The sequence below is a fragment of the Chlamydotis macqueenii genome, chromosome 17, assembly GCF_036417535.1.
Source record: "Chlamydotis macqueenii isolate bChlMac1 chromosome 17, bChlMac1.mat, whole genome shotgun sequence".
Lineage (NCBI taxonomy): Eukaryota > Metazoa > Chordata > Aves > Otidiformes > Otididae > Chlamydotis > Chlamydotis macqueenii.
Genome location: NC_141572.1, coordinates 3,075,932 through 3,332,200, shown reverse-complemented (window position 1 = coordinate 3,332,200; position 256,269 = coordinate 3,075,932). Strand labels below are relative to the sequence as shown.

The 256,269-nt window shown below is 43.9% G+C and overlaps 7 protein-coding genes and 2 long non-coding RNA genes across 18 annotated transcripts; 5 read left to right on the top strand and 4 right to left on the bottom strand.

Moving 5' to 3' along the window:
• Nucleotides 1-7,319: 7,319 nt before the first annotated feature.
• IFT81 (intraflagellar transport 81) lies at nt 7,320-47,217 on the bottom strand. Its single transcript, XM_010121810.2, has 18 exons — nt 46,757-47,217; nt 45,863-45,966; nt 45,047-45,227; nt 42,055-42,144; nt 40,924-40,989; nt 40,495-40,605; nt 40,012-40,096; nt 33,261-33,424; nt 30,891-30,986; nt 28,764-28,910; nt 20,567-20,716; nt 18,187-18,315; nt 16,980-17,069; nt 15,834-15,920; nt 14,432-14,503; nt 14,257-14,342; nt 9,825-9,870; nt 7,320-8,881 (listed from the first exon to the last, which is right to left on the bottom strand). Exons 1-18 carry the CDS (start codon nt 46,898-46,900, stop codon nt 8,699-8,701), a joined length of 2,031 nt encoding a protein of 676 aa, XP_010120112.1. The 5' UTR covers nt 46,901-47,217; the 3' UTR covers nt 7,320-8,698.
• A 17,374-nt stretch (nt 47,218-64,591) lies between these two features.
• Nucleotides 64,592-71,447, top strand: P2RX4 (purinergic receptor P2X 4). Of its 2 annotated transcripts, XM_086761880.1 has the most exons (12): nt 64,592-64,746; nt 65,376-65,523; nt 66,554-66,625; nt 66,719-66,791; nt 67,250-67,346; nt 67,526-67,606; nt 67,713-67,854; nt 68,177-68,313; nt 69,623-69,716; nt 69,804-69,869; nt 69,960-70,055; nt 70,765-71,447. In XM_086761880.1, the coding sequence occupies exons 1-12, from the start codon at nt 64,616-64,618 to the stop codon at nt 70,795-70,797; spliced, it is 1,170 nt and encodes a 389-aa protein (XP_086618006.1). In that variant the 5' UTR covers nt 64,592-64,615; the 3' UTR covers nt 70,798-71,447. The 2 variants fall into 2 exon arrangements, with proteins under 2 accessions (XP_086618006.1, XP_086618005.1); XM_086761879.1 differs by lacking the exon at nt 70,765-71,447 and having other exon boundaries at nt 69,960-70,121.
• A 782-nt stretch (nt 71,448-72,229) lies between these two features.
• Nucleotides 72,230-88,864, bottom strand: CAMKK2 (calcium/calmodulin dependent protein kinase kinase 2). 3 transcript variants are annotated; one of them, XM_086761878.1, is made up of 18 exons: nt 88,732-88,864; nt 84,224-84,350; nt 83,503-83,986; nt 82,723-82,770; nt 82,414-82,467; nt 82,204-82,255; nt 81,978-82,111; nt 81,294-81,330; nt 80,479-80,500; nt 80,214-80,302; nt 79,785-79,984; nt 79,641-79,694; nt 79,101-79,174; nt 78,449-78,536; nt 78,105-78,200; nt 77,422-77,550; nt 75,955-76,055; nt 72,230-75,586 (listed from the first exon to the last, which is right to left on the bottom strand). In XM_086761878.1, exons 3-18 carry the CDS (start codon nt 83,935-83,937, stop codon nt 75,511-75,513), a joined length of 1,689 nt encoding a protein of 562 aa, XP_086618004.1. In that variant the 5' UTR covers nt 83,938-83,986; nt 84,224-84,350; nt 88,732-88,864; the 3' UTR covers nt 72,230-75,510. The 3 variants fall into 3 exon arrangements, with proteins under 3 accessions (XP_086618004.1, XP_086618002.1, XP_086618003.1); XM_086761876.1 differs by lacking the exon at nt 78,105-78,200; XM_086761877.1 differs by lacking the exon at nt 78,105-78,200 and having other exon boundaries at nt 72,230-75,583.
• A 1,306-nt stretch (nt 88,865-90,170) lies between these two features.
• Nucleotides 90,171-105,084, bottom strand: ANAPC5 (anaphase promoting complex subunit 5). Its single transcript, XM_086761874.1, has 17 exons — nt 104,874-105,084; nt 104,689-104,768; nt 103,758-103,867; nt 103,162-103,357; nt 101,864-101,930; nt 100,307-100,408; nt 98,940-99,130; nt 97,920-98,001; nt 97,089-97,178; nt 95,957-96,138; nt 95,352-95,487; nt 95,049-95,123; nt 94,154-94,275; nt 92,882-92,989; nt 92,230-92,377; nt 91,490-91,652; nt 90,171-91,097 (listed from the first exon to the last, which is right to left on the bottom strand). Exons 1-17 carry the CDS (start codon nt 105,075-105,077, stop codon nt 90,883-90,885), a joined length of 2,271 nt encoding a protein of 756 aa, XP_086618000.1. The 5' UTR covers nt 105,078-105,084; the 3' UTR covers nt 90,171-90,882.
• Nucleotides 105,085-105,984: 900 nt separating this feature from the next.
• Nucleotides 105,985-107,827, top strand: LOC147598568 (uncharacterized). Its single transcript, XR_015260471.1, has 3 exons — nt 105,985-106,089; nt 106,252-106,385; nt 107,351-107,827. It is a non-coding gene; the product is annotated as an uncharacterized LOC147598568 (long non-coding RNA).
• Nucleotides 107,828-108,042: 215 nt separating this feature from the next.
• On the top strand, nt 108,043-117,661 carry RNF34 (ring finger protein 34). Of its 2 annotated transcripts, none has more exons than XM_086761824.1 (6): nt 108,043-108,300; nt 112,154-112,372; nt 113,751-114,140; nt 114,450-114,506; nt 114,754-114,955; nt 116,308-117,661. In XM_086761824.1, exons 2-6 carry the CDS (start codon nt 112,169-112,171, stop codon nt 116,493-116,495), a joined length of 1,041 nt encoding a protein of 346 aa, XP_086617950.1. In that variant the 5' UTR covers nt 108,043-108,300; nt 112,154-112,168; the 3' UTR covers nt 116,496-117,661. The 2 variants fall into 2 exon arrangements, with proteins under 2 accessions (XP_086617950.1, XP_086617949.1); XM_086761823.1 differs by lacking the exon at nt 108,043-108,300 and adding an exon at nt 108,526-108,627.
• A 785-nt stretch (nt 117,662-118,446) lies between these two features.
• KDM2B (lysine demethylase 2B) lies at nt 118,447-240,974 on the bottom strand. 5 transcript variants are annotated; one of them, XM_086761208.1, is made up of 22 exons: nt 240,825-240,974; nt 233,872-234,016; nt 230,512-230,590; nt 223,085-223,131; nt 206,439-206,617; nt 204,191-204,297; nt 194,418-194,511; nt 193,362-193,515; nt 182,225-182,340; nt 175,756-175,882; nt 167,414-167,868; nt 159,332-159,418; nt 136,562-136,786; nt 132,815-132,958; nt 128,131-128,217; nt 126,709-126,969; nt 123,390-124,063; nt 121,761-121,924; nt 121,120-121,281; nt 120,758-120,859; nt 120,214-120,432; nt 118,447-119,705 (listed from the first exon to the last, which is right to left on the bottom strand). In XM_086761208.1, the coding sequence occupies exons 1-22, from the start codon at nt 240,894-240,896 to the stop codon at nt 119,524-119,526; spliced, it is 3,882 nt and encodes a 1,293-aa protein (XP_086617334.1). In that variant the 5' UTR covers nt 240,897-240,974; the 3' UTR covers nt 118,447-119,523. The 5 variants fall into 5 exon arrangements, with proteins under 5 accessions (XP_086617334.1, XP_086617335.1, XP_086617336.1 ...); XM_086761209.1 differs by lacking the exon at nt 240,825-240,974 and adding an exon at nt 235,113-235,253 and having other exon boundaries at nt 126,709-126,978; XM_086761210.1 differs by lacking the exon at nt 240,825-240,974 and adding an exon at nt 235,113-235,253.
• LOC147598567 (uncharacterized) lies at nt 235,301-236,380 on the top strand. The gene is made up of 2 exons (XR_015260393.1): nt 235,301-235,399; nt 236,109-236,380. It is a non-coding gene; the product is annotated as an uncharacterized LOC147598567 (long non-coding RNA).
• Nucleotides 240,975-241,745: 771 nt separating the features above from the next.
• Nucleotides 241,746-252,764, top strand: LOC104486778 (calcium release-activated calcium channel protein 1). Of its 2 annotated transcripts, XM_086761753.1 has the most exons (3): nt 241,971-242,092; nt 242,568-242,663; nt 252,159-252,764. In XM_086761753.1, the coding sequence occupies exon 3, from the start codon at nt 252,165-252,167 to the stop codon at nt 252,723-252,725; it is 561 nt and encodes a 186-aa protein (XP_086617879.1). In that variant the 5' UTR covers nt 241,971-242,092; nt 242,568-242,663; nt 252,159-252,164; the 3' UTR covers nt 252,726-252,764. The 2 variants fall into 2 exon arrangements, with proteins under 2 accessions (XP_086617877.1, XP_086617879.1); XM_086761751.1 differs by lacking the exon at nt 242,568-242,663 and having other exon boundaries at nt 241,746-242,092.
• Nucleotides 252,765-256,269: the final 3,505 nt, after the last annotated feature.

Below are 256,269 nucleotides of genomic sequence, written 5' to 3'. Positions count from 1 at the left end.
CCCTAATCTTTGTTTGCATGCATGCGTGCACATGCACACACACAATGTTTCTATTTAGGACTGCTTCTCCTGATATTTATCTCTCCGGGATTATAAAAAGAAAATCTCACATTTAGTTTTGTTGACTCCGTTATCTGGATTAAGGTAGCTGTGATGCTTTTTGTGTTTGAAACTCCTTGTTACAATTTAATTAAAAACTCCCTCAGGAAACGGCTTTATGTTTGTCTGTATCATATTTGTGTATCTGTATCTGTTTTGACCTTTCTGTTGCCTGTTTCAATGAATTATCACACTGGAAATGGACAGACACTTCACTTCTGCATTACTTTTTAGGGAGTAGCAGGGGTCAGATGAGGATACCCAAAGCTAGGACACTGACTACTGCACTGGGAAATTTTGTGACGTCGGCTGTACCATTCCTTTAGGTTCAAATAAACCAAACTGCGGCCTAGGATGAGGGTTTGGGGGTCTGAACAGCAGCGCTCAGGACAAGACTCGGAGGTTTCTCAGGGAGAAGATCAGGTTGGGAACCCTGGGCATGCCCTGAGACCACAGCCCAGAGATAAGGACCTGATTCCTAGTTCTGCTTCTGTTTCGTTCCATACCGTGACTTGTTCATCTAGAAAATAATGCAATAGCAGCAACTTGTTTATCTGGCTGTATGGTCAACAGACTTTACTAAGAGTTGTTTGTAAATTATTTTGAAATTCTATGATAAACCAAAATGGTTTATTTTAACCTGATTCGTGCTCACATACATAAGGTTCACAGGATCAGTTAAGAGTCGCTTCTCCGAAGCTGTGCAAAACTACTTTACATGACAATGCAATAAAATCAGGGAACTGGCTATTCTAGAGTTAGAAGTTGAGCCATCGGTCATAAGAAGTATATAACAGAGCTATAAAAATATGCGTTGACACTAAGTATGATCAAATGAATACAAACAAGATACTCCTGAGTAGTGTATTTACATTTGCATATGCATATACCGCGTATGTCCAGTAGATTCCAGCAGCATGTCTGCATTTAGGTTCCATATTATACTTTGTATTTGGTAATTAGGTACCACAGGACAAGATTGTTATTGAAAACAGTAAATATTGTACAGGATAAATGACACGAATCCTGTCCTCTGTCAATTCTGCTTTTATTCACAGCAGTGAAACTGCACTATCATTGCAACAAACTAATTCCATTTTGTAACAGAGTGCAGTGTGCCTGTAACAGAGGAATAAAAATGAATTAAAATATATTGATTATATAGAAAATTAAGTGCAAACTTAAAACATCTTAAGTGATTAGATGTAATAAAATTTTACAGATACAATTGCACAGCTGGCAGCCCGAAGTCAGAAGAAAACAATCACCCCACTCTGGAGGTACAGAGAACCTGGCTCCTAACCTCGGCTTTTAAACTTGAAGCCTGACAAACAATATTTCTGCTGTGATCTGGACAGGTGGCAGCCCCAGCACAGAGCATTCGCCAGCATTACCACTCTCCTCATTTAGAATTTACATCAAGTCTGGGTGAGCTCTGGCTCGAAGTCAGATTCTTCTTGTCTATAAGCAAAGACAAAAGCTCACGCTTATTTATTAACCCCAGTTCTAAAGAAGCAAAGGTACGACATAAAGGAGCGCTGTGTGGAGATTACACAGTATATTTAAGGGACATGTTGTACATCGGACTATTTATATGTATGTTTGAAAGTAACTGGTGATTACATAAATAATTCTTATCCTAAATAGATCAACGCTGCTAAGAAGGGACAGAAAAACAATTCTACAATAGCATAAAATAAAACTGTCTCATTTGCAGGTACACAAAAGGATTAAAGAGTATAATTTTACTCTCTTAGACCAAATGAAGTCCTAAATTGGAAAAGCAGCTCCATCCAAGGTCGCCTCTGTTGTTTCCAAAAATATCTTGAAACAAACGCAAGAGGGGCACTTTGTTGAGTGTTATCTGGACATATATAGTTTCAATCAAATTCTTCAAGAAGTGTCAGAATAAAAGTCGAACATTTGTTTGACACTGCCAAGTCACTAGCAAGTGAATCCCTTCAAAGGTTGAAAATAACTTTGATAACAGAATTAAGAATTATGGGATGTTTTCTTTACACTTAAAAAAAAAAAAGCCACATTAATTTGGGATGGAATTGTAAACACTTTTTAGACATTTCATAAAAGGATTGTATAATTCTTTCCGCTACACAGGGTGAAGTGTTACAGGGTTGTGTTAATGATCCCAGGAAAATATTTATAGTGCTTTTTCCAGTATATGAGTTCTCTCGTTCCCTCTCATCGTATTTTACGATCAACCTTCACTTCATTCAATTCAATCAACGAGCAGAAAAGAACCTTCAGTGTATGTAGATTTTAACGTGATGCATTTCATACACAACCGATTGAAGTACAGTGTAGTAAATAAAAATACAAAAGGAATAGTAAGCACAACAGTAAAAACCCACTATGAAGTATGCCACACGCCACCTCTTTGTTAGAAGAATTCAGCTTGCTTTCTAGTTACTAGCTGTGGGAGATAAATTCCTAAGGAGACTTCATTTTGAGAGGATGTTGTCATTGCCCATGAAATAATAAATGCCCCATTTTCATTACCGCTCTCTGAACATTAACTAGATCTCTCACTGTTTCCTAGCTCACTCATACCTGAGCAGCCTAACCAGCCTACGTAAAATGAAAATAAAGCAGAGAAATCCTCTAGGACAGAAGATGCAGCATGAATGTAAAATATTAGTGGAACAGGTTGTCTGTGGGTGACTTTCAATATTCTGATACAGCTCTGCTTTCTTTTTAGCATGCTATTAAAACATGGTGAGCTTTAAAGCACAGAATAAGGGAGATGGGTGCAATGTTTTATAAATACTTTGAAAAATTACAAGTTTTTGAATGCTGCAGTCCGCAAAATGCAGTCTTGGAGCAATGCCTCATTTAAATAGCAGTTGATAAGCAAAATGCATCATTTAAATGTGATTTTTAATTTTTGAATTTTCAATTTGCAGAATCCCAAATTAATCAGCCCTTTTTGCTTTTGGTATTTCTTCAAGAACGGCTCTCAGATTTCTGTGGTAACTGCAAAGAAATGCCTAAACACCAGTTTACTCGCCAGAAAATGCTGCAATAGTGTAAACCAAGTAAACTGCTGAATTATTCATATTTTATAACCTAAGCATTTCAACTGCTATTTAAAAAACAGTAATCCAGTTTTTTAAAAGGCATTGAAAACCTACAAATTTTAATTGCAGGAAATGTTATTAATTTTGTGGGATTTTTTCAGTGTGAACCAGTTGTAAAATTCATAAAGAAGAAACTGGGAGATTAATTCCTTCATTATTTCCCTTACAGGGTTATTATTTATATGTGATGTATGCTTTTATGGTTTTGTAGGTTTTGCTCCCTAAGTGCCAGGCATATTTTCTATTCCATTCCAGGGAAAAGAAGTAGGGAGGGAGAAAGGAATTTATCTTTGAAAACTGGTAAGATCCCATTTTCCATACTCCCATCAACTGCATTTTTTCTGGTATTAGCAAAATGATAAAGCCAGGATTTGGCTTTATCCCATTTCAAGAGCAGACCTAATTAAGTGCTTATTGTATAAATGAGAGGTTTGAAAACTTGAGCAGTTGCAATAAAATTTAGAAGCTTAAAAATGGCATGCTATTGTGTAGCGACAGACTGAACTGAACGATGGCCATTGGCTTGAGATCCATTTGCAGGATAAGAACTCCAGTTCTTGGCATTCCACAAATGCTGGTGGTCTCTATCCTAATTTCCAAAAACCATTCTTTTTTCAATGAGGCATGGAAATGCAAAAAAAAAGGTTAAAATATACGTTTAAAAATAATAAATATAAATAATGCCTTTAAATACAAGGTAATGCAGAAAGTTGTATTTTAATGATAAACACTCTAAATACTCCAGCACTAGATTTGTGCAAGACAGATGTCTAATGAAAATCAAACCGTATTGCTAAGGACTTGTGTATTCTGATTGCTTGTGCTGAGAAAATCTTCCACAAACTTTTAATTTTTGTTATAAATTAGACTGAATCTAATGGAACATTGATTTGTGTTGGCTGAAAGTTGTTATTTTAGATAATTACAGTTCTTTTTTATTCTCTGTGTCTTATAAATCTGATGCTGGCCCTTTAATTCCTGCTTGTTCTGTCAGGAGGAAGAATATAGAGCTAAATCCAGCAGACCTGATCTTGGCAAAACTCCCACTGAAGTCAGCAAGGGTTTTGTGAAAGTAAGGACAGTATGATTTGTCTCACAGTTCCTGCTGATTATTTGGAATATGTTTGCTCCCTCCCTCCAACACCAGAGCTCCTCATCGAGTTTGACATCATCACAGCTCAGTGGCTCACAGCATTTTTTTGTCTGTAAACCAGAATCATGAAAAGCAGCGTAAAGCGATTGTGAAAAACACCCTTTTCACCCAGTGACCTTGCGATAAACCAGATTGCCCCGGGAGTCTGGAGACTGCTCCTGTGGAACTGACGCTACAGAGAGAGAGACACTGAGAATTTGGAGAACCCGTTTTAAATTCACGTTGAGAACTGGAAGAACTCTTTAAACAAGTTGGAAATAGGTCAAATTCTGATTGTTAAAAAACAGCTACGCAACTGGGTGTTGCCCAGACAGGTGGTACCTTGCGATAAAACTGTTGATTCGCGTAATACTTCCTCACTGGAACACTGGCACATCCATGAAAATTTCAATTCTCTTTCCGTTACAGACTGCAGAAGAGGAAGGCAGCTGAAGAGTTAACAGCGTTCCCTCCGCAGGAAACCTACTGCTAAAAACGATAACACAGGGCACACGTTCAGATTGAGTTCTTTATTTTTTTCACTTAAGTCTGGGCAAACACAGGGCCAGCGAGAGAAACCAGATCTGCCAGCATCAGCACTCTCCTCGTCCACAGACAAGATGATGGGGGAAGAGCTTCCCACACCCCACTGTGTCAATGTGTCACGACCTTCCTCCCAAGGGGACACCTTTCGGGTGACAGCACTTCAGTCTCTGTGGCCTTTCGGTCATACGTCTGTCTGCCTTCGCGTGGAAGCTGGCTCCAGGCTCGCCAAACACTGCCAGAGCGGTGATTTAGGAACAGGGCTGATGGTGCCAAAGCGCTCTGCACAGCTCGCTTGCAGAGGGCAGCCACCAGGTAGTCAGCAGTGAGCTTTCAGTCGCTGTTCATCTGGGCCAGACACGAAATCCTGATCTAAGCAGCAGCAGCTCTGTACTTCATTTCTAGTTCCTGAACCAGCAAGTCACTTGGTGAGCAGATTTTATTGCTTATCGCGTGCTATACTCTCCACGCTTATTAATCAGAACATCCTCATCACAAGGACATTTTTTAGGCACTGAACTGTTGCTAAACACTTCTGCTGTAGTGTGTTTTATAATAGTGAGCAGCATCATGCTGTAGGAAAGTCTTACCAAAAATCAGTATATTTAACATAATAAACACAATATCAGAGCCTAACTTTTATGACTGTTGGCAATTACATGCATATGACTTCATTAGCAGTAATATCCATGTGAGTAAAGATCTACAAATAAGTAATCTTAGATTTAAGTTACTTAAGAAGTCTAAGAACATCTATTTTATTTATTACAGTTCAAATGGAAGTAAAATGGTACCACTAATATAAACAAAATAATTTGATACCCAGGTGGTAAAATGGCTGCTTAGACACCTCAGTAGATGTTTTCTCGTGCCTGTTTCTGACGCCTGTCACTGTTTCATCTCCTAGGTCCACGTGGAAGCTGCCTGTAGCCCTAAGGACAGCCAAAGTCAACATGACTAAATAATACAAAACTGCAGAATACTGTCGTAGTTTTGTAGCTGGAATAGTTCCTCATCCAGTTCTGGGGAAAAAATAAGGAGAAGCCTTTTGAAAGTAAGCTGCTGCTCAGGGGTGACTGCTTGGATCAGTGTTCCAACTGGAGGAAACCTGGTAAGTGCTGAGGCCTCAAATTTAACTACACACATTTTTAATTTATTTGGACCTTCACAAGGAAAAGGCAGGCATTTTTCCATACGGTATGCTTAATCTTATTAGTTAATCAGCTAGGCTATTAATAATAACAAAGTAAAAAAATTAGAAGTAAGCTTTTTGTTGCAAGTTACGAAGTAAAGATGTAACTATGAAATTCAGTCAAAGATTTTTGAATGCTCCCATCAAATAATGAACTAGAGGGAAAAGCCAGTGAAAGAATCCATTAAAGCTGCATTTGTTAAATGTCCACTTATATAAAAAGCTAAAAATAGCATCTGAGTTTTTCCAATTTTCTTTTCAAAACAATTATTATGATTTTCTGCTTCATCTCAGAAAGTCCTCCTGCTGCTGCTGTGGTGTATGATCTGTACGCCCTTTCTTGGTGCAGTACCAATGACAGAACACTAATCAGATCAGAACAACAACCACGTCATCTTTGAGTAACTGGCAATAAACTGTTTCTACAAGGAAGAAAGATGAACTATTTTTAGGGTAACTCTGAACAGAAAACCAGAAAATTATTATACGCAATCTTACTCTACGTCATTGCTATGAATTTCAAAAGCTTTGCTTTTTTCTGGGCAGCAGGCTAATCCGTGTAATATGTCTTTGCATAAATGGCCTAGTCAAATAGGGGTTTTAGGGTTTTTGTTGAACACAAACCCCTCCTTTGGAAGCCCAGGTATGTGACTACCGTGACTTTCTTCAGCTCAACGGGCCCTACAGCGCAATGCAGGTGAAGTACAGTGTGGTAATGGTACAGGGAGCAGGGCGAAAATGTACAGGTGACTCTGGAGACGGCTGTGCCCACGCAATGTAGTCTGCATCTGCCCTCTTCCTGGGCTTCTCCCGTCCCAGTCGACATCTCCTGCTGTGTAATCAGCTCATGGAAGCAGCGGGTGGTGGCAATGCTGCACCTTCTCCCCACCCCGGCCACCTTTACCTGTGCCTGTGTCCTACACCACAGCCTTCCACGCTCACTGAAAATCTGCGTAGGGGAAAACGCACTGCTTCTCCTTGTCCTGGGAAAGATTAGTGCGCAGCTGTTGGGAAAGACTATCTTCAGCTATTCAGCAGCGTGGGTGGGCTTACAGGAGGATGTCCCGGGAATCTATGGATCTGAGACCCACTCCTTCCACACACACTGCAGTATTGAACGCTCTGGGCGGCATCTGAAATAGATTTCATTAAATGACCCATCCAAACCTCTTTTGCTTGTAGCCCAGCAAGCTACTTGTCACTAACAATTTACCTTCTTTCACCTAATAGTAAAAAAAAGAATACCATACAGTCAAAATGTAGTTGTCAGATTTTATTTCAGTTCTGTTAACAAATATATTTAATGCAAAGGCAAACTAGGAACTATATAATTGCCATATTCTCTCTTGATATAGAAAACAGCAAAAGTTTGTTCTGCTGGTTAGGTACGACATAGTTCTCACAGTTAGGTACCACAGAAAGCGAAATTATTTTTTATGTCTTGAAAAGACATTTTACTTCAGGCAGGAAAGACTAAAAAAACCCAACCTATCTAGAGATTCGATAAGCCAAGAGACTAAAGAAGGACAGCAGGAGTTCTGGTCTGGACTTATCTCTCTGCTTCTGATGGCCTAAGAGGCGCTCATCCGAAATGATGAAGCGTGAGGGACAGTTTCAAGCCTCACCTACATTCCTCTTACCCCAGGTCAGCTGTGGGTCTCGTGATGCAATCTGAAGGGCAGTGACAGTTGCCTGTGGCTCACGGGTCAAAGCCGGAGTACAAGCAGCCTTGCCTGCCTACCTGTTTCGCGCACCCTGACACACACAAGAGCCACTGTGCCATATTTACTCCCAACAGTAACCCTCCGTCCCTGGGATGACCCTCTCTGGGGAGCGTAATCGCCCTGGAACCACGCTGCACAGGCAACACAGCACAAATGTCCTCAGTGGAGAACACCTTTAAGTCAACAACCGCTTACACTTTCGCATGGGCAACTCAGAAAAATTAGAAGAAGGTGTATGTGCAAGAAAAATACATCTGTTAAAAACAACAAGAGAGAATGGGAAAAGCTCAGAATCCCAGCAATTGTTCTCAGAACCTACTCCTGACGCTGCAGCAATGAACTGTCTCCTGGAAGCACAATCAGTTCAATTCAACCGTGCAAGGAAATTATGGGTGGGAGTGTGCCGGCAAGGTCTGTGCAGCTCAGAGGGAAAATGGCTCCGTTCTTGCCAGTCACACCAGGTGAGTAAAGACAATAGGGACGGAGAGGGCCAAGCCAGGAGGGCCACAATTAGACAATATCAAGTCCCAGGCCTTGCAAAAATGTAACCTTAGTGATACGGAATAAGGAGCAGAGCAATTACGTAAGTTTTCTGTGACCCTGGAGAAGGATCTCTTTTCCTTTGATCTCTCTGCAGATGCATGCCATTCCCAGCCTCATAAAACAAAGATTTATGATGAGGTTCACCCTAGTGCAGCTCTCATAACAGATCTTCCTAACCACGTTATGTTGTCACTTAAACAACGGAGGAGAAGTTTCGAGAGGGGTTAGTTGCTCTCTTTGTTATCCACCAAAACCAAATAATGTACAATAAATTTATGTAGAAATGATGAAAGCAACAGTATGTAGTAAGAGTTTACCTTTAAGAAGCCTACTGTCTTCCTACTTTATGTTGGTGTCAAGAAAGAAGAGTTCACAGTACGAGCCTATCTTTCCCTCCTTCCTGAATGACTTGGCCAATGGCTGTTTGGTTTTGCTGTTTCAGAAAACATTCTCTCTTACATTCCATTAACTGCTCAAAATCCTGCCACATTTTCATTTGCTTCATATTTGGCCCGTGACTTTCCCGTACAACCTTCTGTTTCTCTCGTAATTTCTGTTAAAAACACAAAATATTAGATTTTTGGAACAGTTCTGCACCACAGAAATTGCTTACGTAGGCAGCTTGGAATGAAAAAGATTTTTATATGCTACTGAAATATTATTTTATTCAAGCTGACAACACTCGCTGTGAGTGATAAATGCATTAACACCTGGGACTTAGATCTTTGAGTGGATTTACAATTATTTCAGTATTTTAAAACTGTCTAAATAATAATTTTATCTATTTGAGAAGTTACGCTAAAAATCTGAGTGCATTTCCATACAGAGCTCTTGTAGTATCAAGTTGCAACCTGCAATGGATTCATATAATGATATTATACACAGTAATTTAATGTCTTACAATTAAAGCCATTACTGATTATTAACGGTGGCGGCCCAAACCTGTAAGAATTGCTCACAGACTGACTCATAAAAAGGAAACTAAGAAAAGAAAGCTTTTCAGCGTGAATTAGTAAGCCTAACCTTGGCCGTGCTGATCTGCGCTTCATACAAGATTAAAAACGGACAACTGCTTTTGTTTAACGCTGCTGCGCTGATGATCCCCTGGCCTTTAATAACAGCGATAAGGCTGACAGGCTCAAAATTTATTGTCTTCAACGGGTTGCTTTATATACAACATAAAATTTGAGCTGGCACAGTTTGTTATGCCCGTGTTTCAGTTTCTTATCCAAATGGTTTTCAGGGAATGTGCTGTCACGTTAAGCTGTTTGACTATCTTTTACAAGCGGCTCATGCTATACTCCGCAGGAAATCAAGCCCCGAAGAGTGAGCATGATCTCTTTGCAGGGTATTAGTTACCAATGCCAGCAGTAATGGAATTTTCTTTGTAGGCTGCAATACGCTTTTTATAAAAGACTGACCACAGCCCTTGGTAATAAGCCCCACAAAAATATGAACGGTACAATATTTCTACAAGGCAAAAACCTCATTCTTACCTTCCCAAGGTTTTCTTGTTCAAGGATTATTCGTGTATATTGTTCTCTAAAGGAAATATAAAATAATTTTGTTATTATTTTATTTGTTCTATGTAATAGGACAGAATAATGATGCAAACATGGAAAATTATGAAAGTTTTGGGAGGTTCATAAATGAGATAGAAAGAGGAAGCATGAAGAAACCTTTTTCTCATTGGAAAACATATTCCTTGACATCAAGGATCAAATCTCTCCGATTCTCTTCGTTGCGCAGTTGGGAAAACAGCCCTTAATTGCTGTGAACGTAGCGTTAGAATGAGAGGGAAAACACAGGAATGCAGGGGAATAGTATTTCACCCCAGGTTGGACAAATCCAGTGACTGCAATGGAACCGCTGTGCGTTCCTCACTTTCAGAAAACAGCCGTCACATTTAGGTGCCTAAATATAGGCTTAGAAGCATAACTGTTGACATTAATTATTAAAAATCTTGGCTGTACACCTTTGTCTGTAACAAGTGGCTGGATCACTTTCTGACATATGCAAACTGGATACATGAAACCTGACTACAATATGCAAAGCGTAACAGCAGGATTCAGATACATCACTACGTACTTATTTAAAAGTTTTTTAAAATGTGACAATAAAAAATAAACCTTTCCCTGATTCACTTGAAAAGAAAATCAATTATTTTATGTCATGTGCAACAGGTGCACTTAGAGGTTGCGAGTTTGCTAGTGGAACACCAAACAACCCAGCTCATCGAAAGAACTTTTCCAAATTGCTCACGGTAGAAGAGGATTGCATAGAGAAATCCTAATTTGCAGAAGGAAATACCAGCCTTCATGATACCAGAGCGTGAAGGTTTGCTACAGCATGGTCAGCACCAGTGTAGAACCAAGGCGCTGCGTTTCTTATATTCCTTCCATTTCTACTGCGTACGCCAGGCTTTCGGCTGCAGCACTTGGGCCCCGGCCACTTGGTGCTGCCTGCCATACTCCCGCAGAACAGGCACGCAGGGAATAACGCTGGATCTTTTTATGACCTCTCACTCTTGGTTAATTCTGGCCAGAACAAATCAGAGCCACCTTGAGGCTGCTCCAGGTGCTGTGCTGCACAGCTGATCCCCAGCAATCCTCACCAAATCAAAGGGATGGAAAACCACATTGAATCCTCTTATTTCCACTGGCACACAGCATATGCTCACACACATTTGGCCTAAAGAACTTACTTTGGGGTTTTTAAAGTGGCGTTTTCACAGTCATCATCAGAAGATTAGATGTCTTTCCTAGGAAGTTTTCCTTTACTATTTATAAGGATGACTGGAAAGCATGCAACTTAGTAACTTAATTAAGAAACCCCCAACTTTCTACTTTTAGAAAAGAAAATTAACTTTTCACATTCCTAAGAAGTGACTCCATGGAACAGAGAGTTTATGTTCAATAAAGAGAGTCAGAATTAAAACATTTTTTGTTCAATACGTTTTTAGGAAAGCACTATTCTATTTATGGTTCATTTTTACTCCGTTTACATTCCAGTGCCTGATGAAAAATACATTCACATTCTAAAAGGATGTCTAGAAAAAAATTTTATCGTCTCATTTTGTATTTTGCGATGATCACTATATTGAACTTTGACGTAATTCATTTAAATGCGACGGGTCTGCGACCTCTTACAGAAGGTCAAAAATGTGTAGAGTCACTGTGGGAGGATAATTTCCCTAGCTTCGGTGCCCACGGTTAGCAAGTGAACCAGGGACAGCGGAGAGAGTGGTAATGCTCTGTCCACATTCTCCTCACCATACCTGGAATTACAGAGCTGGACTCACGCTTAATTCCAGCATTTGGCTTTGATGCCTTCTCTGTGGGAATACTCACATCGTGGGTGTTCATTTCACAAGTATTTGAACTGGAGCATTTTTTTGCTGAGCATCTGTGAATAAACTCCGACCCTCCCCTTCCCTGCAAGCCCATAAAAGGCCAGTGCCTGCTGTCTGACCCGCATTTCCTCTCAGCTGCTTGGCGGAGCTGTGTTGCTTTTTAAACTGATGAATATTCACATCATCACTGAGATTTTTCTCACAGCCACTTCTCATCCTTCTGCTTCATTTTGCTGTTTCATCGTCTTTCATTAGAGAAATCTTTTATTTCCTACAGCCTTCCATTATTTTGTGAGATGGAATAAGAGGCTTCTTAGCCTCCACTTACATTCTATCTCCTTATCCTTCTCCCACTCTAACATCAGTAGTTTTGATTCTTTTCTTACTTGTATTTTTCCTACTTTGTTTACTACATGGTGTTTAAACATTTTCATGCCTGAGATCCTTGCAGAAGGTCTCTGTGATGGACATTAATCTAGTCCTTCGTTTCCTAGTGATCTCTGCCTCATGTTCTAGAACAGCAGGAGATGCAGCTCCACTGGTACCAGTGCGAAGTGCATTGGGACAACTTCTAGTTCAGGAGGGACCTGATGGAGGAAGAAGACCTCATCTCTCAGCATCTTCTCAGGGAATCCCTGGAGTTTTCTCAGTTTGACACATCGCTATCCCTGTCAATGGCCCCATTCCAGAGCCCATAAAATCTTCCCGGTCAGCTACTGCCTTTTTTTCACTCCACTTCACAATGAATGAAGAAATTGCCTCTGGGGATAGGCAATGACATTTGGTTATGTATTCTGCCAAATAACGGTGCTCCCCTTGTTGCCATCACTGCAACAGAAAGGTCCAGAAATTATTCTGAAAGGTAAAAGGTCCTAAGAGAACAGATATCATGGGAAATTAATTTATTCTTCTATTTCCTTCGAGAAATGACGGACAACTACTGGTTCCCTTTTCCTGTTGTGATGTCAGCATGCTGGATGGTCTGAAGCTTTCAAATGGAACGCAGAATGATTATTAATGATCTAATTAAGCAGTTCTATCTTTGCTTTGCTGCTCAGTCATGTTTCTAAATTGTTTTGTGAATGGGACAATTCCGTGAAGCATTTTGGCACATCGTACAGAGGACTATACGTGAACCACAGCTCTGACACAACAGATTGCACAGATTCCAAGCAACAATCCATCCCGTCACTGAAATACAAACGTAGAAATCTAAGAAGAGGCCTCACATGAAGGAACTATAGTGCTGTGGCTTTTTAAAGCCAAAGCAACACAGCAAACTGTAGGAATGCTGATTGATGCAGACTGTGAGACGGAGAGGTACAAGACAGAGCTGATGCCTCCTCTGCACTGAACTCAAAAGTAGATCCTCTGTGGAGATTCCTCGGTAGGGTAATGACCACCTTTAAGAGAACCAATCCTACTCTCAGAACATCGGAGTGTTCTTCAGTCATTCCATTCATTAAAAAATAAAACTAAAAGACTCTTGATCAAACCCAGCAAATAACAAATAACTACTGTTTTGATAAATATTTTCATGACTGAGAAGTACTGTGGTGTGAAAGCCAAAGACCACTTTCTAAAACTAGTGACCACCATTTAAGCTTGTTTCTTTTGTTGACAGCTAGGATCTAAGAATTTTTTTTTGTCAAATACAAAAATAGCTGGAAAACAGAATTTCTATTTCATGCAAAATTCTGAAGTTTTGAAAAAGTAACTATGAAGAATAAAACCCAGGCATTTTGACACTGTTACCAAATGAAAGTTGTAAGTGTTTTGGTTTGGATTTTCCTGATGTTTAATTTTATGGGGCTGAACCAGCTTGTTGACTTTATTAGAAAACTACAGACAAAAAATCATCAGCTCAATTCATAAGCTTTTCTGCTTCTCTCCCTGCCAGGCAAAGGCAGGGGGTCCTGAAAAACTCACAGGATGAAGCAATTGTCTTTATATTGGAGTAAATTAAATTGAAGAAAGATGAAGCTTAGTGTGATGGTGCAGAACAGAATTCATTCTGCCTCCAGTGAGAACTACAAATAGGAGCAAACTAAAATCCATTTGTGATGAGTATCTGCACTCCTCCATTCCTGTACCAGTGCTGGTGATAGCTATTTTACTTGAAAGAAGAGTAAAAGATTTGCAGGAAATGGCCAGAATCTGGGGGCAGCAGATGGTTGCTCTCTGAGAAGTGGCAGACCTTCCACTCCTGCGTGCTGGAGTCTCAGGGGGAAACTTGGCAGAGGCCTTACGTCTGGTAGAGCCACGCTTCCTGCGGGACCTGGCTGGAGCACAGCTTCTCTGAGCTTGTGCCAACAGGGGCTGGAAGTTAAACCCGCTATCTGGGGCCTATAATCTCCAGCAGGAAGGGAAAATCTTTTGGTATGTCTGAGAGAACTCGTAGGTTTACAGCAGCATATATTGGAATTTGAGATGCTTATTTTTTGATTATTATAGTGTTTCTAAACTTATTAGGTGAACTCCTCCAGTTCAAATGCCAGTGAGAAAATTCCTAACTTCAACCTCAGTTTATGAATATCCTTCAAGTTAACACAGAGGAAACACATTAATATACTTACCGAACGGCCTTTCGCCTCTCCTGTGGGTCTGGGGAGACGTATGCCTTCATTTCTTCTTTGGCACGCTGCAGCTGTATTTCTAGATTCTACAAAGAAATACATAATTAAAAAAAATACATACCATAATTGCTATTTCATTTCACAAGTAACAATTTTGCCCCTCTTGTGATCTTACCCTTTTCATGCAGTTAATGTAACGGTAGTTGCTTTCTTCCTGAACACACTCCTCGAGAAGTCCTTTCACTTCCTGTAGTACAAGAATAAGATTTCAAAAGGCATCGTAACCGAGAGTCCACAGGAGATGCCCTGTGTTGCTGTATAAACCGTGACAGCCCATAATAGAAACAGGCATAATCCTGAATTGATAATTTCTTAAATGTGTATATCATTTGGGCTTTACAGAAGTCTCTTCTAAAGTGAAAGACATTGGATTTTTTTTAGATTTGCAGTTTCAGTCACAGTTAGAGACGCTGAACGGTTGTTAATAGGTGTTTATTAATATGACTGACTTCCAACAGATACTTCACGAGTGCTGCCAAGTCTCTTGCTCCTAAGCACATCTTAAGCGCTAAATACAGTTCTGAGTAAGCATTTCCTGGAACACAGCTGCAAAATGTATGTTAGAAACTACAGACGTGTTAATTAGCAATTAATAATTACGTTGAGGAGTATGGAGAGAGTGGGTTAGTCCCATCTCTAAATGGTCCATACCAAAAAAACCTAATAATCCACACGGAATTCATGTGCTCCGGGTTGCACAGCAGTTGTCGCCTCCAAAGCTCTGTCACCATGTGATTTTCATGTAATGATCTATATATCCACCCACACTTTAAATGTACCCCTTTTTTATTTTGAAACATATCCCTCACATGGGCGAGCCCTTGAAAAATCAAGTCCAGACAAAATTCAGAGGAGGTGATCTAGTGGGATAAAGCAGATTCATATGGACAGATTAATACTGGCCCCACCTTAAAGGATTGCGCTGGTTTAAGCATCTCCTCTCCTCAAGTGCTGTATAGTTCAAGTAATGCATAAACTGCATAGACACAAGCTCTTAGCTATACCTATATGGTTGTATTTTTTAAAAAATGTTGTATGCAAGAATACAAGACAGTCATATTTAATGAAGTATCCTTGCCGTCAATTTCAGAGCATTAATTATCCATTGGCTGGGTTGCTAATTTAATGAATCTGCTAAATGCATATAAAGATTTGTCTTGATAAATTAATCCTTATTTTATGGTCAAATACTTTGCTAACAGATACTATCTAGGTCAGCAGGATTTCTGGCAGATGCATCTTCTTTTACAATATCCTTGCTAATCAAAAGCTGGACGTCGGTGGGTGGACTGATGTACCCCTGAGATTATTTGTTACTGTTCAGAACAGGAGATGTGTGCGACTGTAGCCAGTCCACGGCAGCTTCAGGCTGTGCAGCGGAGCACCACTGACTCATTTCCACCTGAAGTGGATTTGTACTTTCCATATCCAGAGGGAAGGCAGGGAAAATACCATAGCACAGCGAATAACATGTTGCACAGCATTTATTAATACGCATGAACAAGGCACCATCTTACCTGTTCCAGCGTAGAGCGATTGCTCTCTAACCCCGCTGCACAACTGTCATATTGGATTTTTTTTTCATCACATTCTTGAGTTAATTCCTGATGTGAGAAGGGCAAAAGGGTACATAAATGAAATCTTCCATGGACGGCCATGTGACATTCAGGCAGACCGTGTTCTTCTCGGCCCCACACATCAACCTCAGCTCTTGGCAGGCTCACAGACACTTACATAAACCTACCAGGCGCACGGCTATGATTACATACGGGGAAGCCACGAGCCTCCATGTGCGTACTGGAGGATCAGCTGTATACACCACAACACAGCGTGCAACTTTCCTCTTTGCAGCCACATCCGTGGCTTTAACGCGTTAGGTTAACAGGGCAGCATTTGCAAGAAGAAAGGAAAAATAATTCTAAAAATAGAGATTGAGAAAGTATTAATGTACTTGCTACCTATGAAAAGCCAGCTTTCTAGTTGTACACAAGTGCCTTAGCTGGATTTCATTTGCTGACACTTTTAAGAGAACCATTAACAGGAAGTTTTTGGGAAATTCAGTTCACAGATAAATGGACAGCTCTAGTTACTCCTATGGCAACGAGCCGACTTTCAGCAGCTGTGGACCTGAATGACTTTTTTTTCATCTCTCTCTAAAATTCTGAAAACAAATGGATAAATGTGTCATTCCTACAGACTAATGTAGGACTTACCTCAATGAATTCAACTATTTGGATGAGACATTACTCGCAATCCATTTAACAAGGAGGGCGTTAGCTGTGATCGTTAGTGCCAAGATGCAAAAAAAGCTTTGTAACCAATTTGAAAACTAATTTTCCTATAGTTTTGAACTATGATTTTTTAAAATTTCCCTCTGGTGTAGTAATTTTTTAAATTACAGGCTGTAAAGGACAAATAATTTTTTAATTTACAGGCTATAAAGGACAAAATTTTCAGCCTGATTTTGTGCCTGCATTGTCAGCTTCCATGAATTCCAGTCTTTAACATTTGCCTGTTGCAAATTACTGTTGACCCACTCTGCTATTCCCAGCTTTCCTTCAGAGCTGATGATATCCTCGTACAGCACTGCAGAGAGCTGTAAATTAGACTTCTTTGTGATTCTGACTTTATTTACACAGAATGAGAGAAGTGTTTCTACTAACCTGGCACTTTTGACGCAACTGTCTTAGTTCTTTGATAACAGGAGCTAGGCTTGCCTTCTTCTCTGCCACCATAGCATTCAGTTTTTTTACCTGACGGAGGGACAAAATAATATACGTTAACAATATTATACTAGCGGTACATTTATTTTGTTAGGATTGTGAAAATGAATAGAAGAAAACCAAAATATGGAGAGAAAAAATGAGTGATAAAGATTGAACGATATATAATATAACATACAATCAGGCCTAATTAACGAAGAGCCCATCTTGCAGTAGGGTCATTACCACAAATGAGACAAATTCTGCTGCCATTGTTTCAAGTGAGAACACCACAGAGAAGTCCGGAAGAGAGCCTGTGTGCCAGACACCTAAAGAGCTTAAGGGAAAATGAGGGAGTTGCATAGAGGTGGACTGAGAGAAAGGAAGAAATCATTAAGAAAACAAACAAACAAACAAACCTGAATATGTTAAATAAAGTTTGAAAATGCTGAAACACAGTCACTTTAAAATATTTTTACTGAAAATTCAAATTTGATCCAGCTTTCTATTTGAGAGTCATTCTGTTTTAATTGTACCACTTTATTTTCAAAGTGCCCTAATGATTTCAAAGATGCTATTTTTGCTTTTTGCTCTGTTATAATATTTTCAAATTAGAAATTCAAGTTCTGTCCCGCTTCTACGGCTATGTGGGAAGTTAAATTAAAACATGACAGATCTAAGGGCAACTGAAAATGAGGCTATAGAGAAAAAGACAAGATATTTAGCTCTTTAGGCATATTAAGTATTTTCTCTTACAAATGCTTAACTCCAGTGATTTACAAACGTTTTAGAAAAATATTCTGTTAAAGATTCAAACCATCCATCTCTTTCAAATAATGTGCAAATATAAAACTACTTCTGAAATCACAAATACGTCTAAACCCAAAGATGACAACACTTGATATCCCTAGTGTTTCTGAAGGGGAGGAAAGTAGGATTTTTTTTTTTAATTCTAAATTTCTTCATACATTAAAAGAAATGCACACTTTACTAAACTTTTTCAAGATTACCTTTGTAGGTGTATGCTGTGTGAAAATATATTTATATATATAAAGATAGATTAAAAGAAAATTAAAAACCCAAACAAAAATATTAAACTTGGTTGTGTATGCTGAGGAACCAGATATTCAAACTGAGGAAACACAAGAGTTTAAGACAAAAAAATCACCATTTCAGATATGTTATCTAGTGTCCGGCCTTTCATTTCATCCATTTCACCCTTTACTGCAGATACTCTCTCCAGCTCCTCCTGGGTGTAACTATATCCAGAAATTCCTTTCTTGTCTTCAATAGCTTGCTGCAGACACACACAAAAAATGCCGAATGTGAGTCCGTCAATCAAGTAACATAGCAAATTCCTTCAGAGCACCAAAATACTGTAAGAAAGTGGAAAAGGTAAGTACTATAATCAATTTATTTTAAAAGTGATTTGTAATCTAGCTGCCAGAACAACTAACATTTTATCTAGTGCCTGTACGGCAGGATAGTTACAGCTTTCTGTAAGTACGCTATTTGGTCACCTAATGCCCCATGAAATGAACAGAAGGTTTCCACAAAGTAAAGTCGGCTGCAGGTCAGGCTCTGAAGAAGTTCAATAAGCAAAATTCACATGTTTAATCTGAAGATGTAACTAATTATTTTTTAAACAACTGTCAACCCAAATTAAGTATTGTATTCATTATCGTAATACTATAGAATCATGGAATGGCTGGGGTTGGAAGGGACCTTCAAAGCCCACCCAGCCCAACCCCCCTGCAAGGAGCAGGGACATCTCCAACCAGATCAGGTTGCTCAGAGCCCCGGCCAACCTGGCCTTGAATGTTTCCAGGGATGGGGCATCCACCGCCTCTCTGGGCAACCTGTGCCAGTGTTCTAAAACCCTCAGTGTAAAAAAATATCCAGTCTGAATCTCCCTCCCTCTGTTTTGAAACCATTACGCCTTGTCCTGTCACACCAGGCCCTGCTGAAGAGTTTCTCCCTGTCTTTCCTATCAGCCGCATTGAGGCACTGGAAGGCTGCTCTAAGGTCTCCCTGGAGCCTCCTCTTCCCCAGCTCTCTCAGCCTGGCCTCACAGCAGAGCTGCTCCAGCCCTCTGATCATCTTCATGCCCTCCTCTGGACTCACTCCAACAGGTCCACGTCCTGACGTTGGGGGTGCTAGAGCAGTATGCAGGTGGCGTCTCACGAATACCTACAAACTCCAAGTGTGTTATCCTCAAAAACTTTTTACAACTATATATTTAATAAAATATTTATCTCTACTAATAGCTACTGCTGCCATGATGGGAGCATTTCACAGACTTCAATAGCAGCGTGTAGTCTGATGGGTCGTTATGCCCAGGGCTAGAAAAAGCCTATTTGATTCTACGCAAAAAAGTGTGCACTAGTCATCTGGTGGGAAGAACTTAATGAAGTCAAAGCTCTGTAGTTTTACTACAAGGTAGTTTAGAAAAGGTCAGATTTGAAGGAGAAGATACTGTTCACCATGTGTAGCCACTTCACAGAAAAACTTCTAGGGCTTTGTCTCCGTTGTGATTTTCCTGTGAGATGATTCGCGTACGTTAGTTATCCTGCTGTCAATGAACCCTGCATAAGTGAAAAGACACATCCACACACCTTCCTTCTAGCTGAGGAGCAATCACAAGAAAAAGCTCTGATCCTACTGCTTGGGTCCTTCTTTCTACCCAGGTAGCAGTTCTGGTTTTATTTTTAATTAAACAATGAATGCCCTGTTGAAACAGCACGACATCATGCACTGCATCTATGGGAGCATCTTTCCAACATCTATCCCCATGTATTTTCACACTTTCAATTTTCTTTTAATAAGGCAAGTAGTTTAAAAATGCAAAATATGTATATATAACAAAACAGGTAAATGAAACAAAAATACTTTGATAACAAGAATACTGGTTTTGGAAGAAAATACTACAGCAGTAGATTTCTGTGAACTAAAAAGGGAATCTCTTTGCATTTGGGATGCATGTATATTCCTTGAATGCTTACAGTTACGCATAGCAGAAATCCTTCTCCTGCTGTTCTGGCTTAGAAAAAGCATTCATCCAGTTTCAAATTTTTCACTTCCTCTGAAACATATTTTCTTCTAAATATGCTGGGGTTAGAATGTTTCCTTCCTGCCCGCTATTTTTAAAAATATTTTTCTATATATTTTGCAGCAGTAACTTGAAGCCTACTTGCCGTTTATAATTTTCAAAGCCCTTACGATGTATGTGGGTACCAAAAACTAATTTAAGAATCCAGCCTTGCTCTAACTGAAGTTAGCAAAGATTTACTATTGACTTTAAGAAGCAGGGTCAAGCCTCTCAGTCTAAAAAGAAGTTGCACAATAGTCATGACTGCCTCTAAAAAACAGTTGCTGAACATAAAGTACAGCAGCTTAGCATAGTCAACAGACAAATTGTATACCCTAATGACTCCTTTACTAACGACAGCAGGAGAGCTGAGAATCTAACAGAACAACATCCATCTTACACAGCTCTTCTCAGGGAAGGAAGGGTGAGGGACTGTGGGAGCAGTGAACGCTTGTATTACCAGCTGCTGCTGAATAGCCTCGTGGCGCTGTTTGAGAAGTTCTTCAGTCCTCTGGAGGATACCATACTCAGCTGTAATTTCTGCTATTTCCAGTCGCTTCTTTTTATAAAATGTGTTCTTGCTCCGGAGCTTATTAACATAGTGTTTGAACTGGAATGAGAGAGGACAGAAAAGTCATTTAACTTAAAACAAAAAAGGGCCTTATCACAGTCTGTTGCTATATGAAATGTAATTATCCTATTTGGACTGCATATTGAAGATTAATTGCTTAGAACAGAGGACTGGAATTCAGGATTCCCAATGTCTATTTATTTTCAGCTCTGCATTTGTTCACTGAGATCAAGAAAACCACTTCTATTCTTCTCTGTCCTAGCTCACTCACATGTAATAGTGAGATCATTCGGTTCTGCTCACTGACACTTGACAACTGGAAAAGTAATTACTCTTTCTAAAATGTTGTGAGAATCACAGATAATAAAAAAGTTAATGCAATAGCAATTTGCACTTGTAACAGAGCACCAGATCCGCAGCGCGTAGCCCCAGAGAGCTCTGCAGACCAAGAAACAGGATAAGAAAGTGCAGAAAAATTGGAAGAGAAGAGGGCATGGGAAAAGACTTTTTTTTTTTAATGCTAGTTCTCGGTAGTTAAAATTTGTGGTTCTCTTTCCTTGACTCTTGCAGACCTAAATGATATCATTGGCTAAGTTTTAAAAATATAATAAATATCCTTACAGACCAACAGCCATAGCTAATTCACATGTGAATCTGCGTGTGCTCAATTTGTAACACGTGAAACACCAGGTGTTGAAACAATCATGTAATATTTTTCTTTGCCTTAATGTTTTCCATCTGCCAAGCAGGCTTAGCTCTTCTTCTTATATTTTATGTGAGAGCTATGAGGCAAATGCCAGTCACAGCTCAAAAATGCATTCGGATCCAGAGACGGAAAGTAAGTAAAATTTATCAGAGTAACTGATGTCAGAACAGGCTTCAGTATGGCTCTGGACAAGGTGGGGTTCAGCACGCGCAGAGTGAGCATAAGACAGGCAGCCCCAAGGAGAAGACAGGAATCCCACCACCACTGATACAAGTGTAAAACTCAAATATAAAATAACTTAATTTTGAAATTTACATTAATTTTACTTTTTGCAAAATTATGCCTCTCCCTTCTAAAGAATAAATCCAAAAAACCAATGTGACCACAGCCGAAGAACCCCCAGAGTAACTGTATGTTCTATAAAAAGTGTCCTGGGCAAAATGCCCAAAATGAAATCAACCCTGTTCATCTGCCATCCTCTGCAATATCTAGGCCAAAGCTGCTTCTCTCTTGCTATGCTCCAGAACTATTTTTAAAGCCAAAAGCTATAAACGTTTTTGGTGAAAGAACAAACCCACAAATTACTCAATGTGCTCTATGCAGATTGGACTGTGTGGCTTTGGAACACCATTTTACATCGTGCGTACCACCTAGGACAAGGAGAGACAAGGTCACCCCAGCCACAGCACTGACAGCAGAGGCAGCTCTCTTACAGTCTTTGTTGTACTATCGGCACACTTAATATACTATTATCAGAATTCATTCTTTTTCCTAGCAAATTCAAGTATATCCTCTTAGTTAAGACAAAAGACTTTTTAATTGCTGTGACAATACCAAGTTTTCTGTGATTTTCAAGAGATTCTAAAAGTATAAATACAATCTGTCCAACTACCTGAGGAAAATTTAAGGGAAGCACAGTCTGTCTTGATCGAGTAGCTCCTGAAATATTTCATTTGACCAGTGACATATAGTAAAGAATTATCTAAAGGATTCAACTTACTTCATATGCGACCACATGCAGCTATCAAATCTGAATGATTTTCTGTCAGTTTGTCCCAAGATAAAAGCAAACTATTATTCTCTTCACTTCTATAGCTACTTTTAAGGTCTTGAAAATAGCTCGAGTGGGAGGTGGAGTATTTGCATATTCCGTATTCAAAGCAGAATGTATTTTACCATGGGAGTCAAAGGATCTTGTTGATTAAAGAACTGATTCCACCAATGTTCTATTATTAGCTGACTTAGTTAGGACTATCTAATAAAAATTTAATACAAAATGAACTACAAGTTGCTCACGTTGACAAGCGAAACCTAGTCCTTTTAGGAGATGGATCTTTCATCGCAATCTCTGCCTTTTTAATAGCAAACTTAACCTTTCACACAGCTTTTATTGCAGCAAACAAGGTAAAACAAGATATAAACACCAGTAGCAAAATGATAATATCTGTAGAAAATCAATCAATAGTTTGGCAGAATTTTCAAAAGGCTTCACCTAATCCAAACGCAGCAGAGATTAGCCCCTCAAAATCTCACTAACCAAAGCCTTCTTCAGATCCAGGGCCAAATTCAGAGCTAGAGTGATTAGATTTGACTCCTCTTAAAGCAGCAGCTTGTAGAGATCTTATGGCAAAATTAGGTTTCTTTAGCCTAAAAGCTGAGAATCATTCCGTAGGTTTCCAAAAATTATAAGCAAGCTTCTGGTAAAATACCAGTGCTTTCATTTGTGTAAGCATTACTTCTGAAGTTTTTATATCTCATGTTCCCATCTATATGTAGATGAAAAATCAAGCCCTTAAAATGCTATAAGTTCTTGTATTTTACTGCGGTAAAAGGCCTTTTAGATCATTTGAATAGTTGACAAAATAATAACGTTGTCTAGCCGTATCATTTTAAAGTGAACTGACCAAAAGAATCCAGTTTTGAGCAGCAGCATTTTCCCATAGACCAGGTCAACTGCTCCCTGCGTAGAGACTCAGCAGGCTCAACCTACAGAATTCCCAGGGATCCGTCAGTGCCCCCAGTGAGGTACCATTCAAGGCTATGTCCACCAGTAAGCTTTTCTTTCTCAAGCAACTTAACACAAATAGTTATTTAAGCTTCAAAGATTACATGACTGGACAAGGACCAAATGCTGGCACTGAGTTAGCAGTTCAAGTAAACATGCCTGGAGACCCGCGTTTGCTGGCCGAGTCAGAGCCCCCTGAGATATAAAAACTATCCAAATGAAAGCAAAGGAGGACGATGCTTTTTCACTCGGCTATTTTTATGGGTGACTGTAACATAACAAGCGTGGAATCTAGATTATGAAATAGAGTGAATGAAAACAGGACTTTGATCTCTCATATCATGTCCTGCAGCGTGCAGGTATCTAGCACCCCTGGGCAGATTTCCATTTTTATTGAGAGAATCCAGCAACGCCAGTACTTGATGCTTCTCCACTTACTATGATCTGAAAGAGATTGCTGGCACCAGATGAAATCTTTACCACGCTTTTGTGAAGTAATTAAGTATTACGACAATTCTAAATATGACAAAATCGAATCACGGCCATTAAATGGCTTCTCCAGGACCAGGCAGAGTCCGGCAGGTTACCTCTCTCCAGGAAAGAACATAAGGACGTTGACCACATGCTTGAGCGCATTGCTAAACTGGGAGCAAAGCCCAGCTCCTCTCACGCTCACTCCTATGCGTTCGCTATAAGCCCATCATTTCATCTCCTTAAAACTAACATTTGCCCCATGTGAAGTTTTCACAAAGTTCTTATTCCAAGATTATCATTAAAGGAGAAAATGGATAAGCTTGTTTTCTGAAAAGAACAAATCCCAGATTAATCCCTCGCTTTCGAGTCACATCTTTCAAAACAGGATCACTGTATCAATTTGATCATGTTATAGGAATCAAAACATTCATCATGTGAAAGTGCTACGGAAAATAAAGTACTAATTGTAAAAAAAAAAAAAAAAAAAAGAATATTTCTTTCAGAAATGCATAATCTAAACAAGGTTACAAATAAAGTTTTGTTTAAAAAATTATTTGCAGAAGCACAATAAATGCAGACAATCTTAGCTGACTGCCTCTATTTTTATTAAGAATTGAAGAACAGATGTTTTAATTTTCTAACTAGACCAATTAACAGGATACAGACTGTCCAAAGTATTAAAATTCAGTTGGGAAAAGTTCCTGATCGTGACAGATTTTCACTATTTTTTCCTAAGAGGCTCTAAATTTAAGCTAGTACAGCCACTGTTGCATATAGTTCGCAACGCATACATAGAAGGACAAACTTCTGAAAGATACAAGCAGTATTACCTCAGTCTATTAAAATGAACGTATCCTACAGCCTGCTCATTAGACAGATCAATCGGGAAAATTCTTCATTAGCATTAAGCAGGATCTCTCCTCTAGGAGTGCTCGCTTCTGGTCAGGGAAGAAGAATTAAAGCAGCCATTACTAATCATTTGGATCAATCAGAAAATTCATAATGAAAAACCATTTTCAGTTATCACTGAAAATGCACAGATCAATAAAACTGATGATTTATTCATGCCAGCGGGTGCTGAGAGAGCATTCAGTGCAGTGCAGATTTGTCTGAATCACTGCATACATTTGGCTTAAACGATGGTTAACTTCTTCCAGCAAAAAGCTTCTGGCTTCTGTAAGAATCCTCCAGATTTGCCACTTTTGTTCTCACAACTCGACTGCCAGCTACTCTCCTATTTTCCTGTGTAAGGAGCCTTTGACAGACAGGAATGCAACTGCACCTGGAACCTCAGTGAAAGGTTAGGAGAAAGGTAGCAAGCTGACAGGAGAACATATCCTGGGTCCCGGCTTAAAACATTCAATGTTTGGGTTTGAACTCCTTTACAGCCACTCTTACAAACCCATCTCCCTATTTTGGAGCTGTATAACTGTTTCTGGTGGATTCAGTCGGACTCAACGGTTTAGAGAAAAAGCCACAAGATCTATGGCCCAAGACTGATTGTTTTCTCCCTTTCCAAACTGGAACATTTTTTATATTGTTTTCCCAGGCAGCAGGTAAGCACGGATGAGCGCTTGTATGAAAAAAAAAATTAAACTCCTTATGTAAGTGAATACGCAAACCTCACGTATCTGTTAACAAACTGATAGGGCTTTCCATGCCACATTCATAAGCACATATTCATTTCAACTACTGTAGCTAAGCACAGCCATGATACTATTCTATTCTGACACCTTGGGAAAGTCTAGGTTCTTGGGGCCCTATGCTGAACTCTAAAAAGTACAATGTGTTGTGTAAAGAGCTAAAAATATCACAGCTTTACCTAGGATCACTTGTAATTGAACCATCTAGCCTTCTAAGTGTCAACATTTGATTCCCTAATTTTCAGGATCTGACAGCTGCAGCTAGGAGCCTGCCAACTTTGCCCCATGCTCATTGTACTTTGTTTGAAGTACTTAAAAAGATTTCATAATCCCTGAAGCAGACAATTTATTCCTACATTTTGTGTTTCATGTAAACGAATTGGTTATTCCCTGCTGTTTCGTCAAATTTCTACCTAGCTGTACAACCTCTTGAACCAAGTGGAATGCTGTAATGTTCCTTTTTTATGATTAGAGAAGAAAGCAAAACATTAGCACCTAAAAACGTAAGCCAGGATTGACCTTTTGGTGAATGAAGTGCTAAGAAGATCTCAACTGGAGATCCAAATGCTGGTACAGGAGTACAAGCTAGAAAGGCACTGATTCTTCGATTGCCAGGTCTTGCGAGTGCCATGATATAAGAGGAAACAGCAAAGCGAGACAAAGAGAAGATGAGTAGTACTGGCTATTGGAGAAAAATAATTCTTTGATGTAACTGTACCATTTAGATAGGTTAAACGTGGCAGGATTAAAAGCTCATTTTAAACTTAAGACAGCAAAGCTATTTGTTAAAAACCTCTCTCTCTTCCTTTTGGAAAAGGGAGGAACTAAATGTAAAACGTGTGCGATGGCAACAAGAAAGCGTAAGAAAGCTCTCACAGTGAAGGTGGAACGTACAACCTCTTTCTGTCCCCAGGAACGTTATGCATTGCACCAGTGACTCACCACGACATTAATCAAGATTTCCTTTGGTACTGGCCCAAAGCTGGCGTAACAGAGCACCGAACCGGAAAATATACATTTAAAAGCATAACATATCACAAACAAATCTATAGCAAAAGGCTGTCTGGTGAGTGATGAACCAAGACTTTTACTGGTGAGACATAACCTGTTCACTTCACTTTTGCTTCATCACTTCTTCCCTGCCAGCTTATCTGTCTCACCTATCAGTCCTGCCTCCTCACCACCTAGGCTCTGAAGCAGGACTGTTTCTGCAATAGGTGTTTGCAATGTACTTCAAGGAGATACGAAGACGATAGTACCAAGCTCTAATGCAGCATTTTTGGCAGCAGACATTTACAAAATAATTAACTATCACTATCTCAGTTTTCCAGACAAGCAAAGTGTGACCTTTGAAAAAGAAGTGATCAAAATCATCAAGAATTCAAACACTTTCCGAGATTTTAGCCACTGGAAACTCTTTACTGCTTTACACTAGTGCCCATGGGTACCGCTACAGTGTACCTAGTGAAGAAATCAGCAAGAACGGGGCACGGATTGTGTAATGGTGGCTTCCTTGGGCCAATGTGCAGAAAGTATTTTACAGAACAGGAAATGTGTCTTACGAAAAGACACACACTTCTTATTTAAAGCTGGTGGTTTTGTCCAAAGTGCTCAGTCATTTATTCTTCACTGCTCAAAATGAAGACTTGAAAAGCATTTCAAATTCAAAAGCAGAAGATATTTGAACAAAAGGAACGCAGTTTATGTTCAAAACAGGTCTTGTCATTTTTCTGTCTTGATTCTCTTCCTCATGTAAGACAATTAACTTTAATTTTTCATTATTAATCCACTTACAAGGTTCTGTAACCATGTTTCCCTCCTACCCTGCTCTCCTTGAATTACTATGGATCAGAGTGTGTCGTCCCTCTCAAGAACAGGCACAACATGAATTATTTCTTACCTTACAGTGCATTTACAGATAATGTAAAACATATGCTGCTGTCTTGGTAACGCATTCTTGTTGATTAATTAAACACTTCTTTCCCATCACATGTCATGAAACACAGATTGCCTGCTTTCTGTTTTTATTTGTACTTTAGAAGTTGTCAAAGACTTTAGCAACATGCCCACTGGGGTTGGAAACCTCATAGTGGAGAGAAATCTAATGCAGTGGTCTAATTATTGCTACCCACAGGACAGCCATGGAATGTGTATAGTATGGCACGGTAAAAGAAATTAGCATCTTCATTCTTCAAAGCCTCTGTGCCATTGCTTCCACCTGTAGTTTTCATCTTGATTTACAGAAGGGGAGAAAGGCAAGAAGGCACAAGAGAAATATTATTCCATATTATACAGAAAGCCTTTATGCATGAGCATACTCATGCGTGTTTCCATACTTGATTCACTCTTTAAAACTCCTTTAAAAAAAACCACCTGATTTTTGTGGAGCAGGCATATCCTATGGGATCAGGAAGGGAGTTGCTTCTACAGAAGGCATTCCCTGTATTGAGCAGTATGTAAAAAAAAAGCACAGAAACAGACAAAGAAAAAGAAAGCAGAGAGTGTTACTCTTGAGAAATGACGGCGGTGCGAATGAAGACAATACATGGGGGAATGGACAGATGTGTTAAGCGAGAGAACAACGGAGCTAAACACTCTTTGCTTTAGTGATTCTGCCTGTAAGTACGCTTAGCAGGGTTTTTCCAAACAGAGAAAAATTATTATCTTAAGAAAAGTCAATTCATTTTGCTGACAAATCACTACCCAGCTGCAGCGACCTTATTTCTTGCAAACTTTTGAAGAAAAAGCTGCCTTGGTAAGTACAGCTTCAAATAGAACTTTGATTGAGCGACGCTGATTGTGCTAGTCAAAGTCTGTATTGCAGACAAACTTCCGGAGGGTCTGGGAAAATTTTTTTTTTAAGTAGAAACTTTTGTGGGTAATAAATGCAACAGGATTAACTGCATTTCTGATAATTGCTGGTATTATGCTTTATGATCACATATCATATAGAGAACAGATAGCAAGGCAGATTTTTATTATACATCAAATAATAAAATAAATCTGCATGCCTTATCACTTGAACTCCTAATCCCTTCATTAGTCTTGTTGACTTTTATAATTTGTTATTTACCATCATCCCATTGTGATGATATTGACATTATTTTCACTCAGAGCCTGGAAAGTTAAAACAGCCCAATATTAAGTCCTCATATATCTTTCGATCTGTTAGGTACAATGTGAGTAATTGAAATTGTGAGTTAACAAAAAAGGATTAACTAATTTCCTCTTCCTTCCATTCACTGTTGTACTGCATACCTCATCCCCTCTCAGAACTTCAGAGCCTTCTAACTCATGCGCCTGACTGGTCTTCTGCAGCATCTGCCTTTCAGTGCTGGACATCTCTTCCTTAGCCGCCTGAAGTTCTTCCGCTTTGGCTTCCTTTTTCCGGGAAATTATAGACGCCTGCACGATCGTTAAAAATGCAGATGGACAAGTAAAGTAAAAATTGCATTGTTTAATCATTAGCAAAGTATAATCCATTAAATTTCAGGCATCGCACATTTTAACTGTCAGAAACTGGTTTTCATTAGGAAATGCGAGTATGTCTCTCTACAAAGAAAAAAGCATCAGTTACTCATTATATACAGTGGGTTAAACTACAGCTTCACTGAACCTGACTGCACACTCCCAACTTTCTCCAGGATGGCCAAGATTTCAAACGCACCCTTTTTCCCCAGAGTCATGTTGATACATTTTTCATTTTAGATTTACATTTCTTCACCTCATTTTTTCGTTTTCATTGACGAATAAGGTATGCATTTTAGCTGCTCCATTTCTTCCACTTAGTCTCTTTTTGTGCATATGTAAGATACACCAGCTTGACTGAACTGGAAAGTTATCGAAGATTTCACAAATGTCATAATACAGGTTTTTATAACTCCAACCTACTCCAACCTACAGAAATATGTTATACTAACAGCAGAACTAAATCTTGGCAAATAGCTAGAAGACGATGAATAAAGCAATACAGTACAGAAATAGTGTAGATTATAGATTATTCTCTTTTTTTGAGTCTAGAAGATAAAGCATTTAAAAATAATATTTTATACAAGCAGAATTTTTAAGAGTACCTAACATTTGACCAGAAGCTAACAGATTTGGAAACATAAGTATACATTAGTTCGGGGCGGGGGGAAGGCATTTTTATCTTGCCAAAGTATGCTGCTTAAAAATATTTTAAAATAGCACAACAAATTAATTCAGCTGTATGCGCATGAATTTGGGGGCATGGTCGGTTTCTTCACATGAAAGGGAAAACTTAAGAAAAAATGAAGCAAAATACACACTGACTAGGTTAAAAGGGCCAGCTTTCTTTCTAAAAATGCATCTAACAGGATTCTGCTGGGGTAATATCTCAGCTCTTTGCTTCATGAGATATCTGCCATGACAAACTGTGGTACAATACATTCGATTATTTTGTGAAATGGAAGCCAGTTCCTAGCAGAACAAAGCAAAGACCACCATATGCTTTCAACTCAGAGCAGCAACCTGAACTCCTGGAGTGGTTCCTCCATTGGATATAATTATACCACAAGCCAGTTGGTCTTTGGTACCAGCACGTTATGTAGCCCACTTTTCTTTAGGGAAGAGCATCTCTTACACAACAAAATGGTGCATTTCATATTGCATATGTGATTGAACTGTATCATACATTTTATCACTTTTTTTTTCCTCCCACTGATACATTTTACTTATGCCTTTTCATTTTTTAAATCATCACCATAAGCATCATCATGAAACCCTTCAGTAAAATTAGCAGCGGTGCAGGTTGCCTGGAAAAGAAATCACTTACATTTCGGCATAAGCTCTGAAAATCTCAGCATTCATAAATCCTTTTTATAACTTGTGAATTTCCTAAGACTAGAGCAGACAGCCTATTTCATAGAAAGACTATTTTATAGCCTCAGGATTAAAAAAAAAAAAAAAAAAATCAAAGAATACCTTCTTAATAGATGTAATGGGAAAAATGGCATGTGGTAAAACACAAGCAAGGGTTATAACTGAAAGCAAGCCTTGCATCCAGGTCTGGCCGCAGCAGCAGCCCACATTCTGCCTTTTAAGAATCTGCCCACAGCTGGAGCTCTACCAAAATAGCTCCTCCAAAATGATCCTTCCAGAATCACTGTAATGCAGCTGAAGGGCAACACCTAGCTTAAGGACAGCACTTAGTGCAAACACACTAACATGACTGAACGCAATTGTTTGACTCAGCCCTAAACACACAGATATTCCACAGCTATTTATTTTCTTTTTGTCTTCCATTATTATGTATTTACATGGATTTATACCAAATAAATTAAAGAAAAAAATCAGTATGTAAACCAACCACTGATTGACATTGCCCTATGGCTTCTGCTTAAAAAAGGTTTTGTTCCTTCTTACCTGTTGGCGATACATGGAAAATTTACTATCAATTGGCTCATACTTCATCATTCTTTTCTCAATAAGCTGATTAATTTGTGCGTTTACTTCATTTATCTGCAAGACAGAGTAGAAAACTAAGGAAATTGAACTTTATTTCTTTGCCTTCTCCAAGAACTAAATGCTTTGCAAACCAGTTTTATAATCCAGCTAGTTCCGTTTTTAAAACAGAGAAACAAACCCAAAAAATTCAATGAGTCATTAAGTACAGTCCAGGAAGAGGCTATGGTTTTGGATTTCCAGTTCTGTGCCTTTATGATAAGGCAGAAGCATGCCGCTGGCTCTGAAAATGAAGTAAACTGCTGCATGTGGAAAGAAAATGCATGTGAATTGGTACAGACAGAAAAAAGACTGATGTTGTCACATACTATGTGAAAAATGTAATTTAATCAATATTAAGTAAAATTCCTTTTCACTCAAGCATTTATTAGAAGTTTAAAGGGAAGCAAATAAAGACTCAGTGATATCCAATTTCATCAATACTTCGAGGAGTCACAGATCATCTCATTCCAGCTCTACGGTACCTTCTTTCTACTGCCGCAAAGGCACCTCTTTGTCCATAGTCTGAAACCGCTGATCTATGTTCTAGCTGAAGCTTCAGAGCCTTCTGCATTGGGAAGCTCAAACAGCTACACCAGTGTACTGATTCCAGCTTTTCCAGTCCTGACTTAATGCTACACTGGGACTCTCATCAGCCATGGAAACCACAGCCCTAGCAACCTTCCTTTAATTCTCTGCTAACTAGATGAGTGCTGATAAGCAAGCAGTGTAAATACGTGCTGAGATCCAATGAAGTCAAAATGTAATGCAGGTACAGTGCTGAGCCTTACCCTGACATGTCTATGAGCAATATCCGTGTACTTTGAAAGCTGAGTGTTTCAAATAAAGTGCTCAATAGGACTGAAAATACTCCAACAGCAGAAAGAAAAAAAAATCTCCTCTATTCCTTTACAAAAGCTAGAACATTTGAAGACAGCACAAGAATTCTCTTCTGTGAATAAATTCCTGGTTTATGTATTATAAAATGCATGGCAGTAACATGCCTAGTGCAATTCAGCTCCTTTTTAAGACACTGAGATAACAGAACGCTGACTTAAAAAAAAAAAAAAAAAAAAAAAAAAGCTGTCTAAAGCCATGCTGTGATAATAGCCAAGTATATGACATGTTCTTATTATCTGTTAAGAACATCGTACTTCCAAGACATAACAAATTAAAATGTTACCTCATGGAGAAAGAGAAAAAAAATGAAAACTTGAAGCTTTTTAAAATACTGCCAAAAACCCAACGATACTCTTGGAAAAGAAAGGTGCAAAAGAGGGCTTCAGCTCTGCCTAAAAGAAATAACTGAAACCACAAATATTGTTTTGATGAGAAGAAATAAACTAGGAAAGAAGAGGCTGAATCACAGAGCTAATTTATTATCTCAGATCTAATCTACTGTTTAATAAGGCTGTCATTGTTAAAAGTATTACAATCGGAATCCAAAATGGCATTAGGCCGTCACCAATTTTACTGCCGTAAAAAGTAGTCTTAGCCTTAAAATAGAATGTATCCTCAATTGACAGTTCACTGCTGATTCTTGTTTAATCGAAAAAACCTGTGGACATCTCTTACATTACTTTGGCACGTGCTACCTGTGAATGCACAGGGTACTACAATGTTGGTGGAGTTGCTGAACCTCTCTCTGCTTCCAGACACAAGATGGCAGCCCTCACGCCCATGGGTACATTGGTCTCTGATCTACTACAAGTACTCTGTTTCCTCATTATCTGTCTTTCACAGCAAAGCCAGAACTGGAGAACCTCAGAATATTAAAAACCAACTGGTTTGGAATAGATCTATTCCAAACACTAAGGAGTTCTGAGCCATTGCACATTCATTAAAACATAATATTGTGAAGAAATCTCACTCGCAGAATGCTGACCACCACTCCGTAAGCACTCTCTGTATGTTGGTATAAACTCCCTTGATGTCAGTGAGAGTTTAAAACAACTGAAATCTGAAGAGAAGCACAATCACTTTTAGAGCTAAATTAACATCTCTGCTCCTACCATAGCAAATTGCTAACACAATTTTCTAAATACCATTTAGGAATGGGTTTGGTTTGAGGTTTTTTTTTTGTTTGTTTGTTTTGTGGGTTTTTTTTAAATTTATCTGAGAGTTTGCATTTAGTGATTAAAACATCTTCTTTTGTTTTACAACTGAAGGGATGTTCCTTTGGGAATTAAACATTTTCTTGAGGATATAAAGTAGGGATAAGAAAACTACCGCGTACAAGAACCTTAGGCTATGCTATGGAACACAAATCAAATGTGATCTTGGTCAACTTACCTTGGTTTCAAGTACATTGAGATCAGATTGACTCATAGCTGGCTCTACAACCACCTTTTGTAAGAAATATGTTGAATTCTTCTTAGTTTCAAGCTCTCTAGGTATTTTTTCAGTAACCAGGTATGAATTGAAATTTATCTCCTCTTCTAGTTTCTTCATTAAACCTTAAAAACAAATTAAATCAGCGTGTGTGTGTATTAAAGTAATGTAGCAGATAATTAAGTTTGATTTCACCAACACTTTAAAGTATTTAGCAGCAGATTACAATAACAGCAGCATAATATCTGAGTCTTCTTTTCCACACTCAAAGAAACAGGTAGTTACTTGATGTAGATTTTTAATCTGGATCTTAAACAACATAAGACGTAGTATTGTGTATCTCTAACGTACAACTATTAACTCCTTGACAGATTCTTTTCATCAATAAACAATTAAAACCCTTCTTACATGAAGTTCCAGCAGAATCAGATGCAAAATTCAACATTGATACAGAAAACCATTAACCCTATGTGTGTCGTACATGGGGATACTCACAAGTGCTGTGAATTACATTCCTCTGAAATTTTCAGAGTTAAGAGCTAGGCTTTGGTTGCTTATACACATGCAAGATGAGAGGCAGCAAAGCGTGTCACAGCTATGCTGGCTTACTCAGAGCTTTTTTGAAGCTTGTATCTCTTGGAATTTCCCTGGCTGGAGCAGTGGCGCAAGCGTCCTCAAGCTGGCCCTACTCACAGATTGCTCAAGTCATTGTTTCATGCGCATTACTTCATCTACACACAGAAATGATCTCTGTGTGAATCCTCATCTGTACAACGATCATAATTTGGCCCGGCTCATGCATAGATTTGTTATATCCTTGGAAATTCTTCCTTAAAATAAAACTTTAATCTGGCATCTAAAAAGACCTTAAAATGAGCAGAATTTAATGTATGCCTTTCAGTGTCTTTTACATTGTTGGAACACTTATAAATTTCCTCTCTGTAAGGAGAAGACTATTTTTTCTTGTAAGAACAAGCGTTAATCTCTGGACAGTATATATAGACTGAGGATGGTGAAAAGAAAAAAAAATAGAAAAAGCAAGAAGGAAATGCTGAGTAATGTGAAAAATTATATTGAGAAAAGCAACCCCATTTATAAGTTTTGCTCTACATGAGCCTGATGCACACTGCACGTTACCATGCTTATGATGACTTGGCTCTTGCCAGGTAGAGTAATTTAGCCTCCTTAACAGGCAATTTGTAAATAAACACAGGTACATCCAGATAAGAACAACACGCAGCTAGAAAAATGTGGCAGAATAAAATGAACCAGTTACTTAAATTACATTACACAGTCTTCTGCTGACAACAGGCCGTTTAGTGCAATTATTCCTGCGAGACACCTGTGCCAAGGACTACAGTAAGATGTGGAAGTTACATGTCAGATGAGAGTGGGAACAGGTATTTCAGAACACTTTTCATTGCCTAGATGACTAAAAGGTAAGTATCCTAGGTACTTAAAAAACCTACTTGCTAGAATTGGTTTTTTGGGGGAAGGAGGGTTTCTCTCCATATTTGGGAGAATATGGAATTACCATGAAATGCCAAGAAAAACAAGAACTTCATAATCTGTCTCTTTTATATATTGCACAAGCAGGGAAAAGCTTGAATACAGATTCATGGTAGTACGGCTGAAGTTCGGAAACAAAGATAGGAAAAGATATAGGTGAAAGCAGAGTTTTTGGTTCTCAGGCTAAAAAGCCAGCTGACCATGTCACTGGCTGACAAAAGGAGAAGGTCAGAGCAAGGTGAAATACAAACCTAAGAAAAGGGGCCCAGCTATTCTGCCACCATTTACCTCTAGAAACACCATACTGATAGATCCTCCTCACCCTCTGCTCCCAGCTCAGACTGAAAGGAAAGCTACTTGGCTTAGCTGCCAGAGAGGAAATAAGCCATTCTTAGTTCCTGAGAAAGCCTCAAGAACTAGAAGAAAGAAAAAAGACCCTAGGGAAAGCAGTGCTGCTAACAAAGGCAAGTCAACACAAACTAAAAATGAGCGGGAATTTTTCTTTTCCAGCAGTTTGTTGAATTCTGCGTTTATGAAAAGCAACACTGTCACGTGATCTTTCCCCCTTCGCGGAAAGGTCATTTATCTTGTGCAGAATACCATCAATACTGGTTTCAGAATGGGTAAGCGGAGTTACTCCATGTATGCAATGGCCATTATGTACTTGGCACTACAGCTATCCCCTGAGAAACACACTTGGACTGACTGAGAGAGAATTCCCACTTCTTTCTTCCAGAAGAACTCAGTTCCAGGCTTCCTCAGCCCACGACAGAGCTGGGCAGGAGGGATCGCATTTTAATTTCTCACTAGAAATCTACCACCTCTGCAAATGCAGCAAAGCTTCCCACGTACACTGTGAGCTGAATTATCACCTCAGAACTGACTAGGAACACAACTCCCAGTTTGATATTTATAACCAAGATCTTTGGTGTGAAAATCAAAGTGATGGCAATTGAATTATTCTGATATTAAGTATTAATATTTTAATTTAAGAAAATTAATTACTTGTTTTCCTCTTAGTAGCAACAAAAATTCTGCATTTATAGCCTATACTTTGTATCTTATACTACTCCAGTTTTCCTATTAATATATACATGCCTAAATAATTTTTTGTAGATCTGACACTAAACTCAGGAAATCACCATGCTTAAACAATGGCTTTCTTAAGAGCGGGGTCCTACCGGCTTCACAGGGTATAACCCTGATCACTATCTCGATTTATTCCTCAGATAACCTCAGAGCTACTACCAACTTCTTTTAAACACTGACTGGTTCTGCATCATGCTTACTCTTGTCAGGGCAACGAGCAATGAAACAAGTTAAAACTTGACATCTTGATGGGGAAAGACATGACGATGGTAACATACCTCATGACTAATGTAGTTTCTTTCCTAAATACTTTGAATATATTTTTTCCTCCTATACGATTCAACATACCGAGAAGTAACTACCTAAGAGCTGGTTTTGCTGCTTAACAGAACCTTAAAAAACAAAACATAAGGCAGCTCTTGCTTTAAACCTTTTCTTCAGTGAAAAATATTCTTTTTTTCAAATTCCCAGGCTAGAAAAAAGAAAAGTAAGCATACTTTAAATCTTTCCATTACACATATAAATTCTGTTTTTAATGTTTTAACATTGACTTACGGTTACAAAACCTACATACGTAAGCTGCACAGAAAGTCTGGCTCTGTGCCCTAAGGTTACTTTAGCAAGGTTCTGCCAGCCACGTTATTTACATGTGGGGAGCTATTAAGAGCAACTCCTCATGTTTTCCATTCACTTTTTTTATTATTATTACAAAGAGAGGGATGGGAGAAAGAGTTTTTTAGTGCTTGCTCAGTCATGTAGGAAGGAGGCAAGTTTCCCTCCAGAATTCTGCTCATGATCTAAAACTTGATTCACTTTGTGCTCAGATTCCTTCTTGTTTTCCTATTTCTTTGTCCTCTACAGGCTACCAGTTGTGCATCCTATACCAAAACCATTTCCCACAAGATCTGACTTTTTTTAAAAGAGGGTTAAAAAAAAAAAAAAAAAAAAAGAACACTCACTATATAGACTTATCTGCCAACACGTTGTTTAATATCACATAGAAAGGCTACGACAAAAGCAGGTCTAGAACAGACTTCCACATGGGATCCACTTACATCAAAGCCTTCACTTCCCTTTCTGCAATCATCCTCAATGAGAGGGTACTGAAATTATTCCATCCACAGCTTCCAATGATATCACTTCCAATTTCCCTGTATTAAACAGAGGCCTGGGACGTGCAAACACTGACAGGTTATGATCAAATCATCCCTTCGATATCTCCTTGAAAAACTAAAAAAGCTTCCTGAATTTGCTATTTTAAGGTATGCTTTCCATGTTTATAATTATTATTGACACTCTTTGAAATCTCTCTACAGTGTTGCATTGATGGACATATCAGAGCTAAAAAGAGTGGCAATACAACTCTCCTATTCCATTTTCTTCCATAAATAAAAGCATGGAGAGCATCAAACCTTTGACACTGGGAGCTTCAGTTCTGCCATTTTTACACCACAAGTCCTTTTCAGAGTCGCTTCTTAGGAAAGAGTCCCACATGCTATAACTACATTGCATATACACTATTCCTAGAGGAATATTGTGTAGTTTGGCTATTCCTTAAAATATGTACTGTTGGCATGGCTTCCTAAGTGATTATGGTCACTTCGAATCCGCAGTCTGCTCTCCTCATTATTCAGTCATTTCCCCAGTTTTTATTTCACCTGACAATTTCACCAGTGATCATTTGCTATTGTCTTTCAGGTATCTGATGTAAATACTAACCAAAAAAAAAAAAAGAGTCAGACATTGATTTCTGCGTGTCCTGATTAGAAACACATCCACTCAGTGATGATTGCCTGATTAATTTCCTTTCTAAAACTTCCAATAAACTCCTTTAAATCCTTTTAACATAGGTCATGTTGAATTTTTGCTGCCTTGTTTGTTCTTCAAAATGGGGTGCAAGTTAAGAGTCAACGGTCTTTAAAAAGTCAGCCGTGGCAATACTATTAATCTTACCAACAAGACCTGTATTCTCAGAGGTATCAAGTAAGCTTAAAAGTGCTTTCCCCCAACCTTGCATCAATTGACAGTGACTTTGTAATAAATAAAATAATGTAAAGATGGAAATAGAGTTCCACCTAAGCCGTTCTCCTTTACGGAATACATGTATAACTTTCATTGTAATGTGGTCTGCAGTGTTGGTGGAGATCATTTAAACTTGGAATTTTAAGGAAAGATAGTTCTGTGGAAAAGAAAAATGTTTTCTTCCAAACTGAATATTTAAATAATAGCATCCTAAGTTTGTTTTTCATCAAGTGTTCAGAATGACTTAATGAAGTATATAAATTACACATTTCACTGTTTATCAACAACAATCATTTTAACACATTCTTTTAATCAATATTTTCAAGCTACTCATCCACTTCTTCACATTTCTGCCAATAAAGTGAACAATAATGTTCTGTAAAATGGACAGAGACCAATAATTTCCATAATTCAGTTTGCTTCTTGGCGTTAACAATTTGTGTTTGTGCCAGCAGATATATTCAAAGCAAAAAGATGGAAATCTTGCTGAGAGAGCATGAGCTAGGTTATTCAAACTAGTGGTCAGTGTTAGTATCTGGAAAAACAACAACAACAAAACCCCAGAAACTGCAAAGTCACGTTACTTAGTGGTACCAGGAGCAACTGCCTCACTGTAGTCAAACATATATAAGATCAATTTTAGTCTACAGAGAATCTCATAACAATCAACTGTTTTTCATGACACAATACAAAGTCTTCTAAATATTCTAAGAGTGAAAAACCTAATAACCATAAGATGTATTTTCCTGGTAGAGTTAAAGCAGACTGATGCTAATTGCATGTTAACGATACCCATGAGTATGTCCTAGTTGCATTCCTTAAAGAGTTCCTTTACATTTCTTTCAAGTATGTCATCCTAAATTAATTATAACATGAAGTAAACAAAGCAGCATGCATCCATAAGACAAATAAAAAAGCTTCTACTCATTAATAACAATTTCTATACTTTTAGCTCGCTTTGGAAGTAAAAACACCTGAAGTATTAAAAGTGGAAGAAAATTATTTTAAGGGAAGTATTTAATTTCCAGGGAAAATCCACACCTACCAACCAGCCACTGAATTGTCAGCATACAAGCCATACCGATACAAGTAGGCAGCTGAGGTACCAAATGGCAGCCAAAGGGAATTTTTAAAATAAATTGTGCTAACTGTAGACCAACAAAGCTTTTAAAATAAATGGAATCCTATTCAGCACACTGTTGTCACCTAATTTCAATTATTTAAAAAACTGCTGGCATTCTGTAATTGCTACTCCAGGCAGTGCCTTTGTAACTACTCTGGGGAAAAGCAATTACAAAGCTAAGTACTGAAGTCTTTGGGCAAAATTTCAACACAAGTTTTCTTAAGTAATGACTCCAAGTTTTTCTTCAGAACATCTAAACACTTATTTTTCCTCCCTGCAAACGGGACTCAAGATAAGGAAATTAAATATGTTAAATATATTAACTTTATTTTCATTTCAATGATTAAATTACATATTTACTGGCTTTTTATTATGTTACCTTTCTTCTGTGAAATGAACCCATCAAGTTTCCATTGGCCTTAAAAAAACCCAGGAACCGAAATAGAAATGTTGACATAGCTTTGCTGATAGCTACTGCAAAAATGGAACAGCTATAAAATCCACTGCAGGTCCCTTTGAGTAAAGAAGATCGTTCAGATTCTCTTCTAGTTCCATTTGTGGTTCAGTGGCTGATAAGCATTGGAAAAATATTAAAGTAAAATTATGAAGTAATTACAACACAATGTGGTAGTGACTGAAAAAAAAAAATCTCTAACTCAAAACAGCTGCCAAAGCAGTTATGTGATGCAACTGGAATATTAAATGTACTGGAAAGAGTAGGACAATGACTGCCTTTACTTGACTGATAGCATCTTCCCTTGTGATTGCCTCCCTGGCCTTTTGTGGCAAGGCACATTCAGGCTTAGGATCTCCAGCATGTGCCTTTCAAACACAAGTTATTTCTTTCTTTAGATTTTCTTAAGTTCTTATGTGCTTTTTGGCACTACCATATTACTGACAGTCATCCAGTTTTGATTTAATTTCTAATAGAGAAGTGTAAACCCCCAGCCTTTATAGATTAGTACTTACTTTCAGGTTTTGAATCCACTACTGCATGATGCATCTCTTTCAGCTGGAGCTGTGCTCTTTGCAGTCTTTGCTCTGCATGGAACAACTTTTGAGAGAGAATTGGACACACGTAAGCTCATTCCTTTGAAACGCATATTAAAAGAACTAAAACAAAAGAATATTAAAAAGAATCCCAAATATAAAAAATGGTAGCTATAAGTATCTGGTGATTATCTGTTTGACAAGGGAACATGCCAAAAGAAATTTTTCAACAACTGGCCTGGATTTACTTGATATTCTCTAGTGTTAGTTAAGGAAAGTATTCTTGTACTCCCAAGTGATATTTTCTTTATGGTAGAAATTTATTAAACAATTTTCAACCAAAAATATGAATGGCTTGAACATCAAAACAACAACAAAAAAAGACAGCAAGAGTCAGGATTGCAGCAGATAACTACCCTTATATACTGCATTTCTTCAAAACAGCTGCTTTTATGTCAGTACCTGATTTTTTTGTTCTTGTTTCTGTTGAGCCAAAGATTCTTCTCTCTCTTTTTCTAAGCGAAGTTGTCTTGCTATTTCAAGCATTCGTTGATGATTTTGTACTGTCTCCACCTACAGCAAGTGGATAAATAGTGCATGTTACTGTCAGATAGTTGAGAAATACATTAAAGAGATCATATGTCTCACAAGCCCACTTAGCATTTCCTTTCCATACATGTTACTACTCAGAAATGACAGCAAAGTACTGGACTCAAGATTCTTAAAAGCTCTGGACTAACGCCTAGGGAGATTCCCTGTGGGTCAATTAGTTATTTGATTCCTTCCTAGACATACAGTATGTTTATCTTAATCCTTGTTTGCATTCCAAAATCAGAGTTGCAAGCCAAGGATTATGACACTGAAATGTAACAGCGTTACTTCTCTTATTACCCTCTTCTTAAGACGCTCTACTCTCTTGATGAGTTGGTCTTTCTCCTCTTCCATTGCAATGATGTCCTAAAAAAGAAAAAAAAAAGTAGAAAAAGAAATGTTAATTTATTCACAATATAACACACATTGGACTAAATTCTGTACAAATTAATATGAAAATCAGAATTCTTCTCTGAATAAGCTGAAGCGGTTATAAATTTATTGGTCTATGATCAGAACATCCAGGATTCCAATCTCTCTCTTCTCTCTTACTTCCCCCACAGTTCCCACTCTCTTTATGCTAACGTTCCTTCATCTGCATCCTTGAGTATTAGCATGAACATTTAAAATAAAAGCAGGTGAATGTCTCTAAAATAAAAACAAACAAACAGAAACACCCAAGCAAAAATCCGTAGGAATTCAACAATTGATGCAGTCTAATGTATGTTCTTAATGTTACCATCATTACCCACCTCCTGGCAGACAATTTTGCGTGAAGTTGCATATGAGTGATGTTTGCTGCCACTTTTTATATTAAAATTGTGTTAAAAGAAACATTTTCTAGTGCTTAAACATGTATCCAACTATTATTCTCCTTTATTCCTATTTTACAACAGCAAGACTCCACAGATTGATAGTTATGAGAAAGGGAAATAAATTCTCCATTTAGACCTTATCTCAACATTTGTTTAACTTGTCTGTATTTCTTACTGGAAAGCTGTACACATACTTGAGTATTTTGCTGAAACAGGGCAAATATCTTTACTTAACTCCTTAGCCACAAAGATCAAAATTTTTGTTGACTTAAGCTCTTAATTCATTCAGCATCCTCTGAAATTATCACCCTGTATCAATAAAGCAAAAGGCTTTGCACCAGTTTGCAATCAGAGGAAAGGGAGTTCTAATATTTGAAAATCATGCTGAACAAAGTCTTGGCAGCCTTGTTTCCCAATCTGCTTCAGTTCTAAGCACAAGCGAGAACTTTCTAATCTGTTTGCCAACAGAAAACAGTTAAAAAAAAGGCAGCTGCAGTGCTACCAGCTCTGATCTGTGCAACTTACACACTGCAATGAGTCCACAAAACCAACAAAAACAGAACTGACATTAAAAAAATTTAAACAAAAGTTGTGCAATTTTGTCAGATTTTTTTACCCTTCTTATTTCTGCAGTAGATAAGCCAGATGTTTTGAGCTGCTCACACTCCTTATGTAGGTTTTTAAATGCTTCCATCAGTTCTTCATACTATAAAATGAAATTAAAAACATGCAGAATGAGCTCTATGTCTAAGGGCTTTCAGATCAAAACATTGCTTTACTATGAAGACAGTAAATATAGAAATATGGTAAGAACAAGAATTAAAGGCATTTTTCATTGCAAAAGCTTGTCAACTTCTAAAGCAAAAATCTAAAAATCCCATCTTCCACTTGAGGTACACTCAGAAATTTCACAATTTCTTTGGTATTTGTATCCTTTCCCTCGTGATACCTAGTGTATTTTCAAAACAGGAAGACAAGATGTTATCTGAAAGGGACAATGCTAGATTAATAAATTATTCTCTCTTACTATAAATCTGTGTATATCACTTAGGTAAATTTATCAGCCCAAAAGGAAGAGCTTGATCTAACAACATGCTTCATTGAAGCAATAGGGCTTCAATTTATAGAGCACTGAGCTTCAGAGGTCCAAGAGCACACCTGATTTAATGTGTGAGAAGCAGTTTTGACACATTGCATAATCACATCCCCAGTGTAATACAGAGATTGATATATGTAGTTCGGTAGTTAGAAAGAAGTAGACAGTGTGCTACTTCCACACCAGTACATTGCCCACCAGTAATCTTAAACTGAGAGGCAGTGTGAAAGTCTGTGTGGGTAGAGAAATAACAGGGGACAGAAAGAGTTTAGAAATATGGATAGGAAATAGATTTAGATTCAACTTGGAGAAATGCAAGCTGAGATATAAGGAAAGATAATCTCCACAGAAACAGCCATTAAATAAGATGGAAAAACCTAAAAAGAGAATATCAAGTCATTTTTCACTTCCTGGAAAGAGCAATTGATACGAATACTGAACACAAAATGGCAACAGCAAAGGCCAGTTCAAAGAAAGGCATCATATCCCTGAGCGGTGAAGCAGCAATTCCATTCTGTAAAAGCCTGGGCAACTAGCATCTAGAATGCTCTATTCATTTCTGGTTGTTTCAGGCACACACACTGACAAGCTGGAATGGATTCCAAAAACTAGCAATGAAATGGCTACTGAGAAGAACATAAAATAATAGAGAAAGAGCTTGATTAAATGGCATATAAAGGTACGATAAGGTATGCGCATGCTGGACAATGCAGAACAAGTTACAAAAAAGTAGGAGTAAAAACACAACTGGCCTGCGTTGTATCACTCACACACTATAGAAGTACTTTAACAAATAATGAAATGGCAGGTAGTCTCTGAGCAACTGTATTCATAATTGCTGATGTCCAACAGCTCTTCTCTGTGCAGATGCTCTACCTCTTTCAAAAGGGGAATTTAGTAAGTCTTTTCCTTCTTGGGACACAAAATTTCAAGACTAATGTAAGATTCAAACAAGGGCATAGCACCGTTTGCCAGATCATAATGAAGGGAAGGTTTCTCGCTTTCACTGAATAAAAGCCGCAGCTACCCCATGTGTACCCACAATAGGTGACATGCTCAAATGACCAAAGAATACCCAGGTTCGTCTAGCAGAAAGAAAGATTCCTGGCACCTGGGGGCAACTCACCGAAGAATGGACAACTAGATTTATGCCTGAAGTTGCTTACTTTTAAAATTATATGCTGCAGCCAACCCAATGTCTAAATCACAACACAGTTGGGATGTATTCTGAGTATACTGTTTAAATAATTTACAAAAGTTACATTTGAATTGGATTCTATACACCCAGAAAACTTGATCATGTTCTACGATTTCCAAATTCTTGTGTTGGAAATGTTTCTCTTAAAACACACTATTGCAAGCCTGTCTATATAAATACTTCAGGCTAAAATCTTTAATTCATTAGTATCTAAATATTTCCGTGGTAATGTTAAATTACATTAAGGCACCCCATTACTCCACCTTCTGTTTTGAATTAATCAGCAGGGTATTAGTTTAATAAGATGGTTATATTACTGTAATCCCAAAAAGGAACACATCTTACGTAATGGAAACAATGGATTTGGATATTTACACACATTAAGACTCTGACATATTGAAAAAACATACAATCTGCATTCCTTTCTCTCTTTGCTACTTCTGCTTAATTATTCCAACTTATAAATCCAATATTGTTAGTGGTAAGAAAAAAATAAAAGGCTTAGTCAGGCTTCAGTCAGACTCAATTTATTAACCGTGCACAGTTAATAAATTGAGTTACCTGTTACAAGCATTCAAAACCATTGGGATTTTGCAAGTCACTACACAAAACGAAAGGCACAGAAAACTGGATAAAAATTAGGTAAATATGTACCTCAGATAATACAGATCAAAAAACATAACTGAGTTCACTTTAAGCTTTACATTTCAAACCCACCCACTCTGACTATCTAAAAATCAACATTTAATGCTCACAAAAGAAGTGGGAACATAATGAGTCGGAATGTCAGCCTAGGAAAAATAAATTTTTTGCTTATTCACAAAAAAAAAAATCAACGGTTGAAGCAGAAGTGGGATAAGGCTAATACAAATCTTAGGCGCTAAATACTATACAATCAACTGACAATTAGGAGACATTGGCTTTTGGTCATAACATTTGCTGGACTAGTTTGAAGTGGTAATTGAAAAAGTTGCAAATATCCATACGGAAAAAAAAAGTGTTTAAAAATTAAGAAATAAAAATCTGTCTGGCCAACATGGCTCTGAACATTATTTAGTACCCAGTACGCAACGGGCTTAAAACCTTTTAATTTGATGCTACCTATTAATATCCAATTTCAGGGTTATTGGAAGAAAGGTGGTCAAGAAATGTATTTCTTATTACAAACCTTTGCACACCCTTGATTCCAACGTGCTCTTAACAGAACTCACTTGAACACGTGTCTCAACAGTAACTCCCCGATTCATTTATCTCTCCTCCTACTGGCACTTTAAATAATTAACACAAAGTATTGGCATTCATGAAAAATGGTACCTGTTTGTTGATGTCGGCCACAGTATCATCCTGTAGGAACTCCGCTGGCACTTCCAATTTCACTAAGAAACGTGCCAGGTAAGCTCTTTTCTTGAGTTCATTGGTCCTCTGAAGAAGCCAATGTAAGACAGGATGAATTACAGGTTTGCTTCCAGTAACTAACCCTTGGCGAAATGCACACCTATACAAAAATAACAAAAAGAAATTACCAATAAATCTCAAACTAAAGAACACTGGCTTGGAACAAATTTGCAATATTTTGACATTGCCTCTCCACTTGCCTAATGATTTTCTTAATGCTGTTAAAAGAGAAAACACTCACTCATGATGCCAGTTCGCTATTTATGATCTCAATCCTACTACCTTCAGACAGATAAAAACCCCGTAACACATCAAAAGGCAACAACGACTCTTCTTTTTCCGCAATATTCTTCGGGAATAAAGGTAATAGGGGAACAGTCTGTGTTTTCTGGGTTATAACCTGGCGCAGGAGGGTGCAATCCAGCCTCGGGGGGCTGGTCTGAGGGATGGGGAAGGGACTGACCTGCCAGGCATGCGGCACCCTCTCCTGGCTGATTTCGCAATAGCAGCTGCTGCAGCAGGGCCCCAGGGGCAGCCCACACCCGGCAGGAGCCTTCTGCTGCCATCTCCCATACCATACTCTACAGGGACAAGGGAGGAGCTGTCTTCAAGGCATTACACACACCCGCTGGGACAGCAGAGGTCAAAAATACACAGAACGACTGAATTAAAGGGCATTACTGTATAAGTGGTAAAAGACGTTTTACGGCGATTTGTAGACAAAAAGATACTTACAAGTCTGATATGCTTCCTGGAGGTTTGTACTTAAGGATACCAAGAAGACTCAACATTCTTTTAGCTGTTTGTTCCGGCAGCTCCTCTCTAATGTCAACAGCATGCTAAATAGTCAGAAAAAAACATTAATTATCCACTGTTTGTCCAAGTCATGTTAACAAACTAGCAACACTGAAAGAATTTACTTCATCCATTTATCACACGATACGTCAATGAAGTGAAATGCACCATACAGAACATCCTTTTTATTACCAAACATCAATTCTCTTCGAATGGAATTTTCTCCAACATGTCTATTTGGGTAAATTTCTTCTAGGTGCACATTTTCCCTGCTCATGGGACCTCATGAGCAGAAGAACTGACTACTTCCACCAAGGAAGTCAGATATCCAAGCACACCAAGCCACGCGTATCTGTGTCCCTAACGTGTGAACGATCCCTTCTGATTGTAAACACACTTTTGGTAGTAGGAGAGGGATTCAATATCTATTGCAACAGCTAAGTCATGAGGTTCAGTTCCTGTCCAGTTCTCGCCCTGTGTATGCGTGCAAGACACGCTCTGGCTTTTGACTTGAGAACACAGTCGCTCTCAGTATGAACCAAGATCTGGAAATGAAGGAAACATATACAGTCATCAGCCTCTGGGGGACAGGGATCCATTATCCTTGGCTCAAGAAACATTTGCTCATTTGCCAAAAACACATAGATGTATAGGCAGAAAGGCTTCTTGCCAGGCACGTTTATTTCCAGGAAGATTCATACAAGCTATTTTGGTAAACAAAACATGCCACAACATTACATTGAGCCAGACCTAAACAAAAGCAAATTTATGTGTCAAGCTCATTTAAGGTGTTTGCAATTACGCAGGACTGAGCACCCCTGATTGCTTTCTTACCTTTGGGTCAATCTCCCCCAGAACATCATTGAGCAGCTGCAACAGCTGTGTTGACTCTAAAGAGTCAAACGTGATTAAATTGTAGTTCTTCCTGAAGGGCTCCTGATTGAGCTTCTCAACAATGAACTGGATTTGATCACTCATAATGATGTCCTGGAAAAACCTCTGCAGAAAAGACAGAAGAGAGACAGGAGGCCTCGGTGGGGAGAGAGAGCTGGTGGCCGCCGGGAGGGCGGGAGAAGGCACCACCTCAGCGCGGCCTTCAGCAAACCAGAGGCGGTGAGGTGGCACCGAGCTCGGTGGGGCCCAGCCCGGCCGCCCCGGCCCTCAGCCCCGGGGGGCGCCCCGCGGCCTACGCGGAGAGGTCCGGGCCCTCACAGAGACTGCGGGGGGAGGCAGCCGGACTCCTACCGCCAGCCGGGCCCCGCCGGAGGCCGCCCCCGCTCCAGCGGCCTCGTCGTTCGCCCGCTCGCCCGGGCCGCTCCGGCCCTCCCGCCCGCGCCTCCCGGTTACCCTGGTAACGGTTGCCAGGCCAGGGCGATGGCGTCACTTCCGACGCTACCGCGCGCTTCTGCCAACGCGCCAGAGCGGCTGGAAACGGGCCCGCGAGAGGGGGCGTGCGCGCATGCGCAGAGCGGCGGCGGCGGGGCGGGAGGGTGAAGGCGCGGCCGCCGCGGAGGGAAGGGGCGGGCTGGGTTGGGTTCTCCCGGCGGAGAGCGGATTCCTGCCCTCTCCTCGCTTGTTTTGCTGCTCCCGCAGCCGGCTGCGGCTTGAGGGGAGGCAACGCGGAGCAGGCTGCATCGGGAGGCTTCCCGGCGGCGTCGCGGCCTACCCCGGGCAGCTCTTCCCACCGCGCCGCTTCGCCAGCTCTGGGAAGCTCAGTCTCCCCCCACACACATACCCTTCCCGCCTCGAATTGGGCGGGAATTGGGATTTTTATCCCCAGCTCCTGAGCAGAGGGCAGCTGGTGGCGGTGCCACAGGCCCTGCCCTGCGGCACGGTGTGAGGCAGCACCATGGCTAGGCAGCAGGTGGGTTTAGCAGCAGGACAGGGCCGATGCCGCTTCCCCGTGTGGGAAGCGCGGCTGCGGTCGCTGTAGGCGATGCTGGGGTGTGCACGCCATAGGCCAAGTCTCTCGTGGGCTTTCTTCACAGCACACGCGCCCTTGATGCAAGGAACAGCAGAAATAGGTTTGAGATTCACCCTTTAAAATGTATACTTAGCTTTGCGGTTTCTTAAGAGGGAGACTGTTGTCGTGTGTGTAGGAGATGTACAAACAGATTGATGCAGTTACCCAATTAAGATTTCAGGCAGTCTTTGGCAGCATAAAGAGATGTCAGGTGTGGCTGATGTACTTATCAGGTGAATGGTTACTTAATTTATTTGAAATTGGAAGGATCCATGCGAAATAGGGATGCTGGTCTTGTGCCCAGGCTTCATTAGGGGCAAATGGCAAATTTATGTCCTCAGGATTGAACATCAGTTGTCAGTGTGCCCCGAAGTAGCAACAAATATGTAGTGCTAGCTATGCTAAATCTGCAACGAGGACAGGAGCTTCAAAAATACCAAACAATCAAAAATAGACTATATCTTAACGTGAAACCTGTTAAATGGGTATCTCTCCATCTGCAAGTTTTTTGTTGCAGATCCTTCAAAACCTTAGACCTTAAGTAGGTGGATTTTGGAGCCTCTGCTATTGCAAGTAGCTTCGGATAGTCTTAGAATCCCATGTGAGTCCGCAGATGATGGATTAAAATATGCAGTGAGTCGTTAAATTGGTGCCAATTGAAATGCACAGGTTGTAAATCACTGCAGAATTTGACTCAGTAAATAGCAGTCGTAAGTGCGATACTTTGCAATTCTAAGCACTGCGTCTGTCCTAGGTTAGCTCCTTTTTTTTTTTTTCATTCTGAGGAACAGAAAATGCTTCATAAAGTACTAATTTACTGGTCTTCATGGGAAGCCTGAAAAGTGACACTGCTTTGTTGTCCTAGCTTTTAACTGGCTAAACTGAGTTACAGAGGGGATGGATGAGTTGCTTATGGTTGTGCATGAGAGCTGCGGTAGAGCCAGGAACATAATCCAAGTCTCCTGACGCCTGGATTTGAACTTTAAAACCAGATCATGTTTCCTTTGTGCTGTCAGCCTGTATACTGACCTTTAGGAATCGTATTTACCTACAAGTTCCCAGAAGAGATCTACTTTCCCTTGACATGCTTTCGTGGTATCAATTGCACTTTTCTTCTGATGATTATTTTGAGTTTATAGAATACACAGAGCAAACGGGAAATAGGAAATGGTGGATGTGGATCCACCACTTAATGCTCAAAAACTATCGCTGTAAATAGATATACATCCTTTCTTCAGACTTTGATGCAGAGGATAGAGTGAGTGTGCCCACAGTGCTGAGGATGGAGAGGGATCTGTGCTGGGTACAGTGGGAGGGTGCTGCTCCGAGATTCTCCTTTACATCGGGCTGTTTCAGTCCCCGTGCTTTCCAAGAAGCAAAGGACCGTTCCCCTCTTCTCATGTCTCTGTAACATTAAAGAGGCAACAGATAAAGAAGAGGAAGGATGTCTGAAAACTTTAGAAAACGCCAAGATAAGAAGAAAAAAAAAATTGGTGAGATTGTTTAACTCTGTTATGGTGGAAACGCATGAAGTCTGGTTGTTCTGACTCTTGAGGAAGGAGACCTCCATGACGAGATGTCATTAGAACGGGACTGGCTGAGCTCTGGCGTGCTGGCCTGTTTGAAAGCTCAGTTGATTGAAGGCAGCAGCAAAATCCTACATCGGAGCCCAGTTCTATGGGCCTTCCCAACTTGAGGAAGTCATGGGGGATCCTGTGTCATTGTCGTGGTTTTGTCTAGTGAGGGGGGGCCTAAGGTGGGAGCTTCTGTAGGAAACTGCTAGAAGTCGCTCCCCTTTGTTCAGTGGACTCGGCCGGGCCTAGGGCGGACCTGCTGCTGGCCAAGGCCGAGCTGATTGGTAGCAGAATGTTCTGTGATAACGCCTTTGTGATAACTTAAGAAGGGGAAAACAGAAAAAAAAAAAGAGAGAGGAGAGAAGATGTGAAGAAGCTGAGCAGGGGCAGAGGTGCAGAGGGGGAGGCGCAGGCCTCATGGGCCTTGCAGGCCTCACCCTCTGGCCTCCCGCCGGGCAGCCGACTGGGCCCAACTCGGCCCGGCCCGGCTGCAAGAAGTGGAAAGGAGATGAGAAGTGAATAAGATGTAAAAAAAGATCCTGAGAGACGTCTGCCAGCCTGTTGTGAGGAACGGCTGCAGACGCCAAGGTCAGTTCAGAAGGAGGGGGAGGAGTAATGCGGCTCCTGGCCAAGATTCCCCTGCAGCCTGTGGTGACAACCATGGTGGAGCAGGTTGTCCCCCTGCAGCCCATGGAGGTCCATGGAGGGGCAGAGATCCACCTGCAGCCTGTGGAGGACCCCACGCCAGAGCAGGTGGAGGCCTGAAGGAGGCTGTGGCCCGTGGAGGGCCCGCTGGGACAGCTGTTCTAGAGGGACTGCACCCGTGGAAGAGATGACCCACGCCAGAGCAGTTCCACGAAGGACTGTGGCCCGTGGGAGGGACCCCACGCTGGAGCAGAGGAGGAATGCGAGGAGTTCTTCCCCCGACCATGAAGCAGCGGCCTGAAACAACGTATGATGAACTGACTGCAACTCCCATTCCCTCTTCCCCGCCCTGCGCCGCTCGGGGGGGAAGGTAGTAGAGATAATGTTAAGCGCGGGAAGAGGGAGGGGTGGGGGGAGGTTATCTTGTTCTCTGTCTCATTATCTTGCTGTTTGTAGTAATAAATGAATAGTTTTCCCCAAGTTGAGTCTGTTTTGCCCGTGACGGTAACTTTAAGGATTTCTCCCCGTCCTTATCTCAAACCTTGAGCCGTTTTTCCTTATATTTTCTCTCCCTGTTCTCTCGGAGGGTGGGGGGAGTGAGAGAGAGACTGCGTAGTCTGGTCCGATCGGGGCTGAACTACGACAGTCATCATTAAAGTTGTATGTTTTCATGATCCTTTCCTCCAACGACTTTGTGCTGTTCATACGCGCAGCCCAAAGTAGCCATACTTCTACCCCAGGCTGCCCTCCTGCTGCTTAGTGTTTACAGTCTGTAGTGATGTCTGAATTTTCAAACTTACTGCTTAAAACAAATTAAGGCTTAGCTCAGTGTCTTCAGCTCTGTATCACAACAGAACCTTCACAGACACAAAAGAGATTATAGCTTTCAGTGCAGCCTTGGCTAAATATTACAGGAAGCATCTGAGGTATTTGACACTTAACTTGTCTTACGTTATCTTAGTTGCGGTTACGTGATATCTGGCTCAAGTCTTACAGAATCGAAGGCCAGTGTTCATATGTATTTGTTGTATAATTCTGAGAGCATTTTCCACATTCCCAAGTTAGTTTGCGTGGAGAGTGATACAGAGTTTCAAGCAATGTTTCCTAATGACATGAGAGTTATTATAACAGTTTATCCCTATGGTTCATCCAGTTCTCTAGATAGGGCTTATGTTTTATAGTGCTTGGACAAGCTTATGGAAGCTATGTATTGAAAAGGCATCAAGCGGAAGCAACGTGCAGAAGAAAGAGAATGGAGCCTGCAAATAAACTATCCAGAGCTCTTTAGATCTGCAGGCACAGCTTCATTACTCCCTCCTGACTTTCTCCTCCCTTTATAGCTACGGCTGTGTGGATGGCAGCCTTGCAAAACTGCGACAGAGCTCAACCATAGGGGCCAGCAAATCAGAGTGGAAGGAAACCTGAGCAAATCAAAATCGTGCTCCATGAGCGAAGAGAGATCACCTTATATGGGAACATCATGGGCAAGAAAATGACCTCCAGCTGAGCTGCGGAGGTCAGATCCCAAACAGATGGAAGATGTTAAAATGAAAACAAGAGCATTTAGGAAGAGAAGACAACACTTAATTCTGCATTGCTTATGCAATCTGAGCCCTCCTGTTTGTCTCTTCTATTATAAAAGCGTTATGTGTATGTACACATAGGTGTACATACACCTGTGTTATATGAAAAATCAATTTCTTCGTGGCTTATTCTAGCACCTAAATGCATCCCAGGTCTGCTTCTGGTTCCCACCTGTGCCTTTTTCAGTTGTTATTATGTAGCAGGATTTTGCTTGCTGAAGTGTCACTACTATCAACCATTGCCCTGTGGAGTGTGGTCAGCAAAAGCCTAAGGGGTGCTCACGGATATCTCAAGAAATTATTCTGTTTGTGCAGAATGTAACTTGTTCCTGTGTGCTAAAGCCTTTAAGACAATACTGGCAGCCCAGAAGCCTGTCTGGTTCTGAGCGTTTTGTCATGACTACAGCCATAGGTAGCATCCTAGGTGATTTAAAATACTAAAGGATTGGAAGAAAAGCATTAGATCTGTGTTGCAGGGTTTGTATATTTTGTGCCTCTATGTGGGACTTCTGTTGCAAGAGGACTCTGGTCCTTTTAGTCTGGGTCTAATGGATTCCGATCCAAACTTCAGGTCTTTCAGACTCTGAGCTTGAGATTTAACAGGTCCCACCTTGACAGCTCTGCATCTTTGCAGCTCCACCTCCTGTGTTTACAGTGTCAGATGGTGGCCTCACGCCTGCTCCTTGACCCACTGGACCAGATGCAAATAGTTGGCTTGCAGCACACTGACCAGCTCTGGCTTGTCCATCGTTCTGTGGAGCGGGAGAGGCTGGAGCCAAAGGATGTGCCATGTATTGGCTCTGCTGAGAGGAGTAATAACTTCGTCGCTCCCTTTTAATCCTTTGACCAATCTAAGACCAAATAGGATGGTGTCATATGCAATGTGAGATAAGAAGCTGGAGATCTCTGTGGCTGCTGATGACCCAAAAGCTTGCTTTACAATTGCCCGGCGCCTTGCCGTGGCCTTTGCCACCCTTACAAAATAGGAGTTGCATGCATCTGCCCAGTCCAGAAGTGCATTGTGCCTTCTTTGCACTGGTGCAAAGTGTTGGGTGGTGGAGAGTCAGGCCCAGAAGGAGGTCAGCGTGACTGTCAGCGTGACAGCTGGTGTCACTCCTTTTAGCCTCATCTCTACAGTTGTCCTGGCATTACTTCAGACTGGAAAAGTCTGGTAGTACTGAGGAGAGATGATGCCACCAACAGAAGGTGACAAGAACAGTGCTGAGCGATTAGCTCTGGAGCTCCGGGGTGAAATTTGGTGATCTTTCTGTGAACAAACCAAAGGAAGTGGCTCTTTGGGCATTAGTTCTGTTGAACTGCTGTTCTTTAAAAGGCCTGTGGTACCATTCTCATACAGGTTTCTGACTGTGGCTTTAAGTGAGGTGGCCTGGGAAGGATGCAGGGGTGGAAGAAGCACCAGACCAGCTGTGGTTTTCAAAAGCCAGTACCTCACAGGAAGTGCTAGCAACGGGTGTGCATGAGCAGCTGGAGTGCCTGACTCTGAAATGCATACGCAGTTAGAGTGTGAAATGTTTCCTTTATATAACTGTTGCTCTGTCTATTTAAGTGCGTGGTGACAGGATGCTGTGTTGTATGTGAGCAAATGTTTCTTGTATTGAGGGTTGTCTGGTTACAACTTGGCTTTCAGCACTTTGAATTTTGTGGCAGCAAACAAGGTCATTGATCTGGTGTTAGACCATTCTTGGAAGATGGATGTGGTTGTGGGAACTTTGTGGTGGGAGTGTGGCATAGGTTGTTATCTAACAAGGTGGGGTTGCTTCCACAGAGTTAACTAAGCTTCCTCTAAAACACTTGCAGTTTTGTTTCTTGCCATGCTGTCTGGTTTTGTTTCTTGTCTGAAAAATCCAGACTAACTCCACCGATTAATCTCAGGTTTACACCAGTGTTTCTGAGATTAGAGTCTGCTCTGTAGAGTCTCCTGTTCAGGGTCAGATGAAATGGCGAGTCACCCCTTGCAGCAGATTTCAAGAACAATAAGATGTTTTAGGAATATGCAATAATTGATTGCCTCGAAAGGGCAGATTTTCCTCTTGCTGCCAAACTAGGGCTGTTCTCAGTGATAAGTGTTTGCTGAACAAAGTCTGCTGAAATTCATAAAGTTGGTTTCATTCTCATGGGAGGGCAGCAAGCCAGGACATTGAGCACACTGATCCCAATCTCACAAAGAATTGAGTCTGCAGGAAATTCAAATTGCCTTACTAAGGTACTATACCCACCTACTGCTGTTCAGAGCTGGGTTCCCACTGCCAGTTTCCAACAACATGGTTATCCCAAAGCACTGTTCTCCAGCAGGGAGAGGCTGAAATGCTATTATAATAGATGCTATAAATAAAGAAACATTGATCAATTGCTTTGTATTTCTGTTCTTCAGATACTATTTTATCTGCCCTCCCTTGCCCCGGAACAGTCTGTTGTTAAACTGAAACGGTGCTAGCTCTTGCGTCTTGTTTTTCAAAGCAAACCTTTTATATTGCTTTTATATAGTGTGGAAAGTATCTTCTGAACATACAATAGTTTTTCAAAGTTGACAGTGGTTTTATGAGTTAGATGACTTTCCTGTCAGCTTAAAAACAGAGGCATCCTTCCTCCTTTTATTAACACATTTAATTAATGAGAAACTGAAAACATTACGCCGAAGTTTTTGAAGCAATCAGCATGAGACACAGAAATAGTCACTCTGGAAAGTAAAGGACTAAGTATTTTAAGCTGTCTTGAAAAAAAAACCAAACAAATGTAGAGTTGACCCTCCCATTTGTGACAAAAAAAAAGTCAAAAGTCTAAGTGCACAGCAGCACAGCATGGGTGAAAGTTTTTGGATGACATCAAGCCCTGTTGCAGTTAATTGGTGTTTCACAGATGGCACCTGAAGGGACAGGATGTCACCTCATGTTGTCTATCTCATTTAGGATGGGAAATAGACATTCTGTTTTTGCATATATCATATAATTTCTGACAAAGCCAAAAGTTACGAAAGTGAAACCAAGGCAGACTTTGGTCCAGCCGATGGATGTCTGTTACACAAAAAGGCTCTCAATTACTTGAAAATGTCATCTGACTTTTATCTTGCAGTGCATTTTGTCAAAGAATGATAGAAAGAAGCTGACCCATTTTATTCTTAGGGGCTTAGTTGTCCTTTCTGTTTTATCTGGCCAGTTGTTTAGTCATCGCTTACGGACTCAATCAGGAGACGGATGAAGTTAACAGCTCGGTTCGTGCTAGCGTGAAGGGAGTGGCTTGCACAAGCAACGGGATCTGGGATACAGCAGAATACACTATACCAATGCAGGCAAGTCTTAATTTAATGTCGGTCCAGTATTCAACTTCCATTGATACATCTGGTTGCTTTCCTGACATGTCTCTCTCCTACCGTTCAATGTGATTAATTTGCATTGGAGACAACAATGTTTAAAGCCAAATCTTCCCTTCCTCTCTTAATATAAATTACCATCTTTTATGAGATTTCTGTGGTGCTAGTTGTTACACAATTTTTACATCATCAATTTAGTATTTTGCTAATAGCAAAGCTAGGAACAGAGTTACTCCGGTATAGCTGTACTAAACGCAGTGGTGTTATTACCAGTTAATGCTAGTCTATCTTTCTCGGTTGTGATGCCAGTTTAAAAAAAAAAAAAAAATCACTGCCTTCTTGCTTCTGGCTCCTTGTTCCTGCCCTGCTGATGTCCCTGGCTTTTCCTGTTTGAGCCAGGTAGAATCTGAATGTCTGCCGTGGGAGGTAGAGCAGGAACAGCCGTGTCCTTCCAAGTGATGTTCTGGAATGACTGAGGTCTGAATCAAGTATGTGAAATTTCAGTCAGATTCATATTCTTTCCTCTGTGTAGGCAGTAAACTCTCTTTTCATGATGAGCAGCATCATTAAGACAGAGAATCCGCTCGAGCAGAGGTGCCCTAAGGGATACTGGAAAAAAAAATTGCATAAAAGAGCAATATAAATATCTCCCTCTCCACCTATGTAAAAAGTCTTATCTGCTCCTCACACAAGTCCTGTGAAAAAGGGAGTGTAGATATCCACAGTCATGATATGTAAACTGCATTTTCAGATGAATTTTTTTTTTTTTGTGGATACTATCTTCTATTGCAGTATTGACCAGTGCAGCATGTGCAAGATCTAACTTGGAGAATTGCTGTAGAACAGTGCAGAATCCTAAGATATATCTGAGAACATATTTTCAAAACCACAAAACTGAGTTCTTATCAGATTGCCTGTGCCGTTACTGAAAGGAGAAACAGTGCGCGGGAGCAGAGGAAAGGCAGATATGAAGAAGAGTACAGACTGGTGTGAATGAGGGCCAGTCTCATAGTCACTTCCTTTGAAGTCCATGGCCACTTAGCAAGTGGAGTGACTGCAGGATCTGTGTGAAGGGTCTGTAACACCCGTATGACAATGATGTAGTTCTCAGAATAAGTCAAGGGACTTGTGTCCTTTATTTGGGACCAGTTGTCCAGAAGGCATCATACTGTTTTCATCAGCTATGTGAGTTCTTTGTAGTGCCGAGATGGCCTGAATTTGGGCTCCTGGCTGGATTATCGCTTTCCCTGGCTTAGACTAAATGCTCGCAAAAAATGCTGACTTTCCAGGAGTGCAGAAAGAATTAAGGTTTTCTGTCTACTTTTATATCCTTGTTTAATTTGCTCATGTTGTTGAATTAAACTTGTAACTGAAACAGTTGATTTCTCGATTTATCCCAGGACTCAGATATGTAACTTTATATAAAACTGTGAAGGAAATTACTTCACCCTCAGCCCGAACAATGACAAACACTGTTGACCCAAGCAAACAAGGATTGATGAGATGTGGCAGGACCATGGTTTGGGTAGTTCTTTCTACAGCTTCCTGATATAGAAAGCTGCAACAATCTGAAATGTCACGCTCCCTTTCTTACATTTGAGGAGGAACGCACTGACATGTTAAAACTGTCTCTAACTGGCGAAAAACCTCTTGTCTTTGCTGAGTAAGAGCTTGTTTCTCTACAGGAATTCAAACAGGAAGATACGTGAATTATAATACAACTGTTAAACCTGTGAGGTCAGGGCATGGTGCCCTGTGGAAACCATGAGTAACTGAAAGAGTTATCTGATTTTTTTTTTAATGTCAAAAGAAGGATTTACTTTGACAAAGTCATGAAATAATCCCTTCGCCTAGGCACTTAGAGATGTCATGTATGCAAAACAGTTATTTCCTTTATAGTCATACTGTTGACACTCGTAATATCTAAATAACTTATTTCAACAATCTGTCCTGCTGTACGATTCTGCAGTGAAGTCATAGCCTCCAGTTTGTATCCTCATGCAGCTACCATAGAAACTGTTTTAGATGTCACAGGCTCATCTTGAATTCACTAGAGGCATTTGGCTCATTAATTCAAATGTCAAGGAAAACGCATCAACGTAAGATAGGTTTAATCAGTGACAGAAATAAAAAGTTTCCTAACTTGGGGTCTTCTTCTGCAAGGCTTGGGGCTCCATGGTGTATAAGTTCTTTGTGGGTTCATTTATCACAGTGAGGTTACTTCTACCTCCCAGTCAGGGTAGATTAGTTATCTGTACGTTGTGCTGCAGGCTAGAGTTTGGGGATCCACCTCAAACTGAAGAACAGCCCCTCCATCCTCTCTAGGCAGATGATGAAAACCTCAGTGATGGCAATCAGTAATAGTGAGCTGAAGAAAACTCTAGGAAAAAGACTGCCTGGAACAGTGCTTCTGTGACCTAGAGAGCAGGATGGAAGGGCCTCGCAGCCATCGTTTTTTATAAACCCGTGCCTGTACAGTGTTCCAAGACGAAAATATTCTGTTTCTATTCTCTATCAGCCAAAGTATGAAAAAATCACATAAAAGATTTTATTTCAACTGAAATGATGGAAATTAAGAAAGCAAATGATAATCAATTTCAGCTCCTCTCAACCAGCTTTGAAATACATGTGTAAGAAAGTAGGTCAATTATCACTTTTATTAACTCATTGCTTTTAAAAAGTACAAGTGTGATTTTTATGGATATATCCCATCTTTTCCCTAATTTTAGTTTTTTTTGCAGAGACTGAGCAGTTTTTCCAGTGCCAGGTCCCCTCCAGAGCCCACAATACCTCCTACAGCTCCTTCTGCTGAGTTTTTTTCAGGTCTTTAGAGAAATTTCCATTCCCTTCTCCTGAGGACAGAGTTGCGATCTGAAAAAAGGCTTTGTTCAACAACAGGAAGGCTGTAATTGTTCATACAGCATCCGGGAAAGATATGCATGAGCTTCCTGAGTTAATGAAATCCTAGGGCTTTTTTATAAAGTTTCAGTGACTGCCAGTCAGTTTTAAATGTCACGCTGCGTAGGCTCACTGCTGCGTATGTTACAGAGGGAATTTTGCTTTTAATTACATCGCACAGTTGACACATTCTGTCTTGTTTCCTAACCTTCCTCTAAAGTGCCAGTAGTCGGTCACTACCAGAGACCAAAAATAATGGATGAGAGGTTTGATGTATAAAGCTTCTTCGCAAGTTCCATTGGCAAGGGAAAAATGAGGAATCACTGAAAAGCAAAGCTGAGTGTTTATTTTCTCCCAGAACGGTATTTCAGACCAAAGTCAGAGCCCGGGAAGCTGTGCCATTTGGTTGAGATACTGAAGTAGCAATTTTGGGCTTTGGTTACACCCATGATTGTCTTTATTGCTCAAATTCCTTTAAAAGGTAAGTTTCATGAACTGTACAGGAGGCCTCCTTTTCCTTCCTGCGAGTTATGGCAGGAGCTGAACAAAGCTATTGCGTGTTGGCAAGAAGATTCTTTTATTTTTGATTATTTCTGCCTGAGGCAGGGCATAGTTGTCAGGTTAGCTGGCTGCAGGACAGGTGTTTACAACACCTTTTTCAGAAGAGCTTTGGATCAGATTCCAGATGCTTCCCAGTGGATGAATTCCGGACAGTTTCACCTTATAGGTTCATTCATTTTCAGTTCTTCAAAAATTAACATGCATTATTAATGTCTTGACTATTGTACATCGAAACTTACCAGTGACTTTTGTGTCCAGGTAGCATCCACAAATGTTAATTTGGTTTGCAATCAAGCCTCGTTCGTTGACTTGGTTTAGAAGACACTCATGAGAAGTCCCTCACGGAAGCTGCATGTCATCCAGCTAACGTGCTTCTTGTCATCACAGATCTCTGATGCAGAGGCATTGCTCAAAATACAATGTCAAGAAAAATATTCCCTGCTTAGAAGCACTGTCCTTTGTGTGGATGACTGCTTTGAAGACTGGGTTTCCCACTTGGAATGGCTGTCTTGATGGAAATTAAAATACTCCTGGTTCATTCTTAAAATGGAACAGTACCAATATTCCAGTTCAGCACAGTCTCTGCACTAGACAAACAATGCTAAAAATTGTATCTCTTATTTCCTATAGCCCTGGCAAGTCCTGGAGTGTAGCAGAGGTTCTCTCACACAGTCTAGGCCAAGGTTACCCAGCTGGCAATTTGTGGGAAAATTCCTTCTTTCCTGCCTCATTAACTTCAGAAAAATCACTCTTTTGAGGAATGGTCAGACTGGCAGCCTGTTTTCCATTGTGTTTGCGTTCTACCTACATATTTAGTGACACAAACCACTGCAGGGGAAGTCTCAAACAAGTTGTCCTGCCTTCTCTGCTAGGAAGGCAGGACAACTTTTGGTGATTGACACCTGAGTTCCAGAGGCATCCTCTAGGATCGAGCGCATGGCTCATTTTTGTACTCTTACCAGCTGTGCAGCTCTGGTGTGAATGGCCACCTCTCTGTGGGGACCAGCAACGAAACTGCCAATTCATTGTGCAGAACTCATCAGCTGTCAAATGGTGTCATTTCTTACTACTATTCTATAGCAAGATTTATGTGAGAAGTCTCCTGAGATCATATTTCAGCTGCATATAGAGACTCTGGTTAGGCTTGGCCCGCACAAACAAATGCAATAGAGAGAGAACAATTTATACCTAAAACTAAGAAAACCACCTCTATCTTTCTTGATCCCCTGAGCCACCTAACTCCCTGCATGTCAATCTGTTATTCTTAGCAACATATTCCTCCTACTGACAGCTTTCCAGGTAATAGTAAAGTAGCATAACATTAACTGATGTATTTAAGTAAAAGGAGTTAGTCAATTTGATGTTTCTTTTTTAGGCCTCCTGTTCTGAGGAGTTCTGAAGACTTCACTGTGCTAATAAGGAATAACATTCACTTCCCAAAATTTAATTACACCAGGTAAATGCAGACATTCTCAATGCTTTCTGAAGAGTGAATAGTTGTGCTCTGAAAAAAAATGTTGTTTAAATTGGCACCTTCTTTACTCAAAAAGGCTATGCATTCAGGGCTGTATCTGCCTGAGTGGCAAATATCAGGTGTCTGTAATTCTTTAGCCCTATTAAACCTTCAGGAACAGACCTCCCAGCATAACTCTATTTCTTTTATGCACTGGACAATAGAATTGTTCATTCAGATACACTGGTTTATGTTAGTGTAAAATAACTAAAATGTAGCACAACAGATGTGCAATCCAAATTATAAGGTGGAAGTGTGTAGTTTACACAGGTAAAATTTTGCTGGTGATAATATCCAAAGAGTAAAGAATTCATCTTGATTCCTGGATCCTAGTTAGGGATACATAGATTTGGTAGCTACAAAACCAAAAGCTCACAAACTGAGTATATTTAACACAGGTTCTAGCAAGTGTGAAGTCCCTCACCTGTATCTGTAGCTGCTCCAGCTTGTTTTTAAATTTAAACAATTGCTAGTGTATGCCAACTTGTATAAACAGAGCTGCTGATTGCAGTAGAAGTAACCAAGCGAGTAAGGGAGGAAGAGCTAGAAATGATCCTACAATTAATGTATGTCAAGAGTTTTTTTTTTTTTTTTTTACATCAGTAAGATGTCGTAAGAATGTAAAATATTATCATATCAGAGATCCATGCAGCCCAGTGTCCTACAGCTAACAAAGATCAATGGCAGGAGAAAGACGGGTAACAAATGTAAGTTGCTGCTCTATGGATACAAAAATGCAGCTGATCCAGGAAGCTTCAATGGAGCTGCGCACGGCATGCACTGCATGAATGCAGTGGGCTTTACTCACAGCCCTGACATGGCAGAGTCACACCAGCTCCATCAGGGACATCTGCAGGGAATAGTGATCCTTCAGAACAGCAGAAGGATGTCGTGAAAGGGTTGTCCATGAAGAGGGCATTGCTCAAAACCTTGTGCCTGTCAACTTCAGTTGCCTCTTCCTCTTTTTCAGTACATTAATGGTTGCTTCTCTAGACTGCCTCTACTAATCCCCCAGCCCTTTAGACATGTATTTTTAAGGAAGAGTGAAGAGGGGAGTACCTAAAAGCCCTGCACAACCACATTCCTACAGTTAGTTCCATACCATCTCTTCCTGTTCCTCCCTCTGTCCCCACAGCTCCCCGTGTCCTTGCTATCCTGGATACTGGAAATACAGGTCCTTGCAATGTGCAGTTGCAGGACATTGTTACTGGAGTACAGACTGAAGAACCCAAGTCCTGGGCTCAGATCCATGCTATGTTTGTCCCCAGTTCTCCAAGTAACTACTCCAGTTGACAATGCCCATTTCTTCTGCTGCACGAGTGATGTATTTGTCCTATGTTGATGAGCCACAGGTTATCTTGATAAAGAAGCCTCTGAAAACAAGCTTGCAGCATGCTCAAGGCAGCATTGTTGAGGTAAAGACAGACACTTAACCCTTGGGATCCTCCCTTCAGAAGAGAGAGCTGAGGAATGTCATTCCAAACTGATTTGGGTTTCTGCTACCCTTCTCCCTCCATATTTCCAGACTAGAATCTGAGGGGCTAAAACTAGGTTCTTGTTGTCCGCTTCAAGTGAATAGGTCCTGTGACCAGAGGATGTATTTTCTACAGTCAACTAAAAATTGCTGCTTTCCTGTGGTGGGCATGTGCCAGCGGGAGTGCGTTGGTGTTGAAACAACTTGCAAGGTGTCGATTTGATTTTGCTAGGGTGGGCGTTGGCAACACAGAAAGACAATCCTCCTCCAGATCTGCTGATCTATCGTCATGGTCCCTATTGTGCTGTGTCAAATGAGAAACCCAATGATGAGGATCACTCTTGTAAATTCTCTCTGCAGTTGGATGAAACAGCAAATGCTGTTTTCTTTAATTTATGTTGGGAATTGTTGTTGCAGAGCCACCCTGTGAAATTCTGTGATACTGGCAGCTGCTGCACCAGTGGATTCAATGAGAACCATGACCATGAAGAACACAAGCTGAGGCAACCTCTCAGACAAAGGGCCTCTTCCCCAGACTGCCAAAAGTGGTGCTGCTGTGGCAAATGCCAGCCAACACAGAAGTACCATGAGCAGCTCTGCTGCCAAAGCGAAAAGAAAAAGGCAGTGCATCACAACCTCCCACTGGTTTCAGCAGCTGTTACTGTCCAGTCACACCCTGAAGAAAGCTCTTCTCTACAAAGACCCCTTTCTGGACTTGGCGGATGGCAGTATCGACAGCCAGCTGCGTCACCTTGCTTACAAGCAATACGTTCACTGGTGCTTTGCTCTTTTGATCTGAAAGACAGAGCCCCCATCCCAAGCTCCTGCAGGTGGAAAATTAGAGATACTTATCCCAAAGCAGTCAACAACTGTGCTGGTTTTAAGATGGAATGAGGATATAGCAGAACTGGAGCTCACACTGTGATTCACCTTGGACATTTAACCTTTATTTTCTTTCATGGACCTATTAAGAAAAGAGAAGATAGCGTGTGACTCCCCAAAATCTTCTGTAGTACAGCTGAATTCTTGTATACTGCCTTTGAAGAGGCACAAGTGCCTACTGCTTAGATAGAGGAATAAATACCTTGAGCGAAAGTGCTTGCTTCAGCTTTTGCTTCATTCTGTGAGTCACCCCACGTCGTTTGGAAATGTAGGCTCTGGGGTGAATTCTTAGGGCTACATTTTAGTGGGAGGTTCCAGGCCTCTTGCCTTTGCACTGTTGCGTACCGGAATCCAGCCAAGTCAGGAGAACGACCAGCGCCCTGAAAATAAGATGGAGCCAAGAGTCATCTCAAAGCATGACGCCTGAAGGAAGGAAGTCCAGAAGACACATCACTTGAAAACACGGTCCTGAGCATTTTTCTCCCCTAGCCTCACCACCTTTCTGCAGCCCTGGATCAAGGGGCTCTAGAAAGAGGCCACTGAATGTGTAGTTTCATAACTCGCCGTTGAACGGGCTTCAACGGGCTCATTTTAGATTATTTCAGTGACACAGACAAAGTATTTCCTGAAAAGCCCAGCTGTTCTCTTTGTATTACTCCTTTTAGCTTGAACTCAGGAATTACAATGAAAAGTACTTTTACCATCTTTGTGTAATATTTTTGGGCATTTCATTCATACTCATAAAAATTGTAATGTTGGATTTTGGCCTCCTGCTCTTAGCTTCAAATGGCCTTGCCTCCTACACCTCCTCCTACTGAACCTGGCACAGTGCGCGTTCCTTTGTGCTATGATGCATAAAGCCAGAGTAGAGACGAGGAGTAGCAAATTCCAGGTAGATTAATCCGTGTTCCCAGCACCTTTTCAGTTCTTTCTTCTTGCACTTGAACACGTTCTATTTTTGTAGAAACAAGGTGAGAAGGATTGTAACCTGTATATTCTGCGCTCCTTTCAACTAAGCTTTGTTCTTTCTGAGCTAACCCAGCAGTTTGTCGTTTCCATTTCCTACATGTATTTCAAGATATATCGCTGGCAGATTATGCCAGCTGTGTTTATATCTTCAGTTGTTATATGCATTAATTGTATTAACGTTCATATTGCAGCATCTTATATATGGGAAAAGATTACAGTTGGCGTTAATGCATTCCTGTTCTGACACATGAACCGACTTTCCTTTTGGAAAGAGTTACACTGAATATTCACTTAAGACTGTGATTTTAATCTCCTTTCACATTTGTATATATGTTCTTCCTTATCTTCCTCTTTCTAGTCCTTTCAGTTTTGTCTGGTTTTGTAATAAATGGAGCAGTTTACTAATTACAGCTGCCTCAAAGTCTCTTTAATAGTTTTGTATCGTTGGAAATTCCCACTGCCATTTTGTCAGTTCATTTCATGTCTTTCTAATACTTTACCTGCTATTATGAGGCTTATGGTGATGTTTCTAAAATGAGCACTGTGCTGGGCAGCTCAGCATCAGGTGGAAGGTGCATGAATTTGGTGGTGCAGATCTCCGCTTTTATAGCAAAGATCAATTCTGCAAGAGGATAAATAAAGGATTTGCTCATTGTGGATGGGAGGTGACAGTCTTAGGTATGTTTCTGCTGTCTTTTGCAGGCAGGTGCTCTGTCCTCGCCCTGAGCCAGCTGCATGTCTGGGTGTTAGGATGGCCCTTGCCTGAGGTCATCTGTCCAACTTCTTCGGGAGACTTCACGGCCCAGACTCTGCATAGGGCTGACAGCGGCGGACTTCCAGGTAACGGGTGACTCACGTCTGGCCAGTATGGAGGTGAAAAGCTCCCCAGAAACTAGCTAATAATGAGTAGCATGGGGGAAAAAAAAAAAATCCCTCAGATTTAGCAGCCAGGGTGAGAGCATCCTCCTCAGGACCACCCCCCCACCTGCCCTTCCCAACCCCGTCTCCCCGCACGGCCCAGCTCCAGCAGCGGAGGCCTCAGCCTTGCCGAGCCGCTGCGCCAGAGGGCTCGGGGCGGCGGTGAACCCCTTTTCCCTGCCGAAAACAGCCGCGGGAGAAGCTGAGGCGCCTCGGGGCAGCCGCTGCCTCCTCCTGGGCTGGCGGGGCGGGGACGGGCCCAGGCCGGTACAAGCCCCGGGGCTGCGGCAGCGCTCTCCGGGCTGCTGGGGGCGCTGTGGCTCCGCGGGGCTGCGCCAGCCGCTGCCCGGTGTCGGCGGGTTCCCGCCCTTCCAAGGCCGCCGCCATGGTGGCGTGCGGCGCTTTCCGCAGCTTTCTTTTCGAGTACGACACCCCCCGGATCGTGCTGATCCGCAGCCGCAAAGTGGGGCTCGTCAACCGCGCGGTGCAGCTCGCCATCCTCGCCTACGTGATCGGGTGAGCGGCCCCCCCCACCCCCGCACTGCTCGGGGGAAGCCGCCGCAGCCCGGCTGTAGGCAAGAGGAAGGGGGGCAGCTTCTCTTTGGGAGCCCCCGGGGAGCGTGGGGCTGAGGAGCGGGGAGCCGGCCCCCCTCCCTCAGGCCCTGACAGGAAGGCCGGGATCCCCGTTTTCCGTCAGGGAGGCGCGGGCTGAAGGGGCGGGAAGGGGTCGAGGGGAGGCCGGGGCTGGCCCGCGGCAGCTGTCGTGGGTGTCGGTAGCGAGAGGGGACGGGACAGCTGAACCGGGCGGGCTGGCCTTCCCTGGGGCGGGGGAGCTGCTTAGAGGCAGCTGCAGGCAGGACTGGTCCCTTCGAGAGCCGGGACCGTTCCGGAGGGTGATCGCCATTCACCCGGAGGGTGAATGGTTAATTGCAGTAATTACACGCAGCCAAGCCACTCTGAAAAACAAAACAAACAAACAAACAAACAAAAACAGAAGGGAGATTGCTAGTCCTGTGACCCTTTTGTAGGGAAAACACTATGAAACTATCTGGACCGGCCCTTTCAGGTGACACATGAAAAAAAGAGAAATTCCCCCTGCCTGTGCTGGTTCATGGTGCTTATCTGTCTTTTATTGTTTCTTGCAGCTGGGTCTTTTTGTGGGAGAAGGGCTACCAGGAAACAGACTCTGTGGTCAGTTCTGTAACCACAAAGGTGAAAGGAGTAACGCTGACAAACACATCTACCTTGGGAGCCAGGATCTGGGATGTGGCTGACTATGTCATCCCTCCTCAGGTATCGAGCTCTTTCATGTGCAGAGGGAGGGTTTTCTAACAAACAGCTACTGCTCTGCCGAAGTTTACTGAGGTTTGGAGCAGCTTTGGCTCCAGCCTGGCCTTGATATGAGAGAATGAAGCAGCTTTGTTTTGTTACAGATCATGCTGAGCACCAGCACCACGAGCCCTGGGGAAGCTTGTGTCAAGAAAAGTGTGTCTGTGTGTGCTTGTATAGGAGGGAGAATTTGGCAGGCTTCAGGAAAAAAAGTTGCAATGATAACCACATGTCCTCTTTCTTACTGCTTTCTAAAGCAAACAAGTCAAAGTTAACTTGTTGGCAGAAACCCTGGGAATAGCCTGCAAGTCACTTGATCCGGAACTGAACAGGAGATATTGCTGTAGTTACTGATTGACTATCCCTGTGGGAATCTGCGCTGTGTGAGCGATACGTGGCAGCCTTCAGGGTTGGCAGGCATGGCCAAGCTGCTAGTTGTGGGTCACCCTGTCTGCATGAGATGCGGTGCAGGAAAAAGTGACAGATTTATCCAGATTTTGGCTGAATGATGATATTTACATATCAGCAGAGCAGAAGGAAACAACAGGTCCCGAATCATACAGATCTGAAAATAATGGAAATGGTGCTCCTTGGAGTAACAAACGAGGACTGGTCAAATTTCTAACAGATATATTGAAAAAAAAAAAAAGAGTACGAGTTGTGCTCAGACTTGCAGCTGGAGCTTTGTTTCTGCTCTTGCCTTGTGAATCCCTTGAAGAGCTGTGTGATCTCTGGTTTTGTAAGATGAATGAGGAAGTTTGGGCCAAGTGGGAGGACAGAAAGCATTGCTAGTCCCACAAGCCTTCCTCTGCCTGAAGACAGTGGCATCTGGAGATACATGCAGAAATCTGCTCCTTTAGTGCTACACCTGCACCGTCCAGAGGAAGTTCCCTCTGTGAGGCCACCTGGGCTCTGTCAACAAAGACATTTGGGGCAGTGCATCGGATATTGCTTGCAGACTGTCTTAAATTTCCTTCTTGTTTTGCATGTTCAGGAGGAGAACACTGTGTTTGTCATGACCAATGTGATACTCACGCTGAACCAGAGCCAAGGCCGGTGCCCAGAGGTAGGTACAGGATCTGCTTTAATCCTGCCTTGTGTGGGTGGGAGTGCAGGGGAGAGAGTTCATAGAGTTTAGTGTAATATTGTTCCTCTCCAGCTTCCAGATGATAAAACAGAGTGCAAAGTGAAGAACAACTGTGTTCCAGGATACATCAGCACCCACAGCAACGGTAGGAAGCCTACTGTAAGGGCTCCTTTCAGTGCGTGTTGTGATACTTCTGTGTTGTGCCTTCCCTCCTGTGAAGGAAGCAGCATTTCACTTCAGTCTCCTTGTTCTCATTCTCTCACACCTAAGAGAACTGAAAGGACAGCTCAGATTTTTCTTCTGAGGGAGAGCAGATGGGCTTAGATTGTGTTGGGTGGATGCTGGACAGATATGCATTTTGGTGAGTTAGCAAACAGTGAGAGAGCTTTTTCAATACCTTGAGTCTGTGAAGCAGTATTTCACATACATGAGGATTTGACTCAGAAAAAGGCCCTGATTACAATGGAAGATACTGGAGGTCTTGGTGCTGGTACTTCACCTCTGAGCCGATTGCTTTCATCTTACAGAGTGAGGAGACATCACAGGGCAAAGGCTGTCTCTGTATTTTTGCTTGGTGGTGTCTCCATTCACGTGTCTTTCTAGGCGTCCAGACCGGGGAGTGCGTACCGTACAACGACAGTATCAAGACGTGTGAAATCTTTGCATGGTGCCCTGTGGAGGATGATTATCATATACCCAGGTGAGTGCTCTGTCTTCTGACTCTGCGGTGGCCCTCCTGAGAGGAGGCTAGCAGTATGTGGGGATGTTTCTCCCTACCAGGTACTGTTGGAAAAAGCTGAAAAGGGGATCACCAAGGACCCTGCAGAGTCCTGTTTGTGAAAATATAAGTGAAACTTTTTTTTTCCTATTGTTTTGTAGGCCAGCGTTCCTGCAGGAAGCTGAGAACTTCACCATTCTGGTCAAGAACAACATTTGGTACCCCAAGTTCAACTTCATGAAGTAAATAATGTGTGGGGTATTGTGCTGTCTGGTCTCTTGGGCAGTAGAGGGGAGCTGAAGGAGTGGAGGAAGATGCAACAAATTTTCTCTCTCTGTTCCTCTGTAGGCGAAACATCCTCCCCACTATCAACTCCACCTACCTCAAGAATTGCATCTATGATTCTCAGACAGATCCCTTCTGCCCTATCTTTCGTTTAGGGAAAATAGTTGAAGCTGCAGGACAGAACTTCCAGGAAATGGCTGTGGAGGTATTTGGCAGACCCTTCTCTCGGGGTTCAGCTGTGTAGAAGAGGAGCGGGAGGTGGTTGTCCCCCTCTGCCTTGTGGCGTGTGGCAGAGGACACAGAGTGGCTGCGGAATGGAGAGCTACTCTGATCAATTCTATTTAACAGATATTTGGCTTTGGCTTGTTTGGGTGGGGTTATGTGCAAGGTCCTTCTGTAGCAGCGGGAAAGAGTGTTTGACTGAGACTGGGACAAGGGCCAGTAAATCAGGGTCCTGGTCAGCAGAGAGCCCAGTGCTGGGCTGACCATACACTTGGTCTGCTCACCTCCTCTCCTCTGCTTGGCAGGGTGGAGTCATGGCCCTGCAGATCAACTGGGACTGCAACCTTGACAGAGCTGCTTCCCACTGTGTGCCAAAGTACTCCTTCCGGCGCCTTGACAACAAGGACTCTGCCCACACCGTCTCACCTGGCTACAACTTCAGGTAGTGTGGCTACGGAGGGCACCTGGTGTCCTTGTGGCTCAGTGTGCCAGTGGCACAGTTACGGGCTGCCTGCACACCTCTGGCAGTTGCGAGTAGTCCTTGAACTTTCAATGGTGTTGTAAAATTTGGAGAGTTTTTGATGCTGCAGAATGTAGAGCAGGTCAGATCCTCACTGTGTCCAAACCACAGCAGAGGGGGAAGGTCAGTGAAGCTCCACTGATTGCATCTGAGTGTCACATCTGCATCAGCATTTGGGTGATGGTTTGGGCTAGCCTCCCATGGCATGGCAATGTGAGAACTGACTGCTCCAGGGCATGCTGGTAGGGCAGTATTTGGGAGGGCAGCCCTGTGGGGATACAATGCATTCTGCCCAGTACAGATAGGTCCAGCACCTCCAGTAAAACCCCGGGTGCAGAGCTGGTTAGCTGGTTGCATCCGGAGTCAGAGGTATAATAATATGGATTGGCCACCTTGCTGAGATCCTTGCACCAGTCCGGCTCGTGAGGAAACGCGGCTCAGGGCTGCGCTTGTTTCTAGAATCACAAACTCCCACTTAGTGCAGAGGATCTCTTGGTGGAACTTGAGTGAATTCACTGGGAAGCTGCAGTCATGCAGACAGCACAAGCATGTATTTGGGAGGTGCCAGGCTTGCAGGTATTGGGGTGTCAGGTGAGACCGGCTGGAGGATATTGGAGCCCAGCTGGTGCGGGTTTTGAAGTGCTCTTGCTGATTCCAGACCGTGGGACAGCCTTACCAATCCTTCCTCTTCTCTTCCACCCTCTTCTCTGCTTCTCCTGGCTTAGTCAACCATGTAGCGGAGTAAGTCTGATCTCACTTATTTGTTCCCATCCCTTTTCCCTATCATTTTCCTGCGAGTCACCTTGTGCGGGACAGGGAGCAGCCTTTGCGTGCCAGGCTGGGCTGCGCTGCCTCCCTCGCTGCCTGCTCCCGGCCCTGCCCTCTCGTGGCTGCCTGCGCTCTGCAGCCTCCTCCTTGCCTCTGTCTGAGGGGGCTGAGTCTCACGTGGAGCTGAATTTCCTCCTGTCTGTCCTTCTGGTCCCCTGCTAAAGCTAACTTTCTCCCCTCTTTAGAAGTCTCTTTATTTTGCCTGCGCTAACTGCTGTCTTAAACTCACCTGTTCTGGGCTTTTCTCCTGTATGTGCTTGCCTGCATGAAGTCTCCCCACATCATTTGTGGAATTACTGATGTTCAGCCTGTCCTCTTGGGATGGGGGACATGCCTGGATGTTGCATGATCACATAAGCAACCTCAGAATTTCTAGCTAAGCTCTGACCTGTCTTTTCTCTAGGTTTGCAAAATACTACAAGGATCGTGACGGCACTGAATCACGAACGCTTGTCAAGGCTTATGGCATCCGCTTTGATATCATAGTGTTTGGAAAGGTAGAGTGACTTAATTCCTGGTGAGCCTTGTGGTGAGGGCTTTCAGAGATGCTGAAAAACATACTCACCTTTGTAACTGTCTTCTAGGCAGGAAAATTTGATGTAATTCCTACAATGATTAACATCGGCTCTGGCTTAGCGCTGTTCGGCGTGGTGAGTGACACTGTCTGCACTTGGGCTCAGTTCTGGCTTAGTGCCTCGGTCCTGAGGATCATTGTCTTAAACCCTTTCAATCTCCACTAGGCAACAGTGCTGTGTGACATCGTTGTTCTGTATTGCATGAAGAAGAAATATTACTATCGAGAGAAGAAATACAAATATGTGGAGGATTATGAACTGGTAAGCATCAGTGAAGGCAGAGTGAAGTCAAAGTTACTTCCTCTTCTGACTCTGGAGAGATTCTGAAACAGGATGTAGAAAGTCCACATCAAATGGGGATTTTGAACTACAACTTTGAGGAAACTTTGTCTTCCTCAGAGAAGCTAATTTTTACCTCAAAGCTGTTGCAGGGAGGAGCACTAGAAACAAATATTGCCGTGTTTCCTGGGCAACCACACATGGAGAGGGAAATGTATGTTCAAGAACTTGTCATGCTCCCACTGCACCTCTTTCTTGGATTGCAGTCCTTGGCAGTTGCCTTCTGAGAGCTGCAGACAACAGTTCTGTCCCCATCAAATCCTTCCTTCTTGGCTTTTGGGGATTCCTGCTGCTGTGAACAAACCCATTCAGTGGGTTGGTATTTTCTGAGACCAGTATGCTGACAGCTGTAGCTATGCCTCCCTTCAGGTTCCAAATGATCTGTTCGGCCAGGAGAAGGATTTAGTGGGGTTGCTTGACTGGTGCTGAGGGCAGAGCTTGTCCCTGCAGCCCTGTGCTTGGTGGGAAGTGTTGCTGCAGAGGGTGGATTTCTGAATCAAAAGACCTTGCGGCACTGGAAGTGTAAAGTCTGAGTAGCGTAGAGTAGCCTGCCTGTGCAGCGGGTTTTATGTGAGAGGAAAGGGGAGAAAGAAGAGTTCTGGTAGAAAACTGTAATCTCTGATCCTTGCAGGGAGTCAGTGAGACATACGGAACAAACTCCTGACCTCCTGCTGCTACAGCATCAACTGCTGCTGTGAACTGCTGCTGTCAACTCTGACCCTGCCATGAGACCCACCCTGCTCTTCATTGGAAGAAAGTGGGGAACAAACCTGACAAAAGGACCTTCTTCAGTATGCTTTACTACTTCTGCTGGCTGGAGCCAAGCCCAGAGAGAACTGGATCTGCTCCTCATCTGCTGTCTTTCCAGGTTAATTGCATTACACACTTTGGTAGAGTTGTGCTTTTGTTTTGTGCCAGGCCTCTGCACTGGGTAAGCCTGGGAGAGGGACTGCTCTGACACTGTCGTTTTGCCAGTCCTCCGGCAGCAGAGAGCACAGGGTAACAGGCACAGATTCTTCCTTACAGTGAACATGGCCCCTGCCAGGTGCTGCCTGATCTTGGGGGAGCAGCTCCTTGCCATTGTCAAATCACTTTTCCGCGCCCTGACGGATTGTGATGCTTAGCTGAGCCTGTGCCTACTATTTAATCGTGTCTCCAAGCTCCAGTGGCCACGGACTGAGACAAAGCAGTGTCTCTTTCCATTGTCCTGTGGTAAAGGGCTTACTGGTTACAGATTTTTTTTTTTCCTATTTTGTCTAATTATTATGGTACTACTTTAAAATTTACTTTAATAAAATATTACTCTCTCTCTCAGCCCCCTTGGAGTCCTGCAAGCTGCGTTTTTCCTTGTTTATTTTTCCCCAGGGCCCGTGAGGGTTAGGGTGAGTGAATTGTCTTCATTTTACACAGATAGCAGCTGTTACTGGAGCACCATCAAAGCCAGTGCTGCTGTCTGCTTTGCCTCTTGATTCTCTGAGCAAGAGTGTGGCTGCAACTACAGCTTCTGCTCCACATTGGTTCTCCTAACACCTTGTCTCTGTTGTGTTAAAACCCAATCCAAGGGAAAAGATCAGACCTGCATTTAATGGGTGCACACAATTTGATTTAAGTTAATTTGTTGGCTTTTATCTTCACATGGCTCTGAGCATCTCTGGTGATCACACTGGCACTCAAGGTACAGCGCTTCCCTTTCTCTCAACTTTTTTTTAGCGTTACATAGCCCAGGGACCCATTCCATACCTCCAGCATCCTCGCTGGGGCTTTGCTGCCTTTTTGGAGCAGCGTGGTACATTTGCTGCAGCATTATTGTTTTGTCTTATTCTTTCTTTGCCTGCCACTGAGCACTGAGTGTCACAGCTCAAATGGTGCCTTTCCAAGAATCAGCGCTGCAGTCTGTGCCTGTGAATGGCTCAACTTGGATTATCCAGTGGCTAAAGCCACTGTCGTCTCATCCTAGCCCAAATCCCCAGTAATGGTAGAGCACTGGACCTCATTAACCCAAGAAGATGCTTTCAGACTCCTCTTCCAACAAGCAAACTCTCATAGCTTGATAAAGACCAGTCAAACATGATAATGGTTTCACTTGATCAACTAACTCTGGTTTGGTTGCATGTCATTTATTTCAGCTTGTACAGAGAAGCTTGAACAGCTGTGTGGAAAAACACTTAGTTGTTGTGTTTGTTTGTTTGTTTTTCTTTCTTCTTAGGTAATATAATTTAAAAGTGGTAAATACACAGTATTTAAAACTTGATACACCTGATAAAGTTAAATGCATAATAAAGGGGCAGGAATGAAACACAAGCCTCAGTCATTAAACAAACAGTATAAAAATCAGCAATAGTTCAGGACCTTAGAAAAGAAACAGCTCAATTGCCTGATAGGTAAGAGGGGACCACCAAGAAAAACTACTCAAGACAAGAGGCCTGGTTTCCCCTTAGCACTTTCCTGTGTGCTTTCAGAGCCAAAAAGGCTTAGTACCCAGCATTACGCCGACGGTCAGCACTAGGCTTGCTTGAAAGGGAGGGAGCTGGGGAAATCAAGCTACAGCCCCGTTCCAAGGCACAAGCAAAATGTTTACTTCACTATAAGAAAAAAAGCTAGCTTTACCACTAAGGAACATCAGCTGGGGAACAGAGCAGATTTATATACACAGTACAGCGTCTCTAACAGGTCATGCATTTAGCTAGGGCTTCCTCACACAGCCACGCTTTACGCTTCTAACAGAACTAATCACCCAGAAAAATCTACATGGAGTTTCTTTCAGAAATACGCATTTGGATGCAGCTCTACTGCAGCTGGCAGTAAGAGACAATCATTTCGGAGAGCGCCTTAGGGAAGTACTGAGCTTTAGGATCCTTACAAACCAAGCCTGTGCTAGCTGTAAGATGCTGATCTATGGTAATAGCTGAGGCCCGCTAACGATGTGGCTGGGCATCGAGGAACTGGTACAGCTTATTCTGTTTAGCAGCTGTGTTGCATCTGGCAAGCCTGTTTGGTAAACGTAAACCATCTTGCTAGGCACCAACAAATCACAGACAGGAGATACGCAGCACAGAGCATCTCTACAACTCCCCTTTAACAAAACACACCACACATATTACTATGCACCAACTATAAATCAGATCCCCCTTTTTTTTTTCTTTTTTTTTTTTGGCAGAACAAGTCCATTTACAAGGTTAGAGAACCAAGCTGCCCACTGAAGTGCATTTCTGCAATGAAAAGTCCTGTTTAAGAATGGGGAGCAGGCAGCTGTAGTGGTGCTGGCACCCAAAGTTAACTGTTTGTTTTTCCCAGAGCTGAAGATGCAGGGCTTTGGCATAGCCTCGGACTAAAACAGGAGGAAAACAGCGCACCTTATGGCTCCAGACCTCATAGTACTGCTCCTAAACCACGAACCATCGCCATGGCTTTGGAGAGAGGCCAACAGCGCAATGTTTAGGTAATTATTTGTGATTTAGGGGAGCACTGCTTCAAGTGATCAAAACATGTAAGGGAGTTTGTGTAAGCACCTGCACATTTGCTAACGCTGTCCTGGCTTTAACGGAGACCTGTCCTAACCAGGAATTACTGGGCCAGGTTCGACTGCAGCAGAGCCAAGGGCGCTCTGCTGCTTGTGGTGCCCAAGATCAAGGAAGACAAGAGGACAATCACTTCCTAAAGGCAGGGCACTGGTGGCCAGGGTTAGCAGGCCGTTAACCAAAATACTTGGGTCTCTCCTAGTGCCTTCTTCCTCAAGGCAAAGAATTACACCTTAGCAATCCCCTACACATTGGGACATTCGAATCCTCCCCCTCTTTCAGGTACACCATCATTTTAAATGCCTCACTCAAGGTCATGCAACCACATCAGACTGAGAAGAGACGGCCAGACCTTTCCCCTGCCCCAGTCCCACGCTCCATCCACAAAACAACTGTACTTACCATGACCCCTTTCCTCCAGCAATCCCTGACTCTTCTCCAGCTCACCCACACTCCGCTGGACACTCTAGCTTTGTCCGAGCACAGAAAACTTGGGAAAGTGAGTCTGGACATCAGAATCTCTCTCACCATACAATAGATTATTATTTTTTTACAAGCACCACAAAGTAATCAGAGTAATCTGACTGAAGGTGAAAGAGCTCTTCATAAGAAACAATCCATGATTTAGGTATACACTTAATTTACTAACAAGCCTCTGATCCACAGGCACTCACAAATTACTAGTAATGAACTTGCAAAAAAATACATAGCATTGGCCCCAAAATCCAGATTAAGAGTTCAGAAAACAGAAGTTTCTTTGAAAATTACCAGCTAATTAAGTATTTCATTAAGATCTCAAATTCTAAGCAAGCCCTAAGTCTATACTTAAAAAATAGCATAAGTTGTATTATTTTTAATTGTAGTAAACCATGTAATGTACATGGAAGTGAAGGATTTTACCCTGAATTTTATATTTCATAATGTATCTACCTAGATCAAGTAAAAGATTTTGAAACAAACTGTTGCTAGTGCTTCCTCTGCTGTTCAAAACAAACATTCAACGAAACACCACCTTTCACTTGTATTTCTGCAGCAAAAATAGTTCAGATTGAACTTAAGCCCTTAAATACCTTTTCCTTTCATACACCGAATACTCAGCTCCCCAAATCCTAGTCATACCAGGACCTTAGGAAAGGTGTTAATTACCTCAGGAGGTAATTAACCTCACTCTCTGAACGTCCCAAAGATGCTGTTCAGTACAACTTGGCTCCCAAAGGTAGGCATTCCTTAAAAAGCTGAAAAGGTGGGTTTTTGCTTTGTTCCCATGCACTTAAAAACCATGTCAATTAAAAACAAACCAGAACGACGAGAAATAGATGCAAGAACATTTCCGGTAGGTCGTGAACTCTCAAAGTACGCTCTTTGTGTAGTTTTACTGTTGTGTATGCCACTGGGCAAAAGCTTCGCCCTTCTGCGTGTGCCCACCAACCGCGCGATGGGCATGCAAACCCCTGGGGCGCTGGCGTTAGTCCCTGGAAATTATTTGGCATTAAAACCAGGTAAAAGCAGTTCCAAATGCATTTTTGTTTGACTGGTTTTTTGGTTTTTTTTTGTTTTTTTTTTTTTTTTTGCAAAGCACTGTTGCTGCTCAACACGATAGCTCACCTCTCTGCTACCAGCCAGCGCCTTTCCCACAAGAAGTCAGTGGTCCACGCGATCGGAGATGTTCAATGTTTATGACAAATAGTCAGATGTCTTATAGCATGCTGCTGTGTAAGCTCTACATCCAGCATTATACGGAAATAGCGCCATGTCATGCTGTGTTTGGTGCAGGCTCTGTTAATGCCGCTCATCCTCAGCTGCACACTGTAACAACGTGCCCTGGACCGAGTTGCTCAACAGAACCATGGAGTCGATGTTCACGAAAGAAGTTCCTCCTCTCCCACGTTGGGCAAGTCGTTGCATTTCAGATTATCTTCGCTGCCTTGTTTCCTGCTTTAAAAGGAAATAAAACACTTGCTTAGCAACTCAGAGGAAGGCAAAGCAGACAATGAGACAGCAGCACCTGCCCCTTCCCCACCATGGGACCTTTGGGACCCCCCAGCTCCCCTGTAACAGGCTGGGAGCACCAGAAAAAGATGCTTTTCAGCCCGTTGAAGGGGCAGGATACGCCGTGTCACAAAAATCACCCCACAAAGCGGTTACGGGTCAGATAGAGGGTGTGAAGCTCCCAGTCATGGCCCCGCACAAGAGATTCAAAGCCCAGCTCCTCGAATTCTCCTCCTGTGCTTTGCAGCGATTTCCAGAGCATTAAGACAAGCTGCAAATATCTTTTTGGGCCAAGGCAAGGTGATGGCACTTACGGCAGCAGGCTCCCGGGGGCAGACAACGACCGCTCCTCCCTCCTGCTCCCCTCAAACGGGTTCCCAAAGGATCGCTTCCGGATCATCGTTTTAACCAAGATCTGCAAGACCACATCGGAGTTTGTCAGCGATGCTTTCCTTTCATTCGAGAGCAACAGGAGCATCCAACCCTCATGCCCAAGTAATTAAGAAAACAAGTCAAAGTTCTCTTTAAAAAAACAAAAAGCAGCATTTATCTGCTCGCCATGGCGCACCGAGAGCCCTTACGCATCTGAAACGCACACGCCAGCTGGGTCCCGCGGGGGAAGGCATTTTATGCGAGAGTCGAAGCCATGTGAATCTCGTACTTGAGCACTAATGCCTACAGTTGGATGCAGAAAAATCAGGCACCGGAGGGCAGTTTTGAAGAACAAATGCAAATGAGAAAAAACAAGACCTGCCTGGAGGCGGCGCGTTATTTAAGAGGCAAGAGTGGCAGTAAAAGCTCGTTTGCCCTGAGCTGTACTAAACACACCTGGATTTTCAACATGGCCAGGAGCACTGAGCCATCCTCCTCTGCACTGCAGCAAGTCGCCTCTGAAGAGGAGAGAGGGGGAAAAACCCTCATCAATAGCAATCTCTTTAGAGCAAGTTCTGCTTTTTCAGCTTGAGCGGTACAAGGCACATCTGCACATTAACCTGTCTGCGGCTGAAGAGACTTCTGCAGGGTACCAAAGCAGGAGAGAGCTCCAGAAACGGAGCCAGATGTGGGCACAGCTACAAGATGGAAAACGGGCTTCAAATGGAGAGCTGTACTTCAAAAAAATCCCAGCCTGGGTGCCTACAGGCAGATAATGCCGCGCCAGGGAACTGTGAATGGTTGCTCGCTGTTTCTCCTAGCGTAAGGGCTAACAGGCACCCAAAGGAATCTTTAAGTTCAAAACCCAAAAGGATTTTGCTTTCCACACAGGGCAGGGTTACACCGTGGTTCTCACCACCACAGTGAGTTGCAGAGAATAAAAATATGAGCTCGAAAAGAGAGGACGTGAATTCACCAAGAATAGCTGCAGGCGGGGGCTGGCGCATGCTGTGGCCCAGATAAAATCTCCATCCTGGGAAGCTCCCACAGCCCCTGCGGCCAGACGGGCAAAGCAGGGCATGAGCTCCTCGTGCCTGGCCAGAACACCCATGCCCGGCCATGGCCAGTCCTGGACCAGATGCTCTGTTGCCCTGAGCAAATACAGGGATATTTAGCCACCCAGCTCAAGCGTGGACATTGACAATCCACTGATCGCTTTGGGATCACTCTGAAATATTCCCCCACATCACAGGGTACGGCCACCTCCAGCAAGATGCTGAGACCCTGTCTTGCAAGGTCTTTCCTCTAATCCCGTCCTTCAGCAGCAACCTCCAGCTGCTCAGGACCGTCCCGGGAGGCAGCACGGACCCCGATGTGCATCCACAGACCATCACCGCCCTCGTACTCACCACGGTGGCCAGGCTGGGGATGTGCTTAACCGAATTCTCCACCTCCTCCTCCGTCACCTCGACCAGGGTGCAGTTCTCATCCTCCGTGGGCAGCAGCTCCACTCCGTTCTTGGTGACCCAAGGGTGCAACTTCAATTAATAACACAGCCTGTCAGGAACGATTTCCTCTTTTTCGTAACTCAAACAACACAAGCCTGGCAAACGCATCTCCTTGCCCAAGCTACGGCCCCTACATGCTCCTGAAACACCAGGGAGCAGGGGAGAGACGTGCCATCTCACTGGCGAGCTGGCTCACCTCAGCGCTGCCAGGAACATCTCAGCCTAGAGTGAAAATGCTGCGGTGCAGCTCGTCCGGAGCCAGCGCTGGCCCCAGCTACACAACTGAGCAATAACCTTGGTGACCTACAGCACTAGGCATCTCAGTGGGTTTTAGGGAAGAAGACCGATTTGCGCTCCCATCTTACGGATGAGACAGTGCCAAGAGGCTGGAGCGATTTATTCCAGACCACACGTATGAGCAGTAGCTATGGGAAGACTGGCCAAGCCCTGGTCTTGGACCTGAATTCATCCACAACAGAAGGCAGAAACCCCTCTTTCTCCTTGCCCACACACCTGGCATCTTGGGCGGCTGCAGGAGGAGCACAAAATGGTTCAGCAATTCCCCCGCAATCCTTTCCCCCTACCTTCGTCTCCATTTTCTCAGCTTCTCGCCCCTTCCAGGCTCCCACAGGGGCGGAGGACCAGAAATCTCCTGCGAAAGGCTGTTGCACAGTACTTTCCTGGTAGCAGAGGAAATACTGTACTCAGGGGATTTCCTTTTGCCTGTGACTTCTGTAGGCACCAAAGGTCCCAAAGCTGAGGAGGTCTGGGAGCAGGGGAAGGAGCTGGGACTTACCTGCCCAGGGGCCCTGGGCATAGGGGGAGGACCTAGCCTGGCGCGATCAAACTGACTCCCAAAAAAAAAGCCGAGCAAGGAGAACCCAACAGAAGTGAAGCCACAGCCTACACCGGGGGGTTGGGTCAGTACCTTGATTTCTGGGACCGAAATCCTAGATTCGGGGTTTTTATCCAGCATCCGTGTAATCAAATCCTTCAAGAAGTCAGTAACCTCTGGCCTGGAGAAAGGAGAGGTGAGATGTGGAAGGGGATGGGTGCTGCCTCCCTTCTTCACCCCAGTGCCAGCCGGGCCTTCCTGGGCAGGCTGGGGCTGGACCCCAGCCCTGGCAGGGATGCAGCTCCAGGTACTCGTGCACCCAGGTGCCACACAGCCTTTCGTCCCTAAACCCCCCAGGGAAGCAAAATATCCCCTTTTTGGGCAATCTGAAGCGTGATCATGCGTGTATGGGGCTGGGAGAGCCCAGCACCAATTCCACCCAGGCTAAAACCCAACAGGCAGCAACTGCAGAGGTCAATCTGTTCCCTCAAATGCCTCCGCAACGTCAATCGCTGCTTCTTCGGCAACTGCAAACCAAGAGATGATGCCTTCACATTTAACGCAAAGGAAGTTTTCCAGGGCCGAGGGCCAACAGAAAGGCTCAGAGCCTGAGTTTCGCAGAACTGCAGCAGAGCAGGTCCAGTTCCACCCAGGCAGCGCCTGACAAACAGCTCAAAGTAGCTTTAAAATAAGGGCTGAGGGCTCTTGGGTTGGTTTGTTTGGGGTTTTTTTTTTGAGTACTTACTGGTCTGGGAACTCCAATGTCTGGGTCTTGATTTTATTGTGTAAACTCAGGATCCTTTCATCCATAAAAGGGCACTGCCACGAAGAAAAAGAGCAATGACAAAAGCATCAGTCTCTGTTAAGAGGAGGCAGTGGGGCAGCCAGTCGAGCATCGGGATCTCATAAGGTTTGAAGGAGAGCAAGGAGCCAGTTTTAGAGAAATAGCAGGAGGATTTCCTGTTATATCAGTCTTCTTTTAAATGCAATGAAAATAACATTGGACTAAAAATGACCATATTACTACAACAGCTCCTTTCCTAAAAAATCTGGCCAGGCACAGAATTTTTTCTCCAGGGAAAAAAGACAAACATGGCCCTTTTGGCTGCGCCTATCCCACCAACAAGCAGAGGTTTCCCATTTCCACCCCCACATCCCCACCTCCCCTTGGCAACACCCAACTGCTCGAACAGGGGTGCAAATCCCACCGCGGACATGGCACATGGGACACACGCACCAACCCCCCCCCAGACCAGCGACAGCGCTGAAAAATCAATCTCTTCACCTGCCCAAACACGAAGCAGTACAGCGTGATCCCCATGGCCCAGACATCCAAAGCCTGCAGAGTGAGGAAAGCATAGTTAGATCTGCAACGGACAACGTGTGCGAGCAAGATTAACACAGAGACTTTCAAATCACTATTAAATACCTTTCCAGAGAAGATTTTCCTGGTTTCCGAGAGCGTCTCCGGGGCCATGAAGGCGGGGGTGCCCACCGTGTTGGTTAAGAGGGCATCGGCTCCCTTGAACTCGTTGCTGACTCCAAAGTCGGCGATCTTAACGTGCCCATCTTCCCCCACGAGCAGGTTGGAAGGTTTAATATCCCGGTGGATTATCTTTTGATAGTGCACTGGAGCCGAAGGAAAAACAAGCGATTCAGCAGCAGCACCCGTCTGCAGCGAAGGAGCCGCGGAGGCTGCGCACGGCTGGAAGCCTTTCTGCTAACACCACGACCAGCCCCAGCTTCAAACACCCCTGCGCATGAGCCACCAGAAACACCACCGTACACCAGCAGAAAGTCCAGCTGTTTAGAATAAAATAAAAATAAGAAATCCCATCCTTCTTGCACAGACACTCACAGTATTCAATGCCCTTGATCAGATCCTGGAAGTAGAACCGAGCCTGGTCCTCGCTGAGAGGTTTCAGGGTTGGGATTTCCATCACGGGGCTGCAAAGGCGACAGAGAAGGGAGCTCGTTCCCCATCCGATGCACGGGGCAATGCTGCCTGAACCTCCCCGTTGGCTCTGCGTCCCGCGCCCGCCTGAGGTGGCCAAGCTGTGCCACCCGCGAACCCGCCTCACCCTCATGCTTCCGTAGGTTTAAATCTGGAATTCAATACTCACCCTTGCTTCACCAGTTCAAAGACTGAAAGACAAAAGAGAAGGTGATTACGGATCATTTACAGGTTAGAGCTCCTGCAAGCACAGTCTCAGTACAAAAGCCATTATTTTAATGATAAAAATTCTAAAAATAATATATTTTTTAAAAAAAGGAGATGCCACCTTATGCAAGGCACATGGCTTTTCCAGTTAAGGGGATGCTGCCAACTCCCTTCTCAGTGCCGCAGCTTTGCCATCATGCAGTGCCCTCCACATGACACCCCAAAACCCTCAGCTTGCCTGCAAACCCTGGGCTGAGCCCGCACCCCAAGCAAACCTCCGCACTCGGCTGTGAAGGCATCGCACACCCCTCTGCTAGCGCAGGCTGAACATAAGCGATGGCAAAGAAATGCCTCCTCCAAAAGCGCGGGTATTTGCATCAAGCAAATCACCACAGTGTGTGAGACGGGTTGGGAAGGAGCTCGTTTCTACCGTTGATAATTAACATGTGCCTTGTTCTCAAAGCCAAAGAAACAAGGCTACCTCCTAGCAGCCCAGCATCAGAGCTAAGAACCTGAAAGCCAGGACCTCTCACGGCAAAGCATGCCCTGACGCCGAATTAAAGCCTATAAGGTGCCACAAAGCACTCCTGGCTCCTTTCTGAACCCCTGCTGATCCCGTTTGCTCCGACCATTAGAGGGGATCTGCTCCTCCAGCACATCCAGGCCATGCCTGCTCCACAGGAGAGACCCAGTCCGCACACAGCCACCCCAAAACGTGGGGGGAACGCCTTCCTCTCACAAACCCCCACCCCCCCGACACCCCGCGAGCGCAGTTACCCATGTAGAGGTGGTCCTCACTGGGGTCATCCAGGACCTGCCGAAAGAAGCAGAAAGGAGATTAAACAGCACCAAAAAACCTTGCAAATTAAACACCACGATTTTTTAAATTTATTTAGTGGCTGTCTCAGTTCCACACCATCTGCACCAGCAGCGTGGTCTGCTAATCTCCAAGCTTCTACCCACAAAGAGTGGGGAAAAAATAAAAGCCAGGACAGAGATATAGCTGTACTTCAAGGAAGTAAATATTTAAAACACACAGGAAGCATCATCTGACTCATGAGCCAAATAAACTCCAGCCTGCACAGCCTTAATTCCTGATTTTTGGACCGTTTCATGCAGTCAGTGGGCGGAGGGCAGGGCAGCTGCACCGCAGAACCCGCAGAAACATCAGTTCCTCCTCAAAACCCATCTGACTGCTTGTTTCCTCCAAGGAAGGAACATTTTTCTGCATTTCCCTTTCTGGGTAGGGAAGAAAAAAATTCCCCTTTTGGGAGAGGAGGAATAAAAAAAACCTTTTAAACCCGGGAGAACACGAGTCTCCCGTAGGCAGGACCTGCTGCAGCCATCCCAGCCCCTCTGGGGTCACTCCCCTCCGCACAAGCCAAGGTGCAGCCCATCCCTGTGGCGTCCAGGCTCCTTCACGCTCAGGTGAGTTTTGGGAAGGGGCTGGCCAGCGCTCACCTCCACCAGTTTCACCACGTTGGGGTGGTCCAGCTTCTTGAGGATGGCAATCTCCTGGTAGACACGTTCGATGGGGCCCCTGGGCTGCAGGCAGCCCTCGGAGGCAGCTTTGGCCCCGCGGGGCGGCGGGCGGCCTGTGGGAAAGGCAAAGATGGGGCGTGCGGTCGGGAATGAGCCCCCGGAGTGCCCAGATCATCTCCCACCCTAAAGCTTTTGCGCCACTTACGGGGGAAACCTGCCTGTCTCATCAGCTTCTTTTTGGAGAGAACTTTCATTGCCTGCAAGAAGGGAAAAGAACGTGGGATTTGGGGCAAATCCAGGACAAAATGGGGCTGGTGGGATGGGGCTGGCACGGAGCTGGGCAGGGAGTCATCAGAGGGGATCCGTCCCCATCCCAGCCACTCTGCTGCAGGCTCCAGGGATGTGTGCTACTCACATAGTAGGTGTTATCGTCCTCGTTGTAGGCCAGCTTCACCACCCCGTAGGAGCCCTAGAGAGGGGTACAGCCATGGGGACCACCAGTTAGGGACAGTCCAAAAAAAAAAACAAACAACCCCACAGCATCAAACCAGGCTCTGGGCTCCTCCACAAACCCGGTCCCACTAGGATCAAGACTCAGAGGAGTCCGGCATCACACTGAGGAGCTGGACAAGCAGTGCGCGGCTGAAATCGCTATCTCACCGGCTCCACAACAAAAGCGAGCCCAGCACCCTCCCGTCCCACCCCAAACCCACCCAGTATTCACCTTCCCGATCTCATCCTTCAGCTTGTACTGGTTGAGCTGCACGCAGTCCTGCGGGGAGAGAGGGGGGTCGACATCAGCCGCCAAACCGTTTGCCTTTGCTCTCCTTAAATCCCCGAAAAAACTCCCTCTGCAAACTCACGCCCTGCTTCACTTCGCCCGGGCAGTCGCTCGGGGCCCACCAGCTTTGATCCATCAGCCAAAAACACCGGCCGCCCGCCGGGCCATGCGTCGGTGTGTTTATAGACGGCTAATTGCAAATGTTAATGGCAGGGCAGGCAATACCGTCCGCTCAGGTGGAACGAGAGCGTGCGGCGGTGGGGATCAGCAGCCGGGAGAGCCCCAGGGGCTTTAACATCGGCAATTAGAGGATTTTTATTTCTTATGGGCAAAGCAGCCATTTGCTGCCCATTTTCTGTCAGCGCTGGCAGGCTGGGGGCAGGCAGGGCCATTTTCTCTTTAGCGGGTCTCTTTTTTTTTTTAATTTTTAAGGGAGAGAAAAGGAAAATTGCAGCATGCCACGTGCTCCCCCAAAACGCAGCCGTGAGAGCTCGCGGCATCTACAACAGGCACAAAACACGGCGAGGCACTGGGTGCCGCCTCCCTGAGGGCTGTCCCCACAGCCAAGAATGGCCCGGGACATCTCACCACCTCCCACCATGCATCTGTGGACATGCCGCGGGGTTTTATCCCGAAAAACCAAGCGAGAAGCAATCCCATGGGAGCGGAAACCAGGCAGACAGGGGCAGGAGAACTGTGGGGGCAGGAACGATTCCCCCTCACCTGGAGTCCTGTGATGGACACGCGGTTCGACTCCACTGTCGGCCGCCGCGGCAGCCGCGGGGAAGAGTGTGGGGACGTCACCGGAGAGTAGGGGAGGGACGGGTAGATGAAGCGTTCATTGGCGCCGTCGCTGCTGCCGGGCGAGCGGGCAGGCTGCGACCGCTCCTGCAGGGAGAGCTTTCGGCCGGAGAGGTGCAGCTTCGCCCTCGGCTCCCGGCCGTCCCCAAAACCCTCAGCGCCGGGTGCGTTCATCTCCTCCTCGCTCATGCTCCCCGTTGCGTCGTACTCAGTCACCACGATGAGTGAGGCCATGTCAGGGCGGTGGAGGCTCAGCGGCGAGGGGTCCTGCGGTGGCCCGGGAGCTCGGCGGCCGCAGCCTCCGTCACGGCATAGGGGCCGCGGGGAAGGCGAGCTCCTGGGGATGCATGATGGCATGGCGCGACCGACGGCCTCATCGCGGCCACACTGTGACGGGACGGCACACCTGCAAACACAGGGCGGCTCAGCTGGGCTTCCCCCAAAAGTGAGATTTCCTCCCGCCTGCCGTTATTCTACGGATTCATTGTTTCATCCCACGGGAGATGGCAAAGCCAAGGGCAGCGGCGCAAGATGGCATGGGGGCCGTTCCTTTCTTTACTGCTCAGGCTCGCGGTCAGAGCGGGCACATCTCTGCCAAGCACCTCCCGAACAAAGCGCTTCACGGGCACAAAGAGCTGCTTACCAAGCGTGGGGTGCAAGATGAGCCCCCCCAGCTCACTGCCTCCTCCCGCAGCCCTTCATTGCCAGCGATTTTTCTTCCTCGCCCCAGGTTCCCTACAGCCTTCAGTGCAAAAATCGCGTTCCTGAACCTTGGGATGAATGAGAAAACAATTCTGTTAGCAACAAATATTTTTTTTTATATATAAAATTAAATAATGGTTTAAAAAGGGAAGAAAATGGTGTAATTCACACACGCCGAGCACCCCACAGCAGCCAGGGCAGTTCGACGGTCGGTTGGTCGTAAACCATCACTCTTCCCTGCCGCAGCCCTGGTGCTGGTTTTAATTTCTAGGTTAGCGAGTTGCCGCAGAAGCAAGTGAAAAAAAAAAAAATATATATATATATATATATCCCGAAACAAACAGCCCAGAAGCAGGAACAAGGTTTGAGGCGTTTCTCTGCCTGGTTCCCACACCTCGGCGAGGCGGCCAGTTAAAATTAGCTCCGCTCGTCTCCATTGAAGTTTCCGTGATGCACCCGCAGCGCAACCGCTCTGAATCAGCCTAGCAGAAATTACGGGTCAAGTACAGAAATCAAATCATCTCCCCCTTCCTCGAGGCTTTCCAATGGCCTAATTGCTGTTTTCAACACCGATCCATAAACCGGAGCCTTTTTTTTTCACTCGTGCGGGATCGGCCTGGAGCTAAAGCCGACCCGGCGCTGCTTGCTGCTTTGAGGCGCGGAGAAAGGCAGGGGATGTGACGGCTATAAATAAGCTGACGAACAGCAACAAGGACAAACTATTTCAGAAAAGCTGCGTTTCGCGGGGCTGAATCCGCTGCCGGTTGGGGCTTTGCTGGCCAAGAGAGCCAGAAGCCGCCAGCCAAGTCAAAGCAGGGCTCCGTATGTCGGGCATCGCGGCTGCAGAATTCCCCCTCCCAGTGCTGCTGGCGGCCACGGCAGCGCGTTTTAATGCACTCCCCAAATGCATTAAAATAAACAGGCAGCCCGTCCACCCCGTCACTTCATCCCGAACCCGTGGGGATGCATCTCAAGGCTGGTTGCCATTTGCCTGGCATGTTTTGGGCACCCTGCCAGCAGGGACATATAAATAGCCGTTCCCCAAAGCCGGAGCCGATCCCGAACGCCGTGCCCTCTACCCTCACCGTCTGCTGCGGCCACACCAAAAAAGGCAGCTCATCGGGGCGGCCCCGGGATGAAGCCACTCCAGGAGCATCGCCGGCTGTGGCACCGGTCCCCGGCAGCGGCACGGCCCAGCCACGCGTCCCGTCCTGCCCTCAGAGTACGGCTTGCATCCAAATTCCCAAGGGTTCACACTAAACTTTGCTGGGCTAGAACAAAATTGAGTTATGAAGGCTCCGTCACACTTGAGAGCAGAGCGTGCCCTGGCCAGCGGGAGTTAATTGGCTTGGCCAGGATAAACATATCAAGGCTGATTAATTCAAGCACGCTTCCCCAGGCTCTGTAAACGGGCTAAAAGTAATCCAGGCACCATCGTAACAACGGCTGGGGTGGAAAATCAGAGTTGGTTTTTTGTTTTTTTTTTTCTCGCCGTTTGCATATGTGCAAAGGGGCCGAGCACAGAGTTTGGCAGAAATCCCCTTTGAGATGATGCTGTTGCCAAGACCCAAAAGCGGGACCCCGCTGTTGGACACAGCCACGCAGGACGTAGGATAACCGCTAACGATAACGCAGCCGGTTCTCCTTAGCAAGCGCATGAGCAGGCTGAGGAGGAGCAGAACAGCTGTGTTCCCCGGCAGAGGGAAAACCAAAAGAGCTGGAATGGGGGGAATAAATCCAAAGAGGGGAAATACAGCCTGCGGGCTCTGGCTTCACCAACCCAGCCAGGTCCTTGCCCGGGGAAAAGCAGCACATTTGGGTATGAACTCTGACAGATCCTTACGTAAAAGCGAGCAGCACATGCCCACAAAATCCTCAGGAAATATAAGAGCCTGGTGTATAGGAATGATTTATCGGCACGGCTGTTGGCTGCAATCCATATATAACCCATCGCGGCTGCGGCAGGATTATCGAAGCAATCAGTCTCGCATCTAATTCAGCAAGGAGAGGGATATTAAAATGAAAACAGGTCTGTTAAACCCTGGCAGCGGCTCTCCCTCTCGTTCAGCGGCCACGTGGCTTTAGCGGAAACGAATGGGAGGAAAATCAGCCCCCGCAAAGGTGAAGCGATTTTTACAGCCCACTCCTGCCGCCCCAGCTCTGCTGCGAGCGCGTGGTCCCTGCCCAGTCCCTGCTGGGATGCGCCCAACTCCGGATGGGAACACGCTGACTGAGTTTAGGGGGTGCAGAGGATGACACCTTGCAGCCAGCATGGCCTGCACGGATTTAAATCAGAGCGCACAATGCATCAGCCTGTCCTTCCCTCCCTGGAGCTTTCTCCACCCAGGCGCAGGGCAGGCGATGGGACGGTGCCCCCGGCTGCCACACGCTCGCCTTCCTCCCGCCACGCGCTTCCCGCCAGCAAGGCCAGACACAGTGTCAGGGACGGACCCTCCCAAGGGAGTGACGCTTGGTGGCAGCTCGGGCAGCGACACCTCCATCCATCCTTCCGTGGAGGCCAGCTCACACACTGCAAAAAAAAAAAAAAGCTGTTCATAACAAAACTGAGCACAAACCGCCTAAACCAAGGCTGATTTTACTCGCAGAGGATCCTCCCCCTGCCACCGCTGAAGGTCTGCGGTTAAAAGTTAACTGGGGCCAGCGGCTGGGCAGTGCTCAGCTGGGCAGAGTCCAGTGGCTATTTTGCTTTCCCCGGTCACTGTCAGGGGTGGAAGTGCCAGTGCCAAGAGCGGTGTCATCTGCAGCAACGGGGGCATCGATCAGAGTTTCCCTTCCTACAGGCGAGCGCAGACCTTGCCAGAAATATATTAGTCACTGTAGTATACAAAGACCATATGCATCCCTGCCTGACTTTTAATGGAAAAAAAACTCTCAGCAGCTTCTCTAGAAGTCAGAGGACACCTGAAATGATGAGATATTGGAAAGAGGCACCCGGCCCCCATCTACACCAGGTCCCTGCGTCCGAGCAGCGAAGCCTTTCATTGCCCCGGAACGGAAGAGCTTCCTGCGCTGCCTGGCCCATCCAACACAGGGCAGAAGGAACTGGGGAAAAAACGCAAAGCCAGACTGATGCTGTTGTAATGGCACGAAACGCAGTGGCAGGTTTCAATAGGAGCCAAAAACCGTCTTTACCAAGATTTTTTGTAATCTTGATGATACCACCTAATGCTGCTTAAGCGATATATAACAAACATCCCCAAACAAGACCATAGCCTCCGGACGCGGCGTTGGGCAAAGGCTGGGATGAGCTCAGGGCACCGCCATCACTTTGTCCAGTTGCCGATCGGCTCGCGGTTCTCCTGGAAACTGCCATGCCCACAAGAGAGGAAAGGAGAGCGGCTCTGCACTTTGTGAGCGCCACTTAAAAGACATTAGGGCTGAGTTGAAAGCAAAGCCTCCTCCAAATTACCTCCCCAATCTGATCACAGCCACCTTCCCCGGAACGGCGCTGGTCGATCAGACACCGCTCGCAGCGCTCTCAGAGATGGGCTCTCGGGTTATGTTGGCTATTTTGCCCAAAATGAAGTGCTCACAGAGAGGGGCCAGGAGAGGGATTGGGCTCCTTCTCCCCAGGAGAGGGGCTGCCTCTCTAGCCGGGGATCCCAAAGGCAGCTCCAGCGCCCACAGTGACCACTCATCCCCTCCCCAGCACGGTCCCCCGGCCCTGAAGACAACCCGCTCCTGTGGCCAGGGACAGTTTTTGCTCCCGCAGCACCGCACAGCCATGGGCCAGCCGGCGGCTCCATTGCACCGGCTGCCTGTGGGGATCCCAGGATGATTCCAAGCATCCTGCTGCTATTTTGGGGCTTTACTGTTACCTCCATGCTCCCGGTGCTTCGTGCCGTGCACGTGGCTGCGGGGCTGCATCCCACCTCCCCACCACGCTGGGTCCCTCGCCATGGCTTCACCCGCTGAGCCCCATCCCCTGTAGCTCCATCAGCTCCATCCTCTCCCGGCCTCTCGCCCCTCGACCTTAAAAATCCCTCTTTTTCCCCAACCCCACGGCCTAACTCTCTCGGATCCCCCTGCTCCCAGCCCTCGCCTTCCCGGGCAGGAGCCCCACGGGTTTTGCGGGACATTGCGGGGATGGCCACCGCCCTCTCACATCCCATCCCCGTGCCCGGGATGCGGGAGCGGGAGCCCTGCCCGGCCCGGGCGGCCGCAGCGCCACTCCTCGAAACAGGATGGGGAAACCACAGCACCGATCCCCGCCTCCATCGCCAAAATCCCTGCGGGGGCCGGCTGCCAGCCCCCCCGGGAAAGCCCCGTTCGCAGGCGAAGCTGTTTTCCGCTCGGAGGGCATCCCCGGGCCCGGCCGCCCACGCCCGCCGCCGGTACCGGACCCGCCGGGCGCGGCTTTGTCTCGGCAGCCGCGGGCGCGTCCCTCGTCCCCCCCCCCCAACCCTTCCCGCCCCCGCAGCCACCGACCTGGCGGGATGGGACGCGCCGCTCCGCCGGCCGAGGGGAGCGGCCCCCGCGGCCGCCGCCGCCGCCCAGCTCCGCCTTCGCTTTCGGTTCCGCTCCCGCGGCGGCAGCGAGGGAAGGAGGGAGAGGAGAGGAGAGGAGAAGGAAGGAGGGAGGGAGGGAGGCCCCGCTCCGCCCCGGGGAAGGGGAGGTTTCCCCCCGGGCAGCCGCATCCTGCCCGCCCACCCCCCATAAGCTTTTCTTTGGGGTGGGATTTAATTTTTTTAATTTATTTTTTTTTTTCTATAATATATTATTTCCCCCTCCGGCCGCGGCCCCGCCTTACCTCGCAGCGCAGCCGCGGGATGCGGGCGGGGTGCTCCGCTCCCCCGTCCCGCAGGGACACAAACCGCAGCGTCCCCCGCTCCCCTCCTCTCGCCAGCACAGGATTCCCAGCCCGAGGTGGGCTGGGTTGGGATGGGGTCACCCGCACTCAGCTCCCCTGCACCTCCGCTCAGCGGCGATGATCCGAAATCATCACCCGGAGGGGGTTTTAGGAACCAGATTTTTGGAAATGTCACCGCAGCCCCTGCCAGGCCATCGCCGCCACCGAGCACAGCTCCCGCTCAGGCTGCAGCTCTGCAGCACCGGGACGGAGGCCTGTCACTCCCCGGCTGGCACCAGCGCTTTGTAAACACTGCCCTTGCTTTGTCCATGCTAATTACTTGGTTTTTCTTATCGAGTACGTTTCCCAGCAAGCACCGTTCTTGCACCACGCTCACCTGCAGTTTTCTGGTCAACTCTTCGTGAAGCAACAGCTTCAACCTTGAGCAGATGCAAAGGCCACGGCTGGCACAAACCCTCTTCTTCGGTTTGCTCTGACACCCACCTGCGGGCACCACTTCAGCGCAGAGCTCCCCGGAGCAGAGCCATCCTTCCGCGGGAGCTTTGTGGATAAACACTGCTATTTTGACCAGGATCTTGAAAGCCACTCTAGAAATCAGGTTTATGCACTTACTGTGCAATAGTAGGTCCTCCAAAAGTTTTACAGACTGAACTCCTCGGCGCTGATTAACGGAGGTCTGCTAACGAGGGCGAGAGGGCGTGAGCCACCAAACCCAGCGCTCCTGCAAAGCCTACATGGGAACCTGGCTTACTTTTCACTGTGAGAAACTCAGCTGTTGGTTTAAAGTTAGGCACTGATTATCTGCCAACAGCCACGCTGCAGCACTAATTAACGAGATGCATAAACAACCGCTGGACTACCCTTGTTTCAGCCACGTCATAGAGCTTCTCTCTTCCCCCCTTACCTGACAGGTAAGACAGCAGAGCCAGGTTTAGGTCTGGTTTTGCTTTCTCCTTGTTAACACCACCAGTTTAACCTGATGCATCCCACACTATATCTGAAATGAAATTTTCTTCCAAAACAAGGATCTAATTGCTAGAAGTTAATGGCAGCATATTGGGTATTGACTGAGTTGTGATCCGCATTTATTCACCCATAAAGCAGAGCGGGTAAATTATGCACAATGCCTACGGGAGAACACGTACAAGGAAAACATCTGGTCCGGGCTGGGGCTTTTGTTCAGCGCTCTTTGCTTTCCTCAGCCACTCTTTGCACAAGGACACGCGTAACAACAATGCTGGGACTTTAGACCTCTTCAACAGAACGCTGTTTTTTCCCCTTCTGCCAGCACCATCTGTTTCTACAGAGTAAACAGTGACGGTAGACAGGTTACACGCAAGGACATGTTTTAAATGAGACTCCCCATCCTATACCACTTAAAACGAGCACAAAGGAGCTTCGCCTACATTTCCCTCTCTTTTTTGTACCCAGTGTTCATAAAGCCAGCATTGACTCTGAAAATGTCAATACTAACAACAGATATTATTTCATCGTGACTGCTCCTCCCCTCAGCGTGTTTATAATGCAGTCAAGAGAGTACTTTCTTTTATTCCCACCATTCAATTCTTCTTTTTCATTTCAAGCACAGAATAAAAGTGAAATGAGTGGAAACCTATGTTTTCCCTGAAGTCGTTACAAACAAAATGCAAGTTTGTTCAATAGAAGACCATGATTTACTGACGGTTATTTTGAAACACGGATGACTGAACATAATAAAAAGACATTTGTAAAAAAACCAGCAAAACAAACAAATCTCCTCTTGAAACGCATCACTTGAAGGCATTGATTAAGGGGACACCGTGTGCCGGCAGCTCCTGGTGCAACTGACGGAACAACATGGCACATTTGTTCCTTTCCTGGGTCTTGCCTAGGGTGTGGAACAGCCGGGCTTGGAAGTAGAGAACATCTCTGAGCTGCTCTTTGCAGTCCACTTTGGCAAAGTACGTCTTGGCTTCGTTTAGATTCAGTATAGCAGATTCCAAAGCTGTGGAAGAAAGGGGGACAGTTGTATTTAAGATAATATCACAACAACTCCAATCAATACAGCTCCGTTCTAAGGAGTCCAATTATAAATTCCTCAGCTTTTCAAAACAATTTGTGTCTTAGCAACATGGTCTTTCAGCTAGTGTCTGTTATTCAGCTTTTACTGCAAAATATGAGTGTCAAAGCATGCAGATAAACAAGATTCCATTATAAACACGGCATCTGTTGAATAATTTCAAATTAATTTTGTTATCCAATAACTAGGTAAAACACTGCTGTATCATTTAAACTTCTTTAACAGCAATCGCGTAGCAGGACTCTGATATATACACCGGTTTGCACTTCTTAATTTCTCAGCGCAGTTTCAGTGAGGAGAACGACTCTTCACGCTACCTTCAATCTTATTTTGTGGAGCGTAGGAAGCTGCAGAAGCCACCTGACATTTGGCCACCAAGAACATGGCACAGCCTTTGTCCAGGACAGCTCCATGGGCCAAGACAGGTTCTATTGCCATGTGCAGAATATTCAGGGCTTGTTCAGGAATGCCAAGGATCAGCTGAAAGAGAAATACTTGCTGGTCTAATACTGGAATCCACTGGTAAGAGCAGCTTCTTCAGAGAAGAGCAACATAAGACACATCTGTTTCTAATAATGCAGACAGGGATGTACTTTTTTCCACATAATAAATCAAAATTTATTAGCAGAAATGAGCTACTATCTGAAATTATTAGGCACGGCTTCTCCACTGCAGTCAGTGCTGACAACCGGCTCAGAACAAACACTGTAACTGAACTCCATGACAAACATTATTTTTAATTCAAACGCATGCCGAACTGCGCTACTAGAAAGCCAAAATACTAGCAGAAAAAATAACAACTGAAGAAATGAAGGCAGGGCCAATTTATGCTTGCCTGCTTAACTACATGCAATAACTACACGTCTTAGTGATACACACGAAACTCAACTTTTAGCAACTTCCTCAAAAGATTTTACATTTAGAATATGCTTCTTCAGAACTAATAATTTAATTCCAGGGAGGCTGTATCCTTAAATCTCACAAGAGTAAAAAGAGCATCCAGATCCCCAGAATGAATGTTGCTCTACAGCCCTGTGAAAACACAGATCAGCCATACCTGGGAGAAAGCCAAGTTCAGCACAGTTTCAGAAGCCAAGTACTGCAGGCTGTATTCTCGAGAGAGGGCGAGAGCCTGCAGCAGGACAGGCAACGCTATGGTATGACACGAAGATCTCCAGTAGAGCTCTGCTATTGACAGCAGTACGCTAACCAAAACAAGGGGAAAGCATTGCAGACTCTTTGGATGAAAAACTTCCACTCATTTCCCAGTTATTCCATCCATAACGGTATTGATTTTATTATGAATTACGTTACTCCATACGCAGTAAACTTCAGTTACACCCTTAAGAGGGGAGGCCACTGACATACAAAAGATTAAATAACACTGTAACTGCTCTGACGGTTAGCACAAAGGTGCAACTACACACATACGTTTCTATTTCCTATTTATTTTGGGTGCAGCCTTTTCCTTCTTCCGCAAGCCTTCCTGAAACTTTAAAATAAGTTTACTGCCTTTTAGTTTACATATTAAAGATGACTAGGTTTCAATTCCACAACATTTGGAGGATTCCTCCATACCGTGATTAATAAATGAAATTATTTTGTAATCTCCAAACCATAGTAGGTAATCTGAACACCAGACAAATTGAACTGGTTGATTCTAATCACTGCGAAGTGGCTTTAATACTCTGAAAATGAAATACTCTTACCTAATCACCATCTCGGTGTTCTTGATTTTCTGGCAGTGGATCAACAATTTCTGCAAAAGTTTGTGTGCCTCTGACATTTGATTTTGGGCTTTCAATACAATGGCTTTTCTGCCGTGGTAGAAAGAAAACATCACTGGTCATATTTTTATCGTTTAGATACAATTGTGCTCTTCAGAACACAGTAAAATAGGTCTCTATTTTGTGACCTCGGTTTCCTGTAACTGCAGAATGGCGTTCTGACAAAGCACACGCATGCTGTACACACCAGCACCTCCGATTCCAACTGGACAACTCACAGGAAGAGAGGATCAAACTCATAAAACAGCTTTAGACAGAAAACAGGGATTGCCAAAACCAGAGGCCAAACAGGCAGCAGAAGTGGGAGGGCATGCAAGCTAGAAAGCACAAGTAATTATTTGTAAGGAAAACAAGTATGAGGTAAAGTAGCTAAAATTGGCTTGAGCTAACAAGGACACGGAGCAACTGGGAAAGAGCGAGAACAGGGAAATAAGAAACAAATACACAGCAGCAGCGGATGCATAAAAACACTCCGAACCCATACACTGAGCAGTATATTTAAAGACCAGAGAAATCACAAACAGTCCAATTCCAGAAGGACAAGCATCAGGTCCCACAGCTTGAATACCCATCTTCCAGCTTACTGGCACTGGCTACGTTTTCAGGTGTTTTGCCTCATGGAAAATCAACAAGAAATTGCTCTTAACAGTAAGCCGGTTTTCGTACTCACCAAATAACAAGTTTTAACCCTACCTATTTCTAACATGTCATTCTCATTTAGAAACAAGAACAGATTAAGGTGAGAGAAAAATAATATTGTTCCATTTTGTAGATGCAGAAACCAGGACACAGATGAAGAGGCTCAAGCTCTTCCGTCGCAGAGTTGAGGCTAGGCCCGAGATCCCCACCTGCTTGACACAAAATTCCGCTTTGCGCTTAGGTTTGAGTACAGTTACCACAGCAGATTTTGAGGAAGTATTTTGTGTTCTTGCAACAGATCTACAGCTCTAGAACAACACGGACTTCAGCAGTGCTATTCCAGCTCTTAAAATGCCCAGAGAAGCAACCAGAAACTATGACTGCAGGACATACTCTAATGGAATAAAGCACTCTGGGTTAGACACCATGACCGTAATTAGCTCTGGACAGGGAAGAACACGTAAGCACACGCGACTGACAGCAATCATTTTGCTAAATCTTTTGTTACCTTCATGGGACACACCTGCAAGTGTATGCGGATGGATGATTTCTTACCTGTATACGCCTTCAATACTATTCAGTGCTGTAATTCCTGCTACGAGAGAATCTGCTGTATGATATCTGCCATCATTCATGGCTCGCTCAAACTGTATTTTCTGATCAAACAGCATCCAAAGCTAAAAAAGAACATCCAGGAACAAGTTTTAGAAGTTGTATCTGCTCATTTTCTAATCCCAAGTTAGAACTTCATTTTTATTTTCCCCTGTGGATATTTATGTCTAGAGACAACTAACTCCGCTGTCCAGCTACTGGATTTACTAAATTATTGTCCTCAACAGAAATGCTCAGGTCTGGATTAATGTTTCAATACTAAAGCTCACCTATTTGACTGCATTTTAAGTAAAAAAGCTCTTTTAAATCATTACTAATGCTTTCAAACAATAGACTTGTTCTGTAGCAAAAAGAGAAGGACCAAACTATATTTAATGGAATCTTGAATACGTCAATGTAAATGCTGTCTTATAGACTCATATGTGTTTCCCAGAGTCACAAAAAGAACGGCCTTTTCTCTCAATTATTTCTGGATTGTAAATATACCAAAATGCATAGTACTAATTAAACAGAACTTCGAAGTTCCAAATCAATGCATAGCACTTAATTCCTATACGTGCTCATGAAGGAGATGTATATTAGTCATCAACAACATTTCTATTTTAACAGCCTTTTCTCAGGAGGCTATAGTAAAATAAATGTTTCGCCAGTTTTAAAACAACAGAGGCATCTTTTTCATGCTTTTGTAGAAAGGTTTATGTTACATGGCTTCCCATGGGGTCACAAGTCAAGTGAAATTAGCTCAAGGCATACAGAGGAAAGGATCCCGAGGCAATGGAATTCAGATCCTATGGTATAATAGTTACGTAATTTAAAGGCTAAATTATTAGCACTCTACCTGTGCGTGCTGACTGTTGGGAGGGAATCTTTCCTTTAGATGTTTCAGTATTTCAGAAGCAGCTGCAAAGTATCCCTGTAACACAGAAACAGCACTGATAAACGTATGCTGGGGCAAGCACCACTCCCCTTGATTTCAACACAACCTCCATGGAAAGAACTCGCCGAGCAGAAACCCTGCATTTTCCTCACCCCCAACGCAGACATTAAAGGCAAAACAAAACACAAGTCAAGTCTCACGCCCTCCGTCAATAACACCCACGCGTCCTCTCACCCAAATGACATTTTGAGCCATAAACCTCACCTGCTCTGCGTGCAGCTCAGCCAGGTGACACAATACTACGGCAAAGGACTCCGTGTTATTCTGCTGAACGCCCACGTTCACAGCCTCCAGACTGTTCATGCTCAGCAGTGTTTGGGCTTGTTGAAGTGCCATGGTGCTTGTGCAAGAGAAACATCTTTTAGCTTTCAAGCAACAAACAACCACCATTTTTAATCTATGGTCTTGTTATGACAAGAGTCTACATTTTCTGGTAAGCCTGGGGGAGAACGAAAACTTGTAAAACAACTGCTATCCAGGAACTCTGGACCCTGCAGGCACATCAGGTGCTACATACTGAAAGCTGCACACAGTCCAGGCACAGAGATGCTGAAAATGGGGGCACAGGAACAATTTAAGCACTATTTGCCACTACTAAATGGAAACTCAATCTCTTCTCCGGACTGTTTTAAAAGAACATGAGAGAATGGAAATAATTGCACTCAGCCTGTACTGAATCACAGTCTGATTGCTTTATTTCAGTGCACTGGAGAGACATAGTCACTTGTTACACCTATATAAATAACTCAAAATGCATTATGTGCTAACAAGTACAGTGAGCTAACTCGAGTTCCAAAGAAACAAAATACCTGCGGCCGTATAATCTCCAAATGGCAGTCTTCTGCGCTATACTAATATCAATAAGCTCTGACAAGCTGTGTTTCCAGTGCAACAGATCAGAATCTTTTAAGGCATCCATTAGTTTGTTGGCAGCCTTTCCTGCAAACGCTCTTTGCTGAACCAAGGACTGTATTCCCAGGGAAGCAAGGTACTGGGAAGAAAAAAATAAAATACTAACAGCGTTGAAAGACAATAAAGTACACTATGCTTGCAAATTACACTGGAACAAGAGTTCTAAACTAAGAAAATAATCCCAAAGAAAAAGATGTGAAGTTATTCAGCACAGACAAAGGAACACTGCTCCAGGCATTTCTTTAAATACCCACTTACGCACACCCACACATATGCGAATACCATTTTGCTAGATGTGAAAGGTACTTTCCACTCCCCCACACAGATGTCTTAAAGAGGATGACAGGACTTGTACCTGGATTTCTCCAATGATGAAACAGCTGTAAAAACACAGAGCCTCCCCTCCCCTTCCCCGCCAAGTGGCCATGTCTGCTTTCATCTCCCAACATCAACAGTTTAGTTCCTTTTAGAACTATTCTCTTAACAAAGAGATTACAGATCTTGGGGAAGACAGAACAAAACACCAACAGCCAGCAGATTCAGGACAGAAAACTATCTAAGGGGAGGGCTGCCTAGCAAGATTTCACAGCTGGGACAGAGCCATACAAATAAACATGTGTTCAAAGCTCTGCCAGAGGCATCAGCACTGAGTTTCAGGGAACGCGGAGGCGTAAGAACCTCCCTTGAGCACCAGCAGCTTGTGCTACAGGCCTAAGGCCGAAATGGTGCACAGGGCCGGGCTAGTAGCCACAGAGAGTTCTTCTGTCTGAAAAGCAAACAAGTTAGAAGGAAAAAAAGTGAGCCTTGCAATAATGCACTGGCATTAAAGCAACGGAACTCCGGTTTGTTAATATGAAGATTAAAAACAGTAGAAAGAGCTAGATTTTGGAGTGTTAAAATAGACTTGTTTAAATTCAGTTACATATTGTGAACAGACCAGCCACAAAACCCAAAACCCTCTCATGCATGCTCCCCTCACCAGATGTGTTTCTTGTAGAACAAAGTTAAAGATAAATGAAATGCACTTACCGGCAAACCAAAATGTAAAGATTTGTTTACAGAGTGCTCCAGCAGAACACAGCTGTCGAATATCTTCTGCTCCAAGATGTACAACCAGCTCTAGCAAGGTAAAAAGTGAAAACCTCACTGCAAATAGCTAATGGTTGCAGCACTTTGAACTTCTCTTACTTTTTGCACAAAAACTCACTGGAAATACAAACCACTCTTCAGAATTAATACGGTACTATGGAAATATCTATTAACACAGCACACCAGAAGTGCAGGTAGGCTGGGACACTGGCATGACAGCAGTCAGCGCTGGAGGTTCAGAGCAATGCACAGAAACCCCGTCATACAGCTAACTGTGGAAAGCAGCATCTCCGGAGTTTGATACCATTGATGCCAATTCATTATAACAATAAAGTTAATTACAGAACAAAACACAGAAGAATCTAAGTCTTTTCCCCCTCCTTTTTGTTTGCTCAAAAGAAGGCTGATTTCTCTTTGAGAATCCAACAGGCAGTAAGGAGGAAGTTTATTACATACTTTTTCCTCTTTAAAACATGTCAGACTAAACGTCAAGCTTAGTACTGAGATCTGGGTACTCTGGTATCACAAGTCCTGTTTAAGAAAGCAATCCTGAGCTGCAAAAAAACCATCCCAAGATCTCCCTCACTGATCTCATGCTTGGCGTGACCCATCTGCCAGAAGCAATGTCACCACAGCACTGGATGGTCATTTTAAAATTAGTGATGCATTTTATGAGATACTACTGGAAAAGCAGTTCTGCAGCAGTTCGCTGAGCAAAGGTTCAGGTAACACCAACGTGACTTAACCTCCACGTCAACACAGTTTTCTTACCAGACAGTGCTGCAAGCAAACATGGTCGTTAGACTCCTGTGCGATTCGGATGGCTTCCTGAAGCGCAAGCTCAGCCTGTTGGCTATCAGCAAACAAAAAGGGAGAACATATTAGTATTCCCATAGTGCTTAAAGTACAGCATTACGATACAGAAGAGGAATACTGATCTAAATGATGCATATTGCACTCAGAAGATAACTCTGACTTAATAGGCCACATGAGAAAGCCTGTATTTTCCTCCCAGCACTTCAGCAATATATGCTAGTCTCAAGGATAATAAGCAAGACGACATCTGCAAGCCCCTACAGAAATGCAACCGTAGCCCCTAAGCAGGCTTTCAAACCCTGTACATGCCAATGTGTCGAGTTATTGTTTGAACAGGGGCAACGTTAAGTATCTGCCCTTGTAGAAAAAGTTGTTGCTCTCAGTTTTGCAGATGCCCTTGTCATCTGCTTTTACACAACGCATCCAGGCAGCAGTCAATAAATGCAAACCATACATGGAGATGGGTAAGCCAGCTTTATCAATAAAATGACACCCACCCCTATGGCATTTTAAAATTAAAAAAGCTCAGATGGCTTTTTTCTTTTAATCAGTCTTTTTCCAGATCCTCAGTTCTATGTTGACTTGAATGTTAACAGAAAACCAACCACACTCTATTGTGAATACAGCTGAAAATAGTCATGCATGTCCACTGACCTTTCTGAGGTCATGGAAATGTAGCAATTGAGAACTTAAATACCTAGGAAACAGTTGCAACCGGACACAGACAAATGTCAACTCTTACCCTGCTGTAGATGGCTCAGTTATTATGGAAACCAAATAAATGTCAAAACAAAATCAAACCAAAACAAATCAAGATTCCAAGAAAATTCCAACCGAACTACAGCTGTTATCAAATTAGAGAAAGCCCTTTCTTCTCCTGGACTGATTTGCAGAATGAACAATAGCTCTATCTATCAGCACTTACGAGATGCAACAAGACAAATTTTAGTTGCACGGTACAATATATTCACTTACTAATGGCCAAACCGGCAGTGCAGCGCGGCTAGATTCAGCGCAGCGTATCTCAGACTCCGACCGTAACCTTCATCCCCGTTGCTTTTGCTTTCTGCTCCGGTGAGAATTAAACGGTCAAAATAATGAAGGAGGCTGTGTGTTGAACTGAAGACATCTTGCACTCTGAGACTATTTAAGTAGCTTAAATAATGCTAAAAATTGAAGCAAAATCAGCTTTAACTATGTAGAACTACTAAAATTAAGTTTTTATTTATAATTACTACATATCTTACTGAGAAAGGTTGTATAACAAGTGCAACCGTGAAACACTGTATGGCCAGGAAAGTGCTTGGTCAGAAGCTGCAGCAATACTGACACTACTTGTGCAGAATTTCTGTAAATACTGGATAAAATTGGTTGTTTTCCCCAACAGGATCTTCCAAATGGTGTCCCACAGCCCAAGGTCTGGCCATCAGAATTATCCCACCCAGTCTGAAACCTCTCCCTAAGTAGAAGCCCTGTATTTATGTGCTAAGTGAGAGTGGGAATGGAGGCATGACTCTCACTGTTGTCTGCACTCAGGAAGATACTCAGAAGCACGAGCACTGCTTCCAAATGCCATGCAGATAGAAAGGAGATGCTAAAACTATGTATTTTCTTCTTGGCATTGAGATCTGGGCAGGACAATTTTTTGCGTCAGAGAAACAGAACACTGGAGAAGACTTCTGGAGTTGTGAACTCCAGCTCTTGCTATGGCAGCCCTTTCAAGGATATGAAATGGGAGCGAGGAAAATCCTGTCTGCCTCAGCTCAGGGCTACTGGGAGGAAGAGTCAGAAAATAAGGCAGGAAAGAGTTGACTGGGACCTCATGGAACTTGCTCAAGAATAAATTGTCTAGGAACAAGGCAAATGCTCAGAGCACAGGTCTGGAACCAGCTCTCAGTGTGAGTTGTCTACTGCTTTCAGTACAAATTGCTGTTAAGCACCAGAAGTAAAGTGAACATCAGTGAGCAAAATCAACAAGTGCTGCACTTCATACTGATTTTTAAACTGTGGGAGTATGAGGCCTGAAATGTCTTAGGAAAATATGAGTAAAAAAGAAATAACTTTTAGATTTAGTTCAACAAGAATGCACTCACATGGTCCCAGCAAAATTAAGAGAATTATATCTGTGCATAGAGCTAGACATGTGGTGAAGTACTTAGCTTAATTAAGGTTTCTGTACCTTCAGGAGTTTCAGTCTGAATTACCAAACATTTACATGCAACTTGCTCACATTTTTATCATCTGCTTTTATTTCAATATAGAACAAATTACTCCCAAATAATCTCATCCTGGAGATAAGAAATCCTTTTACAACCCTTTTGGATGAAGAAAAAGATACTTACCGCTTCAGCAAAGTCTGGATTAAATTTTAACAAGTTGTTCAATTCCTTTTGTAAAGATGCTGGAGTAAGAGCCTTTGTTTCATCATTCTTTAATAAAGATGCCTGGAATAAAAAGTGAAAAGTAAAAGTAAGATTAACTCAAACTGGAGGATTACAAATATATTTTGATACGTGCTTGTCAGCTTGTTATCTGCTTGGAGAGAGCATTAAAGAAGATTTTGTAACAGCTCTGTCTACTGTGATGCTGAAACATCAGTGGCAGTTTTACTATACAGTATATTATAGCATTCACTCCCCAGAGATCAGAGAGACCAAGCAAAATAAAAGCTTATTCAAAGGATTGTTTAAAGGTACTTAAAGAATTCTGCTTAAGTTTCTCTTTGAAGAACAATGGGTCGCTCGCTGGAATGACATGGATCTTCTCACCAAAAAAAAAAAAAAAGTCAGGAAACTAAATAAAAGTAAATCCACAGTTTGCTTCAGCAAGTGGATCAATTAATACAAAATTACAATAATCTAGTTACTAGAATAAGCACTACTGAATACTGAATTATAAAAAGACTTCAAATTTCAGAACTCTCCTAAACATTCCTATTCCTCCATTACACCGTAATTAGGACGGGAAAAAAATTTTATACACACCAGTAACAGATACTCTACATAAACCACACCAGCTAAAAACCACAGTATAACAGAAGGTCACTGCAGTTAAAATCCATAGCTTGCACCAGATCACCGCAGTCTGTCTTGTCCTCTCATTAAACCCTATTTCTAACTCTGCTCCTGGATAAAGGGCTCCCTGTTCTGCAGGCATGTAGGGAGGCTGAAGTGCCAGCAACTGGAGCTAGATCACAGGGCTCTGTGTGCCAATGGTCCCAGCAACTGGAGTGGGGACCAGAGGTCAGAGGTGTGTGTCTGCGGTGCCAGCAACTGGAGCAAGTGAGAACACGTGTGTCAGTGGGTGACCACCGGTCAACATCAAGCCGAACAAGGCAGAAAGCAGGGTAAGCAGCTTGAGAGCCAAGTACTGAAACAGCTGCAAGGCTGGGCCAGGTACGTTCCTCTGAACAAGACAACTGCAGGAAGTCCAGGCCAACCAGGAGGTCCCAAGCCAACAGATGGAGAGATTGTGGGGCCTTTGGGTCAACCGAGAGATGTCTTTGTACGTGTGCCGTATCTTTCTGCTGGAGGCAACTGGAGACAAGACAATCCAGGGGTCAGTTACTTGATAAACTGGGCATATAAGCCCAGTTACTGGTGGAATTGAAAGAGAGAGAGAGCACACGCGTGCACATATGTGAGAGCGTACATGTGTATATATTTCACACTAATGGACCTTCATCCTCATCAGCCAGAGAGGATCAAACAGCATCCCACGGTGTATGTGCACAGATAAAACACTTTTAGCCCCAAGTGCTCAGATAGAGCAACTACGTGCAAGGGATCTACAAATCTTTAACAGATCTAAGAAAACATCAAGTCTGACACTGTGGGTAAAATTGAAAGTGAAATTCACATTATGAAACATTTACTCAACTTTACTCAGACTTAACATACCTGCTGAGAAAGAAAATATTCTGCTTGTTTCTGGGAAAGAGGCCCACTGCAAGATATCTCTTCTTCCCTGATAAAAAAAGCACTCTGGTTAGAAACAAGGGCAATGAAATATCATACAAGGAAATGTATTTTATCAGACACTACATGCTTTTGCTTTATAAAGTTTTATCAGATGGTACAGCTCAAAGCATGAAAGGAAACTAAAAGGAAAAAAACTTAATAAGGAATAAAATCTACTACATCAAAGTTAGCAAACCAAATGATTTCATACAGTTTAGTTGTAATCTTCAACCTGCAGAGACCGTGGTCAATATGAATGTTACCCTAAATAGGTAAAAAACCCCAAAAAAACAGCAGCTAGAAGATTTGGGGTTGACATATTCAAACGGCTTTGCTGTTTTTTTTTTTTTTTCATTTCTTCTGAAGACAGTCACAAGGAAATCAACTGGCACTTTGTCCACATACATCACTCCAGAAAACAGCTGTGCTGCAAGAGCAGAGAAAAGTTTATCCCATGGAAAGACAGCAGCTGCAGCCAGACTCCAAAAGCTGTGAAGTGACTCATGCTGTAGCAGAGCACCCACAAGCACAAGTTTATATAAAGACGGTTTAGAACGTACATTTTAAATACATGGATACACAAAACGCTTTGGGGATTATTCTTACAGCGGAGCGTGTCTTTAGCAGGTGAAAAGCCTCAATATTTGCTTCTCATATTTTATGTAAATAAATGTGAATTCTTTTATTTGGAGAAGGGTGAAATGACCAACCAAAACCCCGAAGCTTAACTTTTCCTTAGTAAGCCATCTTTCCCTGCTGGAAAAAGAAGTGACCTCTCAAATAGCTTTCGCACAACCAGAGAAGTAATTCAGCAGCGGGTGCAGAGAAGGGAACTGCGGGCTGCATCTGGCCTTCAGCTCGTGATTCCCAAAGCGAGCGTGAGAATGGGGTACCGCCATCTTCTCTGAGGCGCTGAGCAGAGCTATTGCCATTCACCGGTGTCACCACGTGGTGGCACCAAGGAAACGGAGAGGCCACCCAATTCTGCCAGCGTGCGTGAGGCTTAAAGAAAAAAAAATACAGGCTTACAATACGCTACATCTCAACATCGCAGCTTAAGTCGCTAGTGACAAGACACACGTAGGGCCTAGATGAGCATTTGTGGAGCCTGGAAGGTTTAACAGGAGCAGCATCTTGAGCCGGACAAAGCTTAAGTTTACTTCGATGTATACAGAGGCAATCTGAAATAAGACTAATTCTCTTAAGAAGTGGGAAAGACTTTAATGCTAATATATCACCTTAAAGGTACATCAAGTTCTTCTTTCTCCATTTTCCCCTCCAGTTCCTCGGTATTTGTCAGCTCCATATCACCCTCATCGACTCCATTTTTTTTCTCATCGTTTTGAAAGTACTGCTGAAGGGCAGTGTAAAGTTTATAGACCTGACTAAAAGAAAGTTTATTGTATGCCAAGATCATGTGGCGCAGAAACAGACCTGCAAAGGAAAACATCTGTTATGTCAGCTGTTGTACGGTTCCTGTTTCAGAGAGGAGACTAGAAATCATAACAATCAGAAGCTTAAATTGCATTATTTAATTTTGCTGAAGAGTCTCGTCTCAGCCCACCAACTGACAAAAGTCAATTTTGCAGGCTGTAAATCTGGTATTAATTTAGTGGCAAATCTCACAGACTAGCTGATCACAGAAAAATTGTTAAGATCAGTAAGAACTGCACGATATGCAAAAATACTGGTTAATATGAAACATCTGAGCAAGAGAAGAATCATATTATGCAATCTTCACACCTCCCCAAAAAGAAAAACAAAGCTCTATCCCAAGTGAATTACATCAATGCTATATCACATCAAATACAGCCCATGGATAACAATTAGTTACCTACTACGCTTGTTTTATGAACTTCTGGCTCTGTCCCTGTAAACGAATCTGAAAGGTCATCAAAAAATTGTTCCATATCTTTCAGTTCTCCTTCTGCCATAAGTTTTAACCTAAACAGGGAATTAAAACCACATTTTTAGGGTACGAATAGTATGCATCAAATAAAATGTTCTTCTATTTCAGGTACAGATGAGTAAACACAAACAGAATCCAGCAGTAGCTAATTCATGAGGCCCAGAAGGTTTTTATCCTCATGAGCCAAGTCAAAACACACTAAATATTAACAATAAGCCAAATAATAATCAAGTTTGGGGTTTTTTTTCTTTTTAATCAGTTTTTTCAATAAAGGGAACAATTAGAGAAGATTGTTTTTCTTCTAAAAAAGAATTAGGAACCCAAAATAGACTGATTTTTAAAACTGTTGCTGTTAGTACATGTCAAAAAAAAGATCTTCTGTATCATTAAAACAGATGGCCTCAATGTTTGGCTTGTGTGCCCATCAGAACTTGTTTATGAGAACCAGGATAACTGTAGATTTCATCTTTGCTCCAAATGTATGACTTTTTAAACTACACTTTTACACATTTTGGAGCACTTCTTCATACATATCAGAGTAGATATGGCTAATACAGAGCATGCATGTCACGGCTTTATCGTCTTTCATGTAATTACTGGTTGTAGCGGCCGTGTTTTCACGTTTCCAACATAAAATACTGACACCACAAGAGGGAAGGAGCCAGCTGAGCAGTGCAAGCGGTTCTTTGGCCCCCAGCAGCGGTACAGCCTATCTCGCTGCGATTTCGTGCCTCCCTCCAGTCCGAGCCCACAACGGGGGCCAGAGCCCGGCCCTCAGCAGCTCTCCCTCACACTCCCCGATCGCAGGGATCCGGTTTCGAGGTTTCCCGAGGGGATGCGCGGCCCCGGCGCCCACCTGATGTGCACGGAGCTGGCCAGGTGCGGGCAGGACTCCTCGATGGCCTTGCGCAGTCGCGACAGCGGCATGTCAGGGCCCTGGGGAGGAGAGCGACATGTCGCGACAGGCTACGACGCGTTGGGCTCGCCCGCCCGCCCGCCCGCCCGCCCTCCCTCCCGCTCAGGCCCAGGCCCGCCCCCGACCTGCAGCAGCGGCAGCAGCAGCCGGTTGAGCCGCCGCCGCTCCAGCAGGCCGAGCTGCGAGCCGGCGCGGCCCAGCTCGCTCAGGAGGACCAGCAGCGCCATCTTGTAGGGGGTGACCCAGTCCTTGATGCCGAAGACGTTGGCGTGCACCACGCCGTTGGTCATCATGGGGTTGAAGTACAGGCTCTCGTGCACGCTCGCCATGGCGGCACCCGGCCGCCCGGCCCGCCACCCCCGTCGCCCGGGAAACCGGCCTCGCCCGCCGGCCAATCGCCGCCTCCGTCGCCATCACGCGGGCCGCGCGGCGGCCAATCAGAGGCGGAGCTGTGCGCCGCCACTGCGGGGCCGGCTGGCGGGTCGAGCCCAGAGGAGACGTTCCGGGGAGAGAAGGGTCCGGGCGCCGCCGGCTGGAGGGGCGCGGGCGGGCTGGGGTCTCCTCCGCTCTGCCGTTCAGCCGGGCTGCGGCGAGCTACGGCCAGGGCCTGCGTGGGTTGGCCGCAGACCGTTATCCCCCACAGCCCAGCGGCTGCTCACCTCCCCTCCATTGCCACGGGCCTCCACACTGCTTCCGCCGCAGCCCACTATTGCGATGCAATAAAGATATTTCCACATATAACTTTTTATTTTCTCACTAATTTGTTAAATGCCTCCATTAAGGCATCATGTTCCCAAATAAAATACTCCAGTTATTATAACAGTTCTCTTTTTTTTTTTCAGTCAGAGCAAAACAAAACTCAGTATTACTACACATCTGCCTGTCCCCGGGGATTTCGGCGGAGTTCCTCCTGGTTCAGGCCCAGGGGTGGTGAGAGGAGGAGGAGGCGAATCAAGCTTGGAGTAAGTTTCTAGAATACATCTAGATTTAATTAAAATGTTTGATGTAGTTAGTTGTTGCTGGCATAATTAATGATAGCTTCCTGGACCTCAGTGAACTGCATGCTCACTGTATCTGAATATAGAACCCAGGGAACAACTACAGCTCTTGTGGCGTAAAGGTCAATTTACTGACATTTCCTGAAAATAAAGTGTGACGGCTTGGGCGGAAACACTGACACAGCGGAGCGGCTTGGCAAGGAGGGGTGGGAGATGAGATAAAGGCCGAGCGGCGGCCAGCGTGTGCAGAACTTGGAGGAAAACGGAAATGACAGACATCTGATTCTGACGTCTCCATTAACGCGCCGAAGCCAACGAGCGAACTCTGCTGACAATCCATGTGGTACGGAGAACATTTAGAATAAGCTTTTAAAGCATATTTAAATAAACTTGCACGACTAAAAACAAGCCCTCCAAATAAGCAGCGAGGGATTATTTCGGTCGTATTAAATTCAAGATTAGGCAACGCAATTTAAAAAGTCGTCTTTTATCTTACCTAAAATAGGCTGGCAGCCCTGAGTAACACGCCTGAGCTTATGAAACATGAAATGGCCACCGTCTGGGTTTGAGGATACTTGCATTTCTGGGCAACGCTGAAATCTATCAGAAGTCTGTATAATCTGAAAACCTTCTCAAAAGGTAATTCCAAAGTACTGTGTGTCTCTGGGGTGAAAAATGAATACTATCACGAGTCTTCCCATAGACATTAACACCCAAGCTTAAATTCACAAATAAAGCCCAGAGATTATTTGTTTTTTAAACTTTACTGTAACATTTTGTGAATTACTACATTAAGAACAAATGAATATTCCTGGTAAGAATCACTTCTCTTCTTCGCTTTCTTGTGATGTGTAAAACCTTGGGGGATTACCGAGCTGCAGCAAGGCATCGTCACTTGTTATTTCATGGCAGAAGCAAATGGGACATCTAGCATTAATAGATTTAAATCTTTTAATGCTTCTTTGGCACAATCTAGAAGGCTCAGTGAGAGCAAGACTTCTATTAATAAAACCTCTGCAAATGCTATGTTTCAGCCACAGAGTAGCCGACGGAGTTAAAGTTCCTCATTTAAAAACAATCTACGTGGTTACAATTTAGACACGTTAATGATCCAAAAGTGAGCTCAGATCACATGTTGCTAATATGATTCATCAAGATCTGCCCAGATTAAGGCGGGAGTGGCAACCGCAGCTGCCAGCACAGTCACCAGATCTCAGCTCTGTCAGGCCCACGTTACTCCCTAGAACATCTGTGGGATGGGAGGATTTCTTGTTGGCAAGTCCTTATCAGCACTAAAGGAAAAAATTGAGGTTTTGCTCGCTTTGGCTCATCTGTGGGACAGAGCTTTTAACCCGCTTACGGTGTCTGCATGAGGAGCTCTCACCTTTTAATGTAGGATTATAAAAAAATCTGTGCATAATTTGGTACTTCAGGGATGGCTTTCTAGATCATCAGGATTTAGGTGACATATAAGTTTTTAAAAACCAAACTGTACTGATATTTCTTAAGGTGTCTTAAAGCAATCTCTTGCATGAGAAGTGTGGGAAATGTGCCATTCCATGTTCCAACATCGTACTCACAAGGCTTTTCTGCTACATTTTCAGTTGCTTTGACTAAAATTGCAAGCTATTGTTGGAAAAAAACCAAACGCCTAACGTGACATTTTAAATGAAATTATATGTACAAGCTCATAGCGTATCAAAAGCTTGTCGAGGAGCATCAGCGTTTCCAAGAAGAGATGGCTTGATTTTGATTTAAGATGGGGTGTCAGTGCAAATCCAGAAGCTGGACTGCACGAAGCATCTGCTCTTGGCGCTGAAGCTGCCAAGCCCGTGCCATTCTCCTGGCAATTACATGCTGGTTTTTTTTTTTTTACTCAGTTCTTTGTATCTGACTTGCTCCAAAAATAGATCCAGCCTGCAGAAATTAGTAAAGATCGCATACGACCTTTTGTAGGGGTAAAATTGATTTGCGGTCAAAATTTATTTTCAGCCACTTTTGTCTGTTCCTCTTTTCGGCAAAGGCTTCCTTTGTTCTCGGCCCTGTGTGCCCCTACGCAAAGCTTTTCCTGAAAATTTGGGTGGGTTTGGGTTGCTGTTGTTTGGTTTTTTTTTAATGTCATATTCTGCTTAAAAGCTTTCAGTTCTTACAACCTATGATTAATTTTTTTTTTCTTTTTAAGTATCTCATTCAAAGCGTAGAGAAAATGGCATCTAGAAGCTCGCTGGAAGTGGAATTTTAAACAACAAACCTTATTTTCTGCTACTTAGAGACGCCCAGCAAAGGGCTTGGTGGAATAACCAGCACTTTGGCCTTGGCTTTCCGCTCTCATTGTGACAGAGCCCCGCTTGCGCGGCGGGACGCCGGGACCCCCGCACGCCCGGTGACCGGTACCTCACACCCCGCTCCGGGCCGGGCCGGGCCGGCGGCACGGGGCTGCTCACCGGCCGCTCCACACGGTGAGAGGAGGGGGGGGGATAACGGCCGCCTCGTCATCTCGGGGCGTACACCCGCTGAAACAGCGAAAAGAAGGAAACCAACCCAAAGCCATGGGGTAAAAGTTTTCTCTTATTTCAGTGACATCACAATTTGCGCACTTCCAGCTGCCAACGGCCTCGCCGTTCAGCGTTTGAGGGAGGTTTTCGCCCCTCCCCCCTCCCCCCGCGCCCAACACATAGGCGCTTCCTCTCCTCCCATTGGTTCAGCCCGCTCGCTGTCCGTGGCGGGACAGCCAATGGTGTGCGGCGTGGCGGGAAAGCCCGCCCTCCGTGAGGCGGCCCGCCGGAGCGCGGCGGGGGGAACGGGGGCGGGGGGGTCGGCGGCCGGTTGAGGCGGCGGCCGGCGCTGGAGCGGGAGTGGCGGCGCTGGAGCGGCCATGAAGGTGAAGGGGCTGGGGGCTTCCTTCGGCGTCTTTCCCCTCGCTGTGGGGAGGGAGGAAGGGGGCGTAGCGACGCGACGCGTGACGGGGCCGGGACCCTGGGTGGGCCGGGCCGGGCCGCGCCTCCCTCCTCGCCGCAGGCCGCTGTGGCTCCCCCGTTACCGGGGGCCGCGCGGGCCGGCGGCGCTTCGCACGGGGAAGCCCCGCCGCCGTCCGCTGACTCAGCAGCCGGGCAGGGCCTAGTGCCGCTGCCTGAGGCGAGCCCCCGCCCCCCCGTCTCCGCGCTCCGTCCGCGGCGGATCCAGCTCGGGGCTCCCAGCGGGACGAGGCCGGGCTCGGGGCGGTGCGTAGGGCTTGGAGCCTGCCGCGGGGGGGCGGCCGTTGGGAAGCCGCCGGGCCGGTGTGCGGGGTTCGCTCCCCAGAGCGGCTTCCCCGCGTCCGGGGCGGTCGTTGTGCTTTCAGGTCGGGGTGAGCGGGGGTCTCCAGCGGTGCCCCATCCCCGAAAAGGCTTTGCTGGGTCTCGGGGCCAGTGTAAACCTGAAATTTCAGCTTAAAAAAAAAAAAAAAGAAAAAATCTCTTTCTGCTGTTCTCCTCTTGGTCTGCTGGCTTAGAGAGCACACCCTGCTCGCACAGACGTGCCAGGAGCAGCGTGCAGCCTCCCCGCTTCTTGGGGCGGGGGTCCCTCTGAGCGGGAATTCTCATCTTGTTCCTAAACCCCCTTAACGCCAAAAGCGGGGGCAGAGAAGTTCAGGTGCAGTGCTTTGCCCTTATAGGATGCCCCTGAGGGGTGGAGAGAGAAGACAGCTGATGGCAGCTTGCGAGAAGAGAATGTGGAAGTGGTGACTGATGTGTTTTGGTGCAGAAATGCAAAATTGTAATTAATTCTCAAAGGAGGGAGTTTTTGGTGTAGCGTGTCTCACTTGTGTCTTGTGTTGGTGCTTTTCAGCACGGAGTAATGTGAAGGGTCTAGACACTAGTTCAGTTGTGGGTCAGTGACAGTAGCGCAGAGAAAGACTCCACAGCTGAATTAAGTTAAGGAGAACACTAACGACGCCCACCTTGCCCTGCCTTTCACCTCAGAATGACTGAATGCCTGGCAGTAAGTGTGAAGAGACTTTAACAACATTCATGCATCAAAAATGGCTAATAAAAATTTCTGAAGTATGTATTTATTTAGTGTCAGCAGTGATGTCTGAGCAGTTGTTGCAGGCTCTTGAGTAAAATCAGTCTGAGGAGCAGGTGTTAAGTTCTCGGGCAAGGGTTGTGGTAGCGATTGTGTTGTGTCCTTTTAGTTCTTGTGTGTCCTGCCGCTGCTGCGACCCCCTGAACAGACCACAGTCATGTAATGAAGCAAGTTGAACTCTCACAGACCCTTTTGGTTCGTTGTTTTATTTTTTCCTGTAATTTGTGTTTTAAAATATTTTAAATATAAAGCTAGCTCATCAGTTTTTAAGAGTACGTGAAGAATTAAGAGTAATGTTTCTGCAACTGACAGTGTTTCCTTAAGACAAAAAATATTTTTCGAAAGTCTCAAGCTTTAAAATGTGGAACTGTCTTGGATTAAGTCGTTGGTTTCTGAAACGTTGGTTACTCGTGCCTAATAAACTAGGATAGTATTTATGGAGGAAAAATGAATATTGATCTGTTTCCACTCTTTATTATTGAAAAGTAGAAAACAGCTCATAGTTTGATGGTAGTTTATTGATTGTCATGGAAGTCAGGCTCCAAGCGCAGGGTGTATCTGTGAGCGCAGCCACGTGCTGGGGCTGCCTGTGTCTTGGCTGGAGGTCAGGGAAGGGCCACTGGAGTTCATCCTTCTTCAGCCCCGATAGCGGGAAGCTTAGGAAGATTTCCTCCTATGCGTGGGGCGCCCACAGCATGGAGGTTCCTTGTAATGCCTGGGATTAATTATATTCTTGCCATACCTGTGAAATTACACTAGTGAATTGAATTTGTTGCGTGTATACTTGATGGTATTGCAGCGTGCCGTGTTGTGTTGTACAGCTTGGAAGCAAAATGACCAACCGTGTTTGATCTCTTGCTGTACTGCAACGCTTTTAATGTCAGCTCACAGCAGGAGAAGTGAAGTGCCAGGTTGGTGTGGGTTGCAGAGATGCTTTTGGTGTTCATACCTGAGGTGCTTCCGTGAAGGTGGTGGTGTAGAACATGTTTGCTCCAGTGGCATTGTTTCTCTAAACAAGAGTGAGGGCTCTGCTCCGACCTTTGGTGCTCAGTGGTTTGAAAGGAGACGTCCTGGCGTATCCCCAGTTGTTGTGTGACGTTCCCACACAGGGAACAGGACTGTGTTTGGTTCAGAGGAAGTGTGCAATTTAATATAGAAATTAGTCTTGTTACTGCTGGGGTTAAAGCACCATCGTTACTGAACTGCAGTGCGTGTTCTGACGGGTGTAGGTTTTACAGCCAGAACTACAAGTCTGGGAAGTGATTATTTTATGTCCTCATGCTTTGGGGAAAAAAAGATGCTGCCCTGAAATGAAAAACAGGACAACTCTAACCAGTGTACTTAAGGAAAAAAGTATGGAGGGGAAAAAAAAAAAGTAGTTGTGCCACTAAGCTTCCTTTCAGAAAGAACCTGATGTGATTCTGTTTGGTTTTGGTGGTTTTTTTGTTTTTTTTTTTTTTAAGTAGGTTTCAGTGAGCCACATGACAGTGATTAAACATGTGACCTAAACAACTTGGGAGTCCAAATTCCAAATTTAAGTAGAATACGCGCTTTTGGTAGAGAGTCTAGCGCTAAAGGCTTTCAAGGATAAAAAGTAGTGATTTATTTATGTATTTAGAATTTTTGGTAGTGTGTTAAGACTAAATTGTGTGACTCAAAACTGAAATCCAATCCATGTAGAATAAGTTCATTTAGAGAAGTTTTAGTTTTTGTTAGGCGTTTTGTACGATGATGAAACAACAGGTTCAGGGAGGTCCTGAAAAACGTCTCCCTCTCAGAGAAACTAGACCATAACTGGCTTCTAATGAAGGTTGGTTACTTTCAGGTTTGAAAACCTAGAAATGTTTTTTTTTTTAGAGAGAGTTTTATTGTGAGTCATGCAAGAGCTGGATTAGTTCTGGAGCAGATTCTGCAGGGGACAGCTCTGCACTAATTATGATAAATTGTTGTGTTGCTGCCTGTCATCATTTCAGGCTTTGCCTCTCACCTCCGGCTGGCTGTCAGTCTCTTCGTTCTTTGCTCTGCTACTGCGTTACCTCCTCAAATTCCTTACCCTTTTTGTGCGCAACTCTGCTAGAAAAGGAGTTACGAAAGCGAGCTCCTCGTGCCGGCGCTCGCCTCTCGGAAGCAGATCTTACCTACTTTGGTTTGCAGCGGGGAAGTGGAGCTTACTGGGCTGTTAGAGATGTTAGTGTACGGAATTCCTGGTGCTCTGGGAATTCACACCACATGCTTTTGGGATGATGACAGATGGAGCAAAGTAGCTCTTCAGTAGCAAGTCAAATCTGACGTGGGCTTTCTAATATCAATTTTATTTATTTATTTTTCTTTGTGAATGTTTTCAGGCGGGAGCTACTTCCATGTGGGCTTCCTGCTGTGGGTTGCTGAATGAAGTCATGGGGACTGGAGCTGTCCGTGGCCAGCAGGCTGGCTTTGGGGGAGGTGCTGGCCCGTTCAGATTTGCACCAAACGCAGACTTCTCGGCATATCCATCTCCAGCTGCGGCGGGCGCTAACATAGTTTGCAAAGCCTGTGGACTCTCCTTTTCAGTTTTTAGGAAAAAAGTGAGTATATTTCCTACTGCATGATGTTTTTACTCGTATGAACTCTCTGTAGGCATACTGGAAGATAAATGGAAAGCCGAGGCAGAGAGCCAGGGAGGGAGTAAGTGCCTTACTGTGAGGTCACAGGAAATGATTGTCAGACAGGATTAGAAGTTAAGAGGTCTGATGTTCATTAATCAGTGACACGCTGGATCTGGTCTGACCTAAAAATTAACGGATTCTCATTTGTGAGGTACGTGTTTTAGCTTCAGAATCTTGAACATTAAAACAAACCTGGTTTGGAAGATGATAGCAAACATAGCAGTTGGGTACTGCAATGAACAGATTGAGTGATGGAAAAGCTAAAAACTCAATGTAGTATCACGCTTCTTTCTGTGAAATACTGGTGTAATTCTGCTTGTTTCCTAACCAGGTTTAGTTTCTGTCAAGTGCTGTTGCACTCCAGCAGCCTCTGGCTTCATTTGGAGACAGACTGACGGGTTAATGCAGATAAACAAAATTGCTAACATTATTTCTGTGTATCATGACGGTCCAGCATCGTTATTTTGTCTGCTCGGTAACCTCATTCTCTGCAGCTCTTTTAGATAAACCTGAACCCTCTTTCTTCAGTTTGTGTGTTGTTTCCCCCTTCCTTGGTGTTCTGTTGTTCACATGGCAAAGCCTTTGTTGAATTGAGTGTTGTGTAGGGATGATTTCTGAAGTTGGTATTATTTTACTAAAATCCTGAAAAAATTGAAGACCGGTTTGGATTTGTTCACAGCAGATGTGATGACAATTTCAAATCGCTGCTGAAAGTCTTGCCTATTCTAGCCTAGGCATGTTGTAGTGAGTCTTTTGAAATAAGCTCTCTTCAGAAATGGCATCTGGGCATTCAGGAGTATTTACCTACCACGTGATTCATCACATTTAGGCCTACTTTGAATTCTGGGAATCAGTTGAGGAAGAAGTATGTTCTTTAGAGTTTGGGGACTGTACTGGTTTTTGCACATATGAACAGGGCAGCGACACTTAGTACATTGAAAAGTATATTGACGTACCGTAAAATTGACGGGCCGACAGTTCCGTTTGTTGTCTAAACTACAACTTGAGTACTTCATTCATTTCTTTATTCATAATGTTTTTTCATGGAAACCTCAGATCAGCCCACAGTAGTGCTACAAAAGTGATGGACTGCCATGAAACACGTGCAAAACTAATTGACAGGGCAGTTTTCTAGACTTAAACCCTAAAAATGATGTATGTCAAAACTGGTGATGGAAACACTAACAGTAAATTACGTAGCCTGGAGAAGGAAAGAGCAGGGTCTGCGTTTTTTGGTTTTTTTTTTTTTTTTTTTTTCTTTTCTGTGACTGAATGGTTATTCTCTCTTTCTCCTTAGCATGTGTGTTGTGACTGCAAGAAGGATTTTTGCTCAGTGTGTTCGGTCTCACAAGAGAATTTCCGAAGATGTTCCACTTGTCACCTGCTGCAAGAAACAGCCTTTCAGCGACCTCAGTTAATGAGACTGAAAGTGAAGGATCTGCGTCAGTATCTGATTCTCAGAAACATACCAACGGATACCTGCAGAGAGAAGGAAGACTTGGTAGATCTCGTGCTGTGCCACCACGGATTGGGTCCGGAGGAGGACATGGATGCTAGCAGCTTTCATTCGTCACGGTCACAGACTTCGGGGTTTTTTACTCACCCATTTTCTATGTCTGTATCGGTGTTGTCTCAAGGAGAACTTGCAAACAGAAGGGGAAGCACAGGAAATGGAACACCTTTGCGGGTACAGTAATTAACGTGTGTGTGATGGTATAGCCTAACTTTTTCTTTTAATAGGTATGCATTGCTTTAAAGTAAAATGCCAGTTGGTACAGTTTGGGATGTCAGGAAAAATGCCTTTTTTATCTCTCACCTGGAAACAGAAGATAGTAAGATGACTGGTTTACATGATAGAGGTGACTTAAATTGATAAGGACTGGTAGCAACTGAAACTTCAAAATGTCATTGTCATCTGTGCTCAGCCTGGTACAAAGGAGAATGTTTTATAAGGGATGATGTGTTTTTGTCCTGATCAGTTTTGTTTTGTACACAGGGACAAACAGAAGCATCTTCTATAAATAATGAAGAAGAAGAAAGTGCAGAAGAGCAGGTGAGAGATGAACTATCCAAAGAACAAATTTTTGGCATGTGACACCATAAAGCGTTTAGATCTCTCTCAACACTTAGTATCATGCTCTGGTTCTTTTGGAGTTGGCTGTGTCTAGCAACACGTATCTGCGTGTACTTGCTTTAGAAAGAATACGACGATAGCCAAGCTGTTGTGGCTTAATGTGGCACCAGATGTGGTGCTCCAAACTTATCGGGACAGTTAAAAACATACAACTGATGTGTTTCAGACCCCTGGATTGTCCAGAAAGCGAGCAAGGGCATCTTTGTCTGATATTTCAAGTCTGGAGGACATTGAAGGATTGAGTGTTCGGCAGCTGAAGGAAATACTTGCCTGCAATTTTGTCAACTACTCAGGATGCTGTGAAAAATGGGAACTTGTGGAAAAAGTGAGCAGACTATACAGAGAGAGTGAGGAGAACCACAAGACACGTAGGTTTATATTTAATTCTCACTTTTTTAAGACTACTTAATTTCTGTTTTCCAGAAGATGGTTCTGCCAACAGGAGGACTTGGTATCTGACTTGGTCTGCTCAGCTGAACAACTGGAAAGTGCGTTTTAGCAATTCAGGGCGCATCTAGAGTAGCTGAACATGCTTCTAGCCATTAAATGGAGCTCTCCAGGATTGTGCTGGTTTCTTGAGGCTTCTTTCCAAAGCTTGGAGAGCTCAGCTTTCATGGTTAAGGTAAAATTGCGCAACTGAGAACTGGTTCCTCAGAGAACAAGAAACTTGGCATCTCCAAGTTTCACAAGGCATCAGTGAGCGAGCTGCTCAGCAGCTGTCAGCAGACCAAAGCCATTCAGGGCTTTTACTGCGGTACAGAATTAAAAGCTACAGTGGCGAAAGTCCAAGTGGTTTGGTCTCGGTGTGTGCTGCCATGATGAGGTGGTTCTGTGGCTGCAGCGCAGTTGCCGGTATTGTTCTACTCGCCGTTAACTCAACAGTTGGGGCCTTTCACTTGGGTGGTTGTACTATGTCCACAGCTTGATTCCAGTTCATGAAGTATAATCTGAGGAACAACTTGTTGATGTCACTGTCAGCTTGGAAAACGCCTGCCTGGCTCGTCATTCCTGTGTCCAGCAGTCAGGCTGTAAAGAACGGGGCTGTGGTGACTGGAAAATGGAATAGCCCTGGGCGCTGCACAGGCAGACTGTGCTAATGGGGTGTGAAACGAGTGGCTAATTGGGGTGGAGGAGGCTTGTGAGGGAGTGGCAAAACATGGCTTGAGACCTCTGGTCATAGACTAGAACTGAGAACCTGTCTGAAAGCAAGCTTTAAATTTAGGATTATCTTTTTGTCTGGCAAAATATTTGGTTACTGATAGGGGACGTTGTCTATTTGCAGTGAAACTTGACAGGTTTTGTTCAGTTCTGCCATCTTTACAGCCTACTTAAGGCTTCCACTCCTTAGTCTGCTGTATTATTATTGTGTTTAATCTTCTGCCAGACGAAGGAAGCTCAGAGAGGGAAAACTAGCATGCTCTGAATTTTAATCCAACACATTATTTCACAGTCGTGATGTTCTGAATTGAAAATTGGTCTATGAGTTTAAAGAATGAAGCCAGATAGTGGATATCCACTTAGGGGCTTTCTACTTCTTGTTTGGGTTTTTGGAAGGAATATAGCTTAATTCTTAGCTGTGGGTTAGAAAAACTGTCGTGAACATGGAGCGGCCTTGCTTCGTGCTAAACGAGCCATCTGTTATTTCAGTGGCTGCCTGAGCTAGAACTGAACTGGCTTTCCCAGGCCCAAATGTGTGACCTCCCTCTCTGTTGGTTTTCAGAGGGTGAGAAGATGCAGCTGAACGACAACGACGACAACCTGTGTCGGATCTGCATGGACGCCGTGATCGACTGCGTCCTGCTGGAGTGTGGCCACATGGTCACTTGCACCAAGTGCGGCAAGAGGATGAGTGAGTGCCCCATCTGCCGCCAGTACGTCGTGCGGGCTGTGCACGTCTTCAAATCTTAAGCTGAGACCAAAGACGGATTTTATAGCCACCCTTCCAGGATTTCTGTGGGCAGGAGAACCGAACCTCGGCGCATAGGTCAGCTTTTTAGTTCTCACTAAACACAGCCTTTTGAACATCAGGATCTAGAAGTTTGTGAAACATTTTTTTTTTTTCTACAGCAAACCGCATCTGTGGTTGGGCAGCACGATACGATGCCTGGGTACAGTAGTAGTGGTGCCTGCCTGACCTTATGCACCCACTAACTGGTTGCGTCAAACTGTTTACAGCAGTTCTTGCTCTCTTCTGAAGAATATAACTTCTAATTATCGCAGTCAGTACTCAGCAAGTGGTTGGAAAACGCCACTGCTTGACCATATGAGTGTGTTATGTTATCTAGTGCATTAGAAGCAAGGAATATATCAGTTGAATATTCAGCTTTTACGTAATTATAGAATGTAACTGATCTGGCGCTGTCCCTCCAACAGCGTTAACAGTACAAAATACGACTGTAGAAAGCACTGCCGTTAACTGTACCTGCACAGCAGCCCTTAAGCAATCAATCTGTCTTATGCCGATTGCTTTGTTCTGAATGTCTGCCATTACACGTCTGCTGTCTTGGCCATTCCTTGTAACTGTACAGAACACTCCATGCCTCCCAGGGCTCCTTCGGCTGGGCTCTGCCAGGTTCTGTCCAAATACTGATTACCAAGTGTTTTTTTAGTTTAGGAATAAAATATTTTTTTAAAAGGGGTATAGGAAACCATATTGTTGTGGTCTTAATCCACCCATGCCTACGGTAAGTATTACTCTTAGATGTGATGATTGTATGCCACGTGCTGAGAACCTGATGTTACTGTGAATACCGATCAGGGTCATGAAACTGCGTGCTGCTAACATGTGGAATGTATGGCGCTACTCACCTGAGCCTGGGAGGGCTTTGTTCTGGGGCAGGGAAAGGAACTGTGGTCTTTGTCTAAAACCTCCTGTTTGCAGACTTTAACCAAGGGTGAGTCACTGTGAGCCACCTGTCCCCGTGGAGCAAGAACCGTAAGGCTCCTTGCGGGGCATCGGTGAGAGAGGACCCAGGGAAGAGAGCAGCAAGAAGAGCTCTTGCGCTGGGGCCAGGCTGCCTCAGGCCAGGACAGTGTTTGAGTAAACGCACTGTAAGGAGAAAACAAAAGAGGTGAGGTGGGCCTGTCCTGGGTGTTTGTCCTTGAAGCAGGTTCATGAATGAAGCTGGAGTTCCTCCTTTTAATTTCCCACGTGCTAGCAGAGTAACAGAGCCAGGGACATGCTTGCCCACTCTGCAGTACCTGAGAGCTCTGACCTCTGCTGTCATGCCTGCTCTGGGCTTTTATGGGAAAAATTAAGCTGGCTTGCAAAAGAGAAAGTAGCTCCTCCTCAAAAGAAGATACACAGCTTAGAGACATTGCTGGTTATTTTTCAGAAGGGAGCAAACCTCTCAATGGCTTTATTTTTTAGAAGTAACTTTTTAATGGTACTTAATTCCTGGAGTCTGTTCAGTGGGTAAGCTAATGAAGAAAAACATACCCTACATGTTATTTCCATGCTGGCATTCATTAGCCACACAAGCTTAATAAAGATTTGTGATGGGCTTGCTCAGCCTCTGCCTCTTCTCTTAACCCCCTGCCAGAGCACTGTTGGTTACTCAGCTCAAGCTTTAACCTTCTTGAGATGTGGAAGTGTTCCTCTACCCTGCTCTGGGCAGATTCCAGCTGGAGGAAGGCACATGGCTCCGTTTTATTCCCTCCTCAGCAAAAAGGTATTGGAATGTGTCAGCAAAGGCCAACATTTAGCTCCTTGGCTTTCACCAAGGCTGGAAACCATTCCCTGCTCTGCCCTGGGACCCCAGGTGTAACCCCACAGGCTCACCGCAGTCACTCTATGCACACCTGAGCCTTGCACAGCTTCCAGCCCCGTGTTGGAACAGAAACCCACTGAGCCAGCACCTGTTTTTGTACAATTGTTTATACAAATTCAACAAAGGTAAAACTGCATCAGGAAGGTCTACGAAAACAACACCGTACAACAATGGCACTTATGAATGCAGAATTTTACAATCAGGAAATAACCATGTTATAAACCTTAAATGAGAACTCAACTCACACTTCAAAGAAAGAGAGACTACGTTTGACCATTTATTCTACGGCTGGACTCACTGTATAAATTAATTTTATATTGAGTACAAGAGCTCATGCTACAGAGTGAAACCCTCCTATGTGCAAAAGCTGAAATTGGAATTTTTTTAAAATTTTGAGAAAAAGGTGATTTCTATACAGATAAAACTTGGCAAAGTGTTTTACTTCAACTATAATTTACACCTTATTTCCACAACATGCTTATGTCACTTCTGAAGTATACAAAGCAGGATATAAACTTCCATTAAAACATGCTTTAAGTTGAAAGTATTAACCTACTTTTCCTGACCTGGGCACGTTTGTAGATAGATACTGTCTACGAAGTATAGGTTAAGTTCTCGCCTACCATAAGTAAAGATAAAAATTGGCAATCAAAACAGAAACACTGGTAATGCATTCAAACATTGCATAAATAATTTTTAAACAATTTTTGTACAAAAATAGTTCTGCATAATGTAAGATGTAACAAAACAAAACGTGTTAAGAAGGCAGAAATGCAGTGCGTGGTCCACTTTAATGACACCAACTTTTGTTGTTGTTTTAAGAAATGAAAAGCAGAAATCAAATTTACACTACCAAGCACATGCTGTGGTACTTTAAATAACAGTATTTCTTGGAGATCAGTCGTCTTCCGGGTGTGAACAACTACCATCAGTAACAGTCGCCTTACGGATTGCATAAGAGCCAGTGCAGGACATCCCAGGTAGACTGAAGTAGTGGCACAAGTTGAAATTCTTAACATGGGTAGTTTCATGTTGTCCTCTCCTCGACAAGAGTTGTAAAATCCACCGCAGTATTTTCCAATATTCCAAGTTCCCAATTGAAAATAAAATCCCTACGTGTTCTTCGTCCCTTCCCCCCCGCCCCAGTATTTACACGTGTCCTTTAACTAACTCAGTTTTTGCAGAAGTTTTTCTTCCACTTGCCCAAACTGAACACTTACTGACATCTCTGCTATGAACTGCTCGCAGCCTTCTTTTGTCACTTGCTTGCAGTACCTCAGGTCAATCTGGCAGATGTTTCCGCAACGTTTGAAGTAAGACAGGCACTGGTCAGTAACCTTATTGCAGTCTGTCGGAGAAAAAAAAAAAAAAGTGAGGGGGGAGAAATTTAACCACGTGTGTCTGTTCTCCAGCATGGGGATGGTTTATCCCGACCGCGGGAGGTCCTTGCCCCTCCCGTGCTGCACCAGCAGTGAAATTGCGCAGCCAACCCCGTCACCGATCTCTGATCCCGTGGCTCTGTTGTGTATCTGATGAGATAAAGCCAAGCGTGCTAGATGCGCAGAGCAAAGGGGCTGCAAAATCCCCCGTGGAGGATGAGGGAGGTACAACACATGGCCGCTGGGTAGGAGGCAGCCGTGCCGTCAGCTGGTGCAGGGCCTGGGGCAAGCGGGGCGGCTGCGGGGCTGGTTACACCAGCAGTGCATCCAGCTGCGCACAGGGAGTCCTGGGGGGCCATTACACCGGGGGAGGGAAAGAGCTGGGCAAAACCACTTCACCGACAAGTGCTTGGCACAAGTTTAACGCCACTAGGCAATTTCCGTCCCCCCCCGCTCCCCTCCGCACACGTTCCTTACCTGATAAATTAATTTCTGTTAATGAATCCCGCGTGGTGGTTCCGACCGCGGTCAGCAGGTTAATAGACTGGTCTGTCACGTGATTACAGTAACTGAGATTGAGCTTGGAGAGCAGAGGCATGTGCCTTATGATCAGCCGCAAAGAAGCATCTGTAATATCCAGGCCAGCCAAACGCAGCTCGACGATGTTCCGTAGTTTGCTCCGGTTGTCAATCTGACCTGGAAAGCAGAGGCAGCGGGTCACTCCCAGAGTCTCACCCCGAACTGCAAACAGCTGCAGATCTATAGGAAATGCACTGTGACACACAACACTGCTGCCCTACGTCAACTTCAGACGCTTTTGCCTGTCTGGAGCTTCGGAGGGGACATCAGCAGGAACACTGGTCTATTTTTGGAACAGGCACGTGGACAAAGCCACCTCCTGATTTCAAAACAAAAGGGATGAAAAGTAACTGCAGGGGCCCAGCGGAATTACAGGTCGGGAACAAGCAGTAGGCTGTGCAGTGCATGCCAGAAAGCAGATCTGATTTGCTCAAAATTTCACCTGAGCTGATATCCGGGCGAATGTGGCATGACCCACAGAACTGCTCCTTCCCTGAACTGGAAGAAAGTGTTTCCATACTCTCTAAAGTACACCCGTTGCAGCCTGAAGAGAAGAAAGTCAGACAGAAAACCAGCACAGTGGCTCAGATGACTGCCCAGCAGCCAGAGAACATCACTCGTTACCCAGTGGCTTCCAGCGAGGAGGCGCTGGAGGTCACTACTCTGAACACCTTGCACAACAGCAAAGCCCAGAACCCCACAGGTGCTCGCTGCAGGGGTTCAGCCCGTTTCCTCCAAGGGGACTAGCAGCAGAACATGCCACAGAACAGGACAGGTCTCCCGTGTGCTGCTCCCGCCTGTTACCTGGCCGGTTATCTGTGGGTGGTGACAAGAGGTCTCTCATTTGTGCGTCTTTCAGTCCTTCTGCCCACTGCACGTCCAGAGTTCGGAGCAAGGGACAACTGGAACTACAAAGTGCTGACACTGCTATCCATGAGCACCCTGACAGCAGCAGGTCTCGAAGACCTGCAGATACAGAAGAAGTTGGAGCGTGTGGCCTATCCCCAGACGCATCGCAGTGCTCTCTGCTACCACGCGCAGGTCGGGGGAGCCCAGTGCCACTCTGACGAACAAGCCCCAGCACCCCAGGGCAAGCAGGGACCCCACAGGCCTCTCCTGCCCAGCTCTCGATCTCTCCCACCATCTGGAACTTCACTACTGCGGGTGAGAGCAGACCCCTGCCGCCCCCTCCACTAACACGTCAGGAAAAGCTTCCAACAGTGATGTTACCCGTTGACGAAGATTTGCCTCAAATTAGTTTTCCTAGCACATCAGTAGTCACGAGATGACTATTTTGGGCCCATTTTAACCTGCTGATACTTCATTCCCACGTAACTACTCCTCTCCTAGGATACCCAGATCCCTGTAAATGTTCCTTGGAGACTGCAGTTTAGATACAAACTAGTTTCCCAAATTCAGTGAAGCGGTCAAAAACCAGCACTTACCTGGCAGTCTGTTGATCAGCCAACTCAGCTGCTTTTTAGATATATTTGTCCAACTAAGATCAAGGGTTACAGGCTGTCTCCTAATAATGCCACTGAGCATAAGTGGAGTGATGGATTTACAATGGTTTAAATCTATTTTGGTCCATAATCTTTTGTCACAGCACCTACCCAAAAAGAAAAAAAAGCCAACAGCACTTAATTTGGCACTTGTTTTGATTTCTGCGCGACCATAAAAGGTGTCATTAAACAGTAGGGAAAACTACAGCATTTAACTGAAAATAGCACAGATAAGGCCGAGTGATACTAAGGTAAGCACAACAACGCACAGCGTTGCGTACGTTTGAACTTTCCCCATCAAATATGTCATGCAATAAAGCATGGAATTATTCCCACAGAACACAGATGTCAACAACTTTGGATCCCATTTTAAGCCACCACAGCATTTACTAAAATCCATTTTCTAGCCTGAAAACAAGCCACACCTTATTTACCTTTGGAATACAAAGACCGGTTTTAAATATCACTGTCCTGATTTCCCCTGTGCTTTCCTTACTAAAACCAGTGAATTCTGTAAAATAGATCCCCCAACTCTTGTTCTCTGCTTGTGCTTTATTCCTGTCCATGTGTCTTTATGTGTTTTTACACTTTCTGCGGTTCTTTAAGGACAACACACAACAAGTCCTAACTGGTGGGCAAGATTCTGCATCTTCTCATTTTCCCATTAGAAAATACTGCACTCGGGTGGAGGGGGCATTTACCAGCTCTCTGCGACACCAGGACGCCCAGAGGAGGCACGCCACACTCATCTTCTTGCACGGAACTGCCAAGCCCCCCACCTTTCTGTCATTTCCCCAGTCCGTTACTAGACCGCGCTAGAAAGGAGCCTCCGTGACAACGTGCCCATCTGTGCGCACGCTACAGCTGAACCCGAGATGACAGCTAACGAGAGTTTACTGCAAGTTCAGTGAAACACAGAAAACTGCCCGCTAACGCTCCTGCCGTCCTGCAGCCACCGACTGCGTCCCTGTTCGCACTCCGGTACCCCAGCACTGAACAGACACAGTGAGTTAATACAATAAACGAGGGATTCCTCCACCCGCTCTGCCAGTACAGAACACAGTGAAGGGGATCGCTCTCCGCGTACCCTCTACAGCGAAACAATCAGCACGGACCTTCAGAGGAGAACGTCAGGGCCACTGGGAGACCTTCACCCTATCTCAATAGATATTTAAGAGCTGAACTGCACAAACAGCTGCATTAGCAGTCAGCGAGTCCTGGGGGCAGAATGACACCGAGACTGAGCATGACCCAGACCGGCTGTTCCAGCAGGCGAGAACACTGTGGTGTCTAACTGCGGAACAGGCTGCTCTGTGGCGTTACAGCCCCGGCAGGCTGACGCCGACGCTGACACACACAGTTCCCATCAGAAACGCCGGGAACTGCCATTTCTGAGAAAGCACCGGAAGACAGGCGATTTCTCCACACACTGCTGGTCACCCCTTCTCCGCGGGCTCAAGAGAGCTTCAGTGACAACCCACACACCTCCTGTAGGAGACATTAGTGCCCCCGTCACCCACCTCCCTTCCCCTTCCCAGCCCGTCCCATCGCTCGGTTTCCCGCCCTCCTTACCATCTGTTCCAGGTCTTGCAAACTCTCATACAGATGCACAAGTCCCTATGACTGAGGTAGCTAAAGACAGCCATCCAGACTTCCCTCTGCATCACGTGGGCTGCCCCATCATCCAGGGGGAGCGAGTCCGGAGGAGGGCTGATGGGGGGTGGCCGGATAACGTGCCGCTCCATCTGAATGCATTTGGGAGGAGAGAGCGAAGGCGGTGGCCGGGTTATTCCCCGAGGTGTGCTTCGCAGGCTGGGGATGAGCGGGTGCCTCAGCTCCCGGGGAGTCCCGTTCAATCCTTTGCTGAACCTATGGAGTCTCTCGCTGTTGTTCAAAGCACGCTTAGGCTCCTCATTCTCACTCTCAGGTTCAGATTTGATGGGTTGGTGATTCTCATTGGCAAGGCTGTTCTCGGTTTTTTGGATCTCCTGGTTGAGCTCCTTGCTGAGCTCCTTGCTGAGTTCTTTATTGGGAAGCCGCCTTTTCCGCCTCATCTTGAACTTCTTCTTGTCCCTGGGCTCGGCACCCTCCGTGCTGGGACCTGCAGTGGGCGAGCTGGACCGTGACTGGTCGCTGTCCTTGGACCTGGGAGGTGCTTCTGGCAGGTCATCCTCTGGCTCCTGCTTCAGGCGCCGCAGGGGTTTGATCATGGCAGTTCGGTCATCCGGAGCCTTCCACGATCGCCGCTGAAAAGGAAGAGACAAGGGCTGACTATCCGAGCGAGAACGTACTCAGCAATACCTCACATGCTGATGCTCCACACAGGCAGCCCTGCCCGGGGGGGCCGGGCTGCCTGCCAGCGCTGGGCCCCACCCAGCTGAGCACAAGGGTACATTCACCGGCCAAAGGTATCAAGTTCAAGCCCCATCACACGGATGAGGAGTCCAGCTATCGGCTCTGGACTCCAGGAGTGTGATAAATGCATTATTTGCCATGCATAATCCTGCAGATTTAAGGGTCTTACTCATTACGCAGTGACAGTTCACCGACAGAAGATAAGTAGCACTCTTTCGACAGCTTTTTCCCCAGCAGGCCAGAAGAAACCAGGCTTGGGCACGTTCACTGGGTAAAGCACCCACTTTAAACACTGCCTCGTGTGCACTCACGCCCAAAGGCCAAAAGGTGAATTTCTGAAACCTCCTGAATTGCAACCGACTCCCACTGTGGCTTTGCTGTTGTGGTCCTTATCGCTGCATACTCACAGCCTCCTTTAATCAGGCTTTAGCTGCTCCTTTACGTCCCACTGAACTCTGCTCGTCTTCTCAAGCTTCCTCCACCTCCGGTTCATGCAGAAGAGGGAACCCGACGGGTCTGACACACTGCTAGCCTGACGAGACCTCACGCTGACATGATCTCCAGCGCAACGCAGGCTGACAGGGGTTGGCTGGCACCTTCTTCCCTGCCCTGGTCACTGTTCGTATCAGCAAACCGCACTTCACTTGCTCCCATTAATCAAATCTCCCTGATGCACGCCAGATTTGTGTAAGAGACACACAAACGAAGACCAGGGAAGACTTCAAGTCTTATCTGATTACTGCAAGCGAGAAAGAAGCCACCAACTGTTAAAATGAAACAGCTCTAATAAGAAGAGATCCAGACTGGCAAGAGAAGGTGAACTGCTGTGAAGACACTTGTTCTATCAGAAGGTCTATGCTTTCACAAGAAACTAATTGGATTAAGCCAGTGGATGGCCTCCTGTGCTTCAGACTGCGGTGCACAGCGGAGAAAGCTGATCACTCTGTCTTTAAATTAACATATTCTAAAGGAAGAGCTCACGGTAAGTTAATGACAGGTTAGAATAAAATTACAACATCCAACTACTGTCAGCTTGCAGCATCCTTCACACGGGGTACAGAGGAGCACTCAGTGTAAAGGTATCAGACTTCTGTTTCGGTGCCAGATAGCGAGGGGTAATCAATACCCACCCGCGTGCCAGGTCTTCCCTGGGTATCAGCGGGGGACTCCAGGGACGTGCTGCGGCACAGAATGCCAAGGGGCTGCGTGGCAGGGGCAAGATTCAACCACACAGGAAGAGCAAACCGTGAGTACAGACACAGAATTTTGTTCCTTGGGTGACCAAAGCACAGCTTGCTGCTGTATTTTAACATGGGACACCAGAACAGAAAATGTAAAAGCAGACACTGCAGCTGAACTATCCTGGAGCGAAAAGATTTCCATGAGAGAGATCTTCTGTAATTTCAAGATGTAAATGGGATAACTAGAATGCCTGCAGTGACACAAGGACATGACTGATCGAGAAACTGGCTCACCATTCAGCCCACAGGAGAAGGGATTAAAAGGGATTGAGAACATATCTATCAGAAAGGCAAAGCACCTTCTTCCTGAAGAGTCTGCCGTCTTTTCCAAGTTTTAGCTGTTGGAAGAACGAAAAGTAAAAACCCCCAAACATGACATTTGTTGTGCTGTCTGATGAAGGTCTGGTGACCCACAGTGCCTTCCTGACGCACTGGGGGGCTCTCATGGAGCAACTCAAGCCATCCATAAACACTGCAGTGAGTCCAGAGGAATGGGAAAAATAAAGCATGGTCAGAAAGTAGAGATGCGTAAATGGTATTGTGAATTTTGCTCTCATTCCACCAAAGCAACCCCAATTCCTGCGTTTACTGTACTGTAGCGTTCCGCTGTCGAGCCTCGCGGGGCGGACAGACTGCCACTCCTCGTGAGCTGCACATGCAATACAAAACCACTGGTTCTGATTTTAAAGCCATCAGTCATTTACCTGGGAGACACATTAAATCTAGGTCCTCATTTCTACCTCTGCAAACCAGCATTTCCATACATTCCAAGTATCGCGTTTTGCAATCCACATGACAATGCAGTGTCCCTACGAGCTCCGACTCTCTACACCGCTTTTGTGAGCGGCTCCTCCTCCTTGCAGGCTACAGAAGATGTCATTTCTAAAGGTCCTCTGATGGGTTGCGAGTAGTGTACATCCCTGAATCAGCCAAAAACAAGCTGCCGTGCGCCACCAAGTGGATAAAGATGAAAGTTTCCATTAAAAACTGATTTTCAGCTTGTTTCTACTCCAAGCATCTTGTAAGGACTTTTCAGTTAAAGTGGGTTTTCCAGTATTTTGAATAAAACAACAGCCAAAGCCCAGTGTTTCAGCCTCTGAATGTCAACTCGAGTGTCGCTGCTCAAACCACTGTCCTGCTAGACTAGCAGTTCTCAGAAAGGAAGGTAAAACATCGCAGTTTCTTTTGTAACAACCTGGATTCCAAGATGAGCTATAAGCCAGAAGGCAAGAGACATCAGCCCCAACAAGCCCACGCGCATCTGTAAAGTACAGGAAAAGAGTGTTTTGCCATACCCGCTTTCTCATAGTGGGTTCCTGGGGTTTTTCAAATTTCCTTTTCCTCCATAAATGCACTTCATCTGACTTTCTCCTCAGTATTGAGTCAACTTGAGCCTTTTTGGAATGTTCCTCCGATTTCCGCCTGGGACTTTCTTCACAATCCCCTTTCCGTTTTGCGGCATCTGTTACTTCTTTATTGTCTCTGTTCATTTTCTGTTCCTTCAGCAACGAGCCTGGGAGATTTGATGCGTATTTGAATCCTGGTCCGCGCTTTTGCTTGTACGCCAAAGAGACACAAAACACAAACAAACTTTATATCTTACGCCTCTCGCAGCTCTTTATCTAAGCTGTCTCCAACACTCCAGCATTAGTAGGTCGATCACTTTGCAACAGACAAAATGATTAGCAAGGAGTAAAGTAGTTTCAACACGACCCAGCAATGTGTGCTTGCAGCCCAGAAAGCCAACCGTATCCTGGCTGCGTCAGAAGAAGAGGGACCAGCAGGGCAAGGGAGAGGATTCTGCCCCTCTACTCTGCTCTGGTGAGACCCCCCCTACAGCACTGCGTCCAGCTCTGGAACCCCCAGCATCAGAAGGATGTGGACCTGTTGGAGAGGGTCCAGAGGAGGCCACAAAGATGCTGAGAGGGCTGGAGCCTGCTGTGAGGCCAGGCTGAGAGAGCTGGGGCTGCTCAGCCTGGAGAAGAGGAGGCTCCGGGGAGACCTTAGAGCGGCCTTCCAGTGCCAAAAGGGGGCTGCAGGAAAGCTGGAGAGGGACCTGTGACAGGGGCGTGTAGTGACAGGACAAGGAGGAATGGCTTTAAACTGGAAGAGGGCAGGTTTAGATTGGATATAAGGAAGAAATTCTTTACTGTGAGGGTGGTGAGGTGCTGGCACAGGTTGCCCAGAGAAGCTGTGGCTGCCCCCTCCCTGGAAGTGTTCAAGGGCAGGCTGGACGGGGCTTTGAGGGACCTGGGCTGGTGAAAGGTGTCCCTGCCCACGGCAGGGGGGTTGGAAGTGGAAGAACTTTAAGGTCCCTTCCAACCCAAGCCATTCTGTAATTCTATGAATGTTCATAAAGTTATTTTTGTAACAACACACTTGCAAGGGTCTGTCTCAGTTTGCAGAGAAATAATGTTTCACTAATTCCAACAGACACTTCAGGTTTTGCATAATGCCTTCTGGTTTTTCCTTTTTTTTTAAAAAGTATTTTCATCTTAGAAATTAACATGCAGCAGTGCACAGAACTAACCTAAATATTCCCTAGGTTTTGGGTGAAGTGTTCGCAAACGGAACAAGAATACAAAAGTTGTTAAAGAACAGAAAACCATCAGTTCAAAAACAAAAGCTGGTACTGGACAAAGTTACACCTACAAGCCAGAGGGAATGCTTGAGATTTTGTATCTCATTCCAGCACGACTTATTCCCATTAAACTCACTTTTCCAGTTTTCCCTGCATGGTTGCACTTTGGACACTCCCAGCAGTTCGGCAGCTCATCATTAACCACACCATCCGATTCCTTCACCTGGTGAAAGAGAGGCACAACTCAATTCACGACCGTGCTGCAAAAACCTGCAAAAGCCTACAGGAAGGTCTTTTAGAAACATTTTGTACAGCTCAATTTTCTCTGAACAACTGCTGCCCTCCCAATGGCTGCAGAAAAGAAATCCAAACCACCGCAGGTGCTGTGCCACCCTGCTGGTGCTGCGCAAGCCCTTGGTCCTGCGCGATTACCCTTCTGACGATGCCAACGCGGGAGGAAAGCACGCTGGCCAAACTGGTATTTGACACAGGGTTCGGGTCTGGGCTCTTTGTGCAGGTCAATGAATCAATCCCAATTAACACAGGGCACATTCTGCTCTTGCAAAAAAACCCAAAACAACAAAGACCACCCAAACAACCCAAACCAAACCTCCAAAAGCCTAGGACTGTAACAACGCCATCTCCAAACGCCCTCCCACACGACTTACTTGAGAAGCCGAGTCCTGTCCCCCCCCCGAGTGAGGCACAGTTTGATCTTTTAACAGGAAGGGATTTCTCCCATGCACACGTTCTCACATACATTAATACCGTTTGGCATTTTTAGAAGCAAAGCACCCTGCACTGTAATCAAGTGTTCCTTAAAATATTTTCCTTTATGGATCAGAACTCGCAGTGCCATGCCTCCAGCCCCCCAGTCCACGTGCCAACAAAAGCAATGGTTGCCAAGTCAGCTAGAGAACAGGCACTTTTTATTCAGAGGACTGGACACATGAAGGCATTTTCAGAGTTTCTCACACCCACAGCTACCCACCTAGCTTAAGGAAGAGAACTGCGTACTTCTTCACTATCCCCGAGAGACTGTAACATTTTGCTTTTTGAAAGAGAAGACGCACGCTGGGTGCTGTTACACTGCAATGAAAGCACAGCCCTGCCCTACACAGCTGAAAAGCCGCTGGTTTCTGAGTTTCCATACAGGAGCCAGCAGTATTTTCCAAACAGGAGGTAGGTGTTCCCAAAAAGACCTTTTTGTGAATGAGGATGAAACGCAGAGCTAAGGTAAAAACACCCTCCACACAAACACACAGGCTCACTGACGGCACATTCACATGTAAGGGTTTAGTTCTACATTCAGAAGAAAGCCTTGGGGGTGGGAGACCAGAGATTAATTTATTTCTATTGCAGACAACAAAAACACGCTACTGTCAGGACAAATAGCTGGGCACTGGCATCAGCAACACCGTAGCAGGAGACTGCTGCTGAAACAGGCAGGGGCAGAGATCTGCAGATTTTTCATGTTTCTGAAACAGTTCCTCCTCTCCTCCCAGCTCAGTGAAAACACAAGAGGCTGTGCAGGATCCAGTCTTTGCTTTTAGGGGAACTGCTTCCTCACGTCCCCGAGCCAGACAGCAGCCATTCTAGTTCCACCATCCAGCGAGACTGATGATATACCAGCCTCTCTCAGCAAGTCTTCTGGAGTTAATAAATGAGTAAATGAAGTGGGCAGAATTTAAATACTGGTTTTATCACAACTGCGCGCCTTTGAACCTTCTTTCCCATGGTAGGTGTAAGATACTCCGGGAGTTGTTGTATACATCTCTGCCTCCGGGGAACAATTCTTGGCCCGAGCCCAAGTTGGGAACAAGTTATTTCCCGCACTGAATATAGAACAAATGCTACTGAAGGGAAAGCATTACAGCTCCGTCCCTTCTGTGAAGTTTAAGGAACTGAACAGATGTGGGGAACTGTAAGCAAACTAATTAGACACACACAAACCTGCCACTGAATCCGTCCCAAGCCTTTCAGGCTGGGTGGGAGCCAGTTCCGAGTGTTTGCTACAAACAGCAGGTGGGTGTCTGAGCCACAGCGTGAGGCGTCCTCAGAAACGTACCTGCAGCACGAGGTCAGCGATTCACAAAGTCTAAACACGAGATTACAGAACTGTGAACTCTTCTTGGTAAGGAATACGGAGACCCCAGGACGCTGATTTGACATTGCTGAGCGAGAGCCACGAATTCTGGCAATGCCAAGACTGAAACAACACCGGCAGCAAGACACACCTGGGCTGAAGCAATGGGCAGCAGCGCAGCTGTGCTGGAAAAGGTCTTTGTATTTCTGCTGTTCTGACAAGGCACCTAAATATTCCCCCTTTCCATCACTATCACTATATCCACCTAAGATGAAAAAGAACAGGCTCCTCTGGGGAAAATTAACCCCTTCTCCTTAAGGAAACGGCATCAGATACTGCACTCACTCACACGTGCTAACCTGCATTACTAGCAATTTGAGATATAGCAATAAATTAATCAATAGTGGTTCAACTCAAACAATCTCTACCAACAAAAGAAAATATTCCTCCAAAAATCTCACTAGCTCCCTCTGCAAACAATGTTGTGCTTGCCAAGATCATTTTGATAAGAAACTCTTCATCAAAATGAGCATTTGTGTTCGTATTGTATTTTCAACACCATTTTCACCCACAAAAGCCCCTCAATGCTGTGAGTGTGTCAGAGTGCCGACACGCCTGAGCTACTCTTACTCTCCTCGAAGAGGTCATGGTCCGACACTTTTTTTCATGGAGAAAACCCACCACAAACACATACAGTCAAATCAGGAAACGGGAAGAGGATGGACTTCAAACCAGGAAGAACCTGCCCTGCAGTACCAATTAGCCACTGCATGGGCCAAACGACTCCACAAGCTTTGGAGATGTGTCTTGGAGGGAATTCACTCCACATGGGAATAAGCCAGGAAAGGACACTCCTCCCTTCACTAATCCAGTTTATTCCAGCATCTCCCAGAAGTACATTTGCCAGACATTTAACTGGAGATGACTGACAGTTCACATGTCCTCCTGCCTATCTACCGAGCAGGACAGAAGGGACCTTCTGGTGGAGAGCTGGAGCAGCCGTCCTGGGGCTGTGTCTGCATCCGAAGGCCCTTCCCACAAGGACTGTTTACAGGCTCCAGCCTGTAGGTTTAAGCCCGTGTCAAGGGCTTGAGTAACATGTAAACATGGCAACAGATTTGTGTCTCACAGAAAATCATGGAACTTGGAAATAAAGAGCAAGGCTCCAAGGAAGAGCCTCCATTTTCCTTCTGCTGGTCCCCTGTGCAGTCTCATCTCATCTTCCAAGATGATTCTGAAATCCTACTGGTGCGCTCTTGTCTCAGTACATAAACAGTACCAGTTACCCCACCACTCCTGCTCAACAGAAGCACCAAGAAATTAAAATAGAAGACACACGACGTACAGTGTACATCTCCCACTGCTTAACTTTCAGAAACACCCAAAGCAACATTGTTCCTAGTTACCAAAATAGCACTCAGAACACTACACATGCATAAAAGAACAAACAAGCACTTGCTTGATTTCACAGATCTGACCCACATCCTGTGCAACTAGTCCCAGATGTGGTACAGGGAGAGGAAGCCATACCTGAACTGCCACTAGACAACAATTGTGTCCTCCAGACTCAGCCACGAAGTGCCACTGACACTGCAAAGCGAGAGATGGGGGAGCGCAGTGCACTTTCAGGAAGGACTGGAATAGCAAAGCAGCAGCTACAAGCCAAAACTGAGGCACCCCTGAAAACGAGCAGCTCCTTCCCTCGCTTTATCGGCCCCCGAAGCTCTGTTTTAAGAGCCAAGCAAGTAAAGATCCCTTTCACAGTCCATCTGTAGCAGGAGCTGTAAGCACCAATTTCATGAATCAGGGAGACAGCCACAGTTCTGGTTTGCCAGCTACCTACTTTCTGCTCTAATAATCGACAGGCACATAGCTTGGTGCAGTACTATGTACAGCGCAAGAAAAATAAAAGAGCAGGAGAGCATCACCCCGGGCCTGCATAAGGAACATACCTCTCCTCCCAGAGATCCCAGAAGGGCCAAAAGCTGCTTTCATGGGCATGGTATGTCAGAACGCATTTGCTTTGGCAAATCACTTTAACCATAAACAAATCAGCAACAGGAAATGGCTGATCAGCTGAAACAAATCAGCTCTGGAGAAAGGAGGCTTCTAAATGCTCATACACAAAGATATGCCCCAAACGACACTTTTGGTACCAGCAAAGAATACAGCGGCTCACAGGACTCAAGTCAGCCAAGGGTGAGCCCTCCTGCAGCCTGAAACTCGCTCAGTTTGTTCTCTAGACCTGCAGTCTTCCCACTGCAACATTTGCTCCTAACATCTTTAAAGCCAGCTGCCACGGAAAGGCACATCTGTGCCTGGACAAACACGAACAGCAAACTACTCGTCTGTACTTTGTGGGACACAGGAAGGAGCTACCGACACGGGGATTAGGACGGACTCATCCAAAAGTACAGGCAGATTTCTCTGTCCTCTTGAGCTTCCCATCCCAACTGAAACTCTTCACTTCGTTAAACAAGAGGCAAAAAAGAAAGAAAAACAAAACAAAAAAATCTCCCCACAAGACATCTGCATGCACACACATTTCAGAGGCTGTCCAAAGAGGCTCTGCTTACAGGGACGCTGTTTCACCACGGGACCGCCGCCTGCCAGTCAGGGCTGCATGTCGCCCTCCTTCTCACTCCAACTCTTTGCTCACTTACATTTCCAAAGATGAACATGTGAAAGCTTTCCCAGTCTTCATTTCCAACATGTATCACATCCTCGTACTCACCTTAAGGCATCCTGGGTGTATGATTTCATTACAAATGGAGCATTCCATTAGCATGAGATTAAACTTGCTTTCCTCCTCTTCCACCGTGTCCTCTTTGCCAGCTTCTCCGCACACCAGACACACAGCAGTATGAGGCAACACCGGCTGTTTACACACATCAGAAAGAAGTCTTGATCAGGACAGGGAAGACATATGGCAACAGAAGAACCCAATGTGCATTTACAGGATCATTTCTTTCTCTCAGAGGAGATACACAGGGATTAATTGTGCAAACTGCTGAAGGCTCCAGCACAGCAGAGCAACGAAAGCAAGAAAAACTGGTAAGAACTGGGGCTGAGTACCCAGATCAAGCATCACAGGATGTTTCACAGAAAAGTGTCCTCCCCGTAGCAACGTAGATTCATGGGGCATCCCAGAGATGGAGGAGAAATTGTGTGGGTTCCTTGAATCTGTGCGCTGACACAGACATCGGCATGCAACTCGCTTCACTACTGTACACTGGGAGGGAAAAGAAGCAACCTGGAACATCACTATTCACATCCATTAAGCCTCACAATCTGACTAGCAATTTGGCAGCTCCCCTATTTTACAAGCAGGGCAGACAGATGTTATGGGACCCAATCCAGATCTCACAGCAAGCCCACAACAGAACCAAGAGCAGACCTTTTCCTGATTGACAATCTATTATCCAGGGCCCTGCTCCCAACCCGAGCATTGCAAAAAGCACCGCACAGACACTTAAAGAGAATTTCTCTCCTGCAAGTGTCACAAGTGAGAAGCACAACGATTTTTTTTTCCTGTCTTTTGCTGAGGCAGAAAGGTAACTGCAGCATCTTGCATATCTGTCACCCATGTCAAAGCACTGAATGCCAGTCTAATTAAAAAGCCACCTTTGTGCTAATGAGGAACAAACTTCTGATCTGCAGCAATAAGGAATAAGCCTCATTACAAGAAAGAAAAGGAAGATCCTCATAAGAAGCTGGCTGCAATGTGAAATGCTATCGATTAGGCTACAAGTCCTTAACTACTAAGGAGCCAGAGGCAGAGATGTGGCTTTTCATGGCAAGGATCTCTTGAAGATGGAGTGAATAAAATCCCTAAGTGGATTCTTGCACATCAAACCGAATCTATGTGGCAACAGTGCATCCTTTGGCAAGTTTCAGACAGGGAAAAACCTAGCTATAGTAAGCCATGAGAGAGTACAGTGTGCTGCTCCACACACCAACATCTGATACATCAGCTACCAGCGACACTGCTTCCTCATGCCAGTACTTACCCATGCTCCATTTTAAAAAGCATTTTGCGAATGCTATTTAATTCCCACCCTTCCTCCAAGCACAACACAGGAATCCCCAGGACCCTATTCCACCAGAGGGTAAGCCAGAGAAAAGCTACGGTGTCCAGAGCCGTAAAAGCTCCGTCCACTTGTTTTGTCCAAGCTGCTACACACAAGAACAAATATCCCAGGAGCAGTACAATCTTTCTCACTAGGAGCAAGAGTGTCTAGGGAACCTCCTCTGTGCCCCAGCTAGCCCTGTCCCACTGACGGGCTGGAACTGGAGCCACGCTGTCACAACTCATCCTCCCAGCACAGAGCCCCATGCTCCCTTCAGATCTACTCAATGTAGCATAACGCGTCCCAGGCACTCCCGTTTCCTTTCCTGACTGAACTGGTGATGCAGAGGAGCTTCCTGTTCTCCAAACAGCAGTACAGGCTCTCTTCAGGCTTCTGAGTTCAATGAAAGTCTGTGTCTAGCTAATATTGTCAACGTTATTAATCAGAGGAAAGCACAATCCCAGAACCATAGAGATCACTACTTTCACAGAGCCTTGCTTCTATGTTTTAGGCTTTTTTTTGGCTGGAAGCTGTTGGATGGGTACCACAGTATATTAATACTGCAATTGTTAGAGAACATAATGAAGAATAAAGACAACAGGATTGCTTATAGAAATGTAAAGCACTTAAAAATTACAACAGTTCCACTTGCTAATTTTCTATGCTTTTGCTGCTCTAAGACAGACTGTCATACTCCCCCTGCTATTGACACCACTGGGAACCTACGAAGGGCAGAGATGTCTTTTTCAGTGCATGCAAGGGTGGGACAGAGAATCAGAGTACCCTGGCTACCGAGTCCTGTGCTCTAACCACAGCTTCTGGAAACAGAACCGTGGATACCAAGAAGAAAAAAAAAAACAACTTTGTTACTAGAAAAGAGAGGATGAGAGGATGGCTACACTCAGCCAGAAGAGAACCCATTTCATCTCCAAAGGGCTCAGCCTGTGTTTCAAGAGTGAAACCGCTTAGTATGAAAGTTTCCTTCATCAGTCAGGACAAGAAAGCACACTGCAGCCCTAATTTAATCCCTCCACTAAAAATGCAGCACGATTTCACTATTTCTTCCCCCTGGAGAATAATAAATTCTTCATCCATGCTGTTCAATTCATGCCACACTCCAGGAAATCAAGTGTTCAAAGAAAAGACACTTGAGCTGCAAAAGCACTCTGCAGAAAGGTAGACATTCTATGTACTTTACTGAAAGATCCAGCAGAGCTGAATTCAATCCTCTATGTCAAGAACAGCACGTGGCTTAGAACAGGACATGGAGTGAGCTACCAGGAACAACTACTGGAAACCTTAAGTGCTTATCAGTTTTTTATCAGTGTCAGACCAAGTCATTTAATGCCTCCACTTCAGTTTCCTCATCAGAATTAAAGTAAAAAAAAGCCCCTAAGTGAAAGGAACTGTAACAAGAGTTACAGAGAAATCAGTACAGATGGAGTGATATTTCAGTTATGAATAAACAACATTCCTTTCCTTAAAAAATACAACAGAAAAACCAAAGCCTTAACAACAGCACAAACAAGATCTTCCAAAGAATTAAGAGAAAAGCTAAAGCTATTTTTTACCCTTGAACAGGGTCACTGTGGAGATGAGACCCGAGAAGCAGCTCAGCGATAGGCAGCATGAAAGCAACAGATTCAAAAGGTACTTGGACAACTTAATGGCACATTAATCTGCCAATATTTGTTAAATACAAAGCTTTCACTTATGACTTGAGAAGCTTCTAAGCAACATATCAGAGCAGTCCAGGAAACTGTCTTTGCCTGCTTGCTTGCCCTGTTCTGATGCTCGTTCCTCGACAGCCATTTCCAGTCCCTGAGAAAGACAAGACCCTGGCTTGATGGCTCATCTGGATGAGATCCCTCCTATATGCCTAGGTAACAGCAAACAAATTCAAGTTCAGATCTCAAGTGCCTGGAGTTGGGGTCACTAACACCAAAATCTGGGAGGACGACAGTCAGATTTCTCTGTGTCTCAAGCTGGTTAAGTAGTTAAGATGCTAAAGCTGGTTGCAAGGCATCTTTTCTCAGGAAATTCAGAGATCCAAACCAAACAGGCCTCTTCTCCCTTTGAATTAGAACTCCCTACTCTTCCCCTTCTCCTGCAAAATCCAGAACTTCACTTGATTTGAGCGCCCATTTCCAGTGTATTGATAATCTCCACATCTATCTACCACATTACTGAGAATGACAGCTGTGCTACTAAGTTTTAGGAGCATTATGGTTTCAGATTTGAGGTGGATGAAAAGCAATGGGAAGAAGAGATTTGAACTGAGAGGGCAGAGATTACACTGTTTCGCCCAATGCACTTCAGACATTAGAGTTCTCAGTTCCACACCTTGTCACCAGGAGACACAGATACAGGAAAGAAGGCCTCAAATGAGCTGTAGCAACAGGCACACTTACTGCGATACACTGCCTCATAATGCAGGACTGTTTCATCCTGCCAGGTCCCCCAAATTTCTTCATGTCTTTGCAGAAGTGACACTCGCCGCACTCTGTCCGCAGACACGCTTCGCACTTGCGGCATCGCGTCCTCCTCCGACGTGCTCCAGCAGTTGTCCGATTAGCTGCGAGCTTCACCGCAGAAGCAGTGCCCAGCTTCCCTTTGGGCCGTCCGACTGCCCTGTTCTGAAAGAGTCAGACACACAAAGTTAATCGCAGACCCCACTTACCATCCAAACTACAGAGCTTCCTTGGACAGGAGCTGTACGCATCTTAGATGAGAAGCTGACAGATATATCAGAATTATACACAGATGGGTAGCACACAGCAAACGCGTATGACCACTCTTATAGCTAAAGGAGTTTGATTACCTTTCCAAGAAAAGATGCATTGCAAAAAGACAAAGAAACCAAGGTATAAATGAGAGATCCCAAGCCTATAGCAAGCCCACTTCAACAGGAGGGCAGGGAGAATCCATTTACGCACAGCTCAATGCAGGACCAAGTCCCAGGTGACATGCCTGGCTTAGGTCAAGAGATGATCTGCGCCACTGCTGAGCTCTGGGCTAGGAAGCTCTTAGGATTGCGCTCAGGTTAAGCCAGAAGGTCCAGCTGCCTCTGCTGGAAGTGGAATAATACAAGGAGGCAGCAAAAGTAATTTTGAGGTTATGTACAGCAGAGAAATACTCAGCAGCAATGGCTCACGCCACAGCAATCTCCCTAAAAAAAACAGGAGAGTATGAACTACTGCCAAGTGATAAAGTAGAAAATAAAACACAAATACTACAAAACCCTTTCAAAGTAGTTGCCCTCATACCCAACACTAGCAAGTGCTCAAAACCAGAACACTAACTGATGCGGTGCAAAGGCTAGAAAGGGCATCCCAGGTTTAGATTTCAATGACCTTTAAGACAGAAGCTAAAGGAGCATGAAAAGATTTTAAATGATTAGGTTAACTGCAACATATTCACCCTGGATATCTAAATTTCATTTCTTATCAGAAATTCCCTGTTATACACAAGAACTTACAGCTCAAGCCAAACATCACTAAATACCATGCAATTGCACGGGGCCAATTATGCAAGAATTGGCTTGGCTCATTCTTACCACTAACAGCTTTCTCCATGAAGACGATAATAATAGGACTGCAAAGCTCATCTGGTTTACTATTTATACAATTTTTCCACTTTCTGCACATCTCAGCGTATGACCAACGGACTAGGCAGTTTCACTTTCTGTGTCTGCTGAATTCTGGGCAATCACCAAGGCAGGTGGAGGTTGGCTACAGAAAGCCATGCAGAATTTCCACTGCAGTTTTTAAAAGAAAGGGTATGGAAACATCCACCTGGTACTACAAAAGCATCCTACTACACAACCCTAACGAAAAGCCAGATTGTCAAGTATCTGATCTTCCTCCCAGCTGACTTAGCGAAGCTCCAGCGACTTTCTCAAGGTGCAGAACAGAGCTGATTTAACAGTCTTCATCCCAGGAACCTCAGTGCTGGGAGAGCAGAGAAGCCAGGAGCCAGACCTCTTAGCTTTCTCTCCCACAGACCCACTATCCTAACTGAGGTGGAAGGAAACATTGTTTAGTCAACGAGGTTACACAAATTTCCCCAAGTTTTTGTTCTGCTTGCAGGTTGAATCGCACCACGCTGTGTGAACACAGACAAGGTAGCTTCCTTCCCATCGGCAGCCGCACCAGACGCCTGGATTTCAGATAAATTTCAGACGCTCTGAAGAATAAATATTTACCTTTTAGACCAACTTTTCAGCTTCTCAAGGATAAAGTCAGCTCTGCCAGGACTGGCTTAGAGGCAACCTTGATAAGAGATAATTTCCCCCCTCTGCATGAAGCACTCCTCTATTCTCTTCTCTTTCCACTAGCAAGGGAAGCAAGAGTCACAAACCAAAGGCTAGATATCGGTGGGAACAAGCTAAACCAAAATACGCACAACAACCTGGGCAGCTCCTCTCTGCACATGGAAAATTCTGCATGAGCATCTGACTCCTTCCCACTGGGTTTGAACACAATTAAGTTTTTTTTCAAGAAGGCAAATACCAGTCACAAGTCATCAGGACGGTCTTTTTAAAATGCAATCTCTTTCAAGGAAAAATCAAACTCGGTACTTTTCCAGCTGAAAGACAACTCCTGATTCTGCCACGGCAATACGAGCCAAGTCCTAATTGTGAGGACAGTATCTTAAGAGCCAGGACATCGCAAAGATGCAAGAAATAAAAAGGCATCGCTTCAATAACAAATTTGAGAATCCTTAAAAAAAAAAAAAAAAAAAAAGAAAAAAAGACAGACAGGAAGGTGAAGGCACAAGAATAAATCTGAAGCCAGATCACACAACTCAGATTTCCTTACAAATCACCACCACAGAGCAGAGGTGTAGATCTCTGATCTCGCTCTGTGTAACATTTCTTAACTACCCACACCTCTTCACTGCTCCTTAAGAAATCCAAGCAGTTGTATTAGCTGGGTTTGTACTAACTCACCAACCGGCCAATCCTCAATCCAAGCCACGTTTTCACTCCAGGATGTCGCAGCCAGCAAGGCTGGAGAGGCCTTACAGGAATTCCCACTAGTATCTCGTTTCAAGGGGCTCCGAAGTGATCGCTTAAAAACCTCCACAGAAGAAAATCTGGCCTGTGGGTTGCTATCCCAGAAAGGGGCTGGGATTCAAGGGGGTAGAAGGAGCCTCCAACATGACTAGGGGGTTTACTTAGCACGTGGCAACCAGCCAGATAAATTCCAGGTTGATGTTAGTGAAGAGATGCTGCAGGATTTCCAGCTCAGACTGCAGTTTTACAGCATACCAGCTCTAGTAGCGAAACTAAGTAGAGATTTCCTTCCCAGCTCCCGTTCCTACCTCTGTATCGCAATTTGCCGCTCTCCTAGCGCAACTCTGCAGAGCTGCCTTGCGAATAATGGGCAAGTGGTAGGGCATGGCAGGATTCCTTAGCCTGAGTTTACCGTGGTGGCCAGCAAACAGCAACTCCACGGCCTCAAGCTCAGGACAGGGTGACACACCAAGTCTTAACACAGGTTCTGGACCGACGGAGTCTCCCACCTGCATAGCAGATCCTATCATCTCCTTTCCAAGGAGATGAGCTGAGACTCTCAAATATGACCTGTGCCTGCTGATCTGTAACCCTCAGCAGCCACCTTTGAGAACTGTCAGGAAAAGAACAATTATACCAAACTGGAAGACATTTTTTTCTTAAATCTTGCAACAAACAGCGCCCAAAACACCATCACAATCAATCCTCTGTGCTCCCCTACACCTCCCATACTTCTCTGGCCACAGCAGGAGTCTTCAAAACAGGGGCAGGAGGATGCTGAAGTGATGACAACCACTCTCCCAAGCTCCTAACGAAGGCTGAGCAAGCAGTGGCTGAAACCTATTTAGGATTAATATATTAAATACCTGCCTCCATTACATTGGAATCTAGAAAGCTGGTGGACTTCCACTGCCCTCTGAAACAAGGTGTGTTAACAGGACATTCAGCTAGTTTTTCTTCTTTGGTGGGTGGTATTTTTTCTGTTCCTCCCAGAATATTGCTATGCAACCCACAAAGGTAACCTACACCTGCCCCTGACGCAGACACAGCATGGCCTCTACAGCACCTGGTACCAGCAGTGAGCTTAGGCCACGTAACATGCTATGAACAACAAAGTCATTTACAAATCATGAACTTGGGATCACCCTCGCACACCACAGTGCTTAAACACGCCCATTCCTCAGACAGGAAAGGGCACAAATGTGCAAACTGATTTCCAGCAGCGCTGAGCTCCTCCAAACCCCACCAAATAGGGCTCCAAGCGGATGACAACGAGCAGACTGGGTGGGGTGGTCACCAGCAACCCAAGCCTTTCAATGGGGCGGTGCAGATCTGGGAATAAGCCCAGGTAGGGCACTTTCAACTCTACACAAACACCTAGGAAACGCTACCTGGAAGAGTCGCTACTCTCAGTATTAGTTTATCTTGACTATGGACAAACATTTGGCTGCTGGGGAGTTGTCATGCCTGCTTAGAGGTACCTTAACACACTTCCGCTGTGTGCCATTCCCCTGCTCGGCAGTCACCAAAAAGCCACCCACCATGGCCGGGGTCAGAAGCAGCAGAGGCACTAAGGGCCTCTGCCATGAGCACAGCTCTTCCTACAACAGAATCACAACTTTGATGTTTACAACAACAGATTTCTAACCTTGACAGCTGCAAAGAATAATTCAAAAGACCTCAGGTAAACAAAAATACTGAGAGCACCAAGCTTGGGAGACAACACTTAAGAGCAATCAGCTGCTAAAATGCATCATTAAGTAGGTGCTGATGTTCCCCAACGCTACCCCAACACCAACAGGGCTCTGATGGAGTTGTCACCAGGCAACTTCACATACAAACTTCTCTGCTCTGGAAAGGAAGACCAGCTGACACTGCAAGCCGGTCCAGGAGGAAGGAGGTCCTGGTCCTAAAAACAAGGCTGACAAAGTCTGCAGCCTAGAATCCAGCTCTTCTGCAAGCGGCCTTCATCTGGGCATGGGTCTTATTCCACCACTGGGCCACAGTGACCTGCTGAAACTGCTGCCAGTGGCACCATAACGTTATTCCACACTCAACATCTCTGAAAAAAATCCAGGGTCACGCACAGTGGCCTTCTGAAGGGTTTATAATGTGGCCAGCTCAGTGAAACCCTGAAGCACCTCACTTCTTAACCAAGTATCATCTGAACAGATTATGTATACACTGCACAAATCTCTCCAAGACAAAGACATCTTACACACACAGTGTTCATCACTTCAAGGTGCTGTGCCGCATAAATAGATCCCTTCCATGTGCAGGACAGGGATGATTTCCTTCTGTAACACATGCACAGATTCCAATTATTCTGACTTGCTGTAGTTTTAGCAAGTCCACAAGCGGATCAGCACCAAAAGGAAGATGAGGACCCAGGACTTCCCGGATGCCAGTCTCGCGCTTAGACCTTTATATGGCACTGCATCCCAATACAATGGTTTTAACAGAATTAGAATAGACCAATGTAATTACAGTTGTTTCTTTATAATCTCTGATAAAAAAAAAAAAAGCCACATGCATTAACCCACATTTCATAACTCTTGTCAGATAAAACACCACCCTAAACATGCTGGGTCATGGGCTGATACTGGGCAGTGGAGAAGCCCAAAAGGCTTCTCGTCAATTATTTCCTTGCCTCTTCCCAGAGCATCACAGGTGGGCAGACACAAAGGTGCATGTTTTTTCAATTCAAAAAGGGTGGAAGTTGTGGAAGATAAGGCTCCCTACTTGCTGCCCAGGGCCAGCAAGCAGCACTGTCCTCTACCGCTCCAGTGAGGTGTCCCTTTCCGAGCCTCTTAGACATGTAGTTTTGGCTGTTCTGCTAAGAAAACCAGTCAAATTGACACTCACCAGCAGTGGTGGTGAGCAGGAACACACATACTAATGCACTGGCTTGAGACTCGAAGTCATTTTACCAGAGGTCTCTGAAACAGACCCTGTCATTAACTCCGCATTAACTCTGAAACATGGGGACCGGCACTAAACCGCCCGTCAGGCTGACAGCCTGTTACACACACACTGTCTTGCACTGGGTAATCACAACCAAGTCAACAGTTCTCCAGCAATTAACAGACACCCTTATCAAAGGAAGAACTTAGAGGAAAAGGACAAAAGGACAGGATGATTTGACTGCACTAATTCAGTGGGAATGAGGAAGAAGCTAGTTTAAGATAGCAAAAAATCAAACTGATGCCAATAACATCCTTAAAAGCTGTATGAACTGAAGAGCTCAAAACAACGCCACAGATCTAACATGTCTGACTAAAGCATATCTGCCCAAAAATCTACACATGCAAACTCCAGGAGAGTTGTTTTCCTCTAGCAGTGGCGGTTTACAAGAGTCACATTACCCATCGTTGGCACATGCTCCTGCTGGGGTGGAGGTGTCCTGCAAGACAAATCCAAGGTCCTCCATTAAGCAAGGAGCATCAAAGGGGAAGGGAAGGCGGTGGAGCTTTTTCAAGCCCAGCCATCCCCAAACAGAACTAATCCTCTCCAGATGTCCATGGCCATCTTCTCCTCCAATTCACACTTACAGACTTTCCCATCCACACCTCCAAAAAGCAATGTAGTTCCTAGGGACCACTGCCAGGTGACCACACAGAGCTCCACTATGAATAAACAGATCAATTTCCCACAAGTAAATAAAAAAGTTTTTACCTTGCAGGTTCACGTGGGCATTAGTGACACTCCAACAGCTTTTCTGCCAACAGTTATGTTGTTTAGGGTGTGATAAAGTGGCACGTCAGTGCCAACCAAGTGCCACCATTTATTTTCCTCTGGTGATGAGGAGGTACAAGTTAGGCCTGGAGGGTGGAATAAGATATATTGGCAAAAATATGCTTTTGGAGATAAGCTGCATCCGAAGTAGGAGCTCTTAAAAAGAAAGACACCAGTAAGTTATACAGACTTGGGGCACCTTGCGCAAATGTTGCTTTTCTTCTTATCGCCACTTCAGGACAAATCTCCCTACCCCAAGTCAGGAGTTTTCTTCCGTCTGTTTACACACGCTGAAGTTAAGCATCAGTCACAAATCGAATTTCTTCCTACTCCAAGCGACCCAGCAAGGCCGGCGGGCTGCAGCAGGGCACTGCCCGCCTCATGGCCAGCACCAGGCAGGACACATGCCCGGCACCCCCACGCTTCCAAAACCCCACTGCTGACTGCAACAAGTACCCAACGGCCTTTCTGCCTTCTTAGTTTAGCCACAGAATGGGAGAAGAGGAATGAAAGTCAGAAGAAAGCGCAGAGCGACAAAAACCGCAGCTCCTACCCAAGCACTGAAGTTGTGCTGTTTGACTACACCTGTAGAGCTGGAGCCATTCACCTGTTACACATCAGGGACTACTGCAGTAGAAGAAGCTGCAATACTGATTCGACACGTCCCACGTAGGAAAGTACAACAGCTATGCATATGAAAGCAGCCTTGGATGAAAATACAGTTGGATCCACACAAGGGGTTTCACCACTGGAACCATTTTTGAACAAAAACACTTCACAGGTCTTTGCTACGTAGGTCACGGAACTGTAATTTAGGATCGGACCAAGCCTTATAAGAAATCTCACAAGAAGAATCTCCACTTCCTTGCCTTAATTTTTGCTCTAAATTATTAAGATATAAAAACGCTATCAAGCCCCGGGTTTTAGAAGAGCTGAAGAATCCCAGAACACAACCAACTTTCCAAATTCATCCAGCAAGAACTAGCACCTCCAGTAGCGATTTCACAGCTGGTGTTGTGCAGCTGAGGCCAATCTGCTCTCCTAACGATTAGCTCTTTTAAAAAAGCATACAGTAATCACACCAAGGCAGAGAAGCAAGTGGAAAAGGCCTGGTGTGGGACAAAGTTTCAGAAAAGGAAGGGGGCCGGGACATTTTAACTACCAGGTCTGGGAGCTGAGCACTGAACTGAGCAGCAGCACAGGCCTGCACATTCACACAACCTGGAGATTAAGTAAAAATTACACCAAACCATGCAATGAAGTTACACATGCAAGGCCCAGCTTAGGTTCTTGGACTGACGCTACAGCAGGCCGCTGCGGCACATGAACATCTCTCTCAAGGTTTCCGCGCCAGACGTGCCATCTCCGGGGAGCACCCAGGGCACCCACCACCACTCCGCACTTCTCTGGCCTTGCTTTCTTCGCACAGTTGTGAAGGAAAACACAGCAAAGTTATTAGAAATGAGATGGGTTTTGGAAGGAAAGACTCAACACTCGGCCTACGTAGAAACTTGTCTCTAAAAGGAAATTATTAAGCTGTTTTAAAGAGCAAAATACCTTGAGTTACGAACAAAACTATCAAGTTTATGTTTAAATCACATACATGTGTTTAATTCTATTCCTGGTGCATTTTTAATTGCTTGGGCAGTTCTTGGAGACTAAAATACGCAATCTAGAACACATGTTCTGGATTATTTTTCACAGACTACTTCATAAATTTAAAAAGTTTATTCTCCTTCCTACTCAAGAAAAAAAACCAAACCAAAACCCCCTAAAACCTTCAGAGAATAAACCCTAGAAGTATTATTAAAAGTTCTCTTTTGATTTTAGCACGCATCCTTCTCTTTATTTGCCATCCCTCGTCCCTGGGAACGGAAAGGAGGTTCTGGCTACAAATCAAACCAAAACAAGGTGGCCAGGCTCAGCATCAGACTCTCCTGAAGTCCTGCAGCCCTCTCAGCTATCTGAGGAATCTTATTAAAGGAGGAAAAAAAAAAAAAAAATTCTGGAAACGACAGGCAACCCCCCCCCCTCCCGCCCCGAGAGGCACAACCGCACACTCCCAGCGCGTTCGCCCCCGGCGCGGCGCGGGGCCCTCGGCGCTGCCCAACTCCCGCTGCCCGCGGCGGGCGAGGCCGCTCGCCCCGGGCCGGCCCCCGGCGGGCGCCCCCCGCTCCGCTCCGCTCGGCGCCCCGCTCCGCCGACACGCCCGCAGCCGCGGCCCCAAGGCGGGCGGCGCTGCCCCGGGCCGCTCCCGGCCCCACATTGTTCCCCGTCCCCGCTGCCGGCGCGGCTCGGCGCTGCCCGGCCCGGCCTCCTCCCCTCCCTTCCTGCTGCAAACTTCGCCGCCCGCCCCGGACCTGCTCCTGCTCCGGCCCCAGCTCGGGCCCCGGCCCCGGCTCGGGCTCCGGTTCCGACTCGTAGTCCTCCTCGTCGGCGCTCGCAGACATGGCCATGGCTCATGGTGGGCCCAGGCGGAGCCGAGCTGACATGGCTGGAGCGGCGCTGCTGGCGGAGCCCCGCTCCCCGCACACACACACACACATGCAGGAGGAGGAGGAGGAGGAAGGGGGGCCGTGCATATTCATGCCAGGCAGCCAGGAAGGGGCTGGCCCTGCCGCCACGGCCAATCGCGGCCCGCTCGCACAAAGCCGGCCTGCAGGGACAGCGGGCACAGCGCGGCCGGGGCAGCGCCGGCCGCCCCGCCGCAGCCGGGCCTGGGGAGCGGGGCGAGGCAGGAGGAGGGGGGTGGGATGGATGGATGGATGGAGGCTTTAACGCCCTACTGGCAATTAGCCCCCTGCTGGTAATTAGCCCTCGCGAGCTGCCGAGGGGGCCGGCGGGGGCGGGCCCATGCTCGGCCTGCCTGGGTGTGCCGAGCGGGGCTGGGAGGGGAGGGGATGCGCGGCCGCCCGCGGGGTGCACGGCGCTGCACGGGCTGCTGGAGACAAAGGAGAGCGCACAGACAGACAGACACACCCCCCCCCCCCCTCCTCCTGCTCGGTACCTGCCGCCAGCATCGGGGCGGGAGGAGGGAACCGCCGTCCCTGGGGAGGAGGAAGGCACCGAGCAAACTTGGGGATTTCAAAGCGATGCCCCTGCCGCGGCAGAACCGGCGCTGGGAGAAGATGGGACGCGACGTGAGCCGGCTTGCAGAGCTGCTGGCATCTGGCCTCACGCCACTCCCCGTGCGGGCACCCCCTTTTGTGCCTGCTCCTGAGGAACCATTTCCAGCTCTGCTCTGAACAGCCAGACCCACTACAGGGGTTTTACAATAAAATACCCGCCCCGCAGTACCGAGCGTTAGACATCGGTCAGCCGGGGACCTGTTTTGGATCCTGAGGTCACAGCAGGGCCAGCACCTGAACAGGGACGCTGCCTTTGCCCTGGAGGGCTTGCAGCTGAGGTTCAAGACACACAGGCCTGAATTTGAGTGCTGAGAGTTACATTTCCCATTGGATTTATGGGCCTGCTTTCAGGGGAAATCCCGATTCCATTCAAGTCGTTAGGATTTTGCCCCTGGCTCCTACGCCCACAACACAGAATTAAACATGAGATTAAATATTTGCATGTGCTGAGCAACCAAGAAGCCATAAAGAAGCACATCTAATGGTCCTTGTACCAGGAGTTTTGCCAAACTCGTTTCAGCTCGGTTCCCTGGTCTGAATTACCACGCGGCCACACCAACACTTTGGGGAGCCCAGGAGAAGAGGCAGCAACAGGCGGGAGCTGGCGCAGGAGCAGCAACGCTGCCTTATGCCCACTCACAGCCCTTGTGACACCACGATCCACACAAAGCCTGGTCACTCAAGTTTAAGTAACAAAAGACAGTCAAACTTCAAACACATACGTACAGGCGACTGCTGATAAAGCCAAGTGAATCATGCAATTATGCCCCTTCCTTATTCTGAATACCTTAAATACCCATTTCTTGTCTGTACTTCGGTCCTCTCACCAACCCAAGCTCAAATTCTGGGTACATGATGGTGTTCTCCCAATCCTGCTCATCCGTGATGCCAGGAGTGAAGGGTTTCCTTGCAAAACGCGATGGGGCTCTCCGGAATACGACCGGGTAGTTCAGCCTGTCTCCTCAGGTTTCTCACTTCCGCCATTGTGTTCACACACAACCAAGAGCAGGAGTAGATGAAAGCTGAGGCACGAAAGGCATGTGCCTAAGGCCTTGGCTTTCCGAATCACAAGCTAACACCAGAATCCAAAGTTTTCTGGAGGAGAGAGGAAGGGGGGATGCGTGAAGAGCTTTAAACCATGAAGCACGGATAAGTGACACGACTACAGCAGCGTTTGTGGTTCAGTCATACAGCTGGCCTCCAGCAGAGGCAGGAGAACAGATGACATCCGGAAGAAAGACGCCTGGTCCCACACCCGCCTGTGGGCAGATCGAGCCTCCACCAGCCTGTGCCGAATCCACGCAAGGCTCTGCGTAACCTGGCTCGCGCTTGTTCACCCCCCTTCCAGCCTTTTTGCTCCGTAATCCAGACAGGAGAAAAAAAATAACTTGTGACATCCCCCAAGGACAATCCACCAGTCACACCACAGCGAAATGTCATTCACAGCAAATTAAATCATGACATAGATCACCCTACTCTCATCTGCAACGCATGCTAGCACTCCTGGTATCTGCGCGAGCCGATCTGGGCCGCAGCAGGCCACCGAGTGTAACCCACATCAAACCTCAGGCCTCAGCCAGCCCTGCCACGGGAGAGCGTGTTCCACTCTGCTGCTTACAACAGTGAGACAAGTGACGAACGAGCTCTAATTATGAGGCCTGCATTAGGAGTGAAGACACACACACACCAAGAATATCTCAGAATGATTTCCAAATGCTAGGTAAACTTTGCCGAGCTGGCATTTAAAAAAATTGGATAGGGTATGACATAAAAGAGCAAATTGGGAATCAGTGGGGGGAAAATAACACAATAAAATAAACTTTTCTGATTATAATTGTTCTCCAAAAATCTCATCTTGTACAAGAGCAGTTAACCATCCAAAGAAATATTTACTACACAGAAAGAACTATTAAGAGAGCATTTTCCAGCTCAATTCTTTCAGCTCGTCTACACTAGAGAACACTAAATTCCGACAAACAGTGAGCAGCCCTCGTGTGAGCAGTGCACACTTGCCTGGCCTGGTGCAGTTTACATCAGCTCGGAAAACAAAATAAGCAGCACTGACCCCAGTCATGCCCGTACTGGCGTAACTGCATCCACACTTCAGCTTTGCCCGATACAATTCAGTAATAACAAACATCCTTAATTAAACTGCTGAATGAGCCTTAGTGAGAACTGCACGAAAACAGATAGTGCCGTCTACCCTGAGCTGTTGCTTTGATTGCACCTCACCTGAAGTCACACAGAAGTCTCATCAATATCATAATCTTCTCCACAGAAACCAATTATATTGTCACAAACTGAGACAATAACCTCAAGCGAAGGATAAACAGCAGGAGCAGATGAGTGCCAAAGAACTAGATTTTATTCTCATGCAAATAACCTTAAGTAGTAAAACCAAGATGGGGGGAGGAGGACTACAACCCCTGTGCTCTCCTCACTTGCTCCCGAGTGTCTCTGGTACCAACGGATTTCAGCTGCTGCCACCAGTGCTCAACAGGATCCCTGTTTTCACACTAGAGTTTATCATTCTGTGATTCTCAATTAGGTGAAATAAAGTTTTTAACGCGGCACAAACACACCTTTGATTTATCCTTCCCTTGGAACTTTTAATGCATCTTTACAGAGTATTATATTTAGAATCATAGAATCATAGAATGGTTAGGGTTGGAAGGGACCTTCAAAGGTCATCTAGTCCAACCCCCCTGCAAGGAGCAGGGACATCCCCAACCAGATCAGGTTGCTCAGAGCCTCATCCAGCCTGGCCTGGAATGTTTCCAGGGATGGGGCATCCACCACCTTTCTGGGCAACCTGTTCCAGTGTTCTATAACTCACATCGTAAAAAATTTTTTCCTAATTTCTAATCTAAATCTACCCCCCTCTATTTTAAAACCATTACCTCTCGTCCTATTGCAACAGGCCCTACTAAACAGCCTCTCCCCATCTTTCTTGTAGGCCCCCTTGAGGTATTGGAAGACCGCTATCAGGTCTCCCCGGAGCCTCCTCTTCTGCAGGCTGAACAGCCCCAACTCTCTCAGCCTGTCCTAGCTGGTACCTAGCTGGTACTAGAAAAAATATTTACATGGAAACAACTGGAAAAAACAACCTAAAACTGGGTTATGTGCAAGATCCTCAGATCTTGTGATCTGAGCTGCTGCGGCCTTCTGGAGGGCAGCACATATGTTTCTGAAAAGGAAACCCACTGAGATGTTTATGAATCATGATTCTTGACCTGTATCAGCGTATGAGAGTCACCCAAGAGCTTTCTAAGGTCCATTGTTTTGGTGTAAGTGTCCATTCATATGAAATATGATCTTACCTGTTGGGCCTGGACACATTTCATGACACTTTTCTTAAGAGTTCTAGCCAATGTTTCAGTCATTTTCTCAACACTTGCAGTGACATTCTGACAACCTAAATATCCACCCAGTATCATGATCTTACTACTTCCTCCTATTTCATCTGAACTATGACATAAGAGTAGTTATCAGATGCGCTGAGTATCCATCACAATCTCCTTAATGAACAGTCTGACTGATCAACCTTAAACCAAATAAAGTAACTCAAGACAAAATAATATTTTGATCGCTCCCTCCCTACACATATTTTCCCTAACTGGTATCCAACACGGGAGAAGCAAAGGCAGCAAGGGCCGTACAACCATCTCGTGAAGGCTGACAACCATGGACTATTACAGTGGAGGAGCAGGACGCAAAACCCAGACAGAATATGCTGGTAGTAACTCACTCGCTTCATCCCTCTCATAAGCCTTAAAAAAACCAAAACAGCTCCCCCCAAACCACTGTCATCTTAAAAATGTAATAAATAAGACTAGAGAGTAGTGAAACAATGAGTTCATCTACCACACAAGACATGAGCACTGCATCTTGAGAACCTACTGAGAAGTAAACTGAGGTCTTCTACTTTCACAGCATTTACTGATAAGTAACCGAGGTCTTCTACCTCCACAGTGTCAGATCTGTGAAAACAGAAAGGTACCAACAAACTCAAACTGTTCATGAGATCTGGATCTACAAATTTACTCTCTACAGCAAGAGCCACGGCATGACTGGGGCAATCCACTGGGAAATGAGGGAAATCCTGCCATGCTTCCTTCTTCCACAGATCCTTCTGCCATGGAGAGTTCCCACAGCACAGCTTGTGTCTCTGAAAGCCATCTTCCATCAGTAAACGCAAAAAAAAAATAGTGAAACAGACTCCTAAGAAGATAAGAAGTGACTGCCACACTGTGGAGGAACACGCAAATAGATGTGGCTGCTGGCTGAGAGAGTGGATTAACCAGAACATGTAACCTGCTTTCCTGCAAGCGCCTCAGCGCGCTCCGACACACAGCACAGAACACGCTCAGTGAGACAGGCCGTTGTGTCTGACATCTGGGCAGCGGCTTTAATATCGAGAGACCAAAGCCAAACATTTAGAGACAAACAAATGGCAAGCAAAGGAAGAACAGAAGTACGGTTTTCCTCATGAGGGCTCTGGTGCCCTGCTGTCACCTACAAACCTGACTTGGATTTGTAGGGAAACATCCAGGACATGAACACCCAAACCACGCTAGATTAAGTCTCAAAGCTGCTTCGCTTTATCAGAACTGCTCCATTTCTTTTGTTAGATTTGCTAAATTGCAAAAAGGAGAGCACTTTTGTACCTCTTCTATCTGGTCTACTAGTGCCTGCAGGAAAGTCATAAAGTTGAAACAAGATCTCATTTATATTCTCAGCAGACTTTAATTTCAGTGTGCTATGGAACTAAAAGGGAGCCATCTTCTCAGGGACAGAACATACAATTCAATTTTGTTCTGAAAAGTGCACGCAGGATTAATGTCCATAATTGCACAGCACATACTGTGGAATGACAAACGCCTTCCCCGTCGCTCTGCCAGTGTGCTTCGATCCAGAAACAAAACTATTCTATCTCAGATACGTAACTCAAAGTCTGAATGGCTTTAATGTCGGGGTACGGGAGAGCAGAAGGATGCTGCAGCACTTCACTAGGTCCAAACCTCAGCTTTCTCGTTGGTTTTGTTGGCCAACTCAGCAAGGAACGTAGCCAGGCTCCTGGTGACAAAATCTGAGACCCATCAACTCATTTCACATACAACATCTAAGAAAAAGCTCTTAAGACCAAAGTAGTTTTCAGCAGCACTTTTACTGTCATGAAATAAAGAGAAAGCTGCTGTCTTGAAAAATGGCAGTCAGGACGTAGCTGGGAAAAATTCACATTACTGAATACTCATGCACATAGTAGAAGAATGACAATGGGGAAGAATACATAAATCTAGTATGATACTTGGAGCCCAACAGTTTGAAAAGAGAGATATCTCTTCATTTTTTCCAATCCATTCAAATTTCTACTCAGAGTCAAAATTGCTCTAATTTACCTGTTTGATGTATTAATCACATAAAGCCACTGGTCAGATTTCAAAGCAAGTGGCTGAGGGTTGATAAGAAGGGAAAATATTAAGTCAAAGATGGAAGATTAAGAAGGTGCTCATTCAAGCCTTTGCTATTTATAATTACTCCCTGAAGGGACACAATATTTTAAGTACAGCCTCTTGAGGTGAGAAATAATGTGTCAAGTCACCAGGCAAAGCTTTTAGAAAAATACTGAGGCAGTAGGCAGTGAAGCTCTTTGAGCATGTTACGTATGATACACACACACCAAACTCTGAAACTCCTCCGGCCTGCATGGAGTTACCACAGAAATGAAGTTGTCCTGAGGACTAAGACAACTGAGTAAGAGCCTGAAGCACTGCTCAGAACAATAAACAAGTCGGGCAAGGAGCTGCCTTCCTCAGCAGAAACTCCCAGTAACTTCAGCAGCTCTCACTGCTTTGCACAGCACCCGAACAAGTCTTCATTTTTGGTGCACCTGGATCTTTCCTGCTCCCAAGAGTAGTTAGCAGTGAGAGGGCTTAGTTTCGTATGCGTACAGCTACCGTGGGAAGTCCCCTGAAAAAAAAAAAAAATTTAAAAAATCCCCCAAACTTCAGCTATGTGTTTTTGTTTCTTAAAGGATATCTCAGGAGCCATAACTGGGATATCTTTCTGAACAAATTTCAGTGCTCTCCTACCACATGGCATCTATTAACCCTACAGTGTAAAAGAACATAAATTATTCAAAAATATTAAAATCACTGATTCCAATCATAATTTAAATCAGTAAAGAGGAAAAACAAATTTAAATTTATTTTAATCCTCATTTTCTTTTGTACTTAAGTTATTTTCTGGAAGATAAATTAATTATTAGCATCTGATAACTACCAAGAAATGTCTGATTTGCAGTAGATTATAAACTTTATAATCAGGATTTTTATCAACAGAAAGGATTCCCAATACACACACATTCGTATATGCAAATCTTACAGACAACTGGCACTAAAAATGGTTGTTGACACCCAGCAGAGTTCAGGCAGTGCTTTGTGAGATCACTTCAAACACCTTCAAACTGGTGCCTGGCAAGGACGAAATGTGACAGTTTAAATCCTCTTTCCGCTCCTGCGCCACTTGGAATGACTGATGTAAAACTTATTTGAATCTCAACCAGAAAAATACCTTGTACAACAATTTACACAGAATTATTTTGCTCTCTATATACCTTTTTTTTTTCCCTCCCCTTCCCAGATTTTGTCCTATGCTAGAAGGACTCAGTTTTTACTTTAATTCTTAAGTGCTTGTTTTTAATTGTCAGTATTTGCTTTCTAAAACATTCCCATCCCCACAGGAAGCACCTCGAGTGGATCTCCAAGGACTGGGCTGTCCCAGGGAACCTGCCAGAGCCTTCCCACTGCTGCAGTGAGGAATGCAGCTTTCCTGGTGGTAGCCCCCGGGCAGGCTCCTGAACCTGATGCTGGTTTGATGTTGTGCCATTTATACGTGCTCAGATCTGCTTCAGACCCCACTCTGGTTAAAACACTAATTGCTGTAACGAGTACCTCGCTGGTCTGGCTTCTCTGGGTGGAGCTGGCCTAGCGATAGCTATGGTAGGAATTCTTAGTAAGCTAGCAAGTAAAAACTGTAAGTATTTATTCAAAGGTTTTCAGGAATGTTCTTTGTCCACCTAGCACCTCTCCCCCTGAATTTAAAGAAAACTTGATGTAAAACAATGCTCAACACTTCTGAAAAATCACATTGGTTTCAACTTGAAGTTTATCAAAACACTCAAATTTATGCTTTTACTCCCCAGTTTCTGCATACAATCAGATTTACTGTGTCCACTGACTCTTACTCCATTTATGTACTACTTCTTAAGTTTAATCCAACACATAATGTTGCATGTATGTGCATAAAATTGGAGCCATACATCCAGTAGCTCTGTTATTAGAACTGGTAGATCTTCTTGCCTTCCCAGAATTTTAATGTGAAATACCATGAAAAGGGAAGAAGGTTCCTTGCTGGAAAATGGCAGCAAGTGTGCCGAAGAACCTCTATGGGCCCCCGATCTAGAGATGGTAACTAATACCACTGCCTTTTATTATTTAAAATACAAGTTATATCTAATAATCTAATGCTCTTTTCACCAGTTGTCTACTGTTCTTCTTGTGTGCTGCTTTACTTCAGACTGCGAACAACGATTAGAAATCTTATTTCCAGCCTAAATCTATTTATGGCATGTTTATACTCACTTGTTCTCATGCCAACAGTGTCCATTAGCTTAAACAACTCTTCTCCTCCCCTGAGGCACTCGCCCAACAACCATCTCCCCCTTCAACTTTACTGTGCCAGACTGAACAAGACATGTTCTTCTAGTCTCTGCTCTTAACCATCACATCTTGAATATTATTACACAGTTGTGGAGTCCCGTATCCACCCTCATTTCAAACTGCAGAGGACACTGCCACAGGATGCTATGGGGATCAAAGAGATCAACAGGTTCCACAAATTACTAGGTAAATTCACAGCAGAAAAAAAAATTCTATCAGGGGACACTAAACACAAAAGATGAAGATATAACCCTCCAGCTTAACTGGGAAGATAAGAAAGGAAAGATAGCTGTACATCTGCGGTATTCTTACAGCTCTTTCCATAGCCGTGACCGGTGACCGCCAGAAACAGGGCGCCGCACTGCAAGGACTGTCAGGTCTGATGGAGTATGGCTAGCTCAACCTTTCCTCAATCATACTAATTAGCCTTTTGCTCTGCCTCTCACAGATTAGTCCTTACAAGTTCATTCTTCTTTTTCAGATACATGGATGCATCTGTATAATTTTGCAAAAGGATTTTTAGTAAAAATAACGGGGTAAAAAATAAACTGCTGTAGAACAGAACTCGCTAATGACTGGAATCTGATGCTGCCCACGGTAACAGGGAAGTAGAACCAAATGCCCGGAAGGTCCCTTTCAACCCTGTGCCCACCCACCGACACCTCCCAACCCAAAAAAACAGCAGAAAAAAAAACGAGCCTGAGATATCCTTCTTTTTTTAAAACAATCACTTTTTCTTCCTGGTTCTCATGCACTGATAATAGCTATGAACATTATTTGCATTGCCAATTGCAGGGAAGGTTGCTTTTTTTTTTAAAAACAAACAAAAAAAACCCCAAAAAACCAAAACATAATCCAATTAAAATTTCAGTTTGTGGCCTTTACTAATTCATACTCCTCCTTTAAATAATAATATTACCATTTCCTTATTATACTTCTCAAGTACCTTCTCTTAAAATCAACAGGTAAGAATTACGTGGAAAAAGCACAGGAGCAGGCATCAGAAAAGCGGCCACACAGGGCAGCTCTGTTACCCAGCTCCTGGAAATTACAGCTTCAGCCCCTGCTCCCGGACAGACCTCTATCTGCCTGGACACTTGCTGTCATTACAAACGCAGTGGCTTAGGTTGAGCCAGGTAAGAGAGACGAGAACCTGGCTCTCACTCTGCCTTTCTAACTCTTCACAGTAGAGTCCAAACGTATTTTAGTTCTTTAGAGCTGCTCTTCATAGACAAGTAAAGATTTCTATCACACTAGAAACAGAAGGCACTGCACAGAGTGTAATTACGTGCTACTATCGTTGATTGTTGTCTTCCACAAATAGGAAATGGTTTTAAAAATGCAAGGTTTTCTGCTTGGACCACTCTCTGAATTCCTTAAATAAAACGCTACCCCTAACCCCTGTGCAGATAAAATGGGAACTCTGATATCGTAGGGCTGAGCAAATCTTGAGAGTGGGCTTCAAGACTGGGCTTGACAGTAGCCAGCTTTCTGCAGCAGTGATGAGGGATGTGTGGCCACAGCGGAAAATCAGGTTTAGGCGCTGCTCTCTTCTCAAACTACCCAGGAGTTCATGTCCTAGGGATGGGGAAGGAGTTCGTTTCTTACAATTATTTCTCCTCTTCAGCACTGCACCAAGCAAGGACAACTTACTGTGCACAAATTCCCTGACAGAGGAACAGGGATGGGGTTTACACATCCACAGCTGCACCCGTGCTCAGCAGCCAGCTGGGAAAAACGTGCGGCTCAGTCTGAAGGTACGTGAACCGTCAGTCAGCCGTCAGGACAAGTAGCTTTCAAATATCCACCTGGTCCCACATTCCTGATTCCTCGAAGAGGCCTAAATTAGGATCATTGTACATATCCTAGGATCTCTGGCAAAGTCAAACATTTTGGTAAATGAATCATTATCAGACAGAGACTTCTTTTGAAAACTGACTGTTCTCTCTTACTCTATAGGTAGAAGAAAAAGGCAGGTTCTTGCTTCTTCTAAAAGAACATTTGCTAAAAAAATAGTGCCTACTGGAGTGTAATTATTGTGCTAAGTAATTATCAATAAATTAGGAAAAGTACAAAAGCCTCAAAAAAGCTCCATAAAGATGAGTAAATATCTGGAAGAGGCGCCTATGAATCACACGCCATTTCTCTATTACCACAGCACAGTAACAGTTCATACACTTGACTAGGAAACTTCCTGCTGAAGATGTCACAGATCTTTATAAACATTAATTTCACCTCACAACCTCCCATGTCCACACCGAAAAGCTGAGGGAACAGAAACGTGCCATTCACCTCAGGCAACACAAGGAGGCTGCAGCAGAGCTGGGAACAGAACGCAGACCCCTGCCTCCCATTCTGCACACTAACCAGAAGATCATCAGATGTCACCCATTTATTTTATCTCCTCACAAAACCATTTTTGATCATTACTTCTGTTTCTTTTCTCAGTGAGTAATGTTTTTTGAGCGCGAACTGCAGTAAACTGACAGCCCCAAATGCCTTTAGAAAAGGTAGATGGCAGCGATGCAGCACAATGGGGCCACAACATATGGATGAGTCTTCCACCACCTAGTAAAATGTCTTGGCCGTTACACCTTACCCACCGTGAGCTCTCATTTAAGGTGAGTGAACATCTTTCTTCCCTGAACTCCAGAATTTCACAGTCTTCCAGCAAACGTCCGGCAGTACAGAACTGCACTGCTGGCACGTCACACTAGCAACACATGAAAGAAACTGTGACTCAGTTTTAAAGGGAAATATTATTTGCTGCCTCAAAAATCATTCAGGTTACTAAAAGCATGTTCTTTCAAAAGCAAGTAACATAACTAAGCCGCCCCTCTGCAACTTGGGTTATTCACACATTTTAAGTCATTCCCTGTCCATACTCCAGGGATCTTTTATGACAGCAAGTAAAGAGCCCTCCGCTCTGTGCTCGTCCCGCTCTATCCCTTTTCAGTACTTGCCCCTCTCCTCATCCTGCTCTCTCGCCGTTTCTAGTCTCTTCCCCTCCTTTCTTTACAGTCATTTCCATTTTCTTTGAAATGTTTTGGCATTTAATGCTGGCTTTATTCTTCCTTCTCCATCTGCTGCTCTTGTCTTTCTACATTTCTTCTGGAGCCTTCTCTTGGGAGAAAGCAACAGCCACGTTTTCAATTTATTTCCTCCTCTTTCTGGATTTCAGTTCCTGTCTTTTTCTTTATGGCCTTGCAATCAGACAACCCTCCTCTCCCTGGAAGCCTATGTACCAGCCATGATGTCTTCTCACCAGCCCCACAACAGCTGGTACCATCCATGCTCTATCGTATCTGCCACTCCCTTTCAATACCAGTATCTCAGGAAAAGCAACAGTATAGAAAACAAAATTAATAGTAGGTTTCACTCTCCTGCCTTTTGCTCAGCCTTCATGGAATCTTCTGGCCATAGAGACCTCCTTCACCTGCTACAATCCAATTTTAAAGGGAGTTTCCCCCTCCCTAAGGGTTTTCTTCTCTGTAAAATCTTCTATTTCATTATCAGGACTTACAGGGAACAAAGGAGAAGTAACCAAGCTTAACAACTAACACTGCCTTAATACAAACCTCCCCAATATTGTCTTTCCAATGTATTTTAATTTGGGACTCAAAGGCTCAGCTCTAAGACGTGTGTGTCTTCCCAGCCTGTTCACGCGGCCTCGGCTCCCAGACAAGGGAAGGAGCTGTAACGGGTAGGATGACACGGACACCTGCCAATTAGAAGCACAACAAACTCCTTCTGGGAAACACTCAGACATATCTGCATGTGTACCTTTTAACTAAAACAGAATACAACCTGATCACAGATTAAGCAAACATGAAGAGAATGGTGAAAGGATTTCTTCTGTTACAAATTTTTGTTTATTTCCAAACTTCAATCTAAAGCCTGACTTTCTGTGAAAGTTTTCCTCATATCTCTTATCAGCTGATGTGTTTAATTTGTTTGTTATTGTACCTTAGCACTGGGAATGGTGCCTTCTAGAAGTTTTTGGTTTCACAAAGGCTAAAGAAAAATAAACACCAGAAAGTTAAAAAATCCCTTTCAGCCAGCAAGATGGATTTCGCAAAGAAGGATAAGATTTAGAGTCACAAAAAATATAAATCTTTTACAGTTACAGTTATGTTGACAATGCACAGAGAGAAAATCAAGAAACGAACCATTTATCAAGGATTCAAAAATGAAGTGAACAAGAACATTAGCAGATGCCAAAGCTTATAAAAGCCTCAGAACACTACGATCCTCACTTCTACCAGAAGCTCAAAAGATACAGGACAAGAGTCAGTTGTTTCTTAGCTTTGTTCCGTACGTTAAGCACACCTGCTTTCCTCTGGTCACAGGGATTTTGCTTTACTCAGTGCCTGGAGTACGCTCCATGAACAGCCGCTATCAAAGCAGCTGAGCCGAGCATCCCACACCTATTCCTCTCCAGGTTTTCCACTGTTGTTTTTAAACAAATAAATGTTGTAAACACAAAGCATATCCGCATGGATTTATTACAAGCTAAAAGGGAAATATGTATTTAACAAGATACAACGTATTTGAGATGTGCTCAGTTAAAACCCAAAAAGAAAGCAAGAGGGAACACAATTGCTCATCCTGCCCCACTGCTCTGGCAGTTTGGTGTTTATGGTCTCCTACCTCCCATCTGAAAACAGCAAATTCTCCTGGTTACCAGCAATTATGTGCAAAGCTATGACAAGTGCACCAGCACAAAAATTGAGAGCAGGGAAAATAATTTGCTCAGTTAATTATTTTGAAGTTATTTACAATGATAACAACAACAGATTTTCAGATAGAAGCCTGATTTAAGCTGATCGACCCTTTCAGCATTCCTAAAGAAACTATGTATTATAAAACTAATCCACTGAAAAAATGGAAGTAAAAATAGAAGTGATGAGACATCTTCTAAATAAGCAAAGCTGCTTTTACAGCGTGCTGAATAACTGGAGTGTGGTAAACATACCACCGTTATAAATAACATCCAGCCTTTTGACATTATTCTTTAGTTAATTATTTCAAATTCTTTATAAGCATTAATGAAGCAAGCCTCACTGTTCTGCAAAGTGAGGAGAATTACTCCCATACATAGGAGGAAAAATGAAGATAACAGAGACAGAAAACAACCCTCCAAAGTTACAGTGGCACACTTGCACAGAGAATTCAGGGGGTCTCATAGTGTAACAGGAAAAACATCCTCTCATCCAAATGAGAGCACTTGCTAAGTAACCAGTTTGTAGGATTTACATATAATTTAATTTTGCACAAAATGTTGCACCAACATTTTCAGATTTAACCACGAGTAGTAAATGACCAAGACATATCAAAGTTTTATACTGATAAGTAAGGCTCAAACTAAGTCTTTTCAAATGGAAACTCTAACGATTTCTCCCTGCTGAGGCACTTTATGTTCAGCTTCAACATCTCATCGTAAAACCATTGAATACAACATTCCATGTTAAAAATGCTAGCAGCTGCTGAAGTATCACATACAGCACTTTGTCAGATTATAGATAAGCAAACCCCAAGACCTAGCACAACAATGATTAGTAATTAATTGTGTCTCATTACCTTTGTGGTCTTCTTGGGCCAGCTGACCACAGGGACACCCGAAATGGCAAGATTTTGGTCATCATCAGCATGTTCCTTCAGTATGTTCTGTTGCAAATGAAAAGGCCTTTATTAACCAGAGAAACCTCTCCAACTTAAGGGTGCAGAGACTTACAGAAGACAATCGTCCACTCTGAGGAAAGACAGAGTGACAAGATCTCTGTTGACTTGTTAACATCTCTGCCAGTTACTTTTGCTTCCAAACTTCCAATTCACACTGAAACTCTCGAACCTGTCGTTAAGATCGAAAATGTGAAAAGCCTCTCGCAAAACAGACAGCAAAATCAGCCACGAATCACCTCAGATATTACAGACTTCTTTAAAATTGGTGTGTCCAAAAAGACCGATGTTTTTCCGCTGGTATCAGTCTAACACCAGTATCACCTCTCCCTTCAAATGCCAGCTCGCTAAATCCCAAATGACACCACCAGTCACAACCACCACCACCTTCTCTCCTACTCAAGTCTACAAAGGACCCTAGAAGCATCCAGGCTCTGCCATCATTACTTCTGCAGTCACAGGGCATCGAGCATGCAGGTTAGAGCAACCCTCCGACGCCTGAACATTTGGGTAAGTCAAGATACAGGTGTTTGCAGCGTAACTTTTCATCTTTATGCACGAGACAATTCAAGAGCACCATCATTTCCACTGGCCTTCCTTCCACGCTGATGGGCAGGCCAGAGCTGCCGTAACCTAGCTCACTTTATGGGGCCAGGTAAGGGATTGAGGTTCCTGAGTATTCCCTAGGAAAGGATCTGACTCTGGATAGTACGGCATTAAGGAAAAGGACCGGTCTCCCCTCTCTTCCGCCCCCACCAAATCCTTCTGTTTTGATGCACTGGTCCTAGAAAACTCATGAGTAGGTTGCACTGGCTTCCACAGCTTCCACCGCTGTGAATCACTCCCACGACCATGTAACTCAACACAGAGGTGGGGAGAACTCCTTCCAAGCATGCTCAATCATGCAGCTGGGAATAGTCCACGCTTGCTTCCCATGACTCTCTACTACTTACTAACCTAGCCACAAAGCTCTTCACGTGGAGGTCAGGTAGCTGAAAACCGCAACAAATAAAAACACAAAATGAGTCGGAAGGAGGATCCTGCCGTGCTGCTGAAAACCGAAGCCCAAATAAGCACTAACAGGTTAAAGGAAAAAAAAAAACCAAAAAAAAACCCTCCTATGAAACAAACAAGAAGTGCAGGTTGGAAATTATCTTGTAACAGAATTTGGGAGATAACCCCAGACAATGAAGTTCAACAGTGTTGCTCCCAAGTATACCGACTACTTGGAAAAAGCTTAATTAGCTAACAATAGGCAGCAGGCTCTCTCAGTCCCCAGTGTAGAGCTTTAATAATTAGAAATTTCACAGGCCATACAAAAAGAGCTTAAAATACACTAATTGTTTTAATAGGAAGTGCACTTGGAATTCATCTGTAATGATCCGACTAAAGCTGGGGATATGATGGCACGTTCCAGGCCCCAGGAGCCCCAGCAGGCAGACTAGCATCTAAACCAGAGTTTGGAGAAGTGTCCCTCGGGCTGGTTTTCTCTCCCTGGAGCTCAGGCAACCTGCAGGATTCAGCTCAATTCCCCAGTTTCTGCTTAAATTAGAGATGCTTTACTCATAGATGCCACAGCACCAGCACAGCACTGCTTATTCAGACAGACTCATACCAGTAAGGCTGTTCTTGGTACTGGTTAGTCCGAAAGCAGTGCCAATGACCAAAATAAGCAATACCAGTACAAGCCCGGTTTCATCAGCGCGGCACTGTGGCTGCGCTCAGGAGCTTGCACAGGCAGAGCCTGGCTGGTGAGAAGTAAAACGCAGCTTGCCCCAGCCTGACTCTGGTGTGGAGCCCGTAGCGTACCTTCAGCTGAATGCTCTTGAGTGAAACAGCCAACAGCTTGCACACATGGACGAGTCATCAGTGAATTAACTCTTGGCTGAGCCGAGGTTAAGTGAGCACGTCTTTTCTCCTGTCCTTTTTATTTTGAGAGAGCGATCATGGCATTAACCCAACTGCGACCACGCTCTGAAAGTTAGTTTTCAATCCTAAAGTGGAGCGGTCTTTCATATTCTCATAGCAAAGCCAAAATTCTCCAGAACAAGGTGGCAACTCGAGAACCATACAAACAAAGGACTCTTCTACTCTTAGATTTGAGAGCTTGTAAGACAGCAAACCTTAACATTTCCACTAACGACCATCAGAGACTCCGAGTTCAATAGAAAGCACAGCATATTCCAAGAACTTGGCAGGATAATGAAGGTTTCTTGCTATCATACGTATCACGTGAAAACGTTATCCAAGGAGAAACATAAAACTATGGCAGTTTATCTTCTCAGCCAGCTGAAAACAATGATGCCTCAGCAGCAGAACCATAACCAAGCCGCCCTTGCACTGACTGAAGTGTCAAGTGTCAGCACGCAACAGGCTGGAGGAGGCAGACTTTTGTTCACCTGCTTAAAAAAAAAAAAAAAAAAAAAAAAAGAAGATAAAGAAAAGCCATGGGGCTCCAGTTAGACAAACAATGCGATGCTCATCCAGCACAAGGCTGCTTGATTCATTACACTTGAAGGCTGTGGTGACAACAGCAGGTATGAAGGAAAGAAACCGATTAAGTATGTAAGAATTCAGCTTAGCCATTAATTTCAGAAGCACAGCAAGGAATGACTCCCCTGAAATGCATTCAGTAGAGGGAGTTTTTTTTCCTGTCAACAGAACGAGAAGGGGGTAAGATTTCTTGGCAAGAAAAAGTAAGAACATATTTCAGTAGATATCATCTGTCTTGCACAAGAATCTTCTCCTGCTGCCAAGGAGTTGCAGATATTTGACAAACTCTTTTCTTCAAACCGAGTTTCTTCTGCCCTAATGGACTTCCACAGCCCCTTCCGAAGAACAGCAACATTTTTGCTTTGAAGTGGGGAAGCTCTGTGGCATTATTACAAGGCAGATCTCACAGTCCTCTTCCCCAACAGCAGTACAGGAATTACCGTCCTGCTGGTAACACAACAGAAATGTTGTGCACACAGACAGGTATCACTGGCAGAGTGTTTAATGTGGGATGCAGACTGTCACAATCAAATGTCTGCTCAGCTTTACCTGTCCTGTGATGCAGGACGTAAACTACACCAAGGAGTAAGATGATTACCTCTCTATTCTCTTCTTCATCCATAAGTCCACCCCAACTGCATCTTTAGCAGACTGACATACTCTTTGGTAGCTAAATATGAAGTGGAGAATCCACACGATGAAACTCTTCAAATCCCCAAGGCCACCACCTAAGTAAAATTACTTCTCAGTGATCCTTCTCCTCCTCTTCCTCATCAGCGTAGGTACTGCTACTTGATTTTTAAATTGGGAGCCAGAGTCATTGCACTGTTTCATATTTCATTTCAGGGCACGTATACATGGAAAGCAAGGTATGACCGCAGGCTGCGTCTGCCTCCAACAGTGACATCAACAGCAAGGGCGTGGGGGCAACGGCCGCAGTGTCTTCTGGTTGCTCACCCTGCCAAGCCTTCTGTCCTGCACCCTGGGTCAGCTGAGCGCTCTCAGGGAGGGTATGTTTGTCTGTACAACAATTTCCCCTCACATTTGCTGCACATACAGCTCACACAGAGCCCAGCCGCAGACATTTGGATACGGAGAGTATTGCATCTCCTCAGCTGATTGTTCAGATGCCATCTGCTACGGAGTGAACGCTGCTGTCAGTAAGCGCTGTTTGGAGGCCTCCGAAAAGCTCCTTTGGTGGTGAACGCAGGCCTCGTGATACAGTGCCCATACAGCAGAGCTGCAGCCGACAAGAATTTAATTCCTTGTTTGAGCTGGGGGAAGAACTGACCCGGTTCCCAAGCGAGGCCCGTATTATGCTCTGCAAATAAGCCTCCCTTGTGCTGCTGCACTCCATCGATCACGGTGATAAATGGGCTCTCAATCTGCAGAGGCTTTAGCCTGGCACTTCTGGATTGCTGTGTCCCCACTAGACAGTCGCAGTTAGTTAGGAGCTTAGATGACGTGTAAGGAATTTACACAGGCTTAGTTTAGTTTTCAGTCTCCCTTCTCATAAGGAAAATAAATTACTTTACTTCAAAGAGTCTCACCTACTTGACATTAAATAGCTGTAGATAGCTGTAGTTGTATTTAACACTGAGAGCACTAATCCAGTCCTCCATCCTTTACTGTATTCTCGCTCAGACAGGAGAGTATGGGTTCTCTGCAAGTTCTTCGCATTTGTTCTGTGAAACTTCACATCACTAATAAAACGGTTTCCTTTCTCCAGTTTAAACTACTCGTTATCCTGTTTTCTGAAAATATTAATTATCTTACTGAAGCACAAAGACAGACTTGAGAAAAGTTCCTGCGTGTATTTAATGAAGAAATAAAACTGCTACAATAAACATGGATTTATTTTCTTCAGGAAGAAACTTGTTTAAGACTTTCCAAGCAGAGTAAGAGCTTTCAGGCTTTCTGTCAGAGCACCTTCTTGCTATGCATTTGTTAAAAATAACCCTTAAATGGGTGCACTGAAAGTGTACTTTTTATAGGCTGTCTTATTAATACATCACATGCCCAAAAGGCAGGTTGCCCCTGAAATAAACCTGGTGAATATAGCCAAATACAGCCACAGCACGTATTGTCTGCACAGCTGCTTCTGCAGGACTTCTGCTGCCATTCAGTCACACAGCTGACCGGCGCTCTGGATATTCATCAGGGTGAGGTAAAGGTGCCAGGCTTCTGCTCGCTCTGCTGCTAACGCTATCAGTAAAACCCCCACGTTATTTTCTGTACAAGCTGGAAAACTAGTAGCAAAGCAAGAGGAAATATGACTTAGTGGTCAAGGAGATAAATACCATTCTGGAGAAATTTACTGTATTTCTTCTCCTGCCATTACCTCTCCACATGACACAGGGCAAATTTTTAAAATCAAGTTTCCACAAGCAGTCACAAGTTTTATGTTCCTGCTGTTCCTCACACCAGGCTTGGGATCTGGATGCTAAAGATCAGAACTTCTGCTCTGCAGAAATGTTAAGCAATTACAGTTTCAATACCGTTAAAATTATCTTTTGCACATATCATTCTTAAATAATGTTAACTTTTCTGAAAATCAGATCTGCAGCACGTAAAACCAGTATCCGAAATTATGGTCACTTTTCTCTTAATCTCTGTGCACCTCGGTTCCCTACCTATGCCCCAGAGACAGCAACAGCTCAACAACTGCCACTTGTGAAGCACGTGACTGCTGTAGCGATGACTATCCCTGGGAAGCCCAAGGGAACATTCCTATCACCGCGTTCAGCTGAAGGTCTGAACAGTACAACAGATGTAACACAGACAAAATACTGAACCGCCACATTCTGCACCCAGCAATACGGGAATCCTGCAAGGACCATTATGCTAGATGTGTGCTTAAGGGGCTGAAATCAGTCACCTGGCAACTTTTCCAGCAGCATGCTCTATCCTTTGAAGGCAGAAGCCCTACACATGCACTGACACACTTGTTTCCCTTTTTTTTTTTTAAGCCAACAAACTTCATGCTTTGGTATGAGTTACAAGGAGATTGGATGCTTTGGCTCCACTGTTCTCTACCACGTCAATGAACACAGTGGCAGAAAGGAGTAACGGGTTGTTCCATCCAGGGTCCCAACACTGGATGGGAACAGGCCACTCCTTGGCAGCGGCTGCTTCAGATAATTTGCTGAGGAGCAAAGGGAAGGCCTGCGCTGGGAGTCCTGGGCTCCACTCCTGACTTGAGGAAGTGTACTCGAGCAACCGCTTATGTGAGCGCAGCTCCCTCTAACTGCCCCAGTTCCTTCGGAGCACCCAGCAAGCAGACGATGCACCTGCAGGGAGAGTTGGGGAGGAAGCAGACTCTATGGAGTTTAATGATTTGCCATGCTGTATTGACTCTTATTCTCAGAAAACTGAAGGCTGCCTTGTATGGGGGCCAATACTGTAAAAAAGATGGGTAAGAAAGTTCCTCTAACAGTTCTTTAGACATTGTTCAAGAAAACGGTTGAGTTAACATCCCTTTTAAAGGTCTTGCTCTGACTAATCAGTCACAGGCTTGCCAAACATACAGAGGTGATTCCAGAGAAAACAATTCTGCAGCATACATGATGTTTAGATGTGGTCATGGGCTCCTTAACCAGCAGGGAACCATAAATATCCAGATGTTGGGCTACATCCTGATGGTTACAGTCTGTGCTGGCAAGGAGAGAAAGTTTAGAAGCAGGCAGTTAGTTATCAGAGGAGATGGAACATGAAGACTGCAACTCTGCAAGATGCACAAAATAAACCCGCAGATGCCACTTAATACCAGCTAAAGCACAGTATCAGCAAAAAGGGCATGACTTGGGCCTTTTTCTTAAGTGTCCATCTGCAGTTTTCCATCTCTGTAACTACTGAATGCACTGCTCTGGAGAGGAGTAAGAAAGCATATACTCCTACATAGTGCTTTAAACCAGATTCACATATGGTATCTTGCCGTGTTCCAGTAAGAGGTCTCACAGTGCACTGGAGTATGTCATCAAAAGAGCATGCACGATCACATTCTGAACATCTGCACCATTTATTATGTGTTGTACCTCTTTCCGGGATTTCAAGAAGGGGCAGTTTATTTTTAAGTGAAACTTGGTCTGTGCCATCAAGCTTGAAAAAGTAACGCTACCATTCTTTCTCCTTCTCCGCAAATAAAACTCCTGGTCTTGAAGCTTCATTTTGATTTCTGATCAGAAGATGACCGATCACAAAGCAAGCCAGTGAATCTACGGCCACAAGTTTGGGCAGGTGAGTCCACTTTCATACATATAGTGGCTGATTTTGCAAGAAGAGACTTTCTGAGCTCCTGTGGTTTACCAAAATGAGCACCGTGTATCACGCTTCCAGGCTCCAAGATTGTGGAATACAGTTTCACTGCACACTGCATATGTTCAGTCATCTTTAACTGGCTTTGAAGCTTTTTCTAAGCAGCTGTTACACTGCTTGCACTGAAAACGTACAGGCTCCACTTTTAAGATATAAACATGTATTTTTTCCCCTCAGACTGTGGCTTACACAGCTCTTGTGTATAGAACATATGTAGCTGAAGAACCATGCCATACACAGAAACAGCACAAAACTAGCAGCCCAAACACCACACCATGAATCAATACTCATAGCTCCAAATCAAGCCAAATGGCCATGGTACTGGACCCGTGGAGGACACGCTGACAATTTTAGACTTATTTGACGAGTCCCAGCAAAATTACAAGAGTATTCTGCTCTCAGCTTTGTTAAAAAAAAAAAAAAAGCAGCCTATTTTATACAATGTGAAACCAAGACAGAGAAAAGTCCAAAGCGATGCCACAGAGCAGAGGCAGGGCTGGGACTAGAAGCAGCCAGGCCATGCTGGTCTTCAGGAGGCATTTATCCCGAAGTCAGATGAGGTATCACTTCCAGTATGCTAAAAATCTACAGAGAAGTTCTGTCACTAGTGAGCATTCACTGCTCCCACCATCTCCAAAACCAGTGCATTGTTACCAGTGGAGAATAATTATCAACCTATAGAGGGCAATGGAGGAAAAGAAAACGAAAAAGGTGAAAGAAAAAAAAAGCAACTGAAAACGTTGGACAATGTATCTTCCGAATTACAATCGGGTATTTATGTTTCGGATGTGTCAGTTCATCAGATACACTCCAGAAAGACACCGGACCAAAAAGGGCAGATTAAGACTATAAATGTAAACAGAGTTTTTGAGGTATAATATTTACACGTGGGACATAACAAGTGCTGAACTCTGACAGCATCCAAACTTTCGGTCACTGCTGCGACACTCAGAAAGGACTGCATCAATTAAATCAGACTGCAAACAGCCGTCTCCCCAGAGCAGAGATGGCTTTTGTTAGAGACATAATTTCCCTCTCTGTGGCACCGCTCTGATATGAGCTGCTCACTACACACAAGCTACCATCCCTCTGCTGCAGAACTTGCTTTCTGATCTCCTGCTGCCTTCTGTGCCCACAGAATACAGTTTGTGTGGATCAGCAAGCTACTGCACCCACCTTCATGTCCTCTAGAAGAGCCTGCGGATCTTCAATGCCTTCTGGAACACACTTCTTGTTCTCTGGGAGAGATTCAAGCTTTTCCACCAGGGCTTTCAAACCCTTCAGTTCAAATTCTGTAAGGTGAGTCCATTTGGTTGAAACTTCTGTAGCTGGAGACCCCGTTGGTGTTTTTGGATAGTCCATGGGGGTCGTTGATTTTATGCTGTCATCTGACTCATTAGACAAAGTTCTTTTTAGGTATCTCATTACTGTGGCTTTTTGTTTTCTTCCTGCACCCTCCTTCCCCTCTGAGTGTGTGCTGTTGGGTGAGGAGGAGCCATCCACCAAGGATTTGGAGTTCTTATCCAAGCTGTCATCCTTCTCCTCCTGGATATGGGCGTCGCAAGATTCTTCATCCATGTCTAACCACGAATCTGATGAATAGCTGTCTGTGCTGGGCTTTCCTTTTGCATCTGAAAGTCAGAAAAAGAATGCTGAATTTTTACCCGAAGTAATTCATAGCTTAAACACTTCTCTACCACTGGGGCTATGCGCTGCCTGTTTAAAAGGGCACTGGATAATGCCTAGTATGTATGTGACAGGAATGGGCTTTATTCAGCTGATTCTTAATTTGGGGGGGTGGGGGGTGTTGGTTTGTTGGTTGTTTTAATGCTGGTTTTCATTAACATCTACTCAGTTCAAATTACTGGGAGACATTTAGGGAAAAATTATGCTTTCTTCAAAGCTTCAGTCCTCTATGCCTTCAATTAAGAGGAGGCAGAGTTCTTAAGTCACACACAATTAATTTTCCCACAAATCCGAAAGAGACCAGATTTGTCAGCCTTACAGTTTTAAGAGGAGAATTAGCACAGAAAGAGGAGCGGAAAAATGATGGGAGAAAGCACGTTAAAATGCTGTACATCATCATTCTTCCAAGAACTTTGCACAGCACAAAATCAACTTCTCGATACTTTTCCTCTTTGTGAGCAACTGTTGGCAAAACAAGAACCCTTGCTTGTTATTGCATGACTACTCATTGCTCTGCTGAGACAGAGGATTACAATTATGCTTCTTTTACAGACAAGAAGCCTGAACACGCTGAGAAATGCAGGGACTAACAGAGCTACATGATACTGTTTTTCTTAATGCCATCCCTGATATATTCTAGGTACTTCTCAGGAAAACTTAAAGGCAAGTTTCTGAGTCTAAAAATCTCAGCTGCTACCCAACTCCATGCAATCAAGCAGTGAAAGCAAGGTAGGAAACTAGCGGCTAAGGATCCCTAAAGTACACATCTTTTCTTATTTATTAGACACAATTTCCAAGACTGAATGCAGGCTAGCAACAGCAGGAATGTCTGTGGAAAATACAGTCAACACTGGCAACACCCAGTTAAGTCAAAGTGAATTTTAACAGTGGCTGAAAGGGGTATGAGATCAAGTTGCACAGAAAAACGCTCTGCAAAGGAAACAGAAGTCATACAGAAAAAGTCAGTGAACAATTAATGAAAAGTTCCTTTCACAGCTTTCATGCTTTGCAATGCAGTAGCTCTGGATTAGGACAATGTGAATCACACTTAAGGAAGGATCAAATGGACGTTAAAAGAAAAAGCTCAGCATCCGGTTGTTTAACAGTGAGACTCAAACCAAAGGCTGGAGCCCAGTTCCAAGCTGGTAAATTCATCCTTATTACTGAGGAGCTCCATGTCTCTTGCACAGTCCATACCATCTTCTTACACAATATATGCGTTATCAGCTGGGTAACAAAGATGCAACAGGTAGCAGCAGAGTAGCTGCCCGAGGGCAGCCAGCCCAGCTGCTTAGCTTCGCACTTTCAGATAAAAACTCTGTGAGGGCAAGTGCACCTCTGTGCGTTAGTGCCCAGGAGACAGGAGTTCGCCACTTTATACTTCTCAGGGCAAAAGTGCCATTGCTGCAGTGTCTGCAAAAATCAAGCATCTCTGTCCAGTCTACTCCTTCAGTCACGTTTGCATTTTTCCTCAGAACCAAAATGGCTATAAAATTACTCCTGAAAGGCACATTAAGCTGAAATGCCTGTGAGAAGCTGGCAGTCAGAGAAAATACCAGCTACCAGCAAAGTCAAATCCAGCTCCAACCACAGTGCAGGCTAACTTCCTCCCTGCATCCCATCCATTCCAAAAAAGCTTCACCGTGAAGAAGTACAGCACAGTTTATTTTGCGCGCTGAGGTGGTGGCATGCAACACTCCAAAGCAGCTCTTCCTCTCTGGTTTGTGCTAATACACCCCCATGCTTCTCTCAGAAAAGTAAACAGGATTAGAAAATATCTTAACCAGAACGTTTGAAAACCACGAGGTTATCCAACTTTCATTTAACACTGTTTTTTCCTTTGTCCACAGTAGCTAGCACGCTTACCCACCTCAAAGGGCTATATAATCAGCTTATGTCATTCTCCCATTTTACAGCTGAGGAAGCAGATGCTTGGGAGAAAGCACAATTTGCTCATTGTGACACATCAAATCTAGGGCAAAACCAGGAATCAGAATCCAGGCTCTTGGATCCAGGGCTGGAGCCCCCTCTCTGAGCCACAGTGCCTCGGTGAACTATGTTACAACTGACCCAAGCACAAAAGCCCAGTCCAGACAGGAGAAGATGCCAGTGATAAAACAGAAGAAGGTGAAAGCAGACACACATCCCTACACTACCAGTACAATGCCATTAACAAAAATTGGTACAAATCTACACAAAGAATATTATATTTCTGTCTTCCTGTCTTTCTATGCTGTGGCTCTGCTGAACAGGAACTAATGGCTGTAAGTGGGGCAAATCACAAGCGCAGATAAAGAAAGAGAGGGAGATCACGTTATGGAGGTGTGAATAATTTACTCCAAGTAATGCTCTGGTGCTAAGAGAAAACAGCCTTCAAGAGAGATCTCCACTTCTTGTCTCTTGCTCTAATCTACAGAAACAAAAGGCAAGCGAGGAACAGGACACCAGGGCGTACTGGGGGTCGATTCCCATCAGAAGCAGACACCCAGGGGGGCCAGCAATTCCCTTCTGCCAGCTGCCACCAGCTGTCTGCACAGGACAGGCCCTGCCGTGCCAGCTACACCTGGGTATGGGCAGAGAAAAACCAATCCAAACCTAACCTCAAAAGGAACCATCACCACACAAGTGCCCCGCGGCCCATTCTCTGCAAACCTGGCTGTTACGCGATGCCTTGCCTGACTTCACCTTTGGGGACAGGGCTTGCTACCAACCTGAAGTGTGTCAGCCCATTCTGGAGCACCGGAGGATTACAGTACTGCTGCACCATCAGATTAAGAGCGGGCTGCTGTCAAAAGACAACAACTGTCTGCTACTGTTGCTAATATGGGGGGGGGGGGGAACCAAGGGAATCAATAATGGAAGGGTAACTTCAAGGTGAGGAAGGCTCAATTTTGTGTTTTCAAGTGTTTTGTTGTAATGCAACATGCCATGATTTTTATTTATTCATTTTAATGAAAACAGAGCTGAGGCTACATAAGCATAATCTGCATTCACTTTGCTGAGAGTGCATTTTAAGCACTGTACTACCAGGGTTCCACTGACTTGGATGGTTTTGGTTTATAAAGCCTCTCCGTGGAAATGAGCTCCTGCTACTCTAACTGTGGTTTTATTCTGAGCCAACGCACCAGCCAATACCAGGTTAGAACTCCAGTTTCAGAGTGGTTATCCAGTCTGGGCTCCCATATGACAGTGCAAAAAGACCTTTACCCCTCTCCATCTCAAAGCAATTAAAACCAGCTTATACAAACCAGTCAGTGGTACTACTCACTGAAGATGAGGAGCAGCACAAGCTTGACCACAGGACAGAGAGCTAGAAATACCTTTTTTTCTATAGCAGTTCACTCCCCTGTGGTTTTGGGCACATCACTTAACTTTCCCCACGGTTATCCACTTGTACACGAAGGATAATTATACACAGTTTCTTTCCTTGCTGAAAAGCAACTTGCTGTATTACAGAACTTAAAAGAAGGGAGGGGGATGAGGTGTAATTATGAAATCTTTCTAAACTCTTTAGAACAGTCCAGCGTGTAACATCTACATTGCCATTCCCAGCTCCAAACCCTGCTCTTGATCTGCTAAAGACAGCAATGACATTTTCATTAGCAGAAAAAAAAACTCAGCATACTGGAAGTGTATCACTGCATGGAGCACCCCACACAGAAATCACTCAGTACAGTCCAGTACCAGTCTATCATAAGCAAATCTATTCTATCCCCTGAGAACAGGGAGGGGGAATAATAAAAAGAAAAAAAAAAAAAAAAAAAAAAAAAAAGAAAAAAAGACACTGCTCCTTCACCATTCCGGAGGGTATATTTTCTCCATCCATCAGGCTTAACATACGGTTAGAGCCATCCTGTTAAAATTTTTAGCAATGGGAATCTTAAAAGCTGTAGGCTACAGAGAGAGTGCACTTTTGATAGCCCCGTATCTTCTCTCAATTACTCTTTGTCAGCTCACTCTCGAGATCCATATCTCACTGAAGGTCAATTGTAGTTGAAAACATCCAGTACAAACTCATTCATGATAAGAGTAAAAATAACGAAGACATATCCATCCTGAAACAGTTCACGTTCAAATCTAGTAGGAAACCCAAATAGGATCCCTTTCCGATTTCAGCTGGCAGGACAAATGTCACAGTTGAGAGGGACAAGGAAAAGAAAACAGAGAGAGAAAGAGAGATTACGTGCTTTTAGAGCAGCCTGTGATTGCTATCATGTCATCATTCCCCTGAGTGTTTGCCCTTTTGCAGAAAAGAACTGAAAAAGAACACAGTCTCACACAACTAACTGGGATGCAACTGCCTAAAAACTCATTCTGGGCCTGAAGAATGGGAAAGGAAGTCACAGTCATCATCTTCCAATTCATTTAGAAGGGCAGATATTTTTATTTAGGGAGTGGGAGCACTCAAGGTTTTAGCTTTGCCTACACTAAGGTGGTAGTTTCTTTTCCCCGTCTGAAGTTTTATCAGTCAAGACATTTAGAAAACAGGAATACAAAGAACAATGTAGGTTGCTACACTAGCATACAACTGTCGTGACAGAGGTATCACAACACAGCCACAGCAATACATTTTCATGAGTAGGCAATGCCTTGAAAGAGTCGCTCTGAATTTAGCAACCTTCATGTCAAAGCAAATAAACACTATGTAATGAAAACACAGTATGAAAAGTCTGAAGATTAAAACACAATTGCTGATGAACTCAGTTTTCTGTGCTCTCCAAAGATGTTCTCTATCACTACAGTGATCTCCTTTTTCTTCCACACAGGAGAACAGGATCTCTACCAATTCTATGAAAACTACCACCTTGTGAATCCCAGAGAGCATGGGCAGCGTCCTGCGCTCTCTCTGGTGGATGTCCTCCTCAACAAACAATCGGCTGTTGCTTCTTAGCTTCTGAGATCCAGTAACACCACTGTATCAGAAGGTATGTAAGAAAAGAAAGCAGCACAACTCAAGGGTAAAAAATAGCAAGTTCTAGTGCCCAACAGGAAAAGCAGGAAGTAGACATTTAGCAAATTATGTCAAGGAAATTATGTTAAAAAAATAGGAGAAAGATCATGATTACTCAAGAGAAATTTCTGAAAAAGGATTTGAAATATTTTTTTCTTAAACCAAGAAGGACAGAGGACAATTAAATCTATTGAGGAGTCTGCAGAGAAGTAAAGTACTTTGCTTCATTACTCTAAGGAGAATAATGGGAAATTCTTCGTCAAGGGATACTCTCTCATGGGAAATCAAGAAATTGCTTGCAGATAGAGAAGTCTCTAAGGAATAGACAATTTAAGGACCTCACTGGTTCTGAAGAAAAGCTTGTAATAAAGCAGTAGGGTTTTGGAACACTGACCTCATTTGGATCTCCCATCCTACAGCAGGTGAATGATACTAAGATAAAGGCATCACAGAGCAAACAAGCGTAATTCAGGATTACAGTGTGTAGAGATCTATTTGAGTCAAGAGGCTGGACACTGAGACCAGTTAAAGAAAAGACAAGCAAGTATTTGAAACAGTATTACGCAGAACAAAACAGGACGGCTTTGTAAAGGTAAATAATGGACCTTTACTCCTTTGAATTTGACAAATGCCAAAGTGAAAGATTCAGTAGATACAGCAGGTCTGCGCTTGTGAACCACAATCCCCAGCTAAATAATTTTTTTAAGGTTACGATACTGACAAGAAACAAAAAGCAAGTTTCTGACCAAAAAAAAAAAAAATTATACATCTGTCTCTCTTGGAGTGAAAGGCCCTGGGTGTCAGAGATTTTATCAGCATGCTCATACTCTGGAGTCAGGAGATAGCAGGCAGGCGGATGAACTACGCACTGTCATAGATGCCGCTTCAGTAAGCTGGAAGTACCGATCCGTTCACGACAGTAACGGCAGCTCCAGATCTGCCCAGCCGGACACTCCGTTTGGCACCTGCAGCCACGCAGGTGGGCTGCAGGTCAGATCAGCTCATCAACCCTACTGGTAACAAACATTCATTTTTGGTAGGGTTCCCTTTCAGTCAGGTCACTGATTCAGCTCACAGGGCAACTGCACAATCTGTGGAGTTCACGAAACAGAATAGTCTTGTGAGAGCAGCACATTTCTCACAGTAGCTTGAAATGACCACAGGACCATGCCCAAAAACCAGCAAAGCAGTTTAATATTCACTTTCCTGTAGGCTGGTAACTGAAGCCACCACAGGAAACAACAAGGCCCAGACAATGTTGCCATCAAACCATTTTCCAAACTCTTTGGTCATGCAAAACAAGCCTTTTCCCTCTAGACACTGGACATCTATGGTTACCAGTGAGCTTTTATACGATTTGAGTATCTCTCAGCTAGTAACTGGACCAAGACACATTTCATGGGGATCACCAAACCATTATCAGTAATTACTGAGCTGGGCTGGAATTCACACTGGTGATTTAGTTTAAAAAGGTCCCATCTCAATATCCTGAACCATCCACTCTCCACATCTAATTTGCTCTGAAATTACACTTCAGCAACTGGGCACCCCCCCTCTGCCTGCAGGAAGAGCCTCTCTGCACGTCAGTGGTTTAGACAACAGGAGGTTGTTCCTTATTTTCCAAGGAACACAGTTATCAGAGTTTTGTCACTGCCTTTTGAAGAGCTGATCCAATTAATCCTTTCCTTTAGGATAGTCTATTCCTCCACACAAGAGTTCCCACTTGACTAACCCTTCTGATCAAGGTCTTACAGAGCAAAGAAGAAACAGAAAGTGGGAAGCACCGAAGTTCCTAGGGATTCCAAGAAAATCCCTTTGTCTATCTACACAGACAGCTCCCTCAAGTTACCCTTGGTCAGTAAAACTCACTGGAGAGTGATGTCTGCCCATAACTGCTTAAATCCCTTCTACTAAGAATCACGCTAGATGATCATTTCCCTACTCTGTCCAGAACCTGGGGCAGTTCCAGCCATGCCAGGTTCACTTCAAGTGGCATCTCAGGGAGCAGAAGGCACAGAAATACTTTAGTTCTCCTCCATGCTTCATACCTGTCGGATAAGATTTACCTAGTGCTTCTGCTACTTCCAGCCATTCTGTGCTTAAAAGCAGGGAGGCAATACAGCCCACCACGTTGCTGCGTTAAAGGGCGGAAAAAAGAGGGCAGTTCAGCAAGGCAACAACTGGAACTGTCACACGCTGATGTAAAGCCCGCATCAGTGCCAAGGTAATGCCTTCCTGCCCCCGGCACATCTATCTGTCTCTGCTATGGTTCATTTTCAGCTATTGTTGTGAAGGTTTCTTTGACTTCCCTGCACCTAGGTTATAGATCACGTAGATTTGTGTAGGTGCTTTCTTGGTTTTGTTATTTTGCAGAACTATAAGTCAGTCAGCAAATACAGAGAACTAAAGTAGAGATGAAAGAAAAGAGAAGAGAAAGAAGCCAGGTTTAGTGACCAAAACACGTTCTGTAGAGGAGACACTCTATAAAAGGACTAAATATCCATCCCACCAGAGCACATTTGCAATGCACACATTTCTGGCTACTAAGGTACTGTGCCAAACACAGCAGTAAATCCTCAACTGTTTGGCAGATCATCTCAACACAAACATTACTGAACCCAAGGAACAAATGCATCCAAAAATTATTTTTCCGGGATCCACTTGCTAAGGGAACGCTCAATAAGTATAAATTGAAGTAGGCTGGTACTTCACAGAAACGCTTAAGAGTCAAAACCTTCCCCACCCTAAAATAAAGAAATAGTTTATTAGAATTTCTACAATTCTCCAATTCAATTTATAATCTGCTTCGCGGAAACCAAAGCAGTAACTAGCCTAAGGTGCTAGCATCAGTTCTGAATAAGCACTCAAAAGATTCACTCACCAATTAACATTGATTCTTTCTGGTACTCTTTGCTGAGGTGGCAGCGCTGGGTCACACAGGACACGTATCTCTCCAGAACATACCAGCACATTTCATAGTAGAAAGGATAACGGAATTTGGCATGCACCTGAAAGCAAGATCAAGACAGTCAGTCCACGGGGAAGGGAGAGAAGTTTGCAGCACAAGGGCCAGTCATCTTTCTCATCGTGTTATCAAGAGCACAAACAGTGTGCGGAGGGGGAGGGGAGAGAGGGTGGGAGCCGAGCGAGGCGTACGCCTCCAGCATACCAAATGAGGAGACCGCCTGCCTGCCTGCCATGATAGCATCGTTTCGTGGTTCACTCATTTGTATCCTCTTGGGGTGGTGGGAGAGGAAAGGGTTTGTGTTCTTGTGAAATCATGAAACTGATGGATGGCCCCCATGGCGTTATTTACCTACCGTATAAACACAGGGTGGTCACATACAGATGTTAGTCACTAAAATTCACTTTAAAATAAAGGTGGGGGGGTTTATTTCCTAAACTCTATCACGTGATTTTTATCAAAATGGCAGCAGTACCTAAAATGAGTCAAGCAGGACATACATCTTTTTCAATTATGGTCTTCACAACAATTTGATTAAACAAATGATCACACAAATTCCTGATTATTGATAACTACACATTAAAAGTAAAAATCCCTTACGCGGTTTACACTTAATGTTCTGGTAGCAAGTTTGCTTTTGCCACAAACAGAATAGAAAAGCAGGGTTTTGACAAAAGATCCTGTCAAGTTGTGCACTTTTTCTTACACCTCAGACCTGTTGTCCTCACACAAAAAGCTTAATTTTCCAACACCATGTATTTGTGAGATTATTTCAGATTCAAAGGAAAACAAAGTGAGTTTCCTTCCCTTCCAACATAGTTTTCTACCTATGGGAGGTCACAGTACAAAAGAAGAATCCGGGAAGCTCCTAAAATGCAAGAACTTACGGGTATTTATTGTGATTTGTTAAAAAATGGCTGCCATGCATCTCGCATGCACTTGTACTTACACTGCACACTTCCTTCTGCTGCTGGCACAGAAATTTGCGTTTTGCAGGCTTGCATGCATGCATTGCACTGGGATTATAGGAACTGCTTTAAGATATCCTACGCATATTAGCTGCTCACCTAGCCAAGAGGTGTCCACCCACCTTTAATGAGAAGCTGCGCTGCACCAGAAAGGAGCATTATCTTAGAGAGCCCTTTTTAAAAAACAAAACCAAGACATCAACCCACCCCAGGTCACCCAAAAACCAGTGTAGTCTAAAGAGAACCACTAATCCAGCACCTGGAAACCCAGATCAGCCCTGCAAAGCAGGCACTGTTGAAACATCTGCGTGGTGATACAGGCGTTGAGCATATCAGTGACTCACTAGAACGCCCATCTCTGAAAACTGTCTCCAAGGTGGACAGGCAAAGAACTTGCCTCTGTTCCCAGGGCACAGGAAATGGAAACACTTTTAGCAGTAAAACAAAGCGTAACGAAGGGAAAACATACTGTACTGTCCCACTACATGTATCACAATGTTGGATTTAAATACTCCATGGCAATTCCCAAAAGTTAAGAGATCTTAAATTCCACACAAACGTAGTTGGCAAATACGGACCGCACGTTGCTATGGGTCATGCACCCAGCGATGCTGCACCTTTTCAAAGGTTTTCTTGTGTTGTTTGTTATAAAGAAGGAAGAAAAAGAAAAAAAAAAAAAGGCAAAAACCAAACAACGTCCCCCAAAATGTGAGAACATTTAACCCCAGGGCCTTTTCGCATTGGAGAATATTTTTCCTTTGGTTTAGCTATTTGTCATAAAGAAGAGATCGAGTCACTTATCACTGTTAGAGAACACAGGGGAAATCAGCCATGCTAAAATATATGCTAATAAAGGAACTCAAATTTTTCCAAGAGAGCACTGCAGGAAACAAAATTTGGAAAGAATTGACTTACAAACAGGAAGCCGCCTTCCACCCCTCAGCCTTCAAAAGGTTTGCAGCCACATGCCTGGGAATATTAAAGACATCATTGCTCAACATTTGTTGACAGAATCTGAGCTTCACCAAATTTAGTTGTTACCAATGTTAATTCAACGTGAAAGACAAGGCAGTAATGCATGCAGTGCTCCCATTATGTATATCAATCTTTAATATTCAATTTGAGTTCCTAATTGCCTCACTATCAATGTTCCAACCCACAGCAAATCCCTCCATGCCTCTGAATCCACTATTTGCCTGAGAAGGCTCTGCTTTTACAAACCTTCAGAAGCAAGAGCTACCATATGTAGCAAGAGATACGGTGCAAAGATCTGCAGTGCCTTTTGCCAGTAAAGCAAGTGCTTTTTAAAGTTTGTCTCACAGAGAAGTATGGAGGAGTACGTTCTTTATTACATCCCTGGACATTTACTAATTAAAACGGGTGTGACCTGCATTACGTACATGTCCGTACCTGTTCCATTGTACACTTGTGGTGACATGAACTCTTATGGGGAGAGGGAGAGGAATAAGAGAAAGAAAGAAAGAAATTAAAAGTGTCTTGTGATCAATTTAAAGTGTAATATTGGACACAGACACTGCCAGAGGACTAAATCCCCCAGCAGCAGGGAAATACACTGGATCATCTAATAGGCATTTCCAGCTCTAACTTCTGTGATTAATAATTTACAATCCACTGAATAAATTTTTTAATTATTCCTGTACAGCGAGAAATATCCTCTCTGGAATATAATCCATTTCTTCAGTTCAAAGTGAAATTATTTTAGAGACTCATACCCGCCTCCAAAAACAAAACAAAAACCCTAAGCATGCGAGACACGCGTTTTCCTTGGAAAGTGTTAGCCTCTTCCGCAATGTCCATGAAACTCATTAGAAACTACACTTGTGTTTAATCAATCTAATCACTATATTGAAAAGCAATTTATGGTTATTTACAAAGCAATTAATCTATCCACTTAAAACACTGCCTGACATTCCAGAAAACAGAATCAGTAGCAAGCACCATCATCTGTGAGTGACCACCTTGCGTTTAGGTTTTGAGTGCTTTTGTCTCTACCCGTGTTCAAATGTTTTAACACAGTTAAATTTAGATGAGTTGGGAGTAAGTTTGGCACATTCTTCCTCTTCAGTAATAGAGAGCTGTAACACTCCCATGCCAAGATGATGAATCTGCATGGCAGCCTGCTTTGCAGTTATCCAAGCTGGTCTAGCAGAGAGCGAAACAGCTTGGCCTATTTGACTAGCTGTTAATTGGCCTCCAGGAAAGCCAGACTGCAAAATGAGAGTCTCTACAAACTGTAAGGCTGGAGAATATTTGTTTACCTCAATTGCACATTAGGAGCCGTTTCCAACAATAGACATGTTTTTTATTACTCCTTAAAACTATTTTTAAATGGCTAATAATCCTCTTTAAAAGTCTCCCAGGGATATGAGAAATTAAGCTAGAATAAGCATGACAAGTATATAAACCAGGCAATTTTATCAGGCTGTAAATCAGCACTACCGTTTCAACCACGTATTTATTCTTGTCTTACCTGCTAAGACAATAACAACTACACCTAGCATAAAAATGACTTTGAATATCAGCAAAGATGATTAAGCATTATACAGCAGGTTTAAACACAGTGAAACCTCCAGAAAATTGCTCTGTGCCAAGTGACGAGGGGAAGCACACCTGCATTACACTTTGATGTGAGTGTGGCAAATTACTTTGTCAATCACATCACGTCACTTACTTCTGTGCTATACACAACGGAAAGATCAATACTGATGATGAGAAACTCATTTGCAGTATGTTCACACTGGCAAATTTGTGTGAACTACACACTGTACTGAGCCTGATAGACTGGCCGCTGTATGAGCAGAATTATTTGAACAAAGAAATTACAACATTTGATTGGCAAGGCAAATAAAGTCGTACACACTAGAATCCTATTTGAAAACATTTACCCCTGCAAGATTCCTGCATGATATTTTTAGGTTGGGGGGGGTGTTATTATTTCTAAATAACGGTATTGATTTTCCTGCCTCTTATCAAACTTCTGCATGCCTTAATTGCATGGCTTATATTTTGTTTCTGTCTAGAAATCCTTGCTGTTCTTGGCCTGTTCACACAGCTTTGTTATTATACAGCTGCCTACAAGCACAAGTTGATGCACAGCCTGCATCTGTGCTCACAACACATTGCTCGCACACACCAACATACAAGTGCTGAAATAGTTTCTACGATGTCACAGAAATTCTGGGCTGTTGGCTTTCATTAGTCTTTTTAAAAGCACTTAAGTATTTTTTATGAGGAAAATGATAAAGAACTACAGACCTGGAAGAAAATGGAAACAAAAACTGACAAGAGTAAAGGTCTGATCTGGGACTTCCAAATATTCCACTATCTCTTTTTGAAAAACTCTGACAGCACATTTTCAAAGAGGCAGATATCCGATTCGCAAAACCTTCCCATCGGATCAAGGTGCTAGTGACTTTTCAAAGGCATTTCAGCGTAACTGGCTGGCAAGTTCCTAAAAGTTACCAAAACACTTGACTGTTATGGGGAAAGCTGCCTCGTGGTATAAAAGCTTAGGAGATCAAAGCTGCACCCAGCTTCCCAAGAAGAGCCCGATAGGAAGCACTGCCAAGCAGTTACAACCCAAGGTGTGTGATCTTGAGTTGCTCGGGTCCTATGGGAACAAAATGTCAGCTCTTCTACTACTTCATGAAAAGCAGTGTTTCCTTCCCATCTTCCCCACAGACATCAATGGAAATCACTGGCATTGATCCTTCCTCCCGATCCTTGATTCTCCATTCTTCATGCAAGCTGCCTGTGCTAACATCCTTCCTGGCACACCTTGAGCACCTGCAGCATATATATCCAGCATGTATTGCTAGTTCTTATTTACAGTCACTCTGAAAACCCTCCTGTGCCTATAGCACCTCTGCCGAGCCACAGTAAGCCCCTTCCTGCTTCTGCCATCAAAACTTTTTCCTGTTCAAGTCTCTTCATTCTTTCTTAAGACACGTGACATTCTTGCCTTGGGACACCTACCTAAAGCCAGCCTGAACTCCACTCTGCTCTCTACCTCTACTTCCGTTCTCTGCTACATCCCCTCTGCTCTCATTCCCCTGAATTTCAGCTTTTGTCTTCATCTCTCTTCCACTAAGAATTCATGTTTCTGCTTAATATTCCTTCTCTTCATTAACATCACTCCAGGAAACCAAGTGCTCCCACCACTGTTTTGCAATGTGGAGATTACCAGGCCTTGTACCCGCTGCGAACCAGGGGAGCAGGCCCTTCCTAATACAACACTGGCAGAGAGCGCCTGGCGGGACGACACTCTTCCTCTCGCTGAGTCAAAGATGCATTTTGAAACAATACATATTTGCTTCAGGCCTATGCACTTTCACCGCAGAGAGCGTGATCTGGGGTGAAAGCCAACTTGGAGCCAGAATTGTGCCCTCTTGTAGAGGTGAACAACAGTGAACTGTACTGATGTCCAAGACATACCATTTTAAGACTTTTTAGCAAAGAAGAATTGCAACTTCCTGCCAGTTTGCCAGCCCAAATCTCCTTTAACACCACAGCTGGTACCTGTGCCAGTGGTTCACCAGCACTGTCGCAGTGCAATGCCTCCAAAACAGTCAGCCACAAAAAAATCCCCACCTGAATTAGCACACACCACTGGTCCATTTTTGCGTCAAAATGCTACGATTGCCTTGCATAGCTTACTTAATAGCCTACTAAAACAATGCCACTTCCTTGAGATTCTGCCACTTTACAAAACTGCAAAGTACGTGACAACTAGGTATCCTGTTTATTAATCAAGGATAAAATTTTCATTCCCTACAAAGAGGCTGCACAGTAACCTCCTCCAAGGTGTAACACTTGCCATCAGGCAGATGCTATAGCCAGATGAATATCACAATGCTCAGATTAATGTCCCACCCCAGACTCTTTGTTCCAAGAAATTCTTGCACAGTATCAAGTCATTGGAGATTAAAATCCTGCAGAGTAAAGAAGATGTTGTTTCATAAGCAACTTCTGTGCAGCTTTGTCAATTCAGATGTGGACAATAGAACCACTCTAGTCCCAGGAGCTCTCCAGGCTCAGGTATCCATTCCAGGTGTCACAGAAAGATAAGCAAGGGCTTACCAGAAGTACTGGCCTGAAGGTCTGTAAAGTGCACTATGTTTTTGTGCAAAAGGGAAGGTGATTATGAAAGTTTAACAGGCAGACAAAAGACACAGAAGGGACATGTCTGTGGGAAGCAGCGAAAAACAGATGAGTAAATCCCACTAAAAATAGCCAACATTTGAAAGTCTCGTTACTTCACATTTACCTCGTTTCAACAACTCTGACACGGAGATCCCATCCGTTCTTGTTTGTCGGAAAGGAATACAAGGGAGAGACTATGGCAGATCATAGTCACAAAGAACTGTTCAGTTAAAAAGAGAATCAAGTATCCTTACCCTTGTTCTGTCCTCAATTTCACAGATGCGAAGCTGCATGGGAACATTAAAGCTATGCAGGATATTTCCACCAAACACCAGAGAATCTACTGGAGTATAAACCGCATGTATCCACCCTAGAGAGGGAAAGCAAAGAACTGAGAATGCCTCATGCTATGTAGTGTTACAGAGCAATTTATAATCAAGTTATAACAACTCCATTCTGCAGGGCATGAGAGGTTATGGCAGTGAAAAGTTAAATGGTACGCTTGTAGCCACATTTTAAGACTAGTAACAGCAGAAGAACAGCATCTTATGATGTAGTTTTACAACCTTCTGTAAATCAGGTTCTCCTATTTATTCACAGAACGGTTACAGTGTTTACTGAGAACACGCAAGCTCATGACTCAATCACATCCATGACTAAGAAGTAAATTCAGTCTGTTCAATACACTTGGCTCTCAGATGTATCTACTGGCACCTCCAGAAGGGTTGCAAATCATGTTAGCAGTGGTGGTGGGCTGGGGCTGTGGAACTGGACTGAGTCACATCAAACTTCTTTCACACCAGCACCAGAGCATACATCTTCAGATGTCAACAATTTCAAGTTATTACCAGCCCTCCTTCAGAGGTGAAAGTTTCGTATCCTATTATCAACTTCCTGAAGCAACCAAAAAATCTTTTTCACTGCAAGTCCCAAGCTAGGGGATGTAACACGTCTACTATTGGAGCTGATGAGACTGTTCTGACCCAGTCCTGCAAGGACTGAATTCATTTCACAGGCTCCAAAGTGAGGGAAGAATGTTCTATCACAACAAAAATCCAGGCATAGCAATTCAGGCAGCCACACACCAGCTCTTCTGCTTCTGCATTGTTTGCTTGGTATGTCAGCAGCTGAAGGACTGGCTATGCAAGACTGTAGCCTCTGATCTCTGCAATGAAAAAGGAATTGATCCTGCTAATGATCTGGGACCCACAGAGCCTTAACACTTCTTTTTCTTCTTTTTTAATGAAAAGCATTACAGTTTATAAACCAACAGACAGCAAAGCAGCATAGGGGGCAGTCAATTTTCCCCTAACTGTGCAGTACTTTCCATTAAAGCCGTGGCAGCTTTCCTTGGCTTCAAGATCAGCGAGGGAGCAGGAAAATGCCATTCAGCCTAAAAGGTTCTCCAGCTAGCAGCCATGAAAGCTCTCCTCTGCCACAATCTTTAGACCGTAAAGGCTTGCAAAGCTCTATCTGCGAAGACCTTGAGCCACAGCAGATGGCAGAACTGGGGCTTTCATTTAAGGGCATATTGGTAGGAGAGAGACAGGAAGGAAAAGAAACCAGCACTAGTTTTCTCCCTGGAAACACCACTTCATCGCTCTGGATAATTTTTCTGAATTTCAGAATCACAGAATGGCTGAGGTTGGAAGGGACCTCTGGAGGTCATCTGGTGCAACTCCTCTGCTTTGGGCAAGGCCACCTAGAGCCAGCTGTCCAGAACTGTGTCCAGATGGCTTTTCAGTATCTCCTAGGACAGAGAATCCACAACCCCTCTGGGCAACCTGTTCCAGTGCTCATCCCACTTACAGGTCTGGTTCCACATGATAAACGTGATGCATATAAAAAGCAGGTGGCTTATAGTTCTGGCAGCTCTAGGTATTATTGCATCTTTCCTCCTCCAGTTAGTACAATTTCAGTTACAGAGTTGCTCACAATGATCCAGCCTGTTTATTACTTCCAAACCAAGAACAATCAACTAAAGAGGAATTGTTTTTTCATGTAAGGGTAGTGTGGCAACTACATACATCCATCAACACTGTAAAAACTCTTCACAGTTGAAGTTGTTCACCACCCCACATGAAATACATCAGCCTGTACTAAGTGCAAACTACTGGAAAAATAAACGATCTTCCTAATCCTAGCCTTTGGGAAGGGAAAAAAATAAATAATAAAATCTATAGTCAAGGAAGTTAGGGCTGCTGCTTCCACTCAGTAATCAAAGATTTATCTGGTTGGGGAAAAGAATGGAAACCACGTGCTGAAGCAAATCTGCTGCTGAGTCCCCAAAGCCAACTTACTGGACAGGTGCTGAAACACAGGTCAATTTGCATGACAATTCAGTTTAATTGCCAGTTTTAGAGATGAACAAACTGCAGCTTGAAAAAGTGAAATGATTTGTCCACAGCCACACAACTGAGTGGTGGCAGGAGACAGGTCAGAAACAGGCAGTTATCACAGAGCACTGAAGAGTCCTCACCACTACTCCCCTCTGCAGTTCTCTCAGCACAGATCAGTGTACTGAAAATGTCACACTAGAGTGCAGTTGGTTTCACTGTTTCTTGCTCTTTGGGTTTCAAGTCTCATCACACCTTCCCTGACCTCTCAGCTCTGCCCCTACTAGATGCCAAGGGGCTTTGTGTTAATAACCTCTAGACTTCCTCTGTAGTAGTCCGAATATTTGGGGGAAAAATGTGAAAGGATCTATCGCTGTCTTGAGTCAATGCTCCAACAAATGGTGTCCCATACATGACAAACCCTCAACAGAAAGTTTAACAGACATGAACATAGTTTCAATCGTGTATTGTTGAAGAGCAAACTGGAAGTCTTCCTTAAAGTATCTGGGGAACCAGAAGTGGTCTCAGACAATGTACTTAATGCCCTATTTATATCCCAGGTCTAAACTCACCTTACAAACAACTAGTACCTTCAACTCCTAACTTCTGAACTAACCGAACACTAGGTCCTTCAAGATGCACGTGTTTCTGATAACAAGACTGAAAATACTGCTTTTTATGGCACAGTTCTCAATAACAAAGCCCCATAATAACAAAGCACTAAAATTCATCAAGGTTGGGAAAACAAAAATAAACCAGAGACCAAGCAACAAACAGGAAGTCATTATCCGTAAAGTCCTTGGAAGTGAAGTTGCTACCCCCAGCCAAAGCAGAGTGTAGGATGATTTCCAGACAAAGCTCAGAGATGGGTAAGGACAATGCCTGTGGGTACCACCCCTTCACTGTTGAACAGCATTACGCGAGGCACACAGCTAAGTCCCAGGGAACCCCTAGGTGTCCAGTAGTTCTGCTGCTCCCACAGGCAGCATCCAGCTCACAGCCCCTCTGCCAGCTACAGGACGCAGCACTCACAGAGGAGTCATCTGCTCATAAGAGATTTTGGTCACACAGCTGTATAGTTTTTCAGTCACACTGCATCCCAAAATAGTTTCAACTTGCTCAAGGAACGTACATGCAATACTGAAACTACAGAGACACAAGCACCAAGACGTGTATTCCAGGGATGTAGGACACTATGGGCAGGACTAGACAAAAAAGATGGAGAATTGGCAAGGTAGAAAGCCACAGGAAGATTGGCAGAGATGTTACAAAGAGAAAACAAACAAACAAACAAAGATCTTCTGTATTAACATTAACGAGGCTGTGTATGGAGAAAAACTGAAGAGGCCAGGACCAGAACAGTAGAAGTAGGAGGAAACCGAGACAAGCAGAAAACAGGAAACAGTTTCCATGAGGGTAATATATTGTGGAAATGAGCTCTGAGAACAGATCAGCTTGGAAGGCACATTCAATTCATTCCCACAGCTTAGAAAAAAGCACGATTCAGAAATAAACTGAGGAGGATGGATGTTCATTGTGACCATTTGCAAACAAGAACATCCATCTTCTAAGCATCCCAATTACAAAGATTTTTAAAGAGGAAGAGAGACCTCCAGAATAGGAGCAAGCTGCACGTACACATAAGACAAAAAGGAGGGCCAGGGATTGGCTGTAGTATCATCCACAGCAATGCACCCCGCCTGTCTCACCTCCAGCTATGCCGCTACTTTTCCCCACATGAACTGAAGGGTCTGCTGGCATGTAAGATCACATCACTCTGTGCTGGACAGCCTGTCATGTCTGCGTTATTCAGCTCTCACTGCAAAAACTTGCCACACAGCCTCCAATACAGACACCTCTGAAGCGAGTGTCATCAATTCTCTCCTCAGTGACTGATTTCTACTGTTTACATAAACCCTGGTGCTACAGCAAAACTCTAGGTGTTTCATGGGTTAGTGCAAGACGGGACATAACCTCTTTCCCCTTGGTAACACTTTCAAAAACTGTAATAGTCTCAAAAAAAAAAAAAAAAAAAGGAAAGCAGCACAGAATAAAATGCCACAAATTTAATTTTATCCTTAACATTACAAAGAGCACTGGAGTAACATCAGAACAAATGGATTGAGGACTGAAAAAGTCAAAAGTCAGTGGAATAAGATATTGTTCATTTTTGGCTGAAAGACACAAACAAAAGCACCTGCTAAATATTATCTAAGGCTACAATTAAATCACACAGGAGAAATACACACACTAGGTGGCTTCAAGGATTAGTAATTACTTAGAAAACTTCAGACCACATAGCAGCCACGCCAGCAACAAGCTCGGCTACAGGACAGTTGGCTTGGGGAGTACAGACACCGCATCGTAGTCACCCTCATTTCGATCCTCAACAAGACTGTCCACTTACGGTTTTTCTGAAGTTGATCTTTTTTATTTCAGTTCTTGGTGACTAATGAGTATTTTTTCCTTTCCCAAACAATCCTAGTTTGTGAAGCCAAGCCAACACTGAGCAGGAATTCTATTCAGGAGGCTCAGAAATACTCTCAGCTGATTTACAGTTACGAATTATTCCACCACTCCTAAGATACACTTGAATATTTAGATGTTATCACCTCTAGTAAATCAAGAAGGTAAAATTAACAGTAATAAAAGCTTTTCTGAACAGTTAAACAAAAGATATGATCTCATTGTCTTTTGAATTTTATAAAACAAGTATTATTAAATATTGTAAACTTGTTAGAAGATTTCAGGGGCCTGCAAATTCCTACTCTAGCTTCAAGGATGCAATCATCCATCTGAGAACAATAAAAAAAAAAATGAATATTAACTTATAAAGCTATGGGGCAAACAGACTGCAAGCTCCAAGCCAAAACCACGGTGCATCTGTTTCCATCAGTAACTGAACAGATATTTTGCTTTGTGATATAGAAGGGATACATCTTTTCCTGCAATTCTACAACACCTTGGGGTAGAAGAGATGAAATATATAAATAAATATATATTTACACACATATCTCAGAAATAAAAAGTGACTAAGGAAATAACCTTACAGTGGGTATTGCCATCAAATGAGATGTTATTTCTCTCATCTCAAAAGAACAACGATTGCATCATAATAGTGCCCACAATCAAAAATATCAAGGAAATACCATGTTTACATTATAAAATTAAAACAAAAAAGAAAAAAATTAGTAATTTTGCCCTGGCAGTACAAGTAATACAGCAACTCTCAACCTTACATCATTTGATAAGAATTAGGTAGAGCACTCCAGAGAAGCAGAACTGAAAATCCAACATTATGCTGTCACCTTCTATCTGAAAGCTGACACTGGAGGCAAAACCTCTCCTCTCTGATCCTCTCTGCTGATCTTCATCGCTTGGTCCCTAAAGATTGCAGGCAAGGAGCTTCCATTAAAGTCAGTGCAAGCTCCTGAAACGGGAAAACTGAACAGCAACCAAAAATAGCCAGGCAGCTATGCAGCCCTAGCACAACTCCCTGCAAAAAATTTACCAGTTACATTTTAATAGCCTGTCATTCTCCTGGATACAAAGACTACATGCTACCTTCTGGGCCCATTGCATAATAACTCATCAAATACTGACTGGCGTAGCAGAGGTGACCTAAGATCGCACACTTGTAACAGGCAGAATCCTACTGACAACCACCGACACAGTATTTGAACCACTTCGAATCCCTGCAAATAGCTGCCTAGAGTCTAGCACAGAACATCCCTTTCCATCCACCTTCCTTCCCAAAAAAAGTTTCATCTGAGAAAAGTAATCAATTTTACATTTGACTGGAAACAGGAACTTTGGAGCACTCTCATGTTACCACAATAATCACCACAGACCAACGTGAGTATTTTGTCAGACTGTGGCTCATTCTTCAGCTCTCAAGAAATTAAGAGAGATTATAATAGCATGTTTCCATGTCAAAGGCCCCAAAGCGCATTATAAAGAACACAAGAAAAATAAAGTAAAACAAACAGTTTACTCCTCAGTGGAGCATTGCCAACTTCAAGGTGAAACACAACTTTTATAAAATAGCATGCAGCAACACTAGTGAGGAAATCGGAAAGGAACACCATGTCCAGTTCACAGTAAGTTACCCTGTCTGGATTTTGATCATGGGAATGTCTAATAAATCAGCACTGCAAGTCTTCTACAACATCTAAGGGTAGTCTATTCAATTTTCAGAAATAATAAATGAACAGTGACTTCTTGGACCATTATTTTATGAACCATGTAGTGTCTATTACTGAGACCATTACTGTCAGATCTAAAGAACAGACAAGTCATTCAAAATGGCCCGGCTACTTGAGGATTTGTGCTCCCCCTCGAGCAGCTCTCTACACACACGTCACAACACCTCATCCCTTCAACGTACTCAGTTTAAAGCTGCGTATCTGGAAAGCCTACAGTAAGAACATCCACTCAGAGTCAACCTAAAACCATACCTGCTCATGAGTCTACTGTCTCTGACCAGCAGGAGAGGCTCAGAAAAAGACTGCAAGAAACAGAGGATGATTAGAGGAACCCTTGGTAGTATTAGCCATCTCCTCCCAAAGGAACCAAACCCAGTATGTTTGCAAACTTTCTTAGACCAATCACACTGCAAACCCTGGAATCACTCTATCCACAGCAAATGTGGCAACTTCCTTGGAGGTTAGCAAAACTGCTCTTCGGGAAAAGAGAAGAAAATCCAAGTGTATCCATATTCTGGCAGACTGCATTATCAGTAACAATCCAGAACTGGCTCGAGTTCACCTTTCCAAGACGCATAATGATCACACTCTTACTTCACAGTATTAACAGAGAAAAATACTGCAAGACAAATTTTCCACAAGAGACTACCAGCTGGCCTGTTTTTCTATGTCCCAATTTTGCCTGTGCAAACTCTTGAATTTGAAATGCAAGTGTCTACACCAAGCACATACAAACATACACGAAAGAAAAGGTCATTTTTTTGAGAGAGAGAGGTCTGGCAGAAAATTGAGGGGGAAAAAAGCAAACAAGCTTAACATATTTCAAACTACTGCAAGATCTTGTTTGTAGAGAACAGCAGGGAAGGAAGAGGACAGTATCTATGTCAGAAGTCCATCACTGACAATCAGAATGACATAATCGGCAAGATTAAAAGACTCCAAAGAGCAAGTGGATTCAAAAAGGATGAGTTTTTCATTTTGTGTATGTTTAGTTTTGAGCTTGGGTTTAGGTAACAACAGTGATGTTTAGGAGAACACAAGAGAAACTAACGTGGTGTTCAGAGAATCGAGATGGAAGCTAATTCCATGCATAATGCACCACTTGGGGAAAAACAAACAAACAAACAAACAAGTGCAAGGACAGAAGTGAAACATGGTTTATAGAGCATAAAGACTAGAGCAGCAGGTGAAGGGCAAGAGGAGGAGAGAGGAAGGGTCCAGTGAAGTTATGCAGTGATGTAAAAGGAGAAAAACACTTAAAAGGATAAGCACTAAAGACATTAAAAAAACTGGGTAACACTCTGGCATTAACTTACTGAGCAGTATTTCAAAAAGGCTGAAGGGGAGCAATCAGGATGTAACAGAAGAACAAGCGGCTGTGTACAAGCCAGAAACATGTGCCTACGGTAAACCCGAGCTGTAGAAATCTGAGGGATGCTGCCCAAACACTGGTTCTGTGCGTCCCTAGCACAGCGACGAGACATATCTAAACTACCTCTCCGTAAAAACACCACAACGGACTCCAGACACTTCACACGCCCTCCCTGCAAGTCATCACTGGACACACACGCGGTACAGAAGAAAGCTACAGTGCAAACAATGCTGGACAAGCTCTAGATTTGATTGTGACTGATAACTTTGTTGGTTCCCTACTGAGGCAGTAACTGAGCACTGAGACTGCTTTTCCTTTTCCAGATCATCACAGTTTGTACCTGGAAGAGAAGCACACTCTATAAATTTTCCTTTTGTTTGGCACGTGGGTCAGATGTGCAGCATCCACTGTCCATGATACCAAATTAAGATGTGTCACCTTGACCAAATTTCCTCAGTGTTGAACACTTAACCATAGGAAAGATTAAATACTGCTCATGGTAACACACACAGTGCAAACATCCTAGGGCTGTAGCACTCTTTATTAATATCTTCCTGCATAAGGACAAGTTCTCTGCCATCCTGGGAAAACAACAGTTAGACTTCTACAGAAAAAAAATAATCATTCGCTGACACTGGTAGCAACTATAGCCTCCTCCCTTCTTGAACTTTCAGCTGTTTTAACACCTTGAATTTACATCTGGCCATAAACCTCAGCATGGGACAGTGTGGTATACTTCTCAATCAACAATTACGCTGACATCAGTTTAGACAATTGTAATAATGGAAAAGGACAGGTTCCTAGTTGATTTTATCATTTTACCACAGACTTTACCAGAGTTGATCACTCTTGACTCATTAGTGGGAAATGGTAAAGTGGGAGGTGAGAACTTGTAACAGCGCATCGCTTGTTTGGAGAAGTCCTATGGGGCCATCAGCACAGCCTGGCTCCTTACGCAAGGCCCCAGACACAGTACCCCTCAGAATCCCAGCCGAGTTCCCCCCACCCCGTACTTAGGAGCGACTCCTGAAACGCTGCAAGACGCACCCTGGCCCATAACGACTCACTATGCTGACAAGACTTTGCTTGATTTCTCCTTGATACCACAGCTGTGATCGCACCTCTGTGCTTTGCAGGGTTAGAAGCACAGGTAGAAATTAATTGGTTTAAAGTTAATCTTGAAAGGATGATGGCAGTGATGGAGAGGAAAATACCCTGAGGCCCTGGTGAGCACTATAATTATGCCTTCTGTTAGAATAATTCCCATCCTTGTCCAAGTGGTTTGTCGTTTCAGGGATTTACTGGATCTACTGCTGATCCTAGATTCTCAGAGAAGCCTTACATCTCCCACAAGCCTATGATCTCTTTCCCTCATATGTCTTGCTGCGGTCTTCTCTACCTACTTCATCCTTACACTGCTATCGTATAACAGGATTTCTAGGACCATCCTCCAAAATGACTTGGAAACAGAAACAGGGTGGAAACAGTAAAACAGGGTGTTTTACGGAAAAGGTCCTTTGCTGAAATGTTCTCCATTCGCGCTCCAGCTGAGCACTAGCTGTATCACTCTACACTTTCTGTGACCAGACCTGTAAGTAGAAGGTGTTTTCCTCACGGATGAGTTGAGGCTGGTCAAGAATTTATCAGGCTCAATTGAAAGTACAGGACACACTGGTTTTACAGGCACCCGTTATCAAAACCTAAACACTATGAACATTTATACAGTACCTATAAAACACAATCAAACAGGAAATAATGTGATACGCACACAAACCAGAGCAAAGAGGTCGTAGGAATTGACCTGTTTTACACAGCTATGTTCAATTCACTGACCTGGAACAGCCTTTAATTAGGCATTTCCACACTCTTAGAACAAACATAGAAATAATGCCCTTTCACATAAACAAGAGATTTGCAAATAAGTTTTCTGAACAAAATACAGCAGAGCAAAAACCCTCAAATCCATGAGGTGCTTACAGAGAAATTATTCATATAAATCTTTCAAATACAGCATGGAGCCGAAAATGTCTGAGGTGCTGGCATTTCTGTGCTTTGGGCTTTCCTAGGAAAATAGAGACTACAGTCAAAAACCACATTTGGAATTACTTCACTTCAGCCACCATGTTACAGTTGTGTCCTGTACAAGCTCCCACAACTTGCTGTATTCCAACTGCTGAGCATGACTAACCTGACATACAGAAAGTCTTATTCGTAGAGGGCTGTTCACAGGGGAACAAAGATAAATACGAAGATGCAGTAACGGGATCTAAGCAAACAGCACAGGCACACTCAAACATCCAGTTCAAATAGTAACAGTACATTCTGACCTGTTTCAAGGGAAGACCTAATTCCTTTAACGGATTAACTCTTCCACCCTCAAAGTCATTTCACCTGTCACCTCCCAGGCTGATTCTTACCCAAATACTTACAAATCTGCAAATTTGTGGCCTTCAACTGATACTAACAACACTCCCTAGCTGGCAAGAATGTTGTCGCTGTCTTCACATGACCTGCATTCTATCTTCAGAATTAAAAAAATAATAATAATCCTAGCTTCACAAAGTAATTCTAGAGCTGAAAAACTACCAGCCTGTCTTTCTGTCATGTAGAAAGGCTACCTGCATTTATTTCCCTGGTAAGATCCACTAGATAGAGGCAATGTGTTATACCATTATAAACGAACTTATAGTCCCATAATAGTCAAAGAAAGCAAAGCCTGATATCATCTTAAATGAGGAGTGTTACAGATTGCACCATCCTTAATCCAATTTAGGCAGAAGCAGAAAGGGCTGAAGCCACCAGCCTTCAAAGCACCAACTATCTGGTTGCTTTGCAGGAAGAGCCTGACTCATGCAACGCAGCTACTGAGGTGGGCAGTAGTGTAAAAATTAAGCGTGGCTGGGCTACTGGAAGATGTCCAGATTCAGCACGAGCTCCATCAGCAGAAATTCTGAAGAGTTACGACAATAAAATAAAGTTGTTTCCCCAAGAGAAGCAACCCTGAGGGAGCAGAGCACCTGCTCTTCCATGTACTGGAATCTCCGCTGAGCTCCATCAGGGAATTGAGACCCACGTCTGGCTACAGACGGAGGCAAAGTAAGTTACTGAACTGCAGATGAAACCTGCTAGAAGATATCACAAAACCAGAAAAACATCTTCCCAAGAAAGCTAACAATAGCAAAAGTCAGTATGACTCTGACAAGAAGTGGTGGACTCACAGCCCCAAAGACCCAAGTCCTCTCTCCTTTTCCCGGGTACAGCACAAGTGACCACTGCCCACATTTCCTCCCAGTACATTTTGCATCAGACTGGATGGGTCAATTTCTGGAAAACTGCGTACATTCAGTCCCTAGCCTTTCTTTTGCCACAGCAAATAAGAGGTTAACAGGGGGGTGAGATACGAAGACCTGCTTTACAGAGAACTGTTAGTCAAACACAATTCCAGCAATTCCAAAACCAGTCAGTTAACAAGGGATACCTGAAGGAATGAAGAACGTATAGCCTTGTTTGAGCTCAATTCTTTGGCAGCGTTCCACTCTGTCTCCCAGAAAGATATCACTTTGCTTTCCTGAGAGAACCCATTCTTCATAAAGTTCTAGATTCTGCAGAGTAGGCGGAATCAGCCAGAAGATCTAAAAATAAAACAAAGATTTAACTATTACCAACAGTCAACAAAAATAAATAGCTGAGAGATTCAAAAAAGATTATCAGGCGTTAGACAAATGCCTAACACCAAGCCTGCTTTCTGCATACAACACGTGTTTTCCAGGTGTTGTACAGGCAGACAGCAGCAGCAATTAGTCCATGTGCTGGAAGTAGCAAGACAACTGTCAGTTGTCATCTCTCTTCCATGAAACATCTTATTCAAAAGATGTCTGCACAGTTTACTTCCAGTTCAAAACAGTGAGCTGGTATAGTACAACTTCACTGGATCACACAGATGAACAGTATCTGTACCACAGAGATGTTCAATCTGCTGTATTTATTTCAGTTCTCACTACATGCTGTCTATACCAGAACTGGGGAAAGCAACCTAAAACAGTAAAGATGTGAACATAGCCATCCATGCTGTATATTTTAAAGCTTCTGTATGCTGTAAGATTTCTGTTCAGGCATAGTGTGGATGAGCACACTAAAGCAACATGGAATCTCTAAAAGGAAACAGAAGCTCTAGCTACAGGAGACTCATGAGGGCACTCTGACCCAACAAGGGTACACACAGCCACGTACTCACTGCACGACACTTCTAAACCACGCAGCAATGACAAGCCTAAAAGCACTCTCACCAACAAATAACACACCTGACATTTAAAATAAATCACTCGTTTGTTTCACAGGGGTGAATGTTGTCCTTCTAGTTCAACAAACTCTGTTTACATCAACAAAAGCTAGCTGAAACAGACCGATCACTGACTAGCTCCCCCTCTCCCCCCCCAAAAAAAAAGATTTTAGAAGAAAATAATAGAAAGCAACCCCTCCTCTCCATAAGAGGCACACAGAAATAAAAAACAAACATCAAACAACGTTCACCTACCTTCCCCCCACGGAAAACGTGGTACCACACTGAAGTGCCACCAAAATCAATATGAAAATCAGTAAAACATCCTTTCACACTCATCAAACAGTACCTGTAAGCAGAGTGAAAGACAAAAATTAACGGTCTGAAACACTATTTTTCAGTCTTAATGTGCAGAGGTGAACTGCACGTGCAATACTGTTCCCATCAATTAAGTTTCTGCATTTACAGCACTGGGGTTTGCTTCATGAAGTAACTATAACTATGATTCTGCTAAAAAACGCAAATCTCCAAGTTTAAGTTTGCTATTCATACACTGGAACGAAAGCTTTCAGAGCTAAGGAATGGAAAAACATTAAAAGTTATGTTGTTCAGAAATATTTCTTATGCCACTGCCAGTCCCCGGGGTGATCTGTTTAATGCTCTCCTTCACCGCTTGAGACACATAACTGTCACCAAAAGTTGTATAAAAATTGCTTGAAAGAGCAAAGTTTTGAAGAATCTCATTTGCTTTATAAATCCTTCTGAACGTTCTTTACCTACTTGCCACTAATCCCGTTTTTGCAAGGATTGGGGGACAGAAACCTCATTTGGCAAATTAACTCCTTTTTGTTTACATTTCTAGGCATTTCTGCATCAAAACACATACAGGAACCGGCTGGCAGCATCGCTAAGCATCAAATCCGCTATTTTTTAATGCTGCCTTGATTCAGCTTTTCAAAGCAGTTTAAAGCCGGCATCACCGGAAAGAAATACAAGAGCTCTCGTCTCCTGCACGAATCTCCAGCCTCCAGCCACCGTCTGTAACTAATGGCCGAACTACAGCCGTCCTTCTCACTACAGGCACCTTTGCAAACGCAGGAAACACACACCACTTAACCCACTAACCTCTTTTCCTTGTTCCGGTCTCCGTTTCATGGCTTTTTTTTTGTTTGGTTTGGTTTTTTTTTTGTTTGTTTTGCTTTTTTTTTTTTTTGATGGTGGTTATGGAAACAGTACCAGAATGGGATTTATAAAAAAAAGAAAGAAAAAAAAAAAGAAAAAGAGGTTTCATTTAACTGTGTCTTTTTCTCATCACATTCAGGTAGAGAGAATCTCAGCAGTATGCAGACGGCGTGCAAAAGTCGCTCTACATGATAGGCTGGAAAGGACCTTACCATGTGTCTGCAGAAGGCTGGCAAATCAGAGAGGCTATAGGTACATAAGAGCCCGCTGCCTAGCAACCACATCCTGAGCCGGAGTTGACAGAATGATACGCAATGCTGTCATGAAGACAGTCAATTTGTGGGCTTCAAAAAAGGTCCTGCGCCTTCATCTCACAATTAAAACCTCTCCTTCTGCAATTACACGTCTCTCCTCTTGCCCACTCTGGAATTTTTTTTTTTTTTTTTTTTAAATCCTTCAGAAGCAGGAAGAGAGCTTTTTCTGCCCCTGGGGTATTTCAGATGCTTCAAAAATCACAGCCAGCCAAGAAGCTGTCTAGACTCTCAATATGCTCCATTTCAAAATATGAGTCCTTCCCTCCCAAATACATTTTTTTTAATTCCTCCTTTTATGTTTTCTCTACCAAGATGTTGTTGATTACAAGTCAGATAGAATTTAAAAACAATAAGAGAAGCCCAGAAAGGAAGTTGCCTTTCTTCCAGCCAAACTGCAAAAAGTCACAGATTGAATAATTGCTCATAAAACAAACAAAAAAAAAAACCAAGATGGAAATTCTCAGTTTGTGGGCAGTGTTGAGTATTAGAGGTTCATGTTGTTATAAAGTAAAAAAATTCAAATCCTTATGGAATCAATTATTTCCAGTTTCCAAAAAGTCAGATGTAAAATACATCACACTAACAAAAATTCTCTAAGACAGTGCTACCTATCTACAGTTCATATTAAGAGATTCTGAAAGAGCATAAATGGCCTAAGCAGTAGTCAGTTTTATTTATTCCTCAGTAGTCAATAATCCAAACTTGAAGCTGTCGATCTGTTTGTATTCAGAGAGGAAACTATAGGATTGAATTCTCTGTCAAATCAAAGTGCTTAAAATTTAGTTTCGGGAGAAGATACCAAGGCAGAGATAACTGTGAACATGCAACTCTTTCCCCCCTCCCTTGTTTTTCCACAGTTTCCTTTTCTTGAAACTCCTCTAAACACCATTTCCCTTCCAATAAAGGTGGTTTCAGTGAAGGAGCCACACATGGTGATTAATAAAAACCTACAAGGCATTTGGAAGAAAAAAAACAAAACAGTTTTTCTTTCCATCCACAAACAAGCCATTCCATATTTAATTTCTGCTGTTAATCTTACAAGGCTGCTTTTGTCCAACTTGAAGAGCTACCGAACGGCTGAAGAGCCTGAAAAAGCGATCTTCCGCCATATAGCGATCTCCCTTGTTGCCAGAGTCTGGCACAATGCCTTTGCATTGACCTCTACAGCTTCCTCTTCCAATGTACACCGCAGTCACATGGTCCCAGCACAGCTCCATGCCACAGCTAATCTTATACACCGCTCGCCTCCAACCTCAGCAAGCGGCTTCCCGTCACTCACTCACAGCTGCTAATGTGGGGATCGACTCAACTTTTCAGGTTTTTCCACCCAAAAAAAAAAAAGACAAAAAAAGATTAAAAAAAAAGACATAACAGCATCCATGTTGAAAGAAATCTAGAAACTACATCCCACTGCGTGCTCTGGTCGCAGTTCTCTGCCTTCAGTGCTCTGGGCCAGAGCAGGTAAGCTGTGTTATAGGAACACAAGCCCAAGTAGGGCACGGGGAGACAATCTGACCAGTTACACCCTGAAAAAACAGGTGATGCAAAAGATGCCCCAACTTTTAATTTTTTTTTTCACAACTGCTACCATATCCAATCCCTGCACACTCCACTTTATCTGCCTGCACAGCCTCAGTTAGGGTTTTAAAACATGCAGCTGCTTGTAATCGGTTGTGGGGGAGCGTCTCTTCCCCACTGAAGAGTTTGTTTTATGCTCTCCACAAGTCTCAAATTGTTCAAGTTAAGGTATTGTTATTCTGGAGGAAGGATTTGCAGTGCGAGGGAAAGGGGAACTTTCCCCCCAAAACGTGGGGAAATTTGTTAGAGGAATGATGCGAAGAAATATGGAGTAACCTGCAAACTCACAGGGAAGAACAAACACAGAGATCCTAAAAAAAAAAACAACAAAAAAAAAACAAAAAAAAAACGGCGAGGGAGATGATACAAGCGAAGCTAAACCACTAAGCAAACACAGAGAGCTGGGAGCACAGAAACAACAGCCAGGCACCGCTGCACAAGCCGGCGCGGATACCACACTCCCAGGCAAAACCCACAATGCACTCGCCACGCACAGCCACAAACCCGCAAGCACACGGAGAAAACAAAAGGCAGCGACGGCCCCGCCGGGGTGCGGAGGCGCAGGGAGGCAGGCAGGGGAAGGAACATGCACACCGGCTCGGGGGGGGGGACGCGCGGGCAGGGGCAGAGGCGGCATTACCCGGGGCTTTGCTCCTTTTCTCTCGCAATAGGTACAGCGCACCATACGGCTCTATTCCCTCTGGCATTGCAAGGGCTCCCCTGCCACTGAGCTCAGCCCATAAACCACTCCCAAACCCCAGCAGAGGCTTCTGTTTTTTGTTCGGGCCAATGAGAAAAGTATAGCTCACTCTTCCTTCCTCCCAGGAGCAGCGCCGGCTGGTTGAAATCCCTAAGCCTGAAACCGAATACCACAAACCCATGAGCCAACTGCAAGTGCCAAACCGGGGAAAAGGAGCAGGCCCTGCCCTGTGCCTTCGCCCTCTCCTCTCCCCGAGGCGGGAGAGGTGCTGCCAGGCGTCGGGGCAGGGAGGTTGGGAGGCCCCCGGGGGCGCCCCGGGCTCCCCTTCTCCCGGGCCTGGCCTCAGCCGCATCTGGAAGCGGGAGCTGGAGGGGAGGACGGCAGGAAACAATAGCTACCTTTGGGCGATTCCTGACGCTAACGGCCCGGCCCGCACCGAGCAGCGCTCCCACACTGGGGCCCTGTAACCGAAAGCCACAAATTACACCGCAAGACAAAAGAAACCGTTGTCACCCGGGAGACACGGGGCCGGCCCGTCTGCCATCCTCCCCCCACCCCGCACCAGCGGACCCCCCCCCCCCCCCGCCCCGGGAGGGACCGGCCTCTCCTCCACAGCGAGGACCCGGCTCCCGCCGTCAGGGAAGAAAGAGCCCAGGCTTCTCCCCTGGGAGGGTCCCCGCCGCACCCACCTCCGCCCCCCGAAGGGCCCTGCGCAGGCCAGGCCAGGCTGGGATGGGTGCTCGGGGCCCCGCAGCCGCCCCGCGGGCACAACCCCCCTTTCCGCCTTCAGGAGCCCGGCAGCGGTAACCAGCGGTTCCAGTAAAAAGACAGTTCAGCACTTCCAGGCTGGAGTGAAAGCAAACCACCACCTATCAAGACCAAATAGTAACTAATCACTAAACACCCTGCGTGCACCAGGCACTTCAAAAGCACATGAAAGACCTGGTTTCCTACCCTGAGGGGGTTACGATCTGAGTCAGTCAGACAAAAACAACACCCGAGATAAGAGAAAGCCTATTTTCTGCCATGCACCTCAGTCTGCGCCGGAGATTTTGTGAGGCGACCACAAATTACACTCACAGATTACGCTGGGACCAAAGCAACTGGCAACGCTTTCCTCATCCCGGCCTTGCCCCGATGCCATCCGAGGTGAAACACCCAGCTCGGCGTGCGCGGGGTGGGTTCACACCTGAGCACGCCGCTGCCGCGTGCGGGGACTTGACAGGGAAAGCGTTATTTACCTTCCAGACATCAGATTTTGGCATTAACAGCCCACGCAGAGGATTAGCAGAACTGTGCCCAGCTACCATCTCAGGCTGCCTGCAAACCTCGTTGCTGTGGCGTACGCTCAGCCAGCGCTGGGAAGGTTACCTTTGAACTTTAAGAATGAAGAGGCCTCTGGGTTCGTTTTTTTTTTTTATTGGAAGCTTAAATTTCTGAGAGGGCGCCTGCCACCGCAAGGAAATGAACCAAGCTGCCAATTCACAGCGAGTCAGGCCCATCAGCCCCTGGAACAGCGTTTTGGTATGGGTGAGAACACGACTCATTTCTCCATCTTTGCGACATGGCTGCTCAGCTCCAGGCTCACCACAAGCCATTTTAAACGCTGGTGCTTCTTTCAGTTACATGTGTGATGCTGCAAATCCTCCAAGCTCTACACAAAGGAGGATTTGAGACTAACACGCTGACTTTAAGACATTAAATTTTATTTACTTTGCTAGCTTGGAAAGTTCTAATGAGAACTTGCACTTATTGGTCTAATTTTCTTGTACTTAATTATATTTATAGAGCAGTTTTGTATCAAAAGCAATTCACAGATGACATATAAAGCACATAGGAGTATCTCACATGCTAGGTTGCGTTGCAGGACCTGCGAGCTCCCTCAATTCAAAGGGCAATCTCTGTCTCCAGAGGCTCACCCTCAGCTTCTAATTAGACCACAGCTCAGCAGGGCATTTTAGCATCTGTTTAAATCCATCCCTACTTAGTAAAGGAATGAATAGAAAGGAATGGATGGCTGAACAACAGCCTAGGAGAGGGGAAACAGGGCTGGCTGAGTACATAGTAGCAGCGCAGCATCCTTTTGCGAACAGGTAGATGTTTCATAGAAGATGTCCCATCCTTAATTGAAGAATAACAGTGAGATGTATATATTAAAGCAGTCCTTACCTATTTTAAGTAATAGGAAGAATTCTGAAGGCAAAATGGGTGTTGTAGGGACTGAGGCTTTCATTTTCATTTGTTCCACAGCACAAACTTTATCAAGTTGTTAGAAATACCTGTTACTGTTTCTATAGCCATCGTGTCCTGGCAAGCTTGCTGTTTCACTGCCACTGCTTTGCAAATAATCTTGCAAGGCTATGAAAACTGAAATCTAATAAAGAGGATAATCATTTCAGCAGGGCTATGTATTTTGACGAACAAGAAATCAAATTAGTATTTTTTTTTGTTTGGTTCAGGTTCAGCTGTATCCAGATTGCTTGGGTCCATGATGAATTTAAACAGAAAACTAAATCTGAGCTTGTTTTGAGCTACCTGAAAATAGTTACAGTACACCGTGTTGAAAGGAAGCAGTTTTGAGCCCAGCTCAGTTTCCTTTTAATCACAGTTTCCTGTCCTTAGGATTTGCAGTACCACAGACATCTGAGGCGATATAAGAAGCTTCTGCCCGTAAAACCTGATGTTATAACAGCCCTGCCTTTTCCTCCTGCCCTGGCTCCCAGTTACACAGCACGCTGCCCTCTCTCAATCGGGCTCTCGTGTTTGTGAGGCTCTTCACAGGAACTTGCACCCTGGGATGTGAAAGAGGGGAGGCAGGAGCTGACTCCCTCGGGAGCAATGAGCTGCTCGCTCTGCTCACCCCACGTCCTGTGGCCCTGCACCTTGTGCGAACTGCAGAAGGGGTTTGTCAATGGTCCCACTGCTGTGGTTTTTTTTCCACACTTTTGCACTGCCCTTCAGTTGGCACAAGCATTTATGCAGCCATGTGGTGGTTTGGATGGCCTGAAAAGTAACTAATTTTTCTTCTTCACTTCCGAGTCGGTTTTCAGCCAGACCAGTCCCCAGTCCAGTTACTCTGCAGCTGCACAACAGGGTGTTCTACCAATGAGGATGGGAGAGTGTGGGTGTGGGACTGTTTTTTCAGGGGCATTGCCAACTTATACCAGTTTGAAGTTTGTCATACTACAATCTCAGCTAGCCATCCCCTGAATTTCTCATATTGTCTTACAGCTTAAGAGGTAGTACTTGGAAAGTTTTGCATATTTTTGACATAAACCATTTCCCCACTTAATTCAGTCCTCTAAGGCTCCTAGTAGGTAAGTAGTCATTTACTTACAGACAGAAAAATAACCTCATTACCCAGAATTTTTTTAAAAAGTTAATGGTGCAGGTCCAAGTGAAAGTCAGGGCGGTCTCCAGCGCGCGTAGTGCTCCTGGTAACCAAAGCAGCGCAGCAGATGGAGCGTTCTCTAACTTCACTCCCAGCACGGAACTTGACGTGCAGGAGCCAAGACAGACATTTGTGTCTGGTAATGCCATCTGTGTCTGCAAAACCGCAACGCTTTCGCTGGAGTGCTTTTTGTTTGTAGGGAACACGTTAATGGTGGGTATCGCATACTGCAAACTCTTAGTATTATGAGAATGCTAAGAACAAGAATGAAATGGAGCAATTTAATTTCTGAGCAACAACGGTCATTAACAAAGCGTATGAATATTGACAATTCACATGAAAGAATGGGCAGCATGAAACAAGTGACAGCACCGACATTTAGCTCCACAATTGAACACGATCTCTTTAATAAGACCTTCTACCCTCTGGACTCACAGCAATAGCAGGGACTAGTATCTGTACAGGAAAGGGTCAAGCTGAATTTCCAAAGATGGAGAAAGCTGATCTCTCGAGGAGTTCTTATTTAAACTGGACAACTTCATGGAAGAGAAATCTCTTGAGAGTCACTAAGCACACAGAAACCACTTCCACCTCAGGATAGCCCTTGCCTGAGCTGCAGACAGTGGAGGTTCAGAAGATAATTTTAAGGGGTGGCATCATTTTATGCTCACACTGTTCTTACAATCCTCCCAGAGCACCTATGACAGCAGCCAACAGACAGGTTACTGAGCGCCATGGATCTCAGGCGGCATCCAGTACAACTTCTCTTGCGCTCCTAGACTAACAATGTTTGTTACTGCTTTTATCTTTGTTGCTTCTTCAGACTGATGAGGGTTTTGTGCCAACAGTGCTGTAAATCAGGTTCCTCTAGTCTTTATGCTAGATGATGCTCACCAGCAACATCCTCATCACTCCAGCCGCTTCACCCTTGCCTTTAACCGTCACACATGGTAACTCCTTTTCCCCACATCGAACTCTGTTGTCACATTTCAAGTGTTTACAATCTTTCACTGTTTAGCTTCCCTCTACCTATCACATCTACTGGTTTCCCAAGCTGTCAACCTCCACCTTCACTTTGCCAGTGACAGCAACCTCAATGGCTTTGTGTCTCCTTCCTCATCAAGCACCTCCTTCCTTTCTACCGGCCATCCCCCACACATGGGAAAAGCTCCATGACAAAATTTGTTGAATTGCTACTTCTCTAAAATCCCTCTTTGAAATCTACCATCTGGCATTTCATGATGCAAGGAGTGAATTGCAGGAATACACTCTGCTTTTTCTGCTAAATTCTGTTAGTCATGTTGCTACCTTATCCTTTAAACCATCTCTGCCTTGCTTTGTTTACTTGCTGCAATTTTTTTCCCCAGCTTCTGGAGCATGCCTGCTCTAAGAAAGGGACAACTTTCTGTACTTCTTATCTTGTACAATCCATGAATCCTGAAGCCCTGAATCATGATTCAGTTTCTTAGCTCTACCATATTATAAATAATGTTATTTAGCAGACTAACCACTTGGAAAGCAAGTTGCCTGGGTTCTATTTTCTGCTCTGCCACTGGCTTATTTTGTTACCTTAGGCAAGTCACTTAGGACACTTGAAAATGTGTATGTGAAATTTGGCACTCCTAGCCCTATCTCATTACTCTAACAAGCAACTTACTTTTTCAGAAGGATGGAGTATCTTTATCTTCCACTGAAATCGATGGTGCTGAGCATATCGTAGGACCAGGCTTCCCCTGGATGCCTGCCACAGAGGTCCTAATGTGGAGACCTTTGCCTTCCAAAATGTTTATTTTTACAGAATGAGAGTAAGTGCTGCATATCACTTTGTGACTGCACTGTCCTTTGTATATGTTAGTACCAATCTATTTCAGACATTACAGTTTGGAAACAGTTCTGAGTGATTTGCAAATGCTAGAGGTTGATTCAACAGCAGATCCTGGGATGCCGCCAGCATTAGGTCTGGCTAATAGAAAATGCCTCTAAAACAGAAACAGCAGTGAAGGGCTTCCAGGATTATGTGGTCTTCATCGGCCATACAGGTCAATAGCTATTAGATAATTAACAGTAACACCTATTTCGGTTGTACTAATTCCTATGAAACTTACAGGACACATTTTCAGGCCCCCAAAGTAGTTTATTTTTCCAATTATTGCATAAAAACAGCTTCAAGGAAGATATTCAAAGAGAAGAAACAGTGAGGTGAGGTTATGCCATCACAACTTGCCCAAAAACTAGAGCCAAGTTAGGCAGAAGCAGGACAAACTGCTCTTGTGTTCACTCTCAAACCTGCCCTGAGTGGGTCCTCTGACACAAGAGACATAGCCTGCGTAGTCAGCCCAATATTTCATCTTGCTGTTGAAAACGTCAACAGCAAAGTAAACTGGCATGAAGGGCAATGACAGAGTTTTTGGGGAGACACACACCGATTAAAAATGACTTCAAGTTAACTTCACAAAACATATCTCAGCTAATCACTTTTCAGCCATAAGCAGTTTAGAACATGGGAAGGATCTGAACCCAGCCTACAGAAGGATTTAAAATATTTAGAATAAAGTATATTGAGAAGTTTTAAAATTAATATTTAGAACAGAATATTCCTCTCTTAAAGATTCTAACCACAGCCTTTAAGAATATGAAGTATCCATAAAGTTATCAAATACAAAATTGTTATCCTTAAAAGCTGGTGCAGTCCATCGGTAGGTATTACATAGCTCAAGCAGGTCAGCCACACTAAACCCCCCTTCCTGCTCACTGAAAAATAAATAAAACATTATCTTCTCTCCTAACAGCTTTGGAGTTCAAAAGGAATTTGTCAGGGAGGTCAGTCAAGACTAGAGCTTTTTAAAGACTTAAACAAACTTACTTTTTCACTTTGGGGTATTTCATCTCTGAAATAGCATTGGTAGCATCCGTCTGTCTCTCCTTCAAATGCTGTGGCCACATATTATCCACCCAGTCGACTAAGTCCACCTGAAAGCCCCACCAAAACCAACTGTTAGTTGCTGAACACATGGTAGGATATACTCCTTTTGGCTAAAGCTCTAACAACAACAGCAAGAGCAGCAGGCGCTTACAGACAGCAAGAACCTTGCTGTTCAGCTAAGGACCCCCTTGGTAAGGTGCAGCACTTCATCTCTGAGCCCTTTGCAAACCAGAACAACGAGGGTTTTGCAGTCAATTTAACTGATTGCAAATTCTGACCTATGGGCACATGTGAGCACCTTCTCTTGCACCTGCTGGCTGTATTCAAATGTATTTTTATAGCCAGTAGCCTAGAAATTGCGTTTATGAACACTAAAATACAAACATAAAAGAGATTCTATTATTCCAATACCTTAAATTTCAAGGCACATTAACACCAGTGTTCTGGCCAAATTCTGATTTGACTAATTACGTTATTGCCTACTGTGCACTTCCTTCATCGTTCTACTTGGGTATAAAATTCACCAAAGTTCTTGTCCAAAAGCCAAACTTTCAGAAAGTGTGGGCAGGAGTAAACAGCAAAAGCTGAGCAATTGGAAACATACTGCCAGCAAGGTGAAGAAGAGATGGAAACTGAAAATCCGTCGGGGACATTGAAACACCGCTCCCGTGCTGGGTGCCAGAGCATGATTTGCAATGCGTCCATCACAGCCACAGCAAGGACAAGCCCGTGACTCATTCTTTAGTCTGCTCTGTGGTGGAGCCTGTGCTAGAAATCTGTAACACTCCCTTCTGGTTATGCAAGTGGATCACATGTGCCAGGTTTCAAAACGGGAGAACACCAGTCAACATGGGGAGTCCAGCAAGGCAGGCTGCAGTGCTGCATCTGGCCACAGTGTGGCTGTACATCCCGACCCAGCTCAACAAATCGTCATGTGTGAATGACCCTCCATTTACGGGTCAATAAGGACTGCAAGACCTACCCTAAGCGTTGGTGACAAAGCTGTCCTCTGACTGCGTGCAGCAAGAATGGAGAAGTCCAGTTCAGTCATGGTTAGCACCCCACCCAGCCTCCTGACTGCTAAACCTTTCCAAAGGCCCACCCAGCAATGTCATTCATGTGAGTTAACTCAACTGCTCCTGTCCCCAGAGGGTTCTCATCATGGGGCAATTAGCACATGAAATTCTTGCAGATTGGGGCTGATCCCTATCTATTTCTCCATCTGCACCAGGTACTGTTGATAACACACGGTACTTAGAGAAAAGGCAAAGGGAGATAATGCAGCCAGCAGAAATAGGACCAATTCCATGAATATCACTATTGTATGTGAAAACAAAATTGATGGTTCCTGCCTAGATTCTGAAATGATTCCCACATCCTGATATTGCAGCCCACGGTCTTTACACAACAGGGAACATGAATCAAGTATTTCTGCCTTATGTGGGCTCAGAGCTCTGCAGAATTCAAGGGAACCACTTACACAAATACAGTATTCTACCGGTGTCTGACTTTGTGTCCTGGACTTCTCTCAGCACCCACTTTCCCAGCACCCTCTCTTCTATTCCCAAGTACCTAATGGGAATGCAAATCTCTCTTTCCGTAAGATCTAAATATTCCTGGTTTTACAAATGATTGTCCACTCAGGCCATATTAAACAAGTATGAAGTATTCATTTACACGCGGTAACAAGCACCTAATTGCATTTGTCACTTCTGAGCACCCAGGAAATCTGCACAGATGTTTTAAAAGCTCACTGAGCATGATGTGCTTGGGAAACTCGGAATCGGTTGAATACCAGAAACCCCCCAGAGCACTTCCAAACTGCCCGCTAGTGTCTGAATGACAGCAAAAACCTGCACAAACTTCTATATATGTGCTTAATATTCTATTTGTGGTATGTGCGTAACTGAACACAAAAGCCTACTTAAGAATTACTCCTACAAATCAGCAGTTAGAGCTGCCATTTTTGACCTGTTCAGGCAGAAGTGGGGTGTTCATATTGTTTGCGCAGGCAAGACGTCCTCAGTGAAAAAAATGCTGGTATAACTAGAATAGCATTTAGAAATGAGAAGGAGAAAAGCATCTGAAAGCAAAACACCATAAAGCTACAGTTTCGCAGCCAGCAGTGCCTTGAGCATCGAGTGCCATGAGCAGACACAGAGGGAACAAGCAGCACAGGATTCCTTACCACATTGGGGCGCTTGACAATGTTCTCCAGTTTCGTGTGACTGAACTCCAGGCTGATGACATTGTAGAGTTTTTCACGTTGGGCCTCCGGTGTTTCATAGTATCTCACAAATTGAGACATGCTCATTTCAACACCTCTCTGCGTGTTCACATCCATCACGTCCACTATCCGCCGGCTTCCTGCAAACATGCAGAGACACTCTCAAAACGTTTGCCTTTGCTTGATTTACACACATATGTATACACATAAAATTATATCTATATTATTATATGTATGTCTAAATTCTCAATGACTGCAGGGAAACTGTTATTAGAGGATGAGAGACCAGCATCAGTCCGTCCACGGGTCCTGAGCAGCTCCAGCAGTGAGCAGGGAACTATCTTGGAAGTGGACTTTGTGCTCGTTATGACACCGAACAAGTCACTTGGTGTCTCTCTGCTTCAGAGAGATGGAGAGTTTCCTCCTTTACATGAATTGACATGAGCAGAAGTACATTAAAAACTATAAAGAAGTGATATAATATGGTAGCAGGGGGCATGCAAGACAAATAGCTCTCCCAATCGTACTCTGTAATTTTCTAAACATCCATATGGCTCTCAAGATGCTTTTACTCATGTACAAAAATTATCTATGAAGAGTAAACTGCCTTGCATCACCGGATGCTATAAACTGCTGAATACCTTATACAAATTGCTGAGTATTCTCAATTCCAGTCATTGTCAGTGGAGATGAAAGCACTAAATGCCATAGAAGAGTGAGCCCCCACTTTGCATCTCTCAACAAAAACTGCAGGACATACTTTCACCTTCTCAAGCAGCAGACATGTAAGTCTCATTAGCACCAGAATGTTGAACAGCAGTTTTAGTTGAGCCTTCAGCTTTACACAGATTAATCCACAATCTTCTCTTTGGCCAACTGGAAGGTTTCACCTCTCCCAGCAATTTCATCATCCTAATTAGCAGTTCATTTGTGTATGAGTAAATGGCAGCCCATGAGATACACTCCTCATTTCCAGGAGAGAAGGATTCCAGCAAACAAACTCACAACGCTTCAAAAAAAATCACTACAAAACTATTTTCACTGCCGAAGAAATAACTCGAAATAAATTGCATTAAAACAAAATGGAGGGCCGATATGTGCCATCAGAGGGAATTATTAATAAGTACAGCACCTGGCCTATCGTGTGCTTGGGAACAGTATTTCAGCGAGAATGATAGTTTGGATTGCATCACTCCATTAGAAACATCCTTAGCCACTGATAGCAGTGACAGTGACAGATGTGATAATGATTCTGGAAAGGAACTCAAGACCATAAAGCTTTGTAATCCGAAAGAAAAATTTATACAGAGTAAATCTGGAATAGATGGCCCTGGCCCATCCGTCAACTCTTCACTAGCAGACCAGTGAACTGGATTTCATCCTGGGTCTGAGCTCGGGACGGTCTGTAGTGTTGCCACCTTGAGGCAGGATGAGGAGAAAGTTGTTATGTGTGAAAGAGCACAAGGGTCCTTAAATTTGGTATTTACATGTTTGAAACAACATACAGAAAATCTAGTTTGGGCTTGGGGTTTGTTGTTGTTTTTCAACTGTTAACTTTACAACCTAGGGGGAATAGTGTTTTTTCAACTCAGTAAGTTAGCAACTAGGGTGAAGTCCTGTTAAGCAGCCCCAGAATAAAAGCCAGCCTGGTTTCTGGCTTCCAGCGCCTGGGGATTAAAGCCGTGCTACAGCCCAGAGAGGTTAAGTACACAGATACTGAAAAATTATATTTGAAGGACTGCATGGCAGAGTCTGGGATCTGCCACATTATAGTCTAGGTTTGATCTCAGCTTTGATGGAAGTGACCTTGTACAGCCTCTCAATTATCCTTTCTCAAAGAAAAATCAGCAGTTACCTGCCGAATTAAAAATATGAGGCCTGGTTCAACAGCAGGTTTGTTAAATGTACATGATTATCAATTATGGGCAGAAGAGCTAAGGTTTGAATTCATAGTCTCTTGACTTCCAAATTAAAGAGTAATTTGAGGGGATGTTTTTCTCTTAAACCACAGTACTATCAAACAAGCCTGTACGTAACGATTCCTGGAGTACCGCTCACAAAATTTGAGATGTATAATTACAGGTTAACAGCCTCATGCTCGCTGCCCACTTCCTAGTGGTTCTGGCTTACTGCCAGCTTCATTTCTTCTGTCCTGAAAAGTTCAGCTCTTTCTTCATTCTCCTGCCCCTAGGAGAAGGTTAAAAAATATCCAGAAGGGGAAACAGGTAAAGAACGAGGAAAAGAAGCACACAGAGGCTCCAAAAAGCTGTTACAGGCTGAGAGATCTCGGCTCAGGCTGGATTTCTGAGCATCTCCAACATGCATTTTAATTGATGTACAATTTCTGTTAACCATTTCCTAGATATCCTCTTGCCACACTCTCGCCCTGTCCTCTAAGAAGGGACCCCACTCAGTCAAGCCCAACGCAGCCCACGGAGTCCCAGCAGGACCTCAGCGACCCTAGCAGCCTCTTGCTCTCGTACGGGCCACGTTCCTCGCTTCAGCTCATCACTCGCTGCATGTGGCGTAACATATACCTGGATCCCGAGCTGGCAAACAGCACCTCTTACTGCTGACATGGGAAGCTTCAGTGCATCCTGCATCACCTCATCCTTGGCTTCCCAGGATTTTTTTCCAATATAACTCTTGACTGGAGAATGTCTGGACAGTGCAGGATTAAAAAGCATTGTTTCCTCTCCAGCAGCAGATGTGACTCAGAGCAAAGTGGTGATGCTACGGTTCACTGGAGGGGATTTTACAGCCTAAAGAAGAAACATCTTCCTCCTCTACTGCTGCTTACTCATCAAGCACAAGTCAATCCCCAAAGGATCACAAAGACAGTAACTAAGAAACAAGCTAGAGCCATCTTTGACAAAAGGAACAGACAAAAGCAAGGAGGAGAGGGAAGAATCAGTTGCAGAGATGTAAGCTGGAAAAAATCAAATCAATCAGGAAGAGCTATGTAAGAACTATGCTTCATTTGAAACCTTAAACAAAAACAATAAAGTTACTCCAGCCCACATATTAGTAAAATCCACAGTAAAACTAAGGGGGGGGGGGGGGGACACAGCATATATAGTATCTGTTCCCTTTATCTAGAGGCTGAGTGACCAAGATGTTGCAAAGGTTTTAGCAGATTAAATCCTACAACCCTGCTCTATGCTGCAATATCATTTTTTTTTTCACATACAAATGAACACCTGGAGGAAAAAAACTACTTGTGCAGAGTCCTGGCCTGTCACTGCCCACCCTGTACAAGTTGGTTTGGTGCAGAGATTTGCTTCTCAATGTTCTGGGCTTCTTGGCAAGATTACTTTGAGAGCAATAGGGAGGTAAACTTTGTCCTCTAGTCAGAAAGAGAACTGCACTTCATGAAGGTAAGTTGCATAGGCACCCTTCTTCTATCAGCAAACACTTTCACAAATCACAGCTTCACCAAGTCCAGCCCAGAGACTTCGGGAGTAACGAGCTCCAGCTTTGAAGTCATTCAGCAAAGCTCTCGTCCATCTCCCCTGCAGAATTTGCACCCATGCTTTGCTTTGCATATAAAATATTGTAATGATTTCCCAGAGAGGGTACAGTGAACGGGAAATTCTGGGACTACAATAATCTCCTCTGAGGTCCAACAGTTGCCATTTCCCATTTCTAAAAAGATGAAGCACTGCCTTCCGCTGCCTTGACCTGAAACAGCCTCAGACTTGCATTATGCAGGCTACCAGACTCCAGTCTTCAAAACAGCCCACCCTTTCCCCTGACATGGGCTTAGCATTGGTATTAGGAGCAGTGGAAGCAAGAGGCGGTCCATAAGCAAAGCAAACCCGAACCACACCACAGAATATGAGAAATGCACAGGTGGTGTGAATCAGAGGTGAAAACTACACCTGTGTTTTCTAGGCTGTTGCTTCTTCCCCAGTGCACCGCCAGCAGGAAAAGGTGCAACTTTCCCACCACAGAGGAAAGATGAAATGTCCTTTCTACAGCAATGACTGTCAAGCCTGTCCATTAAGAGGATAACACTGCCTTGGGGAATTATTTTAACCTGTTGTGACTGAGCTAAGATCTGTGCCCAAGGTACAGTATGGTGTCTACAACTAGAAGCCAACCTCAAATGCAGAGGGACGGGCCTGCTGGTCATTTCTAATCTTTATGCTTCTTACTGGGAAAAAAAAATCCTTGGTTTGTAGAGCAGGAATTTTGGCAGAGCCTTAGGAAATCTGCTAGCTTCACTAGCGGGTTAATTGTACCTAAAGAATGACACTTTGACTTACATCCCGGTTAATCCCTCCAGAGCTCCTGGAGCACATATTCTTCTGCTACCCAGAGGAGACGAGTATGATATCCCATACTGACTGGGAGGGACGTGAATCAGAGCAGAAAGTCCTTGCTCAAGTGGAGCTATTAATGACATTCCCTGCATTTCAGACCCAGGGTGAGAACAACTTAAGAGAGACACATCCCAATACCATCGCTCCCAGATCCACCAGAGGGCACAGAAGAACAAAGGGAAATAAGAGTCCAGCTCGGACACTTGCACACATCTCTCAGTCAGTTTTCTCACCCAGCACAGCCTGGTCCACCATGAAATAAGTATCCCCAAGCCATCCAGCTCCCCCTTTGCAGTGCTCTGGTTTTCCTCTTTACACCCCTCGCCCAGCGATCTGCCCCCCCCCGCTCTCCAGCACACACCAACTGCCGATCAGGAGCATTTTCTGTGGGGTTACATTATTTCTTTCTTATGGAGATGTAAAGTACCTGCCATGTGCCTTCCCTCTCCTTCCCCTCATCGGTGTCTGCAGCTTTATCATTTGGTATAAAACTGCCAAATTGCAATATCCCATGTTATTAGGGTTTTTTTTCATGCAACAAAAGGTATTTAGAGCATGTCCACAGAAAGAGCTTAAGCCAGCAAAAAGTCTTAAACCGTAATGCTACAGGACGAGACTAAAGAAAGAGGCTCAGAGCAAATAATGTGTTTTACTGGCATTATATAGAGTCAATTAGTATCCTTACAGCTACCCAAAATATTAACTGTTATTTTCAGTGATTCTTTGAAACTTCAGCCAGTGAAAATTACACGGAAAAACATCCATACACAAAGAAACATTTTCCTTTAAATTTTTATACAGTATCCATATCCATGAACCTATAGTATAAGCCTACTCCAGGTAGCTGAAAAGATGGAGCTAGCACACAAAGAACAACTACAGACAGGAAAATAATACAGGTTCTGAGGAAAGTGGGAAGGGATATAACTTTGTTGAAAATCTTATGTTTTATTTATCTATCCATCTATCTTAACAGTAACATAAAATATAGGAAAAATATTATAAAAATTATTTAATTTCATGTTAATAGCATTTTCTAGTATCACTGTATTCTACACCATCAAGAGCGTCTTTGTAGACTACGAATCCTACATTTTGTTAAGTGATGTGTTAATCTACCAATAGCAGAGTTCTTTATTTTCCTAAAGAGAAGTAAAAGGAGCACTGATTGGATCAGCGCAATCTATTCGCCTTTTATTTTCCAGAAAGCTGCGTCTGACGCAGAACCACGCCCGAACAAGGAAAGGACAATTTAGGTTTTTATGGCGTTATTCACATTGCAAATTCCAAGATATACAATGTGATGTGCTCCACCAGTAATATCAACAGTGGAAAGAAGAGCCTTGCTGTGCCCAGGGCATCTGGCAAGGTGTGACAAAGCCCAGCCACCAACCCAGCATCCAGCTCGAGGGATGGAGCACGCCTGGCCACCAAGGAGAGGTTTTGGGAGAAGGCTGAGATTATTCAAAAGCCTGATGGTCTGGAAGTACATCAGACTTCCAGAACATGCTGATATTAATATATATTTTTAGGTAAAGGCATAGCTACGCTTGAAGGACATTTTGGACTAATTATGACACTAAAGCATAACAACTGTGATGAAATAGTTAGGAATTTGGGTGCTATTCCTCCAGAATAAGATAGCTCTTTTCTAGCTTGGATGAGCTAAAGCAGAGGATGCTCATTGCCGAAGAACAGTGTGACTATGGGGAGTTATTATCAAATAGCTATTCTGGTTAATTTTCCCATGTGGACAACTAACTTTTAAATCCACTTGTAGACAGAGGCTTCGAGATGACCACGGCCACATCAACACATCAGTTCAATTTCACTTTCATGTTTTGACATCATGGAAATACATGCTTTTGAGAGGTTTAATTTTCATCATAATGTTCACTCAAAGTGGGTTTGCTGCTGTTTATATCCGCGTATGAACAGGACTGTTTTTAGCAAAACTGTCCCAGTTTAACTAAGATTTTTTTTTTAAAGAGTTTGACTGTGTTAGGCAAAGGACAAACTTAAAGAGAGCTCAAACAGGAAGCTCAGGTCTAAAAATAGAAATGGTTCTACTTCCAAAATGGCAAGTCAGCGGACATGCTAAACATAGGCAAGCGAGTGTTATATTTCATTTTTATTTTTAAGAGGAAAAAAAAAGCAGAAAGATGGAGCATCAAATACCTTCTTTTTATTTTTTTTTAATTGTACAGAAGCCCTAAATGTGGATCAAGCTCACTCTCCAGGCACTCTTCTAATGCACAGCTCCCCAGTGGAACCTCATGACAGAGGCAGAAGGCTACATCCATCGTGTTCTAGCCCAGCATTGGTTAGTGCTGACAGCTAATCCAGCATTTAAAAAAAAAATATTTCTTTTCATCCCCCTCTCTGCAAGGCAGGAAGACAGTGTAAGTTTTCTGGCAGTTCAACTTTCTGAACCACCTCACTGCAAGAAAGAGGAAAGCCCGTGCCAGCACACAGGAAGGGGATGGGAGAGCAATGCAGAAGTGGGGAGAGAAGGAAGAGAACGAGCAGGACAGCAGGTTAGACTTGGTTAATCGGTACGGCAGAAAAGCAGGTTGTTAGATGCAATAGGTAGCACCAGGAATACAGACATTATACCAGGGCACATAATAGGCAGCAACAGCAAAAAGTAGATGCCAGTTTAGATGACAAAAAGAGCATGGTACTGGAATTAGAGGGACAAGTTTTTATTTCCAGTCTATCAAGGACACTGAGTAAGTTTTAACCTCTCTCTGCCCTAGGTCCTGGTTTCATGATACAAACTGTTCACCAGTACTCAAGAAACTGATGAGGCTTAAATAATTTTTTTAAGCGGGGTCAGCTCCCTGCCTGCTTCACAGCATAGTTCCACAAACATCGGGGTAAGGGATGTGCGTCCAGCAGCGGCTGCTGTGGGAAATCACACAGCAACAGCAAACCATAGCCCCAGCGTCCCCTCCAGATATCTTACAGATTAGAGCTTTTCTTCTTAAACAATAAGCTATTCAAGAGGCACAAACCAGTGTGTGTTAAGTGAAGCAATGTCCTCTGAAAATCTGCAACACGCCACTTTAACACAGAGAGATTTCCACTTTATCCATGCAGTGCTCCACCTTAATATCGGTGGATGCCAAAGTCCCAAAGGGTTGCTTCCAGAACTGCTACAAACCACTTCAATTTTCAATAAATTAGGTAGATCCCTCAGACTGTAGGAAAATCAGTAATGTAACTTTCACTTTTAAAAAATCCATTCAGAAACTCTGCAATCTAGTTTCTAATTTTAATTCTTCCCAGGAGAGAACAAAGTGTGGCTTTACAACTTTGTAATTCTTCCTAGACCTGAGCAAACAGGGACCAGAAGGAGGTGCAGTTCAGAAATCACATTACGTTGTCGATCAACATACACGACTGCTGGTGTCCCACAAAGAACTAATAGATCCCATGATAAACAAACAAAAAACCCACCTGTCAAGTCCTACTGGTCCTGCTTACAGCAAAGTATGTTGATCTCTCTGTCATTATTGGTTCATGGCTGGTACTGAGTATCCTAAGAGCACTTGCTCAAATCTGGAAGGATTCATCTGTACTTCATCACAAGCTACTATGAGATTAGGGAGTAAAATGAGTTCTGTACAGTACAGTAGCCTCACCAAAGAAAGAGGGATACAAAGAAAACAGGAGAGGTCACTCAAGGGGAGAAGAGAGAAAAAAAAGACAAAGACAAAAGGATGAGCCAGTAAGTCTTCACTGCTGTACTTAGAAAAGAGAAACCTGCTAGACAGAATTGGAATTAATTGCTTCAGTAAAACAGGACATTTTTTAATTATTGTCCAGATGTTTCCCCTCTGTAGCTCTCACATTTAAAAAGAAATGCAACAGCTAGAAGTCTGGCCAGCTCACACCACCAGTATCTATAAACCCTTTTGTTAATAGACCATTGGTTTGACCCCATCCTAGCTCAGAGGCACTTGGAAGTTAGCATTTCCCATGGTAATATTTATTTGCTGAGTTTAGTTGAGGTCTGACTTAGCAGATTTCCCAATTACAGAGAACTAAAATCAGAGCATGAAGCACATTGGCACTCCCAACAGCATGACTGAGGTCATCTGGAACTTTATTTTAAAAACAAAGTGTTTTTAAAAAATAGTGAGAGATTTTAAAACAAGTTTTGGCCACAAAACAATATGATGGAGGAACTGTTTGTTTTATAAAGACTGGATCTCAAACACATGTTGCTGTAAGACTGCAAATAGCTTTATAACATCTGAGACACATTACTGGCCTTGACCTACACTGCTGTTGGATTTTTCATTTTTCCCCTTGAAAAAGGAGAACATAACTCAGCTCCCTTAAAGCACAGATTTTGGGTTTGGATCCTCAGATCAATGGGAATAGCACCGATATGCGATTATTTTACAGTCACTTGTGAGGAACATCCAAGCTCAGCCTCATCCTGCAATGAGCCATCCTTATCTCCTGTCCTCAAAGTGCTCTTGGATCCCCCTGCTCCTCTCAGCTATCGGAGAGATGTACTGTCTCCTGTGGGTCTGAGTGCCTTGATGAATTCATAGTGTGACTTGCAGGATCCAGAGACTGGAGTCCCCTCAATCTGAATCCTCACAGGCTGAAGAACATGTTCACAAGTTGTTTTTTATAAAACTACACAGACACTGGCCTTCCAAACCATGGAAATGAGGATGCTCTCATTAACTCAATTTTGATTAACACTCCAACAGTTCTACCTACATGAACAGGAAAAAAATCAGAACCCAGAGAGCAAGCCAGGCACAGATCACACTGTGGGGCACAAAAAACCCCATGAACAACAGCAGGAGAAATCTTACAATGAATGGAAATATGTCATACAAGAACCTCTCCTCCCATGAGATCAGTGTTGACTTCTCTCCCCTAGAAGAGCCTGGTCCACTGCATTTTGAAAAACACATTATTTGGACACTAGGACAGAGCAAGGACCTCACTGCTTCCTCCTTAGGCCTCCAACACAAGACTCCTGGAGCAGCTAATGACTCCTGACTCAGCTCTTCTGCTCTTCCAAACGTGGCGCTCCCATTCACAGGACAAATCCCCACACGGGGAGAACCATACATCTTAATCAAGACTTAGATGCAAGTCCGAGGGCAGACTTTTGCACTTCCTTTGAACAGCCTGTTTAGTTTTGGGAAGCACTCCTTACAACAAAGTTTCTCTAATGAGCCTCCCTCCTAACTCCTCTTGGTCTCCAATTTCACAACTTCCTTGAAACAAATGGAGTGTTGCTCTATAGAAAAAGCAACACTAGATCCCTATTCAGCAGAAATGATGGAAAGCTTTCTGAACTGCAGTGTGTGGCTGCTTTGTCCTTCTTTTGTATCTGCACGGCTAATTTTCTTTCACAGGATGGAGAACTGTACATTGATTAAGACAAAATTTCCCCTACTTGCCCGCAGACCACACTACAAGCCTCTCAACTTGCTTTGTAGTTTGATGTGAATTCAAGCATGATACAATTTTCAGAGCAGATCCATTTGAGAGGGGGAGCAAATATGCAAGAGGAATGAACCAAAAAAATCACTAGGAACCAGTTACTCGGAGACAGTTATCTGGTTTGCTCTCAGCTTTTTTCAGTAGCTACTAACAAAAAGTTGGACACATTTGCACAGCCGGCTGGGAGCCTTTTTGCTAACGCACCAGAAGAAATGAGTGCTAATGTAAAAGAAATGTTTTATGTAGTCTCTGCCCTTCCTCCTGCCTTTACCCACCTGATCTGTAGCCACCACCACCACAATTTTCTGTGGAGACACCACTTACAATTCTTGATTCAGTACTGAATTAAATTTATACCTATGTATACATATACATCTATAAATGTGTGTACAGTTTTTAATATATATAAAAAGCACATTTTAGAAACCCAGAATAATCATTACCAACAATGTTTGCATCTCTTCCTATTCCCCTTTCATTATCACCTACTTCCAGTAGCATGGATTAAGGGGGTTCTTGTATTTCTGTGAAGTATCTGTCATATATATTCTCCTTTTAGCTGGCATTCCTGAGGATTACAGCAACATATGTATATAATAGAACAAAAATGGCTAGATGAAAGATACAGAGCCTCACATATGGCTGTTACATACACTTGACGGGCAGTAATCCTTTCTGTCCCAACTGAATTTTAAATTATTTAAATCAGCCTGCTTACATTAACCAGTAAGGGGAGTCGTTCCACCCCATTGCACCACCCTGCACAGAAGAGGCCATGGCTCACCGCATTCAGTACATCTCGTACAGTTTACGGGAAAACTAGAAACTGAGCTCCCCAAATTCTCTTTCCAGCACTGCACTGAACAGGCACCTGAGTAGATCATTTCACCTTTCAGCCTGGTTCCCACCTGGGAAAAGAAGGCCTCACTATTTACTGTGCACCATTACCCTGTGGAAACACAGTTACTCCTACAATGAGCAAAACGTTACGATGCCAAACTTCAGCAAGCTTGCTTAGGTCTCTCCCCTGTGAAAAAACCTTAACAGCTAGTGAAATGCTCCCCTGCAGGTCTAATTTCTTCCAGTGATGTTAAAGAAAGCTCAGTTGCTCACTTCAGGGCAGTCCGATGAAGTCCTTAACATCTTATTTGCTTCGTGAATAAACCATGAGCAGATGTATGAGGGTACACAGCAGAACTGATACTTGTCAGCAGCGCAAGGGAAGGCTGACCTGCACTGGCAGGGCCAAACCCCTCTATTTAAAGGGCTTTTCCCTTGCAAACATCCAGGTTTTAATGATGTAACTTATTCTGTTACCTTTCTCCACTGACACCATGATGATAAACTCATAGTTGAGGCAAAGACCTTCTCACATATTTCTTTAAACACTCAATTTGCAACTGAAATTTTTTGCTCACTCCTTTTCTAATGTTTCTAATGAGAAGGCAAAACCCAGCAATAACCAGGTATCTCTTCAGCTACTCCCAGCAAAGAATGCAACAGAATATGTAGAGCCTTGCTTTTCCTTTCACCCTTTGTCTTGGAGATCAAAGCCTGCTGCCAGGTCTCTAAAGATTTGACAGAATCACAGAAATCAAATATTGAAATGATCTATTAGGTCCCATCTTGTGTGTCATCTCCTTGGGCCAGATGAATACTGCTCTCCGCAACAGTTTCCGGAGCTGTTTCATGTTTGCTTTTTACTGCCATACCTCAACACACAAATTTTATCACAATTAAAAGCTTTGCTGCTTTCAACTTTACTTGGATTCTTTATACATGATGAAAACACCAAAGCCTTTCAGCACAGTTCATGAAGAGAACACAGCAACTAAATGAAGGGAACCAAACATTTTTTATCCACGCAAGCACTATGGCCCAGTCCAATCTACAGCATGTGGTTTTAACAGCAAAATACATGACTGATGATATTCTCCACTGCTCCCACACTTATTTTTTTTTTAATTCTATAAATAAACCCTTAGTGAGCGAGTTAAATAAAATTGATCACTGAGTTATGTCAGTTGTTAGACCACCCCACAAATAGTCCTGTACTTCCACTGTTCCCACTGATACAATGCCCGGCTGGGCACGGTGAATTCCATACAACAATGCTGCTGATCCTACAGAAGTGACCGCTGTGGTCACAACTTTAACCTCTTCCGCCCAGGGATCACAATCACTGAAAGTCTCTTTTCTTTCTCACAATCCTCAGCATGTTTTGAAATCGCCCCTTTTGCCACTAACCGGGATTGCACGCTTGACTTTGGGGCTGTATAATACATTCCCTGGCACACAAACCTACACAGCCTGCAGAGAGAGGAGATGGTGCACATTACAGACACAGCAGCACCGCTTAGGTTTATTTAGCGGTTTATTTAGTTTATTTAGGTATGAGTGTAAAAACTGGGATTCAATGGCGGCAGACCGCCAGCCTGTGGCAAGTGAGCTGAAGAGAGGTTGGTTAAAAATAAGAAATAAAAGCAAATCCATCCAGATTAGCCATTACTGTTTACATATAGACATCGTGCCTGTGTAGGGACTCCACACCTACCCAGGGAGCTCCCGGGCATACTGTGACAACGCAGGAAGACAAAGGCAGTGCAGACATCAGTTACAAGTCAGAGGGCGAGACACTGCAGATGCCACAGAAAAGCAGATACTCTTTTAAATTCAATCAGTGCTGACCCAAGCAAACCACTAAAAAAAAAAAAAAGTAGTCAAAGAAAGAGAAAGGAGCTCAGACTGATGCACACATTCATGTATGCTTCCTCTTTCTCTCTCCTTTACGTGGTTCATAGCTTCCAAAACTACTTAGTGCTCCCTTCTTCAGACTACATGATGTCCGTAAAGAATAACAGAAAGACAAAAGTCAAATAAATTTTTTAAAAAATAGAATGTTTTGACTTTCTGACATCAAAGACTAAAGTGAATGATTGCATTCAGTCCTTGAATTCAGGAGTAGCAAAGGCTAGAGATGCTCAACAGCAACCACAGAAGCCCTGGCTTTCAAACAGCTTGCTGAGCAACCTTTCTCCTTGCCCAGACCTAGGTGAATCTTGGCAAGTGTACTTCATTTGTTCTTTCGTGTAATTAGCATAAAGCAGTCACACAGTAGCCCCAGCTGGGAGTATCCTTGAAATACACTGTTCACCAGCCAGAAGATTGACTCTAGTTAGAGAGAAGAAATGAACAATGGGGATAAGTTTGCTAAACTTTTGGGAGCCCTTAAAACAAGGGAGTAGGAGAACATGAAAGAAAGTAAAAAGGACAGAAACCAAGATACTATGCCAATCTAAAGACAACAATCGTAAACATGCAAAAAGTTTTGGAATAAAATAAATCCCCAATACTTACTAGCTACTGCAGTGCACTTGTTTTTTAAGTAGTCCGTATGCATATACGAACACCACCAATACACCAGCATGGCATGTCAAGAACGAAAAATAAGGAGCCTGCAGAAATAACACTTATCAAACTTTCAGTGCAGATGTGGCAGATGTTTAGGGTGACATTAAGAGGGCCAATGACCCTCTTAATCAAATTTTAAATCAGCTTATGAAGAGATGACAGTGATATTCTGGTCCTTCAGAACTAGCAATCAAATCTACCTTAGACAATGAAAGTACAAAGCTTAATAGTTATTAAATTGCAACAGAGTTTTTCTTCTTTCAAGAGTTGTCTCAAGTTCCTAAGCAGGCCAGTAATTCCTCTTCTGTTCTCCATTCTTGGCTCACAGCCATTTCAGAGATCAGACAAATTCCAACTGCTGAAATTAATCCACTGTCTCAGGTTTAAAAAGCAGCCAGGATATCTTTCATATGGAGGTAGGAGTCCAGTCGTAACATCTTCCAACTGTGCAGTTTAAAGCGTTTGTTCTCTACACTAAAGCAACTGTACAGGAAGAGTGTTTCACCCACACACATTAGACATAGGTGCTCATTCATGCATGCTGATGTGCAGGTGATAAACATTACCAAAGTAAATTACAGCTGGCATCCGCATTCTTTAAATAATGAAAACAAACAAACAAACAAAAACTCAACACACAATGGCAATGTTGCTTTGGAAGTCTGGGAAAATACTAAAAAAAATTAAACATCTAAGCCCAAGTAAGCACAAACAACAATCAAGAAATCCCACTGTTTTTTTCTCCTTATTATTGCCACAGACTGCAGTTTTAAAAGGGAAATTTAAAAAGCTAAGCTACCGGTTGTTTTAAGTATGGAGACAATACAACAATCACCTTGGAAATAGATAGAAAGCTTTCAGAATAATTTGAGACCAAAGGATCATTAACTTCCTCTGGAATTTATGTGCTTGGGAAAAACCCAGCACCATCTCTTTAAAATGTGCTTCTCCTGGCTGGAAGAAGAAAAGAGAACAAATTATAGGCTTAAATAGCACCAGCGTACTATAGTGATAAGCACTTAAAAAACCAAGCTTACACAGAACACAACATCTTTCAAGCTATGTTCTCTCTCTGTCGACTCCCACGCACATTCAGATGCAGAGAGTTATGATCATTCCATTTCACATTCGCAAAACATCATTCCCTCCCAGGTTTAACAAGGCATTGAGTAAGTTTTGAAAACACTGCGCTTCAGAAACGCAGATACCTGGAGGTTCAGGCAAGATCTGAGGAGTCTGCTAAAGAATGCAGGGACAATTACAGAAGATTCTAATAAACCAAGAATTTTCACCTGCTTTATCTGAACATTAGATTATTCTGAACATTAGATTATGAGTATAACATATATATTAAGCTAAAACTAGAAAAAATTATCAGCAATGATATGCAATGGGAAAGTTGCTCACCAGTGTTTCCTGAAGTCACTAGTAGATAATTTAGCAATTTGGCATGGAGACAAGAATTGCCCCCATGTGCTCTCCATGTCAATGTGGCTGCTACGTACAGCACAAATTCCACAGCCACATAAACGTTCATAAGAACTATGATTTTTCAGATATGACTTACAGTCCATTTCCCAAATATTTTGGATCTTTTGAATCAAAGTTTCCACCTGCGATGCCAGAATTCATCAACCTTATTAAAAAAAGACAGCAGGTGACACTGTTCTTGACAACACTACAGGTTCAGTACAATGACTCCAAAAGGAGTTTGTCCAAACACAATAAAAAAAGACCCACGACGTGCGGTGTCTGGCCTAGAGCATATAAATGGATTGCTGAACCAGCTGTGAGAAACTTTTACATTAAAGTTAATCTCAAAGTTAATTACGATTGTTATTTCTGCTCCATTGTTTTATAAATGTAATTTTATTTATAAATACCCTCCTGCTTTGTTGGCCATGTACACAGGAATCACCACCCCCCTAATACTTCAAGGGACATCAATCTTGAGGAAATGCAACTCCCACACTTTGACTGTTATACAGGAAAAACAATGTTGTTATGCAACACTATGCTGTTCCAAAACATCTCAAAGTCAGACCCTCAGCTTCAGCAGTTTCAGAGACCGAAATGGCAGTTTATCAGCTATGGAACAAATTAACAGAAATTAAAAACAGAGTCAAACTAATTACAAGGTTTATGCACAAGGCTCTTCCACAGCAAAAATAGGTATTCTGTACCTACACGTGCACATGCAAGTATTTAGGAAATCCATAAAATTTAGGATTTCCAAACACCCTCCTCTTATTTCCTAATTTAACTGCAGATTGACCATCAGAAATGCTACCAAATAGGACTTCCCCCACCACTTCTGCCAAAGAGGTTTGGGGCTTTTTTTTCCCCCCAAACTTATAAATGGTCATAAATTAAGCAACATTGCCAGGTTTTGTTTGTGAAGGAAGGTTATCAGAGATAACCCCTCTCTCACAGATAACCCCAACTGAACAGAAATGAGGCACAAGTTCCTCTCCTTTGTTTTTTTAACCACATCTTTTCCAGACTTGATATTCTTATTGATTATTACACTCAAGAGTAATTTTCAAAAATTCATCTTTCAGAATGCAGCAATGGGGGTAATTTAAAAGACTAGCCACAATACAGGTAAATAAAACCAGTAAATTCTAAATAGCAAGACTGCAGTTAAACATCTCTGTGAAGGACTGGAGCTAACATATCCAAAACTCAGCTAGCTCCACAGTGACAACTTCACAGAGTGTGGTATTCAGTAACAATTTCAGATAAACGATAAATAACACATCCATCTTCAGTAAAAGCAGATTTCAAAGAAACATACAATACAATCTCCTACTCAAAATGTAAGCTTTTCTTAGAGTTAAAAAAATTTCTTTTGCAAAAATTGCTAGGAAACATTTGCTCATTACAGTCACCACTTCTCTGCTTTGCGTCTTATCAAAAAGACAGGCAGTTTGCAAAGCTTTGTGCTCAGTCTCTCTTAGCAACCTTTCCTCAAAGCACTGACCTGGCCTGACACTGACAGAGACTGTGGGGAGAGCACAGGCAAAAGGTGGTACGGCTCCAATCATACCTTTTACAAACAGATGCTCTACAATAGATTACAAAAAAAAAAATAGGAACTTTATCAATAGAGCTGCCGCTTTCCAGGATCACAAAACTCTGTGTAGGACACCTGTTAACAGCAAAAGCATTCACTCTTTCAATCTGTCAATTATCCAGCATGAGACCAGAATCTGGTCAGCACAACTACTAATTAGGGTTCTCCTAGCCTTTTTAATTTACAAATTGCTTCTCCATGCCTTCTCCCAGATTCTGAGAGTTATCACAAATGTCTACAAACACAACTGGACAAGTATTTCAAAGCAATTCTGTTGTGTAGGGAGTTAATCCAGTGCATTCAAAATAACTTACCCACTAATAGCTTCACATCTCTGACGGTGAAATCCGGGTCAGGCATTCTGTAATTAGCAAAGAAAGCAACGTTAAATACCGTCAAGATAAGTATGGGTACACTTTCATTACCACAATAAAAGAGAAATAAATGTATAGTGCTCTTTGTCTGTAATGCAGTAGGTGGACTCCAGCAAGGCCTCTCTGAAGCGTGGACAGTGCAAGTTTTAATGACATACATAACATCTTTGCATTGGCAAGTGTACAAAAGTTTCTCTACTTGTAATGAAAGAGAAGAGGTGTCTTCTCAAACGCTCTCTAGCAGCCCTGGAGTGGGAGGGAAGGGAAGGGGTTGGGGGTGATTTCAGTAAAATCCTAAACCTTTATAGCTCGTTCCTGCTAAGCTACTCGTAGCACTTTGCAACTGGTGGCACCTCACATATATTCCCCGAGGTGAGCGTTACCGCATTTGCCAGTGGATACAAACTGAGGCGCAGAGCAGTAAACCGATTTGTTCAAAGTCACATCATCAACGCTTTGATTCACTGCTTGGAAATAAAACAGAAAAAATAATGAAATAAAGCGCCTTTGTTTTAATGACTATTCCAAACGTCCTTGTCTGGCAGAAGACAACCTGGCTGTATTTGGTGTGTAGGGAAATTGTTGTTCAATTCAATTTGGCCTAACTCCGAGCTAAATTAAATGGCAGCATAATTGGTTCACCAATGTTGATGCATTTATACGATCACTTCTAACACAGCCACTGTTTTAGAGTTTAATGTAATTAGAAAATAGCCTAGTATATCAAGCGCGAGAGTTTTACGTGTCAGGAGAGAGTAAAATTCTGCAACATATAGACTGGATGGAAAAAGAAAACAGAAACAGTAGTGGAGTTTCAAGCTGATTGACTTCACCTTAATGACAGTATTTCACACTTCACATCACACAAAAACTGACTAAGGAATTGTAATGAAAAACAGCTCGGTGGGACCTGTCAGCTAGGTGCTCTGCCCAGCTTGTACTGCCCTGGGTTGAAGATAAACCACTTGCTTCTGGTCATAACGGACTTTTGACATAATTCAGTTAGAAATCTGAACAATCCAGCCCATAGGTAAACATTTAGAGCAACAGCTTTTACTATTAAGAAAACAGTGACAGGTAACGTTTAAAAATGCATTTACTGTCACGCATATATCTTGAGAACTACTTGCCAAATTCTGTTTGTCCACTTTCTTTCACGCTTATCACCTTCCCTGGTGGGATGCGGAGGCTGGACAATATCTTTTGTTAGTTCTCCGCCAACCCTCACATCTTTGCATTTAGCTGCAAGGGCCCCACAGCTTTGGAATTCACTCCCTCGCTGGAATGAAACAGTCTGAATCTAGTGACCTTCAGGGTTCATTCAGAGCTCATCTTTTTTTTTTTTTTTTTTTTTCAAACACTAGAAAGTCAGAAGTAGGGGAAGAGGAACTATTTGTGGGCAACAAGAACATGCAAGGCTTATCTTCAAATGCCACAGCTTGCCTGTGTTTTATGTTAGACATGTAGAACAATTAGATGGGCAATCTTTTTCATATTTGTATAAATCAAAATTTAAAAAGAGAGATAACAACCCTAACTCAGCTGCACACAAGCAAATCCAGTCTTTCTGAGAGCTTCAGCAGCAGCCAACAATAAACATTACTCGAACCGGAAGAATACAATCCTCCCTAACAATAAAATTGCACGTTTAGCTCTTTGGAGAGCACACCTTGGGATATCCTTGGTTCTTTCTCTGCAGTCTCAGGCTGTATGATACATTAGAGAAAGAGTACACCAAGGGAAGACCTTCAGGCTTGGACATGGCAGGTTTCAAGTACAAGAACCCATTTTGTAGGTAGGTTGCCTTGGGAAGTCCAGCTTTAATTCAAACCCATTCTGCTGGCTGCTGAGACCATAAATGACGGCACTTCATCTCCAGCCCCACCAAGTGTAACTGCCACACTCACTCTTACACAATTAGGGCTGGTTCGCTACAGTACTATGATGGCAAAAAAAAAAAAAAAAAAAAAAAAAAAAAAAAAAGAAAAGGTCTTAAGGTTTTCTGTAATGTCACCAGTCCTATATCGTAAGTGCTGGTTCCTTTGTTTTTCTGCATATGAATCCAGAATACCAACCATGCAAGAACTGAGCAGAGATTTTTTTTTTTTTTCCTCACTGTTAGGCAGTTTTCAGGCAAACGCATCTTGGGTAAAAACACTAAGAATGCTTCCGAAGATTTCACATATAATAAAAAATAGGTGAAGAATAGTATAGTAAGGTGACTTGTATTAACATCAAAATATGACTGACTACATTTGAGACTTTCAGCATTCTGTTATACACAAATCATGTTGCCTTAAACAGAAAAAAAAATGCAAACACTTTAGCATGCACTGGTGCAAACTTGCATTTTGCTAAATGTTTGAAGATTTGCTAGAAAAGTCTCCTATTCCAGCCCTAAAGAGGATGAGCTCTGGCTAGCATACATGTCTGATTAACCACAATCCACTGCAAGATGACCGCTGCTCAGATAAAAGAGACACCACCTCTCCGAAGAGCATTCTCTCTCCACGTTGCAATCCTGGAAACAACCAAACAACCCTCCAAGAAAAAAAGCTCCTCTTCTGCTAAGAGATCACAGGTGGACTTTCCTGCTTCTAGCGATACAAGTAACAGCTCACGATGGTCATAAATACACAGGAAGGCAATTTTCAAAGTTTCATTATAATAATTTTTTTCTCATTCATCTCATTCCTTGCCATTTGGGAGTACCTCTGAGCATAGTAACCAAACTGTTCAGCTATGCTTTGTACATCTGCCAGGCACAGACATGCAAGCTGACTGCTTAACAGCAAACAGAAGTGGAAGCATGTATCATCAGTTACTCAAAACGTCAGAACTCTAAAAATAATCTTATATATTTTCTAGACCACTTGGTCTCAAAAGTCACCCTACATATATGTGGATCACCCAATTTACCATATCATGATACACACAGCCTGCTCTGGACAAGAAACAGTAGTGCTGGAAAAGACCCAGGAAAGCATAATTTCTTCCAGAGCCTGAAGTGGAATGTAAGGTTCCTGAATTTCATCAGCAAATGACTCAGCTCCAAAAGCAAACTGTCCAGTCTCACTTTAGTGATGGAAGACGGCAGACTACGACACTCATTAACCGAAGCAGTAAATGTCAGGATGATGAGATTAAAGGTTCTCAACATTCTGGATCAGTTAGGCAGGTGTCAATGCCATTTTGATCTTCCTGGGACACAGGGCACACAGCATTTTTGGATCTACACATCCACAAAACTCATACATTGCATGCCAGCTGCTTTTGATAGATAGACGTAAGAAGTGGAAATGTAAATAAAATGAAATGTTATCCTGCAGAGTGCCAAATAGGCAAGTTTGCTCATGCATTTAACTTCTGTCATTTAAAATAAACATAAATTGTGTTTCAAACTTTCTCTCACTCTAGTGACATTTATGCCCAAGTGTGTACAATTTCTTTACAAGATCATTTCAAACTAATAAGTCATGCTCATTTAAATAAAAAATATTAGGATGTTGAATGTCCTTTAAGAGATTACTGATCTACAAATTCTAGTATTTTAATCCCCCAGAGCAGTCATTATTCAATGATTCAGCAGAGAATGGAAATATAAGAACAATTCACCCAGCTAACTGTGAAGTGGAAAATTCAACTGATTCCATGCAGGAACCATCCAAAGCTCATATATTAGATAAAATTTGCTCTTACTTTTGTCAGCACACTAACTAATCAAAAATATCTTTAGAAAAAAAAAAGTCAGTATTTTTACTCTCTTCTCTGGCAGTGAATTCCAGCTAGAGGAAGGAGTTGCACATGATGCGTGGATGGTTCACAAAAGGGAGGAAGGGAAACAGCCCTAGAAAGGAGGAAAGATGTCAGAGTAACATTAGAAGGATACTGGCGGTCGGTAGGAAACAGAATAGCTGGCTAGTCCAGCCTGGCTGCTGATACTGCTTTAAGCTCATCACAGCAAACTGAAACACGTATTCTCCTTCACTATCCAGTATGTGACAGGGTCAGACAAGTGACTCCAAAACTCTTGCTGTGGATTAGCATTTACTCCTCTTCCACCTCTTTGCAGTCCAGTTCAGAATTCAAAAGATGCTTTATCCTAACTGCCAGAGCTGCAGAACTCCAACTGAAAACAAAGGCATGTGGCATTCAGACCCGCTACTTCCTCACTTCCAATGCCCGTTCCAAATCTGCTGTTTACTTGACTGCTTGGATGATGCTTACGTTAAAGGTACCTGATTTTCAATGGTCGTATTTGAGGCGTGGACATCTATACATGGATTCATGCTGAGTATGTGTGCATACACATAAGCATTTGAGGCCAGGTCTTTATTCTGCCTCAGCAAAACATAGAAGTGCATCTATAACCTGGCCTGCCTGTACACATGGTGTATAACCATAGAAAGGGCAGCTACACAGCCAAAGCCTTCCCTTCTTCAAGGTCTTAACAAACACTACTGCTGGCTTCCAGGAAGGAAGAGGAACAGGAAGGCTGACTGTGAATGCTTCTAAAACTGACATATTTTGAAGAAAAACAAGCCAGCACATGACACAAAAACCCAGATTACTTTTCGTGTGATCCTGTTAGCTTCAAGGGTCTCCAAACCCCTGGATCAAGAAAGACCAAAGACCACTCTCCGAAGGCACTATCACACCAGGAGGCTTCAGCAAAAGCACAGCTAACCGAAAGCGGAGGGAAGTGCCAGGTGGCAGCTCTCCAGATTTGGGGCACAGGAACAATAGGGAAGTCAATGATTATGTGTGAGCTGAGATTTCAGTGTTGAAATGTCTAAGGTGAAATTGCCTCATTACAGAATCCTGAATAACGAGCTATTAAGAAGAAAAAGATATTACATCTTGTGGTTACAGACACCAAGAAACAAGGTATCTTTGTGAAGAATCTTGTCCAACATCTACAGCACCCCAGTAGCCTGAGTTCTGGGGGCACCACGTCTGCTACAGGCAGCCAGAGGAAACACATTGGTCCCAGGCTGAGGTACTCGTTAGCCATCTCTGACAATGCCCTGCCATTTGTGGCTGAGGATCTGATGCCTGGTAATGTTGGTGTCTGCAGGATGAGCTCACACTTCTCCGCTGATGGAGCGCTAGCTGAACAGGTACAGTTAGCACCGTAAGAGATGAAACATCTCCTCAGTTTTCTTCTTTTACAATGGGGGAACTTGTGAACTTCCTCATGCACGGGAGGAAGATTGGGCTGCTGGAACTGATGGTAGCTGCTCAAGAAGGTGCATATTTTGCTCACTTCCAGGTCGAGGAGGCTTCTCAAGCCAATCTCAAGACGCAGACAGCATCTTTGCAAAGATGACTTTCCATCATTTTCCACAGTAGAAATGTCCTTCAGGTGACTCCTCCAAGAGAAGCATCTCTTGAAGAAATAAATTGAACAAAAAAGTAGCAACAACCTTCAACAAAAGAACCTCACTGCCAAGTTGAGCAGAGAAACCAAAAGGAAGGTCAGAAAAACAGGTTCTAGCGCAGCAGGAAAAATCATCCTAGCGGATAAAACTCCTGTATCTGGAGGCTGAGAGGCAAGGGACAGGGGTGCCAAGTTGTGTGACTAGAGTGGAGACCTCAACACTTAAGTGGGCAAGAAGTTCCTGTAAATAATAAAGCTCCTGCTGAAGCAAAAGTTATTCACCTTCAAGTGATGGTTATATACAGAGATACAGTGTACATGTACATTCTGACCAGCGCACAACAGAGATGGCATTGGCTGTCTAGGAACCAGGCTGACCACAGTGTCATGAGTAAACGTAGAACAAATGGTACTTTACACTAAGGAGACTCAGCTGAGAAGATAAACAAGAAAATGATTGGTCACAAAATATTATACTAGAGTTATTTAATATATAGGATAGGAATAAGGAGGTGGCTTCTGCAAAGGAAGCATAATTTAGCTTGGAACATGGGACACTTTTGGCTGCTTCTCAGGTTTTAATATGAATGTTACAGGGAAGGTTGTAGACTTCAGGAATATTTTGTATCCCCTCTTCTACAAAAACTGTAAGGATCAATGCCTTCGACCTGACTACGATTTCTCTCAAATAACGCAACAGAAAAATTAGTTTATTTTTCTACAACACCAAGAAGAAGCACAGAACTGTTTACAAACTGTAAGTGACCAGCCTTTCTCACTTAATAGCTAGGTTTTCTGCCTATCTTCCTCTAAAACATTACACAACATGTGTACCTTTTTTTTTTTCCCCCAGAAAATTAGAATACGATCTAGGAAAGGCTTTTCACAAACAAATGAAAAGATACTATCTTAGTGTCTGCATTATTTTTTAACGAGGAACTAGATTCTGCATCCAGGACTAAGTAGAGAAATAGCTGGCCTTAATAACCAAAGAAAAAAAAATATTGCAGTACAACATAATCGTACAACAAAATAAACATTACTGTAATTACTACTGAGTACCCATTGTGTGCTTCCTGTTCAGAGTTCAACATATAAAGCTACTTTATTACATCATGAGAAGCATCACAGCAGCTCCTATTCGCTGTTATACTAAAAGGACATATGCTTGCCAAATACCCCAAACACTATTTCCTCTCTTCCTCTCCTTAAGTTATGCTGAGGTGGCTTGATTTTTTTTAATTAAATAATTGGGACTCCTCAGTTCCCTAAACTTTGAAGTGTTCCAGCTGAAACTGAACAAAGTAATTATGCTTTCAGAAAATTAATTTTCCATCTTTCAGTTACACAGTCCTAATTTCTAAAAGTATCAAGGAAGATTTATCTAAACTATGGATTATGCAGCTGATAAAGTATTTAATTTTAGTATTTCTCTCCTAGACACTGTCACTTTTACAAAGAAACTTAGAGGATTCGCTTATTAAAATACCAAATCCTTTATGACTGGATATTAACAAAATGCAACCTCAAAAAGATTCTAATAATACCACATTTTAACTAGACATTATTAAATATTTACAAAGCTGTAACATTCTGAAGAGCTGCAATTGCAATGGAGAATGACAGGCATCATTAGACATTCCACCTGTAACGCAGAAAACAATTGAGAAGTCAAAAATTGAAGGGAGGTTATTCTGTCATTACAGCATGGACTGGAAGCCAAAACCTTTGAATTTTATTTCTAACTTTCATCACTGACTTATTCTTGATTCTGTAGCACCACGCTGTATGCACTTAACTTTCATAGACCTCATTATCTGCTTGTTTATAAGTGGAAAATAATCATTCCTCTTCTCAAGGGTGCTGACAGTCTTACTAATTGCGATACATTTTGAGATCATCAAAAGAAATATCACATACAAGTGGAAAGCATAATGGTTATTTTATAAAAGCATTTATTAATCATCAAGATTTGGTTGTAACTTACTTAATTCCCAGTCCATCCTTATTTCTGAAGATAAGGGGAACTCTGAGAGCTTCTCTTTGCACATACTCAAAAGTAAAATCTGTTTGAATAATGAATAAAAAAAAAAAAATCCAGAATCAATTACAATGGCAGTGGCACCTCACATTACATTTCTCAAAGTGCTCCCCGTTTCCCTTTTCTCACCAAAGAACTCCACTATCACTTAAAGAAAAATAAAAAGAGAATGCATATTTTAGGTCCAAATCGGAAACCAAATGACAGACAATGCTCCCCCAGCTGCTCTCTATTTTTCCTGTTCACTGATGCAAATAAAATAGAATCCAGTCAGAGTTTGTCAATTAAGGTCTGAGATGAAACACCCAGGCTGTAATGAAATAGCAAAGTAACAGTTAAAGGGCAATCCTAACTAAATTACTGCAAATCAGCTGAGTACTTTTGGGGCAAATGTGTAGTTTAAACTGTATGTTTAAGTTTATACATTTTAAGCCATGCATTTCTACTTAGGAAAAAAAACATGTTTTCGTATGAGCATTATCTGAGTATAGCAGAAAGCCCTGATTCTGTGAACACGTAATTTTATTTTTATGTGAGGGTTACTGTCACTTTCAACATAGTACCTTTTTTTAATTAGTCAGAAACAATTGCAGGACCTGATAGACAGAAATCATATACAGCTCCTGACACTCAGGAAGATGGTGAAAAATTAATAGTTTGTCTCTGGAAGTCACAGTATAATACACAAGCAAACTGAAACTTAAACATAAATTTGTTACGTTCACACTGACCAGTGTCACCTTGTTGCCTCACTCTGAGGATTACACAGAACTGGCCTTTCCCGGGGATTTCTTTATGCAGTGGTCTGACACAATAGCAGCGATTTGGCGATTAGAGAGGAAGTTACAAGGCAGCGATTTGGGTGAGCTGTGCCTCCAAAACCCCACGCTCTATTTGGAGCCTCCTGCCACAGAGAGAAGAAGAATTCCTGCAGTGGCCATGTCCTGTTTCTATGGTTTTGCTATTCCCTCTTTCTTACAGGAAAAACTGACTTTTATACAGCATCCATACGCTACCTTAAACTGGAAAACACTCTTTTGACTCTTCAGCGCTACAAAATACGCTATGCGCTGCCGCATATGCTATACACTTGGTGTATTATATTCAAGTACACACAAGTAGTTTAACTTCTCCAAGATTCAGCCACCAATGCACAGGCTTCCACGAGAACCTCAGACTCGTACCAGTGATGATTCTCTGCTATAAAAACCCATACTGAAAGAAATACATGGAACGGGCTAAGCTCCCGTGCCTGCAGATGTATTACCTTCCTGGTTTACAACTTTTTTCTTGCTGTATTCAGTTAACAATTATGACAAGTAGGGATATAAGTTACAAAATCAGAGCACAGTAATTATCCATTTACAAAAACGTTAAAATTACAGAAACTTTATTGCTCCTAGTCTCAGAATAAGTGTCATGAATACTCCAATTAACTAAAGTTACCAAATAAACGTTCCTGTACTCGAGAAATCTTAATTTCTCATAGGCATTCCCATTAGAACGGTTCTGGCTTTAGGTAAGCAAATAAATAAACCACAGTTATTTTAAGGACAGTAGTCTCATCCATGACAGAAAGTCAACAAATATCGAGAATAACATCAGTGGGAGAAGCAGAGGCAGCTATCTAGCCTAGCAGACTGGAGAACAAGTAGCTATGACAAACTGTATTCCAGCCAAAAATCACACCACAGCCTTGCAGCAGCATCTCAAGGAAAACCTCCAACTCACATTCCCAGCCAGAAAAAAAAAACAACAAAACAACAAACCCAAGAAAGAAAAGTTATCATTAGAAATAAAAACAAGGACATGGGAAATAAAAATAAATAAATATATATCGCTCAACCAATTCCATGTGTTCATATAAACTGACTTTTTTATGCTTACTAACCACTGTCATTGTTTTGCCTGGATTAAATCTACTCTTGGACTTACAGAAAAAAAAACCCAACCAAACAGTAAAAATAAAACCAGAGCAAATAGGAAGGCAGATCCTTTCTTCATAATGCCCCAGCAAAGCATTTAAGTCCCTTGTGTGGTCGAACAAAGCAGACACAGACCACAACAAAATAACAAAAGACACTCATTTATTTTCAAGTTCCCGAGAAAAGAGAAAACTACCCAAAGATTTTAGAGCTGCTGAGCTAGGGAGGCTGCGGATTGTATGATAGTTAGCACGTAGCAGTGGCAACCGCTGGAGTATTTGGAAAATGAGGGCAGAATGCAATCTTTTCTGGAAAATTAATTAACATTTTCCAGCCAAAAAATTGGTGTTTGTGTTTTGTTTGGAGGAAGAGGGGTCAGGGTTGAGCTTATCTCCTAAACAAATACCTTTCTAACTAAGATAGGTTATTTAATTTCTCCACCACATTATTTTTTCTAAAAGGAGCTTAAAATGCTCATGCAAAACTAAGCCTAGGGGAGAAAAGGATATTTTCTAAACTAGATTAGTGGCTCCATAGTTATAGCCATTTCAGGAGGATTACAGCCAAAACTCCTCTTTCCTGAGAAAGCCGGCTGAGAGCGGGGGTCCTCAGCAAGGCCGGGTTTTGGTGACAGCCATCTGGGACTCAGGGACCATTTCAACAATGCTGCAGAAAATAAAGGTGACTTGCAAACCTGGCCCGTTTGGTTCCAGGGGAAATCTCTCCCATTTTCCTTCCTGCCAGAGAACCCTGCTGCAGAGCTGGGGTCTCTGGCTTTGCTCACCGCTTTGTAATTTAAGTCACCTCAGCAAACCAAGTCACTTCGGGGAGGGGAGCGCTGTAATTTAATATAGGATAGAAACACAAAGAAGTTGTCGAGCTTAAAGTCTCCGACCCCGGCAAACAGGCTCATCAATCGCATCCTTTTGCAAAAGGGGTCCTGGATTGAACAGGGAGCAGGAATTACCTCCGGCTGAGCGAGGGCTGGGGTTTCTGCCTCTCCTTGGCCAAGACCTAACTCCCCAGCGCCTCAGCGGTGGCTGGGGTGACGGGAGAGCCGCACGTTAGAGGTGGACGGAGCGCAGGGTGCTGCCATTTATCTCCACGCCGCCTCGCAAACACCGTGTCGGCACAAAAGCCACCTCCGGTGCGGGGGGACGGGACGCGGGGCAGCCCTCCGCGACGGTGCGGGCTACAGGGCCCCGCAGCGGCCGCCACCCCCGCGCCTCCCCCGCTGCTCGGCCCCGGCGTCGTCACCGGATCCCCGGGCAGGGGGACGGGGGCGCGAAATACGAACCCGGGCGCGGAGCTACACGTGGAGGCTCCGGTAGCTGAGCGAGCCCGGGCCGGGCAGGCGGTGTCCCCCCCCCACCCCAGTTACCTTTCCCGTCCATGGCATGCACGAAATCCCCGTGATACATTTTACTCTTTAATTTCTCTTCCAAATTGAAACTCCTGATGCTGACAATTTCCTCCACGTCCGAGAGGTCCTCGTTCTCATCGTATCGCCTTCTGCCAATAGATCGCTAGAAAACAAAACAAAACAAAAAAGACCTCACATTGTCCGGAAAAAAAAATAAAAAATATATACCGGTGGGGAGGAAAGCGCATGGATGGTGCAGAAGGATTTGATAAACAGATTTTAGGGGAAATAATTAAGATGCTAAGACACAAATTGAACACGCATGCACGCACAACCTTTTCCATCCCGTGACACGGAACGAGAGAAGAATAACAGGTGTTTGGCTGCGGGAAAACTGCAATTTGGGCCGCCGTGCAGAGCCCGGCGTTGAACGGCAAGCAGGAGACAGGCGAAACTCGCCCAAAATTCACAAGCTACAGCCCCGAGGCGCTTTGCAATCCCGTAAAAAAACCGAGAACGGCGAGCAATGCTCCTGAGCAACCGGCTCATTTTTATTATTATTATTGCACGTGAATACAAGATAATTGCCAGGGAAGGAGGGTGCAGGGAGGGCTAATCGTTTGATCCGGCGCACAGCACCCAGGTTTCGGTATTTACATAATCCCAGTGTTTCCATAGTCACACCGGAAGCCGCGGTTTAAAAAACACAGCTCGCTTTATGTAACGCGGCGGCGGGCGCGCAGCCCCCGCGCTTTTACAGCGCCGACAGCGGGGGGTGGCGGACGGACCGCGGGCCAGGAACGAGTTAAACGCACGGGGGGGGGGGGGGGGGGTAGGCCCGGCAGAGGCCAGTGCCGCTTCTCCCGGGGAAGTTGCGGCGGGCGCGGAGCCGGTACCGGAGGACGGCGGGCCCCGCACAAAGGTAGGTGTCCCGGTTGGGGGGGCGGGGGGGGGGTCGGTCGGTGCACCAGCTGCCCCTCTCCCTGCACGTCCGCCCCGGCATCAGTCCCGCACACACACACACGCGGTGGATCAGCACAAACCCTTACCCACAGGCGAAAAAAAAATTAATATATTATCGTCCCACCCTCTCCTTCCCCTCGGTTAAATTCCACCCCCTTCCCCCGTGTCTCAGCCGCTCTCTTGCGGAATAAGTTGCTCCGCTGCCTGCGTTTTACATGCATTTCTTCCCTGGCAAACAATTAAGCAAAATCAGTTAAAAGGCACAAATCGGAAATAGACAGAAGCCAGCTACAGACCAATCTTCTTCCAGAGTCTTTCTCTGCCTCCATTTTTTTGGAGAGTTTCATCACTTAATTGTCAACAGTTCCTGTCCTGCATTTTTGGCCCAAATGGGGAGGAGGAAAAACAAAAGCCATCCAGGTCTCTCTAAAGTTTTGCAATTTTGCACCAGGACTTTTTTTTTTTTTTTTTTTTTTTTTTTTGGGGGGGAGGGGGCGGCGGCGATGCGTTTTGCGAAGTGCTAAGGAACCATTTCCAGGCACTGCGTGCGGAGCGGGGGCGCAGGCGTCGCACTGCCCGGAACGTAAACAGGGCCCGGGGGGGGGCGGGGGAGGGGGGGTGTCCGGAGGCGGCGGCGGCGGCGCGGTACCGGCTGCGGGGGAGGCGGTCACGAGTGCGCGGCACGCAGGCGCTGAGCGGGGCTGGGAGGGCGGGGGGGGGGGCGGAGAGTGCGGGCCCCCACCGAGCCGGACGTGCCCCCAGAGCGGAGCGGCCCTCCTTGCCGAGGGGCGGGGGAGGGCTCGCGTTGGGCAGCGGCTGCCCGGCCTCGCGTTCGAAACCCAGACGCGGTTTTGGAGGAGTCCCGCAAAGAGCGGTGAACTGAGGTAGCAAACACTGGAAAATAATCTTATAATACGTGGACCGCCGGTTAATCCTTGCGTTTGGCCAGGCGCTCTGTCCCACGCATGCTTGGCCTCGCCGTGTCCCTCTGCCACACGTGCAGCACCGCGTCCGGCCAGGCAAACACCGGCCGCTGCATGCAACGCTCAAAGATCTGCACCTATGTTCCAAACTACTCTAATTTGTCTTCTGGGAGCGGGTTCTCATAGCTATAACGTGTTATTCGGTGTTCAATAAAGCAAAATTGCCTTTATAATAAGCATGTACAACAGGTAGTTAGAAAGTGCATGAAAAACTAGGTAGAAATTATACAAAGTAGCTACGAATACAAAAAAAAAAAAAAATCTTAAGTATACTGCAGATTCCTAAGACTTTAATTTCTGGAACACCAGTTCACATCTACTCTAAATTGATGCTGAGCAAATACTGGGACCATCTGATGGCAATAGCAAGTTAGAGTGCAGGTTTTGAACAGCCTCTGGGTTCCGAAGTGGGGCTACTTTCTGAAGCGACGTCCTGCACCTCCTCTGCGCCCCTCACGAAAGGGAGCAGCAAAGCGTACCTAAACCCAGAGCCAGGGCGAATGGCTTTGTCAGTGCTCCTCTGGTTTGCTTTTTGCAATTTTTGAGATTGATGTTGAGAATAAATGTGTTTCTGCCTCTGGTACGGTACTTGTTCACTGTTATCTCTCCTGCGCCAGTAAAATTGGGAGTGCTCTGATCTAACCAGAGCAAATCTCAAAGCCATGCAAAGACAGTTTGAAATTTGCTTAATTCTCCAATCAGTTAAACACAGACCAAAACTTTTCTTAAAATAAGGCATTATTCTTGACTATTCCTGTCTGCTTCAGCCAACAGAAACATACTCGTACAGCATCCAGTTACCCTTTGCATACCTAACCAGTTACGTTCTAGGTGCTATATGAAACTTATTAAATACCATGCAAAAGATAAAACACATCAAAACTCAACTTTTGCTGGCCTCACCAGTCATCTCTTTGGAAAGATCCGTATTTTAATGAATCATGACATGTGGATAAAGGCAGGAGAGGACAGAGCTCTAACCTAAGATTTAAGGCAGTGAGCTTCTCCTACATCTGCCAGTAACTGTTTGCAGAATCTTGAAAAGTCATGTCCTCTTTCTCTAACATCTCCCTATTTGCAGATGATTGAATTTTACTGTCATACAGAAGTGTTGTATAGGCTATATATCGAAGTGTGGATTCCAGATGTCTATTACAGCAAATGCATGCATCCTGAAAAGAGGTATGTGTATGGTGACCTTTCAGGCGAGATTACTCAAAATTAAAGGCATGTGTATACATCTGTAGGATTGAGGCCAGAGTACTTGTACAAGATAAATGGATGTTCCTAGAGAATTAGCAGAGGAAAAAGTCGTAATCCATCCATTCTACGTAAGTCCACCAAAAAAGATAGAACAGAGACATAAAAGAAAAACTTAATTTTCTAATTTTTTTTTTTTTTTTACATGAACAATCTGGAACTCTTGGTGTATCAAGCAAACCCCCCAAAGACTGTATTAATCACGTACACCTGGAAACACCAGAGCACATTATTGAAGTATGGAAGTAGGTATGTTTCAGAAATATCGCAATTTTAATCTAGAGATCTCAAAAAATAGAAAACATGTTTTTAACCTTGTTTTAAGACACCAATTATTCTTACTGAACTACAATTCATTTTACCATTGAAATAATACTGTAATCTATGTATTAATAACAAAAACCCCATCTCAAAAGCGCTGGAAAGAAAAAACGGAGGGCAGCAAGATGTGAATTATGAGAATATCCACAGCTGCATTAGATGGGATAAAAACATTTAGAAGCAATATTAAACTGCGTGCTTCAGGACACAGGTTAGGTGCTGGCAGAGGAGGGTTAGGGCTCATTTCCCTTCCAAGCAGGTCACGCGCAGGCTTCCAGCAGTGCCTGGAGCTGGCCCCCCTCAGGCAGCACTTGGCCAGGGCTGCCGCAAGGCTGGCTTCCTTCACAGTCAAAAATACAGGAAAAAACCACTTTCTGTATTCATACCCTGAAAAGGGAGCAGTGATTATTGAGAAAGGAGCTAGTCTGACTGTATTAGGAAAAAAAAAGAAAGAAAGAAAGAAAAAAACACATAAAACTTATTTGCTGGATGTTAATGTAACTTAAATTATTTAAAATCCAATCACGACAGTGTGCTGGATTCTGACCTTCTTAGCTTGAAACTAGGAGCTATCATTTACTTAAACTTGTACTGCAGGGCTCATGCTAAAATAAGAACTGTAGTGCTGTATGAAGAAATGGGTTTATTTCACTCCTACTGAGCATTCAGACAGATATTTCCTATTGGATAGAATGGACGGAAGTAGTCTTAAAACATTTTTGAAGAATTTTTATCCCGTAAGACCTACCATTCTATACATTACCTTGGGTTAAGATGGAAGACTAGGTATGTAACCATTTCACTGTTTATGAAGGAAGCTAAAAATTACACAGTTTTTCTAGACATGACCAATGAAAATCTTTCCTCTGCATAAATCCCACCAACTAAACTTTAAGCTTTACTTTAGATGAGATGTGCAGAGATGCTTGCCTTAACCTCCTCGCTCTTTGGGACTGCTGACAAACCTTTATTTGCCTTTTGCAACTTCTAATGTGTTGTTTTTAATGCAGATCTACCATAATTTCCATTTTGTGGTAACCTGATTTGGTTTTGGTACAGCAACAGGCACAAATGGAAGTGAAGATTTGCATGTGAAGCTGGAAATATGTTTCAGAAAAACTGCTATGCAGAGGGTAACACCTTTGCATGCTCAGTACTGTACCACGTTAATCATATGGTACTCTGTGAACCTATTCTTCTTATTCAGTCCTCCTACAGAAAACAGAGAAGTACATTTTTAGCAGAGGAAAAAAATATGTCCTTGTGACAGTGTACAGATTTCTCAGGGCTTTCTGGAAAGAAACTTGGACTTCTGCCACCTGCTCCGATTGTGTTCATGCATAAATGATCCAGAGAATGGGCTGACATTACCTCTAATTAGGGGTAATAACAGCCTGCTGCTGAAAGAGCCATTCCCTTTCTCTTGCACGTGTTCTCTCATTTCTCCTGCATTAGGTCTAGTGTTTGTGCAGCCACAGGGTAAGTCAGTTCAGTGACCTGATCCAGCAGAAAACTCACCCATAAGAAAAAAAAAAAAAAACAGATTTTTTTTTTCACTAGGTCAATTTACTGAAGCTCTGTAGCTATTTGATGGGTGTAATCCACAGGATGGAGAGGAGAATGGGGTGAGATGAACGAGGAGTGCAGGACTACACCCTTTTGGTGGCCTTCTGCAATTGCACTGATCAGAGGTAACATCAAACCACAGCTTTGAACTCCAACATGATTTCAGAACTCCCTGAAGCATTTCTAAGAGTTAATTAAGCATGACTGACTCTTTTTGTTTCAGCTAACTCTAGAGTGCCAGTATAGAGGTGTGTAATAATGAGTAATTAGAGATGGAAATAAAATAATTTATCCTGTTTAGTCTGTACCTCAGAATGGAGCTATAAAATGGAACATAAATGGGAAAAAAGGTATACTGCTACAGTCCTAATATTTTAGTTGCAGAAGAAGGCTTGGTCCTTAATTTACCTTTTCCTATTTAACAAACTGTTTTTTTATTTCTGATGGGAAAGGAAATTATGCTTATTTCAAGGCTACAGTGCTGGGACTCGGAAGCTTAAAATTCCCCATGGGTTTGGTTTGGAAAAGTGGATGGGATGCCCTAATGCTGATTGTGGTGATGAGGTCTTCTGGGTATTTTTTTAAGAATTAAAGTACACGGAACAAAAAGTAGTGTTTTATAATGCTAACTTACGCTGGACTTTCACTCAATGGATGCTATACAGTAGTAGTGTAACCCATAAAAGAGAAAGAAGGTGGCAGACACTCCATGGAGTAATTTATACAACAGCAAAGGCTTTTATGGAAAGACTGTAAGTCAAACTCATTCTTCTACAGCGGTGTTTTAATGTCCCTGTAGATAAAAATCCAACCAAAAGTTGTTTATAACAAGAAGACAGCTCTGTTTGTTTCCTCAGAAGGGAATGAGATCAAATCTATGTGCTAAGAAATGCTACTTTCAGGAAATGCCTCTGAAAACTTCAGATTGGTAAGATTTTTTTCTTGGATGCTTCAACTATGTCTTTTTTAAAAGAATGCCATGCAAATGAAAAGCATTAAGTAACCTATGTTGTCATCGCTTTTACTGTGCAGTAAATGAATGACCTTGCAAATCAGAGAAAGGTGTGAAGAGAAGAACAAAGCAAAAATGTTAAAGACAATGTGCCACATTCTTCTTACTTGTAAATAAGGTGGAAAATTTACATGCAATAGAAAATCACCAGTGCTTTTGATTTCTAATGGAACTAGCATTGCAGTGATTCAGCTTGTATGTGGTCATCCCTGTGCCTGTAAATAGCAAAAGTATTCTTGTCCAGTATTATTTCTATTGTTAAAATCTTATTTTTCTCACTAGAAATCAATAGCAACAGGCTTGTCTCTTGCACATCCCTTAATTCTCCAGACCCACAAGTTTGACATGGCACTGTATTAAGTCTCACCTTTTTGTTGAAGACTAACTCTGAAACTTAGCTAATATTAATTAAGTCAAGATGTTCTTTGTATATGATAAGCTAACAAGTAGAGGACACTCAATCATCTCTAATCAGAAGAACAAAGTCGGTATACTTTAACCAAGGACATCCTACCAATTCAACCTTGAGGAAGACATTTAACCAGAAGGTTTTGAGGATGCTTTGTGTATGGTGCCAAACTACTGAAAAAACTAGGGGAAAGGTAATTCCAGCAGTGGTCACCACGACCACTGACCCTCTACCCAAATCACTGACTCGGAAGAAATAGGTGCAGTAACGGGACTGGGCATGTGTACTAATTTACATGCTAGGCAGGGAGACTCTAACCAATAATTTAATAGAATAATAATGCATATGTATTAGAAAGTTGAGTATGTTAAAATCTTGTGTGTAAATATATTGCAAAGAATCCCGCTTGGGGTACTTGATTTGTGGAAAACCAGCGAAAACCCAGGCTTGTGCAAACCTGAAATAAACGAGCAATGTCTCTCCTGAGTGTGTGATTATTGACGCCTTGCACACCGGGCGACGAATCCATCTCTTTCGGACATTTTCCAAAGTCATCTTCATAACTGTGCCATGTATTTGTTAGGGAGTTCTGCTATATGCCTCATTTTTCCCTCTGTAAAACACAGAAAAAAAAAATTAAAGTTTAAAGGGTTTGCATGAAGGTGGTAATAAAATCTTTCAGCACTGGCATACCTATCTGTTGAAATGTTCTGCTTGATCAACTTTACCAATTGCATGCTGATAAAAAATATTTATCGGGAGCTCTAGGCGTACAAAATGGTTATGAACACCTTAACTATGTGACAAACAGGTGCATCAGTTTTAACTGGAAGTGAGGGTGGGCCCTCAGTCTGGTTTAGATCCACAGGACAGATGTAGATAAAATGTTTACGCTTTTTAGGAGGGGAGGCTAAAGAAGGAAGTAGTTAAGAAATGGCTTTGTGGTTGCATTTTGAGGGAAGGCAGCAAGGAGCGGGGACAGAGCATGGGACCACCTCATCCCTCTCTGCCCTGAGCAGAGGGGCACCCGCCGCCGGGCAGGGGTGTACAAAACTGACTGAAAAACTACAGATTCCCGTCAACTACGCTCACAACCTGAGACTGCTCACCTGCCCCGCTGCCGCAGCCACCTGGAGGCCGCGCCCCAGGCTCCAGCCGGGCCTTGCTGAGGGTTTTTTTTTCCCCCGTACTGACCCACTCGGGGGGGCGGTGGGGACCACACCTCCCTCCGGGCCAGGCCCCGCTCACGGCTCCCGCCGGGCGTCAGCGAGGAGGCCGCGCTCTTCCCCTCCCTACAGCGGCGGGAACCGCCCTCTGGGCCGCGAGACCCGCCCGCCCTCAGGCTCCCTCGGGGGCTGACGGGAAGCGGCCGCGGAGGAGCGGGGCCGGGCCGCCCAGTGAGGCGGTGTCGGGGCGGTACCAGGCGGGCGGCGGCGCGCAGGCTCGCAGCGCCGCGGCGGCAGGCGCGGCCGCAGCACTGGCAGGAGCCGCCGCCGGGAGCCATGGGGTGTTAGCGCAGCTGGTGCCCTCGCTCTGCCGTCGGAAGGAGCCGCCGCCGCTTCCGCCGTGTGCCTCCCGCTCCGCTCCTCCGCCCGCCGCTGCCCGGAGCCCATGAGCCTGAACGAGCACTCGATGCAGGCGCTGTCCTGGCGGAAGCTCTACCTGAGCCGCGCCAAGCTGAAAGCCTCCAGCCGCACCTCCGCGCTGCTCTCCGGATTCGCCATGGTGAGCGGCCGGCCGCGCCCGCCGGGGCAGGGGGCCCGCCGCCTCCCCGGTAACCGGGTGCGGGCAGCGGTGTTACCGCTTCTCCTTTTCCCGAGCGGGGAACCCGCCGCCTCCCCTCAGCCTGCTGGCTGCAGCGGGGCTGGCGCCGGCGCGTGCCCCCCGGAGCGGCGGGAAGCGGGGCGGGCCCTGGCGCCTCTCCCCCTCAGCGCCCGGCCTGGCCTGGCCTCCAGCCCTGCGGGCAGCCGGGGTCAGCGGGGCCGAGGAGGAGGCGCAGAGGCCGCCCCGGGAGCAGCGGGGCTGGGTGGGGGTGCTCCGGTGGGCTCGCATCTGTAGCTGTCACGCCGCAAGTTAAAAGCTGCCTCGGGGCTTTTATCTCCGCCAAACAGCTCCGATATCTCGTGCGGGATTTTTTAATTTGCTCGTTGCTTTTTTTTTTTTTTTTTTTTTTTTTTTTTTTCCTGCCGAGGGTGTTTAGCGTGCCAAAGCTCACACTTGGCGGGGCGTTCCTGCCGCTTGCTCTCGTAGAAAACCCCGCCGGGTGCTGTAAATGTGAGGGTCAGCGTATTTTTGGGTGAGTACTTCCCTCGGCGATGCGGTGCCAAGAGTACAGCGGGCACACAGCCCCGCAGCTCCCGTGCTCCGCGCTCCCGCTCTTCCCAGACCGCGGCCGCACACGTTGTGCAGAGGCACGTGTTACACTGGAGCTATTTTTAGATAAATTAAGAAAAATAACTGATCAAAGTTGACTGTGTGCCTCCGGCTCGTTACATCCATCGTTAGTTATTTGCAGTTGTGGTGTTTCTCATTTTTATTCGAGGAAATCTTGGGTGTAGCTTAGTTTGGAGGTTAGTGCATGTTTTGGAAACGTCCTTTTTGTTAGTATGGGGGTTTTTTTTTGTTTTTGTTTGTTTGTTTGTTTGTGGTTTTTGTTTTGTTTTGTTTTGCTTTCGGGTTTGATACAGAAACGTAATCAGGTAAATCCTGATTGCCTCAGGTGAAAGCTCCATATAGACTGAGGTACGGTAACTTACAGGCTTCATCATATGTCCGGTCCTCTAACGTACTGAGCTGCCAACTCCGGGGTCAGCCCCTTTATTAATCTGTGTTCAAAATGCTTCACAGTTGCAAATACCGAATTGTACAGCTCTGACTTGCTCTGTTTCCATTTTTGCCCTGCTTAGCAGAAGGTGAGTATTTTCGGCCGTAAGATCCTGTTAAGAGCTATTGCTCTAATTAGAGGATGCTGTTTGAAAACACGGCAGCCGATCTGCAGCAGCCTTCTGACGGTCAAATAAATGTCACCGTCCTCCTTCAAAAGCTAAAAACAGACTGCAGCTCTTCGGGATGGTGGCGGACTGCTGTCCCTTTGAGTGACAGGCGACTGTGTTGGTGCAGCGGCATATTTGAGTTGGTTCTCCTTGGGTAACATGCATCGGGCTGGTAGCTCACGGTCCGCTGCTGCTAATGAGTTTTCCTTATTGTGCGCCCCTTCTCCTGTGTCAGAGCAGTTTGTCGGGGTGGATTCTTGAGTCGGGCTTTTATATTGAGAGAACATTGAAAAAGCTCTGTAGTTTATTGGCTTTTACAAATTTTCATCTAAGGGAGGTTGCATCTGCATTGATAAAATAGTTAGTTAAAAGTCGTATTTAATCTCTTAAATCCCTTTGGCTTTTCTCTAAATATATTCTATGTGGATGTACGAGGTGCGGCTTCTACTTCTTTTTTGATTCTCCAGAAGAGTTCTAGGAGTTCAGTGTCCTGCAGTTGAAAACTGCTGCTTTTGAATTTCTGTTTAGGATGTTTTCATGGAAAAGCCACTTTGTTCCATTAACGAAAATCTCTGGTTGCCAGGAATTTTACATGTGAACATTCATCGTATTTTAATTTTTGGAAGCTACTCCTCTGAAAAATATTCCACTTTTTTTTTTTTCTTCCTTTAACAAGATCACACTGGAAGTCAACTTGTAGCGTTATCGGTTTTGCTATGACAAATGTTCTGTAGCTCAGACTTCCTGATCTGTTTTCAGAAGAGCTGACTTAACTTTCGGGTATTTTTAGATTTCTTTTGAATAACTTTGCTTATCTTTTAAAGTTGTCCTTCGCAATTTCTGCCTTGAAAGGAGGACCTTCTTTCTGCTGTCACGCCTATGCATTGTTTACTAAATTCAGCAGATTCTTTGGCACCTGATATTTGAAAAAAACGCTTCTCAAGTACAATCTCGTCTTGGATCTAGAGCTTACAATAGCAATTAAGCGTCATTGTTCCTCTGTTTTCCTTATCGACACTAGGAAGAAAGAGCCTAAATGCCGCAACCAGGACCACCCAGCAAATTGACGGGAATTGTCGGCGGTGGAATGTGCTCGTTTCCACGCTAGCCCCGTTGATCCTTGATGTTTAATTAAACGGTCTTTGCATCCTCTAGGATGAGCTAAGTGTATCCACGCTAAACTGTTACTTTATTTTGGGCTGGTGTGTAACTGCAGCCATTTTGCAAAGTTTATTCCCTCAGATTGGTCACCCATACCTCGGTTAAATGATGCATGCCAAAGTCAGAGATTGCTGGGGTCAGTGATGCGTAGAGTATGAAACGCTCAGCCAAGTTGGAAATGTTATGCTTCCACGGAGATGACTGATTTAAAACCTGTTTTACAATTAGTTTGTGTTAGGGCTACACATCGCAGTTTGCCACTGTGTGTTAGCTTTGGAAACAGTTGCAGGGTCTGGTGGTTGCAAGCTGCTGTTGAAGCTGAGCTCCCGCAAGTAAACCCGAGCATTTACGTTGTGCAGGTTTCCATGGATGCTATCATCTAGTTCCGTAAGTCTAAGAGGAAATCTGTGACGCTTATAATTTTGCATTTAGCACGCTTTTCCAGTTTATGAGGCCAGATAAATTGTAGATTGTAGGGTATGTGTAGTCCATGAAAGAACAGAGGGTTCTTTCTGTGTGCCAGTGGAGGTATCGAGTATTTCTCACTTCTGTCTTATATCCCACATATTGATGTATGATTTTCTTTTTTTCTTCCATGCCTGTCTTTATTTCTTAATCCAGTTTGTCTCAGTGCTGGAAATATTTGCAGATAGTATCCAATATTGCAAGCAGTAACTCATCCACACCTACAGCAGCAGTATCAAGAGCTTCAGTGTAGACAGGCTGCTGATGGGTTGTTTTTGCTTGAACAATTAAGTGAACTAATTAGCATCATTTTGTCACCAGGGGCGTATCATGCAGCAGTATGACAACATCGTGATACCGGCGTTGCAAATATCATAGGGAAGTCGTTAGAGCCCAACAGTCTTCAAACTAGAAAACTCAAAGATCGCCTCCCATCCACTGATTAACAGCTCTGTGAAAATACCTGAGCATAAATTTGGGGTCTAAATTATACAACCACTGTGGTTGACTTAGTTATATTTAGGATTTGGAGGACACTAGTTACCAGACAGCATGCTTTTATTTGAAATACCTCTAATGTTTCAAGCTGACTAGACTGTTTTCTAGATAGTAATATATATGCTTCAAATATTGAGTTTCATCAAAGAACTGTCAACTCTCACCTTGGAAATATAGCCAACACGGTCTTCTGAAGACAGCTTAAGTCATTTTTGTAAAAGACTGACTGCACTGATAAATATTTATGAAACCGATTTCCATAATAATGGGTGACGTTGATGCGCGGTGGGACCAGGCACTGCTGCTGTCAGTGCTGTACAGACACTCAAGAAAGCACAGTCCTTGTCAGGTAAAGGTTGCTCTGCAGTTCTAAATACTAAAGTGGTCTCTGTAGAAGTTGTTTTAGCCGTATTTAACTGGATTGCTGGTAGAATTAACGTCAAACAGTGGCATTTTGTAACCTGCTGGAAAGTGTTACCGGCCCAGTTTTGTGGCTCCTGCTGCCTTTACATTGCTGTTGCACTTATAGGTTAGAACTGTGCTCTGAAGGATCTTCCCACATATAAAAGGCTTCTATTTCAGTCACGAAAGCAACGTTTTGTTGCTCCTTTGAGCATCCCTGTCTCAAGGTTGTAGATGAGCAAGGCAGGCAGTGTGGAGTATTGAAGGGTGTGAAGGTGTTACTAAGCTGCTGCTGCTTCTCCCTGCTGTGCTGTCTAATCTGACCTTGTAGTTATGGAATAGGTTTACTGTAAGTAACACCGTGTAGAGCTAGTACCTTCTCAAGATGCATTTACTCCCATTATATGGGTATTGCCTCTTCATGTTTACTAGCAAAATATAGTTAAATGCTGTATTTGTATTCCAGTGTTAGCTTTAGCAAATGTTAACGTGTTTTGCCATTCTGCAACATACGATAATCCGCAGAGTGAAGATTCTAGACTAATGGATAAATTATGCTTACATTCTCTTCTATACAAAACCAGCAATAACATCATTATTTTGATTTATCTTTTTAAATTTCTGGTGACTGATCCTGGCTCATGCAGAGTCTTTCTATGAGTTGTTTGTAACTCTTAATGAATGGTGCAGACACTGCGAGAGCCTGGCTCTGTGCCTCTGTTTTGAAGTGGATAGTACTGTCAGGAAAACAGAGACAGGCTGACTCGGGAACTGAGGACACAGCTAGAGGAGTGCTAATTTACAGTGATGCCATGACACTCCTCTCGATCTTGACTTTCCCACACATAGACAAGCAATGAGGTAGAAGATGGAATTTGTTATTGAAATAACCTTGTGATGGGAACCTCAAGACTTGGAGAAACCACTTCTATGTGCATGGAGGTTTTTTTCCTTCCAAGAGCAGTGTGTGCTATGAAGTCACTTGCAGATATAACTGTATGGCTAACTAGATGTAGTCAAGTCTAGTCCTGGCTGCAGCAAGTGAAGGTAAGAAAATATTTCTGCAGATAGGTGTTGATTAAAATATTTTAGTGATTACTGTGTGCAATTTTTCTTTGGTGTGTATTGGTCCAGCGAAGTGAAGCTGTTGCAGCACTGATATGCTTCTCCAGGTAACACTTGCATCCTCATCTCACTGTGCGGATGGACCCTTACACTATAAACTATAATGTTTGATCAACACAGCTTTCTTTTAAGCCATTCCTGATGTGCCGGCCTGTATAAAAATTGTCTGTCCTCTTAAAATAGTTTCCTATTTAGGAATGATAGCTGTGTCTTTACTAAGACTGGTATTTGAAGCTGATGTCCTTTCCGTCGGATTGTTACAGTCTGCGAGGCAGCTACCTGCACGAACGGTTGACATAGTAAGAATGTGATCATTCTGAGAGCCAGCATTTCTTGATGTATTCCATTGAGTGAGTCATTACAAGATTGTTGATATTTAAATCTAGTAACTTTTAATTGGACTGCTTTCTTACTCGGTGATTCTTGTCTGAATCTGTCAGATACAAAGGACAGGAGAGCACTTGCGATTGGAGCTTTAGGCTGGTCACACAGCATCTTGTGAGGAACAGGAGACAAATCTATAGCCATCCCATCACAGGGCCGTCAGTAGTTGTTGATGGCAGCCCCCTGGTTACAGAACATGGTTAGCTAAAATCAGGCGTTCTGTAGAGAAATGGCCGCGTGTGTTCTTCAGAACTATGATCAGCGGCGAGGAGTTTGAATGAGCTGTGGCTCTGTCCGGTCTGAAGCTCTCTAATCACGGGATGCTGAGCACAGTCGTGACACACAGCTCTATGTTAACACCAGTATTTGATACCGTGAGAGATGGTATGGCAGTTACCGTGCAGGCTCCCAGCCCGTGTTATATTCCTGCTGACCAGAGCTCAGAGTTGTCTTTTGGGGGAAAGGGAGGAGAGGAACTAATCTATAAATAGCTCATAAATAATACAGATTTACTTGAGATAAGACATTTTATTTCCTCTTTTCTATAGCAGTGGCTACTGATTCTGAAAAAGATGCAAGCCTATGATTGAGTCGGAAAGCTCTGTTCACTGCTGTTGCTATTACACGTGACAGCAAAAACAATTACCTTTTTTCCTGTGTTGAAAGTCTTTGAGTGTCAGTATGACCTGCTACATGGGTGGTTCTTCCCTTTGTTTTCCTTCTGATAGTTTTCTGTAATGTTTTATTTTCCTTGGATACTTCTTATTTCAGAAACCCTCGTCTTAAAATAGGAATTGAATTTGAAGCTTGCATTATGCTGGAATTAAAACCAACCCAAATAAAAATCTACATACTGCCTAGTAGCTTATAAAACTGGAGAATAATGCTAAAATATTCAGGCTGCTATGACTCCAAGACTCTCAGAAGCCTTAACATGGTTGTGTGTTCAAATTCAGTTACCTTCTGAAAACATCTGAATGCCCATCTTCCTTAGGCTTATGAGAACTCCAGACTTGCATCCTAATGTCTGGAGTGTCCTTTAATTTTGTCAGGAAGCTGTATCTCAGATTTACAGTTTTGTCAAGAGCTGTCGTGGATCTGTCAGTCATATCTGTAGGATGATCTGAAGTTAAAGTTAGCACTTCTTTGAGACAGGGATTAAACCAGATGACCTCTTGAGGTGCCTTCCAACCTACCTTGCTCTGTGATTATGCAGCAAGGCAGGATGCTGGCAGCACCATAACTGCACAGTAGAAATCATGTGGCAAGTGTTCAAAGTGGTGAAGGAGAAGGTGCCGAAACACATCGTATTGGATACTGTGCAGACACCAGTGACCTGCCCTAAGGGGCCTGTCTTGTGAACCAGCATAGAATCCTCATAGAGGGGACAGGAAATATCCTCCCGCGTAGAACATCAGCATGTACCTATGAGTTCAGGTTTTGTATGGGTTTGCATCCTATCAGATGACCTCTCTGGGGCCCTGTTTGTGTTATCTTACAAGAGCAGTCGTGATCTGTGCGTTTTGAAATTGCAGCAGAAGTAAAGGGGAGAAGAACTTCTGATGCTTTGCATCACTGTTTGAAAACGGGCACGGAGCGTCATAATGAAAAACTGAGCTTTTTGGTTTAGGAGCCTGGCTCAAGCTTGGCCCAGGAAGTAAAGAACAGAGGCTTGCAGTTGAAAAGAGCTGGCAGTTTTTCTGCTAATTTATGGTGAAAGAGTTCCCAAATTAGCTTCCTTGACAGTGTGAGGAAACAGAAAACATGAACTGATTTTTCACCTATGGGTTGAGCTGGAGTTACTCTGCCAGGCACGAATACAAGGAGGCTTTGCTGTTTGCCCCCCCACCCCGAGACTTTCCATCAAATTTAGTAGACTTTTAAAACCTTCAGGCATTCTGCATCCTACAGCTGCCCCAAAAGTCTCCATGTGAAGTGAGTCCTGAAGTATCTATTAATCCTGAATGAATTATTTCCCAACTCCTGCTTTTAGGGTGTTTCTAACACCAGTGTCACTTGTACTCCTGGTCTGGATGTCTCCTTTTAATAGTCACTTGTCCTTGTGATTCTGTCAGTGGTTTTCTAGGCACAGAGCTATCTGAGTATCTGAATGCTGCTTGAATTAAGCTGATTTCTTGGAGGATTTTGTTTTGATCATGCATATAATTATAGCCAAATCTAAAACAGGTACATATAGTTTAAATGTAATTATTTAGTATTCTTTTTAACTCAGGCTAGACAAAGAAGAGGAAGAAAAGATTTCTTGATACTCTATTGAAATAGGAAGAGTAGCTCCAGGACAACTCGTACATTGGAACTGAGAGTCTTCATCTTAGGAAGCTCTTTAGCGTCATGGTTATGTTGACATAGTAAGTACCAGGATAAAGGATTAAAAAGTTGTGCAATACTGTCTGTATATTTTTAAGTCTAGACATGCATCAGAAAATTTACAAGAAGAAAATTTGCTAAGTATGAAAATGAATCCTCAGTGGTGAAGGATTGCAATTGTTCTGTGAAAAACACAGGAAGCCAAACATCCCATGAGTGCATTGGGAGTTAACAAGCAATCCTGCAGAAGACAGACCTGATGACCAAATCTTTATCCTCTCAAATGTGACATTTACTACAGTTGAGAAATGGTATTTTTAAATTTTCAAGCAAAAATTGTATATGCATTAATAAAATTTCTTGTTGAGTTTCTGGTAACACTTGGAAACTGTTTGCTAGTTGGCTGGATGGTTAGGCTTATAACTATAAAAGCTTTCAATAAAGGAATTAAAATATTGGCAAATGGCCTTCAATGCCTGTTGAAACATGTCTGAGCAAAACCCTTGGGTCGCTTAATATATTTGGTGTGTTAGTGGTTAAGAGTTCTGGTGTCCTGGAACACGCTGGTTCTGGGAGCGTAAGATGGAGTAGGTGTAGCTTGGCTCACCTCTTGCAAAATAGCGAGGTTGAATATTCTTACTGTTTCTGCAGCTGCCTTTGGCTTCTAGTTTCTGTGTCTCCTTGCATCCATACTTCACAAAATTTTCTTCCTATCAGCTTGATGAGAATTGGAAATATATCCTGTAGGCAGAGTACTGTGCAAACCATTAATAATGCCTGGTGGTAATGAGCTAAACCTGTATCAATGGGACTCAAAAGAGTTGATTTGTTTCAGGCCCTGTTGTAGTAACTGGTTTCATGGTCTTTTTGAGGGCAAACTGGTGATGTTTCAGAAGAGCTAGGCTCACAGCTTAGTGCTTCCAAGAGTCTGAGGTCCTGGTACAACTACTTCCTCCTCAGTTACACAGGCCAGTGCCAGCTTTGTTGTTGATCAGAGGCATTGCAGAAATTGCTTAGCTCACTAAGCGAGCAGAAGACCACCACTTCTTAACCAGGTTGGCTTTTGCTGGGCTAGCAAGTTGAGTCCTTTCAACAAAGGATGAGGAGTTGGCGGCCAAGGTGCAGGAAGGGCTGGTGTGGATCAGTCTGAACTGTGCTGAATGGCAGCCCCTACGTCTTCCTTATAAGGTGTACATGTGTTTATATTTAGGATTGCTGGTTTTTTTTTTTTTTTTCTCTGCATTTTAAACATTTTGTCAATTTAATGAGATCCTTTGAGAAAGAGGACTAAAAATAGAGACCCTGTTGCATTATTCCCTCTTTGGAACTGTGCTTCTTTTGAAAGGCAAATTTATCAGGAAAGATTATTTTTCAAGAGAGTTGCTGGGATTAATGTCACTCATCAGTTGCACATACTTAAAACCACATGACAGTTTTAAAAACAGTTAAAAGGCATTGTAGTTCATTATCAAAAAATACTTGAGCTGGGTTTGAATTTCCTAGTGCTGTTATTTAATACTAATTTCTGCTCCTTAAGCACAGGCGTGCTTGGAGATCTGAGTTTATACAAGGGCATGGCTGCATCTGATACTGGAGGACTGGACCTTGGAGCATCTTCATGAGATAACACTGCTCACCCAGCAAGGAGGTTAGACATAGCTTCCAGAGTAAGAGTAGCTAGTGATGTCCGGGGTAGTCTGTATTACCTTTTCTGGGAGAGTATTGTGTTTCTTTCCTCCAGCCTCTAACAGGCCTGTTTGGCTACCATGGACACTGCGGAGGCTTTCACATTTTGAATCTGTTTCTAGAGTCTGCTTAAATACTTACTGAGTGAAGGAATACAGTTGAGAGCCCCATGGAAAGGTGATCCTTGTAATGAAAGGCTCCTGCTCTTCAGAACTTAAAAACAAGCATCCAAGGAGAAAAGATGACCAAGATTGTGATGTGCAGTCTGCTGCTTTTGCAGGCTTTCATGTTATAGGTACCTACTTCAAAGGACTTCATATGGTATCCATTCTACATATGTATAGGGCACAAAACATTGTCTAACACCCAGTAAAATTTATAACCTACAGTGAAAGATCAAAAGCTGCCGCTACAATATAAGACAGGAAACAAGAAATGTTTCACTTGAGTCCAAAGTATGTTGATCACAAAGTTCAGCTGTTTTGCTAGGATGTGCTGTTAATAGCTTTTGTGCATACTGGTTTGCTCTACAGTGGAACAGTAGGTATGAAAACAGTGGCCTTTGCTTGAGAGCTCAGACCTAAATTTGGACCTAATGAAAAGGGTGCAGATTGATATGAGGAGAAATTAAAATGCCGAGTGTTACTTTGAATCAGAGGATCTTCCAGAAACATGATTTCAACTTACAAGTTATTTGACTATAGATGATTTTAACGTAGGTAATTGTGTCTCTCTTCTTTCCCTTTCAGGTGGCTATGGTAGAAGTTCAGCTAGACACAGAGCATAACTACCCTCCAGGTCTCTTGATAGCCTTCAGTGCCTGTACTACTGTCCTTGTTGCAGTTCACCTTTTTGCACTCATGATAAGTACCTGCATTCTTCCAAACATAGAGGCTGTTAGCAATGTGCATAATCTCAACTCTGTAAAGGAATCTCCTCACGACCGTATGCATCGGCACATTGAGCTTGCGTGGGCATTTTCTACTGTCATTGGGACTTTGCTCTTTCTTGCAGAGGTGGTGTTACTGTGTTGGGTGAAGTTTCTTCCTTTAAAGAAGAAAACTGATAATCCCCTCCAGAGCAACAGTTCTACCATCACATCGGGACAGGCAGCAGCCATTGCGTCAACGTCGATTATGGTTCCCTTTGGATTGATTTTCATTGTGTTTGCAGTCCACTTCTACAGGTCACTGGTGAGCCATAAAACAGACAGGCAGTTTCAAGAACTGAATGAACTTGCTGAATTTGCACGGCTCCAGGATCAGCTGGACCACAGAGGTGATACCATCTCCTCGGCTGTTACCCATTTTGCGTAAACCTGTACTTAAAGAAAATAAACCCACTGTTCTACTTCTGCCTTGTTATGTTGACTTCCCTGTGGATGAACTGGTTGAACTGTTGATTACTGTTTAAAGAGAGATTATAGATGTTGTTCTAACCCTTTAGAGAAAAAAAAAATTTGTTCCTTTCATAAAATTTTGGCTATCAGAAGGAAAGGACGGTGGAGTATGCTTGCACTGCACGTGCATCCCTCCTCTTGTGAGCACGGTCTGGATTGCTTCTTGTTAATGCTGAGTGGTGGCTGTATAAATACATGGAAAATAACATTGTCAATGTGGGTATTTTGTTAGGGATGGATAGAGAAGCCTTTTTTCCTCTCTTTATTTGATGTTGACATTTACTAGATACTGCTTGTCCAATCCATATTGCATGGCATGATACAAATTACTTGGGATACGCAGCAATTAGCACTTGGTTTCGGTGCTAGCGCTGTTCTCTCTAGAAAGCCTGACAGATGGTAAAGTGAAAGCTTTCCCACCACTTTCCCCACTATGTTTTGCAGCCAAGTAATTATTACTTTACTGATTTCTCCAGCGCTTTTTTTCCCAGTTACACGTTTTATAACTCACTAAACACCATGACTAGTCTTACTGCGATGTAGTATGACCACATGAGTAGGAATGAGACTCTACTCTTCCTTGGAAGAAAATAAAAGCAATAACTGTTTTAAAGTTCTCATGAGCTGGCACATATTATCTAGAGAGAGAGTGTGAGAGAGAGAGAGTTTCCCATTTAGGAATCTCTTTTTAAAAAGAAGGAACTAGATGGAGATTATCACTGGATTTTTTTTTTTTGCTTGAAAATGAGAACCACTGCTGTCTTTTCCAAGCCAAAGTAGTAATTATTTCATACTTTTATATAAAAAATATATTTTTAATAAATCTTCAGATACAAGCAGCAAAAGGTGCTTTCTCTGCATTGGATTCCCAAGTAATTAGCTATGCCTTGGTCTTCCTTATTTAGAAAACGTCTTCTCTGTGCTGAAATGTTGTATTTAATAACTTGTTAATACATTTTTTTCTTCCAAAGGATCTGGAAGACTACTTTTCTCTGTGTAGATTTATTTATGAAAGTAGATTTGTAATTAATATTGCTGCTTACTTTCAGGCACACATCTGTGACAGCGAGGCTACTGTGTCATTTTTTATTTCCTTTATAAACAAAAAAAAAGCCCAGCTAGAGGAAAATAAAAGAAAAAATTTTAAGAGTAAATATTCCCCAACTGTTTTTTTTTTTAATTTAAATTTTTTTTGTGTATGTGTCTACCTGCCTGAAAAGGAAAACTCTGTCACACACACCCTAAAACCAAACACAAGAAACCAACTACCCACTCACAAATAAGCTACAGACACTCAAAACACACTACAACTTCACTCACTACACATACCAACACTCACACTCTGGCAAGCCGATGCTCCCAAGAGCCTGCTGTAACCCGCTATCTCCCTATGGCTGCAATGCTCGCTCCCCAAAAATCACAAGAAATCACAAGCCTCAAAACAAAAAAAAAAAAGACACCCACCCCCCCAAACACACACACAAGAAAAACCCCACTAAATAAAAAAAAAACAAAACCACACCACTATACCAGCAATAACCCCACCCCCTAGCCTATTCTGCACCCAGCCTTTGCAGACAACCATCACCTGACACACCATCCAGGACCCAGAGCCAAAAAAAACAACCCCACCCACAATAAAACCCAGAAAAACCCCACAAACACACCCACCAAACCTCACAACAGGGGGTAGAATCCCTTCTACTCCACTTTTCTGCTTAGACTGCTATGCCTAAAGTAATTCACAACACCAAACACTAAGCATTAATACACTTCACAGCTAGACCTCTAGTAACATGGAAAGCAATTACTCCCTCAAAAAACACTCGCTCTACCCTTGCTTCACCACAATAATTCTAGTGACTTATCACCAATCCACCTAGCCTTGACTCTACACACCCCCCAGTCAGGGCAGCTCCAGCCAACCACACACATGCAGAGACAGTCAATACACAAACCACATCAAACACCACACCTCAAAGGTCAGAAAAAGTTACCTGCAAGAAGAATGACCACCAGATGGAAAAATATCGTCAAGAAATAAGACCTGCAGGACCATGACATGAATAACAGAAGACTCTGGCAGCGGCAGACCAAGAGTAGAACAGAGCCCCTAACAAGACCTTACTCTCAAAAGTGAGAGGATGGACGCGCAAGAAGCCTGCACCCAAGACCTAGAGAACATCGGGATGCAGGGAAGAAGTCCCAGTCCATGAAAATGGACAGCAAGAAAACAGAGCTGCTCACGCAGCCGAGAACAACGCCAGATAAGAAGGTGGTCCCTAAACTTTCAAGAGACACGATGGGTCGATGATTTAGACTTGTAATGCCATAAAAGAGCCCGATCGGGACTGCACTGCTGACTATTGTCCTTTGAGAGGGCAGCTACAGCAACCGAGTAACCTGCCATGCTCCTTGACCGTACGGATGACACCTACGCCCAAGAAAGGTCTAAGAGACAGAAGACAGACCACACAAAAAACACAACAGGCTGGAACTGCCCTGCCTGCTCCACCGTCATGCTGAAGATTAACCCATCCATCTTGTACCTGCTAAAAGGGGACTGCTCCTGGACAAGCCCACCACACTACCTGGCTTTTACAACCGCTTCCTGAAAGGGCCAACCTTATCCTTTCCTTGCCCCGATCCCTCGCCAGCACCCATGCATCAACTTATCTTTCGGAGCCCCGGAACCCCAATTCTGTCCTCGACAAGAAAACCGCAGTCGCTCCACTAGATCGCATCCTCGCTCTCGAGGTCCCGCTTCATCTGCAAAAAGAGAAAAGCAGACACCGATCCTGACACAACAACACAAGTACGCAGCCTCTTTTGGATTGACACAAACATTTCCCACGGCACGCCCCACCTCTGACGAAACAGTTTAACCTGCTTACCTGGTCAGTGCTGATGCCAGAGTCAAACACCGCAGCTATCCTTCACTGTAGCACCTAAGATAGCGAGAGACAAAATTACTATTAGACTCGCAAGAAAGAACCGACCCCACCCACCTCCGGTCCCTCACCCGGCTCACCTCGGAAGCTCACATGGCTCTGCACGTGGCCTGTGCGCAACCTGCAACACAAAGTAAAAACACTATGCTGAGTCACCACATAAAACATTGTTGGTAATAACCTGGCCCCCAAGCACCTCACCTTCTGAATCCGCTCCTCAGGGTAGACTGCCATCCCTCGAAGCCTGGAAATGACACCTACAAGAAACCCAAACACAAAAACACATGCTGACAAATTGCCCAAACACTCGGTCAGCTGCCACTATGCCCGCCTCCGTCCCCTTTACCTGGGCGACCTGCCCGCCTAAGGTCCATCCGTTCCAGTTCCAACATTCAAGCTAGAACAGCACCTGCAAACCAAAACCAGATATTGCTAAATATTTCAACACCAACAACACACCTGAAAAAACAACTTCTACTTCAACACACCAATTGCCTTTCACCTTGCCCG

What these genes read in the sequence shown, in the direction of transcription:
- IFT81 (XM_010121810.2), bottom strand. Translation starts at nt 46,900, where the DNA reads ATGAGTGATCAAATCCAGTTCATTGTTGAGAAGCTCAATCAGGAGCCC. An exon ending in TAGAGCGTCTTAAGAAGAGG is followed by an intron (nt 40,606 to 40,923) that starts GTAATAAGAGAA and finishes CACTTGCTGTAG; the next exon opens with GTGGAGACAGTACAAAATCA. An exon ending in TTTCCATGTATCGCCAACAG is followed by an intron (nt 28,911 to 30,890) that starts GTAAGAAGGAAC and finishes ACGATCGTGCAG; the next exon opens with GCGTCTATAATTTCCCGGAA.
- P2RX4 (XM_086761879.1), top strand. Translation starts at nt 64,616, where the DNA reads ATGGTGGCGTGCGGCGCTTTCCGCAGCTTTCTTTTCGAGTACGACACC. An exon ending in ACTATGTCATCCCTCCTCAG is followed by an intron (nt 65,524 to 66,553) that starts GTATCGAGCTCT and finishes TTGCATGTTCAG; the next exon opens with GAGGAGAACACTGTGTTTGT. An exon ending in CATCAGCACCCACAGCAACG is followed by an intron (nt 66,792 to 67,249) that starts GTAGGAAGCCTA and finishes GTGTCTTTCTAG; the next exon opens with GCGTCCAGACCGGGGAGTGC.
- CAMKK2 (XM_086761878.1), bottom strand. Translation starts at nt 83,937, where the DNA reads ATGCCATCATGCATCCCCAGGAGCTCGCCTTCCCCGCGGCCCCTATGC. An exon ending in ACGTGGTGAAACTGGTGGAG is followed by an intron (nt 81,331 to 81,977) that starts GTGAGCGCTGGC and finishes TTCTTTCGGCAG; the next exon opens with GTCCTGGATGACCCCAGTGA. An exon ending in TGAGGACCACCTCTACATGG is followed by an intron (nt 80,501 to 81,293) that starts GTAACTGCGCTC and finishes TTTGTCTTTCAG; the next exon opens with TCTTTGAACTGGTGAAGCAA.
- ANAPC5 (XM_086761874.1), bottom strand. Translation starts at nt 105,077, where the DNA reads ATGGCGAGCGTGCACGAGAGCCTGTACTTCAACCCCATGATGACCAAC. An exon ending in TTTGCTTGCAGCACTGTCTG is followed by an intron (nt 97,179 to 97,919) that starts GTAAGAAAACTG and finishes TTACCTTGCTAG; the next exon opens with AGCTGGTTGTACATCTTGGA. An exon ending in AGTATTGAAGGCGTATACAG is followed by an intron (nt 92,990 to 94,153) that starts GTAAGAAATCAT and finishes CTACCACGGCAG; the next exon opens with AAAAGCCATTGTATTGAAAG.
- RNF34 (XM_086761823.1), top strand. An exon ending in TTTCAGTTTTTAGGAAAAAA is followed by an intron (nt 112,373 to 113,750) that starts GTGAGTATATTT and finishes CTTTCTCCTTAG; the next exon opens with CATGTGTGTTGTGACTGCAA. An exon ending in AAGAAAGTGCAGAAGAGCAG is followed by an intron (nt 114,507 to 114,753) that starts GTGAGAGATGAA and finishes GATGTGTTTCAG; the next exon opens with ACCCCTGGATTGTCCAGAAA.
- KDM2B (XM_086761208.1), bottom strand. Translation starts at nt 240,896, where the DNA reads ATGGATTCGTCGCCCGGTGTGCAAGGCGTCAATAATCACACACTCAGG. An exon ending in TACGTTCTTCATTCCTTCAG is followed by an intron (nt 182,341 to 193,361) that starts GTATCCCTTGTT and finishes TTCCCTCTCTAG; the next exon opens with GGTGGATACATGCGGTTTAT. An exon ending in CTCTTCTAGAGGACATGAAG is followed by an intron (nt 159,419 to 167,413) that starts GTGGGTGCAGTA and finishes CATTTGCAACAG; the next exon opens with AACATACTGAAGGAACATGC.
- LOC104486778 (XM_086761751.1), top strand. Translation starts at nt 241,979, where the DNA reads ATGAGCCTGAACGAGCACTCGATGCAGGCGCTGTCCTGGCGGAAGCTC. An exon ending in TGCTCTCCGGATTCGCCATG is followed by an intron (nt 242,093 to 252,158) that starts GTGAGCGGCCGG and finishes TTTCCCTTTCAG; the next exon opens with GTGGCTATGGTAGAAGTTCA.